This window comes from Saimiri boliviensis, chromosome 6 (genome assembly GCF_048565385.1).
Source record: "Saimiri boliviensis isolate mSaiBol1 chromosome 6, mSaiBol1.pri, whole genome shotgun sequence".
Lineage (NCBI taxonomy): Eukaryota > Metazoa > Chordata > Mammalia > Primates > Cebidae > Saimiri > Saimiri boliviensis.
Genome location: NC_133454.1, coordinates 120,331,074 through 120,610,679, shown reverse-complemented (window position 1 = coordinate 120,610,679; position 279,606 = coordinate 120,331,074). Strand labels below are relative to the sequence as shown.

Genomic DNA, 279,606 nt, shown 5'->3' with positions numbered 1-279,606 from the left:
TGGTGAAGCTCGATGATTTTCCAAAGGGATGGACTGCCCTGGCCAGATGGGCAACTGCCTCCTCCTTTCTAGCCCTTCCCAGTCCTAGGCAGTAAGATTCCCCTGTTTCCGGCCGGGTGTGGTGGCTCACACCTGTAATCCAGCACTTTGGGATTACAGACTGAGGCAGGCAGATCACCTAAGGTCAGGAGTTCGAGACCAGCCTGGCCAATATGGCGAAACCCCGTCTCTACTAAGAATACAAAAAGTAGCTGGGCATGGTGGTGGGTGCCTGCAATCCCGGAAGGCTGAGGCAGGGAGAACTGCTTGAACCTGGGAGGCGGAGGTTGCAGTGAGCCGAGATTATGCCACTGCACTCCAGCCTGGGCGACAGAGTGGGACTCCGTCTCAAAAAAAAAAAAAAAAAAAAGCAAAGAGTCCCCTGCTTCCCTCCTGTAAGAAGGTAGAGGCTGCAGAAACACTGGGTTAGCAGAGAGGACCCAGTGGGGGGACATGCTGAGCCTCAGCCCATAGAGCTCCTTAGCTGGGATCGATGGGGTGAGCCCTAACAAGCTTCCGAGGCCAGAGCACACCACCACTGGCTGCTGAGTCCTGAACAGAGACAGATGTCTGCACTCTGTATGCTGGGCTGTGTGGGCTGCAGTTCCCCAAAGGAGGATTAACTCAAGTGAATGAGACACATACCATTAAGTGTGCATTGTTTGGCTTTGGTTGACATGAGTCTTTACGGCTGCCCTCAGAGGAAAGCCAGGGCTCTTGTAGAGAAGAGACAGGTTGGCATTCTTCAGCATAATGGATAGAAAAGCCTCCTAACAAGCTAAACAATCCAATGGGGGAAAACGCTGCCCTGGGGAGAGTGAGTTCCCCGTCCCAGGAGGCATTCAAGCAGAAGCTTGACAGGATGACAATAATAGAAAACTTTCACTGGTGTGTCAGGTACCAGGCACTGTTCCTAAGCATTTCCCATGATTAGCATAATTCAACTTCATTGAATTCCTACATGGTGGGTAGTATCAGCTCCTCCATTTTATGTATGAACAAACTCAGACACAGAGAGTCTGCATAACTTGTCCAAGTTCACACAGCTAGTAAAGGGAGAAGCCGTTATTTGAACACAGGCATCCTGGCTTTGCAGGTCATGTTGCTGACCACTTTGATATTGCCTCAAAGGCTGAGCCAGAGGTTCTCTGTCCTATTTTCAAAATCTGACCTCCGATGATTGTCTTTTTAAATTTCTTCTTAAACTTGATTACCTCTATAAAGAAAAAAAATTAAATAGTAAAGACTTAAAAATTATTTATAGAGGCAGGGTCTTGCTTTATTGCCCAGGCTGGTCTCAAATTCCTGGCTTCGAGGGATCCTCCTTCCTCAGCCTTCCAAAGTGCTGGGATTATAGGTGTGAGCCACCGTGCTGGGCCTAAAAATCCTTTTAAAAAGTTAATCCAGGCTGGGTGAGGTGGCTCACGCCTGTAATCCCAGCACTTTGAAAGGCCGAGGTGGGCAGAGCACCTGAGGTCAGGAGTTCGAGACCAGCCTGACCAACATGGAGAAACCTGGTCACTACTAAAAATATAAAACTAGCCGGGTGTGGTGGCGCATGCCTGTAATCCCAGCTACTTGGGGGGCTGAGGCAGGAGAGTCACTCGAACCCCGGAGGTGGAGGTTGCGATGAGCTGAGATCGCACCATTGCATTCCAGCCTGGATGACAGAGTAAGACTCCATTTCAAAAAAAAAAAAAAAAAAGTTCATCCCTCTAATGGTCCTCAGTTTGTGCTGGGCACTGCTGAGAGGAAAATTCATAGAAGAAAGGTCTGAAAGTGTTCAAATCAGCTAAGATGATTGAGAAATGGGAAACAGACCCCTGGAATGCAGCTAAGAGCCCTGAGCCCTCCCAGCCCAGGAGGCTGGGGGCGGCAGGAAGAGGGGAATTATACTCCTACTTTTGAAATTCCCAAGCCGGAGGCTGGGACAAGCCTAGAGTAACGTTTCTTGGCTTCAGGTGAACTGAGGTCACATTCCTGCCCTTTCTGAGCCTCTTCTAGACTTGGGTTTGAGATCTGGCTCTGGCACAGATAACGCTATGTGACCTTTCTTAATTAACTGCTTCCCTCTGATCCTGCTGTGAGCAAAAAGAGGGGGTGGAGCCAGATAGGAGGTTTGGCTCGCTCGTCTCTAGTCTGAGATGTGTTGTTTGTTCGGCCTGGAGGACTTGGAGCTGTCTTCATACACTGAAGTGATGGCTGGCTCCACGTCCCCTCCCCCTGCACCCCTCCCCCATCATCCGTCCGTGAAATAGCAGGACCCCAGCCTACCCTGCTTCCAAGGTCCTTCCCCTCTGCCTTATTACGGGGGGGCATGGAGGAGAGTCTGCCTCATGATGGCCCACATTCAGCCTGGCCTCTGGGCTGGCTGGACCTGCACTGGGAGTTTCTCCCAAGCCAGACCCCAAGGTGTCCACAAGGACAGCAGAGCTTGCTGAAGCCCTCATCCTGCCCGCCAGAGCACCGTTCCCAACCCAGGTGCTTCTGAGCCCCCAAGAAAGCTCACGCAGGTGAGGTGCCCTAAGCTCAGCTGCTCCAAGTGACCCTTTCAGGGGAGCAGTTGAAGCTGGGGCACAGGACAAAGGGGATCATGGCAGAGAAGAGCTGACCGGGAGGACGCCAAGCCCATGGGCCCTGTCTTCCCCGCAATGCGGAAGAGTGGGAGGCCTGGATTTGTGCGATCATCTTTTTTATCTAGTCCTGGGGGTGGGGGCTGCCCGGCTTCATGGGCTCAGCTGCTTCAAGGGTGTTTTGGTAACTGAGTTGGGGAAATGGGTCCAAAAGCCACTAGGTCTGAGTGGCTTAGTGTAGGTTAAGGCTTTGGGGCTCTGCTGACTGGTGTTCGGATCCCAGCTCCTTCACAGACCAGCCAGAGGACATAGGCTCCATCTTCCCGCACCTCACTGTCCTTGCTTTTTTTTGTTTTTGTTTTTGTTTTTGTTTTTGTTTTTGTTTTTGTTTTTGTTTTGAGACAGAGTCTTGCTCTGTCACTTGGGCTGGAGTGCAGTGACACAATCTCGGCTCACTGCCACCTCCACCACCCAGGTTCAAGCAATTCTTCTTGCCTCAGCCTCTCAAAATGCTGGGATTACAGGCGTGAGCCACCACGCACTGGGCTGTTGTGAGAATGAACTGAAAGAAGGGTCTTCAGCGTGGCACCAAGGGGCGGTGGCCGACATGATGACCATGGGTCACAGGTTGGGTCCAGGGAGCGGCCCCCAGGCAAGCCTCACTGTCATCGATTTTGCCCATTTCCAGCTGCTCTGCTCTGTGACTTGCAGCGATTAAGGCAGGAGAGCTGCCCAGGCTTGGAGCCCACCTTTCGAAAGTGCTTTGAGGGTTCTAGTCGCTGAGCTGTGTCATTACCGGGAACTGAAATAGCCCGCGTCTAATGGCTAAGTCCCATCTCCCTCTCTCTTTCCTAAAACAAAATGATTCCCCTGACGATCAGATTGCTCTCCCTCCCCGCCTCCCACGATCCTGGCCTCACTTGTGGTTCACTTCCCCACTTGGTGGGTATTTCCTGGAAGACTCTACCCTTCGTATTTGATGGCTGTTCTGTTCCTCCCTGTTCTGTTCTTTACTGTCTCCTCTGGGTGAACTTGTTGATCTCACACAAGATTTAAAAATTCATGACTCCTGGGGAAGACGAAATGAGATGGAGCATAAAATAAGAAGCCAATCCCAGTCCTCAGACAGAATGATGGTATTCTCAACAGAGATCAGCAAGAAACCAGGACGGGGTCGAGGGGTGGGTTTCCAACGCACAGAGACCTGGGTTCAAATCTGCAGCCCTGCCTTTTGAGGTATGTGCCCACACAACTTCCTTAACCTCTCTGAGCCTGTTTCTGTGGCTGTATGGTGAGGTCACAGTAGAGCTTTAAGAGACTTAGGCTTGGAATACAGAAAAGACAATATTTACATGCTTAGCACACAGTCTGGTACAGAGAAAGCACTCAAGAAATGTTTATGATTATCATTACATTTTTCTGCCTTCCTTGCAGTTAGATAAGGGCCACCTGGCTGGATCTGTGGGTGGAATTGAGCACTGCCACTCCCAGTCTGAGTAGTTAGGGGTGGGTGTGAGTTTTCCATTCTCTGTGGGTAGAAATCACGCTTGGGATGGAAGAATCAAGAGATGGAAGCAGGCTGGATCTCTGAGTCACTGCATGGAGTCAGCTGCCCCAGAGCTGCTTTTTCTGCAGTGCACTGGGATATGATATAGAGATAAACCTTGCTGCATTAAGCCTCTGAGGTTCGAGGTTTTGTTTGTTACTGCAGCATAAGCAAAGAAATGAAGATTTGAGAACTTTTCGGGGAGTAAATTAGGGTGTGATTCTGTATTAGTCAGCATTCTCCAGTGAAACAGAGCGTGCACATGCATGAGAGACAGAGAGAGACAGATTTATTATAGGGAATTGCCTCTGGCTGGGCCAGTGACGCCTGTAATCCCAGCACTTTGGGAGGCTGAAGCAGAGGATTGCTTGAGCTGAGTTCAAGACCAGCCTGAGCAACACAGTGAGAGTCCGTCTCTACAAAAAATTTGTCTTAAATTAGTTGGGCACAGTGGCACGTGCCAGTAGTCCCAGCTACTTGGGAGGCTGAGGTGGGAGGATCACTCAAGCCCTGGAGGTTGAGGCTGCAGTGAGCCATAAACGTGCCATTGCATTCTAGCCTGGGCAACAGAGCAAGATCCCATCTCAAAAAAAAAAAAAGAAGAAGAAGGAATTGGGCTACATAATTAGGAAGGCTGGTGGGTCCCAAGGTCTTCAGGATGAGTTGGCTGGCAAGCTGAAGACCCAGGAGAGCTGATGGCTTAGTTCCAGAGTAAGTCCAAAGGGCTGAGAAACAAGAGAGCTGATGTAGTTCCTGTCCCAAGGCCAGCAGGCTTGAGACTCAGGAAGAGCCAATGTTCCCATACGAGTCTGAAGGATGTGAGTCTGAAGGCAGGATAAAAGCCCGCGTCCCAGTTTGAAGGCAGCCAGGCAGAAAGAATTCCCTTTCACTCGGGAGAGGGTAAGGCTTTTTGTTGTATTCAGGCCTTCAGCTGATTACATGAAGCCCACCCCTGTGAGGGGGACAGTCCACTTCACTCAGTCTACCAATTTACATGTCAATTTCACCCAAAAGCATCCTCACAGAAACACCCAGAAGAATACTCGATCACATACCCGGGTACCCAGTAACCCACACAAATGGAGACACAAAATAACTGTCGCATTCAGGCATATGAAACTCACTGGAAGCAACAGATGAGAGGCCTGCCGGAATTTTAAGAAAACAGTCATGCCCAAAACACCATGAGCGTTTTTTTTGTTTTGTTTTGTTTTGTTTTGAGAGAAAGGGTCTTGTTGGATGGGCGCAGTGGCTCACTCCTATAATCCCAGCACTTTGGGACGCTGAGGCAGGCGGATCACCAGAGGTCAGGAGTTTGAGACTACCCTGACCAACATGGAGAAACCCCATCTCTACTAAAAATACAAAATTATAAAATTGCCGGGCATGGTGGCACATGCCAATCGAGCTGATGTCCTTAGAGGAAGAGACGCTGGAGCTGTCTTCCCGCCATGTGAGGACACAGCGAGAAGGCTGTGAGCCAGGGGGAGGGTCTTCACTAGAAAGCAAACCCTGCGGACACCCTGATCCTGGGCTTTCCAGCTTCCGGAACTGTGAGAAAATTTCTGGGCTGGATGGGGTGGCTCACGTCTGTAGTTCCAGCACTTTGGGAGGCCAAGGAGGGAGGGATCGCTTGAGCCCAGGAGTTCAAGACTAGCTTGGGCAATGTATTAGTCTGTTCTCATGCGGCTAATAAAGACATACCTGAGGCTGGGTAATTTGTAAAGGAAAGAGGCTTAACTGACTCACCGTTCCACATGGCTGGGGAGGTCTCACAATCATGGCTGATGGCAAATGAAGAGCAAAGTCACATCGTGGCGGCAGACAAGAGAGCTTGGGGAATTCCCCTTCAAAGAATTATCAGGTTTCATTAGTCTTATTCACTACCATGAGAACAGCACAGAAAAGACCCACCCCATGATTCAGTTACCTCCCACCACGTCCCTCCCATGACACATGGGAATTACGTTATGAGAGCTACAATTGAAGATGGGATTTGGGTGGGGACATAGCCAAACTATACCAGGCAACACAGTAAGACCACACCTCTGCAAAATTAGGCAGGTGTGGTGGTGCCTGCTACTTGGGAGGCTGAGGTGGGAGGATCACCTGGGCCCGGGAGGTCAAGGCTGCAGTGAGCCGTGATCGCACCACTGCATTCCAGCCAGGAGATCCTGTCTCTGAATAAATAAATAAAGTAGCTGGCCACAATGACTCACACCAGTAATCCCAGCATTTTGGGAGGCTGATGCAGGAGGATCACTTGAGCCCAGGAGGTCGAGACCAGCCCAGTCAACAAAGGGAGACCCCATCTCTGCAAAAAACAAAATAGTTAGCTGGAGCTGGTGGTCTTAGCTGCTCAGGAGGCTGAGGTAGGAGGATTGTTTGAGCCCAGGAGGTTGAGGCTATAGTGAGCCATGATCGCACCACAGCACCCCAGCCTGGGTGACGAGTAAGATCTTTTCTCTTATTAAAAAAAAATTTTTGTTAAACTTAAAAAATTTAAAGTTGGCGGTTCACTGCGCAGTGGCTCACGCCTATAATCCCAGCACTTTGGGAGGCCGAGGCGGGTGGATCACGAGGTCAAGAGATTGAGACCATCCTGGTCAATATGGTGAAACCCCGTCTCTATTAAAAATATAAAAAATTAGCTGGGCATGGTGGCACACGCCTGTAATCCCAGCTACTCAGGAGGCTGAGGCAGGAGAATTGCTTGAACCCAGGAGGCGGAGGTTGCGGTGAGCCGAGATCGCGCCATTGCACTCCAGCCTGGGTAACAAGAGGGAAACTCTGTCTCAAAAAAAAAAAAAAAAATTAAAGTTATAGTTTTAAATTCAAGTAACCAGCACACCAAACCCCTTTTCTCAGAAGAAGGCAATAGAGCAGAGGGGTTAAGAAGGGTGGCCACACAACCAGGCTACTTGGCTCCAAGTCCCTCCTCCCCCACTAACCAGCTGAGCCAAGTTGGGTAAGTTGCATGACTTTTCTGCACGTCAGTTTCTCAGTTAAAGTGGGTCTGGCCAGGAGAGGTGGCTCACACCTGTAATCTCAGCACTTTGGGAGGCTGAGGCGGATGGATCACCTGAGGTCAGAAGCTCGAGACCAGTCTGACCAAAAGACCAAAAATACAAAAAAAAATTAGCCGGGCGTGGTGGCGCATGCCTGTAATCCCAGCAACTTGGGAGGCTGAGGCAGGAGAATCACTTGAACCTGGGAGGCGGAGGTTGCAGTGAGCCAAGATTGCACCATTGCACTCCAGCCTGGGGACAGAGCAAGACTCCAACTGAAAAAAAAAATTTTATAAAGTGGGTCTGATAAGAGTGCCTTTGCTCTCATAATGAGAAATAAATGAGACAAATTAGAAGTATGCTTCACATATGAGAAGCACATATTAGTCTCAGGATAAGACTAAGGAAGATATTGATTGGCTACAGGAAGCATTGTCTTGGCTGTCTTCCTGACACCGACTGGGACACAGAGCATGTGACCCCAGTTCTCTGAACCTCCCAAGGCACTGTCAGTGGATGATGTATATGGCATGGATCTCCAGTGTGGATTTTTGAGCACTGAACTTAAACATATATCACCGCAATGAAGCGTTACCTTTGCATATTCACAACCTCTTTTTTTTTTTTTTTTTTTTTTTGAGACAGAGTCTCACTCACCCTGTTGCCCAGGCTGGAGTCCAGTGGCATGATCTTGGCTTACTGCAACCTCTGCCTTCTGGGTTCCAGCAATTCTCCTGCCTCGGCCTCCTAAGTAGCTGGGATTTACAGGTGCCCACCATCATGCCCAGCGAATTTTTGCATTTTTAGTAGAGACAAGATTTTGCCATTTTGATCAGGCTGGTCTCAAACTCCTGACCTCAAGTGATCCACCTGCCTCAGCCTCCCAAAGTGCTGCGATTATAGGCACGAGCCACAGCCCGGCCTTGGCAACCATTTTTTATGTGACAAACTAATAAACACTCAGAGAAGGCAGTTAAAATCTTTTGCTCTCTCCATCCACATGCATCTAGCTTTGGCATTCTCAATCCTGGTTAATATCAAAGTTTTTTTAAAAAGTTGTATTTTGATGAAGAATTTTGTCTTCATTTTCGATATAAATGACATCAAACTGAGCATCCTTTTATAACAGCCTAGTCACAATCAGTTCCATTTTTCTCAGTGAGGAACTGATTTTTAAACATGAATTTTTTATAACTCAGACAACTTCTACTCACACTTTATTTTCATTTAATTTTTTTTTTTTTTTTTTTTCTGGGATAGAGTCTCACTGTGTCACCCAGGCTGGAGTGCAGTGCTGTGATCTTGGTTCACTGCAACTTCTACCTCCCGGGTTCAAGCAATTCTCCTGCCTCAGCCTCCCGAATAGCTGGGATTACAGGCACCTGCCACCACGCCCAGCTAACTTTTGCATTTTTTAGTAGAGGTGGGGTTTTGCCATGTTGGCCAGGCTGATCTTTGAACTCTGGACCTCAACTGATCCACCCGCTTCAGCCTCCCAAAACACTGAGATTAGAGTTGTGAGCCACTGTGCCCAGCCAAATATTTTATTTTAAACAAATATTTGTGAGACAGGGTCTTGCTCTGGCACTCAGGCTGGAGTGCAGTGGCACAATCACAGCCCTCTGCCATCTGGATCTCCCAGGTTCAAGCGATCCTCCCACCTCAGCCTCCATAGTAACTGGGACTATAGGCATATGCCACCATGCCCAGTTAATATATTTTTTTGATTTTTTGTAGAAACATAGTCTCGCCGTGTTGCCCAGATTGGTCCTGAACTCCTGGGCTCAAGTGATCCACCTGTCTTGGCCTCCCAAAGTGCTGGAATTATGGGCATGAGCCACTGTGTCCAGCCTAAACATTTTGTTTTTTTTTAAAAATTAAATTTAATAACATCATTGTGGTTGTTTTACATTTGTTTTTATAGTCACAGACAGGTTTTTTGATGAGATGCCAAACAATCCAATCGGGAAATAAGTTTTTTAAAATAAATGATGGGGGTTGGGCATGGTGGTTCACACCTGTAATCCCAGCACTTTGGGAGGCCGAGGCAGGTGGATCACTTGAGGTCAGGAGTTTGAGACCAGCTTGGTCAACATAGCAAAACCCCATCTCTACTAATAATACAAAAAAAAAAATTAGCTGGGTGCGGTGGCATGCAGGAGAAACACTTGAATGTGGGAGGCAGAGGTGGCAGTGAGCCAAGATGGTGTCACTACACTCTAGCCTGGGTGACAGAGTAAAACTGTCTCAAAAAAATTAAAATAAAATAAATAAATAAATGATGCCGCTGAGGCAGTGGCTCACGCCTATAATCCCAGCACTTTAAGAGCCCAGGAAGGAAGGATCCCTTGAGCCCAGGAGTTTAAGGTCAGCCTGGGCCACATAGTGAGACCTTGTCTCCTTGTAAAAAAAAAATTTTTAACGAGCTGGGTGTGGTAGTGTGTATGCCTGTGGTCTCTACTACATGGGAGGTAGAGGTGGGAGGATCACTTGATCCTAGGAGTTGGAGGCTCAGTGAGTTATGACCATGCTGCTGCACTCCAGCCTGGTTGAAATAGTGAGACCCTATAAGAAAGGAGAGGGAAGGGAAAGGGAAGGGGAAGAGGAGGGGGATGGGGAGGAGGAAGGGGAGGGAAGGGAGGAAAGGGAAGAAGGGAAGGGAAGAAGAGAAGGGAAGAAGGGAAGAAGGGAAGGGGAGAGGAGAAAGGCGAATCATGGACTAGGCAAAAATATTTCCAAACATAAGTGGCAAAGGACTGGTATGCAAGATATATAAAGAATGACTGCAGCTGGATGCCGTGGCTCATGCCTTTGATCCCAGCACTTTGGAAGACTGAGGCAGGCAGATTTCTTGAGCTCTAGGAGTTTGAGACCAGCTGGGCAACATGGCAAAACCCTACGATACGGTTTGAATTTGTGTCCCCACCTAAATCCTGTTGAACTGTAATCCCCAGTGTTGGAGGAGGGGCATGGTGGGAAGGGACTGGATCACGGGGTAGATATCCCCCTTGCTGTTATCATGATAGTGAGTTCTCTCGAGATCTGGTTGTTTGTTTGTTTGTTTGTTTGTTTTAATAGACCATGATACACCAGAAGATCTTGTTGTTTAAAAGTGTGTAGCACCTCTCCTTCACTCTCTTCCTCCTCCTCCTCTGGCCATACAAGGGGTGCCTGCTTCCCCTTCCCCTTCTGCCATGACGGTAAGTTTCCTGAGGCCTCCCCAGCCATGCTTCCTGTACACCTTGCAGCTTCCTGTACAACTGTGTGTCAATTAAACCTCTTTTCTTTATAAATTACCCAGTCTCAGGTAGTTCTCTATAGCAACGCCAGAATGGACTAATACACCCCTTCTCTACAAAAAAAAATACAAAAATAAGGACAACAGGCTGGGCACAGTGGCTCATGACTATAATCTTAGCAGTTTGGGAGGTGAAGGTAGGAGGATCATTGAGCTCAGGAGTTTGAGACCAGCCTGGGCAACATAGGGAGACCTCATCTCTACAAAAACTAAAAAATGAGGCAGGTGTGTTGGCACATGACGGTGGTCCCAGCTGTTAGGGAGGCTGAGATGGGAGCATCAGTGCAGCCCAGGAGGTTGAGGCTACAGTGAAGTATGATTGCACCACTGTTCTCTAGCCTGGAAAACAGAGCAAGACCCTGTCTTGAAAAAGGAAAAAAAAAATGACAATAATCAAATTTTAAAATGGGCAAAAGACAAACAGATACTCTACAAAAGAAGATACATGAATAATGTGGAAAAGTGTCAACACGATTCATCATCACGGAAATGCACATTAAAATCACAACGTGGCACTGCTACACGCCCACCAGAACAGCTAAGTTAAAAGACTGACAATACCAAATGTTGGCAAGATGGTGGGGCAACAGACATCGCTAGTGGGGGTGTAAAATGGTACCTCCCCTTTGGATGTTTCTTTGGCAGTTTCTTTTCAACTAGACATATATCTACCTCATGACACAGCAATTCTACTCTGACATACTTATCCAAAATAAAAATAATGAATTCACAAAAAAAGAGTTACTTGTAGTATCTTTATTCATAATAATCCAAAACTTAGGCCAGCCTTGGTAACTCACGCCTGTGATCCCAACACTTTGGGAGGCCAAGGTGGGAAGATCGTTTGAGTCTAGGAGCTAAACATAGGGAGATGCCCCTCTCTACAAAAGTACAAATATTAGCCAGGCATGGTAGCACGCACCTCTAGTCTAGTTCTGGTTACTTGGGAGGTTGAAGGGGACGATCCCTTGAGCCCAGGAGATCAAGGCTGCAATGAGCCATGATTGCACCCCTGCAATCCAGCCTGGGTAACAGAGTAAGGCCATCTCAAAAATAAATAAACAAGCAAACATAATAGCAGAAACCTGGAAACAGCCCAGGTGTCTAACAGTAGGAGCATTGATGGACCAGACAGGGGTAGAGTCATGCAACCGAGTACAACCCCACAATGAACACATTACTAATGTGTGCGATGACATGGCTCTACCTCAAAAACAGCATGCCAGTTGGGCAAGGTAGCTCACACGTGTAATCCCAGCTACTCAGGAGGCTGAGGAGGGAGGATTGCTTGAAGCCAGGAGTTCAAGACCACTCTGTGCAATACAGTGAGACCCCGTCTCAAAACAAAATTACGTGGAGTAAAAGCAGACACACACAAAAGAACACAAACTGTATGATTCAATCCATATGAAATTCCAGATAACAATAATCTAGGGTAGACAAAACCAGCGATAAAGTTGTCTGGAGCTGGGAGGTGTGGTTGGGCGCTGAGATGGAGAAAGAGGGAACTTTCTGGGGTGATGGCAATGTCTCCACCTCAATAGGAGTCTGGTGTAAGCCTTTGTCAAAACTCAGCAAACGTACACTTAAGATGTGTGAATTTCATTGTATATAAATTTTATAGCAAAAGAATAAACTTTCAATGTTGAATTATAGTTAATAACATACATTGCGAAGCATTTAGCGAGAGTGCTCTGATGTCTGTAATGTGCTTTTAAATGTACCAAAAAGAAGATGGATTAATGGCTGGAGAGAGGGATGGAAAGATAAACTGATATGTGAAGAGCCCAGCAGAGTAAGAAATTAAGGGTAGGCTGGCACAGTGGCTCACGCCTGTAATCCCAGTACTTTGAAAGGCGGAGGTAGGCAGATCGCTTGAGCCCAGGAGTTCGAGACCAGCCTGGGCAACATTGTGAAACCCCGGGTGTGGTGGTGCATGCCTATAGTCCCAGCTACTTGGGAGGCTGAAATGGGAGGATCTCTTGATCCCAGGAGGTTGAGGCTGCAATGAGCTATAATCACACCTCTGCACTCCAGTCTGGGCAAAGAGTGAGAGCCTGTCGCAGAAAAAAAAAAAAAAAAAGTGAAGGGTAGAATCTAGGTGGAGGCTATACCAGCACTCATCGTAAAACTCTTTCAACTTCAGCTTTTTTTTTTTTTTTTTTTTTTTTTTGAGACGGAGTTTCGCTCTTGTTACCCAGGCTGGAGTGCAATGGCGCGATCTCGGCTCACCGCAACCTCCGCCTCCTGGGCTCAGGCAATTCTCCTGCCTCAGCCTCCCGAGTAGCTGGGATTACAGGCACGCACCACCATGCCCAGCTAATTTTTTGTATTTTTAGTAGAGACGGGGTTTCACCATGTTGACCAGGATGGTCTCGATCTCTTGACCTCGTGATCCACCCGCCTCGGCCTCCCAAAGTGCTGGGATTACAGGCTTGAGCCACCGCGCCCGGCCTCAACTTCAGCTTTATGTTTGAAATTTTTTATAATAACACGTTTAAAAAAAACTTTAATAATATTGAATGTGTTTGTTTTTAGAGTTTTAATTTTGGCAAGTGACGCTATTGATGCAATTTTTCCATTTACGGTTGTGATATAAAGTTTCCTTTTAAAAGTAATTCATTTAAATTTAAAAAGGGGCTCTATTTAAGAAAAGAGAGTAAGTAAATATCAGTAGCAATGGTCACAAATCCTGCAAAGCTCATGAAGGCAATGGGTGAACGGGCTAAGTCTGGGCTGACGAGTAGGATGTTGGGAACATCACAATCTCTAGGGCAACCTGGGTTTACATTTCAGCCCTGCTGCCTCCTCAGGGTGTGACCTTGGACAAGCCTCATGGAGGCAATGGGACTGATACAGTCTCCTCGGAAGGGAGACTTGTGAGTGTGAATGAGAGAACCCAGGGAGAGCGCAGTTTGGAGGCCTCGGTAAGCGGCACCTCCCTCGCACAGAGGGGAGAAAAGCAGAGGACATTCCCATCTAGGAAAACCGTTTGAAGAATACAACTGGAGCAGGGAGTATATATGTGCGAGCAGTGGGGCTAGGCAGTGGGAGAGAGTCAAAGAAGGGCCACCAGATTGAATGGGGAGTAAGGAAGCAGAGAGAGCCAGTACTGAGCACCCACACAGTCACTTAGGATGGCCAACTGTTTCTGCTTCTCCAGCACGTCCTCCTCTTGAGAAATGTAATGCCCACCCGCGGCGGGGGTGGACAGATCTTGGAGCCCCAGGCTCCAGGACTGTGTGATGCAGCTTCTATTTCCTGGAGCGCGCCTGGGCTTGGGAGTGTGCTTCTTTTAACATCCCAGGTCTTCCAGAGACCTGGGCAGAGAACCAAGAACTCTCCACTTTGCACGAGAGAGACAGATCTAATTCATTAAAACTCTTCTCCCCAGCCACAGGGCATCCAGCCACCTGGAAGGCTGGGACTAATCCTTCAGGCACATTCAACTAGGGAGGGAAAAAACATCTCTCATCTTAGCGGGATGCCCAAGAGGCCTCTGACTGCTGCACCCGTAGTTCTCAGTTCTTGCTGTTAAAAAGGTTTACTCTGAGCTCTGAAATCAGATGGATCCATCAATTGATTTTTTTTTTTACTCGTTTTTTTTTTTTGAGATGGAGTCTCGCTCTGTCACCCACCAGGCTGGATGCAGTGATACGCTCTTGGCTTAGGCTGGCATGCAGTGGTGTGATTATGGCTCCCTGCACCCTCAACCCATGGGACTCAAACAATCTGCCAACCTCAGTCTCCCAAGTAGCTGGGACCATAGGTGTGCGCCGCCATGCCCAGCTATTTTTTTTTTTTTTTGAGACAGAGTTTTGCTCTTGTTGCCCAAGATGGTGTGCAATGGTGCGATCAGGGCTCACTGCAACCTCTGCTTCTCGGGTTCAAGCAATTCTCCTGCCTCAGCCTGCAGAGTAGCTGGGATTACAGACATGGATCACCATATCCAGCTGATTTTTTTTTTTTTTGAGACGGAGTTTCGCTCTTGTTACCCAGGCTGGAGTGCAATGGCGCGATCTCGGCTCACCACAACCTCCGCCTCTTGGGTTCAGGCAATTCTCCTGCCTCAGCCTCCTGAGTAGCTGGGATTACAGGCACGCGCCACCATGCCCAGCTAATTTTTTATATTTTTAGTAGAGACGGGGGTTCACCATGTTGACCAGGATGGTCTCGATCTCTTGACCTCGTGATCCACCCGCCTCTGCCTCCCAAAGTGCTGGGTTTACAGGCTTGAGCCACCGTGCCCAGCCTCATTTATTTCTTTTATTTATTTATTTTATTTTTTTAAAAGCCGACAGCACCCAGTATTCCCAGACAGTATTTCACTTCTCTAGCTAACTCTATTCTAAGAATATAGTATATAATACATGTAACATAAACTAAGTGTTAATCAGGCCAAGTGCGGTGGCGCACGTCTGTAATCCCAGGACTTTGGGAGACCAAGGCAGACGGATCACAACATCAGGAGTTTGAGACCAGCTTGGTCAACATGGCGAAACCCTGTCTCTAGTAAAAATACAAAAATTAGCCAGGTACGATGGTGGGCGCCAGTAATCCCAGCTACTCGGGAGGCCGAGGCAGGAGAATTGCTTGAACCTGGGAGGCAGAGGTTGCAGTGAGCCAAGACAGTGCCATTGCCCTCCAGCCTGGACGACAGAGCAAGACTCTTGTCTCAAAAAAACAAAACATGTTAATCGACTGTGTTTTCAGTATGGCTCCTGGTCAACAGTAGGCTCTTAGTAAAGTTTCTGGAGAATCAAAAGCTGTATGCAGATTTTCAACTATGCAGGGGTTGGCTCCCCTAACCCCTGTTGTTCAAGGGTTAACTGCACACTCATTTGGGAGCTGCAGGCAGAGAGCAGATTCAAGGGAATGCCAGATGATGAAGGCAGATCGGGGTCCCTACCCATTGTCCATCAGAGAGATGAGAGTAGCATTGATTACAGTGATGGTGCTAGAGACGGGAAGAAGTGATGGAGTCAAGAACTATTTTGGAGCTAAGTCAACAGGTCTTGGTTATGGGCATGGAGGGAGAAGGAGCAGCTTGGGACAGTTCCTAGCTTGAGCAACTGCATGATTGCTGATGCCCTTCACTGAGACTCTCAAGAAGACGAGGGAGTTTTTGGTGAGTAGAACAGGGAGGGAGGGTGGCCTGGTTGAGTTTGAAGGGTATTTCAGCCTCCTTCAAAGGAGTCAAGTTGGCAGTTGAATATGCAAGCTGGAGCTCAGAAAGATGTGAGAACTGTCCACATACAGGTGGTGATGGATACCCTGCTACGGGTGAGATCACTAGAGAGAATACCCAAAGAGAGGAGGCTCCTAGGAGAGCGTTGTGAGGAACTCCAAGTAGAATGACTGAGAAGAGGATGGTGTGCCTCACAGAGGCAGAAGCATGGCTGGAGAGGCCGAAGGAAACAGAACCATGAATATCAAGGGAACTGGAGTGTTCATAATTGGTCAGAGGCAAAGATAAAACTTTAACGAAGTCTGTTGGACTAGCAAAATGGAGGTCACACGTGACCTTAGTGAGAGACGCTTTCATAGCGTAATGAGATAGAAACCTGGAGAGATTAAGATAAAGAATGAGTGAGATTTTAAGAAAGTAGTCAACCCCTTGGAGAAGCTGGATTACGAAGGAGGGGAAAGGAAAAGAAGACAGCCCAGCGCAGTGGCTCATACTTGTAATCCCTGCACTTAGGGAGGTTGAGCCGGGTGGATCACTTTACGTCAGGAGTTCAAGACCAGACTGGCCAATATGGTGAAACCCCATCTCTACTAAAAATACAAAAATTAGCCAGGTGTGGTGGCGCACGCCTGTAGTCCCAGCTACTCAGGAGGCTGAGGCAGGAGAACTGCTGGAACCGGGGAGGCAGAGGTTGCAGTGAGCCGAGATTACACCACTGCACTCCAGGCCGGGTGACAGAGCAAGACTCCATCTCAAAAAAAAGAAAAAGTAGAGTCACTGGATTTGACAAAGAAGCCGGGGCTTGGGGGTAGGACTGAGCTGAGTAAGACAGAGGAGCATTCAAGAGGCAGGCTGCTACCAACAGTGCAGAGCAAGGTAAGGGCAGAGCCCAAAGTTCCTGTGTCAGAGGAGAATGGCGCAGATGCAGGAAGGTAAGGGAGACTCTCTCTGAGGGCTTCAATGTCCTCTGAAGGAAGTCGATGAGGCCATCTGAGAATGGAGAGAAGGAAAAGTCACAGGTTTGAGGAATGGCTGGGAGGTTTGACCTAGTCACCGTGGAGCATGAGGGAGCGGACTGGCCAAAGACATGCAGCCAGTGCAAAGGTCCTGCGCCAGGAGGAATTCTGAAAAGGATGAGGTTGAAGGACCGACCATCTTAGAAGCTGGAGCACAGAAATAAGGATCTGGCCAAGATGAGGTCTAATATACTGAAATGTGCCATTGATATCCTGTGAGCCTGCTACACTAAGAAACGCTGGTCAGAATTGAATAGGCAATGATGAGGAAATGAATAAAACATGGAATCCCCCCTGACTTAAAACAGTAAAGGCTTATTTCTCATTTACAAGCAGTTTGCAAGAGTTTAGGTGAGCCTCCACCTTCGCGTCCCACATTGTCTGGACTTGTGGGCTCTGGGATGTCTGCAGCAGGGTAACAGCAGGCTGAGATCACTCGAGATGTTTCCAAGGGCCAGGCCTGGAAGTGGCTTTCATTGCTTTCCCTCACACTCTGTCGGCCGGACTCAATCACATAGCACCCGCATTGTTATCCGGGAGGCTCCTACTTTTTTTTTTTTTTTTTTTTTTTTTTTGAGACGGACTCTCATTCTGTTGCCCAGGCTGGAGTGCAGTGGCGCAATCTCAGCTCACTGTAACCTCTGCCTCCTGGGTTCAAGCGATTCTCCTGCCTCAGCCTCCCGAGTAGCTGGGATTACAGGCGCCCACCACCACACCCAGCTAATTTTTTTACATTTTTGTTAGAGGCAGGGTTTCACCATGTTGGCCAGGCTGGTCTAGAACTCCTGACCTCAAGTGATCTGTCCACCTTGGCCTCCCAAAGTGCTGGGAATCTAGGCGTGAGCCACCGCGCCCGGCCCAGAGAGTCTCCTTATTTCCCACATGCTCAGGGCATTTCCTGGATGCTACAGGAAATCTTTCTACGTGCTCAGGAAGAACAAATGGTGTGGTGGGTGGATACTGTCATCTCTGCCACAATCCATCCTTCTGTTTGCCAAACCATCAAGTTTTTCTTTTCACTCAGAGACACTCTCCAAAGTCCTATCTAGTCCCTATATCTGGTTCAAAGCCCGGGGTCTCTGGTGATGTGCTTCTCATCCAATGTGGCTCTTCTCAGTCCGGTGAGCCATGACCAAAAAGACAAGTGACTTGTCCCCTCACCCCACAACACACAGTGGTGGGCCAGGGGCGGGACTCAGGGGTGACCGCTTCATCAAACCCCAGTGCTGCTCTCCTGGAGGCACTCTCCTTATCCACTCTTCACATTGGCCCTGGCTCTTCTCTCTGGGACATTCTTCCTTCTCCATCATCCTCTCTGGCTACAGCTGAAATGGCAGTGGCAGAGCCTGCTTTCATTGGGGGCTGAGCTCCGTCCCTCCTGCTCATGGATGATTGGAGCCCCGGGGGTTGTTTTATGGCTGGAACTGTCAGAAGGGCTGGCTTCCGGTTCCTTGGCAATGCAGTATGTTTTGCCTGTTCAATCCCCATGTCGCTCCCTTTCTAGTCAATGGCCAGCTTGAGGCTATTTGGAGCAATAAATAGGAGGCCCACCTTTAACCTTACTCTTGTCCTGAGTAACTGCTTCCAAGAGAAAAGTTTTACTGGGCTGTTGTTGCCCAGATGAGTCTTACATCTCATCTCTTCCTATTGGGGGTGTAGCAGATTTTCCAACCCTGAAAGACCCTGGGTCTCTGGACTTTATTTCCTTTCATTACTGCCCAAACACCAGGTAATCCTCACCTGAGCTCAACCCTTCCTTATAAATCCTCAGCAAATACAGCCCACAGTAGCTAAGAGAGACAGCAAGTTTTCTGATTTCCAACCTCGTTGCCTTTGGCTGTCAGCCTAGAAAGCACATGGGATACCCTCCCAAGTTATAGCAGGCAGTGGTTTTATCAAACATTTTGCTAATGCATAACACAGACCTCCATTCAAGAGGCAGGACTCCATATAGGACCCTTGAAAAGTTGACGCCATTCAACTTTTCAAGGGTCCTATATCAGTCTGTTTGCTTCTGCCCAAGTGCTAAGCTACTGTCACCATGGGTGAGTAGCTCAGCCTCTCTGGGCCTGTTTCCTCATTGGCAAAATGAAGACAACAATATAAGCAACTTCATCAGGCTGCTATGGACTTAGCAGGATAAGTCATGTATGGTGTTAGCCTAATGTCCGCTCTGGAATAAGTGCTCAGTAAATGTTATTGCTGTTGTTCAAATAGATCAGTAGGAATCACGTGTGTTCATATAAGATTGCTATACTAAGTTCACAACAGTCTGATATATACTAGTCAACTGCTGTTTTAAAAATTCAAGGCCCAGTGCGGTGGCTCACACCTGTAATTCCAGGACTTCGGGAGGCTGAGCCTGGTGGATCACGAGGTTAGGAGTTCAAGACCAGCCTGGTCAACATGGTGAAACCCCACCTCTACCAAAAATACAAAAATTAGCCGGGCATGGTGGCACATGCCTCTAGTCCCAACTACTCAGGTGGCTGAGGCCAGAGAATCGCTTGAATCCGGGAGGTGGAGGTTGCAGTGAGCCGAGATCGCGCCACTGCACTCCAGCCTGGGCAACACAGCAGACTCCATCTCACAAAAAAGAAAAGAAAAGAAAAGAAAATTCAGGCCAGGCGCAGTGGCTCACACCTGTAATCCCAGCACTTTGAGAGGTTGAGGCAGGCAGATCACCTGAGGTCAGGAGTTTGAGCCCAGCCTGGCCAACATGGTAAAACCCTGTCTCTTCTTCTTCTTCATTTTTTTTTTTTTTTTTTTTTTGAGACGGAGTTTCGCTCTTGTTACCCAGGCTGGAGTGCAATGGCGCGATCTCGGCTCACCGCAACCTCCGCCTCCTGGGTTCAGGCAATTCTCCTGCCTCAGCCTCCCGAGTAGCTGGGATTACAGGCACGAGCCACCATGCCCAGCTAATTTTTTGTATTTTTAGTAGACGGGGTTTCACCATGTTGACCAGGATGGTCTCGATCTCTCGACCTCGTGATCCACCTGCCTCGGCCTCCCAAAGTGCTGGGATTACAGGCTTGAGCCACCGCGCCCGGCCCTGTCTCTAAAAAATAATAATAATAATACAAATGAGAGACTCACCCATTCAGGGAACAAAGGATGGTCACTCATGCTGGCCAGTGACTTTTCTCCCTAAAAAGCAAATCTAAATGGAAAGCCCTGTTGCCATCTATATCCATTACCAATTGCTGCAATAACGCTGCCCAACAAATGACCCCAAAAATTGATAGCTTAAAATAATAAGCATTTCCTTAGCTGAAAAGTCTGTGAGTTCACAATTTGGACAGGGTTTGGCCAGGTAATTCTTCCGGCCTTGACTGGGCTCACTGAACTGTCAGCTGACTGGCTGAGGCAACTGGGGTGACTGCGAGACATGGCTCATCCTCCAGAAGTCTACCACGGGCAGGTTCTCAGGTGGTGGCAGGGGTACAGAGCTAAAGGGGAAGTGCTTTCCAGGGTGATGCTCGCTTCACAGTGATTGACATCTCATTGACCAAGGCAGTGAGTTCACCCCAGCATCAGAGCGGAAAGCCCTGAAAAGCTGCATGGTGAACAGCACGGACACGGATTAAGAATCTACCAGAAGACCTGACTCAGTGGCTCATCCCTGTAACCCCAGTGCTTTGGAAGGCCAAGGTGAGAGGATTGCTTGAAGACAGGAGTTTGAGACCAGCTTGGGCAACACAGCAAGATCCTGTCTCTATAAAATAAACCTTTTTTTTTAGACAGAGTCTCGCCCTGTCTCCCAGGCTGAAGTGCAGTGGCGTGATCTCAGCTCACTGCAGCCTCTACCTCCCAGGTTCAAGCGATTCTCCTGCCTCAGCCTCCCGAGTAGCTGGGATTACAGGCACATGCCACCACACCTGGCTAATTTTTGAATTTTTAGTAGAGACAGGATTTCACCGTGTTGGTCAGGCTGGTCTCAAACTCCTGACCTCGTGATCTGCCCGCCTTGGCCTCCCAAAGTGCTGAGATTACAGGTGTGAGCCACTGCGCCAAACCCAAAATAAAATTTTTTTAAAAATCAGCTGGGTGTGGTGGCATGTGCCTGTAGTCCTAGCTTCTTAGGAGGCTGAGGCAAGGGATTCCTTGAGCCCAGGAGTCGATCACACCACTGCACTCCAGCCTGGTTGGCAGAGTGAGACCGTGTCTCTAAAAAAGAGAAATCTATCAGACATTCATAAGTGATTGCTGAGGGTGAATTTGGAACAAAAGAAGTTATTTCTATATTAAAAGTAGGTGTCTCAGAGCTCAGTGGCCTGGTAGCCTCATCCCTGCTGTGAGGATAGAGCTGGCATACAAGGCTGGATGTCCTGCTGCCTGCTCTCACGGGGTCAGTGCCTGAGACCCACAGACAGATCTCTGCGTGCCTTCCATTCACTTATCCCTTTTACAGAGGACCTCTGGGGCACGAGCTCTGTCTCATCGATCCCCGCGTCTTCTGTGTCTGGCACGGCTGTAGCACATTGTGCTAGTGCAGACAACTTCTGCTTGGCAATCGATGAAATAAAGCACGAAGAACAGTGAGTTCCTCAAGGGCAGACAAGATGCCTTCTCTACCCCCAGCATTTAGTGAAGACCATGACAGTGTATCTTTCCAATTAGATTTCTAAGCATCACTTTTCCTATTTGGACCAAAACAACGACCTGTTTCTGCTTCTGCTGGAAACACAGTATCTAACACAACCTCTCTGAAAACCTTTTCACCTCTGCATGACTCTGCTGAGGGATGAAAACAGAGAAACAGGTGAGTGAGGGTCCTGCTCACAGAGGCCCTGGCCTCAGAGCCTTGGGCCTTTGAAGGAACCAGCACTAGTCTGCCAGCAAAGGCATCGGAGCCAGTGGGTGCAACAGAGGTTGTGCGGCTCATCTTGGGATCCTAGAATGAGGTATATGTGAGTTTTCTGACAGGCACATCCCACTCTCAGAGCCAGCCTCCCACTTGGAGAGAAAGGACAGCCAGTGATGGGAAGGCCCAGAAAGCATCAGAGCTCATCTCTGCTGCTGAGGGTAAGGAGAAAACCCTCAAAGCAGGGCAGAACTTGAGCCCTTCCTCTGGCTCCCTTCTAAATCCACAAGAAGCCTCTGATCTCCAAACTCTCAACTGGAGAGCTAGGCTGCACGTGTCCTCCTTGGAAGGCTCAGGTGGTTAAGTCTGGAGCTGCTGAGGCTGTGACATGGTCTCTGGGTCATGGTCCCTGGGTCCTATAGGGAACCAAGAAAGGGTGGCCCAATCTGTGCCCGGTCATCTACACCAGTAGTCTTCCACGGACCAAGAAAAGATTCAAGATGAGAGGTTGTTAGAAGAGAGATGATGACGGTTGTCCTTTTGAGGCAGGGTAGCACATGGTGCCTAAGTGCATGGGCCCTGGGGCCCACTGCCTGGCTGCAAACCCTAGTCCCATCACTTCCTCTCTGTGACTTTGAGCTAACAACTTCATCTCACCGAGCCTCACTTTCCTCATCTCTAAGAGGGGAGTAATCATTGCACCTATTTCACGGTATTATGGGATGAAATAACACAATCCGTGTAAAGCTCTCGTGTTGGTTACACAATGAGCCTAACTGTTAGCAGTTACAACTACACCAAGTGTTACCAGGAGGACGGGAGCTATACTAAGCTCTCCAGGTGCAGGACTTTATTCAGCCCTTATACCCACTCTGAGGTCAGGTTCCTTTCTTTTCGCAGATGAGAAACAGAAGCATTTAGAGGTTAAATAATGTGCCTAAGGTCACCAGCTGATGAACGGGAGCTCCAGGACTCTAGGTTAGGCCTGATTCCTAAACAGCTCCTTTTAACCACTCTGTTTCATTCCCCCTAAACATGAGCTGCAGGGCATCACCAGAGGAGAACATTTTATTAAACATTAGCTATATCACCTGAAATCCACTGGGAAACAGAATGTACATCTTAATGTCCTCACTCGCTGAAAGTTCCACGCTGTGATGTGTTGTTACAGAAAATGATATATCCACCCTCCCCCACTTTTTTCCTTTTATACTCTAATCTCATGACAGATTATACAATCCCTTTCTTAAAGAAACATTCTCCTCTTTAAAAGGAATATTTGGTACTTTGGGAGGCTGAGGCAGGTGGATTGCACGAGACCTGGAGTTTGAGACCACCCTGGTCAACCTGGAGAAACTCTATCTCTACTGAAAACACAAAACTTAGCCAGGCATGGTGGCATGTACCTGTAATCCCAGCAACTCGGGTGGCTGAGGCATGGAATCGCTTGAACCCAGGAGGTGGAGGTTGCATTGAGTCAAGAGCCTGGGCAATACTCCAGCCTGGGCAACGGTGAGACCTGTCTCAAAAAAAAAGGGAATATCTGGGGTCTGAGAAGATCTGAGATCCAACAAAAGGCTTTAACTCTTCTTTTGCAGCTATAGGTGATGACAATTGTACCCATCTCCTTTAGACTGATGTTGTCTTGGATAGCTTAAACTTTCTACAACCCCTCTAACAAACTGCTAACAGACCCATCCCACCAATGCCATCCTCCCTGCCGGGGAAAATTCAAACACCACTCCTTATTCCCAGAGGGCTCACTGGGAAACTGAGGTGTCAGGTGGCTTAATTGGGTGCTGATCAGTGTCATCAACTTGACAGCTGCTGGATGGTGAGTCCACTGTCCTCAGATACTACAAGACATACTATTAAGGGGAGCTGTCAGCTCAAAGATCTCACAGACCTGCTTGCTGTTTAAGGCTGTTTCCGCTTATCAGCAAACCTTCTTTGTCCAGCCACAAATAGGTGCAGATGGACTGAAGGATAAATGTGAGACCTCAACTATTCCTGCAGAATCTTTCCCGGTGATGTTTAAAAATATGAACCAGGTCTGTGCTGGTGCCACCCTGGCTGGAGCAGAAGAGACATATCAGATGACTTCCAGATAATGCTCAAAGCCAGTAAGAGGTGCTTCTACAATGACCCCCAAAAGACACACTCTATCTAAGGCACAGACAGCTATGGCGCAAGGTGTTTGGCTTACGGATTTTTAAGACTTAGGATGATTAAGAGGAAACGATGGGGAGAAAACAGCCTTTCCTGACCCAATTTAAGGTGTCACGCGGGGAGTCTGTGCAGGAGGACTCACAAAACCACCTGAGTCGATCAGGACAGGGCCAGACGCTCATCTGCCCCGTGCAGGCTCTGAATGAGGTCAGTGAGCAGGGATGTGTCAAAGAAAAAGAAATGAGTCTAGCTTCTGTGAATCATGGATCCTTGGGGGGCTGCTGGCCCTTGCTATATGTTTATTTATTTCTAAAAAATGCACTGTGGCCGGCCTAGTTTTACTTGATGCCTAATAAAGGGAAAAACTGTTTAAATAGCAGCCCTGGGCCTGACACTGAGCAGCTGAACTTACCAAGATCCTTCACTTTCAAAGATGACACAATCCAGCAGCCTGGGAGGAAAACAATCCCTCTAGAAGCATGCCATTCCCAGGTGAAAATGGCAGCAGTTGAACATTGTGTTAAATAAGACAAAATCAGGCTAAGAAGGGATCAAACCCGAGGGAGAGAGAAGTTCCAACTGCATCCTTGGTGACTGGGGTTTGTTGCATAACGTGCGAAGGATAAATGGGTAAGTCACCGCCCAATTCATGTGCACTTCGTACAGTCCAGATCTATGTCTATATATAAACTCCGGGCCTGCTTAACATTCTCCCCTGGTACATCAAATGCAGCCCAAGAGAACAGCCAGAGTCTTCAGCAAGCTCCCAGGGTGACGTCTCCTCCCTCGCCTGCCCTCCTTCTGTGAGTCTCGCTTCCATTCCTTGCTTAGGGGAGACTGCTAGATTTTTCCATCAAAGGTCTTGTCACCAGGGTCTGTTTTCTCTCTAGTCTTCACTGGGGGTAAGACACTCCGTGGTTCTATTAATAGGCTCAGCTTTCCAACCTGCAGATGAGACACCCTGCATGTAACTATGGTGACCTCACTGATATGCCAGGCAATTTGTGTTAGGGACAGGTTTTAAGTCTCAGACTGAGGCTATGACTAAATGCTAACATTCACATCTACAGAGTACATACTGTTTAAGTCACCATGTAAGAGCTCTGTGTGTTTCATTTCATTTCATCAACTGGCTGAGATAGAAAGCCTTATCATCCCCATTTTACAGATGAGGCAACTGAGGCTCAGGTCAATTCACGTATCCAGCAGGTAAGCAGCAGAGCCAGGATTTGAATGTGTAACCAGTGCACTGCACTGCTTCCTCACAAGAGCTTCTTGGGTGGCCAAGTTCAGATCTACTCACTTTGCAAAGCACCTGGCAGATTCCTACCCACCGTGTAACATACAGGTCATGTCTCACAACTGTCATGTTCATTTGCCACAACTTTTCCACAGAGACTTCTAATAAACTTTCAGCAGTAAGGCAGTGTGATGGAGTAGAAAGTTCACGAGCTTTGGAGGCAGACTGAGCTATACTAAATTCTGCTTTTTCGGCTCGATAGCTACTTGACCTTGGACAAATTACTTACTCTCTCTAAGCCCACTTTCTTATCTATAAAATAAGCATAACACCACTTGTCTGGAGGAGTGCTTTACTGTGAGGCTTTACTGTGATTAAGTAAAGGCTTAACATTCTCTCCTGGGTACATCCCAGGCTACCTCCCTTCCCTCCTTAGCCAGGGATACTGAAGAGGAAGTATGAACCATGAGGTGGCTCTGTGGGAACCCTGGAGCTCAGCAATGCTGGAAACATGTACGTCCATCTTCCCCATGTGCAGCTCCTGTGATCACCATCCACCTGCTCATCAAATCTGGCCGACCTGCTTCTGGTCAACACCTTTAGATTCACCTGGTCCAGTTTGGGTGACTCATTCTTCTGCCTAGATTACAGCTCTCAGGGTAAAACCCCTCCAGGGAGGGCAACACTGAACTCACACAGAATTCACACAGCCCTAGAGCTAAAAACACTTCTGACTAATTCATTCTAATGTATTATGTCTTATGTATTATTATTTAGTCAACTAAAATAATTGTGAAGACTGTAGGAATGAGGGGAAGTTTTCCATAGTGCTACATGAAAATAAAATCTGTAATTGTGAACTTGTAAAACTCTATAAACATATAACTATGGGTTATATGAGAAAAGACAAAATAATTGTGAGGGCTGGGGAATTGTATATTTCCTTTTTTCAGTATTCTTTAATAATTCTCTTTCAATTTACAAAGTGCACATTTTAAAGAAAACCCGATGATGAAGGTGTTGGCTCTTAAGCAGCATGCCCACGCCATTCCTACCCAGGGCCTTCATTCTGCCTGCTGTGCCTTTGAAGGATTCAGCTCAGGAGCCTGGGATCAGCTTCCCTTGCAGAAGGAGCCATACCAGGTTGGAAGGGGGGAGTTCCACTTCAACAAAGCCCTGGGCCACTGCGGGCAGGGGGCTGCAGGGAGGGAGGGTGGCTTGCCTTACCGCATGCACAGCTGGCTGCCTCTTTCTTTGAGTACACTTGGGCTGAGGCAATGAGCAAGCACAACTGCTTCGCCTGCAGCGCCCTCTCGTGGCAGATTTGCCTCTAGAGATAGCGGCCAGACAAAGCCCGCAGGCCTGCATGCCAGCACTGCTGACAAATCACTTTGGAGGCTCAGAACTGAAAAAAAGGTATGAGAATGAGTCACACTGCAGATTTACATGTATGTCCTAGGAGAGGGTTGTGTCCATCAGTTGAGGAAGGACTGATGGTCTTGGGTGGGGCAGTTGGGCATCTAAGGAAAAGCCAGAAGCCAGGGCTAAGGTCCATCGTAAGCAGTTACTGTCCGCAGACTGAACTCCCATGCCAGGCTGTGGGACACAGCTCAACGTGGCTTTTCAAAGAGGTATTCAAGATCTGGGGCACGCAGTCTCTGCTCTTTGTTTTTGTTTTTAGCAAAGTCTCTCAGCAGTGCCATGACTTCATTTTCAAATATTTCTGGGGCTGGTTTAACTTCTGCAAGAGAAGAGTGGGCAGAAAAAATTATGCCATAGTCAGTCAATGCTCAGGTATGAGAATCCTAAAACTTGAAACATTGGCCAAGAACCACAGATGGATATATAGACTGTTTCCATCCTTCTTCTAAATATACACCATGTTAGCCTATACCAGGGGGTGGCAAACTGTGTGAGCCTACATTTGCAAGTCGTTTTATCGGAACAGCTGCTCCCAATGGTTTACATATTACCCATGCTGCTTTTGTGTTACGACAGCAGAATTGGGTACTTGCAACAGAGACCATATGACTGCAAGTGAAATATTTACTACCTGGTCCTTTATGAGCAAGTTTGTTGACCCCTGGCCACACAATCTTGGCTGTACTATTTTGAGTTGCATTTGGTAATTCCATTGTCTCCCAGACACTGTTTTCCCTTCTAATGTATACATTTTTTGAAACAAAAGCTCTCTCTACTTTGTCTATCAGTTAGAGGTCCTCAGTTTTAAGAGACAGAAACTAATAACTCTAGTAAACTTAAGCAAAAAGGAATGTATTGGAAGGATATTAGAGGCACGCAGAACTGACATGAACCTAGAGAACCAGATTTAAGTGAACGGGCAACAAAGGCACCGAATCGGAAGAATGAGAAGGCCAGCCTCGGTCTACAGCAGCGGGTCGGGCATGTGCTGCTCCCTCTGACCTTTCTCGACACCCTCGGGACACTTATTTAAGATGCCAGTTAAAAGCAAAGCCTCCCATTGCCAGAGCCAAGGCAATGTGCTCCAGAATTACCCTTCCACCAAGACTAGGTATGACGCCAGGAGAGAGAATTCCTCAAAACCAAGTCAGATTCTCCCTTATTCAGCACAGGGCCTGGCACCTAGTGAGTGCTCTTTTCATGTGACAATCAAAATAAGATCAAAGAGGTTTTGGCTTCCCACAAGCATGTAGAAAGTTGGAAAGACGGTGGCTCAAGCCTGTAATCCCAGCACTTTGGGAGGCCGAGGCGGGTGGATCACAAGGTCGAGAGATCGAGACCATCCTGGTCAACATGGTGAAACCCCGTCTCTACTAAAGATACAAAAAATTGGCTGGGCATGGTGGCACGTGCCTGTAATCCCAGCTACTCAGGAGGCTGAGGCAGGAGAATTGCTTGAACCCAGGAGGCGGAGGTTGCGGTGAGCCGAGATCGTGCCATTGCACTCCAGCCTGGGTAACAAGGGCGAAACTCTGTCTCAAAAAAAAAAAAAAAAAAAAAAGAAAGTTGGAAAGAATATCACACTCACTGTAACAAGAAAAAGCCAGATAAATTACAAATATAATGACTTTTCTCAAAGATAATCAGAGAGCTGAGGTCACAGGGCAACCTAACAGATAAAACCTAAGGAAAAAGAGGCCCTTCAAAGGAGAAACTAGAGCCACGCACTTGCTCACCTGTGGCAGGCAGAGGAAGAAGAGACACTGGACATCATACAAACGGCTAAAAGGAATTCAGCTAAAAAATTCTTTTTAATTAATACAGACAGGGTTAGCCTTACGTTGCCCAGGGTGGACTGCAGTGGCTACTCACAGGTGCTATTCCACTACTGATCAGCACAGAAATTTTGACCTGTTCCATTTCCAGCGGAGGCTGGTTCACCCCTCCTGAGGGAATCTAGTGGTCCCTTGCTTCTGGGAGGTCAACATATTGATGTTGAGCTTACAGCAGACACCTGACTGGTATAGTGCACTGCAGCCTAGAGCTCCTGGGTTCCAGTGATCCTGCTGCCTTAGCCTCCAGGGCAGCTGGGACTGCAGACCTGTACCACCAAAATTCGTAATGAACTGTTAAAACACGTGGGCTAGCATGAGTATATAAAACCACAGACACAGGCTGGGTACGGTGGCTCACGCCTGTAATCCCAGTACTTCGGAAGGTCAAGGCAGGTCGATCACCTGAGGTCAGGAGTTCAAGTCCAGCCTGGCCAACATAGTGAAACCCCATTTCTACTTAAAATACAAAAAATTAGCCGGGAATGGTGGCAGGCACCTGTAATCCTAGCTACTCGGGAGGCTGAGGCAGGAGAATTGCTTGAACCTGGGAGGTAGAGGTTGCAGTGAGCCAAGATCGTGCCACTGCACTCCAGCCTGGGCTACAAAAGCGAAACTCTGTCTCAAAAAATAAATAAATGAAATTTAAAATTAAATCACAGACACAAATGGAATATGCACCCACTCACAGGTTCTTCTCACAAAGGTGTGCTCCTGACAAAGACTGGGTAGAAAGCAGGAGGCTGCAAAGAGCCTCCCTCAATGATGAAAGCCAGGAGGAGGGGAAGAGCCAATGTGGCCAAAAAAAAAAAAAAAAAAAAAGCATATCCCAGTGCTTTGGGAGCCCAAGGCAGAACTGCTTGAGGCCAGGAGTTTGAGACCACCTTGGACCCCATTTCTACAAAACAAACAAAACGGCTGGGCATGGTGGCATGCACCAGTAGTCCTACCTACTTGGGAGGCTGAAACAAGAGGATGGCTTGAGCCAAATTCGAAGATGCAGTGAGCTAAGAGTGTTCCACTACACTCCAGCTTGGGCAACAGAACGAGACCCTGCCTCAGGAAAAAAAAAATCATAAAGCCCAGCCTGGACTCTTTTCCTCTACCCGTATGGGATAGACACTATCACTGAGAAATCCCAGCTCCAGGACCCAGGACCAAAGGGGCTACCTGGGACTAAGGCTAGACCAGGATAACACAGAGTGATCTCTTGAACTAACAAGCACCAAGTGGAAAGCAACAGGAAGGCTGCCGCACTGGGGGAAAGCAAGAACACAGAGATTCCCTCGGAGACACAGAATACAGGGAAGGCTGAGAGCCGAAGGCAGAACGAGAGCTCTCTTAAGAAACTTCTGAAACAGCTTCCACCCTAAGCACAGGTTAACACTTGAGACTGGTGATGCAATGAAGGCAACCAAAGCAAAAACCAAACCCAAGCTGAGCTTAGCTCCCAACTCACTGACTTTATCCCCACACTACAGTACAGAAGAAGCATCCCCGATTGTAAGCATCAATACAAACCTGAGTCTTTACTGTCTTACCCCGATGTCTAATATTCAATAGAAAATTATGAGAGGCATACACGTGAAAGAGGAAAACGCATCACACTATCAAGGGACAAAGAAATCAACAGAAACAGATTGAGGGACAACCCCGATGTTAGAACTATCAGACAGGGAATTTAAAATGACTATGACTAATATTAAAGGCATCAGTGGAAAAAGCAGACAAAATGTATGAACAGATGAGGAATTCCAGCAGAGAGTTGGAAACTCCAAAAGTCAGATGGAAATGCTAAAAATAAATACAGTAGCAGATATGCAGAATGATTTCAACAGGCTCATCATGAGATATGACATAATCAAGGAAAGAATTAGTGGAAGGTAGGTCAATAGATATTATCTAATACGAATTACCCAAACTGATACACAAAGAGAAAAAAGTAAAACACACAAAATAGAGAATCCAAAAGCTGTTGGACAGACTAGGCGTGGTGTCTCTCACCTGTAATCCCAAGACTTTAAGGGGCTGGGGCGGGTAAATCACTTGAGGCTAGGAGTTCCAGACCAGCCTGGCCAACATGGTGAAATCCTGTCTCCACTAAAAATACAAAAACATTAGCCAGGCATAGGTGGCACATGCCTGTGGTCCCAGCTGCTTGGGACGCTGAGGTGCAAGAATTGCTTGAACCCAAGAGACAGAGCTTGCAGTGAGCCAAGATCACGCCACTGCACTCCAGCCTGGGTGACACAGCAAAACTGTCTCAAAAAAACAAAACGAACAAAAACCCCCCACAAAAGCTTTTGGACAATATTAAACCACTTAACTAAGTATAACTAGAATCCTAGAAGGAAAAGAAGGAGAAAACAAAGCAGAAGAAATCTGAAGGGATTAATGGCTGAGAATTTTTCGACAGTAATAAAAGATATAAAAACAGAGATCTAGAAGTCCCAGAGAACCCAAGCACACGATAAATATCAAATACCTAGACATATCACACTCAAACAGCTAGAGACCAAAGACAAAATATTGAAAAGACTCCAAAAGAGAAGATACATACAGAGGACCAAAGATACTGCAGACCTCTTGTCACAAACTATGGAAATGAGAAAACAGCACATAGTAACACGAAAGCAAGTATGAAGCTGGTGACGCACTGAAGGTAATCACAGCAAAACCGAAGCCCAAACCCAGCAGAACTCCTGACTACCCGATCTCATACACTAAGAGCTGGCGGTGGAAATGTGTCCATTTAAAGGAAGAAAAAAACATTGTGACCCTCAAATTCCATATCCAGTGAAAATATCATTCAAAATGGAAACTCTGGCCAGACATGATGGCTCACACCTGTAATCCCAGCACTTTGGGAGGCTGAGGCAGGTGGATCACTTGAGCTCAGGAGTTTGAGACCAGCCTGGGTAACATGGCAAAACCTCAGTTCCACCAAAAAAAAAAAAAAAAAAAAAAAAATTAGCTGGGCATGGTGGCACAGGCCTGCAGTCCCAGCTACTCTGGAGGCTGAGGTGGAAGGATTGCTTGAGCCCAGGAGGTGGAGCCTGCACTGAGCCATGACTGCACCACTGCACTCCAGCCTGGGTGACAGAATGAGATCCTGTCTCAAAATAAAAAGGGAGGCAGGGGTGGGAGCAGAATTTGAAGACACATCACCAAATAGACATAAAGGGCTGATAAGCCCTTGAAAAGACCCTCAATATTATTAGTCATTAGGGACATGCCAATTAAAACTATAGTGATGTACCAATATATACTTCTTGGAATGGCTAGAAACAAAAAACCCTGACAATAGAAAGTGCTGTTAAAGATGTAGAACACCAACCCCTCCCTTCATGTTCAGCTTCCTGGCAATCACTGATTTGTCCCTGTAAGTTTTGCCCTGTGAGCTAAGAATGATTTTTAGAGATGGGGTCTCACTCTTGCCCAGGCTGGAAGGCAGTGGCGTGATCATAGCTCACTGCAATCTCTGAACTCCTGGGCTCAAGTGATCCTCCACGTAGCTGGGAATACAGCATGCACCACTGAGCCCAGCTAATTTATTTTTATTTTTGGAGACAGGGGATCTACTTTGTCCAGGCTGGTCCCAAACTCTTGGCCTCAAGAAATCCTCCACCTAGCCTCCCAAAGTGCTGGAATTTACAGGTGTGAGTCACTGCATCTAGTTAAGAATGGTTTTTTTTAATGGTTGGGGGGAAAAAATCAAAAGTATATTTCGTGATCGGTGAAAACAATATGAAATTCAAATTCCAGTGTCCACAAATAAGGTTTTATTAGAAGATAATCACACTCATTTGTCTATCTGTTGTCTGTGGCTGCTTTCATGCTACAAAGGCAGAGGTGAGTGGTTAAGACTGTATGGCCTACAAAGCCTAAAATATTCACATTCTGTATTTACTATCACTATTTCCATTATAGAAAAAAACTTTCTATAGTTACCTATTACGGGAAAATCTTATTAAAAGTTCTATTTATGGGCCGGGTGCGGTGGCTCAAGCCTGTAATCCCAGCACTTTGGGAGGCCGAGGCGGGTGGATCACGAGGTCAAGAGTTCGAGACCATCCTGGTCAACATGGTGAAACCCCGTCTCTACTAAAAATACAAAAAATCAGCTGGGCATGGTGGCACGTGCCTGTAATCCCAGCTACTCAGGAGGCTGAGGCAGGAGAATTGCCTGAACCCAGGAGGCGGAGGTTGCGGTGAGCCGAGATCGCGCCATTGCACTCCAGCCTGGGTAACAAGAGCGAAACTCCGTCTCAAAAAAAAAAAAAAAAAAAAAAAAAAAAAAGTTCTATTTATTTTTTAAATTTTATTATTATTTTGAGATGGAGTCTCGTTCTGCTGCCTAGGCTGGAGTGCGGTGGCGCAATCTTGGCTCACTGCAACCTCTGCCTCCCAGGTTCAAGCAATTCTCCTGCCTCAGCCTCCTGAGTAGCTGGGACTACAGGCGCCCACCACCACACCCAGCTAACTTTTTTGTATTCTTAGTATAGACAGGGTTTCACCATGTTAGCCAGGATGGCCTTGATCTCCTGACCTCGTGGTCCACCCGCCTCGGCCTCCCAAAGTGCTGGGATTACAGGCATGAGCCACCACACCTGGCCATCATATTTATTTGTTTTATTGAGAAAGTTTCACTCTGTCGCCCAGGCTGGAGTGCAGCGGTGTGATCTTGGCTCATTGCAACCTCCACCTCCTGGATTCAAGTGATTCTTACCTCAGCCTCCAAAATAGCTGGGCACACCACCATACGCAGCTAATTTTTGTATTTTTAGTAGAGACGAGGTTTTGCCATGCTGACCAGGCTGGTCTTGAACTCCTGGCCGCAAGTGATCCACCTGCCTCAGCCTCCCAAAGTGCTGAGATTATAGGCATGAGCCACCACACTCAGCATTATTATAAAGTTAAACATATACACTTACCACATGACCTAGCAAATCCTTCTCCTGAGGATTCACTGGAAAATTAAAACCTATGTTCACAAATTCTGTATGCAAATGTTCACAGGGGCTTCACTCATAATCACCTAAAGCTGGAAACAATCATAATGTCTCTCAATTGATCAACAGATGAACAGACTCACACGATGGAATATTACTCAACACCACAAAAGAATGAACTATTGCCGGGCGCGGTGGCTCAAGCCTGTAATCCCAGCACTTTGGGAGGCCGAGGTGGGTGGATCACGAGGTCAAGAGATCGAGACCATCCTGGTCAACATGGTGAAACCCTGTCTCTACTAAAAATACAAAAAATTAGCTGGGCGTGGTGGTGCATGCCTGTAATCCCAGCTACTCAGGAGGCTGAGGCGGAGGTTGCGGTGAGCCAAGATTGCGCCATTGCACTCCAGCCTGTGTAACAAGAGCGAAACTCCGTCTCAAAAAAAAAAAAGAAAAGAAAAGAATGAACTATTGATACAAGCAACAACAGGGATATGAATCTCAAATGCATTATGCTAAGTTGGGGTAAACTTTGTCTGTAAAGGGTTGGAAAGTAAATATTTGGACTTTGTCACTTTGTCAGCTTTCCAGTGATTGCATAAGCCTCCAGACGCTGTCTTCTCTCTTCAGACCTGGAACCCACATACTATGGCTGCTCCTTTCTGATATAAATACTAAGTGGAGACATAAAAAGAGGAGACCCAGAATGTGGCAGAAATGAATGACACATCCCTTAATATCCAATTTTCATTGATAACAGAATCTCCAAGATAGCTGGGCAGATGGGATGGACTATATTATTTTTCCTTATTGCTAGATGTAGCCATGTAACTAAGCCGTGGCCAGTAGAAAATAACTGGAAGAACGATACATGATTTCCTGAGAGGGATCTACAAAGAACGAGTATGCACTTCCACACACTTTTTTCCTGGCTGAAGTATGAACAGGACAGCTCCAGCAGCTATCCTGGATCATGGAGTGGGTAACACATGCTAGGATAAAAGAGCAGCAAGTCAGGAGGAACCTGGCCCCGTGACTTTTTGAAGCCTCTCTATGAGCTCTGGAGTATGCCTTCCTCTGGACTTCTGGCATGAGAGAGACAGTTCTACCTTGTTTAAGCCATTATTGTTTTGGATTTTTACTCATAGCCAAAGTTAATCCTAACTATACATAGTTAGAAATCATTCTTCATAAAGGCAGTGCCCCGATGAATTTTTTTTTTTTTTGAAATATAGTCTTACTCTGTTTCCCAGGCTGGAGTGCAGTGATGTGATCTCGGCTTATCCCAGTCTCAACCAATTCTCCTGCCTTAGCCTCCTGAGTAGCTGGGACTGCAGGTGCCCGCCACCATGCCTGGCTAGTTTTTCTTTTTGTAGAAATGGGGTTTCACTGTGTTGACCAGGCTGGTCTCAAGCTTCCAACCTCAAGTGATCCATCCACCTCAGCCTCCCAAAGTGCTCAGATTATAGGCATGAGCCGAGCCACCACGCTTGGCCAGAATGAAACTACTGAGGAGCTCTGGCTATGCAGACTTAGTTGTCTGGTTCCACTCCATTCCCAGCCTGGTTCTTCTTCAACCTTTGATACTGTGAGCTTCATATGCCTTTCCACTAAATTCCTTTTTGCTTAAGTTAGACAGACAAGTTTCTACTCTGTCTTGCAGATAAAGAACCTTAACTCATAAAACAAATTTTGTACACTTAACAAAAATTTGAACAGTGTTTGGGTCGAGTGCTTACTTCATGAATACAAGAAAAAAATTACAAGCTGGGCGCAGTGGCTGACGCCTCTAATCCCAACACTTTCGGAGGCTGAGGGGGATGGATCACCTGAGGTCGGGAGTTCGAGACCAGCCTGACCAAGATGGAGAAACCCTGTCTCTACTAAAAACACAAAATTAGCCAGGTGTGGTGGCACATGCCTGTAATCCCAGCTACTCGGGAGGCTGAGGCAGGAGAATCGCTTGGAGCCAGGAGGCAGAGATTGTGGTGAGCCAAGATCGCGCCACTGCACTCCAGCCTGACCAACAAGAGCGAAACCCTATTTCAAAAAAAAAAAAAAGAAAGAAAGAAAAGAAAAAAGAAAAAGAAAAAATTATCTAGGATACAATTCTAGACTCAAATCAGCCTAAACTGTTTTCACATTATACTGTTTATCATGCCCAGTACCTGTGGCCCAGTAGTAAATATCCCAGTCATTACTAGGCTCATTAATCAGGCGGTCATAGAGGTTCAGCTCCTTCTCCGTCATGTGCTGCAGATGTTCTTTGGCAAAAAGACTAAAAACAAGAAAGAAAAAAAAGAAAAAGGGGTTGAAAGGGCTGTGTCTAATCAAAGAGAAGTGACACCAAGACTCCTATTCCTGGGAGTCTCTCTGAACCTACTCTGGCTCAGGAGGCTGCCTGAATTTAAAAAACAAAAAAACAAAAAACTCCTAGTCCCATACCTAAGGAGAATGCAGTTTTCCAACATTCCCCTCTTTCTGCTCTCATAGAGCAGGCGGGCTCTTTTGGTTTCTATGGATTCATCAGTTCTCTCCTGCCATGGAGGCAAAGGGATTTCAATCATGTCCTTTTGGGAATCTGTTGGGCTGTCACCTCTGTAGAAGCGTTTGAATGATGTCCCACTGAGCAAAGGAGACAACAGGCTGTGCCTTGACAGGACAAGCATCTGAAACGAACAAACCACAAATATCTTTATAGTAATAATGACTATCAACAGTAGTATTTACTCAGTGCACACTGGGTGCGGAATGCATTCAATCACATTTAGTCATTAGGAAATTATGCTGCTGGCCAGACATGGTGGCTCACACCTGTAATCCCAGCATTTTAGGAGGCTGACGCAGGAGGATCACTTGAGTTCAGGAGTTCGAGACCAGCCTGGGCAACATAGTGAGACCCTATCTCTATAAAAAATACAAAAATTAGCCAGGCATTGTGGAATAGTCCCACCATGGTGCCTGTAGTCCCAGCTACTCAGGAGGCTGAAGTGGGAAGATCACCTGAGCCCAGGAAAGTCGAAGCTGCAGTGAGCTGTGATCATACCACTGCATTCCAGCTGGGCAACAGAGTGAGACCTGTCCCACCCCAAAAATGAAAAGAAGTTATGCTGATATTGTTCCCACTTTACAGCCGAGGAAACAGAGGCTCAGGGAGGTTCACTAACTCACCCCAAATAGCCCAAACAGTAACAGCAATCAGAATTAAAACCCAGTCCTGACTGCAAATGTGTCCTTAACCAGTGCCTTTCCAGAAACTATCCCAGCAGAAATAAGTTTCCCTTCCTTTGCAGCCTCTTACAATTCTTACAGTATGGTTTATACTCTAGTCACTCACCTGTGTCAAATCCTGAGCACAGAGACAGCATGACCCCTAATCCTTCAAAGGCTCCCAATCCAGAGGAGGGGATAAACTATCAAGACATGATGTGGGCCGGGCGCGGTGGCTCAAGCCTGTAATCCCAGCACTTTGGGAGGCCGAGGCGGGTGGATCACGAGGTCAAGAGATCAAGACCATCCTCATCAACATGGTGAAACCCCGTCTCTACTAAAAATACAAAAAAAAAAAAAATTAGCTGGGCATGGTGGCTCATGCCTGTAATCCCAGCTACTCAGGAGGCTGAGACAGGAGAATTGCCTGAACCCAGGAGGCGGAGGTTGCGGTGAGCCGAGATCGCGCCATTGCACTCCAGCCTGGGTAACAAGAGCGAAACTCCGTCTCAAAAAAAAAAAAAAAAAAAAAAAAAAAGATATGATGTGAAGGTGGTGACCTCAGCAAGAGGTAAAGATGATGGACTAGGAAGCCCCAGATCCTCCTCCCTGGTGGAGACACTGAACCAACAGCAACAACCAATTCCCTGTGAGAAATCCAGAAACCACTAAGAGGCTCCTGTACCCCAGGTGAGGACAAAACCTGCTGCATCAAACCCAGCAGAAGAATTTTTAGCACTCATTTGCCATAGTCTCTCCCTTCTCTGCCCAGTCATGATCATGAGATAATCCCCAGCTCCTAGGTTCTACCTGAGACAGAAAGAGAAGACTGAAAAGTACGTATAATGTTTGGACTTTTTGGGGTGGGGGGGATCAGGTTTTTGTTTTGTTTGAATTTAAGTACTAACAGTAAAGGGCAGCAGGTTGAGGACCACGGATAACAAAGGTAACAGTTTAGACTGGCAAGCAGGCACTCACTCATCACTCATCCTTGGCTCAGTGCAGAACAACCAGGAGCAAACTCCCACGTCCCAGCTTCTCCCTAGGGAGGGAAAGAGGTGCAATGTGCATCCAACATTCTAACTTTTCAGGGGCTCTGTGGGGAACTGGCTTCTGTCTCTAAGCACTTGACAGGATACAGCATACTCTGGATGCCTAGGGGACATTTAGAACAAAACAGCTGGGTGGCTTGCTGCTGATCCAGAGGATCCCTGAAACAGTAGAGAAAAGCCAATACAGTCCAGTGGCCTCTCCCAGGGTTGGTGGGGGTGTGGAGTGTGCATCTAACATTCTGTCTTTTGGGGGAGCTACCTGAGGGACTGCCTTCTATCTTGTCTAGCCTGGGATACTGATGGGACATGGCATACTCTAGTAAAAGTCTGGGGGCCATTGAATAAGATACCTGGGAGACTTACAGCAGCTCCAGAAAAACTGCAGTATCATAGGCAGACACTAGAGGGAGCAAGAGATTACGAGCTCCTGAAAAAGGAAACCAGCAAATCCCTCTAATGGGGAATTCACAGGCACAAATCCAGAAAAGACATATCCTCAGGAAAGGACTGAGAGGCCCTCAGAACTCTATCCATGCTGACTGGTGAAGGCCAATCACAAAGTACAAAGATAGACCATAAAAACTGGGAGAAACAGATGATTTTTCAAATGCAGAAATCACCGGTACAAGTTACCAAGTATATGAATAAACAGGGAAACATGGTCCAATTAAAGGAACAAAATAAATCTCCAGAAACTAACCTTAAAGAAATAGAAGTATATAAATAACCTGATAAAGAATTCAAACCAGCCATAATAAAGATGTTCAATGAGCTCGGGAAAGTGATGCTTGAACAAAATAACACTATCAATAAAAAGTCAGAAAACATTTAAAAAAATAACCAAATGAAAATTTTGGAGCTGAAGAATACAGTAAATGAATTGAAAAATTCACTAGAGAAAGCCAGGCATGGTGGCTCACATAGGTAATCCCAGCACTCTGGGAGGCTGAGGCTGGAAGACCACTTAAGCTCAGGAGTTGGAGAACCAGCCTGGGCAACATAGTAAGACCCCATCTCCAAAAAATAAAAATAATAAGCTTTGTGCAGTTGCAGTTTCGTAGCCAATGAGGTTTATCCGAGGTGTGATTATTGCTAATTGAAAACTTTTCCCAACATCTCGCCATGATGACTTGAAATATAGTCAGCATTGGCAATTTTTGACAGTCTCTATGGAAACTGAATTAAAAATAAATAAATAAATAAAAATTAAACAAAAACTAAAATACATAAATTCACTAGAGGAGATCAATAGTAGACCTGATCAACCAGCAGAAAGAGTCGGCAAACTCAAAGACAGGTCATATGAAATTAGTCAGGATTAAAAAAAGAAAACACGGAAAAGAATGAAGAAAGTCCTAGGGACTTATGGGACTCCATCAAGGAAATCAATATAGGTATTATGAGAGTCCCATAGGAGAAAGACAGGGGGAGAAAGCTTATTATAAGATATAATTGGCCAGGCTCAGTGGCTCGTGCCTATAATCCCAGCACTTTGGGAGGCTGAGGTGGGTGGATCACCTGAAGTCAGGAGTTCAAGACCAGCCTGGCCACCACAGAAAAACCCTGTCTCTACTAAAAATACAAAAAGTAGCCAGGTGTGGTGGCACACATCTGTAATCCAAGCTACTGGGGAGGCTGAGGTGGGAGAATTGCTTGAACCCAAGAAGCAGAGGTTCCAGTGAGCTAAGATGGTGCCACTGCACTCCTGCCTTGGCAACAGAGTGAGACTCTGTGTCAAAAAAAAGACATAATGGCTGAAAACCCCCAAAGTTGGAGAAAGAAGTGGACATCCAGATTCAAGCCCAACAGATCTCAATTAGCATGAACCCAAAGAAGTCTACATTCAGATGTTCTTTTTTTTTTTTTTGAGACGGAATTTCGCTCTTGTTGCCCAGGCTGGAATGCAATGGCGCAATCTCGGCTCACCGCAACCTCCGCCTCCTGGGTTCAGGCAATTCTCCCGCCTCAGCCTCCTGAGTAGCTGGGATTACAGACACGCGCCACCATGCCCAGCTAATTTTTTGTATTTTTAGTAGAGACGGGGTTTCACCATGTTGACCAGGACGGTCTCGATCTCTTGACCTCGTGATCCACCCGCCTTGGCCTCCCAAAGTGCTGGGATTATAGGTGTGAGCCACCACACCCGGCCACATGCAGATGTATTTTAATCAAACTGTCAAAAGTCAGAAAAGGCTGGGCCTGTAGTCCCTGGCATGTGCCTGTAGTCCCAGCTACTTGGGAGGTCGAACTGGGAGGATTGCTTGAACCCAAGAGTTAAAGTACAGCCTGAACAACAATGCGAGACCCTATCTCCTTAAAAAGTCAGAAAAGAGACACCAGGGATGTGCATGCACAGAGAAATGTGAGGGCACAGTGAAAAGATGGACATCTGTAAGCCAAGGAGTGAGGCCTTGAAAGAAACCAAACCTGCCAGCACCTTGCTCTTGAACTTGGCTCGTCTCCAGGACTATGAGAAAACTAATTTCTGTTGTTGAAACCACACAGTTTATAGCAGCCCTAGTAAACTAATACAGCATGCAACGAAAATTCAGACTCCCAAGCCCCACCATAAACATTCTGGATCAGAATCTCTAGGATTGGGCCCTGGCAAATGCATTTTTAACAACCCTCTAAGAGATTCTGATGCAGATTGAAAGCAGGGATTCCTACTTTCTGTAATAACATAACATGGTTGACTAATTTCTACAGAAATGAATGCAGATGAGGAGGACTATCATCATCAGTACAAGGAAATTGTTCTAATAATTGAGATCTCTTAACATTTTAGTCAAATTTCACTAGTTTTTTCTGTTAGTATCAAGGCAGCATTCCATAAAAGAAACAATAATGGGTGTCACATAGCTTCAGGGAATTGTGTGACACTGGTATGAGCTGCGTTAAAGAAATTATCACTGGAAATTTGTATTAGAATGTACTTGTCTTTGCAGCCATGAATAGATCTATAATTATTAAAAAAAAAAAAAAAAAAAAAAAAGCAGGTGAGGCCTGTAATCCCAGCACTTAGGGAGACCAAGGCGGGCAGATCACCTGAAGCCAGGAGTTCAAGACCAGCCTGGCCAACATAGTGAAACCCTGTCTCTACTAAAAATACTAAGATTAGCCAGGCATAGTGTCCTGTAGTCCCAGCTACTCAGGAAGCTGAGGTGAGACTCACTTGAATATGATAGACAGAGGTTGCAATGAGCTGAGATTGGGCCACTGCACTCCAGTCTGGACAACAGACTGAGACTCATCTCAAACAAACAAACAAAAAATGCAGCCTAGATAGAGCAACAACAACAACAACAACAACAATAAAACCCTCAAAACTCTAAGAATAAATGTTTCCAAGACACTAAAAAATTTCATTAAAAATAATTTTATGCTTCTCTGGCTCATGTTTATATCCTCTTTCCAAAAACAAACTGTCAGAAGTCAAAGACAAAATTTTGGAAGCAGCAAAAGAAAAAGCAACTCATCACATAAGAGGCAGCCTCCAAAAGACTATCAGATTTCTCAACAGAAACTCTGCTGGCTAAGAGTGGGATAATATAATTCAAGATGCTGAAAGAAAAAAAAATGCCAACCAAATATACTGTATCTGGCAGAGCTGTCCTTTAAAAATGTAGGAAAAATAACGATTTTACCAGATAAAAGGCAGGGAGTTCATCACCGCTAGATCTGCCTCACAAGAAATGCTAAAAAGAGTCCTTCGAGTAGAAAAGATGCTAGACAGCAGAAGAAAATCATATGAAAATATAAAGCTCATGGGCCTGGTGCAATGGCTCACGCTTGTTAATCCTAGCACTTTGAGAGGCTGAGGCAGGCGGATCACAAGGTCAGGTGTTCGAGACCACCATGGCCTAGATGGTGAAACCCCATCTCTACTACAAATGTAAAAATTAGCCAGGTGTGGTGGCACACAACTGTAATCCCAGCTATTCGGAAGGCTGAGGCAGGAGAATTGCGTGAACCCAGGAGACACGTTGCAGTGAGCCAAAATCACACCACTGCACTCCAGCCTGTGCGACAGAGCAAGACTCCATCTCAAAAAATCAAAAACAAACAAATAATACAACAATCAAAAATCAATTAAGATATAGTACAAGTATTTACATAAACTTGACATTGTATTAGGTATCATAAGTAATCTAAAAATGATTTAAAGTATATGGAAGGATGTGTGTAGGTTATATGCAAATATTATGCCATTTTATGTAAGAGATTGAGCATCTACAGATTTTGATATCCACAGCGGGTCCTACAACAGTCATCCCATGGATACAAAGGGATGATTGTACTTCCCTATTTTATTTTTTGAGACCAGGTCTCACTCCTGATGCTCAGGCTGGAGTGCAGTGGCAAAATCAAGGCACACTGCAGCCTTAACTTCCCAGGCTCAGGTGATCTTCCCACCTCAGCCTCCCAAGTAGCTGGGACTACAGGTGTGCACTACCACACCTGGCTAATTTTTTTTTAGTAAAGGAGGGGTTTTGCCATGTTGCCCAGGCTGGTCTCAAACTCCGGGACTCACATGATCCACCCATCTCAGCCACTATTTAAGTATAAATAGATTAAACTCCCCAACCAAAAGACATGAAGAGGCTGACTGAATTTTTTTTTAAAAAGATTCAACTATATGCTGTACAAGAGACATATTTTAGTAAAACCTGAAAATCAACAGAAGAAAAGCTGGAAAACCCACAAATATGTGGAAATTAACACACTCTTGAACAATCAATGAGTCAAAAAAGACATCAAAAAGAAAATTAGAAAATATCTTGAGACACGCCAGGAATGGTGGCTCATGCCAGTAATCCCAGCACCTTTTGGGAAGCTGAAACAGGAGGATCACTTCAGGCCAGGAGTTCAAGAACAGCCTGGGCAACATAGTAAGACCCTGTCTCTACAAAAAAAGAAAAACAAAAAACAAACAAAAAGAAAATATCCTGAGAGAAACTAAAACCCAACATATACAAAATTATGAGATGCGACAAAAGCAGTACTAAGAAGGAAGTTTACAGTGTAAACACCGACATCAAAAAAAAAATAAAGATTGAGTTCCTGGTTCTATAGGGAAAAAAAAAAAGAATAAAGATAAGAATGGAGTTAGGAGAGGAAGACAGAGGCAAAGTTAGTTACTTTGTAACAGAAGGCTAGGGGGAAAAAAAGAATAAGTTCTAGGCCGGGCACGGTGGCTCACTCCCGTAATCCCAGCACTTGGGGAGGCAGAAGCAGGCAGATTAGGAGGTCAGGAGTTCGAGACCAGCCTGGCCAATATGTCGAAACCCTGTCTCTACTAAAAATACAAAAATTAGCCAAGCGTGGTGGCACGCACCTGTAGTCCCAGCTACTTGGGAGGCTGAAACAGGAGAACTGCTTGCACCTAAGAGGCAGAGGTTGCAGTGAGCCGAGATCGCGCCACTGCACTCCAGCCTAGGTGACAGGGAGAGACTCCGTCTCAAAAAGAAAAAAAAAAAAAAACAATAAATTCTAGTGTTTTATTACACAGAAGAGTGACTACACTAATAACATTGTTCTGTATATGTCAAGATGGCTAGAGAAAGATCTTGAAAGTTATCACCACAAAGAAATGATAAAGATTTGAGGTGATGGACATTGGACATGCTAACTACCCTGATCTGATCATTATACAAGGAACATGTATTAAAATACTATACTGTACCCCCCACAAACATGTACAATTATTATGTGTCAGTTATAAACAAAACAGAAAGAGCTGAAGATACTATGTGAAACCACGAAAGGCATTAAAGACTAAAGAACGGGGAAAAGGGGCGCCCAGAGGAGTTGGGCTAACCCCGCCTGGGACGTAGGTGACAGGTGAATTGGGTCTTGGAAGCTGACTTGGAAGATGATCGTTTAACCTGATATTACCAGACCGGCACACAGTAGTCTCATCAAAGGACAGAAGTGACCTTTTTTCCGGAGCTGCAGGATCGGCCTCAATCCGGGCCTGTCCTTGCCCTGAGCTATCGGGCAGTTGGACGCTTCCCACAGTAGAGACCACAGAGGAAGACAAAGCGCAGTCCCCGCTGCCGCCCGCCCCGGACGCTAGAACTTTCCCCTCACCCGCGTCGAAGTAGAGAACACTGTAGCCACCGCCATTTTCCCCACCAGCGTCGGAAACCGGCTGCTCAGACACTTCCGGGAACTCCCACCCGAACACCCAGCCGACTACGGTAGCCAAGGAGGACCTGGGACGGAAGTTGTGTCTCTGCGTATGCCGGAAGTGGCGGTGCGTGTGACGCCGGCGGCGGGGGGGCGGGACCTGGGGCGGAGAGCGGTTCGCGCGCTTCGGGCCTAGTCCGGACTCGCCGCCGCCGCCGCCATATTCCCGGTAACGGGGGCGCGCGGCCCGGGGGCAGGTTGGGCCGGAAGAGGGGTCGGGGTCGGCGCTGAGGCGGGGAGGGGGTTGGTTGAGATGGGACGGCCGGAATCGGCGGGCAGAGGGAGGCGCGGGTCTTTGAGGGAGGAGGCAGAGAGCGCCGGGCCGGGTTTGTGGGGAGGGAGCGGGGCGGGCCTAGCTGGGGGCGAAGAGTAGGCCTGGGTGGGGAGCAGAGGCGGCTGGAGCTGCCCGACCCCCAAGGGCCCTGGCCCGAGCCGCCTTGGGGCCTAGGCAGCTGCGGCGGACAAGGGCTGTGAGCTTCGCCGCGGTCATTCTTCGCATCGCGGTCATTGGGCCCCTAGGAGCCGCGGGTGGGACTTTTCCGTCGCGCCATAGGCAGCTGCGGCGCCGACGCGGCGCTACCCGGGTCGGGCCCGAGGGTGATGGGCAGCGACCCCCGGCGGCCTGGGCGAGCGGGGGGCGGCGCGAGGCCGGGGGCGGGGCGGAGCGGGTGGGGCCGAGCTGGGGCCGCCGGGATGCTGCGTCTCTGGAGACGGGAGGTTAGCAACCATTGCCCTCCTCCCAGCCTGGGACCCTCAAGGCTTCTCATTCTTGCATTTTTCCGAATCCCGCAGTGGCATCTTCCTTACTTAGTCCATCCTCCAGGCTCGCGATCTTCCTTCCGGAGCCATGTCAGAAGGAGTGGACTTGATTGATATATATGCAGACGAGGAGTTCAACCAGGTGAGGGGTCATCAGGAGCTTTGGGATTTTCCTTGATCATCTGAGGAATCATTTTCAGCAAACTTGCAGTGGTTTCAAGCTGTACGAGTTCTAGGCTTGAACACGCGTCTATCCGGTCTAAAATTTTTCTCCTGCAGGAACTTTAAAGACTACTCACCCTTCTGCTTTATGTTAATTTGAGGCTCCAGGCTTAATTTTAAAGGCTTTAAGAGCAAATAAAAACCTGTAATAGAATAGTGAATCAACCTGTGGAATTTACTCCCCAGGAAGCCAAAGTTGGATGTCAAACTAACCACGCTTAAAAATCAAAAGTACATTTGCTACAGTATTCATGAGGACAGTTTCCTCCACCATGACAGTGCAACGTAGAAAAGATAACTTTAACATTTAGTTTCAACTGCATTCCAGTTAAGTTTTACTTTCTTTATAAGTAGGTTGACTCCAGTCATGAGACGTCCACAGGCATTTTGGTATAATTTTACTGATTAACTTTAGTCTTTCTAGAAGGAATAAAAGGGTAAAGACATTAGACAAACCAGTTAAAAGACAGAGACAGATCCATGCACATGCCCTTAGTTGGACTTGTTTTTATTGTACCAGGGAACATTATATAAAAATTTATCTAGAGCTGGGCACGGTGGCTCTTGACTGTAATATCAGCTGCTCCAGAGGCTGAGGTGGGAAGATTGCTTAAAGCCAGGAATTCAATACCAACCTGGGCAACATAGCAAGACCCAGTCTTTACAAAAATGTGAAAAAAAAAAAAAAAAAGCAACCAGATGTGATGGCTTGTGCCTGTAGTTTCATCTACTCTGGAGAGTGAGACAGGTGGTACTCCCTGAGCCCAGGGAGTTCAAGGCTGCAGTGAGCCATGATTGGGCCACTGCACTCTGTCCTGAGCAACAGCAAGACCCTGACTCTTAAAAACCAAACAAAAAAATCTTCCATGCAGTTCAGTTTTTCAATCTTGAGGTCAATTCTCAAGAATGTTCCAGAGTTTCTATTTAAAACTTACTAATATCTTGCCTGGGTTATTTTCAGCACTATTCTACCTAAGTAAACTGGCTCTTTCCATTGGCATCCTTCAGTGGGTATACATAGAGATCTGGCAAAAGCATGTAATGACCGGGCTAGAAAAGGAAAGTTACCTGTTTGGACCCTGACTTTGATATGAGGCAACAGAAGAGGTGGATTCATGCCATTTATTTTTCACTTGGCGTAACTTTACATTAAAATCTATTTTTTGGTGCATTATGGATTTGTAACAAGGAAATTTATAAACCATATACAATAGTAGAATGGTGTAATGATCTTGTACCCATTATACAGCTTCACCAATTATGCTTTCTAATGAAAGATTTCTTGTCTCTTCTCTGGTAAACTGTGAAGTCCTTTAAATATAGCTGCTGATTGTCTTAAATACATGAATTTATTTATTTATTTTTTGAGATGGAGTCTCACTCTGTCATCCAGGCTGGAGTTCAGTGGCTGGATCTTGGTTCACTGCAACCTCTGCCTCCCAGGTTCAAGTGATTTTCCTGCCTCAGCCTCCTGAGTAGCTGGGACTACAGGCATGCACCACCATACCTGGCTAATTTTTGTATTTTCAGTAGAGTCGGGGATTCACCACGTTGGCCGGGCTGGTCTCGAATGCCTGACCTTGTGATGCGCCACCCTCAGCCTCCCAAAGTGCTGGGATTCCAGGTGTGAGCCACAACACCTGGCAAAATTTTTTTTTCATTAAGTCTAATAATTATGGATGAAAGAGAAAAGTACCATATGTTAATTTAGTTACAAAACCATTGTTTTCCTGAGTTTTTCCATATTCCTTTGAATCAGATTTTTACTACCTTTAACAAATAGAGGCAGCAGTCTTAATTGTGTTTTAGAATGTTTTAAGAATGTTACTGATATGCCCCAAGCTGGCCCATGAACAAGAAGCCCTTCCTGTGTACTTTGCTCCCCAAGGAAAATTAATATTTTTCCTAGGTGGAACCCTATGGTGCTTACTCCCTGATCTCGGAGAGCATTTGCTGCAAAAACCTTTTTTGCCAGAGCTACTTTATTTCTGTCACATTGGGAGTCCTGGGATTCACGCTGGCTCTCTTGGGCCAGGGAGAAGAACTCTGGAAAGGTGACTGAGAGTGGCTGCTCTGCTGGGAGTTTGTCTTCGCATACTGAGACAGGCTTTACGCTGTGTGCCCAGTTCTCTTCTTTTCTCCCATCAACAAGTATTGGGCTAATTGTGTTTGCTAAGCACTTTGCCAGGACTAGTGAGGTGAAAGGGGGAAAAAAAAGTACATCTCTGTACTCAGAACAGATTCCACTCGTGGTGGGTAGGGGTGGTGGACAATCACAATGCAGAGTCCAGTGAAGGGCAAGGAGGGTGTAAAGCGAGAACTGTGGAAATGGTCATTATAAAGTCATAATTTTTTATTAAACCTTGGTTACAATTAAAAGAAGCAATGGGCTAATCCCAACACTTTGGGAGGCCAAAGCAGGCGGATCACCTGAGGTCAGAAGTTCGAGACCAGTCTGACCAATACGATGAAACCCCGTCTCTACTAAAAATACAAAAATTAACTAGGCATGGTGGCATGCTCCTTTAATCCCAGCTACTTGGGAGGCTGAGACAGGAGAATCGCTTGAACCCAGGAGGCGGAGGTTGCAGTGAGCCTAGATCACACCACTGCACTCCAGCCTGGGTGACAGAGCGAGACTCCATCTCAAAAATAAATAAATTTTTAAGAAATAAATTTATTAATTTTAGGAAATAATTTAAAAAAATAAAAGAAACAATGATACCAAGTTGGTTGCATATATATCTGAGAAAAATAAATCCTGGGTCAGTTACTTCCCTCAGGTGGCGGGTAGGAACTTTGAGCAGACAAGTGGAGAAGATCTTACTTAAATTGAAAATCATACCTGTTCTCTCTTGTTTGCAGAGAAGCAAGAAGTTTCATGAGACAGTCACAGTTTTTTCTGTGCTGTTGAACACAAAATTCTTTGAGGTTGTCATTCAATATTAAATATATATTTCATGTTTAAACTCCCTGGAATGAAACTTTGAACATCGGTGCATGTACAATGTACTTTTCACTTAATTTGTAGAATTTGGTTTTACTTTATTACTGCATAAATCACCAGCAAAATCTCAGGCCCTTAATCTGTGTTTCTCTTTTACTAGCTGAACAAGTAAAATGAATGATGATGGGGGATTGAAGTACAAACAATTTGATACCTTGTTTATTTGGTAGAACCCTCAACAGACTTGCCCTGTGCAGTTCCCACTAGCTTTTCTGAACTGAGACTCTGTGGCCCACAGAGACCATTTAAATCTTGTGATAATTTTGTATTCACTGAATCCTTTTGTTTCTGAAAGTGTTAGCGATACCAAGATCCTCCTACCTCTAGACTGTTCTATTCTTTAAGGGATCTTTTTTTTTTTTTTTTGAGACGGAGTTTCGCTCTTGTTGCCTAGGCTGGAGTGCAATGGCGCGATCTCGGCTCACCGCAACCTCCGCCTTCTGGGTTCAGGCAATTCTCCTGCCTCAGCCTCCTGAGTAGCTGGGATTACAGGCACAGGCCACCATGCCCAGCTAATTTTTTTATTTTTAGTAGAGACGGGGTTTCACCATGTTGACCAGGATGGTCTCGATCTCTTGACCTTGTGATCCACCCACCTCAGCCTCCCAAAGTGCTGGGATTACAGGCTTGAGCCACCGCGCCTGGCCTTTAAGGGATCTTAAAAGAGTAAATTGGTTGCCTAAGCTTGTGGTATGAAGGGTTTCCTGGTGACACATTTGGTCTCTGAGCTGTCAAAATCTGCATGTTAGTCCACTACTCAAGTTTTTGGTGATAATTTTTACATTACAACTGTTAGACACATACATCCAAATTACAGATACTCCATGGAAAGGAATCTCAGTTTGTTTCCATTTGATTATCTAAGATGATGTATTTCCTTATTCTCTTTTAAGTTTCATTTGAAAATCCTTGATTTAAAAAAATGAAGGCTGGGCACGGTGACTCATTCCTGTAATCCCAGCACTTTGAGTGGCCGAGGTGGGCAGATCACTGAGTATGAGCAGCTTGGCCAACATGGAGAAACCCTGTCTCTACTAAAAAATACAAAAACTTCGCCAGGTGTGGTGATGCACACCTGTAATCCCAGCTACTAGGGAGGCTGAGGCAGGAGAATCACTTGAACCCAGGTGGTAGAGGTTGCAGTGAGCCGAGAGCACACCACTGCACTCCAAACTGGTCGACAAAGTGAGACTCTATCTCAAAAAAATAAAAAAGAATCTTGGTGTGAAGTAGTGCTTTCTAAGGATTCGAGCATTGGATAGGATCAAGTAATTTATGTAAATCTTTTCTCTACCATCAACCACAGGAGCAACTCATCATACCTAGTACCTGAATGAAAGAGTGATTTGTCTAGAGTTGGGATGGTGTGAGACATAAGAGCTATGAAATATTTTATGATTACTTGCACACACAATGTTCACCCAGTTATTAGCCTCAGCTGACCTCACCTTATTCATTATCCACCCTGTCCTCTCCAGTGTTAGCTTCTCTCCTCATTCTTTACATGCTAACCCTTTTATGCACAATCCTTTTTATGGGTTTGACTACGTGGAACAAGCTTCCTGTGCTTATTTGCCTCACTGATTCCTTTTCTTGTTTTTAAATTGCCCCCTTAAAGTTGACACTCTTCTTGCTATTCTTTTTCTAACATTTTTACAAGGGTTAAGCCCGGCTGGTGGGTTTCTTAAGATAGTTTGTAATATTTGAAATTATTTATATGCTTCAGGAAGTAGAATCCTTCCCCCTTCTCTGTCAGAACAACCCAAGGTTATTCTCATAGTGTGCATTTTCTTCCCAATTTAGAAACTAAAAGATTGTTTCCAAAGATTCCTGTAATACAAGAATTACAAAAGGTCTAAGAGTACATTTTTTAGTAAGTCTTCAGTCTCACTTCAGAATTAGCAGTTCTTGCTGTGGTATTGGAGGGAGAAAGTTATGGGAGCCACATGTCTTTAGTTGTCTTGGAGAAACTGTTTGTTCAGGTACTAGACAAGTTACCCAACTTAGGTGCTTCCTTTATTCCCTCTTTAAAAGAATAGCAATGATAGGAAACTGCCATGGCATCCTTATACCGCTGAACTACTTGCTGTTTCTGTTATTTTGGCAGCATTGTCTTTAACATTGTTTGAATGTTTTGTCTAATTTTTCTATGAAAATAAAATAGTTGTCTGATCCTTAAGATTTCTCTGAGATAATTGTATTGTAGAATCCTGAGCACTTTATTTTTTATTTTATTTATTTATTTTTTTGGTTACAGGGTCTCACTCTGTTGCCCAGGCTGGAATGCAGTGGTCCACTCATGGCTCACTGCAGCCTCAATATCCTGGGCTCAAGTGATTCTCCTGCCTCTTGAATAGCTGGGACTACAGGCATGTGCCACCATGCCTGGCTAATTTTTGTATTTATTGTAGAGGTGGGATTTCACCATGTTGCCCAGGCTGGTCTCAAACTCTTGGGCCCGAGCAATCCATCTGTCTCTGCATCCCAAACTGCTGGGATACAGGTGTGAGCCCTTGCACCCTCTCTGTAAAATCTTAAACATTAAAGTTCCATATAGTAGTAGTAGTTGTTTTAGGGGTTTTGGTATATAGTAATGTATCACATAGGCAGAATGTATATTTTGCACATCTCCCATAATATTCATATTGTAAATGCTTACTGTGACACAGCTTATGATATAGGTTCTTAAAAAAAGTCTAGACGTGTCATGGTAACACATTGGGTCTGCATGTCATTTGAGAAATATAACTTAGTAGGGGAAAACCCCTGTTGTTATTATTCCCTTCCCTTTTGATTTATTTTTTTATTTCTCTGATGGAAAAATTGATTGTATACAATGAGCTTTAGAGCTTTGGTAAATCATGTACCAATCAAGGGATTTAAATCACTAACTCCCGACCTTTTTTGCATTTTTGTACCTACTTTCATGCTTTTCCTCTGCATTCTATTTCTAAATAAATTTGTTATTAAATAGAATAGTGAATTTTATGTAACACTTGATTTTGGAAATAACATGAGATGTTGAAAATACGTTTTCGTCAGCATATTTTAGATGTCTTTAGAAGCTGACTTATTGGTAACAGCAGCCCATGCATCTCATTGCGTAATCTTTCTTTGCTTGGTTAATCACCCAGTGCGTTTTGATTCTTACCAATGGCTAAAGCCAGAAACTTTACCGACTGTTAACAGAATCTTGAGGGGTGAAAATGTACATGAGCATAATTAAGTGATACAGTTTCAACGGGAGGTTTTTCTTACCTTGTTTCCTAGGGTAGGACAAGGAAGTTTTATACATGTTTTACCAAGTATTTAACCGGATTCTAATAAACTAGAATGAAATAGAATGAACAAAATGAAGTTTGCAAACCTACCTTTGCCGACCCCTCATCTCTTAGGACCCAGAGTTCAACAATACAGATCAGATTGACCTGTATGATGATGTACTGACAGCCACCTCACAGCCTTCAGATGACAGAAGCAGCAGCACTGAGCCACCTCCTCCTGTTCGCCAGGAGCCATCTCCCAAGCCCAACAACAAGACCCCTGCAATTCTGTATACCTACAGTGGCCTGCGTAACAGACGAGCTGCTGTCTATGTGGGCAGCTTCTCCTGGGTGAGTGTGGGTAACCAAAAATGCTTATGGGTGGGCTGGAGGGAGAGCACTGGGAGGTGATGGCATTTTCAGAAACCACTGTTGCACTGTTTTGTGCTCTGATGGGGTTGGATTTCTTTTTCCTGGGATCAGGTTGGATTGATCTCTGAAAGAGAACTATCCTGAGGACGTACTGGTGCCGAAGAAAGCAATGATTAAGTGGGTAGTTGCTTTTTCTGCCATCTTGTTACTGCCCCTGACCCTGGGGCTTTATGTCTAGCAGGGTCATCTGTGGGACGAGATTTCAGAGTGAACACCTTGAACTCTTGGTGGTCATTAGATGGTCCTGTGATAATGGTGGGTGATGGGGATTAAAGACCTTGATAACTCTAGTATACTTGGGGTAGGTGGTGACTGTTGTTCTGCAAGTTATTTTGTGATGTTTTGGGGCTGGTGGTGGAGGTGGATTTTCCAAATTAGGAAATGTATTTTCTGTGGGGGAAGTTCTGGCAATGGTCAACTCTAGCCTGTCTGATCTATAATTAAAGAGTTGCTATCAGTCAGTGTTTGAACTGATGACCAGCCAGCTCAAATGGCAGTCAAAGTTACAATAAGTTTTAATCTTCTTAATCTCTAAAGATGGGGATTGGGGGTGAGTGGGTTTGGAATTCTGTGTGGGTGAGGACAATAAGAAAAGTCTGTACTAATTGAAATATTTCCAGGCTTTTGAGTTTCCTCTGGGGGGACTTAGTTGTGACTAGAATCCTAGGTTTGGGGGCAGGGTTTGGGACATTGGCGGGGCGGTGGGTGGGGGAGGTAGCTCTTGACATCTCTTCCTTTTCCATCTTGCCGGCCCCAGTGGACCACAGACCAGCAGCTGATCCAGGTTATTCGCTCTATAGGAGTCTATGATGTGGTGGAGTTGAAATTTGCAGAGAATCGAGCAAATGGCCAGTCCAAAGGGTGAGGTCTGGATTTGAGAAGCCCCTTTTAATTTGTAACCATTGGGATAACAGATCTGCACTATATTTTGGCCCTGGATTTTAATCCCTCCCACCCCTGGCCCAGCTTACTGCCTTGGTTTTGGCATACTGCCTTAGAAAGGGACCTAGCTGCATTGTAGTAGAACATCCATCTATTAAGGGGCGAAGAATACTGATTTTTAATTTGAAAAAAAAAAAAAAAGTAAAGATTTAGGCTATCTCTTTGTTGTTAGTAATGCTGTGTGTGTGTGTGTGTGTGTGTGTGTGTGTGTGTGTGTGTGTCTGTTTAGCAAGATGTCCTTTGCTTTACCACTTTTTACTAAAGGTGAAAGAATTTCTTTTTTCTTCTCTAGGTTGTCTACAGATTTCATTCATTTTTAATTTTTCTTTCCTAAGGTATGCTGAGGTGGTGGTAGCCTCTGAAAACTCTGTCCACAAATTGTTGGAACTCCTGCCAGGAAAAGTTCTTAATGGAGAAAAAGTGGACGTGAGGCCGGCCACCCGGCAGAACCTGTCACAGTTTGAGGCACAGGCTCGGAAACGTGAGTGTGTCCGAGTCCCAAGAGGGGGTACGTGGAGACCATCTGTATGAAGGGGGGGATGTTTGTGGGTTTGTTTTCTGTGGCGTAGGCTCATCCTACAGTGTGGATGAGTTTGGGGGAGGGTGATGGTGGTTTTGAGTGGTGTCATGGTCAATAAGTAGTCCCCAAAATAGGTTTGTGTAGGAGAAAGAGCAATGTGCTAGAAGTCAAGTACGTTCAGGTTGTAGTTTGGTTCTACCACTAACTCATTGTGTGAACTTGGCCAAGTCACTTTACTGCCTAGGGCCTGTTTGCCCATCTGGACAAGTGACATGCTGTTTAAAGTTCCATCAACCTAAATTCTGTGTTTTTCTCTAAAAATCAGCATATGGTTAATGGGCTTGATTTTCAAGACGTGCTTCTCTATAAATTATCAAGAAGCAGTCACCCTAAAATACAACTTAAGATATATAAAGGTGGCTATAATCTTTTCATAAACGTACATTGGAAGGATACTGTAAGGAATCATCCAAAAGGAATGTTGGAGAATAAGAATTGAACAACATTTCTCTAGCATTGTACAGGGGTGAGGGTGCTCTTTTGACTGCCAAATGTTCAGTCTGCTTGGCAGGTATATTCCATTAGTAAAGAAAGTAACAGGTCAGGCGCAGTGGCTCATGCTTATAATCCCAGCCTTTGGTAGTCCAAGGCTGGCGGATCATAAGGTCAAGAGTTCGAGACCAGCCTTTCCAGCATAGTGAAACCCCATCTCTACTAAGAATACAAAAATTAGCTGGACATGGCGGCACATGCCTGTAATCCTAGCTACTTGGGAGACTGAGGCAGGAGAATCTCTTGAACCCAGGAGGTGGAGGTTGCAGTGCGTCGAGATTGTGCCACTGCCCTCCAGCCTGGGCGACAGAGTGAGACTCTGTCTCAAAAAAAAAGAGTGTTAAATCAGACTACCTTAGTTTGATGGCAGTTTCCTTTACATTCATCTTACTCCCTTTATTCTGACTACTCACTAAGGCCCTTTCTGATGCTAATTTAGTTTACCAATTAGGCTCTCCTACTGGGAAGAGAATGCGGTGACCAGCCAACAAGTATTCTGGTCTGCTTGGGCAGTTAATGTTTCTCATCATAAATTAATAAATTGGTGTTCTGATTTATGAATCAGTCTCTTGTGAGTGTGGTTAGCATGAATTAGTCTCCTAGGGCCTAGTCACCCCAGTTGAAGCAAGTTTCTAAACCTGAGGACCAGACCTTGGATTTTCCTGACCTCATAAAATGCAGCCACTTTGCAAGGCCCTCCCTGAGACAGCCAAACCACCTTTATTTCTTTTACTGTAAGGGAAGGAACAGCAAAGTTTCATCACCAATGTTCTGTTGCTGCTTGGATCCAGGCTCAAAATAGTGTCTTGTATCGATGGGGTGTATCCTCCAGGTAGAAATAAGGCCACTTCGCTCTTGCATAGGAACAGCTGTTCTTTTAACTAGATTGACAGCCTGGATAGATTTGGTGTGAACTCTTACTGCTCCATGTTAGAAAGGACACACTTTTCTTCCTTGACAAGTCATATTTTCAGCTCCCCTCTGTTTTGGAGTCTTTCTGTAATTCACCCCTGGCTTTGCTTAGGTGTATAACTTTACAGCTGTATTGGGAGTAATATTCCTACTTCTGCTCAGCTGCTTTTCATGTTACCTTTCTGTACTGAAAAGATTGTGGTAACTGAGTGCTGTTTTTCTGCTCTGTCATGTTGATGGACTAGACTCTGTTAATTCACTAAGTAAAGCTGGTGGACTTCTCTGCATAAAAATGGTTGCCTCTTTTGGGACTTGTAGCCATAGATACAAAATAGAACCCTTGCAAATGTGAAGACAGTAGTAGCTGGGAAGGTGTTTAGCTATCAGATTACACTTGCCTAACACCTTTTTGTTCTTCAGTTTAAGAGAACTCTAGGAAAGAGCCATTTGTGGCTGGGTGCAGTGGCTCTCGCCTGTAATCCCAGCACTTTGGGAGGCCGAGGCGGGCAGATCACGAGGTCAAAAGATCGAGACCATTCTGGCCAACATGGTGAAACCCCGTCTCTACTAAAAAATACAAAAATTAGCTGGGTGTGGTGGCGTGCGCCTGTAGTCCCAGCTACTCTGGAGACTGAGGCAGGAGAATTGCTTGAACCCAGGAGGGGGAGATTGCAGTGAGCTGAGATTGTGCCATTCCACTCCCGCCTGGCGACAGAGCAAGACTCTGTCTCAAAAAAAAAAGAAAATAAAAAGGAAGCCATTTGCCATGTGTTTGAGACATGAGGAACAAGACAGCACTGGCATTATTCTGTAATAGAAAAATTTAGGTGGTTGTCAACATAATTGATTCCACCTTAGGCTTTACTCAGGAATTGGGGTTAACTGTCATGTTCTAACTTAAGGAGCACTCTTTCCCTCCACACCTGATGCCAGTGGCATCTTTCTATCTCCCAAGACCCCCGCAAAGCCCATGTGATCCTGTTCTTCTGTTGGATTCCCCATTAACCAGGCGTAGACTATTAAACTGGAGAGGAGCAAGTTGAGCCAAGTGACTTGAAAGGGTGCTTCCAGCTGTTTAAAACATGGTCTTGAGCTCCTATTATGCACATCACCATGAGGTGATGGTGTTCCTAGTAGGCTGCCCTGAGGTGTAGAGGATTTTGGCCATTGAAATGTAGCGGGAGTTCCCCAGATTTAAGACTTGTTTTGTAGCAAGCTTTTGCTAAACATCCTTACTGTCAGCTATGTGCCATCTGCTCATTCTGTGGGCAGATCTTTTGTTGGCTTATCTCCCAAGTTTCTCTTACCTTTCGCTTACCCTCCAATTGTCTACTCTTCATGTGTGTCTCTTCCTCACCGTGATTACTCATTTTAGTATGTAAATAGAAGTGCCATTCAGTTCCTGCTACTCCTTCTCTTCCCCTAAATTCCCTATTCAACACCCCGTGGCAAAGAGAACATTTTAAGTGTACAGCAGAAAGAGGTTAACTAGTATTAGTCTAAGGAGAGAGATCCTGAACTCTTCAGTAGATATGGGGTTTCAAGTCAACTGCAATTCACCTGAACATTAGTGAACACTGTCATTTTCTTGTGGGCTGTTAGGATCCTTCTACATTTAAAAATAGAAGACATATATAAGGATAAATTAAATGTGTTCTGAAGTACTTCTGGAGTTCTGGATGAAAAACATTCTTGGACAGGATTTAGGACAATATTGTTTTTTGGATTTATGTCTTCACTGAGTTGCTTCTGCCCTTCTCTGAAGCCAAAGAAGAGGCAGTAGATGATTTTACCTTGTTTCTCAGACACTTTAGTCAGCTTCCTCTGTATGGTGTCTAATAACTCTTGCAGGATGAGCTGGTCCTATGGGTTTGTATAAAGCCTGGGCAGTAACGTTAGTTCTGTTTTGCTTCATAGGAATACCTCCACGGGCCCATTCCCGAGATTCAAGTGATTCTGCTGATGGACGGGCCACACCCTCTGAGAACCTAGTACCCTCATCTGCTCGTGTGGATAAGCCCCCCAGTGTGCTGCCCTACTTCAATCGTCCTCCTTCAGCCCTTCCCCTGATGGGTCTGCCTCCACCACCAATTCCACCCCCACCACCTCTCTCCTCAAGCTTTGGGGTCCCTCCTCCTCCTCCTGGTATCCACTACCAGCATCTCATGCCCCCACCTCCTCGATTACCTCCTCATCTTGCTGTACCTCCCCCTGGGGCCATCCCACCTGCCCTTCACCTCAATCCAGCCTTCTTCCCCCCACCAAACGCTACAGTGGGGCCTCCACCAGATACTTACATGAAGGCCTCTGCCCCCTATAACCACCATGGCAGGTAAGGACTGTCTTGTTGCTTTCAGATCTGAGCCAGGGTAAATAAATGTATTAAGCATTTTATTCTCCCTGAGAAAGTGAGCACTGATTCCTTGCTCTCTCCCTTATGGACACTCTGTTGTCATAGCATTGACTCCTGGGAAGTAGTTTACTATCTTTTTGTTAGTGTTTTTATTTCATGTTTTGATTGCATCTTAACCACTTGACCCAAACCATATCCCTCATATCCCCCTATAAGGCGCTTAATTTAATTAAATGCTTCAGGTAGCTGCTATGAATGCTACAGGTGACTAACATGTTATGCCAGAATTACAAAAGTATTGTGGAATACGGTAACAGTAACGAGGGTGAGCAATCAAGGATGGTATTTTCTCTGTACAGCCGAGATTCGGGTCCTCCACCCTCTACAGTGAGTGAAGCTGAATTTGAAGATATCATGAAGCGAAACAGAGCAATTTCCAGCAGTGCCATTTCCAAAGCGGTATCTGGAGCCAGTGCAGGTAATTCATGCTTACCTTTGCTGCCTTTTCCTTAACCTTTAGTTTTTTTCCTGATTTTGTCATTTCAACTGGCAGAAGTTCAACAAGATAAAGTTGGAGTGCTGTAGATATGAAGAGTGGCACACTTGGAAAAGCAGTATGTAACCTGCTTTCTTGTCCTTGAGGAAGCTCCTGTATCTAGGCCTGCCCTCATGAAAACCAACTTAATTCCTAGAATATAAATAATTAATAACTATCTTGATGTGATATTGGTTATAAAATGAAATTCCTGCCTCGTGGAAATCTCGATCTTGATAGTTGATCTTTAGATCTAGTGTTTGTGTAGTAGACCCAATACCAGCTATAGACCCTGAAGTCTTGACTAGATAATGTGGGTTTTTTGTTTTTTTTTTTTTTAATTTGTTTGTTTTGAGAGGGAGTTTTGCTCTGTCACCCAGGCTGGAGTGCAGTGGTGCAGTCTTGGCTCACTGCAGCCACCACCTCCAGGGTTCAAGCAATTCTCCTACTTTAGCCTCCCAAGGACCTGGGATTACAGGCACCTGCCAACATGCCCGGCTAATTTTTATATTTTTTTGTAGAGATGGGCTTTCACCATATTGGCCAGGCTGGTCTTGAACTCCTGACCTCAAGTGACCCACCTGCTTTGGCCTCCCAGAGTGCTGGGATTACATCTGTGAGTTACTATGTCCGGCCTACATAATGGTTTGATATGAAATCTGATTACATTTGGGAGTCTTAAGCAGAGCAGGTAGCCTGTCCTAAAAAGAGGCAAGTCTATTGGGTGTCGTCTTAAGGCATTATATGCCCTTACAGCTAACCTTTGCCCTGCTGTCAGTATTAAGTGAGCAGAACCAACAGCCATGATTCTGAAACCCCTGACCATAATATCTTTGGTTTTTAAAAGTAGAGGCTACAGGAAATTTCAGAGTTCTGGTTCAGATTTTATATCATGACATTAGCCATATTCACTTCCTTCCTGTGAGTTCCCCTACATGAATATAAATGTTTGTAGATTAACAGATTTCCTAAGGAGTAAGTTAGCTCTGGCCAGGCGTAGTAGCTCACACCTGTAATTCCAGCACTTTGGGAGGCTGAGGTGGGCGGATTACAAGGTCACTGACCAACATGGTGAAACCCTGTCTCTACTAAAAATATAAAAAATAGCCAGGCACGGTGGCACATGCCTATAATCCCAGATACTCAGGAATGGCTTGAACTTGAGAGGCAGAGGTTGTAGTAAGCCAAGAGCATGCCACTGCATTCCAGCCTGGGCAACAGAGGGAGACTCCATCTCAAAAAAAAAAAAAGCCAGGCACGGTGGCTCAACCCTGTAATCCCAGCACTTTGGGACGCAGAGGCGGGCAGAACACAAGGTCAAGAGATCCAGACCATCCTAGCCAACATGGTGAAACCCTGTCTCTACTAAAAATACAAAAATTAGCTAGGCGTGATGGTGGGCACCTGTTATCTCAGCTACTTGGGAGGCTGAGGCCAAAGAATCGCTTGAATCCGGGAGGTAGAGGTTGTGGTGAGCCGAGATTGAGCCATTGTACTCCAATCTGGGCAACGGAGTGAGACTCTGTCTCAAAAAAAAAAAAAAAAAAAAAAAAAAGGAAGAAGTTAGCCCTAAATTTTATCATCTGCTTTCCCTCATTTTTCATCTTTGCATCATCTTACCAAGCTTGAATCCACAGAGTAGGTTAAAGACAGAAAGTATATAATAGATGTTCCCTTCATTTTTTTCCCACCACAAAAATCTACATTGACATCTAAAGTAATCTTTTTAAGCTGGGGGCAGTGGTTCATGCCTGTAATCCCAGCACTTTGGGAGGCCAAGGCAGGTGAATCACTTGAGGTCAGGAGTTCAAGACCAGCCTGGCTAATATGGCGAAACCCCCATCTCTACTAATACAAAAATAAGCTTCGCATGGTGGCATGCGCCTGTAGTCCCAGCTACTTGGGAGGTGGAGGTTGTGGTGAGCAGAGATTGTGCCACTGCATTCCAGCCTGGGCGACAGAGTGAAACGTGTCTCCAAAAAAAAAGGTATTTTCAAATTTAAAAGTAATATATGCCCATTTTAATGGGTTAAATACACAGAGCAGTATGAAGAAAAAGTATTCATCACCCCTTTTTCCTGATCAACCTTTTCACACTAACATGGTCACTAACTGCATTGTGATCTCCTTCCTTTACAAAAAGTTGTTTTCATTCCATTCATTCAAACCACAAATACCCACTGAAGTTGCCTACCAAAATGGCAGCAATTCCCTGCCAGGATGGAGTTTTCATGTTCTTGGGCCTCCACTGGACAGTTGCTCCAGTAGTTTCTATTCCTGTTGCCTTGCACAGATGAAGCTGCCAGGCTTCATTTTCACTGGACCGCTGTCTGGATTCATGTTTCCTTTGTATTATCTTCTGTCCTTAATGCTCTTGACTTAGCTTGGAAAAGCAAAGTGCAGGTACCTACCCCATGACCACTATCCCTGAGCCAGGCATTGCTCAGAGTTGGGAAATGAAAGGCCTGGTTTTAGATGAGAGCATAATTTTTTTTTTCTTGAGATGGAGTCTCACTCCGTTGCCTAGGCTGGAGTAATGCAGTGGTGTGATCCCACCTCAGTGCAACCTCTCCATCCTGGATTTAAGCAATTCTCCTGCCTCAGACTCCCGAATAGCTGAGATTACAGGTGCATACCACGACAACTGGCTAATTTTTGTATTTTTAATAGAGACCCGGTTTTACCATGTTGGCCAAGCTGGTCTTGAACTCTGGCCTCAAGTGATCCGCCCATGTCGTCCTCCCAAAGTGCTGGGATTACATATGTGAGCCACTGTACCTGATCATAATTTTTTTAGTTCACACATATACTACACACTTATTTTTATATATAACATATGTATACATACATACATCTATTGTAGATTAAAAGTAATTTGTAAACACATTGTTTAAAAAGTCCCATAGGGTGCAGTCACTCATACCTGTAATCCCAGCACTCTAGGAGGCCTGGGCAGGAGAATCACTTGAGGCCAGGAATTTGAGACCAGCCTGGTGAGCATAGTGAGATCCTATCTCTACAAGAAGATTTGGAGAACTAAGCTGGGTGCAGTAGCATGCACCTGTAGTCCCAGCTACTGGGGAGGCTGAGGCAGGACGATGGCTTAAGCCCAGGAGTTCAGGAAAGCAGTAAACTATGATCATACCACTGCTTTCCAGCCTGGTTGATAAAACGAGATCCTCTTTCAAAAACAAAATAGTCCTCTATACAAGGACCACCATTAAGACCACTTTGTATGGTTTAGTGTCTGTTCCTCCAGAATTTTTTCTGTGCATGTGACAGTATATATAATTTTTATTGTTTTTACAAAAATGTGATATGGTTTTGAAACTTGTTTGTATTAGTATATTCTGGACACCTATTATATAAACTGACAGTATTTATTGATTCTTACTGTGTGTCTGGCACTGTGCCGAGGGCTTTACGTGGATCACTTTGTTTACCTCCTTTTTAACAACTGTGTAGAACCAATATAGCCAGACCCTATTGAAGATAGTATAACAAGCAGCATTAAAACACTGTTAAACATACACACTTGTGAACAGAAGTAGAAAAAAAAATTTTTTTTTGAAACAGAGTTTCACTCTTGTTGACCAGGCTGGAGTGCAGTGACGCAATCTCAGCTCACCTCAACATCTATCTCCCAGGTTCAAGCAATTCTCCTGCCTCAGCCTCCTGAGTAGCTGGGATTACAGGCATGTGCCACCACGCCTGGCTAATTTTGTATTTTTAATAGAGACAGGGTTTTTCCATGTTGGTCAGGCTGGTCTCAAAAATCCCAACCTTAGGTGCTCCACCTGCCTCGGCCTCCCAACGTGCTAGGATTACAGGCATGAGCCACTGCACCCGGCCAGAAGTAGAAAATGTTTAGTAGAATTGCTGGCTCAAAAAATATGCACATTGTTTAATAGATGTTGTCAAATAGCCCCTGGACAGCAATGTGTCAGTTTGTTCATCTGACAACATCTGTCAGATTCTAAACCGCTGGAACATAGGTATCGTCCAGTTTTACACCTGCAATGGCTGCCTCATCTGTGTTACTGTGGTTGCTTGGGATAGCCAGCTACTCTTGATTTGTGTCTGTCTGAGCTCTCCTTTCGGTCAGTTTACCATCTTTCCTCTTCCTTGGCCTTTCCCATTCATCGTTTGTCAGGGGATTACAGCGACGCAATTGAGACGCTGCTCACAGCCATTGCGGTTATCAAACAGTCTCGGGTCGCCAATGATGAGCGTTGCCGTGTCCTCATCTCCTCTCTTAAGGACTGTCTTCATGGCATTGAAGCCAAGTCCTACAGCGTGGGTGCCAGTGGGAGCTCTTCCAGGTGAGTTGGTGATTGCGTCCTCACTTACCAGCCCTGAGCAGCACTCTTCCGGGGATAGGGAGTGGGGACAGATGGAGCTCAGGGAATCTGGGAAGGACCTGGCCAAAATTCTGGACCTTAGCCTTCATGTCTTTACGGGGAAGAAACTAATCAGATACTTTCATTAATAAAGTGTTGTAACATCTGGAATCTGGTGGGTGAGGCAGTGGGCTCATGTGGAAAAAATACAGATGGGTATTGTTAAGAGCATGGGCTTTGGAGCCCTGCAAGCTTGGATTGGAATCCCAGTTCTACTGCTGTCTGTGTGACCTTCTTGCATATGGAAGTTAGTCAACTTTCCAAGCCTCATCTTTCTCATTTTAAAAAAAAGGGACAGTGGTGGTATTTATCTTACACACCTGTTGTAAAGATTAGGTCAGATAATGCGTACAAAATTATTAGCACTACGTCTGATACGTTATGTTCTCAGCAAATAGATTTACCTGCTAGTCATTTTCCCAAAAAAGACTAGTACTCAAAGAGCTAAAGTCCTCAGACAGTGGTCCCATGATAGAGTAATAGAGGAGTAGCTTAGGCAAATACTCAAAGACACCAAAACACCATACTCTTGGAAAGAATGTGATAAGTTATCTGAGTGAGGCTGAATGATCTTTCTAATAGGAAAAGACATCGGTCCCGGGAAAGGTCACCTAGCCGGTCCCGGGAGAGCAGCAGGAGGCACCGGGATCTGCTTCATAATGAAGATCGGCACGATGATTATTTCCAAGAAAGGAACCGGGAGCACGAGAGACACCGGGATAGAGAACGGGACCGGCACCACTGAGAAAGGTGGGAAGAAGCCCCCTTCCTGGCTGCTAGAGGATCTTTTATGAAAAAAAGATTTACAGTGAAGAGTTCTCTCTCTCTAAAGCAAAAGTAAATGCAGCAAGGGTAGGGGCAGATTTCCTGCAGATTTATGGGGAGTCATACCCTGAGATTCAGCTCTTGCTGCTTGCTTCTTGACTACCTTAACCTGGTATCTGAGTGAGAGCGTGGTGTGTGTGTTCAAGCACCAATTTGAATCCCAGTTCCTCCACTAATAATTGGCCATATTACTTGCTGTTCTACAGTTTCTTCATTTGTAAATGAAGATAATAAAAGTAACTGTCCCAAATGACTTGCTAAGTTTTAGTGAAAGAGTCTGTGTAGACTATTTAGCACTCATGGTGCCTGTCACATAGTAAGTTCTCAATAATTGATAGCCATTGTTATTAACATGAACCTTCAATTTAAAAAAAAATCAGGCTAGGTGCGGTGGCTCACGCCTGTAATCCGAGCACTTTGGGAGTGTGAGGTGGGTGGATCACAAGGTCAGGAGTTCAAGACCAGCCTGACCAACATAGCGAAACCTCATCTCTACTAAAAATACAAAAATTAGCCAGGCATGGTGGTGCGTGCCTATAATTCCAGCTACTCAGGAAGCCGAGACAGGAGAATCACTTGAACCTGGGAAGCAGAGGTTACAGTGAGCTGAGATCACACCATTGCACTCAGTGGCAACAGAACGAGACTCTGTCGCAAAAAAACAATAGGAAAATTGTAGGAAGGCCATTGCCTATTTAGTTTTCAAGGTACAACATTGATTTTAAGAATTAGGCTGGGCATAGTAGATCACACTTATAATCCCAGCACCCTGGGAGGCTGAAATGGGAGGATTGCCTGAGCCCAGAAGTTCAAGACCTGCCTTGGCAACGTAGGGAGGCCCTGTTTCTACAAAAAAAATTTAAAAATTAGCCAAGTGTGGTGGTACACACCTGGTGGTTCCAGCTACTCAGGAGGTGGAGGCGGGAGGGTTGCTCGAGCCTGGGAGTTTGAGGGTGCAGTGATTTGTGATTATACCACTGTACTCCAGTCTGAGCAACAGTGAGACCCTGTCTCAAAAAAGGTGGGGAGGAGGGGCAGATGTGGTGACTCACACTGGTAATTTCAGTACTTTGGGAGGCAGAGGCCAGAGAATCACTTGAACAGGAGTTTAAGACCAACCTGAGCAATATAGTGAAACCCCATCTCTTTTATCTCTTTTCTTTTCCCCTCTCTCCAAGATGGAGTCTCACTTTGTCACCTAGGCTGGAGTGCAGTAGCATGATCTCGGCTCACTGCAACCACTGCTTCCTGGGTTCAGGCGATTCTCTTCCTCAGCCTCCTGAGCAGCTGGGACTACAGGCATGTGACCATGCCTGCTAATTTTTTTATTTTTAGTAGAGATAGGGTTTCACCATATTGGTCAGGTTGGTCTCAAACTCCTGACCTTGTGAGCTGCCCACCTCAGCCTCCCAAAATCCTGGGATTACAGGTGTGAGCCACCACACCTGGCTGAGACTCCATCTATTAAAAAAAAAAAGATAAAAATTTGTTTAAAAGATTTTGAAAATTAATATGCTTTAGTCAGAGAGGAGAAAGCTGATCTGGAAAAATTATCTTTAACAGCTTTAGAGGCTTTATGGTGGATAATTAACTTCAATGGAAGGTTTTTGCTTTTGGAAAAGACTTACTGATGAGGTGGTTTGTTTTGTTTTGTTTTGAGACGGAGTCTTGCTCTGTCATCCAGGTCGAAGTGCAGTGGCACAATCTCGGTTCACTGCAACCTCCACCTCCCAGGTTCAAGTGATCCTCCTGCCTCACACCCCCTCATAGCTAGGATTACAGGCACGCGCCACCATGCCTGGCTAATTTTTGTATATTTAGTAGAGACAGGGTTTCACCATATTGGCCAGGCTGGTCTTGAACTCCCAACCTCAAGTGATCCACCTGACTTGGCCTCCCAAAGTGCTGGGATTACAGGCATGAGCCACCATACCTGGCCTGTTTTGTTGTTGTTGTTGTTGTTGTTGTTGTTTTAATCGACAGTGTCTCACTCTGTCATCCAGGCTGGAGTACACTGTCCTGGCTGCCACTGGCTAAAAAATTAGCAGGTGTGGTGGCAAGCGACTATAGTCCCAGCTGCTCAGGAGAGGCTGAGGCAGGAGAATTGCTTGAACCCAGGCACCATCATGGCTCTGTAACATCAGCCTCCTGGGCTCAGGTGATCCTCCTGCCTCAGCCTGAAGGCTAATTTTCAAATCTTTTATAGAGTTTCACTATGTTGTCCAGGCTAGTCTTAAACTCCTAGCCTTAAGTGATCCTCCTGCCCCAGCCTCCCAATGTGCTATGGGATTACAGGCATGAAGCCGCTGCAATTGGCCGTGATTTTCTTTTGAAGCAAAATGAAAGCAGGAAGATTGAGAGAGAAACTGTTAAGTAATGGAGAAGTTCAGTTAAGGTCAGCTGGATCCAGGGGCTCTGGCTGTGTCTTTCCAGACTTTGTCTGCATCTCTCAGCTCTGCTTTTCTCTTTTGCTTTCATTCTTAGGCTCCATATTGATAGGGAGTAGGTGGCGGGGGGAGGTGCTGTATCTTTAGGTTGCATCACACCAGCTTAGCAATCCCAACTGAAGGAAAGCTTCTGGAAAGATTGTTTCTAGTATGTAAGTATACAGGAGCAGGTGTTGACCCTGCTTCTATGGAAATCTTTAAAATAGGCCAGACTCTGGCTAGGGGGTCTATCTGAAGTTTCTGGAGGCTACGGCGTGACCCAGGTAGCTTCAGGTCTTTTCTCAATTTTGTGGTTGCAGATTTATAAGTCTCTAGGACTTCCCATTTTTCTGTCTCACTTCAGGTACATTAAGAAGATGTCCTTGATCTTTTGCCTGTTTGATTGATCTAAAGTAATGGTAACTGAAAAGGAAGGTGAGGGGAAAGAATAGGAGTTCTGTTTGGTGTCTTTGGGATAGTGATGTCTGGATGAAGAAGAAAAAAGAAACTGTCACCACCTGTGAGCCCATATAGTTCATGAGCAATAGCTGGAATGTAAATAGTTGGAAAATTCTGCAGTATTTTGCCTAGTGACAACCTACTAACAAACCAAAATACTCCTTTTAGGTTTGGCTACTGCCTTCTAGCTTGTTCTTTAGCCATTATCTTAAACAGATTTATAGCTAGGAATTGTTTTTTTCTTCTTCCAAAAGAGGCAAATAAGTGGGAAGATGAAAGATTAATATTTTTTGTCTCTCTATTGTTAGCTGCTCATTTATTCCACAGAATCCTAGACTGTTAAACATCATTGAAATCTGGGATAACCTATGTAGAATCAACAGTTAGTCTGTGGGTTCTAGGTACTTCCTTCTAGATTTTGCGACAGGTTGAGTTTGGGGAGATGTCCATATACCCTCTGGAAAAGCAGACACTAATGTAGATGGAGACCACAAAGAACTTTGACCTAATTCAGTCTCAGGTGGGCAGGAGGGCAGGCAGTAGAGTAGGTCTTGGTTCAGTCCCATCTCATCTGTAGTAGTAGCAACATTTCCCTTTTCTTGTTTGGGTCTGCACAGTTGCTGTTGTTACTTGTGGGCTAAAAACCACATGTAGGCTACAGTGTATATCCTTTGGAGCTGACTGGGATAAGAGTGACCAGGGAGGTGGTGATTGACCTGTGTAGAGCATGAACTGTCATCTTTGGGGCTGCATTCAGTTTAGTAGTTAGAAGATAATTTTATGTCACCACTCCTGATGGCTTTGCTCCTGACAGCCTTATGACAGGGAAATTATCAGCGAGACCCACCAATCCAGTATTATTTTGAGAATTAAACATCTCCCCTTTTTTTCTTTTTTTTTTCCCCCCACCTACAACTGTCTTGATCTACTTATCGAGAATTAAACATCTCAACCTGAGTCTTTAGCTGTCACTTTGCCTTATTTCTTCCACTTATAAAAGGGGGTCAGGCAAAGTGACTCATGCCTATAATTTCAGCACTTTGGGAGGCTAAGAAGGATGGATTGCATGAGCTCAGGGACCAACCTGGGTAACATGGCAAAACACCCGTCTCTACCAAAAATAGAAAACTAGCTGGGCATGGTGGTGTGTTCCTGTAGTCCCAGCTACTTGGGGGCTTTGAGGCGGGAGGATCACTTGAGCCCAGGAGATTGAGGCTGCAGTGAGCCATATTTGTGCCACTGCACTCCAGCCTGGGAAACACAGCAAGAGGCTGTCTCAAAAAATAATAGTAATAAAAATAAGACGGGACTATTTATCCCATTATGAGGATAGTTCTCTTTCGGTAACTTTGAAAATGCTTTAACAACATTGCCTAAAACCGTCATTTGACTTATGTTGGCCCATGACATGATGGGGAAACTTAACTCTGAGGCAGATTTTCTACTTCCCCACTTTTCCTGGTCACCCCTTAAATGATGGTGGTTATTTCATCTGAATAATACAGTCTGAAAGAACTGAATCGAGCACCCCAAAAATGTCAGTTTCTTACATTCTCACCCTAAGGACTCTTTTTTTTTTTTTTTTTGAGACGGAGTTTCGCTCTTGTTACCCAGGCTGGAGTGCAGTGGCGCGATCTCAGCTCACCGCAACCTCCACCTCCTGGGTTCAGGCAATTCTCCTGCCTCAGCCTCCTGAGTAGCTGGGATTACAGGCATGCGCCACCATGCCCAGCTGATTTTTTGTATTTTTAGTAGAGACGGGGTTTCACCATGTCGACCAGGATGGTCTCGAACTCTCGACCTTGTGATCCACCCGCCTCGGCCTCCCAAAGTGCTGGGATTACAGGCTTGAGCCACCGCGCCCCGCAGAAGTGGTTTTTTTTTTTTTTTTTGAGACGGAGTTTCACTCTTGTTACCCAGGCTGGAGTGCAATGGCGCAATCTCGGCTCACCGCAACCTCCGCCTCCTGGGTTCAGGCAATTCTCCTGCCTCAACCTCCTGAGTAGCTGGGATTACAGGCACGCGCCACCGTGCCCAGCTAATTTTTTTGTATTTTTAATAGAGACGGGGTTTCACCATGTTGGCCAGGATGGTCTCGATCTCTTGACCTCGTGATCCACCTGCCTCGGCCTCCCAAGGTGCTGGGATTACAGGCGTGAGCCACCGCGCCCGGCCCCTTAAGGACTCTTAATTCCATCTTAGTGACCAAGTTATGGCCTAGGAGGTTTCATGTTGGAAAGATGGTACATGAGCCTCATTTATGGCAACTTTTTAGTTAGAAATGAATTGTATTTATATTCTATGAACAGGTGTTCCCTGAGAGTGAAAGGTGTGTTTTGTCCAGAGGTGGCACTACAACAGTAGCCTTCTTTGTCCATTTTCTCTCAGCATAGGGCCTAGTTCTAGGGCTTAAAGGCTAATTGGCCCATTGAATTAACCAGTTTCTGATTTCTGCCCACATTCCAACATTGGCACCAAAATGTAGCTATGGAGATTTAAGAATCGAGTGCTGTGGCTTACTTCTCTTGGCACACAAGTTATCCTCTGCAACCTGTGTCTTCAACTTTTTGTAGTTCTCAGCTATGCCAGTTATCTCATTATTTTAGGACATCATCTTACTTGAAAAACAGTCATTCTCACCTCATTCCTATCCTCATTAGCCATTGAAAACTCAGCTTTCTCTTCAATTTGGATCGAATTCAAATATTCAGAAGCCCTAATGGTATGACATTGAGTGCACTGAAGGCTTCAGTTTTCCCTTAGAGAAAATGGGACAAATACCAGCCTGCACAGGTGTTTAGGTGGCCGGGAAGGCGAAGGCCATGTAGATTCTGAGGAGCCAAGCTGAAAATAGTGTCATTTCAGTGTGTAAAAGGATCAGGCAGGTTGTAGGTGTAAGGTCACTTTACAGAAGTATTTAAATAAAGAGTAAACATTTGTATGTAGGCTGTGTTGCCGGTTTGGGCATTAGGAGAAATTCCAATTCCTCATTTTCTCTTTGACTATTAATTCTGTTTTATATGGTCAGACTGGCCATGCCACCACCCGCATGATGCGGTGTGGTGTTCCATATTGCAGCATTGGAACACCACAATGCTGCAGGGCTTGAGTGTACTAGGAACTTTGTTTGGTGGCCATGTGACAGGTGGCTTAATAGACCCTTTGGGGTATAAGTTCTTAACTGCATTGAGGTTTCTTCATGCTCGGCTTTCTGTTCTGGCTTGGCCACCTGACTCCGGCTTAGTGTTAGTATGTTTCCTGGTTCCTCACCTATGGCTGTCATGTGGGGAAAGACTTAAAATCTCTTGAGTTTTACTATATCTTGGAAAATCTCTGGGGCTATGTTTGTGCACACACATACTCATAAAGACACTTTTTAAGGGCTCTTTTAAAAGGAAAAAAGTTTCCTGGTATGTGCATCCTGCCTGCTAGGGCCTCTTGGGTGTTCGGGGATTCATGGATTTGGTTGTGTGCACAATTGTATTCTTACCACTAAACCTCCCATTTCCAGATTTTTCCCCCTTTCCCTTAAGGTAAGCTATGACTTGCACAGAATAGATTTCTGAACCTGTATTTAAACTCACCTTATTCTTTCAGCAGCTTTTCTTGAAATGTCACAGTATCCGTACTTTGGCAGCCAAAGTGTCCTTTTCAGTCAAACTTTCAGAGACCTCATTTCATTTGTGTTTTTTTCACCTAATCTTCCCCCCCCCCCCTTAAGTCGAGGTTTCACCATGTTGGTCAGGCTAGTCTTGAACTCCTGACCTCAGGTGATCCACCTGCCTCAGCCTGCCAAAGGGCTGGGATGACAGGTTGTGATCCACTGCGCCTGGCTTTTTCACCTAATCTTTAAAGTGGATGTCACTGCTTTTTTTCTCTCTAGTTTAGCTTATCCAACCATTCCTCACCACTTCTAGTGTCAGACAATTCTGCTTTGTTTTTCCAGGCTTGCATTCTGTGTCTGCATCCCCTATTACTTAAGTTGTAGTGTTAGATAATGTCAGTGTGTTTTATATAAGCCCCTATCAGTCAGAAAGTAACCTCTAACTTGTGTTTTCTTTCTTCTGATGTTCTCATTGCAGGAGTCTGGTTGGAAGCAAATGTTTTTTTAATGGACTTGCATCTCCTCACCTTGATCAGGACTAAAGGACGGAGGCCGCCCCACACCCCCTTCCCTTTTCTCCAAACCCCTAACTCCCTCCAGACACCCAGGGAATACCCTCTGCCCTACAGGATTGAAGACTGTTTGGCAGCCCTCCCAATTCCACACCTCCTGTTTGCCAGGGGAAAGAACCTAAAGACTTCGTGTGATTGGGAGGGATGGCAGACAGGAAGCAAAGAGCATGTCCAGGCCCCTGGTCTCCATAGAGAATGGTGCTTTGTCCAAGAAAACGTATGAGTTTCTGATTCTCCGGGAGCACTTCAATGGTGAGGTTGATGGGAAGACTTCCTTCCCAAAGAAAATAGATCCTCCATGGGGGATCTAGGAGAATGACTGGGTGTGCCAAAATAGGCCCAGGGTCCTGCCCTCAGCACTAGATTTAATGGGGCCAAGAGGGTCCAAACCCCTTGCTAACATACCACTTCTTTAACTCCTTTACTACCTTCCCAGCCCTTTGAGGAGGGACCATGAGAACAGAAATTACCTTTTGAAAAGCTACTTCTGTTCTTGCTTTCCCTCTCACATATGGATGGTTTATTTCCTTGACCTCCAAGAGGGCTGAACTCTTCAGCTCTGCGCTGCCCAGCCTTCTCAGTGGACTTGCCCCTCCTGAACAGAGAAGGCCCATGAGGTTGCTTTCTGCTGGGAAGCCTGGCAGAGCCAGTTACCACCCTCTGCTGCTTAGTGCTTGGTTACCTCTTGCAATAACCAGCTCTTAGTTGTTCCCTTTCCTTGGGGCTTTTCCATTTAACACATGGAGCCCTTCCCCCAGAAGGCTACTTCCTTGTTTTAGAGGAAGGTACTGCCCATTGGGAGATGGGGACATTGGGACCTCAGCAGTGAAGAACCCTTGTGAAGTACCAGGAGGAATGGGGAAAGAGGCAAGTTGGGCAGGATATGGCCTACTCCATAGGCTTTTCTTTTTTTCAGGTTTGATGTAAGCGTGGGCTTGCATCCCCCAGGTACATACTTTTACTTATTGTGGGATAACCTGGCACTAGAAGGCAGGTAAAGTCACAAATTTGGTGTCTTTTCACCTTTTGACTGTTGACTTAATAGCTCCTCTCACTCTGCCTGGAGATACTTCCTGCCTCAGATGAGGAGCCAGAAGAAACGAGAGCCCGACTTGAATGAACTCAGCTCAGAGTTCTAAGGACCCCACTCTGGGGGCCATTTTCTCTACAGGCAAATGGAATTGCTTTTCCATAACATCCAAATTGTTATGTGGTTGCTGCTGGAGAAGGAGGCAGCAACGGGGTCCTGCGGTACCCCTGGGGTGATGCTACTTCTGCATGCATCTACAGGGCATCTGACATCTAACATGGGACATGGCATGTGAGATGAGACTTGGCATGTGAGACACAGGGTCACTAGAGACCCTTCTGGCTCAGAGGAGAGAGACTGAATTGGACTAAACCCTTCCTCTGTTCCCAGCACGTTTCTCATGTAGCCCTCAGTCACTGAGGGAGTCCCCCGCAGGGTTGGAGAGGCACATTCCCTTGGGACAGAGGCTACAGGTTGGAGCTTTTTTTCCCGTCACCCAACCCCATCCCCACCTCCACTTCAGAACATGGCACCCCACCCAACCGGCCAAGTGTTAAGTGATGTGCTTATTGAGAGCAACTCCGGGTGTCTTTTAAAACGTAGAGAAAAACAAGGTGACAGTTTAAGGAAAAATATATAGAGAATACCAGAAATGCCGTTTACCCGGAGAATTTTTTTCTCCCCATTTTTGTTTTGTTTTTACTCAATGACACAATTTTTAGTTTTATTTCCTGGTAGCAAAGGAAAAAACACCCCTCAAAAAGGCCAAGGTCCCGTCCCCCTGTTGTCGGTGATTTGTTTGTCTTTCTGATAGGTTGAAAATTGTGTAATAAACTTGATGACGCTGTCAATCTTTTATACTGCATTGTATTTTTTTCCTTTTGTAACAAAATATTTTTAAATAATAAATGGGGTGTGAGCTGTTTTATGGATTCTGCATTGAATAGATTTGTTGAGGTGTCTGGGGCATGGGCATGGGCTGATGTAGACACTCGGATGACTGAAACCCCAAGTTCTTAGCCAGGATTGCATGTCAGGCAGTGGACGTGGCTTTAGTTGACCGTGGAAGGCCGCCTAGGAGGCTGCTGGTGCAAAGCTTTGGAGGCATCCCTTAAGGTTTAGACTTTTTCCTTGGCCATCTAAACCGCTGATTAAAGAAAACTTCCAAGTCATCCTTTACCTTTCGAGATTCCTAAGACTTAATTTCAGAGCAAATGTTCTATGTTATACAGTTAAATTCCAGTGTCATCAAGTTCAGGAAGGGAAGAATCCTTTGCTGTGCTTTAGAAGACCCAACTGCTAGTGCCTAGTTCGCCGCCTGTCTGAATATGGACAGGCAGTGTAACCCCACCTGCAAGATGAAAATAACCTGCCTTCTACACATCAGAAATAAAAAATGTGTTTTGTAAACTACCTAAATATGAGGGAAGTATATTGTGGGGGTGATCTTGGGGCTCCAGAAAAGATTTTGGCTTTAAAAAGCCAGGTGAAGGAGGGTTCAATGATTTTTAAAAAGTGAACGACAGACCAGAGGATAATGTGTATTGGTACCAGAAATGGCAAGATCAGTGTAAAAACAAGCTTTAGAAGAGAAATTCGGAGGGGAAGAAAAGTTGGAATGCCTCTCAGAAGGTAAGTTGGGTTCCATGGTAACTCACATCTTAGTTTGTCATGCTTGCGAAAATGTAGCGATCTCTACTTAAGGTCTAGGCATACGGTTTTTATGCCCCAGATGGCTTTTGTAAACTCAATTTGTGAGGACTGGTAGCTTAGAGGCAAATACCGTCAGCTTCATCTAGGAGGTGCCATGGTGTAGAAAAGGAAGGACCTTAGGGTTACTCTAGGTTCAAATCCCGATTCCATTTCTAAGCTGAATGCCCTTGGACGCATGACTTAAGATTAATTTCCTTCTGCCTCATAGGATCATTATGTGAATGAAATACACTGCCAGGCACTGGATGATTATTTGTCTTCACAAGCTGCTGCCATGATATGGAGCTGGAACCTGAATCTGTGTCCTAAATGCTTTTTTTTTTTCTTTCTTTTTTTGAGATGGAGTTTCACTCTCGTTACCCAGGCTGGAGTGCAATGGCACGATCTCAGCTCACCGCAACCTCCGCCTCCTGGGTTCAGGCAATTCTCCTGCCTCAGCCTCCTGAGTAGCTGGGATTACAGGCACGCACCACCATGCCCAGCTACTTTTTTGTATTTTTAGTAGAGATGGGGTTTCACCATGTTGACCAGGATGGTCTCGATCTCTTAACCTCGTGATCCACCTGCCTCGGCCTCCCAAAGTGCTGGGATTACAGGCGTGAGCCACCGCGCCCGGCCCTAAATGCTTCTTAAACTGGGCCAGACCACTGCAGTCACTTACTGGTTCTAGCCATGAGTGTGAGTAGCTGAGCAGCCCTCTGCCAGCTCATGACCAGGGCCTGTTGCTCTGCTCAGCTGTCTCCACTGTCTCAGAATGTTGGTGCCTCCAGGACTGTGTGTACTGTAAAGCGGCTTCCCTTGCTTCCCTTGATGAGTGAGCACAGCCTCTGGCCACGATAACTGATAAACTAGCTACATTGATTCCTGTCCTGCACTGCCTGTTTCTGTTGTCTGTTCTACTCCTGTGACTAACTGCATCTACACAGGTGGCTCCAACAAGCATCAGGAAAAACGAACATTTATCAAGCAACCCACAGGAAGCACAATGCACTAAACCCACATAACCACCCACTGAGTGAGGGGACTTCCTATTCCTAATCACAGTCTCATTTTCACCCATCATCCTCATCCTCAAGTATGGGGAAATGGAATTTCCCTGGTCCAGACAGACTCCTAAGGCAAGATTTCTAGTTCCACCTGTTAATACAGGTGTGTGGTACTGGTTATGTCACTTCCTTACCTCTAAGCCAGCAAAGCAGGGGATTAGACTTGGTTGATCTCTAAGGTAGGTCCCTTTAAATTCTAACATGGATTTAATAAGGCACCTTTAAACTTCCAATTGAGCCTTCCAATCATTTTTCACTATTACTGGGTGAGCTTAACCAGTGAACCTCTAAATTAAATAGGCCATACAGAATGGGCTCGCTTCCAGGTTGATACCAGTGATTTCTTTAAAGCAGGGACAAAGTAGCAGAAAACTGGTATTAGTGGGATTTGTGATTATCACAGCAGTTCCTGTTGAAGGTTTTGTTACTGTTTCATGGTTGCTTAGACCTGTCTACTCTGGTTTTTGGATAGTCCTCAAGGGCACAGAAGGGGTAGGAAACAAGGATCAGTCCTTTGGACAGCAGAGCCCCTCAGGATGAGAATGTGCTTGATCATAGAAAATGAGGGTTACAAACCAGCACAAAATGCTTAAAGTCACTTTTTACTTTGAGTAAGAGCAGAAAATCTAGGATTCATCTGAAAGCAGACAAGGGCCTCAAGATTTTCTGAAGTGGATTCTGTTATGGCTCCTCGTGGCTTCTTTGGGCTAAAAACCATGGCCACTACCAAGGAAGATGACGAATAATTTTAAAGATGCTTACTTGGAGAAAGTATACATTGATCTGGAGTGACAGTTCTCCAGCTTAAAAAAAAATGTTCTTGCAGGGCACAGTGGCTCACACCTGTGATCCCAGGGAGGCCAAGGCAGGCCACGAGTTCCAGAGATCGAGACCATCCTAGCCAACGTGGTGAAACCCTGTCTCAACTAAAAAAAAATACAAAAATCAGCTGGGTATGGTGGTGTGTGCCTGTAGTCCCAGCTATTTGGGAGGCTGAGGCAGGAGAATCACTTGAACCCGGGAGGCGGAGGTTGCAGTGAGCCGAGATTGTGCCACTGCACTCCAGCATGGTGACAGAGTGGGACTCTGCCTCAAAGAAGAAAACTGTGTTCCTTTTATGTTAATTCAAAATGTTATTTTTGAGATAGGGTCTCACTCCTGCACAAGGTGGAGTACAATGGCACAAACAGCTCACTGCAGTCTTGACCTCCTGGGCTCAAGGTATCCTGCCACAGCCTCCTGAGTAGCTGAGATTACAGGTGTGCATCACTACACCTGGCTAATTTTTAAAATTTTTTGTAGAGACAAAGTTCTCACCATATTACCTAGGCTGGTCACGAATTCCTGGACTCAAGTGATCCTCCTGCTTCAGCTTCCCAAAGTGTTGGGATCATAAGCATAAGCCACTGTGCCAGGCCTCAAAATATTAAAATAAATGACAAAAAAAAAAAATATCAGCCGCCAGGCATAGTGGCTCACGTCTGTAATCCCATCACTTCGGGAGGCCGAGACAGACGGATCAAAAGGTCAGGAGATTGAGACCATCCTGGCCAACATGGTGAAACCCCATCTCTACTAAAATACAAAAAATCAGCTGGCCGTGGTGGCACATACCTGTAGTCCCAGCTACTCAGGAGGCTGACACGGGGGAATTGCTTAAACCCAGGAGGCGGAGGTTGTGAGCTGAGATCGCGCCACTGCACTCCAGCCTGGCAACAGAGCAAGACTGCGTGTCAAAAAAAAAAAAAAAAAAAAAAAAAAAAAATCAGCTGGTTTCAGTGGCTCGCACCTGTAATCCCAGCACCTTAGGAGGTAGAGGTGAGAGGATCACTTGAACCCAGGAGTTAAGAGACCAGCCTGAGCAACATAGTGAGACCCATCTTTACAATAAATAGAAAAATCAGTGGGCCAGGTGTGGTGGTACACGCCTTTGGGAGGCCAAGGCGGGTGCATCATGAGATCAGGAGTTCAAGACCAGCCTGGCCAGCATGGTGAATCCCCCTCTCTATTAAAAATACAAAAAAACTTGGCAGGGCATGACGCATGCCTGTATTCCCGCCTACTCAGGAGGTTGAGGCAAGAGAATAGCTTGAACCTGGGAGGCGGAGGTTGCAGTGAGCTGAGATCACACCACTGCACTCCAGCCTGGGTGACAGAGCGAGACTCTGTCTCAAAATAAAAGGAAAATTAGCCAGGCATGGTGGTGTGTGCCTGTAGTCCCAGCTACTTGGGAAGCTGATGCGGGAGGATCACTTGAGCCAGAGAGGCAGAGGCTGCAGTGAGCCAAGATCATGCCACTGTGCTGCAGCCTGGATGACAGAGTGAGACCCTGTCTCAAAAAAACAAAAACAATTCAGTTAGTTTAGAATATGCTTCTTCCAGTTACACATGGCCCACTGGAAAAGAGCTAACATTATCTGTAAGAGGAGGGAGACGAGATACTGACACGGGGGCGGAGTGAGGCACATAAGCAGTCTTTTGCATGAGAGACTGGATGAAGATACAGGGGATGGCAGTGCATTTAGAGACGAATTTAGGCTGCAGCCTGGCGAAGAAAATCAGTGGTCATCCCTGCCTTTGTGTCCACACTGTATCACTAAGCAAAGCTTGTGAGAACAAACCGCAGGGATAGTCACAACCCTCTCTTGGAGTGGATGTATTCTAGGGACAGGTGCCGTAAGGAAAGGCTGCAACCGCCACAACAGAAAATACGTATTTATTATAAAATAAAGTTTGTATCATGATGAGAGTAGAAAAATAACACTATGAGCTACTAAAAAAGTTCTGGAGCTCAGTCTCTGAGGATTGGGGTAAGAGGCTTTTTTGCATTGCTCTGGAAGCCTACCAACATGAGGCTCTCCGTGCTCGTGTGGGAGGAGGCATGTGGCTCAGGTCCTGCTTGAAGCCCAAGGAGCCTAGATGGTCCACACGAGATGCTCTGGCCACGGTGATCAAAGAGAAGAACTTGAGGTCAGCAGGGAACTGGTTCTGAGAAGGGCCAGGATGGGAATAACCTTGCCCCTCCCTATACTGGAGTGTAGAAGAGTCTCTTGGGCTGATGATCCTGGTTTAGATGATGGTACCCACTGGCCTTATGCTGAGTTGCTTGCCCAAATGTCTGTGCTGAAGAAAAGCCACACAGCCTTCCTCAGGAAAACTTGCCCCTCCATTTCTCACCAGTGTGGCTAAAGTACCTGAAGCAATATATGTGGTATCAGCCTGATGGGCTGCTGGCTGAAATTTTGTACTTCAAATCCTGTCCATACTGATGGCAGAAAGAAAGAAAGAAAATGTTAAAAGACCAGTGAACGAGAAGAGCTAGACTCAACTGTTCTATACTCCAAGCCTCCTGGCCCCCAAAAATAGGGAGAGTATCTTCCCCGAGTGGGAAACGTTCTGCCTACCCTAAACAGGAAAAGCAATCCCATAGACATCCCTTTCCCCCCCTAGAAAAATGTCTTCTAGATTCCATAGGCTTCAAAAGGATACTGAATCCCTCCCTGCAATGGGAACCCAGCCCTTTAGTGAATGGTCCCTCAGCAGCAGTACCTGGAGAAAGCAGCCAAGGTGAGCACCTCAAGCAACAGCTCTGAGCCACAGAAGAAGAGCAAGATGCCGTTCATGATGGCTTCCAGGCGGAGTACGTAGGTCTGCAGCAGCAGGTAATAGGAGGCCATCATGGCAGATGGGAAGGTTAAGGCTACGCTAATACTGAGTGGCATCTTTCGCTGGCAGAGGTTTCCCTTTGTACCTGTCAGACACAGCCCATGGAGTCATCTCCAAATGGTCTGCTTTTCCTGGCCCAGGGGAAAGGTGGAGGAGATGTGACGGAATGGCAAGGCAAAGAAAATGATCCTGGGGCCGGGCGCGGTGGCTCAAGCCTGTAATCCCAGCACTTTGGGAGGCCGAGGTGGGTGGATCACGAGGTCAAGAGATCAAGACCATCCTGGTCAACATAGTGAAACCCCGTCTCTACTAAAAATACAAAAAATTAGCTGGGCGTGATGGCGCGTGCCTGTAATCCCAGCTACTCAGGAGGCTGAGGCAGGAGAATTGCCTGAGCCCAGGAGGCGGAGGTTGCGGTGAGCCGAGATCGCGCCATTGCACTCCAGCCTGGGTAACAAGAGCGAAACTCCGTCTCAAAAAAAACAAAACAAAACAAAAATACAAACAAACAACAACAAAAAAGAAAATGATACTGAGTGGGAGTGGGCAGATTTATAAATGGGGTCCCACTATACTAAAAGTTTGAGGCTTTGGGAGAGTTACAAGATTAAAGTTACTTAATCCAGAGGTCCTGTTTCCAGTCTGTTTCCCACTCAAGGGACAATGGGATCTTTATTTGGGGAAAAGAAGTTGTTTTTTTCAATTCTCCTGCCTCAGCCTCCTGAGTAGCTGGGATTACAGGCACGCGCCATCACGCCCAGCTACTTTTTTGTATTTTTAGTAGAGACGGGGTTTCACCATGTTGACCAGGATGGTCTTGATCTCTTGACCTTGTGATCCACCCGCCTCGGCCTCCCAAAGTGCTGGGATTACAGGCTTGAGCCACCGCGCCCGGCCGAAATTTTTTTTTTAATTATAAAAATAATATATAATAATTTAAAATTTTTCAACACAGAAACATAATTTTTGAGAATATAGAAAGTGAAAGGCCTCAGCCAGGTGCGGTGGCTCACACCTGTAATCCCAGCACTTTGGGAGGATGAGGCGGGTGGATTACAAGGTCAGGAGTTCGAGACCATGGTGAAACCCCGTCTCTACTTTCAAAAAAAAAAAAAAAGGCAGGGCATGGTGGCTCATGCCTGTAATCCCAACACTCTGGGAGGCCAAGGCGGTTGGATTACCTGAGGTCGGGAGTTTGAGACCAGCCTGACCAACATGGAGAAACCGTGTCTCTAAAAACACACACCAAAAAAAAAAAAGAAAGAAAATGAAAGTCTTCCATGTCCCTACACCCTGAAGATTATTATTAGAGAATGATGTGTACTGTTTCAGACTTTTTGTAAGTATATATTCACATATTACTATTTATTATTATAAAAATGGAAGCATGATCTACATCCTGTTTTGCAACGTATTTTTCCCCACAGACATTGTTCCATACACAAATAGCTACCTGAATTTTTTTTTTCCTTTTAGACAGTGTTTCATTCTGTCACCCAGGCTAGAGTGCAGCTGCATCATCATAGCTCACTGCAGGCTCAAGGGATTCTCGTCACCCAGGCTGGAGTGCAATGGCGCCATCTCAGCTCACTGCAACGTCCACCTCCTGGGTTCAAGCAGCTCTCCTGCCTCAGCCTCCCAAGTAGCTGGGATTACAGGCACCTACCACTGTGCCCAGCTAGTTTTAGTATTTTTTAGTAGAGACTGGGTTTCACCATGTTCCAGGCTGGGCACGAACTCCTGACCTCAGGCAGTCTGCCCGTCTTGGCCTCCCAAAGTGCTGGGATTACAGGCATGAGCCACTACACCCAACCAATTTTTTTAAATTTTATTTTTTGTCTATGTTTCCTAGACTTGTCTTGAACTCCTGGCCTTAAGCAATCTTCCTGTCTCAGTCTCACAAAGTTCTGATTACAGGCATGAGCCACACTGTACCTGGCCTTAAGTGTTCTTTTTTAATGGTTATAAATGATTCCATTGAATCAGTGCTGTAATTTATTTAACAATCCTGTATAAACAACAAGTGTTTTGGTTGCTTTTAGTGTTCTGATGTTACCAAAGTTTTGGCAATAAACATTCTCATATAGCTATCTTTGCATATTTGTGGAAGTTTTTTTTTTTTTTTTTTTTTTTTTAATCTAGTTTTAGAAGTGAAATTGTTGGGGCTAAGACTACAAATTTTATATGGTAATAACTATGACCAAAAAGAGTTGTACTAAGCTAAATTACCACTAAAGTGTGTAACAATCTGTTCCCCATACTCTTAACTGGGTGTTATCAGTCTTTATCTTTGCCAGTCTGATGGCTGAAAAATGTTACTTTGTTTCAATTTGATTTTTATTAGTGAGTTTGAGCATCTTGTCAAGTTTTACTGGTTCTCTGTAATAATTTTTACATGAGCTACCTATTAATGTCCCTTACCAATTTTTTTTTTTTTAAGACGGAGTTTCCCTCTCGTTACCCAGGCTGGAGTGCAATGACGTGATCTCAGCTCACCGCAACCTCCACCTCCTGGGTTCAGACAATTCTCCTGCCTCAGCCTCCTGAGTAGCTGGGATTACAGGCGCGCGCCATCATGCCCAGCTAATTTTTGTATTTTTAGTAGAGACAGGGTTTCACCTTGTTGACCAGGATGGTCTCGATCTCTCAACCTCGTGATCCACCCGCCTCGGCCTCCCAAAGTGCTGGGATTACAGGCTTGAGCCACCGTGCCCGGCCACCAATTTTTTTGTTTAGGATTACAGGCGCCTGCCACCCATGCCAGGCTAATTTTTGTATTTTTAGTAGAGATTGTATTTTTGTATTTTTACCATGTTGGCCAAGCTGGTCTCGAACTCTTTACCTCAAATGATCCACCTGCCCCAGTCTCCCAAAGTGCTGGGATTACAGGCATGGGCCACCGTGCCCTGCCGATTTTTTTAAGTTATTTTGTTTTTTCCATTTATGTGAGCCTTCTTTTATACTTTCTTTTCTTTTTTTTTTTTTTTTTTGAGACGGAGTTTCGCTCTTGTTACCCAGGCTGGAGTGCAATGGTGCGATCTCGGCTCACCGCAACCTCCGCCTCCTGGGTTCAGGCAATTCTCCTGCCTCAGCCTCCTGAGTAGCTTGGATTACAGGCACACGCCACCACGCCCAGCTAGTGTTTTGTATTTTTAGTAGAGACGGGGTTTCACCATGTTGACCAGGATGGTCTCGATCTCTCGACCTCGTGATCCACTCGCCTCGGCCTCCCAAAGTGCTGGGATTATAGGCTTGAGCCACCGCGCCCGGCTCTAACAAGGGTTTTTGCTCTGTATTTCTGGGATTATAAAACTTGTCCTGGCTGGGCGTGGTGGCTCAAGCCTATAATCCCAGCACTTTGGGAGGCCGAGGCAGGTGGATCATGAGGTCAAGAGATCGAGACCATCCTGGCCAATATGGTGAAACCCCGTCTCTACTAAAAATACAAAAATTAGCTGGGCGTGGTGGCGTGCACCTGTAGTCCCAGCTACCTGGGAGGCTGAGGCAGGAGAATCACTTGAACCTGGGAGCCAGAGGTTACAGTGAGCCGAGATCATGCCACTTCACTCTAGCCTGGGCAACAGAACAAAACTCCAATTAAAAAAAAATAAAATCCGAGGCCGGGCGCGGTGGCTCAAGCTTGTAATCCCAGCACTTTGGGAGGCCGAGGCGGGCGGATCACGAGGTCGAGAGATCTAGACCATCCTGGTCAACATGGTGAAACCCCGTCTCTACTAAAAATACAAAAAATTAGCTGGGCATGGTGGTGCGTTCCTGTAATCCCAGCTACTCAGGAGGCTGAGGCAGGAGAATTGTCTGAACCCAGGAGGCGGAGGTTGCAGTGAGCCGAGATCGCGCCATTGCACTCCATCCTGGGTAACAAGAGCAAAACTCCGTCTCAAAAAATAATAATAATAAAATAAAATAAAATAAAATAAAATCCTACAAGAGATCCTTATTCAGAGAATTGTCAGGGATCAGAGGACTGATCTGTGCAGGATATACTGCCTTCCCTGACATGGAGTTATAACTGAACCTATTCCCCAAGAAAACTAGCGAGAGGAAACAGGCACTCTTCTTGCAGCTGAAAAGGAATCATCTAATATCCCATGCTATTGCCCATCTCTAGCCTTACAGAGCAACGAACAGGTAAATGTTGACCCAATATAAGAAGGAGCAACTTGAAACTTCAGAGAGGGCGTAAAGGGATATACCACCAGATCCAATCTTTGAGAGTTAACCTAGGTTATGTACTTTTCTTGTTAATCAAGTTACAGATACAGCTTGTCTCATAAGGAGTGGAAATATTCTCTGGACAACACTCACCAAAAAACAGGCGAATTACTTCAATTCCAAGGTAAAGGAGGAGCATCACCACATCCAGTGCTAGGTTAGCTGCTGGATATGGTAGCAGGAGACCTGTCAATACAAAAGCCAGAGTTTGCAAACAACAGATAACGGCACCCACAAGAACTGCCACACACTTGGGAAGAAAGAGGACATCTGTCTCAGCTTTCCATGAACTAGTTGGTAGGAGGTGGGCATTATTACAGCTGCGGGATACATAAACTTACAGTGCAACTCTGGCTCATTATTACCGAGTTTTCCCCCAACTCCAAAAGTCTCTGGAGACTCCACTCTCTAAAATAATTGGATGTACAGGGGTACACAGGCCACTGAATAGTTTCTGAGGGTCACCAATGGGCTTACAGCGGAGCTCAGCAAAGAGCAGCAATGTGGGCGGAGTCAGAACGGAAAAGTCCCCATTTCCCAAACTCAAGAAATTCTTGCTGAGGGGCTGCCTGTGGAATCATACTGGAATAAGCCATCTGTTGAGGAGGCCTGCCTTGCAGCGGCAAAGAACTGCAGAGGGCAAAGAAGAGCAGAAAATAAGAAGGTTCTTGGTAGGAGATGGCTCTGAGAAGTGGGGGAAGGATGCTGTCGTCCAAGCCCGAAGCCTTCCTTACCTTTATACAGAAACATGAAAAGTTCCAGCAGGAAATAGGTAGCATTATACCACCCGTTCAGAAAGAACAGTATTTCCAGGGGGGTGGAAGACAACCGTTTCCCTGAAAAAGGAGCACAGAGAAGTGGGATGGGCAGGAGGGCGGCTCCCTCTCGGCTCCTCGAATGGGTTGGGATCTACCTTGGGGAAAACTAGGGGCAGCAGACTAATGGGACCGGCCACTTCGGGGCACTTCCGGTTGCTGATAATGAGGGGGGCGAGGGTACGGGGGTGAGTGTGGAGGGGACTTCCCTCCTTTCCCAGGAATCACCGTGAAACTCGACTCTTCGGCTTCAGGGGTACAAGTCAGGAGGTAACTCGCGGCTGACAGACATCTCAAAGATCTCTCCCTGTCACTATTCGGGAGGGGAAGTTGGGGCGCGGAGACCCACATATTCGTACCTGAGCCAGCCTAGAAGAGGCCCAGCCGAGGATGTGCAGCTACCTGAGCCCCGCACCCGGAGACCCTCAGGCACCCAGGCTGGGCGGGGCCGCGGAAGCCCGCTTTGGACCAGGGAGGCGCCAAGTCCCTAACGCTAGAGAAAGGAGGGTTTAGGTCAAGCTCTGGGACAGAGGTGGGAGGGAGGGGCCGAAGGGAAAGGGACCAGCGACTCACACACCTCCGGAATCTCACCTCGCGGCGCCATCTTCGGTCCCCATGGAAACTGCGTAAGCGGCCACGGCGGATCCAGGAGCAGCGAGGCGCTGCCGGAAGTGGGGAGGGAGCGGCCTGGACTTCCGGCTCTCCGACCGCGCGCGGCGCTCGGTGCCCCACCCGGGCGGGAGGAGCTCGGGCCTGGCGGCCAGAGGCTCTCGCTCGGTGTCCCCGTTCCAGACCTAAGACAGTCGCCGCCCACGACGCCGTCGTCTGCAGGACCTCGGGGCTGCGGCGCAGGACCCGAGAGGCTCTCGGGCTACCGGGCGTTGGGCGGAAGTGGCCCCTTGTGACAATGTGACAAGGAAATTGGCAAATAAGACCTAGTCCCACCATTCCCTTTTTTCATCGGAAACGATAAACGGTGTGCGCGACGGATCTCTGCGAATGTGGGGTGGGGGTTAGCATTGGTTTTTTTCTTTCTTTTTTTTTTTTTTTTTTTTGAGACGGAGTTTCGTTCTTGTTACCCAGGCTGGAGTGCAGCGGCGTAATCTCGGCTCCCTCGACCTCCTCCCGGGTTCAGGCGATTCTCCTGCCTCAGCCTCCCAAGTAGCTGGCATTACAGGCACCTGCCACCATGCCCAGCTAATTTTTGTATTTTTAGTAGAGATGGGGTTTCACTGTGTTGCCTAGGCTGGTCGCGAACTCCTGACCTCGGGCGATCTACCCACCTCGGCCTCCCAAAGTCCTGGGATTACAGGCATGAGCCACCGTGCCCGGCCAGCATTGGTCTTTTCTGCGGCCTATTTAGTACCAGGTAGAGACACCGGAGAAATGGAGCGTCCTTTCCACGAGCACAAATAAAATGAAACGAGTCACCACGTGATGCATAAAGTGGGGCAGTGAGAGCTGAGAGGACAAAGTGCTCCCACGTGGAAATCAAAGTTAGTTTCCAAGAGGGTCTGTGAGCTGGGCTTCAAAGCCTGCCTGATACGGATTTGGAGCAGTAAAAGCATGTTGCTGGCTGGGTGCGGTAGTCACACCTGTAATCCCAGCACTTTGGGAGCCTGAGGTGGGTGGATCACCTGAGGTCAGGAGTCGGAAACCATCCTGGCCAACATGGCGAAACTCCATCTTTATTAAAAAAAAATACAAAAATTAGCCTGGCATGGTGCCGTGCACCAGTAGTTCCAGCTACTTGGGAGGCTGAGGCAGGAGAATGGCTGGAACTCGGGAGACGGAGGTTGGGTTGCAGTGAGCTGAGATCGTGCCACTGCACTCCAGCCTGGGCGACAGAGTGATACTCCGTCTGGGGGCAGGGACACAGGAGGTGGGGAAGGTGTTGCTGCAGGCAGGGTAGTGCATAAAGAAGGGTTTTGAGAGGACTCAGGCTGACTTGGCTGTTAGCCCGTTGTGCAGGAAACAGAGGGCACACTCCAACCAGGTAACCTGAGGAGAGTGACTAAACTTCATTTTACTTATTGTTTATTTTTGGAGATGGAGTTTCATTCTTGACATCCAGGCTGGAGTGCAGTGGTGTGATCTCCGGTCATTGCAACCTCCGCCTCCTGGGTTCAAGCGATTCTCCAGCCTCAACTTCTCAAGTAGCTGGGATTACAGGCACCCATCACCATGCCCAGCTAATTTTTTTTTTAATGTATTTTTAGTACAAAAGGGGGTTTCACCATGTTGGTCAGGCTGGTCTCGAACTCCTGACCTCAGGTGGTCTGCCCACCTTGGCCTCCCAAAGTGCTGAGATTACAAGCATGAGCCACCGTGCCAAGTCAGGCCAAGAGTGACTAAACTTTAAGTAAAATACTTTACTGCTGGCTAACTGGGATGGGGTGGGGCTGTAATTGTTACTTCTAGGCTTAAAAGAGAAGGGCCTGAAACAATTCCCTGAAGCTGGATGTGCGAAGAAGGCCTACCTACCACTAGGAGTCCCCACAGTCTAGGAGGCTAGTGAAGCAATATCTGGGACCTCTATCTCCCTTCTCCGCTCTCTGATCTCTACGTGTATCTCCGGCTGGTAGAATTTAACTGCAAGCTGGAGGGTCAGGAAGCCCTTAAATGCATTCTTTAGGGTCAGTGGGAAAGCACGGAGATTGAGGTGGAAAGGGATCCGGATCCTGCAGCCCCATCTCTGCTGCCTACAAGACAAGAGAAGTTAGATGAGTTCCTGCTCTGAGCCTCATATGGAAAGAAAGCGGGCCAGCTGCTTGTTTTTGCCATTAAAAGTGTTTTGGAGAACATCATCATGGTCACTTACTTACATGTTATATAATGCTGCTTTCATGCTTTTATGGCAAGGTTAAGTAGTTGGTTGCAACAGAGACCACATGGCCCATAGCTTTAAATACCATCTGGCCCTTTAAGAAAAATTTGGCTAACCTATGTCGGAGTATACCACAACTTCATAGATGCCAAAAGCTGACGGTGAGGCCAAACTACTGATAGCATGGCAAACAGCAGGACATCAGCATGACGACCTGGGCCCCTGCTCCCAAGTCCAGTGAGTGACACAATGAGCCCAGATGGTACTGCACTCAAGGAGTTATGCCACAGCTTGGGAGAGCCCAGAGCCAAAGGCTCAGTACCTTTTTTAGCAAGCAGCAAATAAAGCCAGGCCCCTTCCGCTGGGGAGGGAGAAATTACGCTGCCATCACACTGTGGTCACTTTGGTCTACTTAATTGCTTGTGTGCTTAGTGTCAGGAGACAGGCTTTTTGGTTTGACACAGTAAGAACATGCAGGGATTCGATGCTTAAGACCTATGCAAGACTGTCCCAACAGCCAGTGCCCTCGCTAAGTTGATTATCTCTGGGAGGCTTGTTATGTACATGATCACAGGAGCAGCAAATAAAGACATTTTAACTTATTCCTTCTCAATCTCTGTAACTTCAATTTCTTCTTGTTCTTTCTTTTTATTTATTTATTTATTTTTGCATGATTGCACTGGCTAGGACTGTTAGTGTAATGCTGACTAGAAGTGGTGATGATGTATGGTCTTGTCTTGTTCCTAACCTCAGGGGAAGCATTCAATATCTTGCTGTTAATATAGTGACTAGAGATATTATTTGTAGACACTTTTTTTTTTTTTTTTTTTTTTTGGAGATGGAATCTCCTCTGTCGCCCAGGCTGGAGTGCAGTGGTGGGGTCTCGGCTCTCTCCAACCTCCGCCTCTGGGTTCAAGCGATTCTTCTGCCTCAGCCTCCCAAGTACCTAGGACTACAGGCGTGTGCCACCATGCCCAGCTAATTTTTTGTATTTTTGGTAGAGACAGTGTTTCATCATGTTGGCCAGGCTGGTCTCGAACTCCTGACCTCATGATCTGCCCTCCTCAGCCTCCCTGGGATTACAGGTGTGAACCACTTTTCCTGGCCAACCTCTTCTCCACCCCCTCCACCCCCAGGTTTTGACTTTCTTTTTCTTCATTGTTTATTTGTTTTCTGTTTTACAAATTTCTGCTCGTTATAATTTCCTTCTTCCTACTTTCTTTAGTTTTTTGTTTTGTTTTGTTTTTGTTGGTTTTTTGAGACGAAGTCTCACTCTGTTGCCCAGGCTGGAGTGCAGTGGCATAATCTTAGCTCACCACAGCCTCCATCTCCTGGGTTCAAGCGATCCTCCTGCCTCAGCCTCCGCAAGTAGTTGGTATTACAGGCACACGCCACCATACACAGATAATTTTTGTATTTTTAGTGGAGATGGGGTTTCACCATGTTGCCCAGGCTGATCTTGAACTCCTGACCTCTAGTGATCTGCCTGCCCAGCCTCCTAAAGTACTGGGATTACAGGCATGAGCCACCATGCTCGGCCAGGTTCAAAGTAGTCTCTAATTTCCCTTATGATTCTTTGATCCATGGCTATTTACAAGTGTTTATTTTATTTTATTTTGAGACGGAGTCTTGCTCTGTCATCCAGGCTGGAGTGCAGTGGCCGATCTCAGTTCCCTGCAACCTCCACCTCCCAGGTTCAAGCAATTCTCCTGCCTCAGTCTCCTGAGTAGCTGGGATTACAGGCATGTGGACCACGCCCTGCTAATTTTTTGTTTTTAGTAGAGACAAGTTTTCATCGTGTTGGCCAAACTGGTCTCGAACTCCTGACCTTGTGATCTGCCCACCTCAGCCTCCCAAAGTGCTGGGATTACAGGCGTGAGCCACTGCACCCGGCCTTATTTTATTTATTTTATTTTGAGACAGAGTCTCTGTCGCCCAGACTCCAGTGCAGTGGCGCTATCTCGGCTCACTGCAAGCTCTGCCTTGCAGGCTCAAGCTATTCTCGAGCTTCGGCTTCCCGAGTAGCTGGGGCTACAGGCGCCGGCCACCACACCTGGCTATTTTTTGTATTTTCAGTAGCGATGGGGTTTTGCCATGTTGCCCAAGCTGGTCTCGAATTCTTGAGCTCGTGATCCGCCCACGTTGGCCTCCCAAAGTGCTAGGATTATAGGTGTGAGCCACAGCCCCCGGCCTTATTTAATTTCTGAATATTTGGTGATTTCTTCGTATGGCAGTCATCAATACATTGCCTCTCAGCTCCAGATTCACCCTCAGTATCTGTTCTATGTTAACTGGGTCGACACTAACCATTTATCCCTTTCAGTGAGTGCAGTGTTAAGCTTTGTCAGCAGAGGGCACTAGAGGGCTATTGCAGAAACAAAGAGGCTCTTGCTGGGTTGGGCGCAGCCTTCGAATTTTTCTTTTTCTTTTCTTGTTTTTTTTTTTGGCGGGGGTGGGGAAGAGTTTAGGTCTTGTTGCCCAGGCTGGAGTGCAATGGCGCGATCTTGGCTCACTGCAACCTCTGTCTCCCGGGTTCAAGTGATTCTCCTGCCTCAGCCTCCCGAATAGCTGGGATTACAGGCATGTACCACCATGCCTGGCTAATTTTGTATTTTTAGTGGAGATGGGGTTTCTCCATGTTGGTCAGGCTGGTCTTGAACTCCTGATCTCAAGTGATCCTCCCGCCTCGGCCTCCCAAAGTGCTGGCATTACAGGCGTGAGCCACTGCACCCGACCCAGATTTTTTTTTTTCTTTCTTTTTTTGAGACGGAATCACTCTGTTACCCAGGCTGGAGTGCAGTGGCAGGATCTTGGCCCACTGCAACCACCGCCTCCCTGGTTCAAGCGATTCTCCTTCTTCAGCCTCCCGTGTAGCTGGGACTACAGGTGTCCACCACCTCGCGTAGCTAAGTTTTGTATTTTTAGTAGAGACGGGGTGTCACCATATGGGCCAGGCTGATCTCTAACTCCTTTTTTTTTTTTTTTTTTTTTTTTGAGACGGAGTTTCGCTCTTGTCACCCAGGCTGGAGTGCAATGGCGCGATCTCGGCTCACCGCAACCTCCGCCTCCTGGGTTCAGGCAATTCTCCTGCCTCAGCCTCCTGAGTAGCTGGGATTACAGGCACGCGTCACCATGCCCAGCTAATTTTTTGTATTTTTAGTAGAGACGGGGTTTCACCATGTTGACCAGGTTGGTCTCAATCTCTCAACCTTGTGATCCACCCGCCTCGGCCTCCCAAAGTGCTGGGATTACAGGCTTGAGCCACCGCGCCCGGCTGATCTCTAACTCCTGACCTTGTGATCCACCCGCCTTGGCCTCCCAAAGTGCTGCAATTATAGGCATGAGCCACTGCACCCAGCCCAGCCTTCAGATTTTTCTAAAAACTATGGATATCAACTATGACCCTGATTAGTTACAAAAATGATCAGTTCCAAAAACAAGGACTGTAGTAGCGATGCATATTCTTCTTTGCTTCTTACGTGCATTTATTTGTATGTACTGACCATGTCCTCTTTTTGCTTCCCTTTGTTATGTACAAATTGTTGGAGGTCAACTTTACAATCTAGTTTTTAGGTAACAGAATGTTGAATGGGATCATGAGTGATCTGCGGAGTGTCTAATTAGCCAGCTATGGATACGGTGCCTGTTTGGACTGTGTGTCTTATCATTTGGGGGAATGCTGAGAACTTCTTCACTTTTAGAGAGGAGGTATCTTGTTAGTAGGAACGTAGCTACTAGGAGAGTTGAAAATTTGTGTAAAGAGTGCATATGAGGCCGGGCGCAGTGGCTCACACCTGTAATCCCAGGACTTTGGGAGGCCGAGGTGGGTGGATCACAAGGTCAGGAGTTTAAGACCAGCCTGGCTAACAAGGTGAAACTCCATCTCTACTAAAAATACAAAAATTAGCTGAGCGTGGTGGTGAGCACCTGTAATCTCAGCTACTCAGGAGACTGAGGCAGGAGAATCGCTTGAACCCGGGAGGGGGAGATTGCAGTGAGCCAAGATCATGCTACTGCACTCCAGCCTGGGCGACAGAGCGAGACTCTCTCAAAAAAATAAATAAATAGGGCTGGGCACCATGGCTCACACCTGTAATACCAGCATTATGGGAGGCCAAGGTGGGCGGATCATGAGGTCAGCAGATCAAGACCATCCTGGCTAACATGGTGGAACCCTGTCTCTACTAAAAATACAAAAAATTAGCTGGACATGGTGGCAGGCGCCTGTAGTCCTGGCTACTCAGGAGACTGAGGCAGGAGAATGGCTTGAACCCGGCAAGTGGAGGTTTCAGTGAGCTGAGATCATGCCGCTGCTCCCTAGCCTGGGTAACAGAGCGAGACTCCATCTCAAAAAAAAAAAAAAAAAAAAAAAAAAAAAGAGTGCAGATGGTAGTGGAGTAGCCGAAAGCATGGTCTCTGCCAGTTACCTGTTTTTTCCCTCTCAGCTTCATTATTTACTGTTCAGTGTCCGTTATGGGATAATAACTGGACTCAAAGCATTTCTCCCTACAATGAGTACAATGTTAGGGCTTGTCAGCAGAGGATGCTAGAGGGACACTGGAGGAAGGAAAGGGCTTGTCTCTGGTTCCAGTGTGCTCCAGCTATGGAGGACCTTGCTCCATAGTCCCTCAGCAGGGCATGTGCCTTGGGAGATCTGCTGGAGCAGAGCACCAGCTGTGTGCCCAAAGCTGGCATTCTTTGGCAACTTTGCAGACCTCGTCGAGGCCGGGTGACTAACTTGCTGTGGACTCCCTGTCAAGGCTACCACTTACTCCAGGCCCTACACCAGGGCAGCTCCCCAACTCTGTGCACCTGCCCTCTAGTCTTGGCTTACCTATGCCATGGATGGTTTTCCCCAAAGCCCTCCAGTCATGGACAACGTGTGCCCATGGCTGTGCCCCAACTTCCTCGGTGCGTCTGCTCACCAATCTCAGTTCTTGTGCATCCCAGAGGACTGATGCCCATCCTCCATGCCCTGTGTGGACACGGTGCACTCCAAGCACATGGGGCACTCCAGCTCTTTTGATGCATTTGCCTGACAGTCAGGGCTCACCTGTGACAGGGAAGGTTGCTTCCTAGGGGCCTCCCAATGGGAGTGCTGTGTGTTCTGGGCAGGTGGCATCCCCATGTGCCCTGAGCACCTCCCATCAGCCTTAGCTTGCTTTTGGCCTGAGAGTTGTTTCTTGCCTGGCAACTATGAACCAGCTCTGGCCTGGGCAAATCGGTGAACTTCTCCATACCCAGTGAGCGGCATGCAGTGAAGTCTGAGCTCTAGCCTTGGGGGTGGGGACCCTACTGAGTTTGTCCTTCCTTGGGTACTTTCCTTTTTGCTTCCTGCTAATTCCTCTCTTGTGATAGTTTAATACTTTTTTCTTTTTCTTTTTCTTTTTTTTTTTTTTTTTTGAGACGGAGTTTCGCTCTTGTTACCCAGGCTGGAGTGCAATGGCGCGATCTCGGCTCACCGCAACCTCCGCCTCCTGGGTTCAGGCAATTCTCCTGCCTCAGCCTCCTGAGTAGCTGGGATTACAGGCACGCACCACCATGCCCAGCTATTTTTTTTGTATTTTTAGTAGAGACGGGGTTTCACCATGTTGACCAAGATGGTCTCGATCTCTTGACCTTGTGATCCACCCGCCTCGGCCTCCCAAAGTGCTGGGATTACAGGCTTGAGCCACCGCGCCCGGCCTACTTTTTTATTTTTCTATTAAAAAAAAATTTTTTTGAGACAGTGTCTTGCTCTGTTGCCCAGGTTGGAGTGCAATGGTGCAATCACAGCTCACTGCAGCCTCAACCTCCTGGGCTCAAGGGATCCTCCTGCCTCCGTCTCCCAAGTAAGCTAGGACTACAGGCATGAGTCACCACACCTAGTTAATTTTTTTCTTTTTAATAGAGACAAGGTCTTGCTATATTGTCCAGCCTGGTCTCAAACTCCTGGGCTCAAGTGATCTTCCTGCCTCAGCCTCCATAAGTGCTGGGATCCGCTGGGCGTAGTGACTCACTCCTATAATGCCAGCACTTTTGGAGGCCAAGGCAGACGGATCAGTTGAGGTCTGGCCAGCATGGTAAAACTGTCTCCAAAATGGCTAATGCTCATTCTGGCCAGGCGTGGTGGCTCACGCCAGTAATCCCAGCAATCTGGGAGGCCGAGGCAGGTGGATCACGAGATCAAGAGATTGAGACCATCCTGGCCAACATGGTGAAACCCCATCTCTACTAAAAATACAATAATTAGCTGGGCATGGTGGCGCATGCCTGCAATCCCAGCTACTTGGGAGGCTGAGGCAGGAGAATCACTTGAACCCGGGAGGCGGAGGTTGTAGTGAGCTGAGATTGTACCACTGCACTCCAGTATGGCAACAAAGTGAGACTCCATCTCAAAAAAAAAAGGAAAAAGAAAAGAAAAACATTAAAAATAATCTTTGTGGTCAGATGCAGTGGCTCACGCCTATAATCCCAGCACTTTGGGAGGCCGAGGTGGTCAGATCACCTGAGGTCAGGAGTTCAAGATTAGCCTGGCCTGCAAGAGAAACCCTATCTCTACTAAAAATACAAAAGAAATTGCCAGGTGTGGTGGCGGGTACCTGTAATCCCAGCTACTTAGGAGACCGAGGCAGGAGACTGAATCACTTGAACCTGGGACGCAGAGGTTGCAGTGAGCCGAGATCTCACCATTGCACTCCAGCCTGGGTGACAGAGCCAGATTCTGTCTCAAGCAAACAAACAAAAAACTGAGAAGGAGAAAAATATTTTATCTGAGGAATGTGAGTCTCTTTAAATTATCAATCTCACAAAGACATTTAAAAACATAGCCACGTTCACATCTCATTCCCTCTTGAGCTAAATAATTAACTCTTGAAGCCACTTGCTATGTGGACTCTAGACTGACGCCAAAGAGCCATAAAATACCATAAACCCTATAGTACAACAAGGTATAGCCAATCACGAACCAATGATACTTCTGTAAGCCAATGAGAATTCCTGACGAACAATTTTATAACCAGCCCTCTCTGAATGAGTTCAGTTTGAAGATCTTGCTCTGTCACCTAGCCTGGGGCGCAGTGGTGCAATCACAGCTCACTGCAGCCTCAACCTCCTGGACACGAGCAATCCTTCCACCTCAGCTTCCCGAGTAGTTTGGACTACAAATGCACACCACCATGCCCAGCTAATTTTTAAAATTTTTCTGTAGAGATGGAGTTTCCTGGCCAGGCGCAGTGGCTCACACCTGTAATTCCAGTGTTTTGGGAGCCCGAGGCAGGCGGATCACAAGGTCAAGAGATCGAGACCATCCTGGCCACCATGGTGAAACCCTGTCTCTCCTAAAAAAAAAAAAAAAAAAAAAAGAATAAATTTTAAAAAAGAGATAGGAGTTTCCCTATGTTGCCCAGGCTGGTCTCAAACTCAAGTGATCCACCCTCCTCAGTCTCCCAAAGTGCTGGGATTACAGGCATGATCTCGAACTCCTGACCTTGGACAAAGCTTCTGGCCAGAACCTTTGCTCTTGAATAAACTCTCTTTACACCACATTCTGATCCTTTTATTTTAGGTTGATGATATTTTGCCTGTTTCCTCCATAATTTCCTCGGTTTTCTTTTCTTTTTTTTTTTTTTTTTTTTTTTTTTTTTGAGACGAAATTTCACTGTTGTTGCCCAGGCTGGGGTGCAGTGGCGCGATCTCAGCTCACTGGAACCTGCTGCCTCCTGGGTTCAAGAGATTCTCCGGCTTCAGCCTCCCAAGTAGCTGGGATTACAGGCATGCACCATTGCACCTAATTTTTGTTTTCCTCTATTTTCTCGAGCATATCATAGTTGACTCTTTATCTGTCTTCTTTAATATTTGGATCACCTGTTTCTATTTCCTAGTTTTTCTCTTGTTTTATTGAGATGGCCTTATCTCTTATCAAGCTAGTAATTTTTATTAGACCCAGAAATTGTGTATAGAAACTTACAGATGTTTTTTCTTCCACCCTTTCCTTGCTAGGCAGATAGAATGAGCATTGATCACTTTAACCCCATCAAGGACTTTATGGTTTGAGGCTGCACTACATTTTGACAAATTTCAGTCCACTAGTTTCATCCTGTTTCCATTAAGGAGCCCTCCTGCTCATTCAAGTGAAAGCCCTGTGTGTTTGCTCTGGTGGGTCCTAAATTCTAATTTTCATCCCTGTCAGTCAGAAAACCTACACTGCTTTTCAGAGGCTTGAGGATTAGATTTTTATTTCTTTCTTTATTTTTGAGATGGAATCTCACTTTATTTTGAGATGGAATCTCACTCTGTCACCCAGACTGGAGTGCAGTGGCGCAATCTCAGCTCACTGCAACCTCTGCCTCTTGGGTTCAAGCGATTCTCTTGCCTCAGCCTCCCAAGGGGATTACAGGCACACGCCACCAGGCTGGGCTAATTTTTGCATTTTTAGTAGAGCCAGGGTCTCACCATGTTAACCAGGCTGGTCTTGAACTCCTTTTAGCCTCAGATGATCTGCTCACCTCGGCCTCCCAAAGCACTGGGATTACAGGTGTGAGCCACTGCACCCGGCCATAGGTTTAGATTTTTATAGCCTCTAATTCTACACAGCTTTAGAATTTGGTAAATGTCTTAAGGAAAAAATCTGGTTTATTTATTTATTTATTTATTTATTTATTTTTTTGAGATGGAGTTTCGCTCTTGTTACCCAGGCTGGAGTGCAATGGCGCAATCTCGGCTCACCGCAACCTCCGCCTCCTGGGTTCAGGCAATTCTCCTGTCTCAGCCTCCTGAGTAGCTGGGATTACAGGCACGTGCCACCATGCCCAGCTAATTTTTTGTATCTTTAGTAGAGACGGGGTTTCACCATGTTGACCAGGATGGTCTCGATCTATCGACCTCGTGATCCACCCGCCTCGGCCTCCCAAAGTGCTGGGATTACAGGCTTGAGCCACCGCGCCCGGCCTTTTGTTTTATTTTTTATTTTTATTTTTTTGAGATGGAGTTTCGATCTTATTACCCAGGCTGGAGTGCAACAGTGCCATCTCAGCTCACCGCAACCTCCGCCTCCTGGGCTCAAGCAATTCTCCTGCCTCAGCCTCCCGAGTAGCTGGGACTACAGGTGTGCGCCACCATGCCCAGCTAATTTTTGTATTTTCAGTAGAGACAGGGTTTCACCATGTTGACCAGGATGGTCTGAATCTCTTGACCTCGTGATCCACCCGCCTTGGCCTCCCAAAGTGCTAGGATTATAGGCGTGAGCCACCACGCCCAGTCAAAAATCTGTTGTTTTAAAGGCTCTTTGACTCCCCAACTTTCTTCCTCCAGTGTTATGAGATGACTCAGCTCAGCTGGCTTCTTTGCAACCTTGTCTGGGCAGTGCTTGGATAGCCTGTTGCTCAATGGTAGAATTAGCAGATGCCCCAGGGAGAATCCTGCTGCAACTGCCAGCCAGCTTCTCTATGATTCTCCCTACTCTAGAATTTTCGGACTGCTGTTCCCTCTTGGTTCACCACCTCTCTGAGACTATTAAAAAATATATTTTCTAAATTTAGGCTGGGCATGCTGGCGTGAGCCTGTAATCCCAATACCTTGGGAGGCTGAGGCAGGTGGATCACCTGAGGCCAGGAGTTTGAGACCATCCTTGCCAACATGGCAAAACCCCATCTCTACTAAAAATACAATATATATATTTACATTCAAAATATATATTTAAATATAATATATATTTTACATATATATTACATATGTGTATATGTATATTTCACCACTGCACTCCAGCCTGGGCAACAAGAGCAAAACTGCATCTCAAAAAAAAAAAAAAAGCCTCAGACCAAAAATCATATACATATGATTTTAACAAAAATTTTATCTGGCTTTTCTAGTTCCTGACTAGAGCATGTGTCAGAAGGATGGAAGTCTCTAAGCCCTTTCAAAGTGCTTTTTTTCACCAGGTGCAGTGGCTCATGTTTGTAATCCCAGCACTTTGGGAAGCCCAGGCAGGGGGATTGCCTTAGGTTAGGAGTTGGATACCAGCCTGAGCCCCATCTCCACAACAAATTTAAAATTAGCCAGATATGATGGTATGTGTGGGAGGGTTTCCCACACTGACAAATTATTTAACACCAGCTGGGAGTCCTACAATTCGATTCAATTCTGACTCCATGGAGTTAGCACCAGAGCCTTAGGTTAAGAAAGGCTCAGACTCGGGCCGGGCGCGGTGGCTCAAGCCTGTAATCCTAGCACTTTGGGAGGCCGAGACGGGTGGATCATGAGGTCAAGAGATCGAGACCATCCCGGTCAACATAGTGAAACCCCGTCTCTACTAAAAATACAAAAAATTAGCTGGGCATGGTGGCACGTGCCTGTAATCCCAGCTACTCAGGAGGCTGAGGCAGGAGAATTGCCTGAACCCAGGAGGCGGAGGTTGCAGTGAGCCGAGATCGCGCCATTGCACTCCAGCCTGGGTAACAAGAGCGAAACTCTGTCTCAAAAAAAAAAAAAAAAAAGAAAGAAAGAAAGGCTCAGACTCACGAGACCACGAGACTGGCTCTACTTCAAATGCTAACTGCAAGTCTGGGTCTCTGGTACTTCTGACCCACTGGTTATGAATCAGAGATTCCCACAACCCTCTCCTTGGATATAATAATTTGTTAGGATGGCTCACAGAACTTCAGAAAACCGTTTATTTGGTAGATTGCTGGTTTACTATAAAAGGAAAGAAGTCTACAACAGCCAGATGGAAGAGATGCATAGGACAGTGTATAGGAAAGAGCCAGGCAGCTTCCATGCCCTCCCTGGTGTAGACCAAAAGTAAGATTCTAAGTCCCCCTGAAGCAGGAAAAAGGCCACGAAACCGACCTCTTGAACATGGAACTGGGAAGAAAGAGGTGATTTATTCAGCTGGGAGCAAAGCGACATAGCTGCCTAACAGCCAAGCTCATCTAACAAAGAAAGTCCCTGCCCTTATAAAGGCTTATAACTCTAGACATTACATGTGCAAGGGTCTTGGGTTTACAGCTTTAGAAATTACATGTAAAAGGGTCTTGGTCCATGGAGTAGGTGTGGGGTGGGGTTTGATCCTGTTTAAGTAAAAACAATGCCTTCCGGAGAGATTCCTCCATACCATGCCTGCGATCTACAGGAGGGCGATTAAGGTGGCACCAGTCCGCCAGCCTTTACTTCTCCTATTGAAATGAAAAGTGGAAGTCAAGGGGGAGGTGGTCTTAGATCGGGCGTCCCCAAACTATGGCCCGCGGGCCACAAGCGGCCCCCTGAGGCCATTTATCCGGCCCCCCGCCACACTTCAGGAAGGGGCACCTCTTTCATTGGTGGTCAGTGAGAGGAGCACAGTATGTGGCGGCCCTCCAATGGTCTGAGGGACAGTGAACTGGCCCCCTGTGTAAAAACATTGGGGACGCCTGTCGTAGATGCTTAGGTCTCCTTCCTCACCCCAACAGACTGATTGAACCCTCCTCTCGGCCAAGGGGATTCCAAACTAAATCTGAAAAACTAGTTCAGGTCATGATTGGAAGGGGTGTTTGGACATGCTCATTATACTCTCCTCCCTTTGGAATTCAGGCACAACTGACCAGTGTGAAAGGAAAACAAATCTTGGCTCACCAAATTAGTGTGAACCCAGAAAATTTGAGACAGGTCTCAGTTCATTTAGAATGTTGATTTTGTCAGGGTCGAGGACTCGCACCAGTAACACAGCCTCAGGAGTCCTGACATGTACTCAAAGTGGTCAGCACACAGGCTGGTTTTATACATTTTAGGGAGACATGAGATGTCAGTCAGTATGTGTAAGATGTACATTGGTTTGGTCCAGAAAGGTGGGACAACTCTAAGCACAGGAGGGGGCTTCTAGGTCATAGGTAGATATGAGACAATTTATTGCATTTGTTTTTTTTTGAGATGGAGTCTCACTCTGTCACCCCAGGCTGAAGCACAGTGGCACAATCTCAGCTCACTGCAACCTCTGCCTCCCAGGTTCAAGCAATTCTCCCACCTCAGCCTCCCGAGTAGCTGGGTGGGCATGTACCACCATGCCTTGCTACATTTTGTATTTTTAGTAGAGATGGGATTTCACCATGTTGGCTAGGCTGGTTTTGAACTCTTGACCTCAGTTGATCCACCCACCTCGGCCTCTCAAAGTGCTGGGATTACAGGCATGAGTCACCATGCCTGGCCGAGTAATTTTTTCTTTTTCTTTTCTTTTTTTTTTTTTTTGAAACGGAGTTTCGCTCGTTACCCAGGCTGGAGTGCCATGGCACGATCTCGGCTCACCGCAACCTCTGCCTCCTGGGCTCAGGCAATTCTCCTGCCTCAGCCTCCTGAGTAGCTGGGATTACAGGCACGCGCCACCACGCCCAGCTAGTTTTTTGTATTTTTAGTAGAGACGGGGTTTCACCATGTTGACCAGGATGGTCTCGATCTCTCGACCTTGTGATCCACCCGCCTCGGCCTCCCAAAGTGCTGGGATTACAGGCTTGGCCAACCGCGCCCGGCCGTAATTTTTTCTTTTTTGAGACAGAGTCTTGCTTTGTCATCCAGGCCGTAGTGCAGTGACATGACCTTAGCTCACCACAACCTCTGCCTCCTGGGCTTAAGTGATTCTCTTGCCTCAGCCTCCTAGTAGCTGGGATTACAGGCGCCCACCACTGTGCCCGGCTAATTTTTGTGTTTTTAATAGAGACAGGGTTTCACCATGTTGGCCAGGCTGGTCTTGAACTCCTGACCTCAGGTGATCCACCCACCTTGGCCTCCCAAATTGCTGGGATTACAGGCATGAGCCACTGCACCTGGCCTAATTATTTTTTACATAGGCTTTTAAAGTGACTTTGATGGAACTTAGTTCCATAGAAAGAATCTCAGATAAAACTTTTTAAAAGCTAAGTGCAGCCATGAATTGTGCCATCAAATACCTATGAGTTGCCTGCTCCTCTCCTCTTGAGGTTCTCCAAGGTAAACTTGGAGTTCCTGGGCCTGTCAGAAAGTGACATTCTTTTTTTTTTTTATTAATAAAGACAGGGTTTCACCATGTTGGTCAGGCTGGTCTTGAACTCCCGACCTCAGGTGATCCGTCTGCCTTGGCCTCCAAAGCGCTTGGATTACAGGCGTGAGTCACCATGCCCGGCCAGAAAGTGACATTCTTTACTTGCCTCAGGTCAGGAACCTTGTGCAGGAGCTGTGTGGACAAAGGTATGGGGCAGGTTTTCCCATTGGCTCCATAAAGTCAAGTTTGATTCCTTAAAGAAAAGCCTTGGTAATATAACCAGTTTCTCCAATTGTTTCCTGTTACCAATAAAAAGAGATTCTTATTGCACATATGCAAGTAACTATATTGTCATAAGTTAAGAATACTCACAGCTGGGCCGGGCGCGGTGGCTCAAACCTGTAATCCCAGCACTTTGGGAGGCCGAGGCGGGCGGATCACGAGGTCGACAGATCAAGACCACCCTGGTCAACATGGTGAAACCCCGTCTCTACTAAAAATACAAAAAATTAGCTGGGCATGGTGGCGCGTGCCTGTAATCCCAGCTACTCAGGAGGCTGAGGCAGGAGAATTGCCTGAACCCAGGAGGCAGAGGTTGCGGTGAGCCGAGATCGCGCATTGCGCTCCAGCCTGGGTAACAAGAGCGAAACTCCGTCTCAAAAAAAAAAAAAAAAGAAAGAAAGAAAACCTTGCTAATCTGACACAGGGGCCCAATTGCTGGTCTTGCATCCATGTGCCTTTGACATTAATGATTTTATAGAGAAACTGAACTTATTTTATCTCTTAAGATCAGTCTTTACAATCTCATCTGCCTGCCTCTTCCTTGATAGTCCCTGGGCCTTGAGGAGTTGAATAGCTTTAATTTCCAGCCCTGTGCTTCAAGAATGCAGTTTACTTTGATAAGCATCTTCTACAACGCCTGAAGATGGGGCTTCGATTGCTGTCAGTGTTTAATATTTAGCAGGACTTGGTGTCTTTCTTAGACCCAGGAGCCAAAGCCCTGTAACTCAATGTTGCAAGTATTTTAAAAGTGCATATGGACAGATACATGGATATAATAATTAAAAATTTTTTAATCTGTTTTTTTTCCAGGCAAACCAAAACTTAATAATAATGTGACAACTTGATCATATAAAAGATTTTTTTTTTTTTCTGAAGCAGACTCTTGCTCCGTCACCCAGGCTGAAGTGCAGTGGCAAAATCTTGGTTCACTGCAACCTCTGCCTGCTGGCTTCAAGAGATTCTCCTGCCTCAGCCACCCTAGCAGCTGGGATTACAGTCACCTTCCACCTGCCTGTCTAATTTTTGTGTTTTCAGTAGAGATGAGGTTTCACCATGTTGGCCAGGCTGGTCTTGAACTCCTGACCTCAGGTAATCTGCCCACCTTGGCCTCCCAAAGTGCGGGAATTACAAGTGTGAGCCACTGTGCCTGGCAAAAGTTTTTGGCTTTATTTTTATTTCATTTTATTTTTTGAGATGGAGTCTTGCTCTGTCATCCAGGCTGGAGCACAGTGGCATGATCTCGGCTCACTGCAACCTCTGTCTCCTAGGTTCAAGTTATTCTACTGCCTCAGCCTCCTGAGTAGCTGAGATTACAGGTACCCACCACCACGCCCAGCTGATTTTTGTATTTTTAATAGAGATGCAGTTTTACCATCTTGGCCAGGCTGGTCTTGAACTCCTGACCTCATGATCCACCTGCCTTGGCCTCCCAAAGTGCTGGATTTACAGGCATGGGCCACCATGCCTGGCCGTTTTTGTCTTTAAAAAAATAAATAAATCCTGTTATTGTAACTTACACAGACTGTTTATGAAATGCTTGGACTTCCTGGTTTGTCCTGAACATGCTTCCTTCCTAAATAACCAGTCATTTTACTCTAGGACTAAATTTACCATACACGATACTTTCTCATATGAAATTATTTCTCTTTAAGCTTTCTTACCAAAAAACAAAATAAAATAAAAAGCTTCCTTGTTTTTATAACTTTCTTTACATTTCTTTTATTTCCTAGTTCCTTTTACCTTGATTTATGCAAGACTTCTTTTTATTTTTTGAGATGGAGTTTCGCTCTTGTTACCCAGGCTGGAGCGCAATGGCGCGATCTCGGCTCACCGCAACCTCTGCCTCCTGGGTTCAGGCAATTCTCCGGCCTCAGCCTCCTGAGTAGCTGGGATTACAGGCACACGACACCATGCCCAGCTAATTTTTTGTATTTTTTAGTAGAGACGGGGTTTCACCATGTTGACCAGGATGGTCTCAATCTCTTGACCTCGTGATCCACCCGCCTCGGCCTCCCAAAGTGCTGGGATTACAGGCTTGAGCCACTGTGCCCAGCCGACTTCTAAACAATCTTTTTTTTTTTTTAGAGACAAGAGTCTCACTCTGTTACCCAGGCTGGAGTGCAGTGGTGCAATCTTGCCTGGTCTGGTCACCTTTTGTTAAAGAACAGGTTTTTGGTTTTTTTTCAAAAGAATGTTTTCTGGGCCGGGCACGGTGGCTCACGCTTGTAATCCCAGCACTTTGGGAGGCCGAGGCGGGTGGATCATGAGGTCAAGAGATTGAGACCATCCTGGTCAACATGGTGAAACCCCGTCTCTACTAAAAATACAAAAAAAAATTAGCTGGGCATGGTGGCATGTGCCTGTAATCCCAGCTACTCAGGAGGCTGAGGCAGGAGAATTGCCTGAACCCAGGAGGCGGAGGTTGTGGTGAGCCAAGATTGCGCCATTGCACTCCAGCCTGGGTAACAAGAACGAAACTCCATCTCAAAAAAAAAAAAAAAAAAAAAAAAGAATGTTTTCTGGCTGGGTAAGGTGGCTCATGCTTGTAATCTCAGCACTTTGGGAGGCTGAGGTGGACGGATCACCTAAGGTCAGGAATTCGAGACCAGCCTGGCCAACATGGTGAAACCCCATCTCTACTAAAAATACAAAAATTAGCCAAGTGTGGTGGTATGTACCTGTAGCGTAGTCCCAGCTACTTGGGAGGCTAAGGCAGGAGAATCACTTGAACCTTGGAGGCAGAGGTTGCACTGAGTCAAGATCATGCCACTGCATTCCAGCCTGGGAGACAAAGTAAGACTCTATCTCAAAAAACAAAACAAAACAAAACAAAACAAAACAAAAAACCAAGAAACTTGCCTTCTACACCCCCTCATTATCTTAACTACAAACATTTCTGTGGACTTCAACTCTTTAGGCAGAATTTAACCCTTTCAACCAGTTGCCAATCAGAAATCTTTAAATCTACCTACGACTGGCAAGGTGCCCCTTGTGAGATGTCCTGACTTTCTGGGCGGAATCACTGTACACCTTGCATGTATTGATTTATGTCTCTGATTGTAACTTCTGTCCCCATAAAATGTATAAAATCAAGCTGTAACCCAACCACCTTGGGCACATGTTCTCAGGACCTCCTGGGGCTATGTCATGGGTCATGATCCTCACATTGGCTCAGAATAAGAAGTCTCTTCAAATATTTTAGAGTTTAGCTTCTTTTGTCATCAACACAAGCATCATCAGTGTGAAATCTAACATTTATTTTAGGAGCTAGACTTAGATTGCAGATCTAAAGTAACAATTGGCATGTCCTTGTTTTATAGGAGGATACACATCTTGAAAGGGTTCAAAGCCTGTACACTTTGTGAAGGCAGTCATCTAAGGATGCCTGAGGCCTTTTTCCTTTCCCTGGGGGTCTGGGGTCTGGCTAATGCATAATGCTTTGACACAAGGCTGTGAAGTAACAGAAATTCATTTGAGGCCGGGCGTGGTGGCTCATGCCTGTAATCCCAGCACTGTGGAAGGCCAAGATGGGCAGATCATGAGGTCTGGAGATCGAGACCATCCTGGCCAACATGGTGAAACCCCATCTCTACTAAAAATACAAAAATTAGCTGGACGTGGTGGCACATGCCTATAATCCCAGCTACTTGGGAGACTGAGGCAGGAGAATCGTTTGAACCCAGGAGGCAGAGATTGCAGTGAGCCAAGATCGTGCCACTGCACTCCAGCCTGTTGACAGGGCGGGTGTAGTGGTGTGTACTTCTAGTACCAGCTATTTGGGAGGCTGAGGCAGGAGAATCACTTGAACCCTCGAGGTGGAGGTCACAGTGAGCCCAGATTGCACCACTGACTCCAACCTGGGAGACAGAGTGAGACTCCGTCTCAAAAAAAAAAAAAAAAAAAAGAAAAAAGAAAAAAGAAATTGCTTATAGCCATTTGGGAAAGGGGGGCAATGTTTTGTGACTCAGTCTCCAGGCTTAACTCTCCCTTTGGCATACGTTTGGGGGTCCTGAGATGACCCCCAGCTGAGGTCATTGCAGGCTAGCCAACCACCAATGGATCCCAAGGCCATCACAGCTGGCTAGCTGACCTGCAGCTGACCACACACACAAGGGAGCACAGTTGAAATCACCCACGCTTTTCCTTTCCCTATGTGTCCTGCTGCCTATGGTTGCTTTCATGCTTCAGTGTCATGGTTGAGTGTTTGTACCCTCAAAACCTCAAATATTTACTACCTGGCCCTTCTCAAAAAAAAAGCTTGCAGATCCTGCCAAAGCATCTCTGAAAGAACAAGTGTCACGGAGCAGCTTTCTGGTGTGAGACTGGGTGAATTAATGGCCCCCATTCTTATTCTTCCTGTATCCAGGCCTGTGGCATTGAAACTTTGTAGTACTTTTGAGATAGAGACAAGGCTTGGCTTTAGCTTACCCCCACTACAGCATCCTTTCACTATAGCATCCCCACTGACCACAAAACCCACACCTCTACCTTGCTGATGTACCCACTAAGGCCAAGGCTTTGGTCAAGCAAAGGAAATGGCCATTCTGTATGCTTCTTGTGCTCTCACAATGTTCAACCAGGACTTTTACTTAAAAAATTCTGGGTGCCAGGCACAACAGCTCACTCCTGTAATCCCAGCACTCTGGGAGGCCAAGGTGGGCGGATCACGAGGTCAGGAGACGAAGACCATCTTGGCCAACATGGTGAAACCCAGTCTCTACTAAAAGTAGAAAAATTAGCTGGGTGTGGTGGTGCGCACCTGTAGTCCCAGCTATTCGTGAGGCTGAGACAGGAGAATCACTTGAACCTGAAAGGCAGAGGTTGCAGTGAGCCGAGATCGCGCCACTGCACTCCAGCCTGGGCAACAAAGAGCAAGATTCTGTTTCAAAAAAATAAATAAATAAAATAGAATTCCAGGAACCGGCCTTAAGAGATTCAAAATATCAAACCAACATTATGTGTGGAGTGTCCCTCCTCAGGGAAGAATACAGACTTTCTGCCATTGGCCAGACCACCTGGCAGTCCATTATTCAAGATGACCTTCACAACCAGATGCTGACCTGCACACCCTACCCCTCATGCGCTTTGCCCAGCCCAGCCTACCTGCCCAACTCAAGGTCAATTCCAGTGCTTTGCCTAAGAAAAAAATCCCTGCAGGCTTTCTTCGGAGTCAGTGAGGGAACTCTCTTTCACTTGTGTTGTGTCCCTTATGCCCAAGCCTAAGCTCCAGTGAAGACTTGTCTGGGCAAACTCTTTTAGCCTCATGTCAGTTTCTATAGCAGAGTCTAAGAACTTGTGGTTGGTGGGCCGGGTGCGGTGGCTCACGCCTATGATCCCAGCACTTTGGGAGGCTGAGGCAGGCGGATCACTTGACATCAGGAGTTTGAGACCAGCCTGGCTAACAAGGTGAAACCCCTCTACTAAAAATACAAAAAAAAAAAAAAAAAAATTAGCCGGGTATGGTGGCAGGCACCTACAGTACCAGCTACTTCGGAGACTGAGGCAGGAGAATCACTTGAACCCAGGAGGCAGAGGTTACAGTGAGCCGAGATCATGCCACTGTACTCCAGTCTGGGCAACACAGCAAGACTTCATCTCAAAAAAAAAAAAACCAAAAACACAAAAAAAGGAACTTGTGGTTCCCACTTTGCTTCTGGGCTCAGAAGTCTAAGAGACACAATACAAGCACAGGCTTGAAATACAGTTGCATACGGGGCTTGCTGTTTCCTTCTCTGCCACGGTTGTGTGAGCACATCCAGGCTAGTCTGCAGGAGGCAAATCCTGTGAACCAGAGCTGAGTAACCTGTCACTCCAGCTGAGGTCACTGCAGGCTCGTCAGCCACCAATGGATCCCAAGGCCATCACAGCTACCTAGCAGACCTGCAGCTGACCATATACACGAGCGAGCCCTCTGAAATCACCCACTCAGCCTAGGTCAGCTGAACCCCAAGATAGAAAGCCAGACAGCTATTTATTGCTGTGTGCCCCTGAACTTTGGTGGTAGTCAGTTACAAAATAGAAACAGAAATAGAAGCTGGGCATGGTGGCTCATGCCTATAATCCCAGCACTTTGGGAGGTCGAGGCAGGCGGATCACCTGAGGTCGGGAGTTCGAGACCAGCCTGACCAACACACAGAAAGCCCGTCTCTACTAAAAATACAAAATTAGCCAGGCATGGTGGCACACGCCTGTAATCCAGCTACTCAAGAGGCTAAAGCGGGAGAATCACTTGAACCCGGGAGGCAGAGGTTGTGGTGAGCCAAGATTGTGCCACTGCAATCCAATCTGGGCAACAAGAATGAAAATCTGTCAAAAAAAAGAAAAGAAAAAGAGATAGAAAACTGATTGATACTATAAACATAGGAATTTTAAGAATTTCTTTTGCCAAAACTGGCTAAGGAATATTTTTATTCTTCTGAGGGCAGTTAAGGCTTCTGATAAGGAGAGTCTGAACAGAGCACAGAAATCTGAAACTCCAAGAGTAGGGGATGTGGCATCAGATTCCATCTTGAATTTCTGCTGAAATACTTTGTACTCATAATGGAACTCAGTGAAGATCTGTAGTTCATCTGTAGCTCAATCTTCCCTCTGGGTCAAGTAGATACTAAGTTAGACCTTGGCATGCCTCTTAACCATGAGACAGAGAGCCTCCACCATTTACGGAACAAGAATTCAATTTATTCTCTTTATAAAATGTTTTTAAAAAGTGCCTTGGGTATAAAAATCTAAATGTCTGCAGTGGGATCGGTCAGGAGCACGAAACTACCACTCTTCGCATCCTTTGGTCACTTGTGTGTAGTGCAAGGAAAGTGGGGGCTGGGAGGTCCTTCTGTCCCAGGCTAAATGAAGAGCTTCGCAAGGGTAAGAGCCACAGAACCCTCGGCAAAAAAGAAGGGTCAGGGAGAATGAATGGTACCGAGAGGAAGGGAAGGAAAGAGGGTAGGACAGAGGGAGGAGGCAAGGAAGGGATGTTGTACTGGAGACTGATGGGGAACACTCTAATTTGCAAGAGGGAGGATCTTCCTTTCTGAATGGTGAACACAACTGGTCTGAACCCTCCCTGGAAAGTCCAGCTGCTGACCCATGCATAGGGCAAACTCTCCCTGCAGGGCAGCAAATGTGGCTTCTATCAGGAAGGAAAAGCATCCATCAGTGTGACAAGAGGTCACCTTCGAACTTGCATGAACTCCTTGCGCAGCCACAAAGAGTCCTGGTAGAAGCGAGGGTCACCTAGTCTCACGGCTGTCCGTTTATAGAAGTAGCAGTACAACACTGCTGCTGCGGGAGGAAGCAGAAGAGAAGCCTCAGGGGTGCTGCTGAGTATCACTTCCGGGTAAGACAGAACCTGAGGCTGAGCAGCCCTGACTCCTGACTTCCCATGGTCTCCCAGCAAGGGCAGAGGCAGAAATCCCTCCTGTTTCTGGTGTGGCTGTTGCAACCACTGCAGGCCAACTGGGACAGGGCTGGGAAGCCAGAATCAAGGCCCTCACTGAAAGAGACACACGTGGGACCCAAGAGAGGCCTGACTCTGCTCTGGTCCTTACCTAGTCTCTGGAATACAAACAGCGTTTGAAGTCCATCTGTCCATATGAAGCTGTTGGAGTTTTTCCAGCGTAAGTTCTGAAGGTGATATGAGGAGACACAGAAAGGTTAATGGCCACATGAGGCCCCAATATCTCCAACTTGGTTAGCTGCAGAGATGCTAGTTGGTTTAAAATCGTGCTAACCTCTCCCTCCTTTCTACAACCCCAACAAGTGTTTCTCGAAGGAGCCTCAAGCTCCCTGTTTTGCTGCAAAGGGAATATCCTTCTAACTTTGAGGGAGGAAGTATGAACTAAGTTATTTATCCTCTTTCATTCCGTAACCTTTGCCAAGGAGAAACGATATATTCATTATCTCAGGAGTTCAGCTGGTCACTGTCTTGCCTGGAAAATCGCTGGCTCAGCTCCTGTCAGATAAAGCCTTTGGTGGACTCAGGGTTTAATGAGATTAACAGCTTTATAGTATAAAGCCAGGACCTATTTTGGCTCCGAGCACAGAATCCTCTTGAGGAAGCACCCACAGACGTTGGTGTTGCTCTGCTTGTTTCCAGGGAGCTCTACTTCTCTCTGCAGAATCACAAGCGCAACCTATCAGGGGGTTTGGGTGTGAAGGTGGCTTTCATAATGAAGTGACTAGAGAACCCTGAGGTTTTAATGGGTTCAACTGAAATGAGTACGTGAGAAACATATGAGATACCCAAAGAGCTGGAAAAATCTGTGAAGCAGAAGAAATCTGAAACCATGGACACTGGATCTGATCTGAGGCCTATGTTAGAAGGAAAGGAGGCATCTTGGAGGTTGGTTCTCCTAGTTAAAGTGATGAGAACTCGGCAGAGGGCAGGGAGCACTCAAGGGCGAGCAGCAATCCTGCTTGGCTACTTCCCAGAAACATCCACTGCCTGCAGAATTAGCCACGGGGCACTGACGCCTAAGAAGAACCTGTGTCAACATCCACCTGCCCATATAGCTCATGATGAAACACATTCAACTACATGTTTTAGCCCTGGTAGGCCTGTTTAGGGCAAAGGTGAACTGAACGTTCTGGAAGAGTCCCGTGACTCTTAGACAAGGCTGTTTTTCAACACATAAGGTTGGTCAAGAGTACCTTATGAAACTCACATGCCGAGAGCTCCAGCCCAGACCACTTTCATTTCACCTGTTTCCTATGAAGGATTGTGTCAGATGTCAAAGAATGAAGCTGGGTTCCCAGAGAAAAGATAAACCTACCCCTTTAGGGATTCAAGAATTCAGAGTTCAGTCCTGGCACAGTGGCTCAGCCCTGTCAATCCAGCACTTTGGCAGGCAGAAACAGGAGAATTGCTTGAGCTCAGAAGATCAGCCTGAGTAACATAGTAAGACCCCATCTCTATTTAAAATTCAAATTAAAAAAAGAATTCAGACTTCCACTCTTACCATGACCCAGACATGAAGGGAGATGCTGAGGGCAAAGTACACAGCTGTCAGGATGATAGTCCCTTTGAACTTATGGAACAGGAGGTTGACCAGGCCAGCCTGGAAGACGAAGGTGTTGAAGAACATGAGGAAAATGATGATGATGTTGAAGAGGATTGCAATATCCTGGATGCTGCAGACATAAGAAAAAGTACAACCAATGGAGGCCTGCGTGAGGACCCAAGAGCAGGCCCTGTGTTCTGAGGGACACCACAAGGCCTGTCCTTTCCTGTGAGATAGGCATCTGATATCTTAAACCCTTGCACAGATAACAAATGACATGAAGCTAAAATTACCTGAAATTACCCACTGGCTCCGTCAGTTGGGTTGCAGTCCACAGACAAGGATTTCCTGCTCTGACACTCTTTTTATTTTTAAAAATTTCTTCCAGGCCGGGCGCGGTGGCTCACGCCTGTAATCCCAGCACTTTGGGAGGCCGAGGCGGGTGGATCACGAGGTCGAGAGATCGAGACCATGCTGGTCAACAAGGTGAAACCCCGTCTCTACTAAAAATACAAAAAACTAGCTGGGCGTGGTGGCGCGTGCCTGTAATCCCAGCTACTTAGGAGGCTGAGGCAGGAGAATTGCCTGAGCCCAGGAGGCGGAGGTTGCGGTGAGCCAAGATCGCGCCATTGCACTCCAGCCTGGGTAACAAGAGTGAAACTCCGTCTCAAAAAAAAAAAAAAAAAAATTTCTTCCATACCTATTCCTGTAGAAGATTCTCTAGCCTTTTTTTTTTTTTTTTTTTTTTTTTTTTTTGAGAGAGGGTCTCATTCTGTTGTCCAGGCTGGAGTACAGTGGCATGATCATTGTTCACTGCAGCCTCAACTTCCTGGGCTCAAGTAATCCTCCCTCCTCACCCTCCTGAGTAGCTAGGACCACAGGTGTGTGCCACTATACTCAGCTAATTAAAAAAAAAAATTCAGCTCATGCCTGTAATCCCAGCACTTTGGGAAGCCAAGGTGGGCGGATCACTTGAGGTCTGGAGTTCAAGACCTGCCTGGCCAATATGGCAAAACCTAGTCTCTACTAAAAATACAAAAATTAGCCAGGCATGGTAGTGCATACCTGTATTCCCAGCTACTAGGCAGGCTGAGGCAGGAGAATTGCTTGAACCCAGGGGGGCGGAGGTTGTAGTGAGCTGAGATTGTGCCACTACACTCCAGTCTGGCAACAGAGCTAGACTCTGTCTCAAAAAAAAATTTTTTTCTTTTTTAGTAGAAACGAGGTCTTACCATGCTGCCCAGGCTATCTGACACACTTAACATATTAATAATAAACCGACTACGCACTTTTGAAAAGCTGGTTTCTGCTGGGCGCACTGGCTCACGGCTGTACTCCCAGCACTTTGGGAGGCTAAGGCAGGCGGATCACAAGGTCAGGAGTTCAAGATCAGCCTGGCCAATATGGTGAAACCCGTCTCTACTAAAAATACGAAAATTAGCTGGGCATGGTGGCAGGTGCTCGTAATCCCAGCTACCCGGGAGGCTGACGCAGGAGAATCACTTGAACCTGGGAGGCAGAGGTTGCAGTGAGCTGAGATCGTGCCACCGCACTCCAGCCCTGGGCAACAGAGCAAGACTCTGTCTCAAAAAAAAAAAAAGCAAAGCTGGTTTCTTCTCTGTCTAAAAAATGCCAGCCCTGTCTGTCACATAACCTGGTCCTGTCAGACAATCTCATCTAGCAAGATAAGAATGTACTTCCCTTCACGAGGTAGAGAGATCGATACCATCCTGGTCAACATAGTGAAACCCCGTCTCTACTAAAAATACAAAAAACTAGCTGGGCGTGGTGGTGTGTGCCTGTAATCCCAGCTACTTAGGAGGCTGAGGCAAGAGAATTGCCTGAGCCCAGGAGGCAGAGGTTGCGGTGAGCCGAGATCGCGCCATTGCACTCCAGCCTGGGTAACAAGAGCGAAACTCCGTCTCAAAAAAAAAAAAAAAAAAAAAAGAATGTACTTCCCTGATCTTTGCATGGCTAGTACCTTTGTGCCATTCAAGTTGCAGTTCAAATGTCCCGTTCTGAAAGACATTCCTTTAACCCTACTACCAAAAGTAACCCTCCTCTCCTTACCCCAATGACTCCATATCGACTGTATGACATCACTATCTGAAATGATCTTATTTCTCTCTGTGTATTCATTGTCTTTCTCCATTAGGATGGAAACCCAAGAGCAGGAACTCGTCAGATTTACTTGTCATGGGTTTAGGCCCATGAATATTTGTAGAATGAAGAAAGATCAAGTCCAAGACTATGGTTTTCAGCTTAGAGATTGCCTCCTGGAGTCTATAAATTGTGGAGAATTAATGCTAATAGTTTCCATCCTACGGGATTTACATACATAGTATTAATATGGTTGTCCTGCCGTTTTTTTTTCTTTTAATATCATTTTTTAAATTTCTTTTTTAAAGATGGAGTTTCACCATGTTGGCCGGGCTGGTCTTGAACTCCTGACCTCAGGTGATCTGCCCACCTCAGCCTCCCAAAGTGCTAGGATTACAGACGCGAGCCACCGCGCCCGGCTTGTCCTGCCATTTTGTAATCCTCTTTCGTGGCAGACAATATTTCTGCTCACAAATGGAGAAAATGACAGGCTCAGCAGTCTGACTCTAATTTCCTATGTAAACTGGTCTCCTTATCCCCAACCCTCATTAGAAGTATATAAAGGTTGGGTGTAATGGCTCACACCTGTAATCCTGGCACTCTGAGAGGCTGAGGTGGGCAGATCACTTGAGCCCAGGAGTTCAAGACCAGCCTGGGCAACAAGGCGAAACCACTACAAAAAATTAGCTAGGCATGGTGGTGCAAGCTTATGGCCCCAGCTACTAGAGAGGCTGAAGTGGGAGAATCACCTGAGACCGGGAAGCTGAGGTTGCAGTGACTCATGATCACGCCACTGCACTCCAGCCTAGGCAACAGAGCATACCCTGTCTCAAAAAAAAAAAAAAAAAGTATATGTAAACAGGACCTGTGACCCTACCTATATACCATGGGAAAACCCAGGACAATGTTAAGTTTTATCTTCCCTGATATAGTTCTAGTAACAACTGGTTTCTGTTTTTTGTTTTTTGTTTTTTTTTTGAGATAGGGTCTTTCTCTGTCACCCGGCTGGAGTACCATGGCATGATCATGGCTCTCTGTAGCCTTGAACTCCTGAGCTTAAGCAATCCTTCCACCTCAGCATCCTCAATCACTGAGATTACAGGTGTGTGGCACCATGCTGAGCTAATTAAAAAAAAATTGTATTAGGTAGAGACAGGGTCTTGCTATGTTGCCCAATCAGGTCCTCAAACTTCTGGCCTCAAAAGATCCTCCTGCCTTGGCCTCCCAAAGTTCTCCGATTAAGAGCATGAGCCACCACACCCAGCCTATTAATAACTTTAAGACACTAAATCACGACTGTCAGGGCCTTTGAATTGCTTGGGTTCAGCTTTCCAGAATGCCTTGCTGCACTCACATGAAGAGTACGAGCTGGACGACAGGAGCCTTTCGGAGCAGCTCTGAGAAGGAATTGACAAAGAGGTCATAGGACAGCAGCAGGAACTGCAGAGAGAGCACCAGGCTGTAGTTACTGGTCTGGAGCATCTTCTTTCTGTTTTCTTGGGCCCCCAAGGGCACATCCCACAGTTCGCCAGAAAACAGCTCCTGGTTATCTCCCCACCACTGAGGGAGAGGCTTCTAGTTCCTTTGAATCAGAGCTGTTTCCCTTGCTTTACGGCAAGGACCTGTTGGGGCAATAAGAAAAGCAAGGTTAGAAATGTATTAAGACTGGGCTGGGCACAGTGGCTCACGCCTGTAATCCCAGCACTTTGGGAGGCCAAGGCAGGCGGATCACCTGAGGTCAGGAGTTTGAGACCAGCCTGGCCAACATAGGGAAACCCCGTCTCTACCAAAAATTCAAATATTAGCTGGGCATGGTGGCTTATGCCTGTAGTCCCAGCTACTCGGGAGGCCGAGGCAGGAGAATCACCTGAACCCAGGAGATGGAGGTTGCAGTGAGCCAAGATCGTGCCACTGCACTCCAGCTTGGACAACAGAGTGAGACTTCATCTCAAAAACAAAAGAAAAGAAAAGAGAAAAAGAAATGTACTAATACCACAAACACTAAGGACCTACTGTGTGCCAGGCACCATTCCAGTTGCATGGGATACTTTAGTGAACAAAACCAGCAACCATAAAAACCCCAAGAAGTCATTTCTTCTAGGACCTTCAGCAACCTTTCTTCATGCCTGGAACCTTCTAAATGCAGAGCTGTCTCTAACCAAAGGAATCCAGTTGTATTACTGAGAAGAAAGACTGCCTGGTCATGCAGTAGCAGTGGTAGTAAAAATGGCAGCAAATCCTTATACATTGGTTACAATGTGCCAGGGAGTGTTCTACAAGCACATGAGGTAGATGATATAATATATTATTACCTTCCCCATTTTACAGATAAGAAAATTGAGGCCAAGAGAGGTAAAATAATTTGTCCAAGATCGCATCATTAGTAAGTGGCAGAGCTGGTATTCAGATCCAGGCAGCCTGGGTCCAGAGTTTGTGTTCTTAACTACTGGACTAAACTGTCTCTTTCTTAACTGATATACTGATATATAGGCAGGAAAAATGCTGGCACCAAAGTGTGAAGTGCTGTAAGCAGAAAAAGCAGAGAGGAAATAGGGCCCTCCTGGAAAGCTTACGTTTAAGGTAGCAACACAGTGACAGCTGTCTTTCTTTTCATCTATTCCAAGACCCACAGGTTGCTCTGGGGGGTGTCCTATGACCCTGCTGCTGTGCCAAATCTATAAAGAAATTTCAAAATGCTTTGGACTGTTAGTGATTAAATTAGCATCTGTAAAATGTTTCGCAATTTATAAGCTCTTTTCATATTTCTAACCTTATACTTAATCCTACAACCATCTTAAGAAGCCATTATAATGCATATAATCCCCATTTTACACAGAGGCTCTGGAAGGTTAAGGCACCTCCTCCACCTCAGGTGGTGAAGTTCCACCTACTAGATGTATGTAACTAGTTTCCACATTCATTAAAAAAAAAAAAAAATATATATATATATATATATACGTATATATCGTATATATATATTTATATACATATATACGTATATATGTAAATATATATACGCATATATATACGTATATATAAATATTATATATGTATATATGTATATATTTTTTATATATATACGTATATATATATAAATATTATATATACGCATATATATACGTATATATATATAAATATTATATATATACGTATATATATGTGTATATATATATGTATTTTTGATATGGAGTCTCGCTCTGTTGCCCAGGCTGGGGTAAAGTGGCACGATCTCGGCTCACTGCAACCTCCGCCTCCCAGGTTCATGTGATTCTCCTGCCTCAGCGTCCCGAGTAGCTGGGACTATAGACACGTGCCACCACGGCCGGCTAATTTTTTGTATTTTTAGTAGAGATGGGGTTTCACCGTGTTAGCCAGGACGGTCTCGATCTCCTGACCTCATGATCCGCCCACCTCGGCCTCCCAAAGTGCTGGGATTACAGGTGTGAGCCACCGCGCCCGGCCGCATTAAATAATAGGTACCCACACCACGATAATCTTGTCAACCAAGATCATTTCCTTCAATCTTCTCTACAACTGCAAGGTGAGAATTATTACCATTCTACAGGAAAGGACACAGGAGTCAAAATTCAAGGCATTCCTCCGGGTCTGAAGTCAGCAGAACCGGGCTTCATAACTGAGTGTGACGCCAAACCCGTGCTCTTAACCACTACTCACTGGGGCTGTTTGGGGGATCCGTTATGCAGAAACACCCAAGGCTCTCTCTACGTACGACGATCCTCTCCAGTTTAGGGCAGTGGGGATTCGCAAGCTCATGAAGCTCTTTAATTCGTCTACCGCTACCTGCCGCCTTCCCTTTGTACCCAGAGCAGTATTCCTCACGCCTCCCAATCCACTTAAAAACCGGGCTTCCTCGGCAAACAACAACAACAACAACAAAGCATAAAAACCCAAGCCCAAAACAACAGCACCAAAAATTCTGACTTCTGGTCACTTAACCCACTCTTCGTCGTGCATTCTCACCTCCAAACCCCAACGTCGGTTGTCATGGGGACACCCTCCCGGCTTCCGGAAGCCGGCTTTAAATTCCGGAAGTAGATGGCGGACGCTGGCCCGGTCTTCCTCCCTCCGCTCTGTGGCCAGCCCGGCCGCCATGTTGGAGCTTCTGCTGTCCTGCGCCCGGCCGGCTCCGGGCCCTCACAGCGTAGCAACCAGCTGACTTAGGGCTCCCGCCCACGCTGCGCGCGACCTTGCTGAGAGCAGGCTCGTGGTGGGAGGTCGCGTTCACCTGAACATTTCCGCCTCCTCAGGATGGAGTATGAGGGGCGGGGCTGATGCATCGCAGCAGTCCTGGACCCTGACTTTGGACTTGGAGAAGAAACGCCCAGGAGGAACGGGAGTTAGGGTGCTAGCACCTTGGCGTATTGAGAGCAGGCCTCCCCGGGTTCCGGACTTCACTTCCCAGGAGGCCTCGCGCGCCACCGGAAATGCTGCGAGCCTATAAGGCGAGGCTACGCCCGCCCGTCCGCTTTAGAGTGGCATTGCCAGCCAGTTGTTCCGGGCAGGTGTCTTCTGCATCTCCTAGGAGCCTCGGGAGCTGTAGCTCCGGCGCCTGGTGGCGAGAGGCGGGTTCCAGAGATCCCAGCCCCACTTCGTCCCTCTGTGGTTAGGGGTGAGAAAGAGTCCGGGCTGTGAGTTCAGGGACCTGGGTTCGAATGCTGGCTCCGCTGCTATCTCGCTTCGCACTGTCGCGACCCCCTTGCTCGGCCTCAAGTTGCTCTTTTAGGAAGTAGGCTCCTTTCTCTGCGCTCTTTCTTCCAAGGTAGTGGTTATAAAGGCACGAAAGCTCCTCAGAGGGTGCAGAAAGACGGAGCTCCTTGCCCCAATTTTCACCCGTTGTTAGCTGGGGTGAACAGCCAGCAGAGGGGCCAGGGATCACCCCTCGAGTGCCTGGAACGGTTCTTTGGACACCTGAGACGGACCTGAGCACAGGCTGAAGTCTGGGTCTGTAATTATTCCGGTGCTAAGGGCAACCTTGTTTACCTACTACCTTGGCTGGAATATTGAACCCCTCACTCCTGACTTCCGACTTGAACAAAAGCTACCTTTGAGGATAAGGAATCCTCAGAGCTGAGAGGGAGTGGACCCGAATTCCTGTACTAGCTCTGCCACTTTCCTTGGCCAAGTCGTTTTCTTGTTTTGGGCCCCAGTGTCACAGTGTTTTTGATTTGTAAGATGAGAGTTTAGGACTTAGGTATTCTAAGTCTGGTCCTGAAGATTCTTAAAGTCCCCCAGTCCATCGGGGAGGGAAAGCAACAACGATTTTCTGCCTTTTCGTTTATTTGTAGTTCTAAATTCTAAAAGTTACGCTGTAGGCCGGGCGCGGTGGCTCAAGCCTGTAATCCCAGCACTTTGGGAGGCCGAGGCGGGTGGATCACGAAGTCAAGAGATTAAGACCATCCTGGTCAACATGGTGAAACCCCGTCTCTACTAAAAATACAAAAAACTAGCTGGGCGTGGTGGCTCGTGCCTGTAATCCCAGCTACTTAGGAGGCTGAGGCAGGAGAATTGCCTGAGCCCAGGAGGCGGAGGTTGCGGTGAGCCGAGATCGCGCCATTGCACTCCAGCCTGGGTAACAAGAGCGAAACTCCGTCTCAAAAAAAAAAAAAAAAAAAAAGTTACTCTGTATAGCCTTTTTCTAAGACTAAGGGGATGGGAACTAGCATTTCTTACCCCTGTACCTGACCTGTTTTAGCTCAGCCGGGAGAATCCTTTTTTGTCAAGGAATTAATAGTATTTTGTGATGTGAACATTATCTGAAACTCAGGCTTCAGTGTCCATAAATAAGTATTACTGGAACACAGCCGTGCTCAGTTGTTAATATATGTATGTGGCTGCTCTTTCACAGGCAGAATTGATTACATAGTTGTGACAGAGACCATGTGTTCTACAAAGCCTAGAATACTGACTACCTCGACCTTTACAGAAGACCTTGCTGACTCCCGCCTTACAACAGAGCCTCCTGGGGCTCTGCAAAGTGAGGGCACAACAGGAGGCCAAAGCATGGTGAGCACACCCTGGGATCACAACCCAAACTGACCTCTTAGAACAAATGAGAGGATGTTTTCAAGCATTTGTATTACAGTTTTCACTGCTTTTTGTTTGTGTTTGAGACAGAGTCTAGCTCTGTCACACAGGCTAGAGTGCAGTGGTTCGATCTCGGCTCACTTCAGCCTTCTCCTCCTAGGCTCAAGCCATCCTCCCACCTCAGCCTCCTGAGTAGCTGAGACTACAGGAGCACACTACCACACCCAGCTAATTTTTTATTTTTTATTTTTTTTGTAGCGATGAGGGCTCACTGTTGCCCAGGCTGGCCTGGAACTCCTGGGTATTTATGTATTTATTTATTTTTAGAGTCTATCTCCGTTGCCTAGGCTGCAGTGCAGTGGCGCGATCTTGGCTCACTACAACCTCTGCCTCCTGGGTTCAAGCAATTCTCGTGCCTCAGTCTCCTGAGTAGCCGGGACTACAGGTGCATGCCACCATGCCCGACTAATTTTTGTATTTTTAGTTGGGACAGGGTTTCACCATGTTGGTCAGGCTGGTCTCGAATTCCTGACTTGAGGTAATCCACCTGCCAAGGTCTCCCAAAGTGCTGGGATTACAGGTGTGAGCCACCGTACCCTGCCTGGAACTCCTGGGTTTAAGTAATCCTCCTGCTTTAGCTTCCCCATAAAGTGCTGGGTTTACAGGCGTGGATCACTGTGCTGGCCCTTCACTGCATTTTTCCTTTTCTCCTGCTTTGCTCTATTTCAGGAGGTAGGAGGGCTTACCTGTATATTGTGAGCAGAGCTTATCTGTATATTGTGAGCAGAGCAATATAACTTTCCACCTCTCTGTCAGGAAAGTGTGGTCAGGGTCTATTCTAAGTCTGTTACAGAGCAGTAAACAGGACCTCTTCTACAGTGTGGCTACAGATCCTTTTGGACTGCATTTACTTTTTTCTTTTGCAAAGAAAAAAAAAAAACAGTTGTGGAAATAGATACTGTCAAATGAGTGAGCCTGATGATCAATATCTCTTATGTTTCAGTGAGGGATGGAGAGTGTTTTAGGTGAACATCTGGTGACCTGAAACGTCCTCTGCCCTTGGAGGAATTGAGGGGGCAGTTCTGAGGCTGGGTAGCAAATCTCTGAGTTATACAGTTGAGTCACAAAACTTCTAGGAAGCTGGTGGCATGATTTTCTCGTGACAGCTTCAAGGAAACTTTTCCCTCTAGCCCTTGGACCTTCCTTTCTTTTTTTCTTCTTCTTCTTCTTCTTCTTCTTCTTTTTTTTTTTTTTTGAGACAGAGTCTTGCTGTCTTACCCAGGCTGGAGTGCAATGGCATGATCGTGGCTCTCTGCAACCTCTGCCTCCCGGGTTCAAGAAGCAATCCTCCTGCCTCAGCCTCCCTAGTAGTTGGGATTACAGGCACGTGCCACAACACCCACCTAATTTTTGTTTTTGTTTTTGTTTTTGAGACAGAGTCTCACTTTGTTGCCCAGGCTAGAGTGCAATGGCTCGATCTCAGCTCACTGTAACCTCCGCCTCCTGGGTTCAAGTGATTCTCCTGCCTCAGCCTCCTGAGTAGCTGGGACTACAGACATGTGCTACTATGCCCAGCTAATTTTTGCATTTTTAGTAGAGATGGGGTTTCACCATGTTGGTCAGGCTGGTCTCAAACTCCTGACCTCGTCATCTGCCCACCTCAGCCTCCCAAAGTGCTGGGATTATACTATGAGCCACCATGCCCTGCCATTTTTGTATTTTTAGTAGAGACTGGGTTTCACTACTAAAAACTGCTTACTCAATTTTTCATGTTGGCCAGGCTGGTCTCGAACTCCTAACCTCAGGTGATCCACCCGCCATAGCCTCCCAAAGTGGTGGGATTACAGGCATGAGCCACCATGCCTGGCCATTTTTGTATTCTTAGTAGAGATGGAGGTTTCACCATGTTGGCCAGGCTCATCTTGAACTCCTGACCTCAGGTGATCAGGTGATCCAACTGCCATGGCCTCCCAACATGCTTGTATTGCAGGTGTGAGCAATCCTGACCTCGCCAGGACCTTCCTTTCTCAGAGATTACTGCCAACTTGGGTCACTTTGTGAAAGTATGGCATCTTTTCATGATTAGATGGACCCCTAGCATGGGGAGAGCTGGCATGGCATGGCATGGCATTGCATGGCTGAGGGCCACTGAGAGGCCTGGGCAGGCAAGAGAAACATGAGCCACAGGTTTTTGTTAGCAGTTAGAATCAAGTGCTATGATGGTAATGACTAAAACTTCTTTTTTTTAAGACAGAGTTTCACTCTCATTGTCCAGGCTGGAGTGCAATGGCACAGTCTCAGCTCATTGCAACCTCTGCTTCCCCTGTTTAAGTGATTCTTCTGTCTCAGCCTCCCGAGTAGCTGGGATTACAGGCATGTACCACCACACCTGGCTAATTTTGTATTTTTAGTAGAGATGGGGTTTCACTATGTTGATCAGGCTGGTCTCCATCTCCTGACCTCAGGTGATCCACCTGTCTTGGCCTCCCAAAGTGCTGGATTACAGATGTGAGCCACTGTGCCCAGCCAAGAATTCTAATACTTGACTTCTACAATGTGCTACATACATTTACTCACTTGATCTAACAACCTGTGGTCAAGGAAGAAGAATGGGCCTTGAGGCTAAATAAACATAGAAAGATTTGAAACTCCCTACCCACTCACTGGGTCCTAATGCTGATTACTTAATCTCCATGAGCCTTAGTTTTCTCATGGAAAATATGCCTTCCACGGTTAAGAGTAAATGGGATCTTGTGTCTTCAATATATTTTTTTTTTGACAGAGTCTTGCTCTTGTTGTCTAGGCTGGATTGCAGTGGCATGATCTCAGCTCACTGCAACCTCCACCTCCCAAGTTCAAGCAGTTCACGTGTCTCAGCCTCCCGACTAGCTGGGATTACAGGTGCCTGCCACCACGCCCGGCTAATTTTTTTTTTGTGTATTTTTAATAGAGACAGGGTTTCATCGTAATGGTCAGGCTGGTCTCGAACTCCTGACCTCAGGTGATCTGCCCTCCTTGGCCTCCCAAAGTGCTGGGATTACAGGCATGAGCCACCACACCTGGCAGTGTTCGATATTCTTATTGTTCAGTTATTCTTATTGCCATGCTTTTCTTGTAGGTAGGTCCTGCAAATGTTAAGTGATTTGCTCAAGGTGCCCATTTTGCAGGAACTGGAGCCCAGACCAGTTCTCTGAGTCTATCATTAGGGCTAAAGGTGAGCAGTCAAGTGTTTTACCTCCATGGGGGCTATCGGCTATTTCTTCTCTGTTAGCTGGTTCAGCATGAGGGCCCTCAAAGCAGGAAGCCACATTGTTGCCTTCTTGGTATGAGTCCATGGGACAGGGTGACTCCCTCGAACCCTGTGCCCGAGCTGCTTACATATTAGCTGAAAGCAGGGCCAGCCCTGCCGCTTTGCCCACTTGCGTGGCATTTAAGAGCAACTGCTCAGGCCGGGCGCGGTGGCTCAAGCCTGTAATCCCAGCACTTTGGGAGGCCGAGGCGGGTGGATCACGAGGTCAAGAGATCAAGACCGTCCTGGTCAACATGGTGAAACCCCGTCTCTACTAAAAATACAAAGAATGAACTGGGCATGGTGGCGCGTGCCTGTAATCCCAGCTACTCAGGAGGCTGAGGCAGGAGAATTGCTTGAACCCAGGAGGCGGAGGTTGCGGTGAGCCGAGATCGCGCCATTGCACTCCAGCCTGGGTAACGAGCGAAACTCCTTCTCAAACAAACAAAAAACAACAACAACAACAAAAAAAAAGAGCAACTGCTCAGGGCTTTATTTGTCATTCCCGAAACCAGGGTTGGTTTCTGGATTTATCAAGGACTTGCGGAAATCTCAAAATAAACCTCTTGCTTTCTAGACCATGAGTTGTTGCTTCCTCTTTTCTTCTCTGGACTTTCCCCAGAGGAAGAGAAAGCAGAAGTCTCAGGCCTGGAGACAGCTGAGGGGCATCACCTGGTTTGAGGTGTGGAATGTGGGCAGTGGAGTGAAGGCCTGCTTACCTCTCCAGTGAGGACTAGCCCCATAGAGCTCACTCTCCGGGGAAGAACTTTTCTGTGGAAGTGGGAGCCTATGGGACTCCTTCCTGTCTAGTGTAATGTGGGGGATTTCCTCCTTTCAGATTGTAATTTTTGCCTCCTCATGTTAGAACCCAGAGCCTGGGCATTCCGGTGATTTAGCCTGGACTTTGATTCCTGTCCCCTTTTTCCTAGGGGATATGGGGTGGTAATTCTTTACCCTCTGGTCCTGTGAGGGGAGACTAATTCCAGGACTCTGGGCCGTGGCATCTGTCCTTCTCCAGGGCCAGCCACAGCCTTGAGCTTGCTCCTCTGTCTGAGCACTGCCAGGTGCTGGGGTGTGGCCTCAGTCATTGTAGCTGAAGATCAGGCCCACTCAGGCATTGAGGCCTCAAGGGGGCGGTGCCTAGGCTGATGCAGGGGAACTGAAGCAAAAAGATTCCATCCCACAGGCCAAGAGCGGAATCAGTGTCACCTCCTTTAGCCAGAGTACTGGGCACACCTGAGCCAGTGGAAACTTGTGACTTCTCCTCCTAGGAGTGCATCATCAGAATGGCGTCAGGATGGTTCTACCTGTCCTGCCTGGTGCTGGGGTCCCTGGGCTCCATGTGCATCCTCTTCACTGTCTACTGGATGCAGTACTGGCGTGGCGGCTTTGCCTGGAATGGCAGCATCTACATGTTCAACTGGCACCCAGTGCTTATGGTAGCTGGCATGGTGGTATTCTACGGAGGTGGTGAGTAAGAGGTCAGCAAGGGAGGCGGGATAGGGCTCAGGCAGGGCCAACCTGCACTTTCCCTCTCCAAGGCTGGCCTTTGTCAATATTAGGTTTGCGGCCATGGTGGTAGGGTGGGGTGAGCTGTCACTGGACCCAGCTGTCATTTTGAGGAGGAAGTGGTTAAGACTGGGGGTCTCAGAAGGGTGGCCTCACAGATACTCTAGGGCAGGAGTTGGCAAACTTTCTGTAGAGGGTCAGATGATAAATATTGGAGTTTTGCCAGACATGTAATCTGCGTAGCAGCTACTCAGCTCTGCCACTGTATTGTGAGAACAGCCTTAGACAACACATAAACACATAAGTGTGACTTACATGTTCCAATAAAGCTTTATTTGCAAACATAGGTAGTGAGCTGGATTTGGCCTTTGAGCTGCAGTTTTATAACCCCATCTCTAGAAAACAGGAGATTGAACCCTTTCATAGACTTGCTTGCTCTTCTGAGATCCATCTTTTTTTTCGTTTTTTGAGATAGAATTTCATTCTTATTGCCCAGGCTGGAGTACAATGACGCGATCTCAGCTCACTGCAAACCTCCACCTCCTGGGTTCAGGCCATTCTCCTGCCTCCGCCTTCTAAGTAGCTGAGATTACAGTTGCTCATCACCATGCCCAGCTAATTTCTGTATTTTTTAGTAGAGATGAGGTTTCACTATGTTGGTCAGGCTGGTCTGGAATGCCTGACCTCATATGATTCACCCAACTCTGCTGCCTCCCAAAGTGCTGGGATTATAGGCGTGAACCATCGCACCCAGGGTGGGATCCATCTTTGTAATCTTTGCCCCATGCTTTCCAATCTGTGCCTTGGGGTCCAGGTGAGCCTCATTTCCCCCACTTGTAAAATGGCAATATTGATGCCATTGATGATAGCAGCTTACCATGTGCAGTTCACATGTATCATCCCATTTTGTTCTTAAAAGTTTGTAAGGTGGGCTATACTGCTATATCCATTTTACAGATGAGGAAATTGAAAGTTAGAGAGGCCAAACAGCTAAGAGACAGTGCCTGGATTTGGACCTATGTTGCCTGACCTTAGTGCCTGTGTTCTTGACAGCCAGCCTCAGTTGTGACAATTCAGTTTGATGAAATAATAACTGTCACAATGCTTTTTAGCCCAGAAACTGTAAACAAGCTGAATTTATTTTTGTAAAAATAGAATGATAGGTCCAAGAAACCTGCTTCCCCCCTCCACATGTTTTTTGTTTTTTTTTGAGACAGTTTCGCTCTTGTGATCCAAGCTGGAGTGCAGTGGCGTGATCCCAGCTCACTGCAACCTCCACCACCCAGGTTCAAACACTTCTGCCTCAGCTGCCCAAGTAGGTGGGATTACAGGCACACACCATCATGCCGGGTTATTTTTCTGTATTTTTAGTAGAAATGGGGTTTCACCATGTTAGCCAGGCTGGTCTTGAATTCCTGACCTCAGGTGATCCTCCCACCTTGGCCTCCCAAAGTGTGGGGATTACAGGCGTGAGCCACTGTGCCCGGCCACTTTTTTTTTTTTTTTTTTTTAAAGAGACAGGGTTTCCCTCTTTTTCAGGCTAGAGTACGGCGCCATGACCATAGCTTGCTGCAGCCTTGAACTCTTCGGCTCAAGTGATCCTCCCACCTCAGCCTCCTGAGTTGCTGAGAGTATAGGCATGTGCCACCACGCCTGGGTAATTTATTTTTTTATTTTTATTTTTTGTAGAGACAGGATCTTGCCATGTTGCCCAGGCTGGTCTTGAACTCCTCCTAAAGTGCTAGCATGAGCCACCATGCCCAGCCCTCCTTCCTTATTAATTTGAATCTATTTATTTATTTATTTATTTATTCATTTCTCTCTGTGGCCCAGGCTGGATTGCAGTGGCGTGATCATAACTCACTGTAACCACAAACTCCTGGCCTCAAGCAGTCCTCCCACTTTGGCTTCCCAAAATGTGCTGCAATTACAGGCATGAGCCACCATGCCCAGCGCCTCCTCCCTGCATGGCTGACTGTTATCCCACAGATCGTTGGAGGAGTGAAGACGCCAAGGAGTTGATACCAGTGCTTTAGCATTTCCTGTTCCCTTTCTGGGAAGCTGTGTATAATCCTATCAGGGTTACTCCCTGATGTCTGGATGGGCATGAGGGGAGAGGCTGAGCCCTGGGCCCACTCTCTCCTGCAGCATCGCTGGTGTACCGTCTGCCCCAGTCATGGGTGGGGCCGAAGCTGCCCTGGAAACTCCTCCATGCAGCACTGCACCTGATGGCCTTCGTCCTCACTGTTGTGGGGCTGGTTGCTGTCTTTACGTTTCACAACCATGGAAGGATTGCCAACCTCTACTCCCTGCACAGCTGGCTTGGCATCACCACCGTCTTCCTCTTTGCCTGCCAGGTGGGTTCTCTCTCCCCTCCTCCTCAGGGTTCCCAGAGCCATGAGCTCTGGGTGGGTCTTCACTTGCATGAGTACCAAATATTCCTTCTGCTTATTGCCTGGAGAGAGCCTTGCAGGTCGTATTCTGTTGAATCAGTTTGTTCAAGGGCTGTGGGAGGTCAGTGGCCTGAACTTACCCTGTCCTTTTATCCTTCCCACTGCCCGTCTGTCCTCCCAGAGCCCCCTCTGCTAACTTTGTCATGGCACATACCATGCTGACTCAATCAGCCATCTCACTCCCACTTTCCCCACTCCCACCTCTCTGTGAACCAAAAGAATTCTAGAAGTGGTTTCTGTATTCCGATCTCAGGCCTGTGCAAGTGTGGAGTTTTATGAGCAAGGACTGGAAGGAAGCAGAGACAAACAAGGCAATTGGGTTTGCTGGGAGTGATGTGGGAGCTAAGCATGTCATTTACTGTTCTTGTTTCATGGGTAATAGGCCCCAATGGCAGTGGGCAATGCCTGGTGGTGGGCAGTGCCTGGCGGTGGGCAATGCCTGGTGGGAGGGTGTGAGTTGTGAAAGAAGAGCCAAGGAGATGGGGAGGAGGCGCTGGTGGGGTGGGGTGACCGGATGTGCTGTGGTCACATACAGCCCCGTCAGGTGTGTCCTCCCTTTTGTCCACAGTGGTTCCTGGGCTTTGCTGTCTTCCTCCTGCCCTGGGCCTCCGTGTGGCTGCGCAGCCTCCTAAAACCTATCCACGTCTTTTTTGGAGCCGCCATCCTCTCTCTGTCCATTGCATCTGTCATTTCTGGCATCAATGAGAAGCTTTTCTTCAGTTTGTGAGTGCAGTGGGGTCCCCAACCCTAAGGTGAAGAGGAGGGAATGGGGTCTTCAAAAGACACACCCTATCATCATAGGACTCACCCAAGGGAGGAGAGCTTTTGGGTTTGGGCCCATTCCTGATCTTGAAGGTAACAGAATTGATCTTTCTTTAGGTTGAAATTGGTAAGTCAGCAAATATGTATTGAACATCAGTTTGATTTAGCACCTACTGTGTGAACTGTCCTAAGCACCTTACATTTAATCCTCTCAGCCACCCTACCTCATTGGTATTGTTGTCATTGCCATTTTCAATTGAGGGAACAGATTCTGCAATAGGACTGTTCAGGGGGAAAAAATGAGGGACAGAGGAGTGATGTAACTTACCAAGGGCACACAGCTAGTCAGTGGCAGAGCTGGGACTCAGGTTAGGCAGTCTGACTCTAGAGCCTGCACGCCTGGCCACCACTGTCCATTCCGAGGCAATGGAGTGTAGTGAAAAGCAACTAGGACTTGAGGTCAGACCTCGATTTCAATCTTGGCTTTGCCATTTACTAGTTAGGCAACCTTGGGCAAGTTGATTTCATTCCTTTGAGCTTCAGTTGCCTCATGGGTAAAAAGGATTATTACAGCTAGGTGCAGTGGCAGGCATCTGTAGTCTCAGCTACTTGGGAGGCTGAGGTGGAAGGATTATATAAGCCCAGGAGTTTGACTTGGGCCAGGGCAACATAGCAAGACCCTCTCTATCTCCTCACCCCCACCCCCCACCACAAGAGACTGTATCTCACTCTGCTGTCTAGGTTGGAGAGCAATGGTGCGACCATAGCTCACTGCAGCATCAAACTCCTGAACTCAAGCGATCTTCCCGTTTTAGCCTCCCAAGTAAGCTAGGACTACAGGCATGTACCACCTTACCCAGCTAAGTTTTATTTTTGTAGAGACAGGATCTCACTATGTTGTACAGGCTGGTCTCGAACTCCTAAGATGAAGCAGTCCTCATGCCTTGGCCTCCCAAAGTGCTGGGATTACAAGAGTGAGCCACTGCACCTGGCCCATTTTACAAATATTTGCAGGGACTTAGAAAGGGTATTAAAATTGCAGATCACACGTGGCCACGGCAAGTTTTTCTCACCCTCTCTTAGTGACATCGAGTCTCCCACTGGACAGAAATAGGTGGAAAAATCTCTCAAGAGCTCACACTGTTTTGTCATCTTCAGGAAAAACAGCACCAGGCCATACTCCAGCCTTCCCAGCGAGGCTGTCTTTGCCAACAGCACCGGGATGCTGGTGGTGGCCTTCGGGCTGCTGGTGCTCTACATCCTTCTGGCTTCAACTTGGAAGCGCCCCGAGCCAGGGATCCTGACCGACAGACAGGTATGGGTTCTGGTCCCACATTCCAGGGTGGGACAGGGCCAGGTCTAGAGAAGGATCTCCCAGGAAAGGCTCAAGAGGACTAACCCAGTGGCACAGTGGGAAACCAAGTAGCTTGAGGGTGGAGTTAGGGTGGCTGATGGGGAGCACTGGTCCCAAAACAGCCTATCCCAGCGAAACTCTCTGGGGCTCCCTAGGGTCTGCCCATTGAGAAACAGAATTTCCCTTCCAAATTGCTGTGGTTCTGTGAGATGAAGTGTGGCCTTACCTTCTTCCCCAAGGAAGGGCTTGACTATATGCCAAGGGTGTGTGATTTCTCCTTTCCCAGCCTTGGGGCTAGTCTAGTGGGCTGGGTGCTTGGTGACAAGCTGAGTGCTCGAAGCGGGTCTTGAAGGGATCCAGGGAGATGGGGTATGTACCAGGTCAGGGACTTTGGGGCTTCCCTGAGAGATTTGGTGGCTTGTGTGGGGACCACCCTGCAGGTTGGGGGTCTGTCTGAACGGCTTGGGCCTGGGGTGACTCCCGCATCCTGTCATTAACTCCTGGGCATCTGCCTGTCTTTCCAGCCCCTGCTGCATGATGGGGAGTGAAGCAGCAGGAAGGGGTTCCCAGGAAGTCCTGGTGCTGCAGCCTGTGCTCCTCAGAAGCTCTGCGCTTCCCAGGCTCCCAGCTGGCTTCAGCAGACGACTTTCTTCGAAGTCCCAGACTTCTCGCCTGGGTGCTGAGCCTGCCTTCTCCAGCCACTTGCTGCCTGTCTGCTTTTCTTGGTGGCTTTGGCTTCTGCACTCCTTGGCATCAGCTTCTGAGGTCCTCTGTTCACACGAGGTCCTCCTTGCCCTGGCCACTCCTGCTGCTCCTGCCTGAAGAAATCAGACTGATTTCCGCTTAAGACTCCTGGGGGTGTGGTGAAGAGCTGGGACTCATGTGCAGTCCACGACATGAACCATGAGGGAGGTGAGGTATCTGTCTGCTTCCCCAACAAAGGCATGCATTTCAGTTAGGCCGCCCTGCCATGGAGCAGGCTTCATCTGCTCTGCCATCCAGCCCCATCTGGTTGTGAGGTGGGGTGGAGACATCATGGAGTGATTGCAGGAGAAGTAGGGAGTGGCGGCCCATGCAGCTTCCGCTGAGGAGCTGACTGCTGTGAGCTGTTGTATTTTGTATTGCTACTCTGAGTCTGCGTGTATTGTGAATGTGCGGTTCTACCTCTTCCAGCTGCTGCTACAGCTGAGGCCTGGATCCCGGCCTTTCCCTGTGACTTACATGCCTGTCACCAGCAGGCAGCCCTGTGAATCCTGGTAACCTGCTCTCCCAAGAGCAGAGCCTGTCCCCAGATGGCTCAATAGTAATGAGTAACAGAGGTGGCTGTGGACTTCCTTTACTTCCCCTTGCTGGATCAGGGCCTTCCTGCCTTCTGCTGGGTAGGGCCCCAGCCCCTCTGATCACGCTGCAGCACATCATGCAACTGATGCCAAAGTTGTGGGGTCCTATGTGCAACAGAGCCCTGGGAGCTACTGCTTGCCTTCAGAGGGGTTCCTTGCTGAGACCCACATTGCTTCACCTGCCCCCATCATGGCTGCTTGCCTGTCTCAACCAGAGTTCTGTGCCATGCTGGAGCTGGAGCTGTTGCTCTTCTTCAGAGGAAACGGGGTGGGGAGAGGGAAGGGTCTTGCTTCTCTTCTAAGTGTTGCTGCTGTGGCTTTTTTGCCTTCTCCAAAGAAGCCCTGCCAGGTCCCAGGCTCTAGACTGCTGTGCTTAGTAGGCAAGTGAGAAGCCTGGGGTCTGGAGTCCACCTACTCTCTAGCAGCATTAGCATCCTACTCCTGGCGACATCAGGCCAACTGTCCACCCCAGCTTCACGTTGCCAGATGTTGGCAGAAGGGCTAATACTGAATGTCCTGATTGGCTGGAGCCTTCAAAGCCACTGGGATGTCCTCCGTGCACCTGGGTCCCATGACCAGCTCCCTGTCTCCACAGGGGTAGGCATTTCACTAGTTTTTGAAGCTCAAGTTTCATTAACTATGTTAAGAATCAAAGCTGTCTTTGTCTGTTTAGGCTGCTATAAGAAAAATAAAATAGGCTGCGGGCTCAAACAACAAGCGTTTATTTCTCACGGTGCTGGAGGCTACAGACATCTAAGATCAAGGCGCTGGCAAATTTGGTGTGAGGCAAGTGCCAGCTTCCTCAGAGACCGTCTTCTCACCATGACCTCACACGGTGGAAAGGGTGTGAGAGCTCTGGGGCCCCACTCTTATAACCCGGTCACATCCAGGGGCCCCACGTCCTAACACTATCATAGTGGGGTGAGCGTTTCAACACAGGAATCTGGGGTGGGGAGGGCACAAACGTTCAGTCTCTAATATGACCCTCTGATGTAATGATGCTGTGGTCAAATGAGTTCTGGCCAATTTGTAAAAGCCTCAGGACAGGTCTGACCCTCACAGCCCTAAGGAGGGGCCAACCGGAAGGCACCAGAGATCCACATGATTCTCTGTCTTAATGGAGTCACATGTGTGGATTCACATGCAGTTCATTTATGTGCCGATGTCCTTGATAGCTAATGGCATATGCTTATCTCACGAGGAAGGAAATTTTTCCTATTTCATAATCTGGGAAAACAAGACTTAAAAAGGGTAAGTGACTACTGGCTTGAGGTCACCCAGCCAGGAAATGGCAGAGCTGGGATCTACAGGCCACCATCTGAGGCCAACCTCCTTCCCAGCTGATGGGCACATACCCCTGTGCACTTGGATACCTTGTGGTCAGGGACGTACGGTACAGCTGACAGACAGGACCCTGGGTAGAGAAGCCCAGCCACTGCGGGAGCCCACAGCCAAATTTAGGCTAAGTAGGTGACGGGGGTTTGGGGGGGCGGGCAGGAGGCTCTTTCCCGTGATAACCGTAACTCCAGTGAGTGAGCACTTGGACTGTGCTGAGCTTCATCTTCATCAGCATATTTGAATGCTTTCATGTCTCGGTGAGGTGGGTACCGTTCTGATTTTAGAGATCCCAGGGGGCTAAAAAATAGGCCTTAGCTCATGTAGCCAGGTTAAAGCAGAAGCAGATTTCAGGTCATGTGTATGAGTCGACAGCCAGTGCCTTTAACCACTCCTTGCCCTACATGCATGCCAGGCATGTGCTATTTGTCTCCACATGCACAGAGTACCCCTGCTCACCCTGCCATCAGCAATTGCTCTAGAAAGAGACCCAGGGGCTGGCTTGACTGCAGTTTCCTTTTTTTTGAGACAGGGTCTTGCTCTGTTGCCCAGGCTAGAATGTAGTGGCATGATCACAGCTCACTGCAGCCTCGATCTCCTGGGCCCAAGCCATCCTCCCAAGTTAGGACTACTGGCACACATACATACCTGGCTAATTTTGTTTTTTTTTTTTTTTGGTAGAGACGGGGTGTCACCATATTGCCCAGGCTGGTCTTGAACTCCTGAGTGTAAGGGATCTGCTGCCTCGGCCTTCCAAAGTGCTGGGATTGCAGGTGTGAGCCACTACGCCCAGCCTGGCTGCATTTTCTGATCCATAACTGAACCTTAGACCATGATGATTTCTTTTCCTTCTGGTGTCCCAAATACCCATTTAACTCCTGAGGAGCCACTGAATTGTTAATTCAATGCTGAGGAAAGCCTTTCTAGCATTCTTACACATATCAGGTATGTGTATTGGAAGGGGGATGGGTGGGGGCCCCTTGGAAGCAGCCCAGCTGAGGAGACCCTATGTTAGGGCCTCAAGTAATAGAGATCTGCCTGGTAGGAGATGGTTCATGATGCCTGTGGCCAGGGCTGTGGGCCCCTGGTTCACATGCTTTGGGGAAGGTTCCTCAGAGAAGGCAGTGGCTTTCTTACTTCCATGTGTTATAGTTTATTAACTTTCTTTTCCACACTCACTGGGGTTAAGGTGCGAAAGGCATTTCATAGCGAGTCTTAAAACCAAATTAGGATTGCCAGGTAAAGGCTGCACAAGGAAAATGCCTTATTTCTGAAGTCCAGAGCTGGCAGGGGAGGGTGGTATGGCCCAGGGACTCCACCCTCCTGCAAAGGGAGAGGGCATACTGGAGAGGCATGGGGACCCACTCCGGCTCGCTCTGGGTGTTGTCTGTAGCTCTGGAATCTTGGTGAAGGATTTCCTGCTCAACTTAGAGGGCAGGCCAAGGGGTCCAGGCTGGGAGAAGGTGACGAATGGAAGGCAGAGGAAGTGACAAAGGCTGCCTCAACACAGCAGCAGTGAGAGGAGCTGAGGCAGAGGGAGGCAGTTACACACCCTGGCTCTGTAAGACCTCCAGGATGGCCCGGAGGATGGCAGCAGCTGCCACCGCCCCAGGGTCTGGCTGCTCCAGCCGTGCTGAGCTGATATAACTGGCTCTTCCGGCTCCAGCTTCCATATTCTTGGTGGCCTCGGCTGCAGCTTCGGCACTCTGGGGGATGGGTGTGCGAGCAGGTTCAAGGGCAGGCCCCCAGGCCTCCTCCCTGTCATGGGCAGAGTGTCTCTGCCATGCAGCCTGGCCCTGGACACTCTTGCCCTGGCTCTGCCAGCACCTTATGCTCTCTCACCAGGTGGAAAGTCACCTCTCATCTACTTCCAGCAGGGAAAGGGGCCGCCATTCACTGAGGCCCTGCCACATCCCAGGCACTGTGCAGGACTCTAAGCATTTCTTTAGACACATAACCGCCTTCTGAGATAGGTGCTCATCTCCATTGCACAGAGAAGGAAACCGCAGTCCAGGAAGGTGAACTTGCTCAGGGTCACATGGAGACAGGAGTCTGGTGGTTCCAAGCCTGTCTCCCTGGGTGGGGCCCAGCCTCACTTACCTTGACTGCTTTGGTCAGGACTTGGAACAGATCGGCTCCTGGGCTCTTCCAGGCTTGGAGCTCCTGCCCTGCTGCCCACAGAGAATCCAGCTGGACAAGGTGAGGGAAAGGGAGCTGAGCACAGGCCCTGCCACTGAGGGTGCTCTTTAGGGCTTACAGGCTCAAAAGGAGAAAGGTCTGGGGCCAGAGCCCAAGTACACACCATAGTCCTGTCCCCTGGGGCAGCCTTTCCATACCTGGCAGGGAAAGAAAATGAAAGAGGCTCACTGTAGGGAACCAAGGGAATCACTCAAAGGGTGGGGCTAGGGCCTGGTGGGGAGCAGATGTCACCAACCACCTCCCCCAGCCCAACCCTGGTCTGAGGCACAGGGCTCCAGCTCACTTCTGCATGGCTTCCAGGCCGGCGTCCATGGCAGCAGACCAGGCTGGGAGGCTGGTCTTGGCCTTGAGGGGCTGGGCAGCTGCTGTCAGAAACAGGCCATAGAGCTGAGGAAGATAAGAATGCTGAGCATGTGGTGCTGGCCAGGACCCCAGCTGGCCCAGCCACCTCCCTGTCAGCCCTTCAGCCCTTGGGCACCCACCGCCCCAGATGAGCCTCCCATCTTCTCCAGAAGCAGGACCGACAACTTGGAGAGCAGCTGGGCAGGGCTGGCAGGGGGTGGGCCCTCCTTCAGCCACTCCCGTATCGCTGTAGGCACACAGAGATGGGAGGAATTCAGAGACACTCCCTCCATCTCCCTGACTTCTAGCCAGCAACAGTGAAGGCTGGAAGAGGCTGAGAGGAAGGCAGAAGGAAGGCTTCCCAAGAGCCCTTACTACATCCAGTGTGCAGTCTGGAGAGGCGCTGGGCTGTGTAACTGAACGGGGCCTCGGGAGGTGAGGCCTGCCCCCAGCCCCTCCACCTGACACCCTGTACTCCGCTTCCTGGCCTTGTTATTTCTCCTTAGCCCTTTGTGCTAACATCCTCTGTTTTACTGGTTTATCTTGTTTACTGTTTGTCTTCCTCCCAGAACATAAGCCATGAGGGCAGTGATTTCTGCCTGCTTTGTTCACTACTGTATCCAGAGTTGAGAGCAATGCCTAGCCCATGGCAGGCACCAAATACCTTTTTCTTGAGTAATTGATGCTGGACAGTTAAGAGCTTTTCACTAGGCTGGGTAAACTAAGAAAAATAAGGACAACAGAATAAGTTTGCCTTGAGTTTTAAGTTATTCACTGTGAAGGATTTCATTTCATTCTAAGATAACAACCTCCTACCTTTGTGTTGTTAACAAGGTCCCTGTTGGTCAGGCTCGGTGGCTCATGCCTATAATCCCAACACTTTGAGAGGCTGAGGCGGGCAGATGGCTTGAGGTCAGGAGTTTGAGACCAGCCTGGCCAATGTGGCGAAACCCTGCCTCCACTAAAAACACAAAAATTAGCCAGCCATAGTGGTGTAATCCCTAATAGGGAGGCTAAAGCAGGAGTAGTGCTTGAACCTGGGGGGCGGAGGTTGCAGTGAGCCGAGATTGCACCACTGCACTCCAGCCTGGGAGACACACTGAGACTCTGTCTCAAAGAAAAAGAAGGTCCCTGTCTTCAGGAAAACAGGTGAAAGGGGAGCTAGGGTTTTGTGAATGACCTCACTTGGCAAAGTCCCTGGCACCAACCTCTGGCTGCACGGCTGTGGGTGGTGCCACAGTCACCGTCGCCGGCAGCCCGGTCCAGGGCATTCAGGTGCTCCTCCAGGCCCAGGAGGGTACTGCACACCCGTTCCAGCACCAGCGCCATCCGCTTCGAGGCTGAGCCTAGAAAGGGAGGATGGTGGGCGCCAGGGCCCTGGCCCGTCCCACCACATGCCCCTGCATCCTTTGGGAAGCCTGCCCCTTCCCCAGAAGCAGGGCTTGGTACCTCCTGCAGCAACGGAATCAAGGGCCTCCTGGGGCTCCGCAGGGGCTACCCGGCTCCGCTTCCGCCCGGTAACAGAGACTGCAGCCACGTTAGGCCAGGCTGCTGCAGTGGTTTCAGCATCTAATGGCAGCAAGATAACTCTTTTAGACATGGCTGGCCAGCCAGGGATTCAGGAGGGCTTGGACTCCCTCATCCTGGCCCTGGTGGCCTGGCTCTCAGCAGCCCTGGAGGAAGGGAGTCCACCTCAACCACAGACTGAGTGCCTACTGTTTACAGGGTTATGAAGGAAGTGTCCCTGGGGAAAGGGTCAGGCCTATCTGAGGAGGATCCTAACACCAACTCCTCCTAGTCCAGTGAGAGCTAGCAAAGGCTGGAGAAGCTTAGGGCCTTCTTCACAGGCTCCAGAGCTCTGATTGCCACAGTCAGCCCTGATGGGGTCTCCAAGTCTCCCTGGCTTCTTCCGGCCACAAGTAGCCCTGGCTTGGGTGACCCACGTTCCAGGTCTCACCTATCAGTTTCAGGAGAGGCTCATCCACCAGCAGGAGGGTGAGAGAAACACCAGGCATCTCCAGTGCTGACATGAAGGTGCCCACTAGGGCACGGGCAATCTTCACCCCACGGCCCTCTGCAATACCAGAGCGTGGCAGTCCAAGAGGGGAAAATGGGCATCAGGGAAAGAAACATAACAAATGAAAAGCAAGGATGTTGGAAGCTGGGGCCCTCAGGTTGGTCGGGAGATGGCCTGATTTCCTCCTGGCATCCCTCAACCCCACAAATGACCACGTTATTTCCTGGAGGTGTCCCCTACTTCGGGGCAGATGAGTAACTATAGGTCTCATTTACTCAGTTCAAGCTAGGTGCTGGGCACAGTATTGAGTGTCTTACATATGCTTAATCTCACTTAATCCTCACAACAACCCTATAAGGTGGGTATCATTATTATTACCCCATTTACGGACAAGAAAATGAACAAAGGCTCAAGGTATCCAGCAATTAGGTGGCAGAGAGACGATTTAACTCAGGCTCATCTGACAGCACAGTCCGTGTTCTCTGCCATCACAAGGCCCTCCCTCAGCCCTTTTCAAAGGCTGCAGGGTCCCCTTCCCAGTGCGAGGCTCACCCAGGGAGCGGACAGCAGCGTCGGCTATGATGCCCAGTTCCAGGAATGACAGGCCACCCAGGTTGTTGACCATCATCACAACCGAGCAGCCTGTGGACAGACATGACACCCCAGGTGAGACCCTCTGCCCCGAAGTGGAGGAAGGGCTGCGAGATGGGGTGACACGCCACCTACCAGGCTGCACAGGCACATGAGATGCATTGGTGGTGTCTGTCATGTGGTCGAGCATAAGTTTCACAATCTCGTCGGCGGTTGCCATCTGTCAGAGGGAGCCAAGAATGAGCTGCATCTGGGGGGCCTTGACCTTAGGGGAGCCTGTGCCAGGGGGACCACCTACCTTTATCCGGCGCACACCCGCTTCCCCGTGGATCCCTGCGGATACATGTGGTCAGTGCTGGCCCACTCGGGACCTGGGGATTTGCTCATCATTTTTATCAGGGACTCACACAGTGCTGGGCACTAGGCAAGGCACTGTAGGCACTATGAGTGGGTGGAGGTGGAGGGTGGAAATGGACAGAGTAATGAAGAACATGGTCTCTGTTCTATGGGAGCTCATGGCTCGGTGGTGGGGATGGCTTTAACTAGAGGTAGTCAAGGTGGAAGCACAGGGGAGGAAGCAGAAAGCTTTGTGGTCAGGTGATATTTGAATAGCCCTTGAAAGAAGGTGCATTCTGGCAGGGGCAGGAGGACGTAGGAATGGTGAGCAAAGGCAAGGAGGTGGACAGTGCATGGAGCCCCACGTGGCCAGAGTCCTGAATGTGGATGGCAAAGCAGGTAGAAATCAGGCAGGCTGGGCCTCAAATGTCCAGGTAAAAATACTAAGACCACCTGGGGACAGGACCAGGTTGACAGCTCTTACGGTATACAAGGTGGGCAAAGTCCAGGGCTGAGGGGCAGGCAGGGCTGGGATGGGTGGCCACAAGCTTACCCAGGCCCAGCTCCACCTCGTCGGCTGAGAGCTCAAAGGTGGGTTTGGAACCAGGGACACTGCAGGAGGATAGGCTCACCCCCAGGGTACCTATGAGAAATGAGGCATATAGGGATGACTATTCTGCTTTCAGCACTGGGTGTCAGGAAGGACAGCAGCAGCATCTCACAAGGCCTGCCCACAGGCACCCTCTTCTCTGAGAAAGCTTGCCAGACTCTCTACCTCAGCTATGGTACCCAAGGCCACCAGTCCCCAAGAGCTCCCCCAGCGATACCTTCCGTCACCTTCTGGGTAATAACCTGGGGAGCCCCATTAGGCAACCAACAGGAACCTGCTCCTCATCCCAGGGCTGTTCCAACCTCCCCCACTCACCTCCTCAACTCCCAGGCCAGCACTCACCCATGGCCTTGGCGACCATGTTCACCTGCTTCGTGATCTCCTCCAGCCCCACACCTGCCTCAGCCAGAGCACCTGCCACCTGCAGCCACACAGAGGTAAAAGCCCCGGAGCGGAGGTCATCACTGTACCACATTGGGTAGAAGACAGGCAGGGCATGAATTTCTTGTCGGGAAGGGAGAACCTCAGGATTTCCACACTCAACCTGGCCCATCACATTTAGGGCAGAACAGCAAACTCCCCTCATTCAGTCTACCTGCCAGGAATCTTCAAGAATTCCTATCTGTTGGAGTCAGAAAAGACTTTACAAATGGGGAAATGTGCCCAGAGAGGGGAGGTAACTTGTCCGATGTCACACACCCGGTAGGTGGCCAGTTTCCCAACTCTAGGGTTCCAGAGTTCTCGCTCCAATAGCCTTGCGACTGTGGGTCACTTTACGCATCTATCCATCCATCCATCCATCCACCCAATTTTTACCAAGCACCTAGTATATACTGAAAAGCAAAAAAGGCAACTAAGTCACAGTCTCCACCTTTAAGAACTCACAGTCTGGGGAGAGGTTAGGGAAGCAGAGAAACAAACTGAAAATGAATGTGTGGTGGTAACTGCAATGATGGAGTCCACACTAGTAGGGGTTGCCAGCCAGCGCAGGGTAGTGGGGAGATGGAGATCAGGGAGAGCCTCCCAGGTGGGGAGATATCAGACAGAGCTGGGCTTCTGCAGAATGGTAGGAGTTAGCCAGGCCAAAAGGAGCCTGGACAAGAAAGAATTTTCTGGGCCACAGACACTGCATAAGCAAAGCCAGAGATGAGCCACAGCCTCTCAGGTACGGGAGCTGGCGTGACTGGACTGTAAGAGGAAAGTAGGGATGATGGGAGATGAAGGTGGGGAGTCAGGGAGCAGGGTGAGGGCTTGTGTTGACTCTAGGCACTCAACAAGGCTTTCAGCGGATGAACAACCTAGTCAGATATACGTTTTAGAAGACACCTCTGGCAGTAGGTGGAGAATGGATGGGCAAGGCCAGAAGGCAGGAAGCAGGTGGGGGACCCCAGTGAGGAGGCAGCTGCAGCCATCAAGCATGAACAGATGACTCCTGAACCAAGGCGAGCAAGAGTGGTGGGGTCTGAGGAGGATGTGTGTTATGTACACTTGGGAGTAGAAGTGCCAGGACTGGGCAACTGATTAGGTATGGGAAAGAGAAGGGGACGGGTCTGGGAGAATGCCTCTATCTGGGCTTAGGTAGCTGAGGGGTTGGGGGGACCTTCTCAGATCAGGGAACACTGGAGAAGAAGTAACTTCTTGGGGAAGGGCTGGAAAGGTCCAGTTACTGGGTGCTGCTAGGCAAGCAAAGGCTGGGAGGGGCTGGCAAGCAAAGGCTGGGAGGGGCTGGCCAGCCTCTGCGTCCTGGGTGGAAGCCCACCTTGTGTATAAGCACTGTGCCACACAGGCCCCTCCGGCCTGCCTTCTTCAGGACAGTGAAGGCGCTGTCGTCCCCAATCACCACCATCTCCACTGGGATGCCTTCAGCCTGGGCCTGCTCCCGGGCCAGGCCAAAGTTCAGCCGATCTCCAGTGTAGTTCTTCACGATGAGGAGGGTCCCCACTGAGGAAGCAGCCGGCAGGGCTCAGTGTGCTTACTGTGCCCTCCTGGCCGCAGCCCCTCCCACACACCAGGTTTACCTGTGCCAGCCTGGGCCACTGCCCTGATGGCTGCCAGGATGCTGCCCACTGCCGGGGAGGTGAACACGGCTCCAGCGATGACCCCGGTCAGCATCCCCTTCCCGATGAAACCTGGAAGTGGAAGGGGTGGAGTGAGCATGCCGGGTGGACTTGTGCCTGTAGTCACTGGGGCTTCCTACGCTCCTGGGGTCATGGTTTGGTGAGCCCTACTGTGTGCTTGGTGCTCAAAGATTCCGCAGGTCTTTGCATGGCTGACTCCTTCTTAGGAAGCACCTTAGAGAGGCCTTCTGTGACCTCCCAGTCTGAAGCAGTCACCCACTCCCTCCCCGGGGACTCACTATTCCTTTGCCCCATTTTACTGTCTTTACGAAGTCACGTAGCACCCTCTGAAATGATCTCATTTACTTTTGTGAATACCTGACTATTGCCTATCTCTCCTAAGTAGAAAATAAGCTCCTCGAGGGCAGAGACCTTGTCTGTCTGGTTCATTGTGCCCAGTACAGTGCCAGGTATGCAGTGGGCTCATGAGCGTTTGCCGAATGAATGAATGGATTTGCTGAAGGAAGACAGGAAAGGGACAAATGATGTGCAGCCTAGTCCCTGCCCTCCAGGAGCCCTCAAGGAGAGTTCACATCCCTGGCTCCTAACAGGAAACAAGCCAGGACAGTCCGTGCGTGGGACATGTCAGGTGAGAATTCAGAAGAGGAATGCTGCTCTAGGCTGGGAGTCAGGAAGCCTTCGTGGAAGAAGGGGTGGGTCTGCTGGGCCTGGAGGGTCCAGAAGACTTATGGAATCACCAACTCTCAGGGCTAGAAGGACTTGAGAGATTGTTTGGCCCAAGTTTCGTAGTTTTTTAGATGTAGAAACAGATTCAGAGAAGCCATGATGGGCCCCTGATCCCAGCCGGAGGAGAGGGAGAGTGGGAAGCAGCCCCAGTTCCTGAGTCTGGGCTGGGCTCCGCCCTGCACCTCATGGCAGCACTGAGGATCTTCCAGGAGGCCCCGTCCACTCCACCAGTACCCCCTGCCCCACCCTAGGGTGCTCACCAGCATGGGCAGGCTCATGGCCAGAGCCCCCACCCGACAGCAGTGCCACCCGGCCCTTGAGGCTGTCCAGGTCAGAACGGAGGGCCACACGGTGGCCCTGCAGGAGCTGCAGGTTGGGGTTGCAGGCCACCAGGCCGGCAAGGGCATCATCAGCACAGCCTGCCACCGAGTTCACCAGCTTTTTGGAGGTCTGCAGGGGAGGGGCGAGAAGGAGATCAGAGTGTGGTCAGCACAGATGCCTCCATTCTGCCCAGCCATTCTGCTGTGGTGCAGGCCCACATCCACCTAAAAACTCCAGGAGCACAGCACTTCCTTGAGTTGGGCGACATCTTATTAGGTGGGTATTTCTGTGAGTTTTCAATAACTTGTGTCTTTCTATTCAGTACCTAATTTATGAAGTGTCTTGTACCACACCTTTAATTTATCCTAAAAAATGGCTTCAATACAAAGAAAATGGGGGGAGGTATTGTCCTTAGCATAAAGTATCTTAATCAAGTTGGGGCCCAGCACCTTCTTCTGTCAAAGGAAGAAAAGCCCCAGGCTGAGGCTCCTATGCCAGGGGAAGGAGCTGAGCAGGTTCCACAGTCACTGCTGCTCCAATGCAGGGCAAACATTTCCCCAGCTTCCTGGTGTGCCAGGCCCAGCGCTAGGCACTGTGTGTAAAGATAACAGCCCAAGAACAGTGGCTCATGACTGTAATCCCAGCACTTTGGGAGGCTGAGGCAGGCAGATCACTTGAGCCCAACACTTTGAGACTGGCCTGGGCAACATGATGAAACCCCATCTCTACAAAAAATATGAAAAATGAGCTAGGCATGGTGGTGTATGCCTATAGTTCCACTACTCAGAAAGCTGAGGTGGGAGGATTGCTCGAACCTGGGAGGTCACAGCTGCAGTGGGCTGTCATGGTGCCACTACACTTCAGCCTGGGTGACAGAGTGAGACTCCATCTCAGAAATAAAAAAAGAGGTAATAACACTGTTCTTGCTCTCAGTGAAACACAGCAGAGGTCAGCCATGTGCAGGTACTGCTACGTGAGGACTGCATGTGCACCACAGGAGCACAGAGGATGGGCTGCAGCCTCCGGAGGGGCCTGGAGGTCTCTGTGAAGGATAAGCAGGACCTGGATAGGTAAAAGGGAGTAGGAGGCATGGCGGGGAGGGAAAAGGGAGGCTCTTCCAGCCAGAGGGGGAGCACAAGCCAAGGCCTGGAGTGAATAGTGTGGTGGTGCCAGGAAGCAGGGGTGACCAGCAGGGAGGGGTGGGAAGGAGAAGGCTGGCCACGGGCAACCTCAGGAGGGCCTGTGGGCAGGTTGGAGGAGAGTTGCTGAGTAGCACCGCCAGGCTTGGCTGAGTGGATACGGGGTGTAGACAGAAGTGAGTAGTGTGGGGGCCAGAATGAAGCACAGCTTGAGCTCTGCTGTCATGGGGACTTAGGTTCAAATCCCACTTGTGTCTCTCATTAGCTGCAGGAATTCAGGAAAGATACATCACTGTTGTGAGCTATAAATACTTCCTCTGTAAAACAGAGATTTACAAGAACAGAGTCTATGCCTGTGGTATAGTGGAAACTCAATCAAAGGGAGCTACTCCATTTTTTAAAAAGGCTATGAAAAGCGGGAGACTGCTGAACAAGGGCTGCAGCCCCTGCCTTTGTCCTGAAGACGGAGTGAGGCTGGGGCCCAACATGGACCCAGAGGGCTGGGCTCCCACCGCCACCTGGTGGCCTGGCGGGAGCTTGCAGCTGAGCCAGGTCCTGGCAAGGTGAACTTCCGGCTGTAGCTTCTTCCTGAGCCCACTAGCAGCAGCTCCTTTGTACAAAATTTGGCTCTGATGCCTCCCTGCCAACCTGTCCTGCGATTGGCCAGGGCCAGGGCTAAGCCACCTGCTTCAGAGTAGCCTAGGTCTACAGGGAGCAAAAAGAATAAGATAGCTTCCATTTGCCAAGCAGTGACTACAGCCAGGCCCAGTTCTAAGAGTTTCTGAACATGTCTCATTGAATCTTCCCAACAACCCGATGGAGGAAAGATGAGCCCAGTGAGAAAACTGAGGCACAGTTAAACGATTTTGCCCAAGGTCACACAGCCAGCAGGTGTCCAGGTCTGCCTGGCTCCAAAGCTGGTTCCCTTTTGGCCATATCATGCTGCTTTCTCAAGGAGCTGAAGCGAGGTGGAGGGTGACAGAGGTTGCCCTAGAAAGGGCATGGGCTTGTGGCCCTTAGAGCCTACCAGGGACCAGAACATACAATGAGTTGGCCTCACTCCAAGCCCAGCCTCCAGTACCACTAGCCTCCAAGAAAGTGGCCTGCTCCCCATTTTGATAATGTCTTGCCTGAGATTTTCAATAATCCCTGCACCACTGAGAGGATGGAAAAGGAAAGGGAATGACGTGAGGCCTCCAGGACTCAGCCCTTCCTCTGTGCTCCTGTGTCGCACATGCAGTCCTCACGTAGCAGTACCTGCACATGGCTGACCTCTGCTGTGTTTCACTGAGAGCAGGAACAGTGTCCTGGAGGCCTCACAACCACTAGAGATAAGCCTTAATCTGCTTTATAATGCAGATAAAGAAAACAGGCTCAAGAGGTTAAATCTTCTGTAAAAGGTCAGGCAGCTCATCAGTGGCAGGCTGAAATTTGAATCCAGATATGTTCAAGGCTTGTTTTGGTTCAAATCAGTGGGCCTGGAGCAAAGCCCAGGGACACGGCCTGGCTCCCACACTGTAGATCCCAGCTCCAAACCGGCCGACATAAGCCCCAGGGTTAGGACAGTCACATGGGCATTCTTCACGGTTCCTTCTGTGACTGGTACAGTGTCTATTACAGAGCAGGTAACTGTTCTTGTTCTACTCTGAATGCAAGACCCAGATAGGGGGCAGAACAGCTCTAAAGGGACTCAGAGACTGCAGCCCCAGGCCTCGCTGGGACTAGTGGCCTCCGGGAATGAAGAAAAGCAGGAATCAGGCCCTGGGAGAGAGGATGACTCTCTCTCTTAACTCCTGAGCCTCAGGAGGTAGTAGCAGCTCTCGGTTAGGGTGTAAGGAGCTCTAGCATGCCCAAGTGCCCAGGGCTGGGATCCCGCTTTGAGACCATGCTGCCCTTCCCCTGCCCCAGCCCTGTATTACTCACCATGGTGGGGAGGCTCCGAAACAAGCCGAGTTCACACCTTTGTACCAAGTTGCCAGAGGATGGACAATCCTGTGTTACCTGTGTTTGAGCACAGCGGAGGCAGCAGCAGCACCTGCAGGAGCGGGTAATGTACAAGCTGCTGAAGGCACTTGCAGCCGACTGGCACAATCACACTTCAGCGCCCTCGTAATTAGGGAGCTGCCCCAGACTTCGGTCCAAGTCCAAACTCTAGTACGTGGGCTATGGATGGAGAAGAGTGTGGGGCCGACCAAGGTTCACGCCTGCACTTGGCTGCCGAAAGACAGATCAATCCATGTCAGGCACAGGGCTGCCTTTATACCGCACCTCCACCCACTTCATCACCGAAGAACAGTGACCCTCAGAATAACTTTATCTTTTGCATAGGCATCACATGCAGTGAGAAAGTTAACAAAGCTCTTCACACGCTTGCTGTCATTGGGCTTGGCACCAAAAGGGTGGGGGATGGGGGGAGCTACCCAGTTTGTGATCCCATTTTACTTCCGGGACACACACTAGGAGAGCTCTAGGGCCATATCCAAGGTCATACGGGTAAGAGCCAGGACCTAAACCTCTGTTTTCGTTTTTCTACAAAGAGTGTGTTTTCACTACTGCCTCGAAAGTCAGGCACAGTCTCTGCTGTGGGAAATGCAAGCTGTAAACCACAATGACATTCTGGCTTTCCTCAGTTCAGCCCGGTTCCGTGGCGTGTTGGCCTCTGTGCCTGTGTGTGGGTGCACAGTAGGAACAATCAACATAGCTCTGCACCTAGCTCTGCCTCAGCCTACTTGGGGTTGGGGGGGAGGTCTTAGGTAAACCAATTCCTCCTTAAGTCTCAGCTTCCTTATCTGCAAAATGGGGGTTGGCTCCTCTCTGGCATTCCGCGAGTGAGCTAAGCCACGTGGTTCTCCTCTAGTTCCCGGGGAGCCTGTTTGATGCTACCCTGGAAGCTGCAGGGCTGACTGCCCTCCTGGCTCCTTGGGGTTCCCTACGGAGAGATGCTGGTTTTGTGTTTGAGGTTCGAATTTGTAGAGCCATAGGGGCACCAGTAACATTGGGCGAGCGGGCCGGTGAGCCCTTCTAAGAATCAACGCGCCAAAGGGAGGAGGTGAGCGTCCTGGTGCCCCACGCCGAGGGGTCGTTTTAACGTCAGGGGAGAGCACCGGCTGGATCTGGAGGAACTGAGAGAGTGAAGGGGGAGGCAAGCAAGGTTCCAGTCGGGGATGTGCACAATTCGCGGTCACTTCCCTTCCCTCTCTAGGCCTCCGCAGTCCTTCCCTTTCCAAAAGGAGGAACAGCCCCGAGGACTCCTGGAGCAACGGAAGGACAGGATGCGGGTAAGGACGAAGGGCGCGGAACGGGGAAGGGAGTCCGCGGGCGAGCTCCGAGGACACTGGCGCACCTCCCCCGCCGGCTCACGCCCGTATCCGCCACCTCCAAAGGTACCACAATTTCCCGGGGAACCCCCAACGGCGCTCTCTCATCCGGGTTCCGCGGGCGCTGGCGGAAAGAGGCGAGGCGGCGCCTCCGGGGGCGGGGCCTCCTTTGGTTGGCGGCCTCGGGCTTCGGGAGTCCTCCAAGGAGCCAGGTGAAGCCGTCCCGTGATGCCCCTCGCCCCGGCCGCTCTGGCCTGCAACGTGTATCTGGGGCGGAGGCAGCGGCAGTGGAGTTCGCTGCGCGCTGGTGGGGGCCGCCAGTCTCTTTGCTTGTGTCCCTCTCTCTAGTGTCGCGCTCGAGTCCCGACGGGCCGCCCCAAGCCTCGACATGTCGTACAACTACGTGGTAACTGCCCAGAAGCCCACCGCCGTGAACGGCTGCGTGACCGGTGAGGCTGCCGGGGCCGGAGACCCCGGCAAGGGAGGGAGCTGAGGGGAACCGCGGCCTAGGGAGGCCCGCGGCCCGGGGGCGGCCGGGCAGGAGCAGGCCCGGCGAATGGGAGGCGCTGGCGGCCGAGGAACCTCCCCCGCCCCGCTATCTCGGAGGAGTCGTCTCCATACGCGCTTTTGGGGGGGTTAGGATCCTCTCTCGAGGTCCTCTTTCGTCCTGGGGAGTTCACTGGGCCTCGAGGACAGGGCGGGCCCAGTGAGACCCAGAGAGGAGTGTGAATTGGTAATACGGTGTTGTCTGGGCCCGGCAATTGGCCTCGTGGGGCCGGGAAAAGGGAAGGTGTTAATGACGACTTTGGGGTCAGGATTTTCTTGTGGAGAAGTCAGGGGGGGCCCAGGAGGTGGAGGGATGTGAAGAATGCCCGCATTCTCCCACAGAGGGAGAGGAGCTCTTTCCGGGCTAACCGCTTTGCCTGGGGCTGTTGTTTACATGAGGGCCCTGCTGGAGAAGAGGGTTTGCCTTGCCCGGCCCAGTGCAGGGTTTGCCTTTTGACGATGTGCTTTTATTAAAGACACCGATGTCCAGAACCCGGGAAGAATCATCTGGAGCCCACATTCTCAGCTGAATATGCAGACCCCAAGCTGGCATGTTTATGTGCAGCCTAATCATGATTCCAAAACAAAACTCTATTGTTCAGAGATGGAGGTAGCTGAGTGTGGATGGGGGTGTTGGTAGACTGCCAGGAGGGCAGGGGATGTGGACAAAACAATGTTTTCATGTAAAACTCTGGGACTTTTCTCGTTTGGTCTGTCTGAAAAAAGTTTCTGAGACTTTATATGAAGACTGGAAGCATTCTCAATTGAAGCCTGCCCCTGTAACTGTAATAGGAAAAGTAAAATTCGAGGGACAAGAGCCATGAGAAGAGATTACTCAGTCATTGTCAGTTGGAGGACACACGCTCTTAGATCCAGTCCAGTTTTCTTAGTCTGATTAGGGAAGTAGCTTTGTTGAATGCATGAAATGAGACCCTTTGAGGTGCTGGATTTGGCAAGAAAGGGAATAGCTGGAGGGTGTTGAAGTATGTGAAGTAAATGAGAATTCTGGACGTATTTAGACATAAATGATTTTGAAGGGATGGGAGTCCCTTTCCCTGGCTTCGAAAGTTAGAGGATCTGTTCTTTCAGGACACTTTACTTCAGCTGAAGACTTAAACCTGTTGATTGCCAAAAACACAAGGTTAGAGATTTATGTGGTCACCGCCGAGGGGCTTCGGCCCGTCAAAGAGGTGGGCATGTACGGGAAGATTGCGGTCATGGAGCTTTTCAGGCCCAAGGTAAGTGCTGAGTTGGGACAAACAGTGGAGGGAAAACTGTTGGTTGTAGGTTATTTACGTTATTTTTGTTTATTTTCTTTGAGACTGGGGTCTTGCAGTGTTGAGGATGTCTTAACTCCTGAGCTCAAGCAATACCTCTGCTTCAGCCTATGGAGTAGAGTAGCTGGGGGATTGTAGGCATGCGCCACCATGCCTCGGCTGTTATGTTGTTTTGTGAATTCTTGGGATATATGTATTCTTGACCAAGTTTCCCAGTAGTAGGAGAGATTCATTAGGGAAACATTTATAAAGTTGACTTCTTTAGGAGGGAGAAATTAAAGCAATTTGATTCAGAGGATAGGCTAGAGTGGGGCAGTCCTGGCTTCATTCCTTGTTAATTCTGACTTTAGCTGTCATTTAAGGCACCTTTCAGATCCAGTCTCCTGGGTTATTGTGAATATGACATGATTCAGTAACACAGGGCATAGAGCAAGCATTTAATGTTATGTTAACAGTTACCAGGCTGGGCGTGGTGGCTCATGCCTGTAACCCCAGCACTTCGGGAGGCCTAGAGGAGTAGATTACTTGAGGTCAGGAGTTCGAGACCAGCCTGGCCATCATGGTGAAGCCCCGTCTACTAAAAATAGAAAAATTAGCTGGGTGTGGTGGCACATACTTGTAATCCCAGCTACTTGGGAGGCTGAGGCAGGAGAATCACTTTAGCCTGGGAGGCGGAGGTTGCAGTGAGCCAAGAGGGCAACACTGCACTCCAGCCTGGGTGACAGAGTGAGACCCTGTCTCAAAAAAAAAAAAAAAAAAAACACATCAGTATTTTTATCATTTTAGTGCAAATGTTTTCATCCAAATCACCACCACATTGCATTATCATGTCTTAACTGAATCTGGCAAGAAAGCAATGGGTTCAAAATTTTAATTATAACCCTTTGAACAAAACAGTAATTTTTTGGAGGTCTGTGTTAAATAAGTAAGACTGTGTTAAATAAGTAAGATGCCTTTTAGCTTTCATTGTTATTCCCACATTTTTTTTTTGTCTTCAAATACTTGGGAGAGGAGTGGAGGAGGCATTACATTCATCTTTCAGAATTTGAATGCAATGATTGAGATTCGCTTGAGATTGAAATAGATGAAGACTTTGTATATAGAACTGAGAGATGGAGAATCATGAAAGTGAGGACTAGATGTTTACCAGCTTTAGTTCTGGCTTTTTGTACATGCCCTTAGGGTATATGTGTACCTAGTGTGGGTTACAAGCTCACCATGTATTTTTCTCTTTTGGGAGAGAAGAATTTGGAAAATTCTTAAAGAATTTGGTTTGCTTAAAGACTGGACAGGTTGTTCCTGTTTTGAAAAGAACCTCTTTTGATAGCATAATATTGGTTTTCAGGGGGAGAGCAAGGACCTGCTGTTTATCTTGACAGCAAAGTACAATGCCTGCATCCTGGAGTATAAGCAGAGTGGCGAAAGCATTGACATCATCACACGAGCCCATGGCAACGTTCAGGTGAGGTGGCTGCTTTAGGCCCATGATAATTTTCCAAGTAGGACTGTCATGATTCATTGAAAAATATTCAAGTGCTGGGAGCAGCTCTTTATTTGATTAGAAAAACAAGGGAAAGACACTATGAGTTTGAGCTTTTTGGAGAAAGGACTCCTGTAGTTCATTCAAGGCCCAAGAGAGGGTAATAATTCACTGAGATTCAGTATTTCACAAAAAAAAGGTATGCACTGACATTTGGGCTCCAACCGTTTGGCCTGTCAAATAGATTAATTAGTTTTACTACCTCTCCTAAAATTTTTCTGCAGAAGTGGTGCCCAGTGTCCTCTGTTGCTCTGTGGTTGTTAAGGTTCTTCCCTAATCCCATTTGTTTCTCAGGACCGCATTGGCCGCCCCTCAGAGACTGGCATTATTGGCATCATTGACCCAGAGTGCCGGATGATTGGCCTGCGTCTCTATGATGGCCTTTTCAAGGTTATTCCACTAGATCGCGATAATAAAGAACTCAAGGCCTTCAACATCCGCCTGGAGGAGCTGCATGTCATTGATGTCAAGTTCCTATATGGTTGCCAAGCACCTACTATTTGCTTTGTCTACCAGGTACTGGGTCAGGAGGAGAGGGGGAGGAGCTGTGAGGTTGATGTGGTAGGAGTTGTTTTTGCTCATTGGAATGTCTGGGTTTGGTAGTAGGGTAGAGAGAGGTGTTTAATGTGTTTGTCCTGAAATGTTTTGAGTAACACAGTTGATACAGGTCAGATTTTTGTTGCTTCTTCAGTGCACTAGTACTTATTGTGCAGGCAGCAAGCTCCCTGGGGCTTGTAGCAGGTTTTAATCCTGAGATTACACTCTGGTTGTGGGCCTTGGAGATTTCATAGGATGACCCAGTTTATACTTTGAGTCTCTTACTGGAGTGCAAGGGGATTATTAAAACTTAGCTGTAGAGAAATTATCTAGATCTTGCCTTTGTATTGAGCAAAGAGAAATTGTCTTGGTGATGCCTTGAATTTGTTTTTTAAGAAGAGGTTTATGTTTTGTCCAGCAGCCACTTACTGGTGACTTGCTGGCTCTTGACTTCTATTTTAGTCTGTGCCTAAAACTTTAGCAGAGCTGATCCTGCGCAGCTGTTCTCTGGTCCAGATCTGTTAAGTGGGGGTGGGGTGGTAGAACACCAGACTAACATGCCAGTGTCTTGGTAAAATCTCAGCCCTTTAACAAAGCATGCAGCATGAGGTAATTTCATTTGCATGTGGCTGAATAAAATGATGGAAGGAAAATACATAGAGTGTATGGGCACATAAACAGTTTGATAGCCTTATTATATATTGGAAGTGCTGAAGTAATTTTGTATATTTCTTAGTGTTACTGCAGTTCTGAGGCTATTGGGTTAAGGCTCAATTGAATAAGGTTGAAACCCAGAGATTTTGTTTGACCTTATTAAATATCAGTTAAAATAAAAACTTAGACTTTCTCTCTTCTTTAGTTTTGTAAATATTAGGTCATTAAAACTTTGATGTTGTTGATTATTCAAGGCTGATTGTTCTCAGCCTCAGGGCTGCCAGTCGTAATCAGATCCTCATTTCTGCATGTGTGTCTCAGAAGCCTAAATCCACACTTGAACTTTTTGTGAAGTTGTGTCATAACCCTACTCACTATTGAGAAAATGTTTTCATCAGCTAAAAATTACTCTCGACTGTTTTATGCCAAAAATTCAGTGTGTGCTATGTGAAAAGTATTTATGCTTCAGGAGCTGTAACAGTGCTATGTGAAAGGTATTCATGCTTCAGGAGCTGTAACAGTGACCGAGATATGATCCCTGTCCTGAAACACATTGCTGAATTCCTTCCATAACTTCTTTGTGGAAGCCATCTTCCACTGACTGAATGTAGCTTTCTCCCCATCCCTGCTCTTTAGCACTTTTTTTTTTTTTTTTTTTTTTTGGAGACAGAGTCTTACTCTGTTACCAGGCTAGAGTGCAGTGGTGCAATCTCAGTTCACTGCATTCTCCGCCTCCTGGGTTCAAGTGATTCTCTTGCCTCAGCCTCCCAAGTAGCTGGGATTACAAGTGCGTGCCACCACACCCAGCTAATTTTTGTATTTTTAGCAGAGACGGAGTTTCACCATGTCGGCCAGGATGGTATTGATCTCCTGACCTCGTGATCTGCCTGTCTTAGCTTCCCAAAATGCTGGGATAGGTGTGAGCTACCATGCCGGGCCAAGCAACTTAAAGGTGATTTTGGCAGTCCCAGCACTGACATGAGTCATGATTCAGAAAAAGGAGGGGAATATGGTGCTGACAATGGCAGGACTGAAAGTTCTGACAACTTTAGAGGAGTAATTAGTTATGTTCTCCCTACTGTTATTCCATCAGAATGCTTTTACGAATTGTATCAATTAAAAAAAAAATCTCATAGGTGTAGCTTATCAATGTGTGTTTTCATGTAGCTATTTTGTAAGTTTCTTGAGGCTAAGGAATGCGCATAGGCACACACATAATATCTTTTTTTTTTCTGAGACGGAGTCTTGCTCTGTGGCCCAGGCTGGAGTGCAGTGGCGCCATCTCTGCTCACTGCAACCTCTGCCTCCTGGATTCAAGTGATTCTCCCACCTCAGCCTCCTGAGTAGCTGGACTATAGCCGTGCACCATCATGCCCAGCTAATTTTTGTATTTTTAGTAGAGGTGCCATGTTGGCCAGGCTGGTCTTGAATTCCTCACCTCAGGTGATCCGCCCGCCTCGGCCTTCCAAAGTGCTGGGATTTGTAGGCTTGAGCCACCCTGCCTGGCACACAGTATCTCTTAGAGTGCTTAGTGCAGTGTAATAAGTTCATTTTTCTGATTTTTAAACCTTTCTTGGTTGGTTGAATTGTTAAGAGTGGTAGATCTCAGATGCTGCAGTCTACCTAGGAATTAATCCCAGGCCCAGCTGGTGATTGTCAGTATACTGATGGATAAGGGTGGGAGGACTGACATGACAGGACTGTCAGATGCTGGGTGGTAGTGGCTTGTCCCTTTCAGCACCTCTCTTAGCCTAAGGCTCACTCTTCCTAAAGGCTAACGATTTCACCTTTCCCCGCTAGGACCCTCAGGGGCGGCATGTGAAAACCTATGAGGTGTCTCTCCGAGAGAAGGAGTTCAATAAGGGCCCTTGGAAACAGGAAAATGTAGAAGCTGAAGCTTCCATGGTGATCGCAGGTTGGTTGGGGGTTTTAGGAAATGTACCTCCACTCAGGGCTAGGCTAGTTCCCTGTTCTTGTTCCCTCCCTCACCTTCTCTGCCCTTTAGTTTGTTGCTCAGTATTATTGAAGGTGTGCAGTGTTTACCACTCCTTTATGTCTTCTTTCTCTAAAATCTGCTTTGTATTTTTCTGTCTTTGAGATTTTCTGTTTTTCACTCCTTCCCTCAAAAGTATAACTTTCCTTTTGGTTGGGTGGAGGGATTGACTATAAAACATGGAGATTGATTTGCACAGTGGCATATGGAAATGAGTCTTACTATTTTATTGCTGGGTATAACATTTAAAACTGAAAGAAAGCCAAAACCTGTAGTCCAAGCTTCTCAAGAGGCTGAGGTGGGAGATTCACTTGATCTTAGAAGTTTGAGTTCAGCCTGGGCAGCATAATGAGACCCCATCCCCTTTAAAAACAACAACAACAACAACAACAAAAAAAAAACTGAAAGGGAACAATAGAGCTTATCTGATTTCTTCACAGATGAGGAAACAGGGCCAGAGGGACCTGCCCATGCCTGTATAATTGACAAAGTCTGAGCTAGAATCCAGGCTTTTTAACTCCTTGTCCTATCTCTGCCCCAGCATTATGTTTGTCTCACTCAGGAGAGAAGTTTTAAAACTCTTAAGAGAAAATTGGCTCTTCTAAATGGTGGGCCTGATAACGGCGGGGGGTGGGGGGCAGGAGAGTGAAGCTAAGGAACAAGAGTGGAGACCAGGAAAGAAAAAATCAGAAGTTGAGAAGAAAAAATGGGAGACTGCATGGGGAAGAACATGGAGAAGATTCCTCACCCATAGGAATGGTCAAAACCAGAAGAGTGGCAATAAAAATATTGCCAGTCTGCAATTTCTAAGAATCTCGTAAAGGCTATCATATTCCCTGGGCTTTGATGTCCTTTTTAAAATAATGATGATCAAGTTTGCCTTGGGGCTAACTGGACCTGTACTCTTGCCGGCCCCTGATTTGGCAGACCCAGAGTGCTGAGCATTCTAATTTTGCTGTCTTTCCTGCAGTCCCAGAGCCCTTTGGAGGGGCCATCATCATTGGACAGGAGTCAATCACCTATCACAATGGTGACAAATACCTGGCTATTGCTCCTCCTATCATCAAGGTGAGCAGCAGTCCTCTCCCCTTTTTTCCTTTCATCTTTTCTTTCCTCGTCCTCACCTTGTTCATTCCTTTCTCTCATTTGTCAAAACGAGATTCACAGATGCCTGTTAAACAAATTACTATGTATATAAGATATTGTATTGGCCATTGGAATACAGAGAGAGATTAGCCTGGATTTGCTTACAGAGAGCTTGCTTGCTAACTTAGGTAAATGATGTAATCAAAATAGGCTGGCCTTTTTCATTGGCTGGGGCAGCTTTCTTTTTTCAAAGAGACAGGGTCTTACTCTGCTGCTTACGCTGGAGAGCCAGAGTGTGGTGGCATGATCATAGCTCACTGCAGCCTCAAACTCCTGGGCTCAAGTGATCCTCTTGTCTCAGCCTCACATGTAGCTAAGATTACAGGTGTGAACTACCTCATGGGGCAACTTAAAGAAGAGACAGTTTTGGCAAATTCCATTGAATGTAATGTTTTCAGGACTCAAGTCATATAAAGTAATATATTGATAAATCACATGGACTGAAAAAGTAATAAAAATTTCAAGGCCTTAGAATATCAAGTTGTAAAAATTAAGCCTTAAAAGCTTCATTATACCCTTTTTAATTTTTTAATTTTGCTGGGCGCGGTGGCTCAAGCCTGTAATCCCAGCACTTTGGGAGGCCGAGGCGGGTGGATCACGAGGTCGAGAGATCGAGACCATCCTGGTCAACATAGTGAAACCCCGTCTCTACTAAAAATACAAAAAACTAGCTGGGCGTGGTGGCGCGTGCCTGTTAATCCCAGCTACTTAGGAGGCTGAGGTAGGAGAATTGCCTGAACCCAGGAGGCGGAGGTTGTGGTGAGCCGAGATCGCGCCATTGCACTCCAGCCTGGGTAACAAGAGCGAAACTCCGTCTCAAAAAAAAAAAAAAAAAAAAAAAATTTTTAATTTTAATTTTTTTTGATAATAAAGAAAAAAATCTAGCTGGCTACAACGGTGAGTCCCTGTAGCCCTAGCTGCTTGGGAGGATGGCTCCAGTCCAGGAGTTTAAGGCTGCAGTGCACTGTGATTACACCTGTGAATAGCTACCATACTTTAGCCTGGGTGACATAGCAAGATCCTGTCTCTTAAAAAAAAAAAAAAAAAAAAAAAAGAACAAAATCTGTGGTAGCATTGCCACAGTGGTAGGGGGTAATTAGTGATAGAATAGATGACAACATTTGTAGTAGCATTCATAGTTCAGTGAATTTTGGCAGCAACTTCCTATTCTGTGTATCTGTATCTTCCTACAGAATGACAGCATATCCGGAAACATATAAGGTATATTAATGAAGCTCCTCAGAAAATTATCTTCAAAATAAAAAAGTTCCCCATTTTCTATTAACAGGGAATAGGATCTACCCTCATTTTCATGTAATGTTATCTGAGCGATTTGTCTGCCAGTAAAATGGCTGGGTTTGGTAAAGGGAGTGGTCTAGTAGGGTTTGCTTTCTGGTGTGGAAGATGCTGACTCTCTAATGACTGTTTCCTCCCTATCGGCAGCAAAGCACCATTGTGTGCCACAATCGAGTGGACCCTAATGGCTCAAGATACCTGCTGGGAGACATGGAAGGCAGACTTTTCATGCTGCTTTTGGAGAAGGAGGAACAGATGGATGGCACTGTCACTCTCAAGGATCTCCGTGTAGAACTCCTGGGAGAGGTAGAACTTCTCCCTGTTCTTCTGCAGCATTCTCTTAGGTTCCTAAAGATCCCAAATGTGTGGTCCCACACCTCAACTCTGGGAATTATGTTACTTAACACCTAACAACAAACTCTTGTTTCTGCTGTAGAAGGTGACTGTTGAGTGAGTTAGATGTTGGAGAATCTCACAGGATACTGTGAGAATCTACCTCAGCAGCCTGTGAGAAGAGGAAAAGAAAGGGAAACAGAAAAAGATATATAAAGATTAATCTGGCTGGTTGCGGTGGCTCAAACCTGTAATCCCAGCATTTTGGGAGGCCAAGGTGGGCAGATTACTTGAGCCCCAGAAGTTCAAGATTAGCCTGGGCAATATGGCGAAACCCCCGTCTCTACAAAAAGTAGAAAAATTAGCCGGGTATGGTGGTGTGTGCCTGTAGTCCCAGGTACTTGGGAGCCTGAGGTGGGAGGATCACCTTAGCCTGGGGAGGTCAAGGTTGAAGTCAGTGAGCCATGATTGTACCACTGCACTTCAGCCTGGGTGACTGAGACCTTGTCTCAAAAAAAGAAGAAGAAGAAAAAAAAGATTATTGCTGATTTCAGTTCTGGGAGGAGGTTCCCCAAAAGTTTAATATTAATACTTAGGCAGTGTTTTTTGGAGCAGGAATATGCAAGACAAATGACAGATTTTTCTGAGTGTAGGGATGCAACAGATGAATCACAAACTTCAGAGATTTAGAAGCATTTGCTTGTTGTGACCTGGGGATTTGAAACAGAGAACTGTCCTGAATTAAGCTGCAGTTGGGAGTTTTCTCAGCAGATGTCTGAGATGTGGGTAGTGTCTGGATCCCACGTGGAGTCCATTCTCATTTCTTTCATGTTGCTGACTTTTTTCAGACCTCTATTGCTGAGTGCTTGACATACCTTGATAATGGTGTTGTGTTTGTCGGGTCTCGCCTGGGTGACTCCCAGCTTGTGAAGGTGAGAAGACACTTGTTTCTGGTTTCTTTTTTGCTGTCCTCGCTGTTTCTTCATCAAATTTCTCCTGTGTTTGGTGCCTCAGAATCTCCATTTTATCCACATCCCTATTATCCAGCTTTCCACTTGGTTGATTTAACATCCTACCCCTGACTAGCTCTTTGTCATTGTGGTTCATTCAGCAAATTTGCCAGGCAAGGTGCTAGGTGCTGTGGATACATGGATGAGTAAGACCCAGCTCCCACCTTCAAATAGGTCATAGTTTAATGTACGGCCCTCTTCTAGAAAATGAAAACTTCGGACCATCTCTGCAGAAAAATGCACGCAGACATTTTACATTTATTTTCAAACATTCGCTACTTCTTGAAATCTATCCGTGGGACTCTAGGTCAGCAATCCTTGGTTGATTAATGGATCACCTGTAGGACAACCATATTCCTTAGCAGTCCCCTTTTGGAATCATCCCTTGGAACACAAGAATGGCAGATCTAGCAGTATTGAGAGTTTTTTCTGGACAATAACCATCTCTTTTGAATAGTCTGTTAGGGTGTTCCAAAACTAATATTATTCTTTCTTCTTAGCTCAATGTTGACAGTAATGAACAAGGCTCCTACGTAGTGGCCATGGAAACCTTCACCAACTTAGGACCCATTGTGGATATGTGTGTGGTGGACCTGGAGAGGCAGGGGCAGGGGCAGGTAAGGGGCGTCCTGAAAGCAGATGATTGGTATGCCCACTCAAACTGTGTCCTCCTAGTTATGCTTATCTAGAATGGGGAGGGTGCGCTGAAGATACTTTTAAGAGCCCCCTGGTGAATCCCAGTGATACAAGGATAACTACTGTTTATTGAATGCCTATCTTGGTCTACCAGGCACTTTATATACATTATCTGTAATCACACCAGTACCCTAGACAGGGATTTTTGGCCATCTTAGAAGTGAGGAAAGTTAGGGCTGAGAATGATTAAGTAACTTTTTCCAGAGTCTACCTAACTAATAAATGGCAGATGTATCTAACTCCAGATCCTGTACTCCTTCTAGTAAACTGGGTCTCAAGGATCTAAGCAAGCTTGCTAGGAGCAGTGGTAGAAGCTTTTTGCTTCCTGGACTAGGATGGTCCTATCTGCTCTGTAAATTTGAAAGACTTTGGAAATCAGCCTCTGCCAAGTCTGCATCCTCAAACCTAGCCCCACAATAAAGGTTTTTGGATTTAGGTGTACCGTGTTTACTTTCTGGGCATTAGCATGACTGGCCCAGTCTCTTGAGGGTGTTCTTTAGAAATGTTTTCTCTACTTGCAGCTGGTCACTTGCTCTGGGGCTTTCAAGGAAGGTTCCTTGCGGATCATCCGGAATGGAATTGGAATTCATGAGCATGCCAGCATTGACTTACCAGGCATCAAAGGTAGCCTTTTGGTGGACATAAGATGCAGATCTTATTTGAGTGACTTTGGCCTTTTCACATGTTGTGAAGGCATTTTGGTGGGAGCTTGAAGAAAGCAGATCAAGTGAAGAGTGAAAGTCTTTTTTTTTTCTTTTTTCTTTTTTTTATTAGAGATGGGGGTTTCACTGTGTTGTCCAGGCTGGTCTTGAACTCCTAACCTCAGGTGATCCACCCACCTTGGCCTTCCAAAGTGCTGGGATTACAGGCGTGAGCCATCACGCCCGGCCTAGAGTGAAAGTCTTAACAACACATCAGAAGCTTAAACATATCTGAAAGTATAAGAGTAAACTCAAAAAAAAAAAAAAAAAAGAGACGGGGCCGGGCGCGGTGCCTCACGCCTGTAATCCCAGCACTTTGGGAGGCCAAGGCAGGTGGATCATGAGGTCAAGAGATCAAGACCATCCTGGTCAGCATAGTGAAACCCCGTCTCTACTAAAAATACAAAAATTAGCTGGCCATGGTGGTGAGTGCCTGTGGTCCCAGCTACTCGGGAGGCTGAGGTAGGAGAATTGCCTGAAATCAGGAGGCGGAGGTTGCGGTGAGCCGAGATCACGCCATTTTACTCCAGCCTGGGTAACAAGAGCGAAACTCCATCTCAAAAAAAAAAAAAAAAAAAAAAAAAAGAGACAACTACTGATCAAAATTTGTAGTGGAATAGTGTAGTGAGGGGATGAAAAGATTATAAATTAAATGTTGTTTATATGAGGGAACTGATAGAATTCATAAAGGGGAGACTGAGGATATTACACTTGCTAAATTCCAGGAGAATTTTAATTAAAAAAAAAAGACCAGAGGCTAGGCGAGGTGGTGTGGCTCATGCCTGTCATTACAGCACTTTGGGAGACCAAAATGGAAGGATTGCTTGAGTTTGAGACCAGCCTTGGCAACATAGACTTCATCTCCATAAAAAAAATTAAAAATTAGTCAGGTGTGATGGTGCACACCTTTGGTTCCAGCTACTTGGTTCTAGCTGAAGTGGAGGATCACTTGTGCCCAGGAGTTTGAGTTTGAGGCTGTAGTGAGCCATGATTGTGCCACTGCACTCCAGCCTAGGCGACAGAGTGAGATGTTGTCTCACCAAAAGAAAGAGAGAGAGAGAGAGAGAGAGAAAGGCTACACAATGAAAGACATTTACAATGTGTAAAAGTAACCTAAAACAATATGACAATTGATAATGGAACATAGCTGTCATGTCAGTAAATGTAAATGTCCTGTTTGAGGACAACATAATCAGATTAAATCATAAAGCAAAACCATCTCAAAGTTGTATATAGGAGGTACATCTTTTTTTTTTTTTTTTTTTTTTGAGACGGAGTTTCGCTCTTGTTACCCAGGCTGGAGTGCAATGGCACGATCTCGGCTCACCACAACCTCCGCCTCCTGGGTTCAGGCAATTCTCCTGCCTCAGCCTCCTGAGTAGCAGGGATTACAGGCACGTGCCACCATGCCCAGCTAATGTTTTGTATTTTTAGTAGAGACGGGGTTTCACCATGTTGACCAGGATGGTCTCGATCTTTTGACCTCATGATCCACCCGCCTTGGCCTCCCAAAGTGCTGGGATTACAGGCTTGAGCCACCGCGCCCAGCCAACATCTTTTTAAAAGAGTAATTCTGAAAGCTCGTGCAGTGGTGCCTGTCTGTAGTCCCAGCCACTTGGGAGACTGAGGCAGGAGGATCGCTTGAATCCAGGAGTTTGAGACCAGCCTAGGCAACATAGCAGGATCCCATCCCAATTAAAAGTATATAAAAAATAAAAGTATGGGAAAAGGTGAATAAAGAAATAGAAGTATGACTGGGCACGTTGACCGACTCTTGTAATCCCAGCACCTGAGGAGGCTGAGGTGGGCGGATCACTTGCTCTCAGGAGTTCGAGACCAGCCTGGCCAACATGGTGAAACTCTGTCTCTACTAAAAATAAATAAAATTAGCCAGGCTTGGTGGTGGGCACCTGTAATCTCACCTTCTTGGGAGGCTAAGGCAGGAAAAGCACTTGAACCTGGGAGGTGGAGGTTGCAGTGAGCCAAGATTACACCACTGCACTCCAGTCTGGACCACATAGTGAGACTCCCATCTCAAAAAAAAAAAAAAAAAAAAAAGATATCGAAGTATATGAAATTGCAAAGGAAGAGATCATAAAACTACAAAACTCAAGATAATCAACTAAAAAACTATAGACAATAAAAATTCACTAAGGTAGCAGGATATAAAATGATGTATTGAAATAAATAGCTTTCATGTAAACACAGTCAGTTAGAAAGTACAGTAGAGGAAAGGGGCGATATACAATGACAAGAAAAAGATAAAGTACCAAGGAGTACATTTAACAAAACTGCAAAACCTGTGCAAGGAAAACTTAAAGATATTCCTGAAGGATGAAAGAACAAGTTGATCAAATGAAAAAGACACCAAGGTCTGCAAATCAAGATTATAAAGCTTTTCTCTCTTCGACTTATATTTAATGTATCTCAATATCTGTACATTTTTTCCTTGACTTAGACAAGTCCAAATGGAAAAAGGAAGAAGCAGGCGTAACCAAGAAAACTTTAAAAAGAGCAGGGAGACAGATTAGCCGTAACAGATAGTAAAACATACTGTTAAGCTTCTATAATTAGAAGTGTAGTATTAGTGACAAATAGGCAGAGTCTGATGGGTGGATTCAGAAGTCCAGAAATGACATAACTACATGTGGAAATTCAGTATATGATAGTGGTGGTTTCTCAGTCTAGTGAGTTTAAAAGTTGAGACTTTTATTTTATTTATTTATTTATTTTTTTTGAGACGGAGTTTCGCTCTTGTTACCCAGCCTGGAGTGCAATGGCACGATCTCGGCTCACCGCAACCTCCGCCTCCTGGGTTCAGGCAATTCTCCTGTCTCAGCCTCCTGAGTAGCTGGGATTACAGGCATGCACCACCATGCCCAGCTAATTTTTTGTATTTTTAGTAGAGACAGGGTTTCACCTTGTTGACCAAGGTTGGTCTCCATCTCTTGACCTTGTGATCCACCCGCCTCGGCCTCCCAAAGTGCTGGGATTACAGGCTTGAGCCACCGCGCCCAGCCCTTAAGACTTTTAAAATTTTTATTTTTATTTATTCATTTTTTGAGATAGGATCTTACTCTGTCATCCAGGCTGGAGTACCGTGGCCTGATCATGGCTTACTATAGCCTCAACTTCCTGGGCTCAAGTGTCTCAGCTTCCCAGTAGCTGGGACTCCAGCCATGCACCACCATGCCTGGCTAATTTTTTTTTTTTTTTTTTTGGGTAGAGACACTGTCTCCCTATGTTGCCCAGGCTGGTTTCGAACTCCTGGGCTCAAGTGATCCTCCCTCTTTGAGCTTCCAAAGTGCTGTAATGACAGGCATGAGCCACTATGCCTGGCCTAAAGTTGGGACTTAATAAATGGTGTTATGGGGATAACTGGTAGTCATTTGGGAAAAGACAAGTTTGGATTCATACTGCCACATATTAACTTGGCTAGAATCTACGTGGATGAACAACTTAATGTAAAAAATGAAGCCATAACTATGACTAAGTACAGAAGCCAAAAAGAGATTGATAAATTCAACTATATAAAATTAAAACACTTCATTGCAAAGACAAAACGAAACACTGTTAGCTAAGTCAGAAGAAGTGACAAATCAGATAAAAATATTCTGCACTTCATCTTACAGTCAAGAGGCCCACTCTTCCTGATTTATAAGAAATTCCCAGGAAGATCACTAAGTTTTCTGTCCCCAAACTAGCAAAGGACGTGAATGGACAGGCAACAGGCCTGAGAAATGTACATTAGCACCAAACAGCAATACTCTTCTTTACTAGTTGACCAAAATCTAGAAGTTTGACCACACGTTATGTTGGTCGGGCTGTGAGAAAATAAACGTGCTTATGCATCCTCTACAGAAGGGATTTGGGCAATATCAAAAACTGCATGTAGTGATTTACCTAGCAGTCCCAATTCTGAGCCTCTACTTGACCTTCATATGAATAAAGGTCATATGACATAAAAATACAAGTTTATTCCTTGTGACATTTTATGTCATAGTAAAATACTGAATAAATGTTATGAGTAGGGATTTGTTAATCTACATAAGTTAATGGTAATTGTGTAGATAAATAATTGACACAATTCAATACTGTGTTCTGATAAAGGCTTTGAGCATATATTGTGAAACAAGAGAACAAGGTGCCAAATAGTTCACAGTGGACTATTTTATGTTTGTATTTGCTTGTAATACCTATGTCCTTAAATTTAAAAAAATACAGCTTGATGTTGTGTGGTAGACCTGAAGTCCTCACTATTTAGGAGGCTGAGGCAGGAGGATCACTTGAGCCTAGGAGATTGAGGCCAGCCTGGAGCAACATAGCAAGATCCCCCCACACCCCATCTATTTACTAGAAGGCTAAACAAGATGGCTTTATTGATTACTTGTTTGGGGAATGGATTGGAGGGAGATATGGGAATGAGACTTTTCTGTGTGCTTTCAAAAAATAAATTTAGGCCGGGCGCAGTGGTTCATGCCTGTAATCTCAGTGCTTTGGGAGGCCAAGGCAGGCATATCATGAGGAATTCGAGCCCATTCTGGCTAACATGATAAACCCCGTATACACTAAAAATAAAATTATCGGGTTGTGGTGGTACTTCCCTATCCCAGCTACTTGAGAGGCTGGAGAATTGCTTGAACTTGGGAGGCAGAAGTTGCAGTGAGCTGAGATTGCGCCACTGCACTCCAGCCTGGGCAACAGAGCAAGACTCCATAATAGATAGATAGATGCAACAGAGCAAGACTTCGTGATTGATAGATAGATAGATAGATAGATAGATAGATAGATAGATAGATAGATAGGGTAGTTTGTGTAATGGAAATGTATATAATCTAATCCAAAATTTAAAATGTGAGACTCAAAATAGTTTTAAAATTATCTAACTTTTTAAGAATCTTAAAGCCAAGAAGGAGCAAGAACAGAGAGGGGGCTTACAGCTCAGGACTGCAAGTTCCAGCCTTCCCAGTGGTGTCAGGCTGCCCTGTCCATATATATACTCTTTTTTTTTTTGAGACAGGATCTTGCTGTGCCCCCCCAGGCTGGAACGCAATGACATGATCATAGCTGAAGCCTCTTCCTCCCTCTTCAGCCTCCCATGTAGCTGGGACTGCGGTTGTGCCACCACACCTAGCAAGTTCTTTTGTATTTTTAGCAGAGATGAGGTCTCACCATTTTGCCCAGGCGGGTCTTGAACTCCTGATCCCAAGCGATCCTCCTGCTTGGCCTTCTCAAGTGTTGAGATTACAGGCATAAACCACTGTGGCTGGCCTGCCCTGTCCATAGATATGCATGCTAAGTGTTGGTTTGTCCTGCGTATCTGAATCCTTGGTCCTTGTTCTAGGATTATGGCCACTGCGGTCTGACCCTAATCGTGAGACTGATGACACTTTGGTGCTCTCTTTTGTGGGCCAGACAAGGTAAGGATGGGTCTAGTGCCAGCTGTAGGTGCTGGTGAGAAGATTGTGAGGTGGGGAAGCTGGTCCCAGGCTGACCCAGGCCCCCCATTCTGCTGCAGAGTTCTCATGTTAAATGGAGAGGAGGTAGAAGAAACCGAACTGATGGGTTTCGTGGATGATCAGCAGACTTTCTTCTGTGGCAACGTGGCTCATCAGCAGCTTATCCAGGTGATAACTGAGAAAGGGGCAGGCGTTACCATGTACTTAAATTGACCTAGAGTGCAGTACAGAGCACCATTGGATTTTAAAACAAGCAATTTTTATGGCTCCAAAAATAATGTAAAAATTCTAAGGGAAACAAATTACAGTTAACCCACTACTCAGAGATCACAGCTCTTAATTTTAGAGTTGCTTCTTGTAGCTTTATTTTTCTTCTGCCAAGGTATGTGTATTTATTTACGTTTTCTTCTATAGACTTGGATCATTTTATATAGAAATATAAAAATAGGCTGATCCGAGTGCAGTGGTGTTTACAACTAATTGATCACAACCAGTTACAGATTCCCTTGTTCCTTCTCTACTCCCACTGCTTCAGAACTTTTGACTAGCCTTAAAAAACAAATATATATATATAGTTTTGGATCCTGTTTTAGCACTAATTATATCTTTCGAGACCTCAGATTTCCCCCCCTTGTTAAAATAGTGATACATGCTTATTATAAAATTGGAAAATACCAAAAAGCACAAAAAAAGAAAAAATTAGTCATGGTGCTACCATCCAATATGGCTCTTGGCAGCCCTTTCCACATACTAATTATAACCGAAGCTTACCCTATTCTGATCATTATTTTCAGTCTATCTGTGATATGGGGCCAGATAGTCTTGTGGCATTTGTTATCCACGAGAGCCTCATTTCTGATACCCCGCAATTTTTTGAAGTTTGGAGTGACCCTGATATCCTTCAGCTTTTTTCATTCCCTCTTTACCTTCTGAGCTGTTCTTCACTGTATGGCCAGGGTCTGTCTTGCCAGTGGTGGGTAGAGCACTGGAGTGCCTGAGGATTAATGAACTGTCTCCATCTTTTTATCCACCTGGTCTTCCTTTTAGCCACCTGGCAGTGGTAGATTGGTAAAACCGGAGGGAAAGTTCTGTCGGTTTGCAGACCAAGTATGGGACGTGCCCAGATACTGAGTCATTGCTTTGTCAGTGTTATCTAACTTTTGGCCCGAAGACTGGCACCAGCTCACCTATCTATTATTAAAGAGCTTTCATCCTTAAATATAAACTCAATCATGCTAGGTAAGATGAATCAATAGGTAACAGTGTCACCAACCTACTTCCTGTTTTATTTCAGTGATAAATTTATAAAATATATTTCTATACAATTTTGTAACCTTTACTAAGGAACTTTAATTTAAATGGCTCATACACAGTAAAGAACTTAGATATTTTAGAGGTTTGATTTGGGGGTTGAGAAAAACTGTTAAGACTGGTGGTCACAGCCAGGTGCAGTGGTTCAAGCCTGTAATCCCAGTCCTTTGGGAGGCCGAGGCGGGTGGATCATGAGGTCAGGAGTTCAAGAGCAGCCTGGCCAACATGGTGAAACCCCGTCTCTCTACTCAAAATACAAAAACTAGCCGGGCATGGTGGCACGCGCCTGTAATCCCAGCTACTTGGGAGGCTGAGGCAGGAGAATGGCTTGAACCTGGGAGATGGAGGTTGTGGTGAACCGAGATTCAGCCACTGCACTCCAGCCTGGGTGACAGAGTGACACTCCCTCTCAAAAAAAAAAGACTGCTGATGGTCACAGGATCTTACTCTATTTATACTTTCCCATAGGATGCAGTTTGTATTACCCAAGTAAACCTCAATTAGAAAGAAATAGGCCTTTTTTCCCTTGGCCGTACGTTTGTAAGCTGTAAGCTACTTAAGCCAGCCTCCTTCAGGCATTCTCCCAAAAATGACATCTCTTGTAATCATTAGTAGGACTTTAGGGAATAAAACGTAGAAGCCTCATGTAGCTTATTTGTAGGGCTCTACTAGGGCTACATTTACCACCTTTCCACTCCTGTGTGGATCCTGGCAGATGCTTGGAGACATCTGCTGTCTGCTCTTTATCTAGATCACTTCAGCATCAGTAAGGTTGGTCTCTCAAGAACCCAAAGCTCTGGTCAGTGAATGGAAGGAGCCTCAGGCCAAGAATATCAGTGTGGCCTCCTGCAACAGCAGCCAGGTGGTGGTGGCTGTGGGCAGGGCCCTCTACTACCTGCAGATCCATCCTCAGGAGCTCCGGCAGATCAGGTGTGTGTTTTTTTGTCTGCTTGCTTTTCTCCTCTTTTTTTCTAAGACTTCTTTGATCTTTGGATTCCTTCTTCTGCCATATTCTTTGTTCAGCCACACAGAGATGGAACATGAAGTGGCCTGCTTGGACATCACCCCATTAGGGGACAGCAATGGACTGTCCCCTCTTTGTGCCATTGGCCTCTGGACAGACATCTCGGCTCGTATTTTGAAGCTGCCTTCTTTCGAACTACTGCACAAGGAGATGTTGGGTGGAGGTATGTGTCATTTAGCGACCTGGTTGGGATCAGAGTCAAAATGCGGAACAAGAACATAACGTCCCTATTTCCCACAGAGATAATTCCTCGCTCCATCCTGATGACCACCTTTGAGAGTAGCCACTACCTTCTTTGTGCCTTGGGAGATGGAGCACTTTTCTACTTTGGGCTCAACATTGAGACAGGTGAGCATAGAAAAGAGTGAGGGACTCTTTCAAAAACAGAGTATTAGAATTACACAGAACTCTTAGTTCCAGGGTTCTGCTTTTCAAGTTTCACAGGCCGGCTGTTTGTCCTGTTTTCTTTCTTCCTTTCTCCTGATGTCATTCTCTCTGTAGGTCTGTTGAGTGACCGTAAGAAGGTGACTCTAGGCACCCAGCCCACTGTATTGAGGACTTTCCGTTCTCTTTCTACCACCAACGTCTTTGCTTGCTCTGACCGCCCCACTGTCATCTATAGCAGCAACCACAAATTGGTCTTCTCAAATGTCAACCTCAAGGAAGTGAACTACATGTGTCCTCTCAATTCGGATGGCTATCCTGACAGGTGAGTCTCTTTTTCCTTATTTAATGAGAGCTACTGATTGAGGGCATCATGTTTTCCTCAAACCCTTACCTGAAAAGCTTTTTCCATTGTCAGAATCAGTAAATGAGTGGGAAGTATAGCTAGTGCAGGGGTTCTCAAATCTGGCTAACCAATAGAAATGTGGGAAGTTTTTTAAACGACAGGGTTTTTGGACTCCTTCTCAGAGTCTGATTCAGTAGGTCTGAGGTTGAGCTCTGGAATCTATTTTCAGAACTGAGGTGATTCAAATGATTGTTTCATAACCCCTAATTTAGAGATCATTTTGTGTCTCTCTAGAGTAGGAGTTCTCAAAGGGTGGCCCCAACCAGCAGCTATAGCACTACTTGGGAATTTGTTAGAAATGGAGATTCTCTGGCCAAGCATGGTGACTCATGCCCATAATCCCAACACTTTGGGAGGCTGAGGCAGGAGGATCCTTTGAGGTCAGGAGTTCAAGATCAGCTTGGCCAACATGGTGAAACCTTGTCTCTATTAAAAATACAAAAAGTAAGCCGGGCACGGTGGCTCAAGCCTGTAATCCCAGCACTTTGGGAGGCCGAGGCGGGTGGATCACGAGGTCGAGAGATCGAGACCATCCTGGTCAACATGGTGAAACCCCGTCTCTACTAAAAATACGAAAAATTAGCTGGGCATGGTGGCTTGTGCCTGTAATCTCAGCTACTCAGGAGGCTGAGGCAGGAGAATTGCCTGAACCCAGGAGGCGGAGGTTGTGGTGAGCCGAGATCGTGCCATTGCACTCCAGCCTGGGTAACGAGCGAAACTCCGTCTCAAAAAACAAAAACAAAAACAAAAACAAAAACAAAAAGTAGCTGGGGATGGTTGCACGTGCCTATAATCCTAGATACTTGGGAGGCTGAGGCAGGAGATTCAAAGGAGGTTGCTGGGCATGGTGGCTCGTGCCTGTAATCCCAGCCTTGCCCAGTTGAGGCGGGTGGATCACCTGAGGTCAGGAGTTCGAGACCAGTCTGGCCAGTATGGCGAAACCCCATGTCTACTAAAAATAGAAAAGTTAGCTGCGTGTGGTGGTGTGCACCTGTAATCCCAGCTACTCGGGAGGCTTAGGCAGGAGAATCACTTGAACCCAGGAGGCAGAGGTTGCAGTGATCCGAGATTGTGCTGTTGCACTCCAGCCTGGGTGACAGAAGCAAGACTGTCTCAAAAAAAAAGAAAGAAATTGGAAGGTGGAGGTTGCAGTGAGTTGAGATTACATTCCTGCACTCCAGCCTGGATAACAGAGCCGAGACACTGTCTCAACAAAAAGAAAGAAATGCAGATTCTCAGGTCCCACCCTGACTCACAGACAGAATCAGAAAGTCTGGGTGGGGGCCCAGCAGACTGTGTTAACAAGCCCTTCAGCTGACTCTTAGGCAGTAGTTTGAAAGTCACTATTCTGGAGCAATGCTTTTTTTATTTTTATTTTTAACTGGCTGCACATTATCATTAAATGGAAAGCTGTTAAAAATATCAGCCTAGGCTCACCCAGACTAATTAAATAAGAGTATCTTGTGAATGGGACCAGGAATCAGAATTGTCTCTCCTGGTGATGTTTTAGCATGGAGTCAAAGCTGGTGTAATTCTGCCTTGTTTTTCTTCCTATGCGAAGTTGCCTCATAGAATGTTTGCTTTCCTTGAGTCTCCTCAGTCTAAACCCAGACCCTTCTTTCCAGCCTGGCACTGGCCAATAATAGCACCCTCACCATCGGCACCATCGATGAGATCCAGAAGCTACACATTCGCACAGTTCCCCTCTATGAGTCTCCGAGGTGAGCCCCAGGGTGGGAGAGTGGGGTATGGGAGTTGGTGTAGGCCGCTTCTGACTTTCTAAGTGACACTGTTGTTCCATACTTGTTCTGCAGGAAGATCTGCTACCAGGAAGTATCCCAATGTTTTGGGGTCCTCTCCAGCCGCATTGAAGTCCAAGACACTAGTGGGGGCACAACAGCTTTGAGGCCCAGTGCTAGCACCCAGGTAAGGGCAGTGGACAAAGAGATATGACACTAGAGTAGGCAAGCTTTCTGTAAAGGCCAGGTAGTGAAGGCTTTCAGCTTTATAGGCAATGTGATCTCAGTTACAACTAACTGTTCAACTTTGCCATTGTAGCCTAAAAGCAGCTGTAGGCAGGTGGGCATAGCTAGCTTCTATAAAAGTTTATTTATGAAAAATAGTTGCTACTTGGTGGCCTTGCAGCGTGAATAATTCCTTTTCTGTCGCCATCAATTTGGGTTCTTTGTAGGGTATGTATGATTGGGGGCAGAGTAGTAGAATAGGGAGGAGCATGGGGTTTAGAGTCCGACAGAACTGGCATCCAGGTTTTTGTTTTTTTTTTGTTTTTTTTTTTTTTTTGAGTCTCGCTCTGTCAGCTAGGCTGGAGTGCAGTGTCATGATCTCAGCTCACTGAAACCTCCACCTCCCGGGTTCAAGCAATTCTTCTGCCTCAGCCTCCCAGGTAGCTGGGATTACAGGTGTCCACAACCATGCCAAGCTAAGTTTTGTATTTTGAGTAGAGACAGGGTTTCACTGTGTTGGCTAGGCTGGTCTTGAATTCCTGACTTCGTGAACTGCCTGCCTCAGCCTCTCAAAATGCTGGGATTATAAGCATAAACCACCATACCTGGCCTGGCTTCTAGGTTTGTTGCTAGCTGTGTGACCTTGGAAAAGCTTAAACTTCAGCTTCTCATCTGCAGAATGTGGCAGACAACAGGACAGTCTGGAGCTACGCATTCTAGGCTCAGTGGAGATATCAGCTGGTCATTTTATTCCATGTATTCTCTGCCTTTCTTGTTCCCAGACATCTGCCATAGGACCTCCCCCTGTAGTCCAGAGTTGAAGTCTTCATGGATTTTGTTTTTATTTGAAGTACCCCCCCTCCTCTTTCCATTGAGGGTAGTGGAGTCTGTCCCTTTATTAAGGTCACCCGAGTTCCTTTTTAGCTGTGCTTGATTGACTTGCAGCATCGCTGTTTAGTATTTAATTACCCTTAGATTTTTACTGTGTTTTGGATTGATGTTTCAACTACATACCTCCTCTGGAGCACTCTTCCTCAGGCTTCTTGAGCTGCCAGACATCAGAGTTCTTGGCTAGCTGCAACCTTTGTGTTCCCTGTTGGATGGGTCCCTTCACAATGATGTCTCAGCGCTGCTTCTGCTTATGAGAAGGATGATGTGCATTCTCTCTGTTCGCAGGCTCTGTCCAGCAGTGTCAGCTCCAGCAAGCTATTCTCCAGCAGTACAGCTCCTCATGAGACCTCCTTTGGAGAAGAGGTGGAGGTGCACAACCTACTTATCATTGACCAACATACCTTTGAAGGTGCACATGAGCTCTTTCGATCATTTATATCTATGTCCTCTCTAATCCAGGCTCTTCTGGACTCTTGCACAGTCCAAAGCCTGACAGATTGTGGCAGACCATCCTAGGAGGAGCAGAAAGGAGGGACGGGAACTATTGGCAGTGAGTTTGGAGGGCTGGACATCCTCTCCTCAGCTTAGGCTGGTGAGGGATGGATAATCTGATGAGACAGGGACAGCAGGAGGCACACGCCTTGTCACTGCCTAAGCCGCAGGCCTCACAGAAACACGGGGTTAGGTGTGTGTGCAGATGTGGGCAACTTATCATCACATAGTCCTCTCTCTACTCTATTTAGTGCTTCATGCTCACCAGTTTCTACAGAATGAATATGCCCTCAGCCTGGTCTCCTGCAAACTGGGCAAAGACCCCAACACTTACTTCATTGTGGGCACAGCAATGGTGTATCCTGAAGAGGCAGAGCCCAAGCAGGGTCGCATTGTTGTCTTTCAGTATTCGGATGGTAAGTGGGCACGGTCTTCAGTTTCTGAGGGATGTGAAATGCTGAGAAAGTCAGTAGGCCATTGTGAGGTTTTAGAGAGCCTCAGTTAAGCAGTAGAAGAACTTGGGTTTATTGCTGTAGAGAGCTGTTCTCTTCTTTATCTGATTGAATTTTGGAGCATGTGAACAGTACACAGTAAAATTTAGCTCATGTTTCTTTTTTTGCTATTCCTTGAAAGGCCAAAAAAAAAAAAAAAAAAAAGGAGGGGTAGGAGAAGTGAATGATGGGTAAGGGGATCTAGTGACAATAGGCATGAAAATTAAGAATCCTAGATTTGTTTTCCACTTGGTTGCTCAGGCATTTAGGTGCTCTTTACAGCTTCAGCAGTGTGTTTACTTTTTAATATCTTTTCTCATTACTCCCACCCAAGATGGCTCTAAAGACTGTGAGCCTAGAAATCTCAGATCAGACTGTTGAAATGGGATTTGATTTCCATCTTGAGAGACAGATCTGAAGTTTCAGGATTAGGGGTAGTTCCTAGATACCAACTGGATTTCTCTGCACATTATCTTGGGGCTCATACTTTAGGTGGTGGTTAACCCCACTTAGATACTGAGTCTGATTTTTTTTAGATGAGTAGTTTTGGGGGGGCAGGAATTAGTACCAGAGGGGCAACCAGAGGATTCTTTTGACGAGGTAAAGTACGGGCTCATAGAAAAGAAACTCAAGCGTATCTTTCTACCCCCAGGAAAACTACAGACTGTGGCTGAAAAGGAAGTGAAAGGGGCCGTGTACTCTATGGTGGAATTTAACGGGAAGCTGTTAGCCAGCATCAATAGCACGGTGAGGCCCAGACCACTTGGTACTTATTTTAGGCTGCGCATCATTGTATGCAGAATGTGTCAACCTCTCATGTCTGGGACCGCGTGTTCGTCAGATTTTAAGGGTAACAAAGTAGTGGGCGTGGAGGATAGAGCTCTAAGTTGGGAATCTGGGAAACAGGTTGAACCAGGCATTGGACGAGGTTGCATGGAACCCCATGTGTTTCAGATCCTGAGTGCTGTGGGACTTGAGAAACAAATGAGAGCTCTGGGGCCTGCACGTAGGATGTTCCGTGCCAGGAGAAAGAAAGCCAAATCAGAATATCCTAATATCCAAATCAGAATATCTATCTCTGAAAGATAGTCCTTTGAAATATTCCACTGCTTCTGCCATGACCCTACCTCCTCACTTGCTAAAAAGTTTTTTTCCTGTCTTTATTGAGGTATAATTGACAAAAATTTGGTATATTGAAAATGTACAACTTTAATTTTTTGGGGTAGTTGGGAGATAGCAGTAAACAAAATGGACAGTGAGCTGCCCTTTTGGAGTTTATGAGCAAATAAAGTACACAGTATGTGAAGTGAGAAATAAAAGGGGCACAGGGCTGGAGGAATGCCAGGAAGAACATGGCAGTAGGGTTTGCTATTTCATATCACATGGTCAGGAGGGTCTTGTGGATACACAGTGGCGTTTGGGCAGATTCCAAAATGAAGGGAGGTAAGAACCCTACCTGTGCTTGGGGAAGACAAATGCAATGGGTGGGAGGTCAGAGGTGAGAGTGGGCAGGCCTGATGTCTGTGGGGACTGAGCTGATGGTCTGGTGGGAGTTGAGTCCAATGGGCAGCCAGGGGCCAGAACAAGCCTGGTAGGCCATGTCAGGGTTTTATGTTGAGCATGATGGAAACCTCTGGAAGGTTTGAGCAAGGGTTTGAGTCAGTTAGGGGAGGCTCTTAGTAATCCAGGTGCAGTGGGTGGTCGCTGGGACCAGGCAGTGATAGAGGAGAGGAAGAAGAGTAGTCATATTTTGCTTACATTATGAGGGTAGGATTGAAGGACTTTGGTGATAGATTGAAGATGAGATGTGAGAGACAGAGGAATAAAAGGTCAGGGGTTTTGGCTTTGCCATTTACTGATGGGAAAGATAATGGGTGCAGCAGGTTTGAAGTGGAAACCAGAGGTTTGTTCTGGATATACTCAGTTTCAGTGGTTATCTAAGTGGAGATGTTCACTAGGTAACAATGAGAGAGTTACGGAATCCAGGGAAGAAATTGGCTGGAGATACTAGCATGGCAATTAAAGCTAAAATTCTGGGTGACCTCACCTAGGACCACCCGTCTTCTGAGAGCCCATAGAGAAGGGATTTGAAGACAGCCCTGGAGCTGTCCAGCATTTCAAAGATAGGATGAAGATCCAGCCAAACAAAAAGGGTGACTTGTGAAGTAGGAGGAGAACTGAGAGAATAGTGTTTTGGAATTCATGGAGAAAAAGTATTTGAAGCAGGAGGGAATTGGTAAACTGCAAGTGTTGCCAGTAGGTCAGGTAACATAAAGATAAACACTTGGTCACTGGTTTCAGTAACGTGGAAGTCGGTGGTAAACTTGATCAGAGCTGTTGGTTGAGTGATGGGGCTAGAAATCTGATTGCAGTTGGCTCAACTGAGACTAGGAGGAAAGGAAGCTGGTACAGAAAACCCCTCAGGGAGTTTTGTAATAAAGGAGAGAATGATGGGGACAGTGAAATTTCAGGATAAGATTTTTCTCTTTTTAATTTTTCAAGCTGGGAAATACTACTGCATGTTTTCTATGCTCATGGGACTGATGTTAAAAAGAGAATTGCTTGGAGAGCCATTGTTCTTGGCCAGGTGGAAAGGAGGTGGGATCTCCCAGTGGCAGAGAAGGGAACAGACATAGAAGTTCATGGAAATGCCGTTTTGGCTGTATCCCTGTTTTTTGTGAAATTTCTGAGAGAGAAGATGGGAAGGAGATATTGGCAATTTGGGTAGAGTGGAAAAAGGATGAATTCATTGTTTTAGGTCCAGAAGAGTGAGTGGAATAGGAAAATGCACGATTCCTGAGTGATTTAAAATCGCCCTTTCAGTTACTAGTCTTGAAATTAAAACAATAGTCATCCTGTTGGTTGGTTTTCCTTACTGGTAGTGGAAGATGAAAATGTAATCCAAGTCAAGTTTTGTTGGGTAAGCATGAGAAAGGGGAGAAGGGTCAGGGCATTGAGAATCTGCAAGACAGTGATTATGTGATTATGATGGTGGACTGGGCACCTGAGAAGAGGCCAAGCAGAGGACATGAGATTCAGGAAGAGTGCAGTTACTTGTAATGCCAGCCTTTAACAGGTGGTCATAAGAATGGACAAAGTAAGTGGGAAAGAAAGGGTCAGAAAAGCTAAGAGGTGAGGGTACTAGAAGGACCTTCTCTGTGAATATTACAGTCACCAAGACTTATAAGAGTAACCTCTTATAAGTGGGAGAGAGTGATGGGTGGGATGGGAATTCAGGTGACTGCTTTAATGGATGATGGTGGTTGTGTGGCCTGGTGGTGTGAGCTTCAAAACTGTGGTGTTTTTGGGGGAGGGAGTGACAAGTCTGAAAGAGCAGAGGAGGAGTGTGGGAGATTGCTATCTCCTGTTCCACTGCTAGGAGAGACAGTGGAAGAGAAAACAGACAAGAGGGCCACAGGGCCCTTATGAGAGAGCCACGGGTATCAGTTAGAATGAGAAGGTGAAGGGTTTGCCCAGAGAAGAGGCTGCCCATGATTAATGACTGTGTTCCAGAGGGTGCAGTGAGTAGGTACAGGGATCAAGAGGGTGGAGGGTGGCATTTGAGGTCAGGTAAGGACATATCTGTTCTGTTGCTGGCCAATAGAAATATGAGTGATGTATGTCATTCTAAATTTCTAGGAGTCACACATGCAAAAAGGAGCAGGTGAGATGAATAAGGTATTTTATTTAACCCAATATCTAAGATATTTTACGTTTTTTCATACTGATAATTCAAAATCTGGTGTATATTTTACACTCAGAACACATCTCAACTTTGACTAGGCACATTTCAGGTGTTTCCCAGCCAGGCGTGGCTAGTGACTACCGTATTGGACAGTGGAAGTCTATAACCTTTTGGGAAGAGAATTGGAGTCTTGAGCTTTTGGTGGTGTCTGGCCTTGGTCTTGACTCTCTCCAAGGTGATGGGAAGGTTGAGCGTATGGAGAGAGAGTGGAACATGTGGAGCTCTGAGGCCCTCCCTTCACTGCCTCTGGTGTGGAGGCCCAGCAAGGTGGGCTTACCTGAAGATGGGGCACTCTGGAGGTACCTTTTACCCTGTGATAGAGGTGTGGTAACCGTTGTAATTATTTGTTTATTTTTTTCTTTTCTTTTTGGGCTAGAATGCAGTAGTGTGGTCTCGGTGCACTGCATCCTCTGCCTCCCGGGTTCAAATGATTTTCCTGCCTCAGCCTCCTGAGTAGCTGAGATTACAGGCATCCACCATCATGCCCAGCTAATTTTTTGTATTTTTAGTAGAGATGGGGTTTCACCATGTTGACCAGGCTGGTCTCGAACTCCTGACCTCATGATTCGCCCACATTGGCCTCCCAACGTGCTGGGATTACAGGCGAGAGCCACCATGCCCGGCCTGTTTTTTTCTTTTTGAGACAGAGTCTCGCTCTGTGGCCAGGCTGGAGTGCAGTGGCGCAATCTCGGCTCACTGCAACCTCTGACTCCCTGGTTCAAGCGATTCTCCTGCCTCAGCCTTCTGCGTAGCTGGGATTACAGGCATATGCCTAGCTAATCTCCTGTTGGTTGGGCTGGTCTTGAACTCCCAACCTCAGATGATCCACCTGCCTTGGTCTCCCAAAGTGCTGGGATTACAGGCTTGAGTCACTGCACCCGGCCAACCATTGTACTGACTACAAATGGCTTTTGGAATATATTCCTGTGTAGCTAGGGTTCTTTGGACAGATTTTGAGAGATCGTGGCTTAATTAATATATTCTGCCTAGGAGTTTCTAGATATGTAGAGGCCAGGGGGATTATCTGGATCCTGAAGGATCTGCCAGGGAGGCTTGTCAGCTCAGACAGGTTGAGTTTGTCTTCTTTAGCTCTGGGCTGTGCCAAGTATCTCTCCATTTGTCTATTGATAGTAAAGCATCTTCATTCTACATTTTTTTTTTTTTTTTGAGTTGGAGTTTTGCTCTTGTTGCTCAGGCTGGAATGCAGTGATGTGATCTCAGCTAACTTCAACCTCCACCTCCCGGGTTCAAGTGATTCTCCTGCCTCAGTCTTTCTAGTAGCTGGGATTACAGGAGGATGCCATGACGCCCAGCTAATTTGTGTGTGTGTGTGTGTGTGTGTGTGTGTGTGTGTGTGTGTGTGTGTGTGTTTGTGTGTGTTTTGTTTTTTTTTTGAGACAGAGTTTCACTCTTGTTACCCAGGCTGGAGTGCAATGGTGTAATCTCGGCTCACCGCAACCTCTGTCTCTTGGGCTCAAGCAATTCTCCTGCCTCAGCCTCCCTAGTAGCTGGGACTATAGGCGTGTGCCACCATGCCCAGCTAATTTTTGTATTTTTAGTAGAGATGGGGTTTCACCATGTTGACCAGGATGGTCTCGATCTCTTGACCTCATGATCCACCCGTCTTGGCCTCCCAAAGTGCTGGGATTACAAGCGTGAGCCACCGCGCCCGGCAATTTTTGTGTTTTTATAGAGATGGGGTTTTGCCATGTTGGTCAAGGCTGGTTTCAAACCCCTGACCTCAGGTGATCCACCCGCCTTGGCCTCCCAAAGTGTTGGGATTACAGGCGTGAGCCTCATGCCACCTCACCCAGCAGCATCATCATTCTTTTGGAGATGTGGTTGTAATTGAAAGCACTATGGTGGAGACAGAAGAAAGCAGAGTTTCTTTTTCCCTCTTGGGGTTTGTTAGAGGGTGGCCACAGAATCGGGTTCTTTTTTTTTTTTTTTTTTTTTTTTGAGGCGGAGTTTTGCTTGTTACCCAGGCTGGAGTGCAGTGGTGGCACAATCTTGGCTCACCGCAACCTCCGCCTCCCGGGTTCAGGCAATTCTCTTGCCCCAGCCTCCTGAGTAGCTGGGATCACAGGCACGCGCCATCATGCCCAGCTAATTTTTTGTATTTTTAGTAGAGATGGCGTTTCACCTTGTTGACCAGGATAGTCTCGATCTCTTGACCTCGTGATCCATCCGCCTCGGCCTCCCAAAGTGCTGGGATTACAGGCTTGAGCCACCGCGCCCGGCCAGAATTGGGTTCTTTAGGTTCCTTTAGTTATTTGACAGTGTTTCTGTTGGGCTTTTCTTTTCTTTTTTTGACACAGCCTCACTGTGTCACCCAGGCTGGGATGCAGTGGCATGATCGTGACTCACTGTAACTTTTGCCTCCTGGGTTCTTGAAATTCTTGTGCCTCAGCCTCCTGAGTAGCTGGGATTACAAGTGCGGGCCACCAAGTCTGGCTAATTTTTGTTATTTTTAGTAGAGATAGGGTTTTGCCATGTTGGTCAGGCTGGTCTGGAACTCCTGGCCTTCAGTGATCCACCTGCCTTGACCTACCAACGTGTTGGGATAACAGGCGTGAGCTACCACACCCAGCCTCTGTTGGACTTCTGTTGGTTTTCTGTACTCATTGGGTTCACATCAGAGAAAGATATGAGGTGTTTTGTTTTGTTTTGTTTTGTTTTTGTTTTATGGAGACAGGGTCTCACTCTGTTACCTAGGCTGGAGTGCAGTTGTGCGATCTCAGCTGACTACAGCCTTAGCCTCCCAAGTAGCTGGGATTATAGGTGCACGCCATCACTGCCTGGCTAATTTTTGTATTTTTAGTAGAGACAAGGTTTCACCACATTGGCCAGGCTGGTCTTGAACTCCTGACCTCAATGATCCACCCACCTCAGCATCGCAAAATGCTGGGATTACAGGTGTGAGTCACCACGTCTGGCCCAGCATGAGTTTTGAGAAGGGTTCAGAAAAGGTGGTTTGTTGGGAGGTGATCTTACTTCGATCAGGAAATTGGAGACTGATCTCTTTCCACAGATATTTCTGCAGGTCAGTTACCAAACTGCGGAAATCATAAGAAGATCTGTAGTATTATACCCACATTACTGTTTCCTTTACGTGGACTCATTTTTTTATGTAAAGGAAAACTTGGGAAGTTTCGTATTCCTAGTATGGCGTTCATTGTGTTTTCATATTTCATAAATAATAGCAAAATAATAAATATTCACCCCAGTACTATATAAAACGTTTCTTTTCCCGCATTGCACTTTGAGAAGTGGTGGTGCAGATGGAGGATCGAGGAGTTGGGGGGCAGTCATTCTGAGAGAGCTCTGGCCCCTTTGGCTGAGAGAGACAATATGCCTTTCCCAGGTGCGGCTCTATGAGTGGACAGCAGAGAAGGAGCTTCGCACTGAATGCAACCACTACAACAACATCATGGCGCTCTACCTGAAGACCAAGGGTGACTTCATCCTGGTGGGCGACCTCATGCGCTCAGTGCTGCTGCTTGCTTATAAGCCCATGGAAGGAAACTTTGAAGAGGTGATGGTGGGAGGGGAATGCTAGCAGACTTCTTGCTTGAGCCACAGCTCCTACAAGTGTCTCTGGTGGGGAAAGATAATCCAGCCCAGTATTAGGGGCAGAAATGTTTTCCCTGGAACAGACATTCTACATTGATGAAGTATTTTTAGAGACTCCCAACTTGAACTCTGAGTAGGCTTCATCTCTGGGGCAATTGGCAACCAAAAGGGCTGCCTTGGCAGAGAGGTCAAGGGAGAATCCCTCTGGGTGACACTTGTTAAACACAGGGCTACATCTTCTGCAGGTGGAGCCTTGCTCCTGAATAAAGGAAACACAAGTCCCAGAACTGAATTTCACACAAACTGCTGATTGTGTTTTCTTGTTTCACCTTGTCTGTTTTAAGATTGCTCGAGACTTTAATCCCAACTGGATGAGTGCTGTGGAAATCTTGGATGATGACAATTTTCTGGGGGCTGAAAATGCTTTTAACTTGTTTGTGTGTCAAAAGGACAGGTGAGTAGTGGCCAGCTCTGGGAGTGGTGGGGAGAGATGGGAGCTCCTGGGTCTCTGGTGGATGCAAGCATTGGGTTCTATGTCAGATTCAGGAGGTCCTCTACAGAGACAGAACTTTGCTCATGAGAGAATAAAAGGTCACAGAAATCCACCTCTTTAGACTGGCTCCCCTACTGTGGAGTCTGTCAGCTCCCCAGGGAAGTTAAGCAGTGTGTCCGTTGCACGTGGTCCTGTCTCAGGGCCTGTGGTGGAAACAGGAGGTTTAGGAATTGACTTTCTCACCGCTTTTCAGCGCTGCCACCACTGACGAGGAGCGGCAGCACCTTCAGGAGGTTGGTCTTTTCCACCTGGGCGAGTTTGTCAATGTCTTTTGCCATGGCTCTCTGGTAATGCAGAATCTGGGTGAGACTTCCACCCCCACACAAGGCTCGGTGCTCTTCGGCACGGTCAATGGCATGATAGGTAAGGTCAGCCCCTGCAGGGCACTCCCTCATACAGGCACAGGCCTTCTTCCTGAAACCACCATTCTGAGGGACTGGGGAAAGCAACTGGACAAGACCTAGGCGTTTAGTACAGGAAGCTGCAGCACATTAGCCCTCCCCGTGCTGCTCACCTGGGCTGCCCTTGAGGATGCGTGCTGTGGGGTTGCGCTCTCTGCAGCTCACTGCCTCCTTCACTTCTTCAGGTCTGGTGACCTCACTGTCAGAGAGCTGGTACAACCTCCTGTTGGACATGCAGAATCGACTCAATAAAGTCATCAAAAGTGTGGGCAAGATTGAGCACTCCTTATATCCTTTTCAGAGCCGTCTACTTGCTTGAAAGCACATCCTGGCATATGTGGCACACGCAGTCACGTTACCCGGAAGCTGTTAACATATCTTGGTTAGGTTCCTATACAGAATAGGTTTTTTGTTTTGTTTTGTTTTTGGCTTTTTCATGTGGAAAATCTCAAACATACGCAATAGAGAGAACAGTATAATGACTCCCAAAGAAAGTACTTACCACCCAGCTTTTGCTGGTCCATCTTGGAAATGTACATTTGTATTCCTGAAATGTGTCCACCTCTGGTCTTCTCGCTGTAGAACACCAAATGTAAGTTTAGATTACAAAACAGGTGCACATCCTTTCAGGGATCCTGTTGAGGGCAGCAGTGTCTGAGACTAGAGCGACTACCAGAAGAAGGTGAAAGGTGAAGAAGTGGAAAATGCCGAAGCCCATGAATCAGCCACCCTGGGACCCTCAGAATCTAAGTGCTGTTGGAAATTTGTTTAGTACAGGAGATACAAAGGACCCTCCCTGCCCCTGCTGGAGGTGTGAGGAGCTCCTGCCTGTGACCCTGGTAGCCAAGGACGGCTGATGGGCTGATTTCTATCTTTGGCTAACTAGCAAGATTTGATAGCCCTGTCTAACCGAGTCTCAGTTTGTTTATTTACGGAGCTGCTGCTTTTCTTCACCTTCTTTTTTTTTTTTTTTTTTTTTTTTTTTTGAGATAGGGTCTTGCTCTGTTACCCAGACTAAAATGCAGTAATAGGATCATGGCTTACTGCAACCTTGACATTCTGGACTCAAGTGATTCCCCTACCATAGCCTCCTAAGTAGCTGGGACTTAGGCACATGCCACCTCACCTGGCTAATTGATTTTTTTTTTTTTTTTTTAAGAAACAGGATTTCACTATGTTGCCCAGGTTTGGTCTTGAACTTCATGACTCAGATGATCTTCTTGCCTCAACCTCCCAAAGTCGTGGGATCACAGACGTGAGCCACTACCACAATGGCTCCTCTGTGGAGCTTTGAGGCTAGACTTAGATGAGTGGTTCTTGTGCATCAGCTTCACCTAGAGTGCTTTAAAAGAACTTCCATACTTGTACAGGCTTCACATTCGTAGAATCTGATCTGTACTTTTTTTTTTTTTTTTTTGAGACGGAGTTTCGCTCTTGTTGCCCAGGCTGGAGTACAATGGCACGATCTCGGCTCACCACAACCTCCGCCTCCTGGGTTCAGGCAATTCTCCTGCCTCAGCCTCCTGAGTAGCTGGGATTACAGGCACACGCCACCATGCCCAGCTAATTTTTAGTATTTTTAGTAGAGACGGGGTTTCACCATGTTGACCAGGATGGTCTCGATCTCTTGACCTCGTGATCCACCCGCCTCGGCCTCCCAAAGTGCTGGGATTACAGGCTTGAGCCACCGTGCCCGGCCTGATCTGTACTTTCAAAAACTATTTTGAAGATCACCCCAATTGAGAACCAATTAGATTAGGTAATATTTTTACATTTATTTCAATTCCAAAAATGTCCAAAAAACAAGGCAAAGGAAAGTTGTTTCCTTTCTAATCCTGATGATTGCTCTAGATTATGATCTTATTCAGAGGTGGGGATGACTGAGGAGGGTGTTTCCTGATGAGCACGTGTTCCTCAACTCATACGTCCACCTGGAGATCCTTTCACACCGAGCGGAAGACAGAACCAGCCACAGGCTTCATCGATGGTGACTTGATTGAGAGTTTCCTGGATATCAGCCGCCCCAAGATGCAAGAGGTGGTGGCAAACCTGCAGGTGGGGCCAGTCAAGTCTCTTGGAGGTCGAGGTGTGCCAGGAGACTGTCCCTGGCTACCCCCTTTCTCAGTTCCAAGATGCCAGGGGCCCTCTGTAATCCTTACCAGATGGAAGGTGGAGTTTGAGGGGAAGGAGATGTTTGTGGCTATGGCTCTTGGGTACCCACTAGGTACCAGACTCTGTGCTAGGAAACCTACCCATGTTAATCCCGTCCTTGAGCAATGAAGACACATTTGGGATCTTTGGCGAAACCCAAAGGTGGGAGGCAGGGTCAGGATATCCCGCAGGGAGGAGAAATGGCCATGATTCTGGAGTTAGGGATATTGCTCACTGGAAATGGTGTCTCTGGGGAGCATCCTTAAAAAGGGAAAAATAGACCAGGTAGTGTCCTTGCTGACCTGTGCCATCCGGGGGGAGGTGTGGGTTTCTGGTGAGTCCTTCCTTTCCTGTGACTGGTGGAGCCTTGTGCCTCCTTCACTGGGGCATCCCCCTCCCCAGCTTCTGGAGAGCACTCTCTTGGTCCTCAAAGCCATGCCCATCTTCTCATTGCAGTATGATGATGGCAGCGGTATGAAGCGAGAAGCCACTGCAGACGACCTCATCAAGGTTGTGGAGGAGCTAACTCGGATCCATTAGCCAAGGGCAGGGGGCCCCTTTTCTGACCCTCCCCAAAGGCTTTGCCCTGCTGCCCTCCCCCTCTTCTCCACCATCATCTTCTCGGCCATGGGAGGCCTTTCCCTAAGTCACCTGCCCCCAAAGCCACAGTTCCCCTACTTGGAAGTGGGGCAGGCTTCATAGAGACCTGGAGTGAGTTGAAGGTGAAACATTTTCTCCCTGGATTTTTACCAGTCTCACATAATTCCAGCCATCAGCTTGGACCACCAGGCCTTCATTGGTGTTGCCAGTTGTCCTCCTTCCAGGGAGGGATTTTGCATTTCTTTGGCTGAAAGGAAGCTGTGCGCGCGCGCGCGTGTGTATGTGTGTGTGTGTGTGTGTGTGAGAGAGAGAGAGTGCGCACGTGCGTGTGCATGTGTGTGTGTTTATCTCACACGCATTGTCCTCTATCTTTTATTTAGATTGGCAATGTAGGGAGTTGTGGGTAGTGGGGAAGAGGATTGGGAGGGTTTCATTGTTTATGAAGTGTGAGACCTTCCTTTTACTTTTCTTCTGTTTCCTCTGAGAGCATCAGCCCTAGAGGCCTGGCTGCCAGATCATGGCAGCCCCTGTATAAAACCTGGAGATGGTGGATGGTCCCCATGCCACAGCCCTTTTGTCTCTGCAGACTGCCTTCTTCGGAAAGAAGGAGGTGGGAGGATGTGAATTGTTAGTTTCTGAGTTTTACCAAATAAAGTAGAATCTAAGAAGAAAAGTACATTTGTTTTTGTTTTTGTTTTCCCCTGCCCAGCTATGCAGCACCCCAGGTATACTATTCCTAATTTACTGTGAACTTAGGCAGTATCCTTCCCTTTATAGTAGGTTTTGCATTCACTTGCCCTTGCTGTTAGAAGAACTCAAGTAGTGAAAGTGAAGATACCTGTACCTCTTCTTGATCGTGTGATTGTTTTTGATGGGATCCCAAGGATGATGGGCAGAGTTTAGAAATTCACTGGTCTTTTTGGTTGCCCTTGACGCCATTTAATTCTTAGTTGCCTCTGCCTGTAACCTGCTGGGCCTGGGGGTTGCCTGGGCTTCCTTTCCTGGTTTTATAGCCAGCTCTTGTGTGCAGTATCCAGTCACCTAGCCCCCAGGCCACCTGGTAACTCATGGATCTCCCAGCTGCTTTTTGCCACATGCCCTCATTTCCTCTGATCTAATCAAGTGACTGTTTGTTGGTTTTGGTTTGAGAATACAGCAAGAGTAGGACATACACGGAGTTCACTCTTCTGTCTGGCAAACAAAGCTCGTCTTTCAGCTTGGTGGGCCAGTGTCTGGGCCCACATTTCTCCTAGTGATCCAGTGGGAAGAAAGGCTGCTCTGTCCCCAGGGTGGAGTAGGGTTGATCCTAGGCATATTGGTGGCTCCTTTAAGACCAGCCTTTGATAGAGTGTCAGGAAAATTGTGGTTACAAGTTCAAATTGTGATTTTGAGAGATTCTAGCTTAAAAAGAGCAAAGAAGCATTCCTGGTGTGAGGGCCTTCTGGAGGAAGTTTCCTTCCCTGAAGAATGTTTTATTACCCTTTTATCCCACTTTACTCTTCTGAGAGGTCTGACAGATAATCAGCATCTCAAAAACCACAGTTTGAAGTGGAAACCCAACACTGATTTGAATTCTAAAAGTCATGGTTTGAATTTGAAAAGACCTGCCCCCCTGCCAGAGGCCAGCTTTAATGAGGCAGGCAAGCAGCAGTCTCCGGATTGTGATTATTTAAAAAATTTAATCCTAGATGGGAGCACCAGCTATAAGATGTCATGATCAGAAAGACAGAATATGTTGGGATTCTCATTCTGGTGCCCTGTAGTGGCCTGACTAGCGGCTGAGACCTGCTGTTGATACAAAGGTTATCAGTGACTTCAGTCTTAAATTTGGAAGCTTGTGGAGTCCTTTGTTTCCTGCCGTTTTTTGTTTTGTATACTCTTGTGTATATTCACTTGGGGTTGAATTCCAACTTTGGAAACTGATATTCTGTTGCCATATTCCCACATCACCTCTTAAAAACCATTAATCACCTCTCTGGGGGTGAAAGGTTGTCTTTGGAGCATGGCTGTAGCCAATTGAAACAGCTTCATTCCTTGTAGGTGCTGATGAGCTAGCATCGCTCCAGGTCTCTGCGGGAAGGGATCTTTGGGAGAATAATAGAAACACTGACTCATCACACGACCATTTAGGGGGATCCCAAGCCAGAGGCTGGTCATTCTGCAAACAGCAGCTTGGATCCTCCACCAAGGGTGGAGGGTCCCTTTTGTTACTGAGAAACCACAAGCCACAGAAGTGGGGAAGAAACACAGAAACTGCAATCAAGGGGTATGCCCAAACTAGTCCTTGAACAACATGAAGTTAGAGGCTCCGTGTCCAAACTGAGAAGCCTCAGGGTCAAACAAAAAGACAAGAAAAACAAAAACCAAACCAAACTAAAGGAGCAAATGTTGATAGGCGAAAGGTGAATGCCATAAGGTCACAGAAATTTTATGGGGAAATCAACGAAAGGCCAAGGGCAGTGTAGAACTTGTTTGGAGATTCACTAATGGGAACTGGAATCTATGTACTAAGTATCCTGAATTCTGTTGGGTAGATACAGGATTTCTTGGCTGCTCATTGGCCAGTATGAGGCAAACTCTGCTGGAGAGTCAGTTTTATAGGGTAAGGTGGAGCAGGTGGGCCTCCATAATGTAGCTAAGAACAGAGGTAGCTGAGGTGTGCTGGAGTATGTGAGAAGATGGCATGAAATATGACAGCCATGTGGACACTTGTCCAGTGTACACCTGTTGAAAATTTTGGGTAGCTGCCCTAGGGCCAGGAAGAAAGAGCACCTATTTGACATCGGTGGTTTAGTGGTGGTGGACAGGGAAAGTGCAACCTTCAGATGTTTGGGGCAAAAGAGAAGTATGTCTTAGGATTCTGAGGGTCCTTGGGACTTAGAATGGATGTGACGGAAGTCACGTTCATCTCATGTTACAGGATATTTTGGCAACCTACTTGTTAAGAATAGGTTGACTAGTGTGGGAGGTAAACCCCGCAAGAGCTGGGGCAGGAGTCTGAAGCCTCAGCATTAGAGATACAGTTACATAGTTATTCCTATATAAAAAATCATAATCACATAGCTATTCACATGTAATCAAATATGTACATCTATATAATCATATGATCTTTAATCTTACTAATAAGTCTCAGGAAGTATGGGACTGAAGTGGCATTGGGGAAGAGGTGACCCTAAGGCAAGATGCTCTAAGTCGTCTGTCACGCCCGCACAAGGGCTGCTGGAGGACGCCTTGGCTGTGTGACAGTGTCAGCGCTCTGAAAGTGCCTGCTGTTGAGCCAGCTAGGGAAGGAAATGTCCAAGATGGCCGAGACGTCTCCTTCCTCGGGGGAGTGAGGAGAAAACGCCACTCTCCCAAGTGGAGTAAGCCTGACGGCTCTTGTTGTCAGCTTGACGGCCGTCAGGGAAACCCACAGACATCTGGGGACTTAATAGTCTCTGTGCGGTGCTGTGCTTCAGCGGTCACGTTCCATGTCTGCTTTCAAGTTCTGCTTCTGCACCTGGTTCCTCTTTTTCTTAGAAGATAAGAATTAGTAACATAAATCTTAGTGACCTTATTCTTTCTTGACAAGTATGAGAAAAGTGCTGACGCCTTAGGTTTTCTCCTTGCCTTGGCTTCTTCAGAGTCTTGGGCCCCTGTCTCCAAGACATGTGATTTCCTTGACCCTGTCACTGGCCACCATTACCTCATCCTACCTAGCATGCCCCCTGCTTTGTACTCAATAAAAGTCAGGGCGTCCAGGCACTCGGGGCCACTGCTGGTCTCTGTGATTTGGTAGCAGTAGACCCCTGGGCCCAAACTCTCTTTTCTCTATCTCTGTGTCTTGTGTCTTTTATTTCCACAGTTTCTCATCTCCAAACCTGCAGAGAGGGACTCATGGGACCCTGCAGAGCTAGACCGTACAGAGTGGATTAAAAAATGGGCCAATGGGGGAGGGATGGGGGGTGGGGAGGTAGGAAGAGATAGCATGGGGAAAAATGACAGATACAGGCGAGGGGACGGAAGGCAGAAAACCACACTGCCTTGTGTGTACCTATGCAGCAATCTTGCATGTTCTTCACATGTACCCCAAAACCTAAAATGCAATAAAAAAAAATTTAAATTTAAATTTAAAAAAAATGGGCCAATGACGGGGTGGGGATTTGGGGAGAGATAGCATGGGGTGAAACAGCAGATATGGGTGAAGGGGAGGAAGGCAGCAAATCACACTGCCATGTGTGTACCTGTGCAACGTCTTGCATGTTCTTCACATGTACCCCCAAACCTAAAATGCAATTTAAAAAAAGAAAAAAAGGCCAAAACGAACAAGGTGAAATACAGCCTCAAGGTGAACGTCCGCCAAAATGTAGCCACACAGCTTCAGGGAGACCCGCCTGGCTGCTTGTGTTTAAATAACATAAAAGCATAACAAAAAATGCTTGCGGTTTTTCTTTACTGCGTACTCAGTGTGTCATCATTAACAACATCATTAGGTTGATAAAAAAAGTAATATTAGAGTGCATTAGTGAAAGTACAATGTTTGTAGGAAGGAGGTGTGAGTCCAGGCCACTGCTGGTATGCCATGTCATTTGTGGCCACCAATTTAAGCAGCTCAGTAACAGGCTGAGGAAGCAGGAGGCCAAAGGTAGTGGCAGAACCAAAGGAACTGGGATTGTTCAGCTGGGAAGTGAAGGCACTTTCAAACAAATGTGGTTCAAAACTGGATCGGACCACTTATTAACAGATAGTTTCTTACCCCTGGAAGTATTTATGCAAAATCTTGACTAATTGTGGGTGGCTAAGGGAAAGATTACTGCACAGAGCAGACGGTAAAATCAGTTATCCTTTCAGTTTTCTCCCAGCGGGATCATTCTGATTTCCACGCACCGCTTTCCACGCCCCTTCCTTGCCTAAATCCCTCCGCAGCCCCCCCAGTCTGACTGCAGCTTGGGGCAGCTGCAGAAGGGGCAAAGAGGGGCCTTCCAGATCTGTTTCTGCCTCTCCACTGCCAATGGCGCCAGCTGCTTCCTCGCTTCGCCACCAGTAGCCGGGAGGCCGGCCCTCTGCCCCATGGGTGCCCAAAGGAGCCCGGGACTTCAAGAGCAGCTAGTGCCCCCGGCTAGGGAGCGGTTGGACACACAGATCCTTCAACGCACTGGGGCGTTAGGGTGAGACTTGCTGGCAGGCCGGGGGCAGGCCTGGAACTGCCTAGCGGCGCAGCGACCCGGCGTCCAGGGTTCGGATTTCCACGGTTCCCACCTCGTGACAACAAGGCGGGTCCCACCGAGAGGGGCCATGCCTGGGGCGCGCAGCCTTTGGCGCTAGCCTTGTTCTCGAAATCTGTTTCCTCCTGGGGCCTCGGTCAGATGCCCTCAGTCAGCGCTTAGCAGGAAGCCGACTCCCAAACCCGGGCAGGGGGTGTGAGCCAAGCGCGAAACCCCGCCTCTAGGGGGGTCCCTGATCTTTGCCCCCGCCCGGGACTCCGTGCCTCTCTGAGAGGCACACCGGGCGAGCGGCATTGCCTTTGTGTGTTTCGCCTCGAGGTACTGGAGGCCCTCCCCACAGCCGTCCGCCGCGTCCCCTCGCGGCCCCCGGCCCCTCCTCTCGGCGTCCTCAGCCCCCCTGCTTAGCTCCGCGTGCCAGTTCGGGGATAGTTGGTTACCTCCCTGCGGCGCCAGGAGGAGGGGCTAGGGCCTGCAGCCCCCTCCCCGGCACGCGGCGCGGGAGCCGAGCCCAGCCCCGGGGACCTGCAGCCGCCGATGATGTGGGCCGGACTGCTCCTTCGGGCCGCCTGTGTCGCGCTCCTGCTGCCCGGACCCCCGGCCGGAGGCTACACTGGGAGGAAGCCGCCCGGGCACTTTGCGGCCGAGAGGTAAGCGCCCCGCGCTTTTTCCCCCGCCGCCCTCGCCCCTCGGGAGCGCTACCGGTGTGCAGCCGAGAGGCGCGGAGAGGCGCCCAGAAGCCGCAGGCAGCTGCGGGTCCGGGCTTCCTCTGGGGTGCTATCCGCGCGGGGGCAGCTCTGCGACGGGCCAAAGAGGCAGCAACTGTGCTTCTCGGCGGGTGCCCATAGTGCGCACCTGGCTGGGTCTGTCCCTGCTGGAACCTGGGGGAACAGAGGTCCAGGCGCTGGTTGACTCCTAATGTGCCCTGGAGCGCGGACCCCTGGAGAGGGGAGCCCGGGACGTGTCTTCTGGTCTCCGGACTGACTGGCTGGCCCCTCAGCGTGCCCGTGACTCTGCCTGGGCAGCGCCAGGCCTCCACCGCCGCGCCTGCCGCCCTAAGGGTCGGGGTTTTCCCTGGGCCCTGGCCCTACGAACGTCGTGGACTTTGGAACCGCTGGGGTCTCTGGGTCACCTTTCTTTTTCTGTCCGTGCGTGCGCGCAGGTGGGGGTGGGGTGCCTGCTCCTGCGCAGTCTTTCGCGTTGGATGCCGCCCTCCGCACGTGCTTTTCCCTCAGCCGCTGCTGCCCGTGCGCTTGTGTGCACGATGCTCGGAGCAAGGGAACACCGTGTCAGCGGGCGGCCTGGCCCTTGGCCACGTCCTCCGGGGGCGCGCGGTGGGGGCGGCTGGGCCAGGCTTGCAGCTCGCACGTGTGTTCCACAGCCACCGCCAGTTCCTGCTCGGATACCGCCCCGGCTCGCGGCGTTCCACAGGGTCCCGCCACCTTGTCTCTCGGTCACAACCAGCCCTAGGAGGCTCCTTGGGGCGCTCTGGCGGGTGCTCGGCCCTTGCCCACTTCAGAGTTTGACTCCACCAGCCTCGCTGGGCACCCTTTTATCTGCCGCCTTGGTGGCACTGCCTGTCCTTTTCTGAGAGTCCCAAGGCTCCGCTCATTCTTTGGGTTCCCTCCTTCTCGGACTGCTGCCATAATCACTCCAGCAAGGGGGTGGGTGAGACTTCGCTGCCAGCTCCCGCCAGCAGGAGGTCCCCCTCTTCTGTGATGACCTCAGAGAGGGAAAAAGTCCCCAGGGACAGCTTTCCTCAGACGTTTCTGTGCTGCCGTGGCGCCCTGAGCTTCCCTTTCCGGAAAACTTGTCGCATTTGACACAGATTCTTCTCCCCAAGAACATGATAAGTTTGCCTTGTCCCATGTCCCCAGTGCCTGGTGCGGTGCCCAGCGCAGAGTGGCAGAGTGGGTGCTCTACAAAGGTGCCTGCCTGGCGGAGTCATCATCCCTCAGCTCTGAACGCAGGTGGACCACCGCTGAGAAGGGATTCGTTGTTTCTTTTCTGTTGCAGTGGGGTTCGAAGCTCAAACCAGCCTGGATTTCATCACCCTCTGCCCGGTCCGTGACTGGAGCTGGCTGCAGTAGTCCTCTGTACCCCTCCAGGCCTGCGGTTGTGCTGTTCCCCCTGCTGGAGCACCCTCTTCTCTTCCTTCCTCTTCTTTTGCTGACTGACCTATTTTTTTTTTTTTTTTTTTTTTGAGATAGAATCTTACTCTGTCACCCAGGCTGGAGTGCAGTGGCACGATCTTGGTTCACTGCAGCCTCTGCCTTCTGGGTTCAAGTGATTCTCATGCCTCAGCCTCTTAAGAAGCTGAGACTATAGGCATGTGCCACCACACCTGACCTTTTTTTTTTTTTTTTTTTTTTTTTTAGTGGAGACCAGGTTTTGCCGTGTTGGACAGGCTGATCTTAAACTCTTGACTTCAAGTGATCCGCCTGCCTTGGCCTCCCAAAGTTTTCTCTCTCACCTCAGCCTAGATGCTGCCCCTCCAGGAAACCCCCTGACACTCCTCAGGGCTCCATAGCCCTTCCGGTTGTGGCACTTGTCACTCTATGCTGTTGTCACCTGGCTCCTGGTCTGCCCTACGTTCCTTGAAGATGGAGGCAGCAGCTTGTTTATAGCTGTTCGGTCATGCCTCACTCAGAACCCAGCACCAGTTGGATGCATCTGGCTTCTCGCCCTTTCTGGACCTCATTCTTGGTTGAACAGACCCCCCACTACCTCCAGTTTTGGGCAGCTCACTGATGACCCCACACCCACCCCAGATATATTACCTATGCCAGTGACTGTCTCAACTTCTCCCTCAGCAGCCATTTATTGAGCACCTACTATATGCCAGGCACCGCTCTATGTGCTGGGGTGAATAGATAAGAAACCCTTGTCATCAGGGAGTTGTAGGGGAGACAATGAATTAATAAATTAAAAACTCATCTCATGTCCCAGGAAGTAAAAGCTGTAGAGAAGAATAAAGCAAGGTTAGGGTGAACAAGGAAGGCCTCTCTGAGAAGGTGTTGTGGGCAGAGACCTGGGTGAAGGGAGAAAGGGAGCCCAGTGTGTGTCTGAGGAAGAATCTTTCTTTGACCTTTTCCTTTTTTTTTTTTTTTTTTTGAGACGGTTTGGCTGTGTCATCTAGGCTGGAATGTAGCGGCACCAATGTGGCTCACTGCAACCTCTGTTTCCTGGGCTCAAGCCATCCTCCCACCTCAGCTTTCTGAGAAGCTGAGCCTACAGGCGTGCGAGTCACCATGCCCAGCTAGTCTTTGTGGTTTTTTTTTTTTGTTTGCTCTTTTTTTTTTTTTAGACAGAGTCTCACTCTGTTACCCAGGCTGGAGTGCAGTGGCAGGATCTTGGCTCACTGCAGCCTCCACCTCCCAGGTCCAAGCGATTCTCCTGCCTCAGCCTCCTGAGTAGCTGGGATTACGGGCACACACCACCACGCCTGGCAGTAGAGACGGTGTTTCACCATGTTGTCCAGGCTGGTCTTGAACTCCTGACCTTGTGATTTGCCCACCTTGACCTCCCAAAGTATTGGAATTACAGGTGTGAGCTACCACGCCTGGCCTCTTTTTGTTTTTAGTAGAGATGAGGTTTCACCATGTTGCCCAGGCTGGTCTCGAACTCCTGGGCTGAAAGTGATTAGCCTGCCCTGGCCTCTCAAAGTGCTGGGATTATAGGCATGAGCCACTACACCTGACCATAAGAAACTTTATTTTTATTTATTTTTATTTTTTTTTGAGACGGAGTTTCGCTCTTGTTACCCAGGCTGGAGTGCAATGGCACGATCTCGGCTCACCGCAACCTCCGCCTCCTGGGTTCAGGCAATTCTCCTGCCTCAGCCTCCTGAGTAGCTGGGATTACAGGCACGCACTACCATGCCCAGCTAATTTTTTGTATTTTTAGTAGAGACGGGGTTTCACCATGTTGACCAGGATGGTCTCGATCTCCCGACCTTGTGATCCACCCGCCTCGGCCTCCCAAAGTGCTGGGATTACAGGCTTGAGCCACCGCGCCCGGCCAAGAAACTTTATTAATAGAAAGAACTGCAGTGCAAAGGCCCTGAGGCAGCTACCCCTGGGGCTCCTCATCCATTGCTCAGCCTTTCTTCAGCTCTGAGGCCCCTCTTCCAGCCACTCTGCTGTGTGCTCATGTGGCAGACAGTCTGTAGGAGGCCAGAATCTGTTATCTCACACTTTTGTCTCTGTCTTGCCTCCAGGAGAGACTGTCTGGGTCATTTTTCTTTGGAAACTTCTCATTGTCCCTCCAGACAGTTCTCTAGAACTGGTTGTTGACTGACTTACAGTCTGGCTGGGACTTTCCTGTTGAGGCAATGTCTCCCCCAGTATAGAATGAGGAAAGTGCTCTCTCTTCTCTTGCAGACACCGGCTGGGCCCCCACGTCTGCCTCTCTGGGTTCGGGAGTGGCTGCTGCCCTGGCTGGGCGCCCTCTATGGGTACTGGGCACTGCACCGTGCGTAAGTGCTTGTCCTTGGGCCCCAAGCCTTCTCCTCCAGCAGTGTGTGTTGCCAGCCCTCAGGCCCTGGTCCAAGGGGCAGACGGGGGGCCCCAGTCCCTCGTGTCTCACCTGCATTTCTCCTCTCAGCCCTCTGCTCCTTTGGCTGCGGGAGTGGCATCTGCATCGCTCCCAACGTGTGCTCCTGCCAGGATGGAGAGCAAGGGGTCACCTGCCCAGGTAACTGGGGATGGGCGGTGGCTGCTGGGAACAGATGAATCAGCATCGAGGTTATGTGCTGGGCAATAGGCATCGGAGATGTGTCCTGGCATCTCGTCTTCAGACAACTCTTTTAGGTAGACATTGTGTGCCTATTTTATAGATGAGGAAACTGAGACGCAGAAGTAATGGCCTTGCCCAGGGCCACACAGCTGGTAAATGGCAGAGCTGGATTTAAACCCAGGCCTGTTTGCCTTCAGAGCTACCCACCCAACAGATTTCAGGAGCACGCTGGTGAGGTGGGGGTGGCTGGGACTGCACGAGGCACGTGCTCACTGCTGCGATGCCTGTTCTAGAAAGTCACGGACCCTGTGGGGAGTATGGCTGTGACCTTATCTGCAACCATGGTGGCTGTCAGGAGGTGGCCCGAGTGTGCCCCGTGGGCTTCTTGATGACAGAGACGGCTGTTGGCGTCAGGTGTACAGGTGAGACGCCTGGGAGTGGTGGGGGAGGGGGAGAGCGGGAATTTGGTCTCCTCCCCATCCTGCCAGGATGGTCTCCAGTGTATTGCAAGAGCTGAGCTGAGCTGAGACAGGCTCTGATGTTTGAGAGCGGGCAGAGAGACACGAAAACAAAAGAAATGTGTCACTTTTGTTATTTCACAAATATATATTGAGCACCTCTTACGGGCAGGAACTGAGCTAGGGACTGGGGTTACGGGAGCCACAGTCAGCTCCTGTTAGGGAGGTTTTTTTGTTTGTTTTTTTTTGAGATGGAGTTTCGCTCTTTTGCCCAGGCTGGAGTGAAGTGGCAGGATCTTGGCTCACTGCAACCTCCAACTCCTGGGTTCCAGCAATTTTCCTGCCTCAGCCTCTGGGATTATAGGCGCATGCCACCATACCTGACTAATTTTTTTATTTTAGTAGAGATGGGCTTTTGCTGTGGTGGCCAGGGTAGTCTTGAACTCCTGATCTCAGGTAATCCACCCACCTCCGCTTCCCAAAGTGCTGGGATTACAGGCGTGAGCCACCTCACCCAGCCCCTGTTAGGGAGTTCTGAATATGAGGAAGGGTAACAAGTAACAGGACAAGAATAGCCCAATTGTCATAGGGACCTTAACTGGGAAGGGCAAGGTGCCAGGGCCCAGAGAGGGGCAGGGCACCCAGAATCGGGAGGGTTGGCCAGGGGAGGCTCCTTGGGAAAATGACATTTGAATGATGAGGGAAGCTAAACTCAATAATTGTTTTGTGAACGTATTGTGATTTTTTTTTTTTTTTTTTTTGAGGCAGAGTCTTGCTTTGTTGCCCAGGCTGGAGTGCAGTGGCACAATCTTGGCTGACTGCAACCTCTGCCACCTGGATGCAAGCGATTCTCCTACCTCAGCCTCCTGAGTAACTGGGACTACAGGTGCCCACCACCACACCTGGCTAATTTTTGTATTTTTAGTAGAGAGGGGGTTCAGCATCCTGTCCAGGCTGCTCTTGAACTCCTGACTTCGTGATCCACCTGCCTCAGCCTCTCAAAATCTTGGGATTACAGGTATGAGCCATCACACCTGGCCTGTTTGTGATTTTTAAAAGGTTTCCACAGACAAAATCTGTTACCTTCCCCAGAAGCAGCCACTGTGACCAATTTCTTGCCAATCTTTCCAGAGTGACAAAAGCCTTTCTGGAGTTTTAATTTTGTAAAAATAATATTTATCCCCCTGAATAGAAAACCAAGAGATAGTTCACTGTAGAACATTTGGAAAGTAAGAGGAGAAAGATGAAAATAAACATTCTCAGGCCAGTCGCAGTGGCTCACACCTGTAATCCCAGCACTTTGGGAGGCTGAGGCGGGTGGATCACGAGGTCAAGAGATCGAGACCATCCTGGTCAACATGGTGAAACCCCGTCTCTACTAAAAATACAAAAAATTAGCTGGGCGTGATGGCATGTGCCTGTAATCCCAGCTACTCAGGAGGCTGAGGCAGGAGAATTGCCTGAACCCAGGAGGCGGAGGCTGCGGTGAGCCGAGATCGCGCCATTGCACTCCAGCCTGGGTAACAAGAGCGAAACTCGGTCTCAAAAAAAAAAAAAAAAGAAAGAAAGAAAGGAAACATTCTCTGGAAGTCCCCACCCGGACATCTTCGTTACCAAAATGAAGTTGTTTTCCTCCCTTTTTCCCTGGGTGTGTATGTGTTTGTGAGTATGTACGTATGTCAGGCATGCATAGATGTATGCTTTATAAAATTGGGATTATATCTTATCTGTAGTTATTATTTTTTCCCATCTAAATTTATATCGTAAACGTCGCTAACAATTCCTTGCAACATTTATTTTATTTTGTTTTATTTTTGCCAGGCGTGGTGGCTCATGCCTGTAATCCCAGCACTTTCGGAGGCTGAGGCGGGTGGATTACTTGAGCTCATGAGTTTGAGACCCGCCTGGCCAACATGGTGAAACTGTCTCTACTAAAAATACAAAAACTAGCTTGTGTGACAGTGCATGCCTGTAATCCAAGCTACTCAGGAGGCTGAGGTAGAATTGCATGAACCCAGGAGGTGGAGGCTGCAGTGAGCTGAGATCATGCCACTGCACTCCAGCCTGGGTGACAGGGCAAGACTCTGTCTCAAACAAAAACAAAATTTTTTTTTTTAGCAGTTACATATGTGGCTGCTGTAATTGAAATAACTATTTGTCTGTTGTCCCTTATTTAAGAGGTCTGCAGTGTTTCACCACTAGAAATAATGCTGCCATAAAGAAGACAGGCTTCCTGTCAGCGTCTCTGATTATTTCCCAGAAGGACACTATTGAGTCGGAGGGTCTCACTAAAGGTGTCTGGGAGCTTGTTGCTTGGTGCAGCATCTCCAGAAAGGAGAAGCAATGGAAGCCATTGATCTCCTCCTGAATGCCTTTCACCTTGGGATACTTTCTGCACATACTTCTCATTGCAGAGGCAAACGGAACCAAGGAGAGGCCAGAGAACAATGTCAAAGCACTTGCAGGACAGGGTGGCACTGACCGTAGCCATGAGACATCCCAGTGGAAAGGAGTTAGTCAGGGTGGGCTTCCTAGTGGCACTGAGCATAGTCTTGACTGTCCAGCTCTTGGGAAGAGTGGGTAGGTGCTGGGTAGAAGGCTAAGTAGGGGATAAGGAGAGTAGAGGTGTCCCACTGTGGCTTGGGGGCCACAGTGGGAAGACCCACTACGCAGTGAGTGCAGACTGGAGTAGACTGAGCTGCGCCCAAAGGTCCTCAGAAGGAAGGATGGATCTTTGGCGGAGAAGGGAGGCCAGGCAGCAGGATTTGGGGAGGTGTCTCCCAGCTCCCATCGCCCCTCAGATCTCACTAGGCTCGCCTTCCTAAAGCACTACTTGGATCCTTCTTGGATCCAGTCACTGCAACTTAGTTTCATCTTTTTTTTTTTTTTGAGATGGAATCTGGCACTCTTCCCCGGCTGGAGTGCAATGGCGCGATCTTGGCTCACTGCAACCTCCGCCTCCCTGATTCAAGCGATTCTCCTACCTCAGCCTCCCGAGTAGCCGGGATTATAGGCATGTGCCACCACGCCCAGCTAATTTTTGTCTTTTGGTAGAGGTGGGGTTTCACCATGTTGGCCAGGATGGTCTCGATCTCCTGACCTCGTGAACCACCTCACCCAGCCTTAGTCTCATCTTAATCCACATCTTTAGCCCCGTCTCCTGCTGCCCGGAAGGAACCGAAGCTTCAGCCAGTCTGGGCCTCAGTCTAGTCCCCAAGGAGCCCAGCCGTTCCCTGGAAGCACCTCAGACCCTTTCTCCACCTGGGAAGGCTCTCCGCTGAGAGTCCTGGTCCTCTCAGCCACTGCCTATTCCAGGGCATGCCTGCTGGGGCCGGTCTGTCCCTGGTGGGGCATATATCACCCCAGCAGGCACTGGTCTCCCCTGGGTGTGGGTCTTGGCTCCTGTGTTATCAGTCCATGAACATCTGGAGTTAGCACCGTGTCTCAGTCACATCTGTGTCCTCGACAGCCCTGCTCTGGGTCTGCTGCACACAGCTGGTGCTTAATGAACCTTTAAAAGAATGACTCTGTTGATTATTTTATTTTTATTTTACTTTTTTGAGACTGGGTCTCGCTCTGTCACCCAGGCTGGAGCGCAGTGGCGCGATCTCGGCTCACCGCAACCTCTGCCTCCCGGGTTCAAGCCGTTCTCCTGCCTCAGCCTCCCGAGCAGCTAGAATTACAGGCGCGCGCCACCACACTCAGCTAATTTTTGTATTTTTAGCAGAGACAGGGTCTCACCATGTTGTCCAGGCTGGTCTCAAACTCCTGACCTCAGGTGATCTGCCTGCCTCGGCCTCCTAAAGTATGGGATTACAGGCTTGAGCCACGGCGCCCAACCTCCCTATCCACTGCCCTCTGCCCTTTTGAGGGCCCTTTGGGGTTGCCCTGCTATCAGGGCCTTTGGAAACAGTTGTGTCTCAGCTGTCTTCTCTCATCGTCTGGACTTCATGGGTTAAAGGGGGCCCCAGTCCCTTGGACTCTTCTGGTGGTTTCCTCACAGCCAGTGACCTTCCTGGTGTCTGCTCTTTCTGGAGTGCAGCTGGGGATTCCACACTGTGGAGGGCAGGCTTGGTGTGGGCTCAGGGTTCTTGTGGGGTTGATTTGTTCCTGAGTCACAGCCATGCTCAGACAGGGTCGTGCCAGGGTGTTTTCTTTCTTTCCTTCTCTCTTTCCCCCTCCCCTCCCCTCCCCTCCCCTTCCCTCCCCTCCCCTTCCCTCCCCTTCCCTCCCCTTCCCTCCCCTCCCATTCCCTCCCATTCCCTCCGCTTCTCTCCCCTTCCCTCCCCTTCCCTTCCTTCCCTTCCTTCCCTTCTTTCTCTTTCTGAGATGGAGTTTCATTCTTGTTGCCCAGGCTGGACTCCAATGGCGCGATCTCAGCCCATCGCAAACTCTGCCTCCCAGGTTCAAGCAATTCTGCCTCAGCCTCCCGAGTAGCTGGGATTACAGGCACACACCACCAGGCCCGGCTAATTTTGTTTTTTTTTTTTTTTTAGTAGAGATGGGGTTTCACCATGTTGGTCAGGCTGGTCTCAAACTCCTGACCTCAGGTGATCCACCTGCCTCGGCCTCCCAAAGTCCTGGGATTATAGGTGTGAGCCACTGCGACTGACCTGGATGCTTTCTTTCCCAGACATTGATGAATGTGTAAGCTCCTGTTCAAGGACCACTGTGAGAACACCTGCCTTCTCTCTTTCCAGACATTGATGAATGTGTAAGCTCCTCTTGCGAGGGCCACTGTGTGAACACGGAAGGCGGGTATGTGTGTGAGTGTGGGCCTGGCATGCAGCTGTCTGCTGACCGCCACAGCTGCCAAGGTGAGCTGCAGAGAGGGGACGGCTGCTCCGGGAGGGGTAATGGGGATGCCACATTGAACGTTCGGCCCTGCCATGACCAGCACAGTGCTCTGTGCGCCACTGTAATGAACCTTCACCACCGTCTTCTGAAGGAGATGCTGTTATGGTTCCTGTTTGACCGATATGGAGACTGAGGCGTACCCAAGGCCAAATTGTTAGTAAGAGATGGAGTCATGTCTAACAGTTGGGACTGACTGCAGCTGGCCCGGCGGGGTGGCTCACATCTCTAATCCCTGCACTTTGGGAGGCCAAGGCGGGAGGATCACCTGAGGTCAGGAGTTCGAGACCAGCCTGGCCAACATAATGAAACCTCATCTGTACTAAAAACACAAAAATGCGTAGTGTGTGGTGGCCGGTGCCTGTAGTCCCAGCTGCTTGGGAGACTGAGGCAGGAGAATTGCTTGAACCAAGGAGGCGGAGGTTGCAGTGAGCCGAGATCTCGCCACTGCACTCCAGCCTGGGCGACAGAGTGAGACTCCGTCTCAGAAAACAACCTACTGCTGCTGCTGTGGGATAAAAGGGATGGCGATGGAGGAGAGGCCGTGGGGAGAGCCAGGGCAGAGCAAGCCGACCAACCTGGGGAAGCAGGCCACTGAGGTGAGGGAGGGCTGTGCGAGATTCAAGCTGTGAGTCCAGAGGGGCCATGGGAGGGGCATACTGGGATGGGTTCATTCACTCACTTCATTCATTAGTTTTACCTGCCAGTGCTGGCCCAGGCTCTGAGCTACCCTGGGGAGCAGTATCCCCCAAGTCTGGTGGGGAACAGAAGAACAAGGCTAGGATAAGGGACGTGTTGGGGAAGCTCAGGGAAGAGAAGGAATCCTACCTATTCAGTTTGCAGAATGAGAGATCTTTTACAATTATTACTCATTCTTTTAACCTGTAAATAAAAGGCTTTTTTTTTTTTTTGAGACGGAGTTTTGCTCTTGTTACCCAGGCTGGAGTGCAATGGCGCGATCTCGGCTCACCGCAACCTCCGCCTCCTGGGTTCAGGCAATTCTCCTGCCTCAGTCTCCCGAGTAGCTGGGACTACAGGCGCGCGCCACCATGCCCAGCTAATTTTTTGTATTTTTAGTAGAGATGGGGTTTCACCATGTTGACCAGGATGGTCTTGATCTCTTGACCTCATGATGCACCCGCCTCGGCCTCCCAAAGTGCTGGGATTACAGGCGTGAGCCACCGCGCCTGGCCTAAAAGGCATTTTTTTTTTTTTATCAAAATGCCTTTTATTTTTATTTTTTTAATTAAAATGCCTTTTATTTACAGGAAGAAAACAATCTCACAAGGCAGATAATTGTGAGCTCCCCTGAATCCTACATTATTATTTTCTTTGTGTTTGAAATTTTCATAAGTTATAAGAAAAATGTTAAAAGTCAAGGTGCTCGCCCTGGCCCTCTCTCCCAGTGCTGCCCTCTGCTCTCCCTGGAGAATAGTCCAGGCGTCTTAGTCTGCTTGAGCTGCAATCACAAAATTCTGGGGTTCTGCACCACAGACATTGATTCTCATAGCTCTGGAGGCTGCAAAGTCCAAGACTAAAGTGCCAGCTAATTCAGTTTCTGGTGAGAGCTCTTGCTGGCTTGCAGAAGGGAGTCATCTTGCTGTTTCCTCAGTTGGTGGAGACAGAGCTTTCTGATATACATATTTTTCTCTTTGCTTGGAGTCTCCCTGTGTTGCCCAGGCTGGAGTTTAGTGATGCAATTTCAGTTCGCTGCAACCTCCGCCTCCTGGGTTCAAGCGATTCTCCCACCCTCCCGAGTAGCTAGGGTTATAGGTGTGTGCCATCACACCCAGCTAATGTTTGTATTTTTAGTAGAGATGGGGCTTTCACCATGTTAACCAGGCTGGTCTCAAACTCCTGACCTCAAATGCTCTGCCTGCCTTGGCCTCCCAAAGTGCTGGGATTACAGGCATGAGCCACTGACGAGACCTCTCATGTCTCTTCTTACAAGGGTACTAATCCCATCGAGAAGGCCCGCCCTCATGACCTCATGTAACCCTAATTATTTTCCAAAGGCCCCACCGCCACACGCCATTACATTGGTGGTTAAGGCTTCAACGCCCTTTTTGAGGGGACAGAGTTTGGTCCACAGCACTCAGATATTGGTCTGCTGTGTGCCCTGACTGCCCGACCCCATGTGTACATACATACATGGGCGCTTACAGAGATATGATAGTTGCCGAACTCTCTGTTCCTGAATCCTGGGTTAAGCACTTTACATGAATTTTCTCCTTTAGCCTTCAAAATTACCTAGTGAAGTTGGTATTATTTATCTCGATTTTATTGATGGGAACGCTGAAGCTTAAGGAAATTGTTACTTGCTTAAGATCACATTAGAACTAAGTTTTTGTTGTTGTTGTTTTTGTAGAGATGGGTTCTTGCTGTATTGCCCAGGCTGGTCTCACATTCCTGGCCTTAAGCTATCCTTCCCCTTTTGCCCCCCAAAGGGCTGGGATTCCAGGAATGAGCCACTGCGCCCAGCCCGAGTTGGGATTTGAACCTAGCCATTCCTTTGCTTGCTTCCCCCACCCCCGCCCAATGCTGGTCTTGAAGATCTTTCCACATCAGGGTAGACAGACCTGCCTTGTTCCTTTTAACTGCTGACTCTGCAGTGCAACTACTTCACAGTTTACTAACTCTTCTCTTATTGATGAACATGGTGATTATTTCCAGTTTTTCACAATTTCAAATAGCACTGGGAACTTCTACAGAGGAGGTTTGACTGAAGCTGAGTTTTGAAGTATGAGTAGGAGTTTTCCAGCTAGACAAGAGGAAAAGGCATTCCAGGCAGACAGAGAACATAGGAAAAGGGGAACACCAGAAGAGTGTGGTGTATTTGGTAGATGGCAAGAATTTAAGCCTGTGGCCAGGTGCAGTGGCTCACGCCTATAATCCCAGCAATTTGGGAGGCCAAGGCGAGTGGATCACCTGAGGTAAGGAGCTTGAGACCAACCTGACCAACATGGTGAAACCCCATCTCTACTAAAAATAGAAAATTAGCCAGGTGTGGTGGCGCATGCCTGCAATCCCAGCTACTTGGGAGGCTGAGGCAGGAGAATTGCTTGAGCCCAGGAGACGGAGGTTGCAGTGAGCTGAGATTGCGCCATTGTACTCCAGCCTGGGTATAAAGAGAGAAATTCCATCTCAAAAAACAACAACAAAAAAGAATTTAAGCCAAGTGAAGGCCAGGGGCAAGAAAGTGGGTGGGCAAAGCAACCAGGGCTATGTTGGAAGGCGTCCTGAGCTACAGGGCGGCTTTGGTGTCTTACCCTAAGATGAGGTCTGTGGCTGCGGGAGCAGTGGAGAGGTTTTGAACAGGGAGCGCCCTGATTAGAAGTGCCCTTTGGTCAGAACATCCTGGAGGCTGTGCAGAGATGGCTTGAAGGAACCCAGGTAGAGATAGAGAGACACGCCAGAGGCTGTGGCTATTCTCCAGACTAGAGATGTATGTGACCGAGCTAAGGGGTAGCAGTGAGGATGAGAGAAGTGGGCTGGCCCAGCGAGTATTTAGGACTGCATGCTGGCAGTGCAGAAGAGAGGCAGCTAAGGTGGTTCCCCAGCCCTGTGCAGGACAGGAGATGGAGATGAGGGAGGAAGAGGGGACCACATATTTCCAAACCTCTGTCGGGGAAATGAATCCCAGTCTCGTCCCTTTTCCTGCCAGACACTGATGAATGCCTAGGGACTCCCTGTCAGCAGAGATGTAAAAACAGCATTGGCAGCTACAAGTGTTCCTGTCTAACAGGCTTCCACCTCCATGGCAACCAGCACTCCTGTGTAGGTAAGGCGGAGAGGACCTTATGGTCTGCACACTTTGGCTGCCAATCAGGAAGATGGACAGGGAGCCCAGGGACTCGGGAAGGTCAGCAATTGGACCTTCTCGTCCTCTGGAGCCTGAAAGGGCTTGAGCCTTTGCTCAGAGCCTGTCTGTCCCTGGGGTTGGCATGGCTCTGCATGAAGACCCTGTCTTGGACTTTTCCTGGCCATGTGCCACTTTTATCCTGTTATGTTTCTCTTCTGCTCCTCTCCCAGATATACCCCAAGGATTCCTCTCTGCTCACCCATTTTGTTGGCTGCCTTTGCTCCCCTTGGTGTTGGTTCCTCTGGTTTAGAAGGAGACCTCTGTTTTCTCAGCCCATTAGCAGAAATTTCCAGAAAGGGATTGGCATGTTTGGCTTGAGCTTGGCTCATGGGTTGAAGGTGGGGTCCCATGGGCCTGAAGAAAGATCTTGTTTTAGCAGCGTTAGGTATTTGTCCCGAAGCCTACCTTGAGCAGCTCAGTGAATTCTGAGGCTTTTCGGAAAGAAAAACGGGAGGGTGGAAGGTTTGGAGATCAGATTCTCAACTAGGCTTATCCCCACCAGGCAGCAATTGATTACTGCTGCATAGTGCTGGGGCTGAGTCACTGATACGTTCAATGCCTGCTGAATGTGTGAACCTATTAATGAGACTAGCACTAGATTTCAGCCCCGGTGTCTGAGTCACATCCTGCGCCTTGGGGCAGAAACGGACCCCATAAGAACTATGGTAGGGAAACTCCCCAAGTCGTTTGAGCTAAGGGATGGGCGGAAGAAGGGCTCGGTAGCCCCAAGAAAGCAGCTGTCGCAGCGAGGCTCTCCTGCAGATGTAAACGAGTGTCGGAGGCCATCGGAGAGGCGAGTCTGTCACCATTCCTGCCACAACACCGTGGGCAGCTTCCTATGCACATGCCGACCTGGCTTCAGGCTCCGGGCTGACCGCGTGTCTTGTGAAGGTGAGCGCCAGGCCCCTCCTTCTCGGCAGCTGGCCACGCCCTCTCAACGCCGGCCCCGCCCCATTAGAGCATGGCCCCGCCCCATTCACGCCCTCCCGGCACCCAGCCACGCCCTATCGGCACGTGGCCCCGCCCTGCCCCGGCCTCTCCCACCTGCCACCCGGCTCCCTTCTTTCTGTTTTCTCTTGTTTTCAGTTCATCTTGTTTGTTACTTACAACACTCCACTTTCTTCCTCACTTTCCTTTTCCACTTCATTATCGCTTTTTCCCCCAGCCTTTTTTTCCCCCAAGTGATAAAAGAAAAAAACCCAACAGGAGTCTGAGTAACCTGGACTGCAGGGACCGCTATTTCCGTGGTTCATGCTGCTGCACAGCGATAGTGTGCCCGTAAACATAGAATGTTGCGCAGACCACGAGGGTGAACAGGGACTTGTGGTGGAGCTGAGCCCAGGTCTTCCTAAACCCCAGCTCTGCTGCCCACCCCAAGAGACCTCCATGCTTCTGTTTCAGCTTTCCCGAAAGCCGTGCTGTCCTCATCTGTCATCCTGCAGCCCCAGCAACAGCCCCCCAAGATGCACCTGTTGCTTCCAGAGGCCGCCCGGCCTGCCCTGTCCCCAGGACATACCCCATCTTCGGGGGCTCCAGGGCCCCCAGCCGGAGTCAGGACCACCCGCCTGCCATCTCGCACCCTACCACTACCCACATTCTCCCCTTCTGCCCCTTTGTGGCTGCTGTCCACTCTGATGGCCACCCCAGTGCCTACTGCCGCCTTGCTGGGGAACCTTAGGCCCCCCTCACTCTTTCAGGGGGAGGTGATGGGGACCTCTTCCTCACCCAGGGGCCCTGAGGCCCCCCGGCTGGCAGCAGGGCCCTCTCCCTGCTGGCACCTGGAAGCCATGCATGAATCAGGGAGTCACTGGATAGAGCCTGGGTGTTCCCAGTGCTGGTGCGAGGTGGGTACTAGGGGTCCCCGGAACTTCCTTGGTCTGGAGTCTGGGGCCTTGTAGTGGCTGTAACTCCTGCTTGTGCTTCTAGGATGGGGAGGTGACCTGTGAAAAGGTGAAGTGTGAAGCTGCTTGTTCCCACCCAATTCCCTCCAAAGTTGAAGGGTGCTGCCCATTATGCACAGGTGAGAGCTGGTGCCAGCAAAGAACATAGTCCTGCCCCTTCTTTTCTCTGTGCCGTCCTGCAGCCAAAGGGTTGTTCTTTAACATTAGCTTGTATTAGAATCTCCTGGAGGGCTGGCTGGGTGTGAGAGCTCAAGCTGGTAATCCCAGCACTTTGGGAGGCCGAGGTGGGTGGATCACCTGAGGTCCGGAGTTCCAGACCAGCCTGACCAACATGCAGAAACCCCACCTCTACAAAAAATACAAAATTAGCTGGGAATGGTGGCACATGCATTTCATCTTAGCTACTCAGGAGGCTGAGGCAAGAGAATCACTTGAACCCTGGAGGCAGAGGTTGCAGTGAGCTGTAGATCACACCATTGCAGTCCAGTCTGGGCAACAAGAGTGAAACTCCGTCTCAAAAAAAAAAAAAAAAAAAAAAAAAAAGAATCTCCTTGAGGGCTTACTAAGCCACAGTTCCCTTGGCACTGCCCCCAGAGCTTCTGATTCAGCAGGTCTAGTATAGGGCCAGAACATGTACATTTCCAGTAGGTTCCCGGATGATACTGACGTGGCTGGTCTAGGGACCACACTTTGAGAACAACTCATCTATGCTGTAATATCCATCAAGGGCAACTTTTCATTTTCTGGGCATCCATTTTCAGCTTCATTCATTCATTTATTCAGTCATTCAGTGAGCCTCTTTAAATCCACTGTGCAGTCCCATTCTCCTTCCCCAGTTCCCCTCTTACAGGCGGAGGAGTCATTCATTCTTTCTTTCTTTCTTTTTTTTTTTTTTGAGATGGAGTCTCACTCTGTCACCAGGCTAGAGTGCAGTGGCTCGATCTCGGCTCACTGCAACCTTCATCTCCTGGGTTCAAGTTATTCTCCTGCTTCAGCCTCTTGAGTAGCTGGGACTACGGGTGTGTGTCACCATGCCCAGCTAATTTTTGTACTTTTAGTAGAGACAGGGTTTCACCATGTTGGCCAGGATGGTCTCGATCTCTTGACTTCATGATTTACTTGCCTCAGCTTTCCAAAGTGCTGGGATTACAGGTGTGAGCCACTGCACCCAGCCCCATTCTTTCTAAATTCTGTCCCCTTTTTGACTCCTTCCTATCTGCTGACAGGTTTTCATTTGCTTCCTATTGCTGGAAGGATAGAGACCCAAATTCTTCACAGTTCCTGCCGGAGCTTCTCGAAACTTGCTCTGCACTTGAATCAAGGGGACTCAAGGGGACTCTTATTAAAATGCAGATTCTTGGCTGGGCATGCTGGCTCAAGCCGGTAATTCCAGCACTTTGGGAGAACGAGGTGGGTGGATCACTTGAGCCCAGGTGTTTGAGACTAGCTTGGACAATATAGGGAGGCCCTGTGTCTACAAAAAATTAGCCAGGTATGGTGGTATGTACCTGTAATCTCACCTGCCTGGGAGACTGAGGTGGGAGGATCACCTGAGCCCAGGAGGTCGAGGCTGCAGTGAGCCATAATTGTGCCACTGCACTCCAGCCTGGGTGACAGAGTGAGACCCTGTCTCAAAAAAAAAAAAAAAAAAAAAAAAAGCGGATTCTCATTCAGTCGTTCTGGGAGGGGATTCTTTGTCTGGCGCTCTTGGTGATATGACACGGAGGTTGTTGGATAGTGACCAGCAGTTAAAAAGTCTTCCTAAGAGTTAAAATGCAAATGCACTGCTTTTTTTGTTTGTTTTTGTTTGTTTTTGGTGTTTTTGGTGAAGTCTTGCTCTGTCACCCAGGCTGGAGTGCAGTGGTGTGATCTCGGCTCACTGCAACCTCTGCCTCCCGAGTTCAAGGAATCCTCCCTCATAGCTGGGATTATAGGCGCCTGCTATTTTTTTTTTTTTTTTTTTTTACTAGCAATGGGGTTTCGCCATGTTGGCCAGTCTGGTCTCGAACTTCTGACCTCAAGTAATCCACCCTCTTTAGCTTCCCGAAGTGCTGGGATTACAGGCATGAGCCGCCGTGCCTGGCCTAATTTTCTTAATGACTATTGTGGGCTATGTCCCCGCTACATGCTGAGTCCTTGTAGGACTTGTGCTTCTAGGATGGGGAGGTGACCTGTGAAAAGGTGAAGTGCAAAGAATTGGGGACTTTATTGCTGAGGTTTTGGATCCTTCCAAGTTCCCTGCAGGGTACGTGGTGGTGTTTCCATTTTGCAGTGAAGATGGCTGTGTACCAGAGAGGTGAAGTGACATGTCCAGGGCCACTCTGGTAAACTGAGCTGGCAGGCCATGTTTTGAGCCCTTTCCTGCCCTCTGGGAGTAAAATGCTATGCCCTCCAGACAGTTGTGGGTTTGTGAGACATGAATGGATCCTCCTGGGGCCACCACGGCTGGTTCTTGCAGGACCACACAGTCAGAGTACCCCGAATCTGCCACTCCTGGCGCACCCAGGGCAGTGAGAGAACGTTCCAGGTACATTAAGCCTGGAGAAGCAGTGAGACCTCAAGCTCCCTCTGATGCCTCTACCTCCTATTTGTCTTTCAAAGGCTGTTTTCACAGAGGTGTCATCCGAGCTGAAGGGGACGTGTTTTCACCTCCCAACGAGAACTGCACCGTGTGTGTCTGTCTGGTAAGCATCACAAGATCCTCAAAGCCTCCTGGGTGTTTTCTTAACTTTTGGGAGTTTTAGAGGGAGCAGAAAAGATCAGATGTTAAAGGTAAGTTGCTGAGTGGAAGGGAACGTTTTCAGGTTGTGGAATTTGGTCAGAAGCTGTAGAATTTAAAAGGGGTTGGGAATTATACAACACAAGGTTGGTGGAGTCCGGAAGGCTTCTGATCCGCAGAAGGCAACCAGCCAGCACACAGGGTCCATCTGTGTAGGAAGGGGAGGGGATGAAACTCCTCAGAAACTTCCCACCAGGGAGGCTGTTTTTCTCTCCAGGCAAAATATTTGCCAGCACAATGAAGGTCTCCACATTTGAGAGGAAGAAGGCTCATTACCAAACTCAGCTTGTTAAAAGTGTTTGACTTTGGGCAAATTCACTCCTCCAAGAATAGTTATGAAGCACCTATTGTGTGCCCACCCTGCCAGATGCTGTCCCATGTATTTGATTGGTAGCACCTACTGAGCGCCAGGCCCAGGGGTTGCTGCTTCTCATCTCTTTCCTTGCTGAGGCTCCCAGCAGCTCCTTGGGGTCAGCTTTACTGCCCCTATTTTGCAGATGAAAAGACAGAGCCTGGGAGGTGGCAGAGTTGGGATTTGAGGTCTGTCTGAGCCCAAAGTCAAGGCTCTGTCCACTAGCCCTCACTGCTACCCTCTGACCATCTTTATTTTTCATTTTAGAGACAGGGTGTTGCTCTGTCGCCCAGGCTGGAGTACAGTGGTGCAATTATAGCTCACTGTAGCCTTGAATTCCTGGGCTCAAGCAATCTTCCCACAGGCGCATGCCATTACACCCAGCTAATTTTTGTATTTTTTTTTTTTTAAGAGATAAGGTCTGGCTGTGTTGCCTAGGCTGGTCTCAAATTCCGGGCTCAAGCGATCCTTCCACCCTGGCCTCCCAAAATGCTGGGATTACAGGAATGAGCCACTGCACCTGGTCATGACCATCTTTAAATGTCTCTTGCTCTGGCATCAAAGGTGGAAGCTGCAGTGTGAAATCAGGGCATGCAGACAGCCACCAGAACCCTTTATTGAACTCTTCCTGTGCTACATGGAAGCACAGCAGCCAGATTCCCTCCCTCCCTCCCTCCTTTCTTTCTCTCCCTTTTCCTTTTCCTTTCCTTTTTTTTTTTTTTTTTTTTTTAATTTGAGACGGAGTTTTGCTCTTGTTACCCAGGCTGGAGTGCAATGGCGCGATCTCGGCTCACTGCAACCTCCGCCTCCTGGGTTCAGGCAATTCTCCTGCCTCAGCCTCCTGAGTGGCTGGGATTACAGGCACGCGCCACCATGCCCAGCTAATTTTTTGTATTTTTAGTAGAGACGGGGTTTCACCATGTTGACCAGGATGGTCTCGATCTCCCGACCTCGTGATCCACCCGCCTCGGCCTCCCAAAGTGCTGGGATTACAGGCTTGAGCCACCGCGCCCGGCCTCCTTTCCTTTTCCTTTCCTTCTCTCTCTCTCCCCTCCCTCTCTCCCTCCTTCCCTCCTTTCCTTCCTTCCTTCCTTCTTCCCTCCCTCCCTCTCTCCCTCTCTCCTTCCCTCTCTCCCTCCCTCCCTCTATCCCTCCAGCCCTCCCTCCTTCCTTGCTTTTTTTTTTCTTTTCTCCCTTTTGTCCCCTTTCCTCCCCCACCCCTGACTGAGTAGCAATCTTCCCACCTCAGCCACCCAAGTAGTTGGGACGAAAGGCACATGCCACCACCCTAGCTAATTATTTTTTGTAGAGTCAGGGTCTCCCTATGTTGCCCAGGCTGGTCTCAAACTCCTGGGCTCAAGCAATTCTCTTGCCTTGGCCTCCCAAAGTGCCGGGATTACAGGTGTGCACCGCCACACACAGCCCCATGCGCTTTCATGAATGATCTCATTGCATGTAATCCTTGGTAACCCCTGAGAGATTCGCCAGCTCCAGCCTGTTTCTTAGATGGGGAGACTGGGGCTCAGAGATGTGATGTACTTGGCTGAAGTCTTGATAGGGGAGGAGCAGATGCTGGAACTCAGGTCTGGCCGACTCCATAACTGGGGTCTCTTTGGTCTCAATGTCAAATTTAAAACATTTATTTTGAAATTTAATTCTTTGGCTAGCCAACAACCTGATTCAAAACTCAGATGCACGGGAAAGTGCGTGGGGGTCTCCTTCCCTGTAGGAGTCAGCTCTGTTCTCTGCTCCCCAGCACCTTCCAGAGCTCCCAGGCACGTTTGCATAAGGAAGAGAGCATGCTCTGCCTCCTGGGCGGCCCTGGCCTTTTTCCTGGAGCAGTGTCTTAGGCACCTGAGGTGTTCTAGCCACACCATACATATTAGTCCATTTTCACACTGTGTGAGAATAAAGACATACCTGAGACTGGGTAATTTACAAAGCAAAAGAAGTTTAATGAACTCTCGGTTCCACGTGGCTGAGGAGGCCTCACAATCATGGCAGAAGGTGAAAGGTACGTCTTACATGGCGGCAGGCAAGAGCGAATGAGAGCCAAGTGAAAGGGGAAACTCCTTATAAAACCATCAGGCCTCGTCAGACTTATTCCCTACCACGAGAACAGTATGGGGAAAACTGCTCCCATTATTCAATCCAATTCGTGAGAATTATGGGAGCTACAGTTCATGATGAGATTTGTGTGGGGACACAGCCAAACCATAGCAGCATCATAAACACCAGAAATGTGTCCCTGTGACACAGCAGCATGTAAAGGTTTCTCGTGGCCTCCGGTAGGCAGCTTTCCTGTTCGCAGGGCCTGCTGTGAGTTGGGGAATGAGCCCTGTTCCACCCCTGTGCCCCCAGTGCCATCTCTTGCCTCCTCAGGCTGGAAACGTGTCCTGCATCTCTCCCGAGTGTCACCCTGGCCCCTGTCAGACCTCCCCACAGTCGGATTGCTGTACTTGTGTTCCAGGTAAGTGACGCTCTTGGAGCATTTTGCTTTTTTTTTTTTTTTTTTGCAAATTTTTGTAGACCTCGATATGTTGCCCAGGAGGGTCTTGAACTCCTGGCCTCAGGTGCTCCTCCTGTCTTACCCTTTCAAAGTGCTGGGATGATGGATGTGAGCCCCCAAGCCCAGTTTTGCCCTTTGCTTCTTTTTTTTCTTTTCTTTTTTGAGAGAGAGTCTCGCTCTCTCACCCAGGGGCTGGAGTGCAATAACATGATCTCAGCTCACTGCAACCTCCACCTCCCAGGTTCAAGTGATTCTCCTGCCTCAGCTTCCAGAGTAGCTGGGATTACAGGTGCCTGCTGCCACCCCCAGCTAATTTTTGTGTTTTTAGTAGAGACGGGGTTTCACGATGTCGGCCAGGCTGGTCTGGAACTCCGACCTCAGGTGATCCACCTGTAGTGGCCTCCCAAAGTGCTGGGATGACATGCATGAACCCCCAAGCCCGATTTTACATTTTGCTTCTTTGCGAGTGCAGAGGAGGACGTCTTTTGAGTATGCAATTGGGCGGGGTGAGTGCAGGAGTGAGGGAGGGGATGGGTTTCTGCTTTACAAACTCAGATCAAGTGAAGCATTTCAAATTGCCTGTTTTTATTGAGCACTTCTTATGTGCACAGCAGTTTGATGCTAGACTGTTCTCACAACGCAACTTTCCCCTGACTTCAGCATCTTCAGCTCAGGCAGGACAGGGTTTCAGGCCATGCTTGTCATTGCTCTGTCCCAGGGCAGGAAAGGGCCTCGCCTTAACCACTAAGGTCCTTTGTTATAAACAAGGTTTTCTTTCCTGGGATGGCTTCATCACTGACATGGATGTTCCCTGCTGACCCTGCGCCCCTTGCTGTGTGGGGTACTTGCCGGAACTCCATCTCATGGAATCCTTATGTCCCCACTCTAAGGCAGTACTTTTCGTTGCTCCATTTTATAGATGGGAAAACTGAGGCTTGGAAAGTTCAAGTCACTGCCTAGAGACACGCAACCATTAAGTAATAGAGCAGAACTTGAACACAAGTCTACCTGACTTCAAGGCTGGTGTTCTTTTTAAGTATTTTTTTTCTTAATGTTTAGGTGTTATATTATTTTTAATTGAATTGTTTTTGCATAGTCAATGCAGTCTTATGAGGTAGGAACCCTTGTCAGCCCCTTTGTACAGATGAGAAAACCGAGGCTTAGAGAGCTTTAAGTGTCTTGCCCAAAGTCCTTCCCTGGTGAGTTTCATAGCTAGGATTTGAGCCCAGGGCAGTCTGACTAACGGCAGGTGGGCCTGGTGGCATCATTTGTCTCAGGTGGCACCTTTGTCTTAGGTGTCTGGGATAGTCTCTTTTTATTTTCTTTTATTCTTTTGCTCTTTTGCTATTTAGGGCTTCCCCTGCCTCTTTGGTTAAGGACCTCATCTTACATGTAATTCAATCCTTGTCAGATTTTTTTGCTGTTGTTGAGATGTGCCCTTGCTCTGTCGCCCAGGCTGGAGTACAGTGGTGCAATCACTGTACCCTCAAGCCCTGGTTTCAAGCCATCCTCCTGCCTCAGCCTCCTAATTAGCTAGGACTACAGGCACACACTGCTGCACTCAGCTCATTTTTTAAAGTTTTTGTAGAGATGGGGGTCTTGCTATGTTGACTAGACTGGTCTTGAACTCCTGGATGCAAGAGATTGTCCCGCCTCATCCTCCCAGAGTGTTGGGATTATAGGTGTGAACCCCAACCCAACCCTTTGTCAGCCTGACTTGTTTTGTGTCTGGGGTTTGGAGGGGGAGAAGTGCTTTGGGTTCCTGGGCACAGAGCAAGATGTAGAGTGTTGTGGGTGGGTATTAGGTGCCCTGGGGCTTCCCAGCCATTTGTTCCCCCTTTTCTTTAGTTGCCCCTGCTCAACAACCTTGAGCTGCTTCTCCCTTTCTCCTCTGCAGTGAGATGCTATTTCCATGGCCGGTGGTACGAGGATGGGGCCGTGTTCAGTGGGGGTGGTGACGAGTGTACCACCTGTGTCTGCCAGGTATGGTGGCTGAGAGTCCCGAAGCCTGTGGAATTGATGGGGAGGGGAGGGAGACGCAACACTTTACTCAGGTTGACTTGACTAGGAGAAGATGAGCTTCCACGCAGCAACAGGGAAACTGAGGCAGCAGAAGCACTACAGGGATCCCCCAGCTCTTCCCACAGTCTCTTTGAAGTTCATCTTTCAGCACCGATATTTACAGAGCACCTACTGTGTGCTGGGGACACAGCTAAGCACAAGGAAGCCCCAGTTCCCTTGGTCTGGAAGCCCACAGCCTAGGTGGGTGATGGCCAGGTACCCAGGGCTCCTGATGCCTTTTTGAAAGGTGGGATGTTAAGTAGAGACTTGGAGGGTGGCGGGGACTCATCAGGCGTGGAGCTGAGGTTGCTGTGCCCAGCAGAGGGGGGTGAACTGGAGATGGCCATTCTGGCTGGAGCACACAGAGAGTCAGGCAGGCTGCAGGTAGCTGTTGCATCTTGGCTTGTGTTGCCTAGAACCAGGGCCCGAGCAGGCGACCTTCCAAAGGAGTGCTCTCAGGAGGAACCAGTGAGGGAAGCAGGATGGGGCCGGAGAGGAAGCAGGGTGAAGGCGTGGCCTCACCCTGATCCTTGGGGAGCTCTGGACGGTGGACAGTGCAAGAGCCTTGCTCCCAGTGCCAGTCAGTTATAGACTCTGCTCTCCAGGGAGTGGGGGCGTTGACCATCCAGGCATCTCTCTGGAGGATGCAGCTGCTGTCAGCCACGGGCGGTACTTCGGGGATGCGACCTGGGTGGGCACTGATAGCCTCTGCCCGGACTCAGTCCTGAAGGACTCTGCCAGTTGTGCTTGAGGGCTTTGCATTCAGTGGAGCTGCCAAATGGTTTTATGCCTGGAGGGATGCAATCAGATTGTGCTGGAGAAAGTTCTCTGGCTGTGGAGCAAGAGTCGATTGGAGGAGCGAGTGAAGGCAGTAGGCAACCTGGATGGAAGCAGGAGGGTGAGAGCTGGTGGAGGCCGTGCCCATTTCCAGGATGCCCTGCTGGGCTCACACCCGGCCCCTACTGAAGGACTCCCGGTTCCCCCCACCTCCCTGTAGTGCTCTCTGGAGATCTGTCAGTTTCCCTTAAGTAGAGGGGAAGGTGATGGCAGCCCACCAGCTTCCTCTAGCCCTCCATGGCCCCGGGCCAGGGCGCTGCCCTCATCATTCTGTGCCTTGGCTCTCTTCCAGAATGGAGAGGTGGAGTGCTCCTTCATGCCCTGCCCTGAGCTGGCCTGTCCCCGAGAAGAGTGGCGGCTGGGCCCTGGGCAGTGCTGCTTCACCTGCCAGGAGCCCACGCCCGTGACAGGTGAGCTGGCCCCTGGCTGCCCCCACAAAGTGCATGGATGCTGGGGAGAGAGCTGAGCCTCAGCTGCTGAGACTGCTGATGTGTGTGTTGTCTGTGTGTGTGTACATGTGTCTTTCTGTACTTGTATGAGTGTGTGTGTGTTTTGTGTAGTGTGTCTGAGTGTGTGCCTGTGTGTGTAAGTTTGTGTGTCTCTGAGTTTGTGCGTGTTTATCTGTGTGTGTCAGTGTGTTAGTGGTACCTGTGTGTGGGAGTCTGTGTATGTGTGTCTTTGTGTTTGTGTATATGAGTGTGTGTCTGTTTTGTGTAGTATGTCTATATGTCTCTGTGGGTAGTGTGTGTGTGTGTGTGTCTATGTGTCTGCATTTTTGTGTATGCCTATGTAAGCATGCAGGTTTATGTTTGTTCTGTCTGCATATGTGTGTCTGCATATGTAAGTGTATGTATGTGTCTGAGTGTAAGTTTGTGGGTCTCTGTGTGTGTGAGTAGTATGTCTGTGTGAGTGTGTATGTGTATGTGTGCATTTGTATGAATGTAAGTTTGTGTGTGTACCTGTGTCTTTGCCTGTGTACAAGTGTGTGTCTGTGTTTTTGTGTGGTATGTCTATGTGTCTCTCTTTGGGGGGGTGTGTGTGTCTGTTTTTGTGTGTGCCTGTGTGAACATGCATGTTTATGTCTGTTGTGTCTGCATATGTGTGTGTTTGTGTGTGCATGTAAGTATATGTTTGTATGAGTGTCTGCATGAGTGTGTGTCTGTGTGTGAGTAGTGTGTGTGAGCATGTATGTGTGCATTTGTATGAATGTGTGTAAGTCTGTGTATATACATGTGTCTGCCTGTGTATGGGTGTGTGTGTACACCCAAAAACACAGGTGTGTTTGGGTGTTTCTATGTTTGTGAGTAGTTATCCATGTGTGTCAGTGTGTTAGTGGTATCTGTGTGTGGGAGTCTGTGTACATGAGTCTTTGTGTTTGTGTATGAGCATGTGTCTGTTTTGTGTAATATATCTGAGTGTGTCTCTGTGGTGTGTATGTTTGTGTGTATGTGTCTGTGTTTTTGTGTGTGCCTGTGTGAGCATGCATGTTGTGTATGTTGTGTCTGTATATGTGTAAGTGTATGATTCTATGAGTGTGTCTGTGTGTGCCTAAGTTTATGTGTAGACGTCTCTCTGTCTCTGTGTGAGTAATACCTGTGTGTGTGTCTGTGTGAGCATGCATATGTAAGTGCATTTGTATGAGTGAATGTGTGTCTCTGTGTTGTATCTGTTTTTGTGTGTAAATGTGCATTTGTATGAGTGTGTGTGTGTTTCTGTGTTTGAATGGTAGCTGTGTGGGTATGTAAGTGCATTTGTATGAGTGTACGTGTGTCTCTGTGTGAATTGTGCCTGTGTGTGTATGTAAATATGCATTTGTATGAGTGTTGTGTGTGTGTCTGCATGAATGGTGTGTGATCATGTGTATGTGTATGTAAGTGCATTAGTATAAGTGTATGTGTGTGAATTGTATCTGTGTGTATGTAAATGTGCATTTGTATGAGTGTGTTTCTGTGTGTGCATGAATGGTATCTGTGCATGTGTATGTGGGTGTGCGTTTGTATGAGTGTATGTTTGTGTCTCTGTGTGTGAGTTGTATTTGTGTGTGTGTATTTGTGCATTTGTATGAGTGTGTGTAAGTTTGCATGTCTGTTTGTGTGAGTTATATCCGTGTCTGCGTGTGACCGTTTGCGTGAGGCATCCGTCTTTGCTGCCGTTGTAGTCTGGGTCTTGTGCCCACTGTCTCTTCTCTGCCACTGTCCTCGTCCAGGCTGCTCTCTCGATGACAACGGGGTTGAGTTTCCGATTGGACAGATCTGGTCACCTGGTGACCCCTGTGAGTTATGCATCTGCCAGGTGAATGACAACCTGCTCGCCTTCAGCTGCTTTACCCGGCTGCCCTGCCTCACCCAGAGGAGACAAGCGTCCTGGCCTCAGGCTCCCTCCGGTGCTGTCAAGTTCCACTTTCACAGAAAGGGTTGGACCCAGTTTATCCTGTCCTCACTAGAGGTGTGAGGACGATGGAGCTTGGCAATTGGCCTTAAGAAGTGTATATAGGGCCGGGTGTGTTGGCTAACACCGATAATCCCAACACTTTGGGAGGCCAAGGGGGGGTGGATCATGAGGTCAGGAGTTCGAGACCAGCCTGACTAATGTGGTGAAACCCTGTCTCTACTAAAAATACAAAAATTAGCCAGGTATGGTGGTGGATGCCTGTAATTCCAGCTACTCAGGAGGCTGAGGCAGGAGAATTGCTTGAACTCAGGAGGCAGAGGTTGCACTGAGCTGAGATCGTGCCACTGCACTCCAGCCTAGGTGACACAGCCAGACTCCATCTCAAAAAAAAAAAAAAAAAAAAAAAAGAAAGAAAAAGAAGTGTGTATGGCCAAGGAATATAATGGCTCATGCCTATAACCCCAACACTTTGGGAGGCTGAGGTGAGAGGATTGCTTGAGCTCAGGAATTTGAGACCATCCTGGGCAACATAGTGAGACCCTCTCTCTAAAAAAAAAACAAAAAAAACCCACAAAAATTAGCTATGTGTAGTGGCATGTCACTATGGTCCCAGCTATTTGGGAGGCTGAGGTGGGAGGATTGCTTGAACCCAGGAGGCTGCAGTAAGCTGTGATCACATCACTGCACTCCAGCCTGGGCCACAGAGCAAGGCCCTGTTTCAAAGTATATATATATGTATTCGTGTGTAACAAACTGTTACAGGATGTGCAGAGAGCTGCTGGCATGAGGAGGAAGAATTAGGAATCTTCATAGAAGGATTTTCCCTGGCATGGATAACTGAGGGAATGGGGCAGCCTAAGACCTAGTTGTTCGCGCTGTTTCTGTGAAATTGCAACATTTTCTTCATGACTGTGAATCCTATGACCTCAGTTTTAGAAATGGATAAGGAGGTGCATGAGTTTGAGGGTCAGATTGAAAACAATGCGAACCCAACTATCAACCCAGAAAAACAATTGTTTTAGCTCATTATTTAAGTATTAGTAATTGCAGTTTGTGCCATTATAAATACTAAATAAATAATGGCCAAAACCGCAATTACTTTTGCACCAATGTAATACATGCTGACTTTCCTTTCTACTTTAAGAGCTTCGAGTCTTTTAGAGGTTTAGTTCTCAAAATGAGGTCCCTTGCACCTGCGCTGGGAGCCCTGGTTGGGCGTGGGCCTCCCCACACCTCTGCTCTCACAAACTGCATTTTAACCTCCGGGTGATTTATGTGTGTTTTCATGGGGGAGGAGCCCAGCCTTCTAGTGCCTTTGATGAGCCGTTTGTTAAAAAGCTGTATCCTGGCTGGGCATGGTGGCTCACGCCTGTAATCCAAGCACTTTGGAGGCCAAGGTGGGCGGATCACCTGAGGTCGGGAGTTCAAGACCAACCCGACCAACATGGTGAAATCCCGTCTTAAAAAAAAAAAAGCTGTATGCTGAACATGCCTCATTGGAATTAGAGTTTGAGGAAAGTCTGTTCTGTGCTGTCTTCTCCTTTATGACTGATATTAAGAGAGTAATACAAAAGGTTCAAACTGGCAGATTTTTTTTTTTTTTTTTTTTTTTTTTTTTTTTTTTTTTTTTAAGAAAAAGGGGCCGGGCGCAGTGCCTCACACCAGTAATCCCAGCACTTTGGGAGGCTGAAGTGGGTGGATCATCTGAGGTCAGGAGTTCAAGACCAGCCTGACCAACATGGTGAAACCCCGTCTCTACTAAAAATACAAAGATTAGCCAGGCATATGGCGTATGCCTGTAATCCCAGCTACTTGGGAGGCTGAGGCAGGAGAATCACTTGAACCTGTGAGGTAGAGGTGGCAGTGAGCCAAGATTGTAAGATTGTGCCATTGCACTTCAGCCTGGGCAATAGAGTAAGACTCTGTCTCAAAAAAAAAAAAAAAAGAAAAAAGAAAGAAAGAAAAAAGAAACCTTATATGGCACTTTGGCTGTCTGAAACAGACATTTCTGGTGGCATGGTTTTTTTCTAAAAATAAGGTTTTATGGTACTCTGCAGGTTGGTTCCTGGTGAGCCAGGGTTCCAGGGAAAAGCTGAGAAAGGATTTGGATGAGGATGACGGTGCAGCCTTTGGCCGCTGCAGGAGAGGGAGAGGAAGCGAGGAGACCAGAATCCCAGCTCTGACCTTCCTTCTTAAAGATGCAGAGCCTTCCTGGAAGGCCCACATGGCCTTTCCCAAGTAGCCGGTCCTCTTAGGGGGACACGCCCACTCCCAGCGGCATCACGGTGCTTTCAGGGCAAGCCTTGGCCGGGTTGCAGCGTTGCCGTTTCTTTTGCAGAGCTGGGAGGCAGGGGCTGGTGTCACCGGTGGGGTCTTGGTGAAGTTCCTCCTTCCTCCAGGCAGATGGCTCGGTGAGCTGCAAGAGGACAGACTGTGTGGACTCCTGTCCTCACCCGATCCGGATCCCCGGACAGTGCTGCCCGGATTGCTCAGCAGGTAACCCCCTGCCTCCGCCCCCCAAGCCCCAGGACAGGGACTCTCAGCGGGTACCACCTCCAGGTTCACCCTGCACCGGGCTCCTCTGCACTAAGCCCCATACAAGCTTCATCTCACGTCGTCCTAACAAGCCCAAGGGACAGCCCCATTGCACAGATAAGGAAACTGAGGTGGAACAGTTTGCCCAAGTCAGAGCCCCTCTGAGTGCTCGAGGCAGCTATGAAGATGCACGGGGCTTACAGTGCAGGTGGGCGGTATGGGAGCGGTACCTGTGAGACAACGGGAGAATAGCAAGAGGAAAGAAGTTTTAAGAGTCATTTTTGCCTTTTCCATGATGTCAAAAGTAATGTTTTATTACAGAAAAAAATTTTTTTTGAGACCGGTTCTTGCTCTATTGCCAGGCTGGAGTGCAGTGGCGTGATCTCGGCTCACTGCAACCTCCGCCTCCTGTGTTCAAGCAATTCTCCTGCCTCAGCCTCCCAAGTAGCTGGGATTACAGGCACGCGCCACCACGCCCAGCTAATTTTTGTATTTTTTAGTAAAGACGGGATTTCACCATGTTGTCCAGGATGCTCTCGATCTCTTGACCTCATGATCTGTTCGCCTTGGCCTCCCGAAGTTCTGGGATTACAGGCATGAGCCACTGTGTCCAGCCAGAAAATTTATTTTATTTTATTTGTTTATTTTTGTTGAGACAGAATCTTGCTCCGTTGCCCAGGCTGGTATGCAGTGGTGGGATCTCAGCTCACTGCAACCTCCACCTCCCGGGTTCAAGCGATTCTCCTGCCTCAGCCTCCTGAGTAGCTGGAACCATAGGTGTGCGCCACCACGTCTAGCTGATTTTTGTATTTTTAGTAGAGATGGGGTTTCACCATATTGGCCATGTTGGTCTCAAACTCCTGGCCTCAGGCAATCCGCCTGCTTTGGCCTCCCAAGGTGCTGGGATTATAGGTGTGAGCCACCACGCTCAGCTCCATTAGAGAAAACTTAGAAAAAAAATACAGGAAGCAAAAATAAAAAATATGAAGAAGGACCTATCACCACTGTTAACTTTGTGTTGATGTCCTTCTAGCCTCTTTTCATGGTGCTCACACACAACATTTAGCAGATGTACATTATATATATATATATTTTATAAAAGCTTCTCCTACTGTCTCATCATCTGCTTTTACATTCACCAGTATGTGATCATATCATCCAAGGTGACATGACTCAGATCAGGCTTCTGCGGCTGTCAGGAATGAGAGAGGGGAGTGGTGTTGGGGAATGTTCTGGACGGGCGGGGTTTGTGGTTTGACTGAGTTTGGAGGGCAGAGAGGAGGTTGGGGAGATGCTGTGGGCCTCACACACACCTCGTATTTCCAGTCCTTCCACCTGATCCCCCCTGGTGAGGAGGCATAGGAGGAATCTCCCAACTCTCCGGGGTGAGAACACTGAGGCCAAGACACTGATCCTTCTGCTGAATCCAGTGGGAAAAAGTCAATACCCAATTCAGGCAATCCACACAGGCATTTTGTCCCTTCCCTAAGTCCCAGGGTGACTGCCTGGGGACGCACACGGCCTCCCCTTTGCTATCCAGATAAGCCTCTGACCTTGGCCCTGGCCTGGAGCCTGGTCCCCGGCCCCTCCCAGCTGGTGATCAGTGCGTGCTCTCTCTGGCAGGCTGCACTTACACAGGCAGAATCTTCTATAACAACGAGACCTTCCCGTCTGTGCTGGACCCATGTCTGAGCTGCATTTGCCTGGTATGGATCGCCAAATCTGACCCCCGCCTCTGGAAACTCCCCAGCAACTGACATCGGCTCCTGAATCCTAGAGGCAAAATCCAGAGACCTCCAAGAGAAGGGTTGCTTGGTTCATGGTGGAAGTCAGCTCCCTCCAGCCCTGCCCAGGGTGACCCTTTAGACAGGGCCAGAGAAACTTTTTGTTGTGTTTTGAGATGGTATCTCGCTCTGTCAAGCAGGCTCCCAGGTTGGAGTGCAGTGGTGCAAACTCGGCTCACTGCAACCTCTGCCTCCCAGGTTCAAGCGATTCTCCTGTGTCAGCCTCCCGAGTAGCTGGGACTACAGGCATGCACCACCATGCCTGACTCATTTTTGTAGTTTTGGTAGACACAGGGTTTCACCATGTTGGCCAGGCTGGTCTGGAACTCCTGATTTCAGGTGATCTGCCCACCTTGGCCTCTCAAAGTACTGAGATTATGCCCAGCCCAGAGAAACATTTTTAACCCTGGCTGGCAAAAGTCCTTTGCTTCCAGGTTACTGGCTAGAGTCAGGGATTCATGATGAGGGTGGAGGTGAAGCACACAAACCCAGGACTCAGTACTGGAACCTTTTTTTTTTTTTTTTCTTTTTTTTGAGACAGAGTTTTGCTCTTGTTACCCAGGATGGAGTGCAATGGCGCGATCTCGGCTCACCACAACCTCCGCCTCCTGGGTTCAAGCAATTCTCCTGCCTCAGCCTCCTGAGTAGCTGGGAATACAGGCACGTGACACCATGCCCAGCTACTTTTTTGTATTTTTTTTTTTTTTTTTTTTTTTTTGAGACGGAGTTTCGCTCTTGTTACCCAGGCTGGAGTGCAATGGCGCGATCTTGGCTCACCGCAACCTCCGCCTCCTGGGTTCAGGCAATTCTCCTACCTCAGCCTCCTGAGTAGCTGGGATTATAGGCACGCGCCACCATGCCCAGCTAATTTTTTGTATTTTTAGTAGAGACGGGGTTTCACCATGTTGACCAGGTTGGTCTCGATCTCTCGACCTTGTGATCCACCTGCCTCGGCCTCCCAAAGTGCTGGGATTACAGGCTTGAGCCACCGTGCCCGGCCCTTTTTTGTATTTTTAGTAGAGACGGGGTTTCACCATGTTGACCAGGATGGTCTTGATCCCTTGACCTCGTGATCCACCCGCCTCAGCCTCCCAAAGTGCTGGGATTACAGGCTTGAGCCACCGCGCCTGGCTGGAACCTTTTCAATAGACCTGCGTGGTCAAGCTCTTGCTGTACGCCAGGCTCTTGATAGGCACACACTCAGCTAATCCATTTCAAGAATTTACCATCTTATTCTTCCAGATGAGAAAAGCAAGGCACAGAGAGACAGTCTGCTCAAGATCCCATAACTAGTTAATCACAGTATTGAGACTGGAATCCTCGTTTTGTGGTTCCAAGATGCACATTTATTCTCCTGGGTTGTACTGCCTCTCAGTCTGAAAACATATGTCGCATAGTATCATTTAGTTTTCGGAAAAGGAAACCAAAAATTTTTTTTTTGAGACAGGTGTTGCTCTGTCACCAGGTTGAAGTGCAGTGGCGTGATCATGGCTCACTGCAACCTTGACCTCCTGGGCTCAAGTGATCCTCCTGTGTCAGCCTCCCAAGCAGGTGGGATCACACCTAGCTGGGACTACCACCACACCTGGCTAATTAAAATTTTTTTTCATAGAGATGGGGTGTTGTTGTATGGCTCAGGCTAGTCTGGACCTCCTGGGCTCAAGCAGTCCTCCCATATCAGCCTCCCAATGTGTTGGGATTGTAGGCATGAGCCACTGCACCCAGCCAAAAAGTGTTTTTTTCTTTTTAAAAAATATATTAAAAATTTTTTTACATTAAAAAATATTTAGACAGGATCTTGGGCTGTTGCCTAGGCCGGTCTCGAATTCCTGGCCTCAAGTGATCCTTCTGCCTCAGCTTCCCAAAGTGCTGGATTACAGGTGTGAGCCACTATGCCCAGCTGAAAACAAAATTTTTATTTTATTTATTTATTTATTTATTTATTTATTTATTTATTTATTTATTGAGACGGAGTTTCGCTCTTGTTACCCAGGCTGGAGTGCAATGGTGTGATCTTGGCTCACCGCAACCTCCGCCTCCTGGGTTCAGGCAATTCTCCTGCCTCAGCCTCCTGAGTAGCTGGGATTACAGGCACGCGCCACCATGCCCAGCTAATGTTTTGTATTTTTAGTAGAGACGGGGTTTCACCATGTTGACCAGGTTGGTCTCGATCTCTCGACCTTGTGATCCACCCGCCTCAGCCTCCCAAAGTGCTGGGATTACAGGCTTGAGCCACCGCGCCCGGCTTTATTTTATTTTTGAGGCAGAGTCTCGTTTTGTCGCCCAGGCTGGAGTGCAGTGGCACAGTCTTGGGTCACTGCAATCTCCCCCTCCCAGGTTCCAGCGAATTCTCCTGCTTCAGCCTCCTGAGTAGCTGGGATTACAGGTGCATGCCACTATGCCCGGCTAATTTTTGTACTTTTAGTAGAGTCGGAGTTTTGACATGTTGGCCAGGTTGGTTTCAAATTCCTGACCTCAGGTGATCCACCTGCCTCAGCCTCCCAAAATGCTGGAATTACAGGTTTAAGCCAGCGCTCCCGGCAAAGACATCCTTAATGCTTATCCTGCTGACATTCTGAATGCGGGATCGTGCTGCTTTGCTGGTGTGAGTGCAGATGCGACATTCCTTTGGTGATCAGTGAGCCTCAGCAGAGTACATACGTGGCAAGGGACACGGTCTGCAGAGAGATTGAGAAACTCGGGGTAAACAGCCCTGTGCTTGTCAACAACAGCCCTGTGCTACTGACCCTGAGCGACTCACTGCACATAGGCCCCAGTTCTCAGCCTTGGGCTTTGGGGAACTTTGACCTCTGGATCTCTCATCTTTCCCGGGCAGTCCATGCAACAGGCACCCGTTAACAGATGCCCTCCGTGGACAGGGCCATGGTCTTACCTTTGCAGGACTTGAATTCTAGTGGGAAGATGGACCCCAACAGAGAAAATGCCCCCCACCCTGCCCCACTGCCCCACCATGGACTCCTCCCACAATGTGGATCGTTCTGATGGGCACTCAGTGGCTATAGGAGCAGTGCCTTCCTGAGTGTCTCATCCGCTGCCCTGAACCAAGGGCCTGTGCGTTTTCTGTGTCCTGCAGCTGGGCTCAGTGGCCTGTTCCCCCGTGGACTGCCCCATCACCTGTACCTACCCTTTCCACCCTGATGGGGAGTGCTGCCCCGTGTGCCGAGGTGAGTGGGACCTGCCGCCCCACGTGCGAGGCTCCTGGCCAGGCCGTGGCTCTCAGGAGCCCCTGTCTCCTCTGCCTCCACAGACTGCAACTACGAGGGCAGGAAGGTGGCGAACGGCCAGGTGTTCACCTTGGATGATGAGCCCTGTACCCGGTGCACATGCCAGGTAAGCTGGGCCTGGGAACTCAGAAGCAGACTGGCCAGAGGGCGGCCTGCCTTTCATCCCTTGGCAGAACATGGGGCCCCTTTGCCAGCATAAGTCCATTCTCCTTCCCTTCTTCACCTTTAATTAGCTGCCAGAATACCTTTGGTTTTGACCATCTCTTCTCTCCCTGGAAGTCCAGAGGGAGAAGCGGTTTTCCTAAGAGGGTCCGGCCACAGTTAGCTTTACCTGTTCTCCAGGCGAGGGCTCAGGCACTGCAGCCTCTGTTCTGGGATATTTCCGTGGGTCTTGCTGCTGGTGCCAGAGGCCCTCGAGGGTACTGCCCTGGGCAGGCAAGATGCTCTGGGCTTCCTCATGGGGGTCCTTCTGCTTTCCCAGCTGGGAGAGGTGAGCTGCGAGAAGATTCCCTGCCAGCGGGCCTGTACAGACCCTGCTCTGCTCCCTGGGGAATGTTGCTCTTCCTGCCCAGGTAAGTGGATCTCTGGGTCCTGGAGTTTCCTGCCATCTTCTTCCATTTTGCTCTTCTTCCCAGATACATGGAACTTGTAAAGGGCTGGATGTGAGGAAGCCAGGCTCCGAGAGGCAACGTGGCTTGCTCAAGGTTGCATGGCTGTGCCGTGGCCTGCTGACCCTCGTCCCGTGCTCACCATGCCACACACCATGATGTCTGTTTCTTTGCACTACCTTTTTCATCTTTATCTCCTTTCTTTCTTTTTTCTTTTTTTAGATGGAGTCTTACTCTGTTCCCCAGGCTGGAGTGCAGTGGCGTGAGCTCGGCTCACTGCAACCTGTGCCTCCCTGGTTCAAGCAATTCTCCTGCCTCAGCCTCCTGAGTAGCTGGGACTACAGGCGCACGCCACCATGCCCAGCTAATTTTTGTATTTTTAGTAGAGACAGGGTTTTACCATGTTGGCCAGGCTGGCTTTGAACTCCTGACCTCATGATCTGCCCGCCTCAGCCTCCCAAAGTGCTGGGATTTCAGGTGAAAGCCACCGCGCCCGGCTTTTATCTTTATCTCCTTTCTTAATCTCTTCCTCTGCTTTCTTCTTTATTTTGAATTACAACGTGGGAACTATGTCCGTTTTGCAGAAGAGTAAATCGCTAATACGTGATTTACTGAGCACCCACTGCGTGTCGGGACACCTCATGTGTCTACATCCCAGCAGTATCCTGTCATCCCCCTGTGCCAGGCGAGGACACTGAGGCACAGAGAGGTGAAGTGATGTGCTCAAGATCACATAGCTGATTGGTGGTAGAGCCGGGACTTCAGCCTAGCGTCGATGCTTTTAGATAGGACACTGGATTGATTCCCAAGAATTGGCGAACACTGCACTTCAGCCTGGGCCACAGAGAGACACTGTCTCTAAACAAAACAAAACAAAATACAACACAACACATACTCCTCATGTCTAACTGAGATTTTGTAGCCATTCCCCTCGGCCCCGCTAGCCTCCGTAGCCGTGATGCTACTCTGCATCTTTGGGTTCAGCCTTTTTAGATTCCACATCAAACGGAGATCATGTAGCTGTCTTTGTGTGTCTGGCTTATTTCGCTTAGCATAATGATGTCCTCCAATTTCATCCATGTTACAAATGACAGAATTTCCTTTTTTTTTTTTTTTTTTTTGAGGCGTCTCTCTCACTCTGGGTTCAAGCTATTCTCGTGCCTCAGCCTCCCAAGTAGCTGGGACTACAGGCAAGCGCCACCACACCCAGCTAATTTTTTTTGTGTTTTTAGTAGAGACGGGATTTTACCATGTTGGCCAGGCTGGTCTTGAACTCCTGACCTTAGATGATCTGTCCACCTCGGCCTCTCAAAGTGCTGGGATTACAGGCGTGAGCCACCGTGCCCGGCCTAAAATGTGTTTTTGATTGACAAGTTTATTGGGATGTGACCCCATCATAAGTCGAGGGGCATCTGTGTTTGCTTTCCCCTTATTACTGAGTCTTTATGATGTGCCAAGCCCTAGCCTGAGAATTAAAAAAAAAATTCTTCAAAGAAACTATTTTTTAGAACAGTCTGAGGCTCATGGAAAATTGAGCAGAAAGTACAGAGAGTTCCCATATACCTCAGACTCCACACATCACAGTGTCACCCACCGTTAGCACCCCACACCAGCCTGATATGTTTGTTATAATCGGTGATCCTACACTGATACTGACATGTCGTTGACATCCAAAGTCTATAGTTCACCTTGAGGTTTAGGCTGAGACTCTCCATGCACCCTTTCATTCACACTCAGTCCTGACTGCTGTGCCCATTTTACAGATGAGGAAACAGAGGCCCAGGGGAGTTGCATGCCTTAGGTGAGGTCACACAGCTAACTGCCTCCCTCTGTTCATTGCTCCTTCAGTCTTCTCTTCCTAGAGGCAGGAGCTGGCCGGTCCTCACCAGGTGTGCTGGGGCCCCTCTGAAGACAGAGCTTGGGTGTCCCCAGAGTACCTTGTCCCAGAGTACCTCAGCCACTGGAGAGAACCGCCATGCATCTTGTTTCGCTCTCCTCTCTCTAGATTCCCTGTCTCCTCTGGAAGAAAAGCAGGGGCTCTCCCCTCACAGAAAGGTGGCATTCGGCAAAGCTGCTCGGAGCGTGCCTGGAGACGCTGAGGCCCCTGCCAGCTGCAGCTCCTGCCCTGGGCCCCCGACAGCATCTCCCTCCAGGCCGGCGCTCCATCTCCTCCGGCTCCTTTTAAGAACCAACTTGTCAAAAACACAGACTTTACCTAGAAGCTCGGCAGGAGCTTATGCTCCACTCTCACCCCCATTGGGGCCGTCGGGCATGTTCCCAGGGGACCCTGGGGCCTCCCCTCGATTCTCACCAGGGCCTCTGACCTCTCCAGGAGCCCCTACTCTACCTCTAGCCTCCCCAGGGGCTCCTCAGCTACCTGCGGTGACTCCAGAGCGCTCCTTTGCAGCCTCTGGGGCCCAGACAGCCTCTGGGCGGCCTCCTCTGCCTGCCACCCTCCTAACGGAAGCTTCAGCACTTTCCATGATGGCCCCTGGCCCCTCAAAGACCCGCCTCACCCTCATTAGGCCTCACACACTTTCTCCCACCGCCTCTAGACTCTCTGCAGCCCTTGCAGCCACCACCTGCCCCGGCCCCCAGCACCCCCCGGTGGGGGCCTCTCAGGGGGAAGAGTCCACCGTGTAGGCAGGTCACTGTGTCTGGGAGACTCTGGAGAGCGGACACTGCCCATGGCCCGGGGAGGGTGCAGGGCGGCTCCAAGGGTGAACCTGGTGGGGATGCCTGGGCTCCCTCCTGCAGGGGTCCTGGTGAGGATGGGAGGCCCCCAAGCCTGGATGTGACCTTGTTCCCAAGGAGTGTTTGGAATGTGCTGTAAGAATGGAGGAAGTGGCAGCATCCTCCGTGGACCTCGTGGCTGGCTCATCTTTTGAGAAGGGTCGGGGCTGCCAAGTTCTCCTGGAGGAAGAGTTGCGTCCGGCTGGGACACTCACTGGGACCGTGCGCCAGGTGTTTGTCTCCCTGAGGTTTCCTGATTAAAGGTTGTCTCTGTTTTCCCCAGGCTGCGCTGCCCGTTCACTGCTTACCTGTGGGGAGGTGGGAAACCGGACCCCAAGCCCACAGGCGCCTTGACCCCACTGCTGGGGAGAAAAGCTGGCACCACATTGGGACTGGGTTGGGGAAGGGTCTCCCGTAAGCACTTGGTTGCCTTTTACATTGGGAGACTTCTTTTTGTTTTTTTCCCCAAGATCATGATTTTATTTTATTTTTTTTTATTTTTACTTGAAGTTCGGGGGTACAGGTGCAGGTTTGTTATCTAGTTAAACTCATGTCGCAGGGGTCTGTTGTACAGATTATTCCATCACCCAGGGATTCAGCTTAGTACCCATTAGTTATTTTTCCTGAGTCTCCCTCTACCCCTCCCCCACCCTTCCATATACCTCAGTGTGTGCTGTTCACCTCTGTGCGCCCACGTGTTCTCATCATTTAGCTCCCCTTATAAATGCGGTATTTGGTTTTCTCTTTGGGAGTTACTTTGCTAAGGATAATGGCCTCCAGCTGTATTCATGTCCCTGCAAAGGACATGGTCTCATTCTTTTTTGTGGCTGTGTAGTATGTACACCATGGAATACCATGCAGACACTGGCGGCTTCGACAGTGAAAAGGGAAAAGCTGATGGAGAGGACGTGCTCCTGGGAAGGAAGCTCTGAGATGCAATGGCAGGCCAGCTGTTTCTTTTTGAGATGGAGTTTCCCTCTTATTGCCGAGGCTGGAGTGCAATGACAAGGTCTCGGCTTACTGCAACCTCCGCCTCCCGGGTTCAAACAGTTCTCCTGCCTCAGTCTCCTGAGTAGCTGGGATTACAGGTGCCCACCACCATGCCAGGCTAATTTTTTGTATTTTTAGTAGAGACAGGGGTTCATCATGTTGGCCAGGCTGGTCTCAAACTCCTGATCTCAGGTGATCCACCCTCCTCGGCCTTCCAATGTCCTGGGATTATAGGCATGAGGCACTGCACCCGGCCTCTGCTCCCTTATTTGAAAAATGGGGGTAATAACAGGTCTACCTTTTGGAGTTGTGACAATGACATGTGATAATGCCTCTGTAAGTCTCAGTGGTTTGTGCTTGTGGCCCTGTGGCCCCTAAGCTTGCTACAGCCCACCCAGCTTCATGCTGCCACGTGGGACCTGATTTCAGAATGGAAGTGTAGAGCGCTCATTGCCCCCCCACGCTGCAACTTTTCAAACAAGTCCATGTCAAAATGGTAGTAGCTAGAAATCAGTATCAATTTCCTCATTACTATTCCTTTACTCAATAAGTTAGCATGCAATTTAAGTTTAATTCCCCCCACCTGTGCCTGCAAATAGGCCTCAGGTCAATGAAGTTCATTTTTTTTTTGAGACGGAGTTTCACTCTTGTTACCCAGGCTGGAGTGCAATGGCGCTTTCTCGGCTCACTGCAACCTCCGCCTCCTGGGTTCAGGCAATTCTCCTGCTTCAGCCTCCCGAGTAGCTGGGTTACAGGTACGCGCCACCATGCCCAGCTAATTTTTTGTATTTTTAGTCGAGACGGGTTTCACCATGTTGACCAGGATGGTCTCGATCTCTTGACCTCGTGATCCACCTGCCTCGGCCTCCCAAAGTGCTGGGGTTACAGGCTTGAGCCACCGTGCTCGGCCTAATGAAGTTCATTTTGAATGTTAAACAAAGGAGGCCGGGCGTAGTGATTCATGCCTGTAAGCCCAGCACATTGGGAGGCCGAGGCAGGAGGATCATGAGGTCAGGAGTTCAAGACCAGCTGGACCAATATGGTGAAACCCCATCTCTACTAAAAACACAAAAATTAGCTGGGCATGGTGGCACATGCCTATAGTCCCAGCTACTCGGGAGGCTGAGGCAGGAGAATTGCTTGAACACAGAAGTTGGAGGTTGCAGTGAGCCAGAATCGCACCTTGCACTCCAACCTGGCTGATAGAGTGAGACTCTGTCTCGAAAAAAAAAAAAAAAAAAAAAGAGCCGGGCACAGTGGATCACCCCTGTAATCACAGTACTTTGGAGAGCTGAGGCAGGCAGATTGCTTTGCGCTCAGCAGTTTGAGACCAGCCTAGGCAACATGGCGAAAGCCCATCCCTACAAAAAATACAAAAATTAGCCAGGCAGGGTGGTGCATGCCTACCGTCCCAGCTACTAGGGAGGCTGAGGCTGAAGAATGGCTTGAGCCCAGGAAGCAGAGGTTGCAGTGAGCTGAGATTGCACCACTGCACTACAGCCTGGGTAACCAAACAAGACCCTGTCTCAAAAAAAAAAAAAAAGAAAGAAAAAAGGAGACATTTTACCCAAGTTTTTTCAAGTATAAAAACATGCTTAACTGGACCGTTTCCCGCCCAGTATTACAGCTGAGAAGCAGAGGCTCGGAGATGTTAGGAGAGTGTTCTCAGGCTGCACAGATTATGACAGCAGAATGTGAGGAGAGCCTCATTCTTCCGACTCCCAGTCCAGGTGTTTTTCCTTTGCTTCACATCTTACTTGATGAGGTTCTCCTGCTGGAGTTTGGAGAGACAGCTGATGGCCCACAGTTTAGGACGGGACCCTATGAATACTATTGTAGTTTGGGTTCCTGCTAAAGCAGACCAATAGATGGTATTTGGGTGAGAGCCAAGAAAGAGCAATCAAGGGGTGCTGATGAGCCAGTTACAGCTATGGGCAATTGGCATTTCGTCCTTCTAGGGACCCTCTGGGAGATTGTGGAGGCCATGCCTTGCCTCAGGATTGTCCCCCCGAGGTGGGAAGTTGCCCTGGTAGTTGTCCCCAACTTTCTGTTTATTTATTTATTTGAGATGGAGTCTTGCTCTGTCACCAGCCTTGAGTGTAGTGGCACGATCTCAGCTCACTGCAATCTCTGCCTCCGGGGTTCAAGCAATTCTCCTGCCTCAGCCTCCTGAGCAGCTGGGATTACAGGTGCGTGCCACCACGCCCAGCTAATTGTTGTATTTTTAGTAGAGACAGGGTTTCACTCTGTTGGTTAGGCTGGTCTGAAACTCTTGACCTTGTGATCCTCCCGCCTCAGCCTCCCAATGTGCTGAGATTACAGGCATGAGCCACCTCGCCCAGTGTCTCCCAACTTTTAACTCTCACGTGTCGAAACTTGTCCTGGGCTCTTGGCTCTCTAGCACACCCAGCCGGCCTTGTCCGAGGACTGAGCCTGCTTTTCTGTTTGTCCCCAGGCATCTGAAGTCTCCTGAGGCAGAGGTGCAGGAGCCATCGGTGGAGGGCTGGGCCAGGGCTCTCACTGGCCCATGTAAGAACGTGTTCTGCTCATGATAAACCACTGTACACCAGGAGGCTGGAGTCCGCCTGAAGCCCCCAGCGGTGTGTGCAGTGCCTTTAATGGGATGAGCTGCTCTGAACTCTCTGGAGCCTGGGCTCCCACAAGCAAGCGGGTGTTTGTTCCTGGATGGAGACACCCTGCATTTTCCCTGAGCTAGGATTCTACTTTTAGGCTTCTGAGAAACAGAACAGAACGGGAGTGGGTGTGTTGGAAGCCCATTCTATGGCCTTAGTTTCCCTTGCACCTGGGGGCTTCCCAAAGGGCAGAATGGTCAGACCTGTTTCAAGAGACTCGATTTTGAAGGTTATTAGATGCATGGCCTGAAGGCAGGCCACAGTAGGTTTCTAAGTAGGACACACTTTCAGAGGCTCAAAATTGCTGTAATTCGCTTACTTTGAATGTACTAAGTCCATGTCACCAAAAATAAAAATATGGGCTGGGCTCGGTGGCTCATGCCTGTAATCCCAACACTTTGGGAGGCCAAAGCAGGGAGGATTGCTTGAGGTCAGGAGTTTGAGGCCAGCCTGGGTAACATAGTCAGACCCTGCCTCTGCAAAACATAAAAATTAAAAAATTAGTTGGGGCCGGGCATGGTGGCTCACACATGTAATCCTAGCACTTTGGGATGCCGAGGCGGGCAGATCACCTGAGGTCAGAAGTTCGAGACCAGCTTGGCCAATAAGATGAAACCCCTCTCGGGCCGGGCGCGGTGGCTCAAGCCTGTAATCCCAGCACTTTGGGAGGCCGAGGCGGGTGGATCAAAAGGTCGAGAGATCGAGACCATCCTGGTCAACATGGTGAAACCCCGTCTCTACTAAAAATACAAAAAATTAGCTGGGCATGGTGGCGCATGCCTGTAATCCCAGCTACTCAGGAGGCTGAGGCAGGAGAATTGCCTGAACCCAGGAGGCGGAGGTTGCGGTGAGCCGAGATCGTGCCATTGCACTCCAGCCTGGGTAACAAGAGCGAAACTCCGTCTCAAAAAAAAAAAAAAAAAAAAAAAAGATGAAACCCCTCTCTACTAAAAACACAAAAATTAGCAGGGTGTGGTGGCACACACCTGTAATCCCAGCACTTTGGGAGGCTGAGGCAGGAGAATTGCTTGAATTTGGGAGGCGGAGGTTGCAGTGAGCTGAGATTGCAGGATTATACTCCAGCCTGTGCAACAGAGTGAGACTTTGTCTCAAAAAAAACATTTCGTTGAGCTGATGATGTGCACCTGTAGTCCTGGCTACCTGGGAGGCTGAGATGGGAGGATCCCTTGAACCCAGGAGTTCAAGGCTGCAGTGAGCTGTGATTGTGCCACTGCACTCCCTCCTGGGTGACAGAGTGAGACCCTACCTCTCCCCCCGACACAAGTAAAATTGTACTCAGTGAGGAATTCTACCCCATTCCCCTATTCTCTTCATGGTTGCTGGTACTTGAGTGTCCTTCCTGAATTCCTTTATTCATATGCAGGAAATCTTTTTATTTTCCTTCTTTAGAATCTATAGATAGCATAGTCTAGACCCTGTCCTGCAACAGTTTTTTTTAACTTACCCTCTTTTTAACATCTTTCTGAGGCCAGGCACAGTGGCTCATGCCTGTAATCCCAGAACTTTGGGAGGCCGAGGCGGATGGATCACGAGGTGAGGAGTTCGAGACCAGCCTGACCAACATGGTGAAACCCTGTCTCTATTAAAAATACAAAAATTAGCCGGTGTGGTGGCAGGCACCTGTAATCCCAGCTACTCAAGAGGCTGAGGCAGGAGAATTGCTTGAACCTAGGAGGTAGAGGTTGCAGTGAGCTGAGATCATGCCATTGCACTCCAGCCTGGTGACAGAACAAGACTCCATTAAAAAAAAAGAAAAGAAAAGAAAAAAAATCTTTCCACTTTAGCACCGTTGTGGATGGACTTTTGGGTCATTTCAAATCTTGCTTTTTCACATGATGCTACAAAGAATCATGTCCTTACATCGTTTTGCACGTGTACAAGTGTATCTTTAAGGTAAATTCCCAGAAGTGAAATTACTGAGCCAAAAGGCGTATGTATTATTTTTTTTTTTTTTCCAGAGAGAGTTTCACTCTTGTTGCCCTGGCTGGAGGGCCATGGCATGATCTTGGCTCACCGCAATCTCCGCCTCCCAGGTTCAAGTGATTCTGCTGCCTCAGCCTCCCGAGTAGCTGGGATTACAGACATGCGCCACCATACTGGGCTAATTTTGTATTTTTAGTAGAGACGGGGTTTTACTCTGTTGCCCAGGCTGGTCTCAAACTTCTGACTTTAGGTGATCCTCCTGCCTCAGCCTCCCAAAGTGCTGGGATTACAGGGATGAGCCACTGTGCCCGGCCAGCGTATGCATTTGTAGTTTTGATAGATGCAGCCACATCACGTTCCTTAGGGGTGGTGCCCATTTACACTTCACCAGCAAAGTGTGAATGATCACTGGGGACAGGTGAAGACGAATGAAGCAGGAAAGCTGTGAGATTAAAATAACACTCCTGCACGAATGTGGGTGAAAAGAATGGAAGGAGCTGTGCGTACCCCCGCAAGGACCTTAGAGAAACATGTATGAATCAGAGGCCTGAGACTGCAGAAAAGGATTGTGAGTTTATCTTCTGTGATGCAGCCAAGTGGAGAGGATCCAAACACATATGTTGGTCAAATGATCTCTCTGATGAGGAGCCTCTTTAGATTCTGGCTGGGTTCAGGAATCCCAGGGTGGGAAGGGAAGTAGTGCTGGGAGAGAGGCTGAGCTGCAGCTGCTGGGGTTGAGATGGGGGAGGAAGGAAGGAAGGATGGGGCCAGGTGAGGAGAACAGATAGGATCCAGGAAGACCTGCTTGTCTCTCCAGAGCCTAGCACACTGCCCAGCTTCAAAGTAGGTACATGGGAAATATCAGAAAAACAAATCCAGCAGAGGAGCCAGGACAGGGTGAAATTCCTTCCCAGAAACTTGAGAAATCCACCTGCTTATCCCGTGACAAAGTACGACAAGGAGAGAATGCTGGTGGGGTGGGAGCTGACCTGCCCGCTGTCGCACATGTGGCCTCGTCAAACCGTATCTGCGCTCTCATACTCTCCTCCTGTGTCAGTTTTCTTTTAAAAAGTCATCTCTAATCACTCATTCAGCAAGTATTAACTGAGCACCTACTACGTGCCAAGCCCTGCTTTTGCTCAGGCTTCAACTGTAAACAAAACAATCACTGTCCCTGCCCTTGTGAATCGTAAACACTTAAATGCATGGTTACAGGTAGTGCCAAGTGCCATGAGGGAAAGGGGCCCAGGCTCTATGAGAGAGCGGTTAGGGAGGGCTTGATCGCTTTTACCGGGAAGTTACTTTATTTATTTATTCATTTTGAGATGGAGTTTTGCTCTTACTGCCCAGGCTGGAGTGCAATGCCACGATCTCAGCTCACATGCAATCTCTGCCTCCCGGGTTCAAGCGATTCTCCTGCCTCAGCCTCCCAAGTAGCTGAGATTACAGGGGCCCACCACCACACCCAGCTAATTCTTTGTATTTATTTATTTATTTTTTAGTAGGTTCGGGGTTTCACCATGTTGGCCAGGCCAGTCTTGAACTCCTGACCTCAGGTAATCTGCCACCTCGGCCTCCCAAAGTGCTGGGATTACAGGTGTGAGCCACTGCACCCAGCTGGGAAGTGACATTTAAGCCAAGTCTGCAGATGCCAGGTGTTAGCAAGTCAAGAAAGAGGGAAAAGCAACCCAGGCAAAAGGAACAGCACGCGCAAAGTCTGGAGGTGGGAAAGCGCTTGGGCTACTGTGTCCCTGGGAGGCTAGTGTCGGGGGAGCTCGGGGTAATGGGATCAGAGTGAAGCAGGGAAGGTTCGGAGGGAAAGGAGCACACAGGACCTGGAAGCTATGCCAAAGATTTGCTGTTTCATTCCAAGGGCAATGGCAAGAAGGCATTAAGAGTTTTAAACAAGGGAGGGATGAGATGAAATGTGTGTGTCATAAAGATTATGCAGCTATGGAAAGTGGGCTTGGGAGCGTGAGAGTGACCCTGGGGAGTCCCAGGGCACTGGGCGTTGGAGCTTACCCCCGCCCTTCCGAGAGCGCAGCTTTACCCTCTGGGCCTGTGTCTTCAGCAGATGGCCTGGGTCGGCTGTCACCAGAAGCAGGAGCTATGGGAATTTTCCCAGCATGCATGCTGAGGAGCCCAGGGCTGTAATAGATTTACTAACAAGAGAGAGTCTGAGATCAAGCTCTGCTGAGTTAAAATGAAACAGATCACTTTGCAGCAGGACTTCTCAGAGCCTTTGATTGGGAACTGTAGCTGGTGAACCCTGAGGAAGGCTCTAGAACGTACCATGTTCTATACTTATTGTGAAACCGTGTTTTCCATTGAATATTTTGCTACCAAGCCCACTCTTGAGAAACTGCTCCATTTCCGCTTTGCCTTTCTGGGGCATATATGCTAATGAACATGCTTAATTCTCTGTCTCACAACCTCTGTTCAGGGAAGTAGAACACCATCCTCTTTAGTTACTGATGGGGAAACTGACAGGTTCGGTGTCTTGTGCCTGGGATCTTGGGGAGAAGAACTTTAGTCTCGGTCAGCCAGCGAATCACAAGGGCATCCTGGAAGATTGTGGGACGTCAGCCTCTTCCTCTCGTCCTGTCCATGTCTTGGCGACAACACTGCCTTGTCCTGTCTGCTTAGGGACATCACCATCAGTGGCCACCTCTCCTGACTCTCCTGATCACTTTCCTTTCCTCATGATCTCTATTTTTTTTTTTTTTTTTTTTTTTTGAGATGGAGTCTCGCTCTGTCGCCCAAGCTGGAGTGCAATGGCATGATCTCGGCTCACTGCAACTTCTGCCTTCTGAGTTTAAGTGATTCTCCTGCCTCAGCCTCCTGAGTAGCTGGGACTACAGGTGTGTGCCACCATGCCCAGCTGTTTTTTTTTTGTATTTTTAGTAGAGACAGGGTTTCACCATGTTAGCCAGGCTGGTCTCGATCTCCTGACTTCTTGATCTACTCGCCTCAGCCTCCCAAAGTGCTGAGATTACAAGGAGCCACTGTGCCTGGCTTTTTTTTTTTTTTTTTTTTTAGATGGAGTCTCTCTGTCACCCAGGCTGGAGTACAATGCACAGTCTCAGCTCCCAGTGTCCCTTCTATGAGAAGACAATGAGCCCAGCATATTTGGCCCCCAGGTCTTTTTATGATGCTTCCAGCACAACCCCCTGACCTCCCTCTGTCTTCCTGACTCTATCATGAAGGGTCCGCTACTGGGGTTGCTGTGTTGGGTGCCATCCAAGTGGATGTGGTCATTTTGATCCCTGCCCTGGTGTGCTAACCTCCGTGATGTGAAAGAAAAAGACCAGCAAAGAGAAGCAGCTCCAAAAACCTGTTTCAGGAGGTTATGTTTTTATTCTACGTTATTGGTAGGACAGGGAACAGGGCCAAGACCTCCGCATTCCCCTGGGAAGGACAGTCAGGAGAATTAATTATATACATCTAAAGTGGGCACAGGACGGAGGCCAGATCTTCCTGGGAAGTGGCTGGAAAGACTTAAGCTTAAGCCACGGGAGCCAGGCCGACCTGATTGTTCGCCCTGTCGAAGACGGCAAAGTACTGGCGGATGAAGACATCACCCAGGATCCAAAGCTCTCCGTAGGCGGTGGGGATGTTCATGCCCTGGAAGCCGCTGGTGCAGCTCTGCTCGTTCTGGAGAACAGGAGAATAAAAGTGGAGCTGGGACACGGATGCAGCAGTGCCAGGCGCTGGATGATAAACATCCAGGGCACCCTGGGCCAGCTGCAAGGTACGTGCAAGGAGGAGCTTCCTGGCTCAGTGTCCAGGGACTCAGCTGTCCTTGGCCTGGAGTCCGTCTGTAGAAGCTGTTCACAGCACGATTGCTTTCCACGGATTACTGGGCATCATATGGTGTTTCTGGCAGGCACTCAGACCCTGACATCCTCAGAGTTAAGGGGCTTGGGGAGAATTCAGCTGCCAGGAAGGAGTTTGAAAACCCTGCCGACACAGCCTTTTCTCATTATTGTTCTGATCCCATCCGGGGCAATTGGGATGAGGCTTTATCCCTTTTGCCTCACCAGGTCACTGGGCTACAACCTTGGCTGCATATCAGAATCACCTGGGGAGCTCTGAACCCCGGCAGCTCCCACCCCATGGCTCAGCCTCACCCTCTCCAAATGTGATCAGAATCACCGGGGGGCCCAGGACTCAGTGCTTCTTGTTGAATCACATCAATTCACTGGCAAAATTAGTTTTCCACCTGACTTATAATAATAGACGGCAAGGAGTTTTCGTGTGGTTCGTATAGCTAAAGATCTGCTCCTTGGTAGAGACGGTAGGAGTGTCAGAAGCCCCGGCCTACGGAAATTAGGCTTTCCACTTGCCCAACCCTTGCTGTCTCTGATGTGATCAGTTTCACTTGGTTAACCCAAGCTCGCACTGAGGGCGGGGAAAGCTGCCGTCTCTACTTTTTAGATGAGAAAACCGAGGCTTGCTCAGAATCAGTGGGGTAGTAATTCAGACCCAGGACTTGGACCCAGGGGTCCAAATCTTTTCACTCCAATAACCTTTGCTTCACTTGTTCCCTTAGGGGGCTGTATCCAAACTCTTATTCCTGCATTTGTTTTTAATATATTCTTTTTCTCTGGAGGTGTCTAGGGCAGGTGTTAGTCTGCCTCTGCCTCTTGAGTTCAGCTCGTGGAAGTGCATTTTCCCTCTGCAGAGGGGGGATTCTGTGGCCACATTCTGTGTGGGCCCCTCTAGTGGGTGGTCCAGAGCCCCCTCACCTGCAGGATGTAGGCACTGGCTGGCACAGGGTACTGGATGCCATTGATGGTGAAGACGATGTCAGGCAGGCTGCTGATGGCTGAGCAGCTGATCACCATCTGGAAAGAGGGAGGGTGTGAAAAGTTAGAAGGGTTTCCGTCCCTTCTGCCTGGCACACCCACTACTTGAGTGTAGAACAGAGCAGTTGGGGCTGGGCTCACCTCGCCATTTGAGTTCTCACTGGCTCCGATGTAGCTCTGGATGTTGGCAATGGGGCTGGTTGGGCCAGACAGCAGAGAGGTGCCAGTGTCGACAATGGCTTGGCAGCCCTCAGCGCAGGCGATGGCCTCTCCATTCATGGTGATGCTGAGGGCAAGATGCACGTGAAGGCCCCTGAACCCTCAGGGGTACGTCTCCCCAAGGAGGAACCAGGTGACCCCAGACGTTCCTTCCCGACCCAGCCATTGGCCAATACGGGAAATTTCTGTTCCTCTCATTCATGCACTCATTCATCCTGCATCCATTTACCCAACGAATACTTCCCAAGTGCCTACTCTGTGCCAGACATGGGAAATGAAAAGCTAAACAAGACGCCTCACAGTTCCAGGCTGCAGGGAGCGCCCAGCCTAGCTGGCAAGATGAGTTATGTCGGCAGAAGGGCAGGATGATGAGCCAGGCAGGCAGCAGGGAACAGAAACAGGGTCCAGGGTGAGAGGCGATGGAGGGGAGCAGCCAGGAGAGCAGACACCCAGGGTTTCCAGGCAGGCGAAGAGAGGTGGACATCACGGGCAGAGGGGACAGCATTTGGGGAGGGACGGAGACCAGAGGGCTGGGGCAGGAGTTGGAGGAACCGATTGTGGGAAGTAGAAAAGTTCCTCTTCAAAGTTTCCTTTCTTGTATAAGAAACATTCACAAGTGTTAGAAATAATAGTTTGTTTTAAACACTTTGCCTTTTTGCTAGAAGCCCTATCCTATGTAGCCATTAGACGTGCTTACGGGCATGTAGTACATTCTATGTCCTTGTACTTCAATCAAGATATCTGTGCTGGACGTGCTCACAGGCATGTCCCAGCTCACCCTATGCCTCTTCCTTATTTGGACTTCCTTGTTTTTTGCTCTGCATTGCTTTTACCTGCTTAGAAAAGTTTCAAGTTATTAGCCAATTGGGTTTTAGCTTAGATTTTGAGGTCTGGCTCCAGCCAATGGAGATCGGACACAGCAGTTAACCCCAAATGCATGAGAAATAAATACGTCTGCTTTCCTTTCTTGTACTCCCATGGCAAGATTGCTAGCCAGAGTAGCCTTTCTGCAGGAAGTAAAAAGAATTGTTTTGCTGAGAGATCCTTTGTCCCAGTACTAATTTTTCTTCGCAGCATCAAAAAGAAAAATTTCACACGTAACAGGTGAAATTCTAGCATGGCTGGGCAGACATGAGGTGACCAATGTGTCCTGGTTTGCCTGGGATGGTCCCAGTTTTAGTAATGAAAGTCTTTGTCCCAGGAAATTGTTCGCTCTTGGGAAAACCCACACAACTGGCTAGCGAGCTGGGGCAGGAACAGCGCAGAAATGAGGCTGCCGGGGGATGGGGGAGGCCCTGAAGGGCAGGGTGGAACGAAATGACCACACACTTTCTTAGCCATTTTGCCCTCCTTCTAGATTGAAGGTGGCATTTTTCCTCAAGTGGGAGGAGCATGTGTTGGTTCACAGGCTCCTTAAATTGTGAGCTGTGTGGATGGGAGGGTCCCCCAGCTCTCCCCAGGGACGCTGGTGAGTTGTCCTGCCTCTGTGACTACGAGGACAGTGGCTGTCTCACCCTTGCAGAGTGTCGGTTTCCCAGACAGCCCTTTCCTCCTCCTCCAGGGGGGTGTCTTTCTAGGGGTCTCCCTGGCTTGGCCAACTTCTACCTTCCCCCTGGAGTGGGTACCCCTGTACCAGCTGTTTCTGGGGGGGATTCTGGGAATCTGGTTAGCTATGAATCAATAAGGAGATGGGACTTGGGGCCCAGGCCTCGAAGCTGCCCGTCCATGGTGGTCTCACCTGTCCACGGTGATCTGCCAGTAACCCTCGGCAGAAAGAGGCACCCAGTTCAGACTTCCGGTGTAGTAAGAGGAGTCGATGCCACCGAACATCACCACGCTGCCGCTCTGGTCATTGCTATGGAAAGTGAGGGGAGGAGATATGAATTCTTTTGTTTGTTCATTTGTCTCAACATGTGCTGTTGCATCCTCAGAGTTACCCTTGATTGGGCACTTGCTAGGGCTGTGCTGGGGTGTGACAAACGTGGTTTCATTTCCTCTTAGGCCAGGGTCCATGCAGTGGGCACTGTCACTGTCATTTCCACTTACCAGGAGGACACTGAGCCAGAGAGAGGTGAGGTCACCTGCCCAAGATCACACAGCTGAGGAGTGGTGGAACTAAGTTTGGAAGAACGCAGATCTCCTGGGTTCCAAAGTGTGTGGTTTCCACCATGGTGCTCACTCTAGTTGCCATGGGGACCCCCGGGAAGTGAATACGTGTGACAGTGTCGGTTCTTAAGGACTTGATGGTGAAGATCACTGGTTCTTGGCTGGGAGCAGTTTTGCCCCCAGGGGAATGTCTACAGACATTTTGGATTGTCATGACTGGGTAGTGGTAGGGGATGCTACTGTCATCAAATGGGTAAAGGCTGGGGATGCCACCAAACATCCTCAATGCATGAGACAGGCGGCAAGGTCTTCCACTGGTCTGAAATGTTAATAGCACCCAGATTGAGAAACTCCGAGCTAGCTGAAGAGATACAATGGCCCCACATGAAGTATTTTTTTCTTTTTTTTGAGACAGAGTCTCGCTTTGTCACCAGGCTGGAGTACAGTGGTGCAATTTGGGCCGGAACACTGTGACCTCTGGAGGGGGAGGTGGGAGGAGGCCCCTCTCTATCCAACTTACGCGCTCAGGTAGACAGCGAAGAGGTCCTGGGAAACCAGGCCCTGGTTCCAAATGTTGTCAAAGACGGGTGTGGCCCCGGAGGAGGAAATGCTGGGGTAGGCCAGCCCCAGGATGCCGTCGAAGGGAGAGTAATACAGGAAGGAGCCGGGCTCAGTCTCGCTCAGGCCGAAGATCTGATTGGTGTCAGCGATGCCTCCAACCTGAGTGGGGGAACCGAGATGGTGGTCACCATCAGCTCATGTTCACTGAACTCTGAGTGCCACCCTCGGGCCCAGAGCCACCCTGGTTCAGCTCGTGCAGGACTTGGCTTCCGGGATATCAGGCTGGAAGGAGGGGAGAGGGACTGTCTCCTGGAATGCTTGTTCCTCCGCTGGAGGTAACCGTGGCAGCTGATCTCCAGATGGCCACAGTCTGCGCCTCGGTGTGAGATTTTGCTGGAGAACCTGATGGTCACTGTGTGTTTGTGTTTCTGATGAGCAAATGCAAAGCAGACTCCAGGCAAATCAAGGCCTTTGATTCCTGCCGTGCTCCAAAAGTAGCAGAGAGGGCTTGCGGAGATTTCCTGACTTGGGAGGGCTGCAGGTCAGGGGGAGAAGGTGCTAGCAGAGAACTGAGCACCCCTCCATAACATTCTGCTTGGGTGGCTTCTGGCTCCAGGCACCCCACTCCTTTACTCACTGCCACCCCAGCTAGCAATGTCTGCTACTTCTCGGCTGCTTCTCCCCCACCGTGACCCCCCCGCATCAGGTTACTTTTGTGATCACCGAGACTCATCTTGCTGGAATAAGCTTCTGTGGGGGTGTCTGACAGTGGGATGCAGCGGCAGCCTGCGGGTGCCCACCTGGACAGTGTCGTATCCGAGGATGCCTGTCATGCTGCCGGTGCCGTAGGCGATGGAGACTGTCTGGCTGGTGGCCTGGTAGGTGGAGGACTCCTGAGGGTTGAAGCGGTTGTGGTTGGCTGCAAGGGCAAGAGTGATTATCAGTCTCCGAGAGCTGGGTGAGGGTCATGGCAGGGACGTCTTCCTGAGATGGGTGCCCTGGCCCTGGGAGGGGCTCCAGAGGGGAGCACTGACCTTTTCTCTACACTCCTGGAGCCCAAGAAACCCCAGCTTCTGTCCTGTCTTGTTGAACTGCTGGAACTATTCACTGATGGTAGGTCCCAGCCAATCCCAAGGGCCTCCGGGGGACCCCCCAGGCCAACATTGAACGGAGCAGGCCCATGGCTGCCAGTGATCAGCACCTTCACCCCCCATCCCCTGGCCAATGCTCCCGTTATGATGTAGATGATGCCATAGGCACCTCCTCTTAATTAAAACTCCTGTTAAAACACTAGAATAGGAAGGAAGCTGCAACACACATTGTTCTTGACTTCTAAAGACAAACTGTTTCATTAGCAAACCAACAATTTTTTTTTTTTTTTTTTTTTTTGAGATGCAGTTTCACTCTTGTTGCCCAGGCTGGAGTGCAATGGTATGATCTTGGCTCACCACAACCTCCACCTCCCCGGCTCAAGTGATTCTCCTGCCTCATCCTCCCAGGTAGCTGGGATTACAGGCATTCGCCACCACGCCTGGCTAATTTTGTATTTTTAGTAGAGACAGGGTTTCTCCATGTTGGTTAGGCTGATCTTGAACTCCCAACCTCAGGCAACCTGCCCGTCTCATCCTCCCAAAGTGCTGGGATTACACTATACCTAGCCAAATTCTTTTTTTTTTTTTTTTTTTTAAATGGATGAGAGTTTCTCTGTTCCCCAGGCTGGTCTCCAACGCCTAGCCTCGCCTCCTTATCACCAGGACAACTGGCCTGAGCCACCGCAGCTCTAGTTTTTTTTTTTTTTTTTAATGAACTCAGTGTCCACCTCTAGCGCATCCTAGCCAGGATTTGGAGCCATTTTGTCACATTGGACTCTTTCCTGGTGGGCTATTCTGTGGTCCTTTGGCCCTGTCTTGCTTTGGGCCCCCCATATGGCCTCTCCCAGGCGGTGGTTATTCAGGAGAGCTTCCCTCTGTCCTCAGACTGTGAAGTCCTTGACTGCAGGGATCATATCACTCATCTCTTGTCCCCCTGGAGCACCAGAGCCTGCCCAGTGCTCGGCACGTAGCAGGTGCTCAATAAATGCCTGTGAGTGGCTCCAGCAGGCTTGAGGTGGGAGCTGTTAGAAGCCCGTGGGTGTCCAGGGTTCCCCAGGTTCAGCTGGTGCTGGGGAGCAAGGGCGGCACAGGGCGGGCTGGGCACTTACTGCAGGCAGGACTGGAGCAGTAGACGGAGGGCACCCACAGGTTGGAGGAGCCGGTGTCAAAGATGACGGTGAATTCCTGGGCGGGGGTTCCGATGCCAATGGTGCCGAAGTACTCCATCTGCCGAGGCCAGGACAGCGCAGTTCACAGACCGAGGTCTCTGTCAGGCCTCCCTAGGGGCTGTCCCTGGGTCATCCCTTCAGTCCACCTCTCCACCTTTCCCTTCACAGTTCTTGTCTTTCTTTTCCTGGTCACTGCTTTCATCCTTCAAAACCCAGCCCTAGTGTCCCTTCCTCCTTGAAGTCTTCCCCGATTGCTCCCCCAATTTACCCTCTGCTTTCTCCTAAGCACCACAAGCACTTAACAATCTGCTGTTCCCTCTTCTGCCATTGTCTTGTCTGTCAAGTCTTCCCATCCTTAGAGCGCATGTTCTCAGAGGATGGGGGTGGAACCTTGTAGCACTGGGCAAGTGACAGCTTAAGCACTTGTGTCTTAAGTTGTTTATCAGAAGCTAAGCAAGCCACTTAAAGATGGAAACCCATTCAGATTTCTTTTTTTTTTTTTTTTTTTTTTTTTTTTTGAGACGGAGTTTCGCTCTTGTTACCCAGGCTGGAGTGCAATGGCGCGATGGCTCACCGCAACCTCCGCCTCCTGGGCTCAGGCAATTCTCCTGCCTCAGCCTCCTAAGTAGCTGGGATTAAAGGCATGCACCACCACGCCCAGCTAGTTTTTTTTGTATTTTTAGTAGAGACGGGGTTTCACCATGTTGACCAGGATGGTCTCGATCTCTCGACCTCGTGATCCACCCGCCTCGGCCTCCCAAAGTGCTGGGATTACAGGCTTGAGCCACCGCGCCCGGCCCCAGATTTCTTATTTCTACATCGAGATGTGTACAGCAGGTTGCAAGAAAGGGCACTGTCAATATATTTATTCGTTTTTTTTAGGCTGGAGTGCAATGGCATGATCTCAGCTTGCTGCAGCCTCTGCCTCCTGGGATCCAGCCATTCTCCTGCCTCAGCCTCCCAAGTAGCTGGGATTACAGGTGTGCACCATCACACCTGGCAAATTTTTGTATTTTTGGTAGAGACGGGGTTTCGCCATGTTGCCAGGCTGGTCCTGAACTCCTGACCTCAAGTGATCTGCCCGCCTTGGCCAACCAACCGGTATTTTTCTTCTTATCGGCAACATTTCCCCCCTTGCCAGCTCTGTTCCAGCCACACTAGTCTGCTTGCTGGTCTTTGGTGATGACCAGTCACTCCTGCCCCAGGGCCTTTGCACTGGCTATTCCTTGTGCTAGGAAAATGTTTATTCTAGATCTTTCCTTGGTTGGTCCCTTTTTTTTTTTTAAAGATCATTCATTCAGATCTCTAGTCAAATATCCCCTCTGCCAACAGGCCTTCCGTGACCACTTTATCTAAATTTGTCCCCTCCCTATCTTCATTTCCCCCATACTTCAATTAATTAATTAGTCATGGTCTTCATCATTACCTGAAATTATCTTACATGCTTGTTTATTTTTCACCCCTTTAGAATATAAGCTCTAGGAGCTTTGCTTATTCACAATCATTTTGGCAACTAGCATAGCCCCTGGCACGTAGAGAGGTGCCGGTAGTTGTGAAACATTTGTTAACTAAATACATGGACTAATTAAACCTTTTACTCAGGGCCTGCCAGACCCCATGCCAAGCACTCAAGAAAACACAATTGTGTGAATTCCTGGCAACAGCCTCTGATGGTAGATATTAGTGGTTCCGTTTTCTAGACCAAGAAACAGGCTCAGAGTATTTAAATGGCTTGCCCAAGGTTGCATGGCTTAGAGGCACTAGAACCCGCATCTGCACCGGGTCTGCTGGATGGCAGAGACCAAGCTCTGAACCACAGGCACCATGGCTTTGCACCCTTCACCCTGTGCCAGGCACAGAGGGGACATGCAATACCTGTGAGAGGGCGGGGTGTTTGCTATGGAGTCTCAAGTGATAAAGTCCGAGTGATCTTTCTGAAACTCAGATCTGATCTTGTCAACTCCTTGTTTAAGTGGCAGTTAGCATACAGCCTCTCTCTGTCCACCCCTCGGCTTCACCCCTCAGTTCCTCCCCTCGGCTCCTCGGGTCACAGGCTGCAGCTCCCTTCCTCCCTCCCTTTTGGCTCTCCTTCAAATGCACTGTGCTCCCGCCGGCTACAGGGTTTGTATGGCACAAGTGATCAGGCGATATGGAGTTCTCTCTTGTCCTCTTCTGCATGGCTCCAGGGAGGCTGCCCAAGTGGCAGACTCTCACGGTGTGACACCTTCACTCTGGAGTCCTCCTGCTCCCTGTTCTTTTCATGGTTTTGTGAGGCTCCTTGATGACTGTCTTTCTCTCCTAGGCTATGAGACCAATGACTGTGTTTCTCTCCTAGGCTGTGAGACCGATGACTGTGTTTCTCTCCTAGGCTGTGAGACTGATCACTCTCTGTTTCCTAGGCTGTGACTTTGCTCATTGCTGTTTCCCCCTGAGCCCAGCACAGGCTCTGACATATAAAAGGCACTCAGAAGAAGTGAACGTTGCATGAACGAGTGAGTGAATAAATGAATAGATGAATGAATGAGTCACAGCTCTGACCATGAGTTTTCTTGCCTGCTCTGGGTCACTGTCATCTAGGGAGCAGCCCCTGGGTCACTGCCTAGAGCCTCAGAGCCCTGGCCGGTCCTCTAAGACCCCTGGGACACCCTCTTTCCTGCTGGCCAAGTCCGCAGAGCTGGCCCCGCCGCTCGCCCACACACTCACATCCAGGTAGTTCACCAGGGGCTGGTTGGCTATCATGGTGGCGGCCCCCCCCTGGGGGAAGTACTTGCTGGCTGGGTTGAAGGTGTTCGTCTTCAGGAAGTCCTCCAGCAGGCCATGCTCGATCAGGTTCTTCCTCAAGGACTTCTTTCTGACAAGGGGGACCCTGTGGTTTGGAGGAGGAAGAAGAATTAGGCAACGATTCTGCTCAGTGGGTGCTGTGGCAGCCCCAGAAGGGAAGCCGGTCTAAGAGAGGAAGAAGGAAGGAAGAGAGAAGCTTCCATTTCTGCCCAATAACGCCAAGAAGTTAAGCTGACTAGGGGTGGAGCTGGGAACCACTAGTCTTAGCCACGTCTGCAGGATGGCCTCCCAAAGGGGCAGAGAGAGAGGCAGAAAGGGTGATGGAGACAGCCGAAGAGAGAGAGAAACAAGGGAAGAAGGAGACGGGAGGAAAGAAAGGTCACGTGGGAGGCAGCTGTCTTCATGCCCACGCCACCTGGACTCACTTGTAGATGCACTCAGAGAGCGCCACCAGACTGAGCAGCAGCAGCCACTTCATGGTTCTAGCCGGGTCCCAACTCGACGGAGAAGGCAAGACGGGAGGAATGTGCATGGCAGCAGCAGGAGCCACCCTTATATACAGCTCGGTCCCTGCCTTATCGGCCTGTCGCCCATTCCCCTGATCCCAGCCACAAAAGCTCCTGATAAGATTGTCGCTGCCCTAGCCACATTCTGAGACCATTCCAGCTGAGGTTTCCATTGTAAACTTGTGCCATGAGGGGTGCCATGGGCGTGGACCTGCAGAGAGAGAGAGAGGGAGAGAGAGAGAGAGAGAGAGAGGGAGAGAGAGAGAGAGAGAGAGAGAGAGAGAGAGAGAGAGAGAGAGAGGAGAAAGACCCCGAGGCTTATTTCTTTTCATTTTTTTGTTTGTTTCTGAGACGGAGTTTTGCTCTGTTGCCCAATCAGAGGCTTATTTCTTAAGAATGGAGAAGGGCCCACGTTGAAATTTACAAGCTGAGCATTTTGACAACGTCGGTTAAAAGTGCGTGTAACACAACGTGGGACAGATGTGAAGGAGCCCCACGTGGCCTGATTTGTCCCAGTGGGGCGCGCAGCTGGGGTTCTCAGAGACCAGCTCCCTGACTCAGGAATAGCTGGTACTGGTTGTGGTCACTGCTTATCCACAGCACACTGTGGGGTGGGTTGTTTGGACTCAGGACACAATTCCCCCAAGTAAGTGTCACTGTGTGGGGTTGTTGGGCATCTGACTAGCCTGTGGGACTTCGGGCTTGCTTTTTGTGGTAACTAGGCTGAGTCTGGGAAGAAGATGTGTGCAGTACATGTGGGAGGAGGGAGAGAGCACCGAAGAATGCTGCCTTCCCTTTCCTGGGGAGGCAAACTTCAGACACGCCAGGCGTGGCTTTGGAATCTGTGTCCCTCCCTTTCTGCGCCCCTTCTCTTTCGTTTGCTCCTTTCCTGCCCTCTCCATCTTTGAGATCCCACCTGCGTCTGATTTCTCCAGGTGCTCCAGGCTCAAAACTAGGCTGAAATCAGCTACAAGGGAGCAAAGCAATCTGGGTAAACAAATTCATTCTCGTGGGTGGATGACTTAGAAAGGGGATGCTGGCCGGGCACGGTGGCTCATGCCTGTCATCCTAGCACTTTTGGAGGCCAAGGCGGGTGGATCACGAGGTCAGGAGTTTGAGACCAGCCTGGCCAACATGGTGAAACCCTGTCTCTACTAAAAATATAAAAATTAGCTGGGCATAGTGGTGAGTGCCTGTAATCCCAACTGCTCTGGAGGCTGAGGCAGAATTGCTTGAACCAAGTAGGCTGAGGTTGCAGTGAGCCGAGATCATGCCATTGCACGCCAGCCTGAGCAACAGAGCAAGATTCCATCTCAAAAAAAAAAAAAAAAAAAAAGGAAGAAAGAAAGAGGATGCTTACCAACCCAGTGGATTCACCACTTTGTGAGCTTTTATTCAGTGGAAGAAGTAGAGTGAAAACTCTGATGCATGAATTGCTGGAGAGAAGGGCAGAGGAGGGAGGAGGCCGCCAGCTAGGTAGGAAACCCTGCCTTAGGGTCTTGCTCTGAAATAGCCACTGAGACATCCCCAGACTGTCCAGCCATGAGATCCACAGGTTCTATAAAAGCTCCAAATTGCCCCCAGCGCCTCCAGGTGGGTGTGCATGGGTGGGCAGTGTGAAGTTCAGGGACAGTGGTGGTTAGTAGAAAGGACATTGACATTTCAGACTCGCCCGTTAGTTGACATCTTTGTGCCCCAAATGTGAATCCTGGGCCCATTTTTTTCTTTTCTTTCTCTTCTTTTTTTTAAGATGGAGTATCGCTCTGTTGCCAGGCTGGAGAGCAGCAGCGCCATCTCAGCTCACTGCAACCTTCACCTTCTCGGTTCAAGCAGTTCTCCTGCCTCAGTCTCCTGAGTAGCTGGGACTACAGGTGCCCACCACCATGCCCAGCTAATTTTTGTAATTTTAGTAGAGATGTGATTTCACCATGTTGGCCAGGATGGCCTTGATCTCTTGACCTCGTGATTCCCCACCTCGGCCTTGCAAAGTGCTGGGATTACAGGCGTGAGCCACCCATACCTGGCCTTCTTTTTTTTTTTTTTTTTTTTTAAGTGTCAATCTCACTCCAGTTTGACTAACCCTTGTATTTTTCACTTTAAAGTCTTTTAGTGCCTGCTTGTTTTCCTCTCTTTCCTCCCTCTCAAGCCTCTCTCTCTCCCTTTTTGAGACAGGGTCTTATTCTGTCACTCAGGCTGGAGTATAGTGGCGTGATCATGGCTTACTGTTCAATCAGTCCTCTGGCCTCAGCCTGAGTAGCTGGGACTGCAGGCATGAGCCACTATGCCCAGCTACTTTTTTGTATTTTCTGTAGAGACAGGGCTTCACTATGTTATGTTGCCTGGGCTGGTTTCAAACTCCTGGGCTCAAGCGAGCTTCCTGCCTCGGCCTTTCAAAGTGCTGGGATTACAGTGAACCACAATGCACCCGACCCTCTCTCTCTTTATTGATACATAACATTTTACATATTTTGGGGGTACATGTGATATTCTGTTACATGCATAGAAAGAGTAATGATCAAGTCAGGGTATTTGGAGTATCCATCACCTTAAGTATGAGTTGATCCCAGCACTCATATGAAGAACTTGTGGGTCCTGGAGATGCCTGCCTAAGTTCTGGGGGCACCAGATGGCATCCCCTCACTCAAGGCTGCCACCAGATGGAAGGGAGGGAGCTTGGAGCCCAAGGATGGGCACTGATTTTGGGGGCACAGCTTGTCTGGGGCTCACATGGGAATTTTGAGCAGAGGAGAAATATGTTTGGGAAGCAGAAGGAAGATTTCCCAGGCAGAAACCTGCAAGCCCCTTTACACATTCATTCAAATGCCATGTTATGCCCTTGCTGTGTACTGAGTGGGGATGCTCTTGATGCTGAGGGTACATCCCTGAGCATGATAGGCATGGGCTGTGCCTTGGGCACGTTTGTGGTCAGTTCAAGGGAAAGCTGGTGTGGAAGGGGCTCTTTCTTTTCACCCAAATGGATATTCGGATCACATTGAGGGGAAGCTCTCAGTGAAGCGCTTCTTGGTGAAGATGATAGTGTTTCTCCACATTAGAGATTTTAGCACCCCTAGGGACACTGGCATGCTTGCTGACACCAACTCAGGGACATGGCGCAGAGACTCTAGGATGGCCCCCAATTATTCATCTGCTGGTGGCCACACCCCTGTGTAATCCCTTCCCCTTTTGTGTAGGTAAGACTTGCTTCTGACCAACAGGATACAGCAAAGTAGATGGGATGTGGCTTTTGTGATAACATTATACAGACTTGTGTCTTGCTAGAACACTCACTGCATAGACTCTTTCCCTTGCTGGCTCTGATGAAGGAAGCTGCTCTATAAAGAGGCCCAGGGGGGAGAAATCAAGGGTGGCCTCCAGCCTCCAGCCAGCAAGGAACTCAGGCCGTCAGTCTGACAATCTGCAAATAATTGAATCCTGCCAGCAACCATGAGAGTGTGGAAGCAGATCCTTCTCCAGTCGAGCCTCAGGTGAGACCACAGACCAGGCTGACATCCTTGACTGACAGAGGCCTCAGCTGAATTGAGCCTGGATTGCTGACTCACAGGAACTGTGAGCTAGTCAGTCAATGCAAATTGTTGTAAGTCATCAAATTTGTGTTAACTCATCATCAGCAATAGAAAACAGGACTGGAAACCTCACTGAAAACTCCAAAAAGGTCCACCTGGCTGCCTCTTGCTCTTCCCTCTTTTGGGACCATTTCAGTGCTCTGCTAGGTGGTTTTCTGCTCAGGCAATGTGAGTGATCTGAAAAGGAGGAAGGTGACATTGTTGGTTAGGTCATCTGCAAACCTCCCTCAATACAGGAGTGCTTATATTTCTGTGGCTCTTTGTGCTTGTCTGAATGCTTTGAATTCTTTTAAAAAAGAATTATTATACTATTACCCCCACATAGTTCAGAGAAGTTAAGTGATCCGTGCAGGTTGACATAACTAAGTAATGACACAGGTGGGATCTGAACCTGGGTCTCAGGAGGTTCTGGTTCCTGGCCAGACTCTGTGACCACGTACCTCCACCAGGTTTCTGTTCATGGGTTAGTGTGTAACATGAACATTCCATGACGGCTGTAGCCTCCATCCCAGGGGCACTTAGAGAAGCCATTCCACTCAGCCCTCTTTACCAGAGGAACCTTTGGGAGGGAAAGAGGAATCCTGATTCTGCGACCACGTGCTCCCATGAAGGCTGATTGTCAGCCAGTGCTGATCCTTGGCTGCCAGCAAGGAAGCCTTGTAGTCTCATTGTGCCAGACTGGCCTGGCAGAAAGATTAGACAACAATGTTTACTTTGCCATTAGCCCTGCCTGGCACTCAGTGTGGTAGTGCCTTGCTCTCAGGGGCACTGGTAGCAGTGTCTCTAATGCAGGGCAGCCCCTGCCAAGGGCACAGGTGTTCAGAAATGTTCCATGAACAAATCAAATCAAGCAATGAAATGAAATCTAAGGAATTCAATCATGGCAAGCCTGAGACGGCACCCTTAAGCATGATAAGTGTTATCGAGCTGGTCTGATAGGCATTGGGGTGGCTGGTCCCCTAGGAGCTTTCAATCAAGGTCTTACCCCAGGGCCACAATCTTCCAACAACAAAGACAACATTGTGTTTTCCACTCCCCAGTCCCAGACCTGGGCTGCTTGTCCAGACATGTATGCAGGTTTTAAAAGTTAAATTTATGATAATTTTTTGGCTCAAATATAGAAGTAATATATAATCTTTGTAGATTATTTATAGGTAAATAAAAATTTTAAAATGACTCATAACCCCACTACCCAGAACTAACCACTATTAGTGTGCCAAATGAATATATTGATTTACTTACAAATATGGGAACTTAAGATATGGCACACATTGTTTTGCAACCAACCCGCTGTTACGGGCCCAGCTTGCTGCTTCCCCTGCTCTATTTTATCTGCAACCCAAACCTGTTTTTTTGTTTTTTTTTTTGAGACGGAGTTTCACTCTTGTTACCCAGACTGGAGTGCAATGGCACGATCTCGGCTCACCGCAACCTCCGCCTCCTGGGTTCAGGCAATTCTCCTGCCTCAGCCTCCTGAGTAGCTGGGATTACAGTCACGTGCCACCATGCCCAGCTAATTTTTTGTATTTTTAGTAGAGATGGGGTTTCACCATGTTGACCAGGATGGTCTCGATCTCTCGACCTCGTGATCCACCCGCCTGGGCCTCCCAAAGTGCTGGGATTACAGGCTTGAGCCACCGCGCCCGGCCCCAAACCTGTTTTTAAAAGAAAAATTGTAGTTCTGTATTTTCCAAGTGATTTTTAAAAATAAATCTACATTATTATTTTTAAACTTTTCTCAAAATATAATATGCATGCAGAAAGGTGCATATCACGAGAAATAGCTTGATGAATTTGCACAAACCAAGCACATGTGTGTAACCACAACACAGATCCAGCAAAAAAGCATTTCAGGTACCCCCAGATCCCCCCCGCAGGCTCTTCCCAGTCACTAACCCAGTGCCAAGCAAAGCACGTCGCTACTCTAATTTCCAAACAGCAAAGATTCAGTTTGCCTGTTTTTGTGCTTTTGATAAGCAGTACACATAACTAGCACTTTTTTTCTTTCTTTCTTTCTTTTTTTTTGCATTGAGCTTCTTTGCTCAAAATCACGTTTAGGAAAGGCGTCCACAGATGGCATCGTGTGTAGTTGTCAGTCAATCATTTTCATTGCTGTGTATTATTCCACGGCATCAATAGATCCTTTCTTTATCTCTTTGTCAGTTCATACGCATTGGGGTAGCTTCCAGTGTGGGGTCCTTAGGAACGGTGCTCTATGAACGATCTATTATTATACACACCTTCTTTCTTTTTCCTTTTATGTATCTATTGAAAGAAATGAGGTCTTGCTATGTTGCTCAGGCTGGTCTTGAACTCCTGGCCCTGAGCAGTCCTCCCACCTTGTCTTTCCCAAGGGGTTACAGGCAGGAGCCACTGTGCCTGGCTCTTTTTTTTGAATTGACATATAATAATTGTACATATTTATGGGTACATAGCGATGTTTCCATATATATAATGTTCAGTGATCAGATCAGAGTAATTAGCGTATTTATAATCTCGAACATTTATCTTTTTTTTTTTTTGAGTCAGAGTCTCACTCTGTCATCCAGGCTGGAGTGCAATGGCATGATCTCAGTTCACTGAAACCTCCGCCTCCAGGGTTCAAGCGATTCTCCTGACTCAGCATCTCAAGTAACTGGGATTATAGGCACCCACGACCACACCCGGCTACATTTTTGTATTTTTAGTAGAGATTAATCATGTTGGCCAGGCTGGTCTCAAACTCCTGACCTCAGGTGACCTGCCTGCCTCTGCTTCCCAAAATGCTGGGTTTACAGGTGTGAGCCACCATGCCTGGCCTCATCATTCCTTTGTTTTGGGAGCATTCAATATCCTCCCTCTAGATATTTAAAACTCTATGACATATTATTGTTAATTACAGTCATTCTAATACACGTCCTTTTTTTTTTTTTTTTTTTTTGAGACAGGGTCTTGCTCCATTGCCCAGGCGAGAATGCAGAAGCACAATTATGACTCACCACAGCCTTGACCTCCCCAGCCAAGCAGTCCTCCCACCTCAGCGTCTCAAGTAGCTGGGACCACAGGTGTGTGCCACCATGCCTGGCTAATTTTTAAATTTTTTTGTATAGACGGGGTCTCCCTGTGTTGTTCAGGCTGATCTCAAACTCCAGAGCTCAAGTGATCCACCCGCTTTGACCTCCCAAAATCCTGGGATTATATGTGTGACCCACTGTGCCCGGCTTCTAATACACAACTTTTAGAGAACATATGTTTGTGTTTCTGTTGGATATATGCCCAGAGTGGAGTTCGTTGTTGGATCATACAGTGGGCCTATGTCCAGCTTTAGTAGAAACTGCTGAACAATTTTCCAAAGAGGTTGTATCACTTAATACTCCCACCAGCAGAGTGTGGAAGTTTCAATTGCTCCAAGTCCTTGTCAACATTTGGTATGTGTCAGTCATTTTTTTTTTTTTTTTTTTTTGAGACAGAGTCTTGCTCTCCCCAAGCTGGAGTACAGTGGCGCAATCTCGGTTCACTGCGAACTCTGCCTCCCGGGTTCAAGTGAGTCTTTTGCCTCAGCCTCCCAGTAGCTGGGATTACAGACACGCACCACCATGCCCAGCTAATTTTTGTATTTGTAGTGGAGACGGGGTTTCACCATGTTGGCCAGGATGGTCTTGATCTCTTGACCTCATGACCCACCCGCCTTGGCCTCCCAAAGTTCTGGGATTACAGGTGTGAGCCACAGTGCCCAGCTGTGTAAGTCATTTTAATTTCAGCCTTTCTAAAGGATGTAAGGAGGTATCTTCTTCTTTTTTTTTTTTCTGAGACAGGGTCTCCTTTTGTCACCCAGGCTGGAGTGCAACGGTGTGCTCTTGGCTCACTGCAACCTCTGCCTCCTGGGTTCAAGCGATTCTCCTGCTTCAGCCTCCCGAGTAGCTGGAATTACAGGCGTGCACCACCAGGCCTGGCTAATTTTTGTATTTTTAGTAGAGATGGGATTTCACATGTTGACCAGGCTGGTCTTGAACTCCTGACCTCAAGTGATTGGACCACCTCAGCCTCCCAAAGTGCTGGAATTACATGGGCCACCATGCCCGGTGTTTATTTTGAACATAATCATTAAGGGGGGGGGGGAATTTCTTTTTTTTTGAGACGGAGTCTCACTCTGTCACTCAGGCTGGAGTGCAGTGGCGTGATCTCAGCTCACGGCAACCTCTGCCTCCTGGGTTCAAGCGATTCTTCTGCCTCAGCCTCCTGAGTAGCTGAGATTACAGGTGTGTGCCACCATGCCCAGCTAATTTTTTATTTTTATTTTTATTTTTAGTAGATACAGGGTTTCACCGTGTTAGCTAGGATGGTCTTGATTTCCTGACCTTGTGATCTGCCCACTTTGGCCTCCCACAGTGCTGGGATTACAGGTGTGAGCCACCGAGCCCGTCCTAAGGGGGGAAGTTTTTAAATACAAGAGTAGAGAGAGGATTCCAGAGAAAATCATGGTTCTTTGTGGGCATAGTATGGAGGACACCATCCACAATGTATTCATCCAGTTCCTGAATTTTATTTTATGGTGCACAAGCTCAAATGAGAGATACATTACAGATGGCTGTATTATAACCCAATCTTAAGAAGCCTTACCAAGCAAATTGAAGGCCAGGTCTTGAAGAGATATTTGCATACCCATGTTCATAGCAGCATTATCCACAATAGCTAAAGCTTGGAAGCTCCCCACAGGTCCTTCAACAGAAGAATAAATAAGCAAAATATGCTCCATCCATACAGTGGAATCGTACTGAACCTTAAAGAGGAGGGAAATTCCGACACCCACTACAACATGGGTAAACCCTGAGGATATGAGTAAGTGAAATGAGCTAGTCACAAAAAGACAACTACTGTGTGGTTCGACCTAGATGAGGTTCCTAGAGTAGTCAAATTCATAGAGACAGAAGTGTAATGGTGGCCAGCTGTGGTGGCTCATGCCTGGAATCCCAGCACTTTGGGATGCCAAGGTGGGGGGATTACTTGATGTTAGGAGTTTGAGACCAGCCTGGCCAACATGGCAAAACCCCATCTATACTAAAAATACAAAAATTAGCTGGGCGTGGTGGTGTGCCCCTGTAATCCTAGCTTCTCAGGAGGCTGAGGCAGGAGAATTGCTTGCATACACGGGGCAGAGGTTGCAGTGAGTGGAGATCATGCCACTGCCCTCCAGCCTGGGCAACAGAGAATGACTTTGTCTCAAAAACAAAAACAAAAACCCAAAAGAATGTGGAACGGCAGTTGCCAGTGGGGAGAGAGGCTTGGGGAGTTATGCTTAATGGGTGCAGAGTTCCAGTTTTACAAGACGGAAAGAATTCTAGAGGTGGATGCTGTTGATAGAACATTATGAATGTTGTATCATAATGTTACTGAACATTATGAATGCATTTAATACCACTGGGCTATGCACTTAGATAGCATTAAGATAGTCAATTTTATGCTATGTGCATTTTACCACAATAAAATAACTGAAAAAAGGCCGGGTACAGTGGCTCACGCCTTTAATCCCAGCACTTTGGGAGGCTGAGGCAAGTGGATGACCTGAGGTCGGGAGTTCGAGAGTAACCTGACCAACATGGTGAAACCCTGTCTCTTAAAAAATAAAATAAAATAAAATAAAATAAAATAAAATAAAATAAAATAAAATAACTGGAAAAAACAAAGAACTGGGCAGGGGTGGTGGCTTATGCCTGTAATCTGAGCACTTTGGAAACCAAGGCGGGCTGATCACTGGAGCACAAGAGTTGGAGACCAGCCTGGGCCACATAGCGAAATCCTGTCTCTAAAAAAAATCCAAAAAATTAGTCGGGTGTGGTGGTGTCTGTCTGTAGTCCCAGCTATTCAGGAGGCTGAGGTGGGAGGATCATCTGAGTTGCAGTGAGCTGAGATTGCACCACTGCACTCCAGCCTGGGCAAGAGAGTAAGACCCCATCTCAAAAAATAAATAAATAAATAAATAAATAAATGGAACTGTCCTAGACACTGATAGCTCCAAATCTGTGTGTTCTTGAGCAGGGACGGTGCTGGGGTCTATGGTCTTAAGTTCTCAAGGGAGAGTCAGGAAGCAGAGATGAGGTGCCGGGGGCAAGAATGTGGCCAAGCCCTGGGGAGGGAGTAGGAGAGCCAGGAATCTCAACCACAGCCTCCCAGCGCCCAGCTGCTCGGCCCTCAGAAAGGGTTCTGACGCCTGCTTTGGGCAAATGCAAGAGAAGGTCCTGGAGGAGGCAGTGGCAGAAATTCAGTACTGGGCAGAGCAAGGGTTAACTGGAGGCAGAAAAGACAATGCTTGGCACCTGGAGTGGGCTGGGGCAGATGGGGAGAGGATGGCGCTATTAAGCAGGAGCTGGAACATTCCTGGGAACTGGAGCATGTCCAGGAAGTGGGCCTGAAGTCTTCAAGCGGGCAGGGGGCGATTCCCAGCCCCCTCGCAGTCTTCAAGCGGGCACGGGGCGATTCCCAGCCCCCTTGCAGCCCTGCTCTCCCTCAACACCTGTTCTGAGCTGCACCTGCCCAGAGCCCCAGTGAAAAGCCGCTGTAGCTGGTGGCCTGGGGCATGAACTCCCCTTGGGGACAAAGGTTAAGGTCCCGTGATAGCACATTCTGACCCCCACAGCAGGTCTTTTGTCCTCGGTATCTCAAATGCTCTGTTACTACCAGGTGAGCACAGCTCTGGACCTGGCCTCCTCAGCAGTTTCTGATCAGTTTGACCCCGTCTACGCCCTCTTCCTTCTAAGGGGTTATCTGAATCCTGGTATCTGACCTGTGACTCTGCCACCATTGGTTCCAGGCTGGGGGTGTGGCTGGAGGTATTTTAAGCGCCTTTCCTGGGCCTCCTGCTTCAGATGGGAGAGCCAGGGAGCCCAGCTGCCTTCCCTCCAAAGGACCTGCAACAGCAGCTTTCAGGGTCTTTGTGCCTTGGCCTGGGGTGGGCAGCAAGGCAGCAGATTCAAGCAGAAAGCTCTGCCATCTTCTTTTGTTTTTTTTTTTTTTTGACATGGAGTCTCACTCTGTCCCAGGCTGGAGTGCAATGGTGCGATCTTGACTCACTGCAACCTCCGCCTCCCGGGTTCAAGCGATTCTCCTGCTTCAGCCTCCTGAGTAGCTGGGATTACAGGCATACACTACCACACCTGGCTAATTTTTGTATTTTCAGTAGAGACGGGGTTTCATCATGTTGGCCAGGCTGGTCTCGAACTCTTGAACTTGTGATCTGCCCGCCTTGGCCTCCCAAAGTGCTGGGATTACAGGGGTGAGCCACCGAGCCTGGCTGGTTCTGCTATCTTCTTAAAGCCTACTCCCTGGCCAGACTGGCCAGGCTCATGAGATCTTTGCCTTGTTAATCTGTTCATTAATTAATTCATTATTTTATTCCACATGCCAGACTGTAGGCTTGCTAGAGACGCATCCGCCATGAGTTTTGCCCTCAGTGGGTTTACATCTCAGTGGGAGAAGTAAGACCCATACCTCAGTCACTGTAATAAAAAGCAGAAAATAGTAGAAATTATTAACTAGGGCAGACACTAAGAAGGGTTTAAAAGGGACAAAGTGCTATGGGCCATTCAGGAAAAGAAGCTCACTTCCAGGGGACACAGGGGAGGCCGTCGTGGAGGAGGCGGCATTTGAGCTGTCGTAGTATCTGGAGGCTGAAATCAACCCAGGACTGTGTTCCTCCTTCCTAGGGGGACTTGTCATTTTCACAAGGATCTGGACCTGGCAGTGTAGACGTTGAGTGAATGGTGGAGCGTTAAGCACCCAGGCTGACTGTCAGGTATGAAGTTTCATTGCCAGAAAAGGTAGAGGAGACTTCTGGGCCTGTCCGGAGGCTCCAGAATCACAGCACTGTGGAGGAGGAGCACAAGCCTCCTGCTTTCTTTTCTTTTTTTTTTTTTTTTAGAGACAGAGTTTCGCTCTTATTGCCTAGGCCGGAGTGCAATGGCACAATCTCGGCTCACCGCAACCTCCGCCTCACAGGTTCAAGCGATTCTCCTGCCTCAGCCTCCTGAGTAGCTGGGATTATAGGCACACACCACCACGCCTGGCTAATTTTTGTATTTTTAGTAGAGACGGGGTTTCACCATGTTGATCAGGCTGGTCTTAAACTCCTGATCTCAGGTGATCCGCCCTCCTTGGCCTCCCAAAGTGCTAGGATTACAGGCATGAGCCACTGGGTCCAGCCAAGCCTCCTGTTTTTGGCGTAGGCAAGGGGTGTTCCTGTACCATCCACGGTGGAGCCCTGAGCCTGTCCCTCTGTCCCAGTGCATGCTCCAGGCCGGGCTTGGGTAAGGCAGCAGGCAGGCCCTGGCCAGTGCGTCCTCTGGGGCTGGGTGTTGTGGGGCTCAGGTGGGAGGTGTCCCCAGTTCCCGGTTTCAATGCTGAGAGCTGTGACCTGGGCTGAAACAGCTTGCCTTCGTTCCCTCCTGCCCTGGGCTATGGAATTCTCCTGCTGGGCCACGTGCTCCCCTGCCTCTGAGCCTTGGCACAGTCTGTTCCCTTTGAATGCACTTCTCTGTCATTACTGAGAGTGTCAGAGTCCTTGCGGAAGCAAGTGGCCCACCTAGAGGTTTGAAGAGATTTAGTGAAGGAGTGGGCAGGGGTAAAGGACCCCAAAAGTGACGTGGACCCCAGAAGGACCTGGAGCCAGCAGCAGTGGAAAATCAAAGGGGACACAGGGAGGGACCAGCATGTCCAGGACCCAGCTTGAGCTGGGGCTGAAGGTGGAGGGCCCTGGAGCCTGGGGTCCGTCTCTCGGCCTCAGAGCAAGGCGGATCCCAGTGGAAGGCAGCAAGGAAGAGGAGGAGGAGGAGAAAGAGGAGGAGGAGGAGAAGGGCCCCCGCTAACGTTCCCCTTCAGACCCTGCTCCCCGCATAGCGTCCTCCCATGTCTGGAGGCCATCTTGCCCTTCAGCATCTGGCGGATGGTCCGTGATCACTTGCAGTTGACCCTGTGCTTGAGGGCAGGGGCAGGGTCTTATACTTTCCCTCCAATTCCCACCCTAGCCTGGCACAGAGATGTCGGTATGTAAAATTGGCAAGGAGAACTGGGCGTGGTGGCTCACTCCTCTAATCCTAGCACTTTGGGAGGCCAAGGTGGGTGGATTGCTTGAGTCCAGTCATTCGAGACCAGCCTAAGCAACATGCTAAAACTCTTGTTTCTACTAGAAATAGAGAAAGTTAGGCGGGCATGGTGGCACATTCCTATAGTCCCAGCTACTCAGAAGGCTGAGGTGGAGAATCACCCGGGCACAGGAGGTCGAGGCTGCAGTGAGCCATAATTGTGTCACTGCACTCCAGCCTGCGTGGCCCAAGTGAAACCCTGTCTCAACAACAACAAAAGAAAATATTTTATTTTTTATTTTAATTTTTATTTTTTGAGACTGAGTCTCACTCTTGTTGCCCAGGCTGGAGGGCAATGGTGCAATCTCGGCTTAATGCAGCCTCCACTTCCTGGGTTCAAGCGATTCTCCTGCCTCAGCCTCCCAAGTAACTGAGTGAGATTACAGATGCGTGCCACTGTGCCTGGCTAACTTTTATTTTAATGTTTTAGTAGAGATGGGGTTTCACCATGTTGGCCAAGCTCTGGGCTGGTTTCGAACTCCTGACATCAGGTGATCCTCCCGTCTTGACCTCCCAAAGTGCTGGGATTACAGGCGTGAGCCACCATGCCTGGCTGAAAATATTTTAAATCCACAGAAAAATTGCTAGAATAGTGCAATGAATTCCCACGTATTTGGGACGGTGAGGCAGGCAGATCACCTGTGAGGCGTGAGATCAGCCTGGCCAACATGGCGAAACCCCATCTCTACTAAAAATACAAAAAAAATTAGCTGTGTGGTGGCGCACGCTTGTGATCCCAGCTACCAGGGAGGCTTAGGTGGGAGAATGGCTTGAACCTTGAAGGTGGAGGTTGCAGTGAGCCAAGATTGCACCACTGCACTCCAGCCTGGGCGACAGAGTGAGACTCCCTTTCCAAAACAAACAACAAACAAACGAACAATGCCCCCCGACAAATTCCCGTATATAGTTCACCGAGATTCATTATTGTTATAATTGTTTTATATTCACTTACTGACATTTTATCGTATTTGCTCTGTCTCTCCCTCCGCACACATCCACACATGCTTATTATTATTATTTTGGCTGAATGATCTAAGTCAATCGCAGACGTCATGATCCTTTGCTCCTAATCTCTAGTGTGTGTCTCTAAAGACATTTGCTTACGTAACTGATGTCAACATGACTACATGCAGTAAGTCTAACATTGATGAGATACAATTTTTTTTTTTTTTTTTTTTTTTGATGGAGTCTTGCTTTGTTGCCCAGGCTGGAGTGCAGTGGCACGATCTCAGCTTATCGCAAACTCCACCTCCTGGGTTCAAGCAGTTCTCCTGCCTCAGCCTCCCAAGTAGCTAGGACTACAGACCCACACCTGGCTAATTTTTGTATTTTCAATAGAAACATGGTTTCACCATATTGGCCAGGCTGACCTTGAACTCCTGACCCTGTGATCTGCCCGCCTCCACCTCCCAAAGTGCTAGGATTACAGGCGTCAGCCACCGTGCCCGGCCGATGTGATACTATTATCTAATACTCAGCACATATTCAGATTTCACCAGTTGTCCTAAAATTGTTCTTTTTCGTGATTTGTAATTTTCTGATCCACAACTCAATCCCAGATCACACCTTATTTTGGGTTCCGGGTCTCCTGGGTGTCCTTTGGTCTTCAACAGTCCCTCCCTCTGCCTTTTTCTTCATCAGGTTAAAAACTTTTGAAGAGGCCGGGCACGGTGGCTTATGCCTGTAATCCCAGCACTTTGGGAGGCCGAGGCAGCTGGATCACTTGAGGTCAGGAGTTCGAAACCAACATGGTGAAACCCTGTCTTTACTTAAAATACAAAATTAGCCGGCATGGTGGTGCATGCTTTTAATCCCAGCTACTTGGGAGGCTGAGGCAGGAGAATCACTTGAACCTGGGAGGCGGAGGTTGCAGTGAGCCAAGATCGTGCCACTGCACTCCAGCCTGGGCAACAAAAGCAAAACTCCATTTCAAAAAGAAAAAAAAAAAAATTAAAAACTTTTGAAGAGTACAGGCCAGTTATTTTGCAGCATGTCCCTCAATTGGGGTTTGTTTGACGTATTCTTTATTTTTTTTGAGACCGAGTCTTGCTCTGTTGCCCAGGCTGGAGTGCAGTGGCACAATCTTGGCTCACTGCAACCTCTGCCTCCCAAGTTTGAGCAGTTCTCATGCCTCAGGGACCCCAGTTGCTGGGATTACAGGTGTACACCACCACACCTTGCTAATTTTTAAATTTTTATTATTTATTTATTGAGACGAAGTTTCACTCTTGTCACCCAGGCTGGAGTGAATGGTGTGATCTCGGCTCACTGCAACCTGTGCCTCCCGGGTTCAAGCAGTGAACTTTTGTATTTTTAGTAGAGACAGTGTTTTACCATGTTGGCCAGGCTGGTCTTGAACTCCTGACCTCCGGTGATCCGCCTGCCTTGGCCTCCCAAAGTACTGGGATTACAGGTGTGAGCCACCACACCCAGCCTAATTTTTGTATTTTTAGCAGAGCCAGGGTTTCTCCATGTTGGTCAGGCTGGTCTCAAACTCCTGACCTCAAGTGATCCACCCGGCTCAGACTCCCCAAGTGTTGGGATCATGGGCGTGAACCACTGGGTCTGGCCTACTGGTGACTTTCTAATTCAATCATTTCTTTTGTTTTTAATTGGCATTCTATGGTAAGAAAGAGCTTTTTTCATCCTATCTATTTATGTATCTGTTTGTATTTCTTGATCAGTGTGGTGTCATAGATTCTTGCTTTGGTCAGTGAGTTATAATCCATTATTGCCATTTATTTTCATGCTTAAATTGCCCAGTATTCTTTCAGCATGTCCCAGCATTCTTTGTGTTTCTTGGTGTTATGGGCTGAACTGTGTCCCCTAAAATTCATACATTGAAGTCCTGACTCCCAGTACATCAGAATGTGGCTATATTTGGAGACAGGGCCTTTAAAGGCATAAGTAAGGTCAAATGAGGGCCAGGCACAGTGGCTCATGCCTGTAATCCCAGCACTTTGGGAGGCCAAGGTGGGCAGATCACCTGAGGTCAGGAGTTCAAGACCAGCCTGACGGACATGGCAAAACCCCGTCTCTACTAAAAATACAAAAATTAACCAGGTGTGGTGGCAGGTGCTTGTAATCCCAGCTATTGGGGAGGCTGAGGCAGGAGAATTGCTTGAGCCTGGAAGGCGGAGGCTGCAGTGAGCCAAGATTGTGCCACTGCACTCCAGCCTAGGTGACAGAGCAAGACTCTGTCTTTAAAAAAAAAGAAAAAAAAAAAAAAAGGTTATATGAGGTCATCAGGGTGGGCCCTAATCTGACGTAAGTGGGGTCCTTATAAGAGGAGGCGATTAAGACACAAACACACACAAAGACCGTGTGAAGACACGGGAAGAAGATAGCCATTTACTAGTGAGGAAGGAGGCCTCTGAAGGAACAACTCTCTCAATCCCTTGAGCTTGGGGTTCTAGCCCCCAGAATTGTGAGAATATAGATTTCTGTTTTTTATTTTTTTGAGACAGAGTCTTACTTACTCTGTCACCCAGGCCAAGTGCAGTGGTGCAATCACGGCTCACTGTAGCCTCAACCTTCCAGGCTCAACGACCCTCCCACCTCAGCCTCCTGAGTAGCTGGGACTACAGGCATGCACCACCACGCTTGGCTAATTTTTGGTTTTCTTTAGAGACAGGGTCTCACTATGTTGCCTATGCCGGTCTCGAACTCCTGGATGCAATCGGTCCTCCTGCCTCAGCCTCCCAATGCTGGGATTACAGGCAGGAGCCACCATGCCCAGCGATTTCTGTTGTTTAAGTTACCTGGTCTGTGGTATTTGTTGTAGCAGCCTGAGCAAACTCATCCAGGCGGCAATGTTCATACTTCCTGCTTTGTCGGAGTTACACTCAGTGTGCACCTAAAACATGGCTTTTTTTTTTTTTTTTTAGAGACGGGGTTTCACCATGTTGGTCAGGCAGGTCTCGAACTCTCGACCTCAGGTGATCCACCTGTCTTGGCTTTCCAAAGTGCTGAGATTACAAGCATGAGCCACCACGCCTGGCCTGACATGGTGTTTTCTTAATATTGAGTTCACCTGATGTTCATTCCAAAAGTATTTATTGAGCAGCTATTACTTTAGGTACTGAGGATTCATCAAGGAAAAAGACCCAAAACTTTGCCCTCTTGATTACACACCAGGGAAGGATATAGATAACCAACAACATAAATAAGCAAATTATAGTGTGTGATTCTGTGATGCCAGAAAGAAACTGAAGTAAGGAAGAAGATGGGGAGTGTCGAGGGGGTTGACATTTTAGGTAGAGGGACCACAGAGGGCCCCACCCTGGAGGGGGCGTGTGAGTGGAGACTGGAAGGGGGGGCGGGGGGAGTGCTTGTTACGATTTGAGCTGTGCTTTTCTTTTCTTTTTTTCTTTTTATAGACAAGCGAACCTTATGTTTTTAGTTTGCATTTTATCTTTGCCATTGTTTATCCATTACATATCTACATTCTTATTTATTGTTATTGTTTTTTAGAGCTGGAGTTTCGCTCTTGTTGCCCAGGCTGGAGTGCAATGGCCCAATCTCAGCTCACTGCAACCTCTGCCTCCTGGGTTCAAGTGATTTTCCTGCCTCAGCCTCCCAAGTAGCTGGGACTACAGGCACGGACCACCACGTCCAGCTAATTTTTGTGTTTTTACCAGGGTTTTACCATGTTGGCCAGACTGGTCTCGAACTCCTGACCTCAGGTGATCCACCCGCCTCGGCCTCCCAAAGTGCTGGGATTACAGGCCTGAGCCCCTGTGCCCGGCTACACTCTTATTAATAAATCTTGCTGGGTGCAGTGGCTCACACCTGTAATCCCAGCACTTTGGGAGGCTGGGATCTCTTCTAAACCCCATCTCTTCTAAAAATATAAAAGTTAGCCAGGCATGGTAGTGCGTACCTGTAGTCCCAGCTACTCTGGAGGCTGAGGCAGGAGAATTGCTGAAACTCAGGAGGCAGAGGTTACAGGGAGCCGAGATCCTGCACTGCACTCCAGCCTGGGCGACAGAGCAAGACCCTGTGTCAAATAAACAAATACATAAATAAAAGAAAAAGAGACAGGAGCAGATTTCTTCCTATTGACAATTTCCCTGCTGTTAGAATCTGGAGTGGTTTCCATCTTTTACTGGTAATAGATTCCCTGGGGAAAATCTTTACAGCTACTACATGATGTATAGCTAATAATAATAAACTCACGTATTTACTATGTGAGATGTATTTCTCAAAGGGGATTTGCAGGTCCAAAGGTAGGAGAGTTTATATTACAGTGGTTTCATGTCGCTAAGTAGCCGTTCAAGTAGATGGAACCAATGGGCGGGTCTGAGACCACGCGGAGTGCGTGCCAGTGCATGTATGCATGTAATATCCATCTTGGCCACTAGAGGTCTGTCCTCCACTGACAATAGGCTTCCTAATGGCCTTTTCTCTCTGGGGAAAAATTCACTCCAGCAGGAACCCAAGCAACCCCAACAAAGATGCAGCCTTCTATTAGGGGTCTTTTTCGCTCTTTTATAGAATAATGCTTAGCTTTCCCACCATATTGAAAGCAATCACGGAAAAAACTCAGGAAAGTATAAGGAGAGAAAAAAATTGTCCATACAGTTGCCTTTTGGATAGAATGGCTGTTATATCAGCCAGGCGTGCGGGTCACGCCTGTAATCCCAGCACTTTGGGAGGCTGAGGTGGGTGGATCACCTAAGGTTAGGAGTTGGAGAACAGCCTGATCAACATGGAGAAACCCCGTCTCTACTAAAAATACAAAATTAGCTGGGCGTTGTGGTGCATGCCTGCAATCCCAGCTACTCAGGAGACAGAGGGAGGAGAATCACTTGAACCCGGGAGGCGGAGGTTGCAGTAAGCCAAGGCTGCACCATTGCACTCCAGTCTGGGCAACAAGAGCGAGACTCCATCTCAAAAGAAAGAAAGAAAGAAAGAAAGAAGGAAAGAAAGAAAGAAAGAAAGAAAGTTATATCCTTTGGTTAACTGAACCTTTTGGTCTTTTTCTGGTGTTGTTTAAAATAGAAATAGCTCATGCTATGAGGTAACAGGCATGTTTTAAAGGTTTTATATGATAAATTCATTGAGTCCTGACTGTAGCCCTAGAAGGCAGGAATGGCTCTTTTCTGTGATTTTTGTTGTTGTTTATAAAATGTAATAGCTTTGTTGAGGTGTGTTTCACATATCGTAGATTCTCCCATCTAAAGTGTACAGTTGAGTGGTCTTTGGCATGTTTATGGAGTCATAAAAGCATCACCATGATTTAATCTCAGAACATTTCCAATCCCCAAGAAGAAGCCCACATTCCTACTCTCTCCCTTACCCCTGACTAGAAGAGAGCATTCTTTTTCTTTTTCTTTTTTTTGAGACGCGGTTTCGTTCTTGTTGCACAAGCTGGAGTGCAATAGTGAGATTTTGGCTCACTGCAACCTCCGCTTCCGAGGTTCAAATGATTCTCCTGCCTCAGCCTCCCAAGTAGCTGGAATTACAGGTGCACACCACCACGCCCAGCTAATTTTTTGTATTTTTAGTAGAAATGAGGTTTCACCTTGTTAGCCAGGCTGGTCTTGAACTCCGGACCTCAGGTGATCTGCCCTCCTTGGCCTTCCAAAGTCCTGGGATTACAGGCGTGAGCCACCGTGCCCGGCTGGGTCTATTCTTATCCCAAATTTACAGATTAGGACACTGAGGCCCAGAAACACGTTTCCAAGGTCACATGACTGGTACATGTCAGTGCTGGGATTTGAACTGGGCCCTGCATGCCTGGTTGCTGTGCAGACATCATGATCCTTTGCTCTTAAATCTTTAGTGTGTGTCTCCAAATACATTTGCTTACATGGGCAATGTCACAGTGTTCACACGCGGGGAATCTAACACTGATGTGCGCTCAGCAAGACTGGGGTCACATGACTTAAGATGGCTGCAGAAACACCACATTAAAAATATATTTTTAAAAAGGCCGGGTGTGGTGACTCACACTTGTCATCGCAGCACTTTGGGAGGCTGAGGCAGGATTGCTTGAGCCTATGAGTTCAAGGCCAGCCTGGGCAACATGGTGAGACTTTGTCTCTACAAAAAATACAAAAAAAATTAGCCAGGCGTGGTGGCGTGTGCCTGCAGGCCCAGCTACTCGGAAGGCTGAGATAGGAGAACTGCTTGAACCTGGGAGATTGATGCTGCAGTGAGCTGTGGTCGTGCCACTGCACTTCAGCCTGGGCAACAGAGTGAGACCCTGCCTCAAAAGAAAATAAATACATACATAAAAGAAAAATTCAAAAAGGGCCGGATGTGGTGACTCACGCCTGTAATCCCAGCACTTTGGGAGCCCAAGGCAGGAGGACAGCTTGAGCTCAAGAGTTTGAGACCAGCCGTGGCAACGTATTGAGACTCTGTCACTCTATAAAAAAAGAGGAAAAGAAAAGACAAAAATAAAACAAAACAGAAAGATGGCTGCGTGGCTGTCTCCGCCGGGGTCACTGTTTTAACAAGCGTTGGGAGGTTCCAGATTTTTCCTGTGTAAGAGACTCTGCACGTTCCATCTTGCTCCTCCATGTTTCTGGGCGTTTCTGACCATGGCCTTAGCCTAGATGCTGAGAGCAAAACTGCTGGGACAAGGGCCATATAAAGTTTAAGGACGAATCGTCTCCAAAAAGACTGTATCGATTTACACGCACAGAGGTGTTCAAGAGCTGTCTTTAAAACAAAGAAACGTGCTTTGTTTCTTAGTACACTTTAGCGCTGTTTTCAGTTTCCCCTAATAAAAAACTGCAGGCTAATGATACCAACTAGAACAAAGGACATTTACTCAACACAATCTACTGAGAGATGTTATAGTCACCTGCTCTAATTTCTTCTCACTTCTTAGGAAACAGCATAAAAATAATGAGAAAAGGCCGGGTGCGGTGGCTCACACCTGAAGTCCCAGGGCTTTGTGAGGCTGAGGTGGGCAGATCACGAGGTCAGGAGTTTGAGACCAGTTTGACCAACATAGTGAAATCCAGTCTCTATTAAAAATACAAAAAATTAGCTGGCTGTGGTGGTGTGTGCCTGTAATTCCAGCTACTCAGGAGGCTGAGGCAGGAGAATCACGTGAACCCGGGAGGTGGAGGTTGCAGTGAGCCAGTGAGCCGAGATCGCGCCATTGCACTCTAGCCCAGGCAACAGTGCAAAACTCTGTCGAGAGAGAGAGAGAGAGAGAGAGAGAGAGAGAGAGACAGAGACAGAGACAGAGAGACAGAGAGAATAGGCTGAGATTCTTTTCAGAAGATTAGAAATGAATCCCAGGCAACATGCATGAATAATAGAAAGCCTCCCAAACTTAAGGACTCTGATACAAAACCAGAATTGGGAATCTTTTCACTCAGTTATCTTTTTGAGATCCCATACAACGCAGAGATCCTACAATTCCAAAAAGTTTTAAAGAGAGAAACTTTAATTTTGATAAGAGCCATCTTTTTCTCCACATTCTCTCTCAACAAAGATTATAGATCTCTTTGATCTGCAGTTGGTAAAGGATAAAAGTGGAGAGGGGCAGAATTTTGCTTTTTTTTTTTTTTTTTTTGAGACAGAGTCTCCCTCTGTCACCCAGGCTGGATTGCAGTGGCACAATCTCAGCTCACTGTAACCTCTGCCTCCAAGGTTTAAGCAATTCTTCGCCTCAGCCTTCCGAGTAGCTGGTATTACAGGCACATGCCACCACGCCGGACTAATTTTTTGTATTTTTGGTAGAGACGGGGTTTCACCCTCTTGGCCAGGCCGGTCTTGAACTCCTGACCTCGTGATCCACCCACCTCGGCCTCCCAAAGTGCTGGGATTACAGGCTTGAGCCACTGCACCCCCTAAGCCTCCCTTTTCATTCACAAGTGAGACACCTCACTTGTGGTCTGGACTAGATTCTAGAATACTGCTTCTTTCCCATGCACCTCCCTCACCCAAAGGGAAGCAACTATAAATGTTAGCGCCATTTGAAATAAAATCTTTTACTCTCTCTCCACTGAGAACAGGGCTTTGCCGAGCACCAAACACAGCTCGGGTCAGGCCCCCGCCCTCCTCCCCCCCCACCCCCCAATCCCACCCCTGCGGGAATCCACCTCGGGGTGTTTAAGTATGTGTTTGAGGCAGTCTTGATTGCTTTCTGGAGAAGTGCCAGCATTTTACACTGCAGGAGCCAGGCCAATCCTGTCCTTTGCCCGATCAAAAACGCTGAAATACAGCCTCAGGAAGACGTCTCCCAGGAGCCAGGTGTTAGTGTTGTGCGATTTGGTAACGTACTCAACGTACTCCTCAAACTTGCTGTGACAGATGTCTGGACGATCCTGCAGAGGACGGAAACACTTAATGGTCAGCCTGAGTCCCGCCCTGCCACCTCCCTCCACATCCAGACCTGGAAGCTACTTAGCTTCATCTCCCTCCTTTTGCAGTAGCCAAGTGGCTCTCTTCTGTCGTGGCAGAAGCGGGTTGCCCACCAAGGACCCAGAACTGCTGTGGCTGCCCTCACACTGCTGTCTCTCCTTCTGACCCTTGCTGGTGATGCTCCCTCTGAGAGACTGCCTTTCCTTCTCTTCGCCCCCTCCATTCCTATAGACTGAGCTCCAGCAGCCCCTCAGGGCAGCCTTCCTGGACCCAGGCTGGGCTGGATGACCTTCTTCGGTGGTCCCCTGGTACCTGTGTGTCCCCAACCCTCATCACACTGGATGGCCCTAGTCTGCTGATTTGTCTGCCCCGAGCCACTGCCTTGCACACTCTCCGGGGTGCCATTTGGATGGAGCCCAGCCTAGATCCGACCCTAACCCAAGCGGCCCTCCTCCTGCCTCTGTGAGACTGTGGATTTAGAATCCTTTAAGTTCCGGCTGAGCTCGGTGGCTCATGCCTGTAATCCCAGCACTTTGGGAGGCTGAGATGGACAGATCACTTGAGGTCAGGTGTTCGAGACCAACCTGGCCAACATGGTGAAACTCCATCTCTACTAAAAATATACAAAAATCAGCTGGGTGTAGTGGTGTGCACCTATAGTCCCAGCTACTCGGAAGGCTGAGGAATGAGAATCGCTTGAACACAGGAGGTAGAGGTTGCAGTGAGCTAAGATTGCACCACCGCACTCCAGCCTGGGCAACAGAGAGAGACTCTATCTCAAAAAAAAAAAAAAAAAAAAAAAAAGAATCCTTTAAATTCTCTCTCTTCCTGAAAGCCTTCTTTAGCCCCTCCCGGACTTCCCTGGGGAACTGGCATTCACTGACCCTCAACTCTGTGTCAGGGGCTGCATGGTCTCTGGATATCCTTTCAACATCAACATCCTAACCACCCCACAAAGGGGGCCTGGGAACCTGTTTTACGGAGGAGGGCCTAAGACCCGGGTGACCATGTAATTTATCATCCAAACCAGGAGCATCTGGGGGTGGGAAGGAGCACTGTTAATACTTACGATGAGACTGTCCACAGCCAACCTTGCCTGTCACTATTCCTTCCGACGATCTCAGGGATTGCAATAGCTGATGCTCCGTGTTCATCCTTCAAAGCTCCTTGGGGCAGAGGCCCTTAGGGTCCCTTCCTCCTGGGTGCTAGCACCATGCTGGCACGGGGTGACCATCTCTCAACATTTGTCGGAGACACTGGGTGTCCCAGCCTGCCTTTTATTACACTGTCACGATGTTTGGTGGCAGGCACTGGCCCAGCCAGGAGGATGCTGCGGTGTCTGCAGTGGCGCAGCTTGGCCTCCAGGGGGCCTCCTCCCCGAGCTGCAGCCTGAGGATTCCCACAAGTCCCAGGATCCCAGGACTGGTCCCCTCACCTGCTGGAGGTAGGCACTGGCTGGCAATGGGTAGTTGACACCATTGATGGTGAAGACAAGATCAGGCAGGGTGTGGACGGCGTCACATTTGATGACGTACTGCAGACAGAGAGGGAAGGTAGGTTGGTCCCGCTGGTCCTGGAGTGTGTGGACAACCCCAGAGTGACCCTTGGGGCTGATTCTTTACCTCGCTACTGAAGTGCTGGGCATTGATCTTCTTCCGGATGTCACATAGAGTTCGGTGGGCCAATCATCAAAGAGGTCCCGGTGTCAACATGGCCTGGCAGCCGCCATCGCAAACAATGACCTTCCCGTTCATGGTGATGCTGAAAGACGGGGCGCAAAGCAGGCACCAGGTTCACTCTGCAGCCCCCTCCCTCCCACCCCTCCCTGGCCGTCTCCAGAGCAGCCCTTCAGCACGTGCCCACCTCGGTTTCCGTTTGTGCTGGTCATGCTGACCTATGTCTGCCTTTCAGTTCTTTTTTTTTTTTTTGAGATGAAGTCTTGTGCCGTCACCCAGGCTGGAGTGCAGTGACACGATCTTGGCTCACTGCAACCTCCGCTTCCGGGGTTCAAGCTCTGTTGCCCAGACTGGAGTGCTATGGTGTGATCTTGGCTCACTGCAACCTCTGCCTCCAGGGTTCAAGCGATTCTCCTGCCTCAGCCTCCTCGAGTAGCTGGGATTACAGGTGCCCGCCACCACACCCAGCTAATTTTTGTATTTTTAGTAGAGACACGGTTTCACCATGTTGGCCAGGCTGGTCTCGAACTCCTGACCGCAGGTGATCTGCCCACCTTGGCCTCCCAAAGTGCTAGGATTACAGGCGTGAGCTACCTCACCCGGCTGCCTTTCAGTTCTCAAATGTGCCAGGCTCTTTCTTGCCTCTGGGCCTCTGCTGGTGCTGGTCTCCCTTCCTAGAACCACCCCTACCCCCTTTGTCTGGCTAATTTCTCTGTGTCCTCCAGGTTCCAGCTTGACTGCCCCTTTTTCGGGGATGTCTTCCCTGCAGACCAGCTCCGGCTCCTCTCTTGGTCAGCCTCTAGCAGGTCTGCATGTGGGAATGAGTGGTTTGTGTGGCTCGTTGGCTCACGCACGCCTGCTTACTACGAGGTGAGGGCTGTCAGAGCAGGGTGCGAAGTCAGCGCGCCCCTCAGGTGTGTGCCTGTCACACAGTGGATGCTCAACATGTTGGTCGAATGAATGAATGGAGAGCACCAGAGACCTGCATCTCTGAAGCAGGCAGCTCTCGTGGGCAGCAGACGCTCAGAGTGACGGGAAGGGGGCCGCAGGCTGCCCTGAAAGAGGTTGTCTCCTCCACAGTCCCGGGTTCAGGAGCTGATCCCTGGCCCAGCTGTGCCCAAGGGGAAAGCCACAGGCGACAGAAGCCTCTGAAGGACATCTTAAGCTTTTGTCTGGTGGTGTCACCCAGAGTCCGGCTGGTTATTGTCCCTATGTTCCCAGGCACTTCAAGGGAACCAGGTTCCTGCCTCTGTCACAGCCCCCTGCCCTGCTGTGTGCTGGGGATGGGGGTGGGGTGGGGAGTAGACTTTAGTATGATTCACTTTTAGGTCTCGAGAATGAACCAGACCCCTCTCTCCACTGCTGGGATTTTCTTCCTGGGGTGGCCTGGTTTTTGAGGGACGTCCCCTGTTTTCCAACGGAAAGTCCTGTGTACCAGGAGCCCCCACTGCCCCAGATAAACCAGGATGATTGGCCACCTAAGATGCCTCTGCTGAGCCTGGTAGGTTTCCTTAGACCACACTGCCCGCCCATCCCACAGCACGGCGAGGGCCTCCACACACTGCGCGGGCCTCTTCCCAGAGACCCCAGCCTCCCCAGGCCTCAGGCCTCCTTTCTCTTGTTTGGTGCCAAGACTCAGCCTGATTCACTCTCTCAGGTCAAGATCCTGGTCAGGAGGCCTGGAGGTATCCTGAGTCCATGGGTATGCTTTATGTGTGCATGTGTCTTGTGACTGCATATGTTTGTGTGTGTGTGTGTTTGACTGTGTGTCTGTGTGACTGGCTGTATCTCCACATATGCATGTGTGTGTGTGATTGCATGCATCTGTGAGTGCATGTCTGTGTATGTGATTGCATGAGTCTGTGAGTGCATGTGTGTGTGTGTGATTGCATGCATCTGTGAGTGCATGAGTGTGTGATTGCATGTCTGTGCATGCATGTGTATGTGTGATTGCATGTGTCTGTGAGTGCGTGTGTGTGTGATTGCATGCATCTGTGAGTGCATGTGTGATTGCATGCGTCTGTGCATGTGTGTGTGATTGCATGCGTCTGTGAGTGCATATGTGTGTGTGATTGCATGAGTCCATGAGTGCATGTGTTTGTGTGATTGTATGTGTCTGTGAGTGCATGTGTGTGATTGCATGTGTCTGTGAGTGCATGTGTGTGTGTGATTGCATGTGTCTCTGAGTGCATGTGTGTGTGATTGCATGTGCCTGTGCGTGCATGTGTGTGTGATTGCATGAGTCTGTGAGTGCATGTGTGTGTGTGATTGCATGCGTCTGTGAGTGCATGTGTGTGTGATTGCATGTGTGTGATTGCATGTGTCTGTGCATGCATGTGTGTGTGATTGCATGTGCCTGAGAGTGCATGTGTGTGTGATTGCATGTGTCTGTGAGTGCATGTGTCTGTGATTGCATGTGTGTGTGATTGCATGTGTCTGAGTGCATGTGTGTGTGACTGCGTGTGTGTGATTGCATGTGTCTGTGAGTGCATGTGTGTTTGTGATTGCATGTGTCTGTGCATGCATGTGTGTGGTTGCATGTGTCTGTGAGTGCATGTGTGTGATTGCTTGTGTCTGTGAGTGCATGTGTGTGACTGCATGTGTCTGTGCGTGCATGTGTGTGACTGCATGTGTCTGTAAGTACGTGTGTGTGATTGCTTGTGTCTGTGCATGCATGTGTGTGGTTGCATGTGTCTGTGAGTGCGTGTGTGTGATTGCATGTGTCTGTGAGTGCGTGTGTGTGACTGCATGTGTCTGTGCGTGCGTGTGTGTGACTGCATGTGTCTGTGCGTGCGTGTGTGTGATTGCATGTGTCTGTGAGTGCATGTGTGTGTGATTGCATGTGTCTATGAGTGCATGTGTGTGTGAGTGATTGGATGCATCTAGAGTGGATGGGTCTGTGAGTGCATGTGTGTGTGACTGCATGCATCTGAGTGCGTCTGTGAGTGTGTGTGTGTTTGGGGGGTGGCATCACTTCAGACAGGAGTCAGAGGTGTGGCTTACCTGTCCATGGCTGTCTGCCAGTAGAGGAGTTTGGACACTGGCACCCAGTTAAGGTTGCCAGTGTAGTAGGAGGGGTCCACCACGCCGAGCATCAGCACGCTGCCTTTCTCTTCCTTGCTGGAGGGGAAAGGAACGGGAATGGCTCATTGCAAGTGGAGAACGATGGGTAGCATTCTTCAGGCTCAGAGACACCAGGCACCGTCTAAGGGACTGCTGCGGTTACTCACTTAATCCGCACACACTCACGCAGCCCTATGGAGCAGGCACTACTATGCTCCCCATTTTATGGATGGAGAAGTTGAAGCAAAGAGGAGTTGAATACCTACCCCAGGTTAGTAACAAGTGGCAAAGCTGAGGATTGAACCTGGAAGGTCTGGCTTCTGAGCTGGGCTCTGCCCACCCCACTCTTCTGCGAAGCACCAGGCCTCCTCCAGCAATCAGAGCAGACCCTGAGATGAAGTCGGAGGATGCTGTGGAGACAAGGGTCTGACCTCCACTCATCCAGACTGCCATTTTCTGGAAAAACGGAGACCCAATGGGGACTAAAGCCGCACGTTCAGGCTTGCACAGGGGTGTCTCCATGGGCGTGTGAGCCGCTGCTGTTGCTGTCTTGAAATTCTTATTTTTTTTGAGACAGGGTCTCTTTCTGTCACCCAGGCTGGAGTACAGTGGCGTGATCATGGTTCACTGTAGCCTTGATCTCCTGGGCTCAAGTGATCCTCCCATCTCAGCCTCCCAAGTGGCTGGGACTACAGGCATGTACCAAAATGTGGTTAATTTTTGTATTTTTTTTTTGTAGAGATGGGGTCTCACTATGTTGCCCAGGCTAGTCTTGAACTCCTGAGCTCCGCCCAGCACAGCTTCTCAGAGTGCTGGGATTATAGGCATGAGCCACCGTGCCCAGACTTCAAATTCTTAACATTTTTTTTTTGAACAAGGCCCCCTGCATTTTCCTCTTGCACTGGGCCCTGCAAATTTTGTGGCTGGTTCTGGACTCATGGTAAAATCATAGCGAGGGAGGAACAGCTCTGCATACCCCTCCTCTTCCACATCAAATCTATCAGCTCATCCTGTTGGCTCTTCCTGTAGCTCATTCCTGGCTCCCCACACTGTTCTTCCTCCTCCCTGGTCCAAGCTACCACCTCTTTCTTCTTCTTTTTTTTTAAGACGAAGTCTCGCTCTTATCACCCAGGCTGGAGGGCAATGGTACCATCTCGGCTCACTGCAACCTCTGCCTCCCGGGTTCAAGTGCCATAGGGGAGAGTCCTGAGGGCTGAGTTCAAGTCCTGCCTCAGTCAAGCAGCTGGGATTATAAGCACGCACCACCACACCTGGCTGATTTTTGTATGTTTAGTAGAGACGGGGTTTCACCATGTTGGCTAGGATGGTCTCAAACTCCTGACCTCAGGCGATCTGCCCACCTTTGCCTCCCAAAGTGCTGGGATTACAAGCATGAGCCACTACGCACAGCCTCCTTCTTCTAAAGAGGCTGTGCAGCCCCTTCCCTGGCCTGCCTGCCTCCATTCTCATCAGTGGGCATCCTTCAGCTGGCAGCCAAGGTGAGCTTTCAAAACTGTAAATCGGATCATGTCTCTTCCCTGCTTATCCCCCTGCCAGAGGCCTCCACTCCCACTTAGTACAAAACCCCAGGGTAGCCTTGTCCCTGCCTCCCACTCCAGCGCTCCAGCCACACAGGCCCCCCTGCTGGTGCTGCAAGCTTTCATTTCTCCTCTGCATTCACTCGTCCTTGCTCCAGGCACTTAGCCACTCAAGCCTGGCTCGTTTCCATTCCGAGGTCTCAGCTCAGGGAGGACTTCGCCACTGGCCATCTCAGACCACACCCTCACCCCCGTCTGCTCTATCGCCCTGATTTGTTGCTGCTTTTACAAAACCAGTTGCTATCAGAGTTATCTTTTTTATTTTGTTTTTTGAGACAGAGTCCTGCTCAGTCGCCCAGGCTGGAGCATACCGGCGCCATCTCGGCTCACTGCAAGCTTCACCTTCCGGGCTCAAGCCATTCTCTTGCCTCAGCCTCCCGAGTAGCTAGCTGGGATTATAGGCGCCTGCCACCATGCCCGGCTAATTTTGTATTTTTAATAGAGTCAGGGTTTCACCATGGTGACCAGGCTTGTCTTAAACTTCTGACATCAGGCGATCCGTGCACCTTGGCCTCGCAAAGTGCTGGGATTACCGGCGTGAACCACTGTGCCCAGCCAGAGTCATCTTTTTCTTTTATTTATTTACTTATTTCTTGTCTGCCTTCTCTACTTCTTGTCTGTCTTCTTCAGGTGTACAGAGCAGTACCCAGCACATAGTACCCAGCACATGAATCATCTCCTTTGACGGAGTACGAGAGTTCCTCAGACTCACAGAGGTTAAACACTGTCAGGTCGTGCTATGGGGCCAGGGCTTGAACTCAGTCTCCCAGAGCCCACAGCCTCAACCACCCACTCTCCTGCTTCCCACACGGGTCTACGGGGTCAACCACGGGCTTTGTGGGGAGGACGCAGTCTGTCACCACGGCTGTCCTGCTGTCTGTGCTTCCTCCTTCTCCCCTGCTCTCCACCAGACCCTAAGTCCATCAGAAGACCAGCTTTTCTTTACCAAGACCAGTGACTGGAGGCTTGCTGATGGATTGACCACTTGCCATGGGGGAGAGTCCTGAGGGCTGAGTTCAAGTCCTGCCACTACCAGTGCTTAACTGGGCAGTCTTGTGCAGATCCGGTTTCTGAGTCTGTTTCCTCATCTGTTGAATGAAAGGACTGGACTACAGGGGTCAGTGCACCTTTTGTAAAGGGCCAGTTTGTCCCTATTTTAGGCTTCCTGGGTTGTACAGTCTCTATTGCACTGCTCAGTGCTGCCATCGGTGCTCAAAAGCAGCCACAGACAATCATAAATGAATAAACATGCTTGTGTTCCAATAAAACTTTATTTACAAAAACAAGTGATGGGCCAGGTTTGGCCCCTAGGATACAGTTTCTTGACTCCCTGGACCAGACTATCTCTAAGGAAACTTCTGGATAACAGAGTCTCTAATTTTTCATGCAAGTGAAAGCTTTTTACAGCCGACCTGGAGAAAGAGCTTGTCTAGCCCACACTTACCTGCTCAAGAAGAAGGCAAAGAGGCTCTGAGAAAGGAGGCCTTGCTTTCACATGTTATCAAAGACGGGCGTGGCTTCCTCAATGCTGAGGCTGGGGTAGCCGTCGAAGACTGCGTATTTCATGAACTTGCCGGGCTCCTTGACACTCAAGCCGAACCCCTGACCGCTGTCCACAAGGTCCCAGATCTGTGGGAGAGGAGGGTGTTTCCGTGGAAAGATTTGGGAAGTGGGGCTGGGGCTGGGCTGGGGCCCAGGTGTCTGAGGAGGTGGCACTAACTCCATGGGGGAAGCCTGAGGCCACTGTGCAGTGGGCTGACCTCTGCGACATGGGTCATGTGGGCTGTGATTCTAACCAACCCCTGTGCCTCCTGCATATCGTTCCAGCTTAGTCACAGAGGCCACATTCCCTTTATACAGGTGGGGCAATCGTGACTCCGAGTGTGACCACACGGTTCCCACTTGAGGACACATGGGTAGGGAGCAGGATTGTCTCCTTTTTGGTGTCAATATGATCTGATGACAGAAACAGAGAGAATTCATTGCAAATGTCAAAGGTCATCTTTTCTACATCCCCTGGGGGAGACAGTAGCCTGTTACACGTGTAACCACTAGGGTTCTTATGAAAATTCTGTCTGAGAAATAAATGCTTCTGTGTGTGTGTGTGTGTGTGTGTGTGTGTGTGTGTGTGTGTGTGTTTGCGTGCGCGCGTGCAGGCACTTCTGGGGAGGAGTCCCTAGTGTTTATTAGACTCTGAGTGTGACCACACAGTTCCCACTTGAGGACAAATTGGTAGAGAGTGGGATTGCCTTCTTTTAGAAGACCAGTGGGGGCCGGGCGCGGTGGCTCATGCCTGTAATCCCAGCACTTTGGGAGGCCAAGGCGGGCAGATCACAAGGTCAGGGATTCGAGATCAGCCTGACCAATAGGGTGAAACCTCGTCTCTACTAAAAATTACAAAAATTAGCAGGGCGTGGTGCATGTGCCTGTAATCCTAGTTACTTGGGAGGCTGAGGCAGGAGAATTGTTGGAACCCTGGAGGCAGAGGTTGCAGTGAGCTGAGATTGTGTCACTGCACTTCAGCCCAGGTGACAGAGCAAGACTCTGTCTAAAAAACAAAACAAAACAAAACAGAAGAAGACAAATGGGAAGAACCTGTTTATCAGGCAGAACTCCCCCAAAGCTGTGGCCCCTGTTTTCACTGCCTGGTGCCTGGACCCCTCAGCTCTAGACCAGTTCTCCCCTCTCCTGACAACAGTACGCACCCATGTGAGACCCGATTCACCTCCCAGCTCTGCCGCTTGCCCCTGTGTGACCTAGGGCAAGGCACTCACTTTCTCTGTTGCCTCTTCTGTAAAATGAAGGTAACAAGAGAGTCTGCTGTGGTCGTGAGTATTAAACAGGTTATTCCAAGGGACGTGTCCAGTGTGGCACCTGACACAGTGTGAGGGCACAAAACTGGTGGCTTTTACCCGCCCACCTCTGTCCCTGTGTCCAGCAAAATTAGTCTCCTACTCATTGTGGGAAAAGGGACTGCAGATTTGTGTCTCCTTCACCCGAGCACCTTTGGCTGGATGGTCCCGCTCTCTGGGGAGGCTGTTCTGGAGGAGTGTGCATGCCAGTGGGGGCACCATCTCCCCTGGGTCACAGCCCTACAGGGCAGGCGGCCAGCTGTTGAGGGACTTTAGGAGAGATGGACACTCCCAGCTGCCCCTTCATCTGGTCCTGCAAGTGACAGTCACACCAAGGCCAGCCCTGCCTCTGCCTCTGGTTTCCACGTTACCTTAACAGTTTCATAGCCAAGAAATCCCGACATCTGCCCGGTGCCATAGGTGATGCTGCTGGGCTGGCCTGAGCCCCGGAACATGGAGGACAGCAGAGGGTTGAAGACATTGTGGTCAGCTGCAGACACAAGGGGTGGGCATCTGTCAGGCTGCTGGGGACGGAAGAGGAGGTGCTGGGAGGACATGAGATGGGGGAGGGAGCACTCACCGCAGGCTTGGCTGACGTAGTAGACGGAGGGCACCCACAAGTCACTGGAGCCCATGTCCGGGATGACCTTGAACTCCTGAGGCGGTGTTCCAATGCTGATGAAACCGACGTAGGCCAGCTGCCAGGACCCGGTGCCCAGGGTGCCTGCCTTCTTCAGGCATTTCACGTTTCCTGAAATCACTTTCCAACAGCCCCACCCCGCTCCCAGCACAGTCTGTGCTCAAGCCACCATCTTCATTTGAGAAGCTCTCCAGTGTTCCCCACAGCTCGCCAAATCCTTTCCACCCTGGAAGGCCCAGCCTGAGTGCCTCCTCCTCCAGGCAGCCCTCCTAGGTTGCCCAGGCCATTGTGCTCTTTTCTTCCTTTAAACTCAAATCTTGTAATATTAATACGCACAGTTGATACTTTTGACATTTACTTACTTTTGTCTATTTCTCTGGATGGGCTATAAGTACTTGAAGAAGAGATGAGGCCTTTGGTTATATAAGCAACAATAATCATATTGTTTGTTTATCATAGCATCCCACACCAGGGGCTCAATAACTTATTTTATTTTATTTTTTTTGAGATGGAGTTTCACTCTTGTTGCCCAGGCTGCAGTGCAATGGCACCATCTCGGCTCACTGCAACTTCTGACTCCCGGATGCAAGCAATTCTCCTGCCTCAGCCTCTTGAGTAGCTGGGATTACAGGCATGCACCACCATGCCTGGCTAATTTTGTATTTTTATTAGAGATGGGGTTTCTCCATGTTGGTCAGGCTGGTCTTGAGTTCTCGACCTCTGGTGATCCACCTGCCTCGGCCTCCTGAAGTGCTGGGATTACAGGCATGAACTACTGTGCCTGGCCACAAATTTTTTTTTAGAGTCAGAGTCTCTCTCTTTTGCTCAGGCTGGGGTGCAGTGGCATGATCATGACTCACCGTAACCATGACCTCATGGGCTCAAGTGATTCTCCCACCTCACCCTCCCAAGTAGCTGGGACTGCAGGTGCACACCACTACACCCAGCTGATTTTTAAAACTTTTTGTAGAGACAGGATCTTGCTATGCTGCCCAGGCTGGCCTCAAATTCCTAGCCTCTTGCCTTGGCCTTCCAAAGTGTTGGGATTACAGGCCTTAGCCACTGCAACGCCTCAACAACTTTTTTGTTGGTTTGATTCTGGGGCTGAAAAGGCTAAACTTTCTTTTCTTTTTTTTTGAGATGGAGTCTTGCGCTGTTCCCAGGCTGGAGTACAGCAATCTGCAACCTCCAACTCCTGGTTCAAGAGATTCCTGTGTCTCAGCCTCCCAAGTATCTGGGATTACAGGCACGCATGCACCACTGTGCCCGGTTAATTTTTGTATTTTTAGTACAGACGGGGTTTTGCCATGTTGGCCAGGCTGGTCTCGAACTTCTGACCTCAGGTGATCCGCCCGCCTCGGCTTCCCAAAGTGCTGGGGTTACAGGCGTGAGCCACCGCGCCCGACCTAAACTTCTACCTAGGGTGTCAAACCTGATTTGCAGTTTTGTTTGTTGTCATTTGATCAGACATGAATCACCTTCAATGTGGCTCCTTTAGCTCAGCGATTAGCCTTAGTTCAGAAAGGGCAAAGTTCCCATAACAAGCACTGTCATGGATCAAGGGTGTCTAGTGGCACTATCACTGGCACAGAAATGGATGTCTACCTGGCACCTGGTCATTGCTGGGCCCAGTCACCACAGACCAACAACAAAGGGTGGGAGTGCCTTCTTCTCTGGAAATGGGTCCCGGTTCCCCCTGTTTGCAGAAGCTCCAGTCCTAACCTGCTGGCTCAGCCCCAGATGAGCCCCAGTGCTTGCCAGGGGCCTTAGGGGGCGCTCTGGAGCTCCATCCTCCCAGCACACTCACATCCAGGTAGTTCCTCATGGGTTCCAAAGATAGTCCCTCGTCCTGATATTGATCAAGAAACTTACAGGACAGACTGTAAGGACATTTCTCAAGGTAATCTTTCAGCCTGTCATTTCCCTGGAGGTTTTCTTGAATGGGTTTGATCTTCATCAGAGGGATTCTTCAGCCGAGCATTGGGAAGGGAAAAAAATACGGGACAACGTGACCGTCACACTTTGCCTTGTAATTACATCACGCATTTTCCAACCCTTTTTTTTTTTTTTTTGAGATGGAGTTTCACTCTTGTTACCCAGGCTGGAGTGCAATGGCGCGGTCTCGGCTCACCGCAACCTCCGCCTCCTGGGTTCAGGCAATTCTCCTGCCTCAGCCTCCTGTGTAGCTGGGATTACAGGCACGTGCCACCATGCCCAGCTAATTTTTTGTATTTTTAGTAGAGACGGGGTTCCACTATGTTACCCAGGATGGTCTCAATCTCTTGATCTCGTGATCCACCCACCTCAGCCTCCCAAAGTGCTGGGATTACAGGCGTGAGCCACTGTGCCCAGCCCTTTCCAAACTTTTTAATGACTGTTATCTTATTATCAGGACAAGACACCCAGTGGAATGGAAAGACCATGGCAATGGCTCTAGGTTTAATTCCAGGTTATATTGAGTAATCTTGGGCAGTTTATATGACCTTTCTGAGCCTCAGTTTCCAAAAGATGGAATGATGACCCCCTCCTTAGCATAGAATGTTTGGAGGTGTTAAGTGAGACAGTTGATATAACACACCTGCCATACAGCAGGTCCTGATAACAATGACAGCCCTTCTTCCTATTGCTATTGCCATCTCAATGTCTCTTTTTCAGGCAGCCTGAGAGGGAGGGAGAGGGGGAATCATTATCCTCTTTTTACATGGAAGGAATCTGAAATGCAGGGACTTTGTGACTTGGCTCTGGTTATGCTGCTCGCTAGCAGCAAACCCGGGCCTAGAAGTAGCCCTCCTGATCTCCCCAGGGTTCAACCGGGTGAGAGAGGAAGCCAGGAAGCGAGAAGAGTTACGGATGCTGAGACGGGGAGTAAGGTGCGGAAATGAAGAGAGCAGAGAAACAAGAATGAGTTGAAACACAGAGTTCTGCGTACACAGAGACATCCAAAGAGACAGAGAGGTAAGAGAGAGATGCAGAGACAGAGGTGCATTCACAGAGACGTATATAAGGGAACAGAGAGGGAGTACAGAGAAAACCTGGAAAATCTCACAGAAGAAATTCTGTTTCTACATGGGAGCACACCTACAGCTGCACAGGTTGAGCACTGAACAATTCTAGGGAGTCCCATTCACATAGTCTATGATGCGACTGGTGCCCTTGGAGTTGTGCAACCCTGCAGACCTGCCCCAAGACCTTTGGGCCCCACAGTGCACATGGCAAGCTACTCATCAATAAACGGAGCCTTGAACTTTATATGAGCACCACAGAAGATTGCATTTCCTTCCCATCCCTGCCCTGGAAGAAGAAGAAGAGGCAAGAGAAGAAGGGGGCGAGAAGGAGCCCAGGGAGAGAGCTGATGTCATGTGACTCGTACTTTCTTGACCAAGCATTCTGAGAGCGCCACCAGCCCGAGGATCAGAAGCCGCTTCATACTTCCTTCCTGGGCTTAAAGCACTCAGGAAAGAGTGAATTCTGAACATGCAGTGGTGGTCAAGAGGTGCTCATTTAAATACACTCTGATCTGCCCTAATCATCTCCTTGGGGGCCGGTATTGACTGGATAAGAAATGCAAACCTTCCCGATAAAGTCTTTACCCATTTGTGAGGAAGGGACCCAGAGAATTCTCAGAATACAGAGATTTCTATTCTAATCTCTTCCTTGGGGCTTGGCTGAAAAAACCAAACCAAACCATATAGGCCAGGCGTCCCCAAACTACGGCCCCCGGGCCGCATGCGGCCCCCTGAGGCCATTTATCCGGCCCCCCACCGCACTGCAGGAAGGGGCACCTCTTTCATTGGTGGTCAGTGACAGGAGCACAGTATGTGGCGGCCCTCCAACGGTCTGAGGGACAGTGAACTGGCCCCCTGTGTAAAAAGTTTGGAGACGCCTGATATAGGCTAACAAAGAGTGGGGAGACGCTTACTGTCTTGGAGATAGAGGCAGTGAGCATATGAGATAAAATAAGCATTAGATGTTGTGCTTGATATTTACGATCTCATGCAGTCTTCCCAGTGACCCTGTGAGGCGCGCATTGCTGCCCTCATCCAAGAGGAGATTGCTAGGAGGAAGAGAGGTCAATTCGCAGAGTGAGAATGTTGGGAGTGGCCCACTGACACATGAGTAGATTTAGGGGGTGGCACACAGCAGGGCCACTTACGCTGCCAATCTGCTTCGAAGATCCAGGCTAGAGCAGCATGACCATGGCACAATTTTAATATTGGAAGAAATGCGGTACGGGCAATCCAAAAATATTGTTTGTATCCGGAAAACATTTATTGAGGATCTGCTGTGTGCTGGACAGTGGGATAGATGCTGGGAAATCAAAGTCCAATGAGACAAGGTCAGGCCCTGCTTTCAAGGAGTTTGCAGTCTGGGGCAGGAATCACAAGCTCGAGACCCAGGTGGCAAGGCTGGGTGGGCATCTCTGGCACCAGCACTACTGTCTCCCCACAAGGGGGCAGCCTCTTCGCCATTCCACCAGCAGCTGCCACACTGGCAGGTGGGCTGTGATGCCAGGTTGGCCAAGTTTTTAAGATATAAGTGGGAAAAACTCAAATTGTGTTTCTCTTACTACATTCTTTTTTTTCCCCCTTTCCTTTAAGACGGAGTCTCGTTCTGGTGAGATCTTGGCTCACTGCAACCTCCGCCTCCTGGGTTAAAGCACTTCTCCTGCCTCAGCCTCCCGAGTGGCTGGGATTACAGGTGTCCGCCACCACACCTGGCTAATTTTTGTATTTTTAGTAGAGATGGGGTTTCACTGTGTTGGTCAGGCTGGTCTTGAACTCCTGACCTCAGGTCATCTGCCTGCCTTGGCCTCCCAAGTTGCTGGGATTACAGGCGTGAGCCACTCTCGGCCTCTCTTACTACACTTTTGCAACATGTTTCTGACACCAGATGCGTGGGGCTTTTCTCCCCACCAACAAGCTAGCAGTCAGTTCTGCAGCAGACACCAGCCAGGTGTCCTCCAGTTCAAGCCTGACACCATCCACCTGGAGACAGCGTCAGCTCCCGCAGGTTGAGGGCTCGGTCCTATGAGACTGGGCCCCGCTTCCAATGCCAAGTGCAGGCCGCAGGTTGTTTGACCTGTGCTTCTGACCAGCTGGCCATCAGTCGGGGTTCCCCAGACCCCTCTCTTTGGGTTCAATTAATTTGCTAGAGCAGCTTTTGGAACGCAGGGAACATTTACTTACATCTACCTGTTGATGATAAAGAATATGACAAAGGATTCAGATGTAGAGCTGCCTTGGGGGAGGTATGGGAGAGGGGGCGTGGAGCTTCCATGCCCTCCCCGGGCGCCCCACCCTCCAGGAACCGCCGCGTACTCTGCTGTATGGAAGCTCTCCAAACTCCACCCTCTTGGGCCTTTGACAGAGACTTCATTGGATAGGCACGAGGGAAGCACGGACAGCTGTGCAGAAATGTGACTGACCGAAAAGGGAATGATGGAGTGCTGACAGGCTGAGTGGGGAAACCCAGCAGTGCCCGTCTGTTGAGATTCTTCTTGGCCGCTCTGTACAGCGTTCCTTCCTGCAGGGTATGGGGCAGGACCCCTTCTGAAGTGGAGTTTTATGACACGCAGTTATGCAAGGTCAGTCAGAGAATTTCTTTAGGGACAGAGGCAGGGGAAGATTAGAGCATAGTTTTAGGCGCTAAGACCTGCCTTAGGGAGAAAAAGGCGCCGGTGAAAAGAAGGCTGGAGAAGGTCAGGGAGAAAGATTCTGTTTTCTGAGGCCTGGGTAGAGGCCTAACATACTCTAACCTTGTAATAAAAGACCGTAACAAGGGCTACAGGAGTTAAGAACCAGGAACTGTGGATGAAACTGATGTGTGTATATAGATAATAATATCATCATAAGCCAAAAGTCTGGATATTTATGTGAAATCCCTGATCTTTAGAGGTTAGCAGCTAATTCATTTGTTTTTCAAGAAACATAGTGTGGGCCAAACCTCAAGTAACTGTGGGATGTGCAGGATTTTATTTCTGGCCTAGAGGTGGGAGTAGAAAGGAGGCAGAAAGCGAGGGTAGAAAGGGGATAGAAAGGGAGGGTGTTCAATTCATGTTCGTCGAATGAATAACAGATGAAATGCATTGCTTTTCCTTCCATTTGTAAAGGAAGACTACCAGGATCAGATAAACCCACGGGCTTACAGAGAACTCCCACTTGGTGAGTACCTGCTGTAATCCCCTGACAGGATCCTGGCTGGAAACATTCTGTCTGCCAAATAAAAAGAAATAATTAGAGTGTCTTGCCAATCAAAAAAGACAAAAAAGGACCACCAGGAGTTTCTGCTTGCCTGAGATGAGAAGAGCTACCTTCTTAAACTGGTATTTTTCCAGCCAAAATAAAGAAAATGGAATGGTATGGCTCCTTCTAGGACTTCCAGAGCCCTCATGTTCCCATATAAGATCCAGATCCAGGCCACGTCCATCTTGGGTAGAGCAGTGCCAAGGCTGACCTTGTGATCTCGGCTCACTGCAACCCCAGGCTTGGGTTGCAAATGATGTGGGGGCTCTGCATATATATATATATATATATATATATTTTTTTTTTTTTTTTTGTAGAGACAGGCTTTTGCCATGTTGTCCAGGCTGGTCTTGAGCTCCTAGACTCAAGTTTATCCTTGTGCCTTGGCCTCCCAGAGTGCTGGGATTATAGGCATAAGCCACTGTGCCTGGCTGGGGCTCTGTGTCCGTTTGACCTCTACTGAGAGAATCTGACAATATCTAGCAAACTGCACATACATATATGACCTTTAGCTCAGCGATTCTATTTCTAGGAATCTATCCCAAAGGCACACCGGCAAAATACCAAAAAGATGTATGCACAAGCAATTCATTGCAGCATGATTTGTAATTGTGGAAGACTAGAAGCATGTCAGAAAAGTCTATCTATAGAGGATTGCTTAATAAGCTAGAGTGCAGAGTGGACACACAAAGGGGTATAATGCAATGGAAAGAGAAATGAAATGAATGGGATCTCCAGGGCATATTGCTTTGATTGATTGATTGATTGATTGATTGATTCGGAGATGGATTTTCACTCTTGTTGCGCAGGCTAGAGTGCAATGGTGCGGTCTTGGCTCACTGCAACCTCCACCTCCCAGGTTCAAGCAATTGTCCTATCTCAGCCCCCCGAGTAGCTGGGATTACAGGTGCCCACCACCACACCCAGCTAATTTTGTATTTTTAGTAGAGATGGGGTTTCACCATGTTGGTCAGGCTGGTCTTGAACTCCTGACCTCAGGTGATCCACTCACCTCAGCATCCCAAACTGTTGGGATTACAGGTGTGAGCCACTGTACTAGGCCTTCTTCAGTTTTAAAAAGGGGGTCGGCAGAATGGTGTTTATAGTTTGCTGCTTTTGCATATGCATATATATATGCACATATATGTCTATTTTAAAGAAGAAACTGTGATAGAATAAGCCAAAAACTAATAAAAATTGTTACTTATGGGGAGGCAGAGGAAGAAGTGAGATTTTTCTAAAAAGCTGACTAAAAAGTTTTTTGTTTTAACATCAGTTTAAGGAATGAGGAAAAGAAAGCTGCTTGATTAAAAAATTCCTGACTGTGTTGTGGCTCATGCTTGTAATTCCAGCACTTTGGAAGGTCGAGACAGGCAGATCACTTGAAGCCAGGAGTTCGAGACCAGTGTGGCCAATATGTTAAAACCCTGTCTCTACTAAAAATACAAAAATTAGTCAGGTGTGGTGGCGAATGCCAGCAATCCTAGCTACTTAGGATGCTGAGGGTGGAGAATTGCTTGAGGTTGGGAGGCGGAGGTTGCAGTGAGCCAAGACTGCGCTACTGCATTCCAGCCTGGGTGACAGAGCAAGACTTTGTTTCAAATAAAAGAAACCTATACAGATGGCAACTCTTGCTCTAACTGGTTCCTCACTGCAAAGGTTACAGGGTTAGCAGAGGTGCCTCTTCTATTAAAAATCCAATCCGGCCGGGCACGATGACTCACACCTGTAATCCCAACACTTTGGGAAGTCAAGACAAGAGGATCGCTTGAGCCTGCGAGGTTAAGGATGGTGTCACTGCACTTCAGCCTGTGTGACAGAGTGAGGCGTGACTCAAAGCAAATAAATTAATAATAAATTCCAACGATACATTCAGAAGGAATGATAGAATTTGGAAATCATTGTTTTGCAATGTTTTGGTTTGCAATTTTTTTTTTTGGGGGGATGGAGTTTCAACTCCTTTGGGTAAATCCAATTATGGATGGGTAATATGGCAAGGGTACATTTAACTTTATAACAAACCGCCAAGCTGTCTTCTGAAGTGGCTGTGCCATTTTGCATTCCCACCAGTAATGAATGAGACTTTCTGTTGCTCCACATCCTTGCCAGCATTCGGTGTGGTCAGTATTCCAGATTTTGGCCATTCTAACCGGCCCCATACACATACTTTATAAATAAATTAATGGCACGTAAAGGGGGACTGCTATATATTAAAAGTCTTTTTTTTTCTTTGAGATGAAGATTCATTCTTGTTGCCCAGGATGGAGTGCAGTGGCGCGGTCTTAGCTCACTGCAACCTCTGCCTCCCAGGTTCAAGTGATTCTCCTGCCTCAGCCTCCTGAGTAGCTGGGATTACAGGTGACTGCCATCATGCCTGGTTAATTTTTTGTATTTGTATAGAGATGGGATTTCACTATGTTGGCCAGGGTGATCTCAAACTGCGGAGCCCAGGTGATCTGCCCGCCTCGGCCTCCCAAAATGCTGGGATTACAGGCGTGAGCCACCACACCCGGCCTATTAAAACTCCCAGGAAACAGCAACCAAATGCAACACATGTGGATAATCTCAAGATCTTGACTCCGGATCTGAATCTATCAACTGTTAAAAGGCATTTTTGAGAACCAAAGAAATTTCAACATGGACTGGAAATTAGGTGATAGTAAAGTGGTAATTAAAAAAAATAAAGTTGGTAGTTTTGTTTGGAATAAAAGTGTTGCTGCTATGCATACATTTGAATACATGTATTTTAATTACAGCTGTATATATATGTGATCCTTGTCGCCTAGAATTATACAATAAAGTATTTACAGTGAAATGATAAGCTGTATGCCTTAAAATACTCCAGCAAATATAAATATATAAAGAATAAAATAAAAAAAAAATAAGGGTAGGATGTCACTAGGTGCCATGGCTCATGCCTATTATCCCAGCACTTTGGGAGGCTGAGGCAGGCGGATTGCTTGAGGCCAGGAGTTTGAGACCAGCCTGGCCAACACGGCAAAACCCCATCTCTACTAAAAATACAAAACGTATCTGGGTGTGGTGGCACACACCTGTAATCCCAGCTACTCAGGAGGCTGAGGCATGAGAATCACTTGAACCTGGGAGTCGGAGGCTGCAGTGAGCCAGGATCGCACCAGTGCACTCCGGCCTGGCAACAAAGTGAGACCCTGTCTCAAGAAAGGAATAAAAAAGGGTATAGATAAAACAAAGATTTGCAGAAGAGTATAATTTCTTGATGCTGAATGATGGAATATGAGGTCCATGACACTATTCATTTTCACTTTGATGGCTGACCATTTTTTGTAATAAGCTGAAGACATTGCCATTTGGAAGTTTCTGTCTTTAGTGGTACCCTGAGGGTCCCAAGCAAGGCCGACCTGGGCGGGCCCCAACTGGCCGGGTTGTTCCTGAGCCTCCCCGGCCCACGGCTCAGGCCCGGCCCTCATGCTGCTGTCTCCCAACTCTACCCCTCGAGACTCTGCGGAGCTGTGTCAGGGCCCGGAAGTGGAAAGGATGAAAACATTTTTAGAAACAACAGAATGGAGGTCTCCCTCCCTGGCTTTCTCTTTCTCTTCTTTTTTTCCTTTTTTTTGAGACGGAGTTACTCCCTGTCACGCAGGCTGGAGTGCATTGGCGAGATCTTGGCTCACGGCAACCTCCGCCTCCTGGGTTTAAGCAATTCTCTTGCCTTAGCCTTCCGAGTAGCTGAGATTACATGCATGCACCACCCTGCCTGGCTAATTTTTTTTTATCTTTAGTACAGACAGGGTACCATCATATTGGCCAGGCTCGTCTCGAACTCCTGGCCTTGTGATCTGCCCGCCCCTGCCTCCCAAAGTGCTGGGATTACAGGCGTGAGCCACTGTGCTCAGCCCCTGGCTTTTTCTTCTTTAGTATCATCTGCAGGGAAGGAGCCAAAG

At 48.3% G+C, this 279,606-nt stretch overlaps 9 protein-coding genes, 1 non-coding gene and 1 pseudogene across 33 annotated transcripts; 5 read left to right on the top strand and 6 right to left on the bottom strand.

The window, feature by feature from the left end:
- Positions 1-25,813: 25,813 nt before the first annotated feature.
- Positions 25,814-43,571, bottom strand: SDHAF2 (succinate dehydrogenase complex assembly factor 2). Of its 3 annotated transcripts, none has more exons than XM_074401567.1 (5): positions 43,443-43,561; positions 36,425-36,634; positions 35,533-35,756; positions 35,256-35,365; positions 25,814-26,622 (listed from the first exon to the last, which is right to left on the bottom strand). In XM_074401567.1, the coding sequence occupies exons 3-5, from the start codon at positions 35,754-35,756 to the stop codon at positions 26,492-26,494; spliced, it is 465 nt and encodes a 154-aa protein (XP_074257668.1). In that variant the 5' UTR covers positions 36,425-36,634; positions 43,443-43,561; the 3' UTR covers positions 25,814-26,491. The 3 variants fall into 3 exon arrangements, with proteins under 3 accessions (XP_074257668.1, XP_039326377.1, XP_003920252.1); XM_039470443.2 differs by lacking the exon at positions 36,425-36,634 and adding an exon at positions 37,276-37,339 and having other exon boundaries at positions 43,443-43,560; XM_003920203.4 differs by lacking the exon at positions 36,425-36,634 and having other exon boundaries at positions 43,443-43,571.
- Positions 38,385-38,525, top strand: LOC120364708 (U4 spliceosomal RNA). Its single transcript, XR_005579864.1, has one exon. It is a non-coding gene; the product is annotated as a U4 spliceosomal RNA (small nuclear RNA).
- Positions 43,572-43,615: 44 nt separating the features above from the next.
- Positions 43,616-71,293, top strand: CPSF7 (cleavage and polyadenylation specific factor 7). Of its 7 annotated transcripts, none has more exons than XM_039470441.2 (11): positions 43,623-43,710; positions 44,334-44,442; positions 50,925-51,143; positions 51,403-51,479; positions 51,982-52,085; positions 52,502-52,674; positions 56,068-56,482; positions 56,863-56,981; positions 61,192-61,360; positions 62,021-62,188; positions 69,231-71,293. In XM_039470441.2, exons 4-10 carry the CDS (start codon positions 51,477-51,479, stop codon positions 62,181-62,183), a joined length of 1,146 nt encoding a protein of 381 aa, XP_039326375.1. In that variant the 5' UTR covers positions 43,623-43,710; positions 44,334-44,442; positions 50,925-51,143; positions 51,403-51,476; the 3' UTR covers positions 62,184-62,188; positions 69,231-71,293. The 7 variants fall into 7 exon arrangements, with proteins under 7 accessions (XP_039326373.1, XP_039326371.1, XP_039326375.1 ...); XM_074401566.1 differs by having other exon boundaries at positions 43,624-43,710; positions 51,406-51,479; positions 52,502-52,647; XM_039470442.2 differs by having other exon boundaries at positions 43,624-43,710; positions 52,502-52,647.
- A 4,519-nt stretch (positions 71,294-75,812) lies between these two features.
- TMEM216 (transmembrane protein 216) lies at positions 75,813-89,022 on the bottom strand. Of its 6 annotated transcripts, XM_010335383.3 has the most exons (6): positions 82,405-88,988; positions 81,747-81,848; positions 81,490-81,642; positions 81,106-81,198; positions 76,663-76,864; positions 75,813-76,378 (listed from the first exon to the last, which is right to left on the bottom strand). In XM_010335383.3, the coding sequence occupies exons 4-6, from the start codon at positions 81,149-81,151 to the stop codon at positions 76,363-76,365; spliced, it is 264 nt and encodes an 87-aa protein (XP_010333685.2). In that variant the 5' UTR covers positions 81,152-81,198; positions 81,490-81,642; positions 81,747-81,848; positions 82,405-88,988; the 3' UTR covers positions 75,813-76,362. The 6 variants fall into 6 exon arrangements, 4 of the variants coding, with proteins under 4 accessions (XP_010333685.2, XP_010333683.2, XP_003920248.2 ...); XM_010335381.3 differs by lacking the exon at positions 81,490-81,642; XM_003920199.4 differs by lacking the exon at positions 81,490-81,642 and having other exon boundaries at positions 82,419-88,988.
- Positions 89,023-99,826: 10,804 nt separating this feature from the next.
- On the bottom strand, positions 99,827-113,059 carry TMEM138 (transmembrane protein 138). 5 transcript variants are annotated; one of them, XM_039470771.2, is made up of 6 exons: positions 112,975-113,059; positions 112,669-112,859; positions 110,348-110,615; positions 106,852-107,023; positions 105,442-105,517; positions 104,212-105,175 (listed from the first exon to the last, which is right to left on the bottom strand). In XM_039470771.2, exons 3-6 carry the CDS (start codon positions 110,473-110,475, stop codon positions 105,063-105,065), a joined length of 489 nt encoding a protein of 162 aa, XP_039326705.1. In that variant the 5' UTR covers positions 110,476-110,615; positions 112,669-112,859; positions 112,975-113,059; the 3' UTR covers positions 104,212-105,062. The 5 variants fall into 5 exon arrangements, with proteins under 5 accessions (XP_074257663.1, XP_039326705.1, XP_003920247.1 ...); XM_074401562.1 differs by lacking the exons at positions 104,212-105,175; positions 112,669-112,859 and adding an exon at positions 99,827-104,203; XM_003920198.3 differs by lacking the exon at positions 112,669-112,859.
- Positions 113,060-113,478: 419 nt separating this feature from the next.
- Positions 113,479-126,462, top strand: CYB561A3 (cytochrome b561 family member A3). 7 transcript variants are annotated; one of them, XM_074401559.1, is made up of 7 exons: positions 113,479-113,623; positions 118,157-118,252; positions 119,599-119,797; positions 121,985-122,193; positions 122,858-123,012; positions 124,210-124,366; positions 125,579-126,462. In XM_074401559.1, exons 3-7 carry the CDS (start codon positions 119,614-119,616, stop codon positions 125,663-125,665), a joined length of 792 nt encoding a protein of 263 aa, XP_074257660.1. In that variant the 5' UTR covers positions 113,479-113,623; positions 118,157-118,252; positions 119,599-119,613; the 3' UTR covers positions 125,666-126,462. The 7 variants fall into 7 exon arrangements, with proteins under 7 accessions (XP_074257660.1, XP_039326701.1, XP_039326703.1 ...); XM_039470767.2 differs by lacking the exon at positions 118,157-118,252 and adding an exon at positions 114,860-115,017; XM_039470769.2 differs by lacking the exon at positions 118,157-118,252 and adding an exon at positions 114,860-115,017 and having other exon boundaries at positions 113,479-113,642.
- A 1,747-nt stretch (positions 126,463-128,209) lies between these two features.
- Positions 128,210-140,886, bottom strand: TKFC (triokinase and FMN cyclase). The gene is made up of 18 exons (XM_010335351.3): positions 140,783-140,886; positions 139,363-139,474; positions 136,240-136,429; positions 135,194-135,304; positions 134,935-135,116; positions 133,518-133,596; positions 133,119-133,208; positions 132,528-132,562; positions 132,365-132,449; positions 132,191-132,280; positions 131,579-131,695; positions 131,071-131,190; positions 130,830-130,967; positions 129,762-129,868; positions 129,563-129,666; positions 129,383-129,416; positions 129,181-129,270; positions 128,210-128,786 (listed from the first exon to the last, which is right to left on the bottom strand). Exons 2-18 carry the CDS (start codon positions 139,363-139,365, stop codon positions 128,625-128,627), a joined length of 1,737 nt encoding a protein of 578 aa, XP_010333653.1. The 5' UTR covers positions 139,366-139,474; positions 140,783-140,886; the 3' UTR covers positions 128,210-128,624.
- A 54-nt stretch (positions 140,887-140,940) lies between these two features.
- Positions 140,941-176,603, top strand: DDB1 (damage specific DNA binding protein 1). The gene is made up of 27 exons (XM_074401555.1): positions 140,941-141,205; positions 142,392-142,540; positions 143,925-144,041; positions 144,414-144,635; positions 147,111-147,225; positions 148,274-148,371; positions 149,893-150,051; positions 150,927-151,010; positions 151,589-151,705; positions 152,306-152,408; positions 157,830-157,905; positions 158,004-158,112; positions 160,007-160,185; positions 160,279-160,442; positions 160,520-160,627; positions 160,781-160,988; positions 162,695-162,790; positions 162,884-162,995; positions 164,210-164,333; positions 164,668-164,832; positions 165,560-165,654; positions 172,017-172,187; positions 172,570-172,679; positions 172,972-173,141; positions 173,365-173,461; positions 175,105-175,234; positions 175,787-176,603. Exons 1-27 carry the CDS (start codon positions 141,145-141,147, stop codon positions 175,868-175,870), a joined length of 3,423 nt encoding a protein of 1,140 aa, XP_074257656.1. The 5' UTR covers positions 140,941-141,144; the 3' UTR covers positions 175,871-176,603.
- Positions 176,604-181,193: 4,590 nt separating this feature from the next.
- VWCE (von Willebrand factor C and EGF domains) lies at positions 181,194-219,053 on the top strand. The gene is made up of 20 exons (XM_074401556.1): positions 181,194-181,781; positions 185,514-185,608; positions 185,737-185,826; positions 186,162-186,290; positions 191,027-191,143; positions 194,845-194,961; positions 195,805-195,933; positions 196,444-196,886; positions 196,969-197,062; positions 199,545-199,627; positions 202,457-202,544; positions 204,481-204,566; positions 205,774-205,891; positions 207,688-207,864; positions 210,276-210,368; positions 212,031-212,113; positions 215,286-215,376; positions 215,460-215,542; positions 215,918-216,008; positions 218,050-219,053. Exons 1-20 carry the CDS (start codon positions 181,669-181,671, stop codon positions 218,685-218,687), a joined length of 2,958 nt encoding a protein of 985 aa, XP_074257657.1. The 5' UTR covers positions 181,194-181,668; the 3' UTR covers positions 218,688-219,053.
- Positions 219,054-227,447: 8,394 nt separating this feature from the next.
- On the bottom strand, positions 227,448-237,557 carry LOC101046858 (pepsin A). Its single transcript, XM_003920194.4, has 9 exons — positions 237,505-237,557; positions 237,002-237,164; positions 234,239-234,356; positions 232,839-232,957; positions 231,998-232,197; positions 231,110-231,226; positions 229,294-229,438; positions 229,093-229,191; positions 227,448-227,998 (listed from the first exon to the last, which is right to left on the bottom strand). The coding sequence occupies exons 1-9, from the start codon at positions 237,555-237,557 to the stop codon at positions 227,849-227,851; spliced, it is 1,164 nt and encodes a 387-aa protein (XP_003920243.2). The 3' UTR covers positions 227,448-227,848.
- A 21,788-nt stretch (positions 237,558-259,345) lies between these two features.
- On the bottom strand, positions 259,346-271,266 carry LOC104650794 (pepsin F-like; annotated as a pseudogene).
- Between the last annotated feature and the right edge of the window lie 8,340 nt (positions 271,267-279,606).

Coding starts and splice junctions, on each gene's coding strand:
- DDB1 (XM_074401555.1), top strand. CDS start 141,145: ATGTCGTACAACTACGTGGTAACTGCCCAGAAGCCCACCGCCGTGAAC. Junction 162,996..164,209: donor GGCCCAGTGCTAGCACCCAG/GTAAGGGCAGTG, acceptor CTCTGTTCGCAG/GCTCTGTCCAGCAGTGTCAG. Junction 173,142..173,364: donor CACGGTCAATGGCATGATAG/GTAAGGTCAGCC, acceptor TCACTTCTTCAG/GTCTGGTGACCTCACTGTCA.
- SDHAF2 (XM_003920203.4), bottom strand. CDS start 43,478: ATGGCGGTGGCTACAGTGTTCTCTACTTCGACGCGG. Junction 35,366..35,532: donor GAAAACTGCATTCTCCTTAG/GTATGGGACTAG, acceptor TCTTGTTTTTAG/TCTTTTTGCCAAAGAACATC. Junction 26,623..35,255: donor TATTTACTACTGGGCCACAG/GTACTGGGCATG, acceptor CTTCTCTTGCAG/AAGTTAAACCAGCCCCAGAA.
- CPSF7 (XM_039470437.2), top strand. CDS start 44,389: ATGTCAGAAGGAGTGGACTTGATTGATATATATGCAGACGAGGAGTTC. Junction 51,144..51,981: donor ATGTGGGCAGCTTCTCCTGG/GTGAGTGTGGGT, acceptor TGCCGGCCCCAG/TGGACCACAGACCAGCAGCT. Junction 52,086..52,501: donor GCAAATGGCCAGTCCAAAGG/GTGAGGTCTGGA, acceptor TTCTTTCCTAAG/GTATGCTGAGGTGGTGGTAG.
- VWCE (XM_074401556.1), top strand. CDS start 181,669: ATGATGTGGGCCGGACTGCTCCTTCGGGCCGCCTGTGTCGCGCTCCTG. Junction 204,567..205,773: donor GTACCACCTGTGTCTGCCAG/GTATGGTGGCTG, acceptor GCTCTCTTCCAG/AATGGAGAGGTGGAGTGCTC. Junction 215,377..215,459: donor GTGCTGCCCCGTGTGCCGAG/GTGAGTGGGACC, acceptor CTGCCTCCACAG/ACTGCAACTACGAGGGCAGG.
- TKFC (XM_010335351.3), bottom strand. Junction 129,667..129,761: donor TGGGAGGCTCATCTGGGGCG/GTGGGTGCCCAA, acceptor TATCTTCCTCAG/CTCTATGGCCTGTTTCTGAC. Junction 128,787..129,180: donor TCCTGACCAAAGCAGTCAAG/GTAAGTGAGGCT, acceptor CCCATCCCCCAG/AGTGCCGAAGCTGCAGCCGA.
- TMEM138 (XM_039470771.2), bottom strand. CDS start 110,475: ATGCTCCAGACCAGTAACTACAGCCTGGTGCTCTCTCTGCAGTTCCTG. Junction 107,024..110,347: donor GTCCAGCTCGTACTCTTCAT/GTGAGTGCAGCA, acceptor TTATGTCTGCAG/CATCCAGGATATTGCAATCC. Junction 105,176..105,441: donor GTTTGTATTCCAGAGACTAG/GTAAGGACCAGA, acceptor TTCCTCCCGCAG/CAGCAGTGTTGTACTGCTAC.
- CYB561A3 (XM_039470767.2), top strand. CDS start 114,892: ATGTGTTCTACAAAGCCTAGAATACTGACTACCTCGACCTTTACAGAA. Junction 119,798..121,984: donor GGTGGTATTCTACGGAGGTG/GTGAGTAAGAGG, acceptor TCTCTCCTGCAG/CATCGCTGGTGTACCGTCTG. Junction 123,013..124,209: donor GAGAAGCTTTTCTTCAGTTT/GTGAGTGCAGTG, acceptor TGTCATCTTCAG/GAAAAACAGCACCAGGCCAT.
- LOC101046858 (XM_003920194.4), bottom strand. CDS start 237,557: ATGAAGTGGCTGCTGCTGCTCAGTCTGGTGGCGCTCTCTGAGTGCATC. Junction 231,227..231,997: donor TTCGCTGTCTACCTGAGCGC/GTAAGTTGGATA, acceptor CACTTTCCATAG/CAATGACCAGAGCGGCAGCG. Junction 227,999..229,092: donor CCAGTGCCTACATCCTGCAG/GTGAGGGGGCTC, acceptor CCTGTTCTCCAG/AACGAGCAGAGCTGCACCAG.
- TMEM216 (XM_074401563.1), bottom strand. CDS start 82,775: ATGGTGGGACTAGGTCTTATTTGCCAATTTCCTTGTCACATTGTCACA. Junction 81,849..82,404: donor CGCGAGGTGAGATTCCGGAG/GTGTGTGAGTCG, acceptor CTCCTTTTTCAG/GGAAACGGTTGTCTTCCACC.